The sequence below is a fragment of the Dipodomys merriami genome, unplaced genomic scaffold (genome assembly GCF_024711535.1).
Source record: "Dipodomys merriami isolate MVZ:Mamm:240054 unplaced genomic scaffold, mDipMer1.0.p SCAF_26, whole genome shotgun sequence".
Classification (NCBI taxonomy): Eukaryota; Metazoa; Chordata; class Mammalia; order Rodentia; family Heteromyidae; genus Dipodomys; species Dipodomys merriami.
The window spans coordinates 16313975-16602332 of NW_027204048.1; the positions used below are offsets into that span (position 1 = coordinate 16313975).

The 288358-nt window shown below is 36.9% G+C and overlaps 1 pseudogene; it reads right to left on the reverse strand.

The window, feature by feature from the left end:
- Positions 1 to 115498: 115498 nt before the first annotated feature.
- Positions 115499 to 115615, reverse strand: LOC138837050 (small nucleolar RNA SNORA40; annotated as a pseudogene).
- Between the last annotated feature and the right edge of the window lie 172743 nt (positions 115616 to 288358).

Below are 288358 nucleotides of genomic sequence, written 5' to 3' on the forward strand. Positions count from 1 at the left end.
TTTTCAAAAAAATTGAGAATTGTATTTCTCACCTGAAATAATGAACTGTTACAATAAATTTGGAATGTAAGAAATTTTGAGTATTTATTGGCTCATAAATCTGTTCATTTAAAACTATCATTGTACCAAAAATGATGTGTTGAAGTTCATTAAATTAAATGCCAAGTAAAATAAGTGTTTGAAGATAAAATCAGAGATCATTTAAAGAAAATAGGAACTATTTTTAAGACACTTAAGATGCATTACCTCTGTAAACGGGCAATTATTCAACTATTTCCAAATTTCTTTATAAATTAAAGGATATATATATATATATATACACATATATGTGTGTATATATATGTATATATATATATATATATATATATATATATATATATACATTGTATTTTATAGCTTTTAATTGATGCATGCTATACATTCCATTATGGTGAAAATTTCTTCATCATTGAAATGATTATCTAATTGGATGAGGATTTCATGAGCTTTGGGCTTGTCTTGAACTGTGATCTTCTGGACCTCAGTCTCCTTAGTAGCTAGGTTTTCAGGTGTGGGCCACTGTGTCTAGGCCACAGTAATATTTATAATATATTATTTAATAGCTAGTTTCTGGGACAAGCATATTGATTAAAGTTTATCAATTTATTGATCACTGTGAGAATTAGCCTTATTTTTACTAATTCTCTGTATTATTTCCAGATCACAGTTATATTAATATATGCCTTGATTGACTTGCTTACTTAAGGTTGATTTAGTTTTCTCTTCCTTTCCCATAAACTCCCAAGGTAAAACTACTGTTTATCTAATTTCTTTTCTTCAGAAGTGTTGAAGTTGGGGCTGGGAAGGTGGCTCAGGGGTAGAGTGCTGGCCTTGCATGCATGAGGTCCAGGGTTCAATTCCTTAGTTGCCCATAAGCAGAAAAAGCCAGAAGTGGTGCTGTGGCTCAAGTGGTAGAGCACTAGCTTTGAGCTGAAGAGCTGAGGGACAGCGTCCAGGCCCAGGGTTCAGGCACCATGATACACACACACACACACACACACACACACACACACACACACACACACACACACACACACACACACATACACACACACACACAAAGTGTTGAAGTGGGTTTTATGAGTCTCTGCCTTCTTTAATTATTTCGGGGAATATTCCATAAAGATAGGTTACATTGTTGATTGACAATGCTGTATAGGTGATCTGGACATTCTGATTTTCTATTTGTTTGATGTTACAAGTAGTTGTTAAAAATTCAAATAATCTATTGCTTAAAATAATAAAATGGTAAAATACCATTATATGTACATAGATTTTACTATGCCACATTTCCTGAGTATCTCTCCTCATTTTAAAAGTCTTTTCTATGTTTTTTTTTTCAAAATAAAAGGTCCCTATGGACATATGTCCAGCTAATTGTTCCTGGGCCCAGACTTCCCTAGTCTACTGATAATCCTACCAAGAAATATTCTTTATAATCCTATAAAGAGACTAAGATACTACTACTCTGTTTTTATTTCGGTCATTAAGGTAGAGGTACTAGTAATCAAATCCAGGGTCTGAGTATTCCAGGCAGCTTTTCTCCCACTACGCAATGCCTTCAGGTATTCATCTTTTGTGATATTTCCCTCTGTAGGTAAAGCTGACCTTGAACTCCTTATATGTGACCTTGCTATATCTTCACAAGCGTTGGAATTACAAGTACAGAGATGCAGCTTTTTCTCTTAATATTTGTAGAGATTCAACCTGCTACATTATCCTTAAGTCCTGGAACATGATCCAGCTTTCCACTGAAACCACTAGGACATTAATCCTAATTACTTTCAATTTCTCCTGTGATCATTTCAAAATATCTACCATATTGGAATTGGATTTTGATGCCTGTTTGCTTTGCTTTGTCAGAATCTACTTTGTTTCATTTTCTGTTTTCCCTTGTCTGGTTTACTCTTTCATTTTAGCATGTCTTAATTTTCCTTAAAATTAAAAAAAAAATCCTTACTCTGGGAATTTATATTTATGGCAAGGAAATAGGCTGTGTTTAATATTTTCTATAGATACCAGTAGCATTAATTCCTTATACCATCTTTATATTAATATGGTTTTGTGGTTTCCCTAGAAACTACTTAAATCATCCTGTCATTTGTATCACTATTAGTTATAATCTACTGATTTTATAGCAGATCTCTCTAGATGCGAAGGTGTTCCGTTGTGTATATGTTCTGTAGTTTTATAATTACAGTTTTGTATGTCATTTTTACTGCACTACTCTGCAGGCCAATATTTTTAACATTTAAAAAAAAATTTTATTGTGAAAATACCGTACAGAGGGTTTACAATTACATGAGCAAGATAATGAGTACATTTCTTATCAAGCATTGTTGCCTCCTCCTTTGTTTCCCCTTCCTATCCCTTCCCATCTTCTCCCCTCCCCCAGAGCCCCTCCTCCCCCTGCCAAAGTTGTGAAGTCCGTTTTTTGACATAACATCTTGTACATCTCATTGTTGTGATGGGTCCACCTGTATCCCTATTTAAACAATTTTTTCCCTTCCCCTCCACAAATTATACCAACATCAAATACAGTGAAAACAGGGGTTATAACATGGGGGTGGAACATACAAAGCAACAAAGAAATCATCTTATATGTTAGAAACAATAGCAAGAAAGAAAAAACATTTGAGTCCTTATCTTGGGGTTCATTTTGCCTAACATCAACTTATCTGACCATTTCTGCTTGTCTCAGACATACACGAGTTATTGCAAATAAGGAAAAGCATGGGACTTATGTTTCTTTGGACCTGGCTTACTTCCAAGTCTTTCCATTTCCTAACAAATGGGGCAATGTCATTCTTTCTGATGGAGACATAGAATTCCATTGTGTATATATACCACATTTTCTTGATCCATCATCTACTGAGGGGCATCTGGGAATCCAAGAACCATAGGAAGAACCCAGATGTTGCAGCCCCCAAGAAGGTGGATAACATGGCCGGAACTACCAAACTCCTCTCAGTCCTATCTCTCAACATTAACAGACTTAACTCTCTAATTAAGCTACATAGACTGTCTAGTTGGATTAAAAGGCAAGATCCTTCTATCTGCTGCCTTCAGGAACCACACCTTGCCCATAAAAACAAACATATTTTGAAAGTGAAAGGCTGGAACAAAATCTGCCAAGCAAACGGCCCCCATAAACAGGGGGAGTTGCAATCCTAATATCAGATAAAATAGACTTCAAATTAAAATTAGTGAGAGAGATAAGGAAGGTTGCAGGACAGTATTTTTAACCTTATTTTTCCCTTCCTCTTAAGTCAGACATTAATACTAAAGTAATCAGGGAAAAGATAATTGTTTATCCCCCAAAGAATTTGTCAGTTTGGGCTTCAATACCCTGCCCCCCATAGAATCCAGTTCCAGGTGAACTGAAACCTCTACCTAGACCAATCCCTTCACTTTTCAGGGTTGTAATTTACTTGGTGGCCTTCATTTACTGTGAAATTTAGCTCTCTAAGGAGGTTTTGGTTTTAATGTTTCCCAATTTTCTCATTGTGATAAGAGAAATGATGGGTTTCAAGTTCTTTACACATCAGGGTAGAAACAGTAAGATTCATCTGCACTTATCAAATAGTTTGAGATCAGAAACTTCTTTAAGAATACAGTTTTTATAAGTTAATAAAATGTTCCAGAGGTCGGAGCCATGGCATAGGTCATAGAGCACCAGCCAATGAACAAATACAATAGTCCAATTCCTAAGTTTGAGTCTCTCTCTCTCTCTCTCTCTCTCTCTCTCTCTCTCTCTCTCTCATATATATATATATATATATATATATATATATATATATATATATATATATATATATATATATATATATATTCCAAGCAGAGGTATTACATTTCCCATTGCCAAATGTATTTTTCTGCTTTCCCTCCAAAAGTTATCATTTTGATGGGAGTCTCTTTTGACATTTTCTATACATTTGTATGTGCAAAAATGCCCTATAAATATTTACTGTTACTTCACATATTTTTACCTAACCCTGATATTGAACTGTTCGTATTATAATTTTTCTCAACCTTCTTACTATGTTAATATAGACAGACTGACCTCCTTTTGTTTTTAAACTTGTCTGTTTACATTTTATTGAGACATTTATTCTAGTTCCAAATTTTCTCTATCATAGTAAACATTACAATAAGCTTTCTAATCCTTGCAACCTTATCCTATTAGGAATAAAGGTTTTGAGGGCAACAAGATTGCCTCTCATAACTAATTAGCCTGCCCACAACTTTTGGTAAGAGTTTTCAATGATCTTTGGACCTAAAGACAGAAGATAGGAAGTTTATGCTATCCTAGATTTATCTCAATATAAAAATCCTTATTATTTTTTTGCAATTTTATCAATGCACATTAACCCTACTATATTCATGAATGGCAATTACTGCCATTGTTTTAAAATGATATTTGTAACTCAATCAAGTAGAAATTCTTAATGGACTTTAATTAAGGAGCGACATAATTGAATTCAAGTAATCATGTTTTGCTAGTCAATGTTTAATAAAATGCTTTCTGTTATACAGTCACAAATAATTGGAAATTTTGATTCATATATTAAGAATTTCTAACAGAAACAAGGCAGTTACATCAAAACAGAAACAAAACAATTTATATTAATAAATGATTAAAGTAGAAATGAGATCATAAATAGAAAGTGCTAATTCTGGGCATATGCTCCCTTTAAGCAAAACGTTATGATCTCAGATGGTATTTTAAACCCTTCATAAATGTATTTAGCATCTAAGCAGGTGACTATATAAACAATTGAAGATTAGATGACTTTGATTTAACTGAACAATTTAATTTTGTGAAGGTGATAATCAGTTTGCAGAATGTACAGGTCTATAAAAAGACTTAATAAGTCTGAGTTCATGTATAGCTTATATTGTGAGATATGTATGTTCTAAATTTAAAAATAAAAATATGCCATTATCTTTTTTAAACCATTAATGTAACCAGAAGATGAATTAAGAAGCAAGCCCTAATGATTCAAATTAAACAGATTCCATTTTTCCATGAGAGTTAGGAATCTTTACACTCTACACCTCTTTCAGCTGGAAAATGTCCAGCCCAGAGCTGAGTCTGGCTTCTGAAAGCATTGGGTCTGCCCTTGACAAGCCAGCCACAGGATGGACTCTAAGTGTAATAAGTCTAGATACTTTTCACACACCATCATAAACTTGTATTAATGAATCTTCATAATAACAAGTTTTGAGGGACAAGTAAAGAATGTTCATAAAGGGATACACAGAACACATGGAAATGCATGCCCTGACAAACATGTATCCTTCTTACTGATTTCCCAAGGTCTATCTGACTATTTCAGCTACTCAGAGAATAGTCAGCATTGGGCAGGCCGGGAGCGTACATTGTGTAAAAGTATCAGTACACTGGTGAAAGTATGGTGAACCAAATGTAGTGATGATGAGAGAAAAGGCAATGAGATGATTCCTGGTGGTTTTGATGGCTTTGTCTCCATTGATTGAAAATGGGGTTGTCAACTTCTTTGTCAACAGGGACAATAACTCCAACCTTAATCCACATGTCCATAATCAACCCTCTTCACCAAAACAGATTCTGAGAAGATTATTCAGAAAACCACAAGAGCCAGAAAAGACATCAAGAGTTGACACAAACTGAATATGGTACAAAGGCAGATGGCTGATTAGAGGCTAACAATCAAAGATAAACAATCATGTTTCTGATGATATATGCACTGGAAAGTTATTAAAATTTAAGTGGGGTGACATCTTACAACAAAGAAGAGTTCATGTGCAGTGTCAAACTATTCAACGGAGATTGACAAGCTCTTATTGTTTTTATTGAAATCAAAGGTAAATCTGTGGCATTGGAAAACCCAATCTAGAGCTTCAACACAGCTCTAAACATGCTGAAATCAATGGATCAGGAGGCCAAATAAACATGGCTAAAATCAATGCTCTTCAGTAGGTCTGGGAATCGTAAGTCCCTTTCACTATGCCTCCTGTGACAGAGACAACGTTGATCACATTGGTTCTATAAGTTTGTGAATGAGTATGAGGTGACCTGCAAAGCGGCTAGCACCAGGCAAAATGAAATTTGTTTATCTCAGGGACTCAGATTTAATTGTGATTTATAAAAAGGTATCGAGAAAACATTAAAGGATTCTCATGAGATTTTCAACTTTTTTCCTCTGGCTATAATGAGACAAAAAAAAAAAAAAAAAAACATAACAAGTACTCCCCAACCAGCCATTGTTGTCCCTGAGTTAACTGCCCATTGTGACACATCAACAGAACTATTGTCACTGGAAGCCGGAAATGGCAGTATAGGAAAGAGGTGTGGACTTGCTTGACCCATGAAAGTAGCTTGAACTAACATTTCCAGGCGTCACTGGTCCCATTACAGAAGGAGCTCCACCATTGTTGGCTTGCATTTGCCAAGAAAGAACTAAGTCCTATCAGTCTTGACCCTGGTGAGTTAATCATAGGACACTGAATCATCTATCAGGAAAGTATCTGTGCATGGGTATTGTGGCTAAAAAATGTGACACCAGAGTAGTGTTATGCATGGACTTTATTAAAAGCAGAAGTTTTAACAGTCACTAGTTTAGAGTTACTGAGTGATCTTGACTTGGGGATCTGATTTATCACTATGAATCACCGTGTTTGACACAGGGAGACATGTTCAGAGATTTAGAAAACTGTGGAATTGTATCAAGAAATGATGGAGATGAAGGGGAAAACCTGACAGTGAATTCAATAGCACATGGTTGTATAATCTAGCATTCATGGTGGATAGAGCCACATATGACACACAGCTGAGCATCCAACCACAGAGCCCTAGTCATCTTCTCAGTCTCCTGCTTTCAAAATGTGAAACATTTGAAGCTAAATTATACTGTGCAAAGTGAGAACCAAGGCTTATTACTCCACACTGGGAAAACGAAAACTTTCTGTGACATTTGAATATGGTGACAAATGTGCAAAACTAACTGAGACATTTAATGGAAGATTCAAAGTAAACAAAGTAAAACATTGGGACCAACTGATGTATTTGATATCCTTTAACAGCAAGGCATTCCAATATAAGTAATAATGAGCTGCAAGCTAGGTAAAATGACCTTCCACTCTTAGGTCCTATAAACAATACATAGACAATGATAATTTTTGCACTTTGAGGAGGTACACTTTGAAATACGTATCTGTGTTTGAAACAATTATAGCTGAAAGCAGTTATTTTCAAAACTTACCAAGGCAAAGATTTGACTACATTCTAGATGGGAAAAGCAGCTGTGAATAACAATATTATCAATATAGTCATATTATAGGCTAAAAATTGATTAATAATTAAACCAAATTAATATTGAATAATTAATTAATTGATGGACCAAATATAGCCAGCTAATTTTTGTGTGTATGCTGGTACAGGGACTTGAATTCAGAGCATTGATCTCATTTCTTCACTTATGATTGGTGCTCTACCACTTGAGCCATATTTCCACTTGTAATTGAAGAAAAAAGTCTCTCCAATTTTCTGCCCAGCCTGGTGACAAAGCACATCTCTCAAATCTGTCTCTTGAGTTAGTAACCTTGCAGGCATAAGCCAAAGGTACCAAGCATGTAGACTAATTTTTAAAATGACAATTTTGTATGGCTTATAATTACTGTTATAAATATCAAATAGCCCTTGGCAGAAATAAAAATGATTTTCCAGCTCTGATATAAAAATACAGATTAGTGCAATAAATACATGGAGACCATGAGAATTCATGAATACTCTTCATTCATACTGCATTCTGATCCAATCTGACTATTCATCTTTGGAAAATCTCTCAACAAGTCAATGTTTTCCTGAATCTCAAAAGAATAAGTCAAGGAAACTCTCTCTCTCTCTCTCTCTCTCTCTCTCTCTCTCTCTCTCTCTCTCTCTCTCTCTCTCTCTCTCTCTCTCTCTCTCTCTCTCTCTCTCTCTCTCTCTCTCTCTCTCTCTCTCTCTCTCTCTCTCTCTCTCTCTCTGTCTCTCTCTCCCCCCGCTCTTACTCATATTTGTTCTGAGAATCTGTTATGTACAAGCATCTCTGATGGGGAATTCATTTCAAGGATTGCCATCTTTGTTCTTCTATAACTGCTCAGATCTATACATGTATTATTTTATCTGCTTTCTCAATTGAAAACATTGCATTTTCTTACCAATGAGCATTATATGTGTCTTGCATGGATGACTTATTTTCCCCTTGAAATAACAAGTTAACAGAATCCAATGTTCTGTAAGTACAGGAGGTTATTGGAAACCCTTTATATTTGTTAGAACTGTGGTCTTTGGCAAATGACTTGTTGAGATAAATTGCTTTGGTTTGACTTCGTCTAAGTATAAGAACAGCTGTGGCTCTTTCCAAGCAAGGGAGGAGAGGCAGTTTGGTTGGATTGGCCATTTGTTAGGAGAGATCTTTTCCCACTAGAGAACAAAAAAATGACATTTTCTTTTGTTTAGAATGGAAGAAAAGTAAACCTACTGAAAGACATCTAATTCCAAAGTCCATGAAAAGTGACCTCAAATGGCTAAATCACCGCCTGTACTGACACTTTAATTTACAAACTGATTGTTTATTGAACTGCTAGCTACTTTTAACATTTTTAAGATCTGATTTTAGAGACTGGCAAATTAATCTTTTATTTAATTTTTGATGTCCACAAACTGGGTTTCTAAATGCTTTTTAAAAGACAATTTTACAAAAGAAAAATCAATGCAAATGATAAAGGAAGAAAAGAATAAGCCATAGCCACACCAAAATACGTTAACAATTCTCATTTTATTCCATATTCCTTTCTAGTCTCTTCTCAAGGAATATGTGCTTAGTTTTTTTTATTTCTGTAATTTTTAAAGTTTTCTATAACGACTTTCAGTTTTCAAATGTCTGCTCTTTGTTTCCTTTTTTAAAATTTCCTTTTTACTGCCTCCTTGCCATCTATATCAGAATCATTTTCTCCATGCTTAATCACTGTAAATCTCCTAATGTTGGGGAGTTTTGTAAGGAGAAAGTATTGTTATTGAGAGATCTGCTCACACCCCTCAGAATGGTTTCTACCGGCTTTCCAATTTTATGAGAAATGGCATTTTAAATACAATGATTCTCTTTCTGAGCTTGCAATTCAAATTTTACTGGATAATCAAGAGGAACAGTAGATTCAACCATGTCTTCCCTGATCAACATAGTTCCCATGATTTTCCCTTTTCCTTCTTTAAAATCCATGCCTATCTCTGTCGTTTGAGATCTGAGTACATACCCTGATTAAAACAAGGCAAGGGCAGGCACCACTGGCTCAGGCCTAGAATACTAGCTACTGGGGAGACTGAGATCTGAGGATCATGGCTCAAAATCAGCTTAGCAGGAAAGTCTGTGAGGCTTTTATTTCCAATTACTCACCACAAAGCTGGAAGTGGTACTGTGGCCCAAAGTGGTAGAGTGCTAGCTTTGAGTAAAAAAAACGCCAGGACAGTGCCCTAGCTCCAGGACCTGCAAAATAAAAAATTTAAAAAGGGCAAGAGAGTTGCTTTGTTACCCCTTTCTACCTTTTCACTCTTTTCCATACTTACAAATCATCCTAAGTCGCTAGTCAGTATAAATAAAATGAAATAAAAATCTAGAACATAGGAGAGTAAAATTATCTACCAAGCAGGAAAAGTCAAGAATAAAAGGGTTATAAACAATTCCCACCAAATAGTTTAAAAGAATAGAAATCATGGAATGAGCGAGAAGAAATGGATTCCTCAGAAGAATGAGGATCTCCACGAATCTGCGGGGAATGCTGAGTGGTATCAAGATATAGCAAAAGAAGAGCTCATACATGGTCCATGTGGTGGAGCAGGTGGAAGGGCCAATTGCTGTAGTGGAACCCTCCAGATTTCTCCTCGAAGCAGGCACTTATGGCTCACAAGAGATAATTGAGCCCAAAATAAAGGCCTATTCTTTGCATTTCTCTTGATTCTCATTTTCATAGTGAAGTGTTACTTCTTTACCCTGCTGATCTTACGAAGGATGAACTGACCCTGTTGTGGCCTTTAGCATACCTCAGTTAAGAACTGAAGCCAAGAGAGAATTAGAGAAGCAACAGGAAAGACCACTATCTCGTAATGCGAACAACTGTGGATTCCAGGCCTTCAGAAAGGGAGAAAGTAGTACTGCCAACTGTAAACTGCTCTGCATTTTATTTATTAATAAGTCATTATATGTGCATTTCTAACAATCCACTCGTTCACCTGGGACCATTTCTAACTTCTAGATCAAATGATAAATTTTAGCTTCTAAAAGTTCTTTGGCCCTAAACACCCTTTTACACATTGAAAATTAGTGAGAGCTCCTGAGAACCTGTTACATGTACAAAACTATTCCCCTACATCTAATGAACTCAAGAAAGCACAGGCCTTGAGTTTCAACCACAGTATTGCCAAAAATGTGGGGTTGCAGGCTTTTTTCCTTCCTCACATTACTTCTTTAATTAGAAGAAAACTTCAAGTTAAGCTGAGGGAACCCAGCAGGGTTAAATATTTTGCTACTACTGGATATTGCAAAATGAAGGAATCTGGCAAGAGAAAAAGAAAAGAAAAAGGAAAGGAGAAGAAAGAAGACTCAACAAACTTAGCAATTTCAGATCTATCTGTTGTTCAACATATAAAGTACAGAGCGGGGCAGTCCAATAAAGAAAAAGTTTCTCTCATTAAAAATCATGTCCACATTTCATATTTCATAGAGTAAAGAACGGAGGAAGTTTGACTCCATTATTTACCATTCACATTTCTATGAAAAAATAATAATCCATCTATATTTGAATGAGTTTCTAATAATGGTTCTCTCATGCTATTTTCAAACTTTCTTCCCAATAATACTCTTTCTGTTTCCCAGTGAATTCTATGGGACCAGACCCCAGTATAACTAACTAAAATCAATGACAGACCTTCTGTCTTTTGATTTCTGAGGAAAGAAGAAAACTAAACAGTAAGATGATGCATTAATTTATCTTTGCTGAATACAGAAATAACTCAAACTAAGCAAGTTCCAGCTGGAATTTATGATGAGGTAAAGTCCATTAGCACTCCAACAAATTCATGTGAATTCTGAAAGGATTTTAGGAACTGAGATAAGCCTTCTAATTATCTTCAAACCAAATCATATTAGAAATTGAGCTCTATTCCCCCTGTACCAAGCCCTCTGTCTGCAAGATGCTTTGGGAAGAGTGTTCACCCCTCAGGGCCTGCAAGGTCCTATTTGGAATAGATTGTCATTCTGCAAAAAAAATCCCCCATTTCAGATAAATACCTCTGGGTCTTTTTCTTATGCATTTAGACTCCAGGAGAGCCCTCTCTTCCCAAGATAAAGAAGTTACAGATAAAATCTTTTGTACTTTCATTAACCCAAGACTGTCTGCACACACAATTCCTCCCATCCAGTAAGAAAAGAAAATTTCAGATTTTGATGTAGGTTAATTTTGCCTCTACTTCTTTTTTTGTACCAGTCCCGGGGCTTGAACTCAGGCCTGGACGCTGTCCCTGAGCTTTTTTTATGCTCAAGATTAGCACTCTATTACTTGATCCAAGCTCCTACTTCAGGATTTGGTTAATTGGAGATAAGAGTCTCACAGATTTTCCTGCCAAGGTTGGCCTTTGACTATGATCCTCATATCTCAGCCTCCTGAGTACTTAGGATTACAGGTGTCAGTTACCAGCTTCTGGCTCTTCTACATTAAAAACAAATCTCTCACTAGGTAACTCATTTCACTTTTAGATTCTAAATGCACAAAATCAGTAGAAAAATACAGAAATTAATCTTTTATTCCATAGAAGGTTTCTACAGTTACTCAAATATTGTCTTATACCAAAGACAAAACGGAGCTCTTTTCTTTCTTCTAAACCAGCATCTAATGTCAAGGTGATCTGTTTTCAACTGAGATTATCCTTCTCAACATAAAATACACATACTCTCTTTTTCCTCTTCCTTGACTCCTCAACAATGTAATGTTAAACAAGAATAGAAAAAAGAAACTTCTCTCCTCTTGAACTTGTTACACCAAACATCAAAGGTACTTGTGATATAATTGTTTTCATTGTCGATCTGGTTTGGTCTTGTTACTTGAGTATATGCTGGCTTTAATGCCTGGCACCTATTACCTAGTAGAGCAAATTAATGATTGCAATTTCAGTGCAGAATTATAGTGTGTGACTTTCAAGATTTATTTTAGGTAATAATACCAGGATATTTTTGTTAATTATTTAGGAGACATGTTTAAATAGTGCTATTAAACAGCTGAAATATTTAGTTTAAAATAAAAATGTACGTGAAAACATCAAGAAAATAAATTTTAAACAGTATAAAATATTAAAAGCTCTTTGAAGTTATGAAATAAACGATTTTCTTCTCCTTGTTCCTGGTGCTTCCTTTGACTTCTATTTTTTATCATTTCTGCAACTAGGTGTGTGTGTGTGTGAGAGAGAGAGAGAGAGAGGGAGGGAGGGTATAAAAGAGAGAGGGAGAGGGAGAGAGAGAGGGTAGAGTGAACATTCGGGTTTGAACTCAGAAGCTCAGTCTGCCTTGAATTGCCTGCTTGGCTGGTCTTCTACCACTTAAGCCATGCTTCAGTGGCCTTGAATTACCAAAAGAGATTCTTAACCTCAAATATAAGGTATATCTTCCATGAGGTACCTATTGACAGCATTTTGCAAGCAAGGAACTTAACAAAAACTTTTAAGTCAATTGCCTAACCGGTAACATATCACAGCTGATAAATATCAGAAGTGAAGTTCAAGCCAAGTCTTAAACGAGTTAGAACACCTGTCTTGCCCTCATCTGTTCCACCATTACCTACTTGACATTGAGGTACATGGGAAGACCCATTCTGACGAAATAACAATGATTGTTTTCAGAAGGTGATGGGTAAGAATAAGGAGTCGGGCAATAACACCAGAGGAAAGTGAGAAATAATACCTACGTGCATCAGAATGATTCACCTCCATTTCCTTTTAGGGTCATCACTGAAGAGATGAGATAAGCTCTTTCTAACTTCCTGGTCCAGGAGAAGACCTCATTCACTGTCTTGGAAGGTTCCAACTTTCTATGTGTATTTTATTGTTTGTGCATTACTCTTCTACTGACTAGAAACGTATCTGGGGAGTTGTTAACTCTCACTTTCTGCTGGGAGCCAGGATGCGTTTCTCATTTTTCCCTGCTTTAACTCTGTCATACTAAAATAAATTATTGCTAAACCTTTTTTTTTTTTAAAAAAAAAAAAAGGAAAAAAAAGAGAGGCATCTGCCTGTTGTTAGTACTCAAAGTGTTTGTGAACATATTAAGTCTCTTACTTGTGTTATTCAAATATCTCAGCTCTTCATCATATTTCTATGACTTTCTAAACCCAGAAATCTGGAGAGTAAGCATTCTATGTAAGTTGAATCATCGGTTTCATTTTGCAATTCCACACATTTCCTTTTTCCTGAATGTGTCTGTTTTCCATATACATTTGTAATAACTACTTTAAATTTTTAATTGTACTGATCATTCATTTTTATTTCCTTTGAATTTATTAAAATGTATTTAAAAATAAAGTTTGTATTTTATCTATAATATTTTACCCTATTTTTATGTCCTTATAAACACACTGTAAATAGAATTTTAATTTTTACTCTTCTACCACAACCTAATTTCTTTCCTTCTGGGAAATTTTTATCTATTTGTAATTGTTCTGATTCTCATAGACTTGCTTTTAATTCTTCCATCTTACTTTACTTAATTATTCTGCAGATTTGCATTTATTTCTCCTTGATCCCATTCTTATTTTTCCAGATGTATCAAGATTCCTTTCATTCATTCACATTCTCTTCATATTCAACCACATTTCAGCTGGTCTGCTTTTATTTTCATATAAACATAAAAGAATGGCTAGTCAGTAAGATATTTTATATCAGCTACAGCTCTTGCTTAGAATCTAGGAGTGCACTACTTTCTTCAGAACACCAGGGGAAAGTTTGTATGAGAAAGAGGTGTCAGGACATGGATGGACATAGGAATGTCATCCCCAACACCTGAACATCTTTTTTTTCTTGCAGAAATAAGCACTTCCAGATCGAGAATTTGTTTACTTATTTATTCCATAACACCCAAGCAAGACAAATCCTAAAACAATGGTAGAGATGGATACTAAAAGAGAATCCTAATATTTTGAATCTCTTGTTGCTTAGGAAAGCAGCAGAGAATTATTCATGAGTTAAATTTCACTGGGTTAGAAAGTATGTATATGAATGAGATTTGTCTGAGGTGAGGCTCTACAAGAAGCATCTGGATTTCATGTCTTTCAGTGATCTAGAAGGAGCATATATGACTTTAACAAGATAAGGACTAAAGTACACAACACAAGACTCCTAGAAAAATTTTAGCATATAGATTGTGCGTCCATTCCCTTTTGACATTTCAAAAGGCCTTTTGAATATTTTCTTACCAATTGTCTACACCAATTCAACATTTTTTATATTACAGATTTCTTTTATCCCTATTTTTAATTGATTTCTCCTTCTTATTCTGCTGATTGATCTCCCTTTCAAGCTTTCTCAAAGATGCTCATCTGCATATAACGAAACTATTAACTAATGACTTTGTCTTTGAATTCCAAGTTCATCTTATATATTTATGTTTATGTAAGTATATCTGCATTACATAAATTTAATGTCTCTTCAATCCAATGGTAGAGTCAAACAAACCTGAAATAAAATTTCCTACTTTCTGTCTCAGTTTTATAACCTATATGAACTAAAGAAGGCCCTTGGTAGTTTTACACACTCGCTTCTTCATTTTAAAATTGGAGGTGATATAGCTGGGCACAAATGGCTCATGCCTATAAACCTTTGCTACTCAGGAAGCTGAGATCTGTGGAATGTGGTTAGAAGCCAGCCCAGGCAGGAATGTCCACAAGACTCCTAGCTCCAATCAACCACTAGAATGCCAGAAGTAGAGCTGTGACTCAAGTGGTAGAGAGCTAACCTTAAGCAAAAAAAGCTAAGGGTCAGAGCACAGGTCCTGAATTCAAGATCCAGTATTGGCATATAAGAAAGAAAGAAAGAAAGAAAGAAAGAAAGAAAGAAAGAAAGAAAGAAAGAAAGAAAGAAAGAAAGAAAGAAAGAAAGAAAGGAAGGAAGAAAGGAAGGAAGGAAGGAAGGAAGGAAGGAAGGAAGGAAGGAAGGAAGGAAGGAAGGAAGGAAGGAAGGAAAGAAGGAAGGAAAGAAGGAAGGAAAGAAGGAAGGAAAGAAGGAAGGAAAGAAGGGAGAGAGAGAGAGAAGGAAGGAAGGAAGGAAAGAAAGAAGGAAAGAGAAAGAAAGGAAGGAAGGAAGAAAGAAAGAAAGAAAGAAAGAAAGAAAGAAAGAAAGAAAGAAAGAAAGAAAGAAAGAAAGAAGAAAGGTTAGATGGCATTTAAAAAATAAGTAAAATTAATGAGTGTTTTGGAAAATATACCTTGTTGACTGAAATAATGTAAATATTTATTCATTTCTTAGAAGTCTCTGAGAGAGTGGCTTTGCTAACTTTCCAACATATCATTTCCCGCACACACAGGTTTCTGAAACAGTGCCTCCTCTCCCCTCCCGCCAACTGCTCCTTCAGTAGCTCTTTCAGCTGCTTCTATTTCAAGTACTCACACTGCCAATTTTGTTTGCCTTCTAATAATCCTCCATCCTATTAATCATATCAATGTGCCATCAATATTTTCTACTCTTCACACATTATCAAAAGATGGGTTATTTTTCCACCTGTTTCCCTCCATTGCCAGCACAGTATCTCTCCAAGTCCAAAAGATCACACCTGTGCAATTTGGAAAGCATCCAATAAACTCTGTAGAATTTTAAATTACATTACCTCTCATTTAGCTCCATTTGATATAGTAGCAGTGGAGTCAAATATTCTCCTCCATTGATTTTTCACTTAATTTTTGCATTTTCTTTTCTGTAACGGTTTTCTTTCCAAGGCTTTGTCAATTATATTAGATGTAAATGTTCCTTTAACAATAATGCCTTCTCTGAATGTACAAGTTTCCTTTTAAAATCACATTATTCCAAATTGTAATACGAACAGCCTTAGTTCCAGTATGACTTTTTTTTTAATCTATTGTAATTAATAAGATATTGTGGGATGGTGGAAAGGAAATTAAGAAAATATATGTCCAAAAGCTGTTTGGTATATTCTTTTAATTCATGTTAACTGTTTTGGTCCTGGCTCTCAGGCTTGAATTCACAAGGCAGGCTTCTATCCTGAGCTTTTCCTCTTGGAGGAAGCACTTAGCCACAGTCGATTTCTGGCTTTTTAGTGGTTAATTGGAGATAAATGTCTTGTACTTTTCTGCTCCAGCTGGCTTCAAACTGCAACTAGCTTCAAACGCCAGATCTCAGCCTCCTGAGTAGCTACAATTTCCAGCATTGCCACACCAGTACCTGGGTTGTATGTCCTTTCTTAAGAGGCCTACTCTTATGAATTACAAATTTAGTGAAGTACAGTGAAAAGAATCATTAACTTGGTGCATTAATGCTGTGACACAATTTATCTCCCTGGACTTCGGATTTCTTCCCAGAATATTGGTATGGACCACCAACTCTGGCCTGATGGAATAGCATGAATTAAGATATTATGGCATAGAATGCTAAAGCTGAAAGAGGTTCAATAGTAATTTAGTTTAATGTCCTATTATCTTATAAATTATGGAATTGGTGCACAGACAGACTTTTAGGTTATCCAATATCTAAATTTCTGGTCTATTCTTTGCAAATTTCATAGTTTCTTAGCAACAGGTCTGTAATTAAGATACATACTTCCTTATCTTTTCTTCTCTCATACATGTATATATATATATATATATATATATACATATATATGTATATATGCTTATATGTTCATTGTATTGCCAAACTTGTCTACAATTCTTCTTTCATAGATAGCATTGGATAAACTGATCAACTTGCTTCACTCTAATTTGGATACCTGCTACAAAGTAGGTTTTCCTTTCATCTTGTCACTCACTGCAGGATATCGGAGTGCTCAAGAAGAACCCCAAAATGAAGGTTGAGTCTTAGTAAACTCATCGAGCACCATTGAGTGAACAAGATAGAACACTGAAAGTTCTGAAATAAAAACTATAACTGTGTTTTAGATCTTTTGCAAGCCGCCATCAGGAGTTTCTCCTGGCTGTATAATGGTTATTACTAATTATACTAAAGTAGTGCTCTCATTCCTAGTCATTCTTTTCAAAATGGGATTCATTCTCAGTACAATACGCAATAGAGAGAATTCTCTACTGTAGGTTGTTCTCATTATTTGTCTCTCGTCCCAATATTAAGTAGTCCCGATGTGCTGCACACCTGGAGCCCTCAGAACCTCACAATGGGAGAGGACAATTCTGCATCGCGAATGAGGATGTGTTTTGTTTGGGATTGAAAGAGGTTGTGGAGGGGACAGAGAACAAGACTGTGTGGAGGGTACTTAATGACTGCTTGGTACAAAGAGAAAAAGGTGTGATGCCATCTAATTTCGGAGGCTGTAGCTTGCGTGTGGTGTTTCTGTGGAGACCACAGTCCAGTATTCCTCTCTAGAAATGTGTGTTATGCTTCTGAACACTTTTTTAAAATAAGTTTTTCCCAAAGCAAGTATATCAGGACAGGAGTTTTCTCAGTGTTTGGTAAACTGGCATGGGGATGGGGAAAAATTTCTAGTCATCATGACCTACAAGTCACTGTCTGGGCTTGAGAGATCGTCCCTGAAAAGCACTGGTGGCCGAGCCCAGATGCTACTACAGAGAAATGGAAATATTTCAGAAATGTACAGAAATGATGACTCCATCTCTCTTAAAGATCCACATTTTCCAGTTAAGGGGAAAAAAATCCAGCTAGGATTTAATGTGTGTTTGTCCCTATCAGGACTTGTCTTGTCCTTCCCCAAACAATAGGAATGAAATGAGGAGGCCATCAGAAGGGATCCATGCGCAGCATGGTGGCTCACACCTGTAATCCTGACTACTCAGGAGGCTGAGGGCTGAGCATCACAATTCAAAGCCAGCCCCAGCAGGAATGACTGTGAAACTCTCCTCTCCAATAAACTGTCAAAGAGCCAGAAGCGGAGCTGTGGCTCAAGCAGTAGAATACTAGTGTTAAGCAAAAAATAAAAAAATGTAAAGGATCAGCAACAGCACCCAGTCCCTGAGTGTAGACCCCCCCCTCTGCCCCCAAAGAGAACATTTCAAAAGGGGTCAATCCCTTGTATAGAGTTGTAGTCTGGAAAATGGGTAAAAGCCTGTGATAATAGTAAATTAATGAGTGGGCCTGGCACCTTCCCTTCATTCATCTCCTCGCAGACCAGGTTTTCTCTGGCACACAGGGTCCTGTCGGTCCTGTCTTGGTGCTAGCTTGCTCTGTTGAGTTGCTGCCGCAGGCCTTTGCCAGACACCATCACCATTCCGTTTCACGGCACAGCCACCGGGATTGTAAACTTTTTAAACTTAATTTCTCCATACCTTGCTCCACATTAGATAACAGATAATAGCAACACAAAATGGTCAGGCTCAGTAAAGAGTTCGTTGTAAACAGACAGCACTTTTCTTGTAGCATTCACCTGACCATACCCACAATAGTCTTCTTTGATTCATCCAACTCTAAGTGGTTGTTTTTCATTTCTTTTAATATTTCCAAAAAATTTTCTTTAAGGTACTGAAGGGTTTGTTTGCTTTTTGTTTGTGTTTTTGTTTTAGATAATCAAGGCTTCTGTAGGCCCTCTACCACTTGTGTCATCTCTCTAGGCTTTATACTTGGGGCTATATTTTCCAGTCCTGGGACTTCAACTTGGGGCCTGGAAGAAGTCCCGGAGCTCTTTTGCTCAAGGCTAGCTCACTACCACTTTGAGCCACTTTGTGCCACTTCCGGTTTCCTGCTGGTTAATTGGAGATGAGTGCAATGACTTTCTTGCCCAAACTGGCTCTGAATTCTAAGATCTCAGAGTCCTGAGTAGCTAGGATTACAGGTGTGAGCCACCAGCACCCAGCTACTTTGGTTATATCTGAAGGAGGCCTGGACTGGCCTCAGCATAATTTTCTTTCTTATTTATGTATCCATTGTAACTATGAGGCTAAGCACACATCACCATGACCATTTTTAGCTATTGAACTATGCTCTCATGAAACTTTATTGATGAAGCTGTTCTGAACTTTAATCCTCCTGATCTCAGACTTCTGCACAGCTAGTCAGATATGGACAGGCCACTGAGTTCAGCTTATTGTAATAGGATCTAACATATTTCCCCCTCTAGGCTTGCATCAAATTACAGTCATACAAATTTCTGCCACCCAAACAGCTACAAATGTGAGCCAACCCTACCTTGGCTTCCAATAATTTTAATCAACAAATGACTTCCTTTTCAAATCACTAAATTCAATTATCCTTAATTTGCTGTCCAAAAATTTTGAAAGAGAAAAAAATGTCAGAGGTTCTTCATGAATACTGTCTATTCCCACTTCTAACAAATGATACTTCTAAGCCGGGCGCTGGTGGCTCACACCTGTAATCCTAGCTACTCAGGAGGCTGAGATCTGAGGATCGCGGTTCAAAGCCAGCAAGGGCAGGAGAGACCGTGAGACTCCTATCTCCAATAAACCACCAGAAAACCGGAAGTGGCGCTGTGGCTCAAGTGGTAGAGCGCTCGCCTTGAGCTGAAGAGCTGAGGGACAGCGCCCAGGCCCAGCGTTCAAGCCCCACGACCAACAAAAAAAAAAAAACAAAAAAAACAAATGATACTTCTAGCAAATTTTTGAAACTCACAGTTTGTTACTTACAATTTTATATTTTACAATTTTATACTTTTGCAATTTTATATTTTAAAACTTTTACAATTTTATATTTTCCTATTGTATAATTAGTAATAAAGAAAATCTATCCACATTCATATTAGTGATTATATTTACTGTGTATCCATTACATTACTCAAATTATTTAGCCTTTTATTGAAGTTCATTTATTTGCAAGCATATCTGCATTTTTTTTATTATTTGTGGACTTATTTTAGGGAGCTAATTTCTTTTAAGTTCATACAATTTCCCTTTCTTTCTATATGGCATACACAATTTTATTCTCAAGGATGTTAAAGCATATTTAAAACCAAGCACATTTTTTGTAAATAGCTTTATTCAGATACCTTGACAGAATTTTTATACACATCATTCTATATTAATCTTGGGGATTCTCAGAAGCAATACTATGACAAAGATCCGATGGAGGTCACATTTTCAAGGATTTTTTTTTTCTCACAAGGAAAGTGTTGACAACTGAATTTGCATGTGATTAATCTCCCTGAATAAAAAATAGAAGGAAAAATTTTAGGTTGTTAGAAAAAAAATCATTTCTTATTGTTAATTGCAGATACTTCATCTATTACCATGTGAAAATTTGCATGCTAAGAAGCAAGGTATATTTGTTTCCTTCTCCATAACTTACATTTTATTGGAGACTTCTTTGGACTATCTCTATAAAATATTGTCAGAGACAATTCAGTGAAGAGTTTTGGTTGCCATCTTTCTATCTAATCATGGCTGATGACTAGTTGACATGAGATATCTCAGCTAATCAGTCATCTATGTCTCCCTTAAATAATCAATACTTATCAAAGGTTTTTTAAAATGTCAAAATATAGTTATTTACATCAACCTTATTGATAAGTGAGTAAAAGGAACTTGGAGTTGTTATCTGAAGGTAAATGGAATGAGTGCTAAAAATTGCATGTTTAAATATTTTAAAATGTGCTTTTGTTTTGCTGTACCAGTCCTGGGGGGATTTGAACTCAGGATGTGGGTTCTTTCTGTGAGCTTATTTGCTCAAGGCTAGTATTCTATCACTTGATCCAGAGATCTATTTCTGTTTGTGTGTGTGTGTGTGTGTGTGTGTGTGTGTGTGAGGTTTTTTGTTTTGTTTTGTTTTGTTTTGGGGGGGCGGGAGAGGTGGGTTTTGTTTTTGTGGGGTTTTTTTTGTTCTTTTTTTTTTGGAGATAAGAGTTTCACAGACATTTCTTTCTCCATAGGACACCATGATCCTTAGATCTCAACCTTTACAGGTGTGAACCATTGGTTCCATTTTTCAAAGACAAAAGATGCATAGAATTCAAAGAGAAATAGATTAGAACATATGTTTTTTCTTAAAAATGGCTAAGACATACTGAATGCAGTGAACTTGTATTTCTGCCTAGCATGTTTATGCCAAGGAGGTACCCATAGCAATCAGGGCTTACCTAATCTTAGTTCACATCCCAGCTCAGGAGATCCAGGCAGATATCCTCTGAACTGGATAGCACCTACTGATGGCTTCCGAGACTGAATTTTCCCAGTTCTGAATATTTATCATTTTTGAAATACCACAGTGGACATACCATGTTCATTCTGCCATTTGTCAATGTGAAAATCTTCATATGCTTCAATTTTCTGCCCCAGGTAACTCCACTTTGCCGTTTGAATTACGTTCTTCATTCAACAAGTAAAGGTGGACACATTAGTCTTGTAGTGTCTCCTGGGAAGGTGGAGACCTTTCATACCGTCATGTATCTGGACTGCATTCTTGGTGGACTAAATCATGGACATAATTAGAGGCCACTTTCCACATTTTCTCACCAATGATGCTACACTATCTCAGTGAATTCATACTATCCTTTTATCCAGCTAATGAAAATAGTGATATTTTGTAGATACTGAGGTTGACAAAGGCCATCCCTAATTGTTAGTCTTTTTGTTGATTGCTCTTCTACCTAATACCTAAAATACAGTATCCTTTATTGGAAAAATAGTTGGCCAACCACTTATTTAGTTAGTTGGTTTCTTTATTGATATAGTTTTTGGTGGTTCTCTGGCTTTTAGAGCTGTATGCTTGTTAGGCAAGTGTATATTACTTGTATCACAGTCCTTTGCTTTTAACTCCTTTTTCAGATAAGGCCATTGATTCAAATCCCAGTCCTTTTTCTCTATCTCCCTTGTAGCTGGGATTACAAGTGTGTGTCATCATACCCAGCCTTTATTTATTCTATAAGTCTAAGTAAATCTTTAGATATATTCATTCACCACTCTTTTTATCAAGATTTTATAGAATGTCAGATTTTTTTTTTTTTGATGAATAAAGTCTGTCCCTGGAAGTTTGTTGTTAGTGTTTCTAAGTAGAAAGTAAAGTGTTTCGTGTTAGCAAACATAAATGCTGATTTCTCTTACATGGTCTTGGACAAGTATCTATGAAAAGTATTTAGAGAAAGGTAAAGTAAAACTGAACTGCTACTTCATTAAGACAATTAGTTTAAAAAACTTTCAATGTAAGGTTATACTGTGAACATCTAAGGCTTTCTCTTATCCTTGTTACGTGCAGTTTACCTTATCCATGGTGATTACCAAAGTTTATAGTAAAGAAAAGAGATAAGAATAGCAACACCCAAGTTTTTAGGACTTATCATCATAATGATTAACTACAGGGGTACCATTACTATTAGGACTAGAAACAATAATTTTTGGCTCTAAACTAATTATGCCCGAGTATTCAGCATCTTTGGGGAAAGCTAATTGAGAGCAAATGAAATAATGAGCTTCTGTGTGGTGCAACTTCCCCTATTAAGATGTGAAACGGTTGTCATTAGAACCACACTGAGCGTCAGTTGAATGAACCTTGGTGCAAGTGTTTCTGTTATTTAAACACCTGGATTTTTACATGTAAATTGGAGCTTTAGCTCTGAGATGTACTTTTACCTGTCAGATACTCTAAGCTTAAAAGAAACTATACATACATATATATACATATATTCCCAATAGAGAACAAGCAAATGCTTCTAACTGGGCTGCTTATAAGAGATCAACAACTTGGTGAACAGAGGAATGTAAATCCTGTCATCTGTTCAGGTGTCAAGAGCAGGACCTTGGCCACATGTGTCAGCCGCCCTGCATTTGAAGATGAAGTCTGGGACCACACTCTTTGTCCTCTGTGCTAGAGCTTGCTGAGAGAGAGCGTGTGTGACCTCTCCACAGAGTACACAAGGGCTTGTTCTGTGCTTCGTGCTTGGGCCCACCTCTTACAAGGCCTTTGCCGCTTTCAACTTGGTCTGTTTGCAACAGAAAAGGCTTGACCCCTTTTCCTTCACAGAGTTAAGTGAGCTTTACTGCAAAGCAGTCAGGACTAGCAAAACTACTGTTCTCGCCTCCCCCAATGCTCTGGCTGGGAAACCTTACCTGATCCAGTCTGCCAGCATTTCTTCCTCTCTGCAAATTCCTTTTTATACTCAGTGCTGCAGGTTTTCAAAAATCCCCTTACATAAGTAACATAATTTGTCCTGTTAAACATTTGGTTCATTTTGTGACCGTTCCTTAGAGGCAAATCTGAGAAGTGAGGCATGCTCAGAAAGTTTGGTTTTTAAAAGTGTAAAATAGGGGGCTGCATGGATTTAAATATGAATGGACCTCAGGCTCAGAATAGAAGTCCCTCTTGGTGTAAAACATTATCCAATTTTTGTTCTACTTTCAGAATCTCTTGCTGCATAGGAGACTTCTTTCCCAAGTGCCCCCAGGGTAGTGCAGTTAAGTCTAGGAAGGCTCAATATCAGCACTGTCTTCAATTATTATGTAAAGGAGAGAATATCTCCTCTTTCCCCTTCTCTTTGTGCTGACAGTGTGCAGGAAGGATGTGGCACTCACCACTCAAAGCTAGTGACAGAAACAGCTTTGAAGATACCTGTGGTCTGGATACTATCCTAAGTGGATACTGAGCATCATTGGCCAAGAAGCCCAGGGGAATCTCTAGGTATACAAGTGGAATCAGGGCAGTTGTATACATACTGAGAAAGTGGAGGGCTGTGAATGTAACTCAGTGATATCTCATTTGCCTGACATGTACAATAAATTCTAAATTTCCTTTTGGCTTTCTCCTTAATGCATATTAGTATCAGCAGTCTGATTAGAACTAAAATTTTGGCTTCATCTGCTTCCACTAATGAAAGGACTAGTTTTTAATTTCTGATTAGAGAATGATTTGTAATTAAGACTATCTATATTTTAAATAATAATCTAGTCGATAAGACAGCTTTTCTCTTTACATCTTTCATAAAGATATACTTGCATATCTTTTCTCCCAGTTAGAATACAAGGTACATAGAAACAGAAAGACACTGAGTCCTGAATTTGCTGATGAACCGAGTTTGCAGTGACAAAATCATCCCCTCAGTCTTGGACATTTTGCTCTCTGTGTGACATTGATATAAATCTCATTCATAACAATGTGCACAGAGTCCTGAGAAGCAAGGAAATTAGTGCAAATGAAGCGACATTCAACTGTAAGATTTATGGTAGCATCATGGATTCATAGTTTAGAGTAGGATTTAAATGAGTGTACCTTCCTGATATAGTTTCAAAGCTTAAGTTATATTTTCTGTAGTAAACTTTAGTTTTTGCCTGGGGTCAGTTCTTAAGTGTCCCTCTAGTTATGGTATGCTTCTCTGAGTAGATCTTCTGACCCAATCTAGAAAATGTGTCATTATAAATATGTTCCATAAGCCATACAGGAAACCAGGTATTAACAAAATGAAAAGGGAGGGGAGAGTAAAGAAGAGCAACAAAGTAGAGAGAATTCTAAAAACATTCATTCAGTGGAGATGTGGAGGATCTCTAAGAGGAGGCATATCTAGTCCATAATTAAAGTATCTCAGAATAAAGATTTGCATTTCTTAATTCTAAGGGGATGATACAAAGATTCAAACTATTACTCTGATGGTTCTTTCTTCATGGAGCCTGGGGATGTCTTTTTCTTACTGGAAACACAGGACTGAGTATTTTTCTCTCATGTTTTCTCTGCATTCTTTTTCTGTCTTTACCTCAGGGGGTCTAGTGGAAGTTGAACTTGTCAGCTATCTATCAGTCTCTTCTCTTTTGATCTCAGATGAGTACTTTTACTTATATCAACCTAGATGGCAGTTTATTAGAGTTCTTATGCTGTTCTAGTTATGACTGAAATACATGTAGGGAAGAAAATTTGGAAAAATCTACCAGGCATGTTGTGGAAGTCTTGTACTTGCAGCTAGGGAAGCAGAGTTGGGAAGCTGAGCCTCAGGAAAGTCAAACAACCCTGTCTGAGAAATAACTGAAGAGGTCGAGTGACTGCCTAGCAACTCTGAGGCCTAAGTTCAAACATCCAGACTTCTACATTAATTATAATAGTAAACATATGATAATAAATTATTAAGGTGAACAATAAGTTATTAGGCTAATTCTTTGTTGTTTGGGGTTGAGCCACCAAATTTGGAAATAACTCTTTGCAATTGATAATCTTCAGGTCTTATAACTAAAATTTCAGGTAATTTTAAGGCAATCTCAATGAGCAATCCATCTACAAATCTACATTCCTTTTTCTCTATCAACTGAAGAACCCAGAGATTATGATCCTATTAGCTGCATACTGATGGCAATTCTTGAACCCTGTGGGATTGGAGTTTGTCCATCTGTCCTTGGTAAAGGAAAGGAGTGGCAGGCTGGGGCAGAAATGCATCTGTTACTATGCTTCTTGCCACTTCTCACAGACAGGGAATTTGACCTCTTCATTTCTTTCCAAAAGCAGAACATGAGCTCCTAAAAATCCTACGGAATTTCCTTTCATCTTGTTGAAATTTTAAAAGAGCCCTTCCTCATCTTTGCCCAAAGACTACTCAGCAAGTAGCCAACTGCCCATGGTCAACATGGAGACTAGCTGACTACTGCTGTCTTTTCTGAAGCGTTGAATGGAAAGATGCAGTGCTAACATATTCCTTTATCTGCAAAAAAAAAAAAATCTGGAAAAGGACAATTATTTTGGAATGAAGATTTTGCCACATCTGAAAGAGAAAGACAACATTCTGAATTATGCTTGTTTTCTTTTAGTAGCATAAATTATTGTTAGTTTACTTATTTTGATACTTAAAATCTGTTTTACAATAGTTTGGTTTTATAAGAACATCAAACGATCATCATTTTTGATTTTTCACTTTCGGGTTCAAACTGATTTTTTTTTTACAATTTTACTCAGTTACCTGAGTAAGGTAATGAGTATACTTCCTTTTGAACAGTTTACCTCCTCCATCATTCTCTTCCAGTTTTTTCCCCTCCCTACTGCCCTCACTGCCAAAGTAGTTCATTTCCAACATAGTCCAATGGGTTTCACAGCTGATTTGGTTCACCTGCTGCCCCATCATTTCTGTGCTCCCCTTTCTCCTTTCCAAATCAAATAAACTTAGACACAAGACAAAGGGTACAGAAATATATTTCTGTAGGGGATGAAGGGATTAACCGAAGAAAGAAGGAAAGACAAAAAGAAAGAAAGATACAAGAACTGCAAACAGTATAATAAAAGACCTCTTACTTCCATTTCTTGGAGTTCGTTGGATTTAGCATTATTTTATATCTTATGCACTTATCTATTGAGCCTTTTCAATCCTCTCCTAAGAACATACACCTGTGCTCTCAACATGCGAATGTTTAGATTGCTGTTACTGACAACTACCTCAAAACCCACCATGTAATTGTTTCCATTTGTGAAAGAAACAAAACAATTTAAAAGAGAAAAGTAGCAGACTTGTTACATAATACTGATATATAACTCCCCAAAGAGTGGAATAAAGGATAAAGTTCTTAGATCTGAATGTTGCTTTTGATTTGAAACTGTTCAACACAAATATTTAGCAGAGATCCTAACAAGATATAAGGTAGATTATGTGTTTTTTCTAATTTCTTTGCCTGTCATAGAGAAGCTTTCCTAACTACTTATGAAATTAAAAAAATATTAATGTTAAGCCAAGTGCTAGTGGCTCATGCCTTAATGCTAACTACTGAAAAGGCTGAAATCTGAGGATCACAGTTCAAAGCCAGGCTGGGCAAGAAAGTCTGTGAGATTCTTTCTATTTTAATGTTTTTATTGTGAAAATACCATACAAAGGGGTTGCAGTTACATGAGCAAGGTAATGAGTACATTTCTTATCAACCATTTTTGCCTCCTCCTTTGTTTCCCCTTACTATCCCTGCCTTCCTTGTGAGATTCTTATCTCCACTACACTTCCAATAAAAATCCAGAAGTGGGGCTGTGGCTCAAGTGGTAGAGCACTACACTTTAGTAAATGGTGCATCCAGGTCCTGAGTTCAAGTCCCAGGGATGACATTAAAAAAAAAAAAAAACTAAAATTTTCAAAATGTTCAGAAAGATAAAAACAGAAGTTCTTTGTTGTTGTGACTTTTAATGTACTGTGTGAATTTTTTTCTTTTTTTTTTCCCTTTGGTTTGTCCCTTGTTGTCACTGTTTTAAATTTTGGTACCCTGTGTCTTTTATATGTTTATCTGATTTGGGGAAGGGAAGGGGAACAACACAAAGGAGAGACAAGGAGAAAGGGTGAACCAGTGCAACAGTGATATTCACAAGACACTCTGTTGGAAATGAACTTTACAACTTGGAGTGGGGAGATTTAGTGGGGGGAGGGAAAATTGGAGAAAAACAAGGAAGGGGGTAACAGTGTTCAACAAGAAATGTACTCCTTACCTTATGTATGTAACTATAACTTCTGCGTACATCGTCTTTACCATAAAAGTAAGTTTAACAAAAAGAGATGTTCCATTTCACTAATAACCCTGCTATCCATAACCTCCACCAAACAGTAGAATAGTCTTTTACAATCCAGCCACAGTCAGTGGTTGTACCAGCCATGAGCACTGAGTTTGGAAGTTTCATGTGTCATTTAATTTTAATTTTTTCCTCTGGTAACGCTTCAGGATGAGTAATGTCTGCCCATTTTACAGATAATAATCACTGTGGTTCAAAAAGGTTACATGACAGATCCATGAAAGCCAGACTGAAGATTATATTATTCTTCACTGTTACTGAAAAGTCAAAATACATATTGCCCTTTGTGATACCACAGAATTTTAAGGAAGGATCATTCTTTTGTTTTCACACAGACTGTACTTTGCAAAATCCAGTACTACTGCCAACATAGTTGAATAACTTTTGGTTGCATAATCCTTTGGTGTATCAATGGGCGTGTGCACATGTATAATTGTGATTGGTGTGCTAGCATATTCTTTTGTGCTGCATATAGATTTACTCTTAACTAGGGCATATTCAACTCGAGCCATTGGTTCTAGATGAAATAGGTTTTTGGAATAAACCATTTTTTTGTACTATATCTGACCCCTTCACTATTCCCCAGGCATGAGATTATTTCATATTTTTATCTTGTCGACCACTTTATACATCTTATAGCTGCATTAATGGTGGTTTAATAACACTCACCACACTCTTGGCCTAGAGGGGACTGACTGGAGAAATTAGTCATAATGAGGGCTATAGATCAGATAGACTGCACTTAAATGCCATTGAGAAATTACTCAAACAAGATTATTAAGTGTGATTACCAAACACTCAGTCAGCTAAAATGTTGTCTTTGAGAATACAACCACTGGATGTCTAGTCATGGGCAGAGACATCAATAAATTGTACACTCTTCAGAAGCTAAGAAAGCTGAGGGAACTATCTGAAGGAATTGGATTTAAGTGTGCTCTTTGAAGCTGACAGGAAATGGTGTCCAAGGTTAAAATGCTCCTACTCAAAGCTAAATTGGATGTGGTCACAGTTAGCAAAGGCCATTTCAAATCATTTATGAACATTTCAGATCTGTCCATAGGCTATCAGTATTTGACAGACCAAAATGGATTAAGATAAAAAATGAGTAACACAAAGAGATTAGAAAAGGGAACTTTTCACTTTTATTATTCTCATAAATGTGCTTATTTATTCCATATTTTCTGAGCAAACATCATATATTTTAACCATAGTGGTAAAGTATACCTTTTATTGAATTCCCTTTGAAGACAGATCCAAAATCTGAGACAAGAGAGAGGAAGACTTTAAATTTTGCCCTAAGGAAATGTATAACCAGTATAAAGACAGAAAAACTTAAGTCTAGAAAGGAGAAGACACTTCTGCTAGGCCAAAGATAATAGAATACTGGCCACCTTACTCATTAGTTAACCCTCTGCTTGCTTGCATTCATCCAGGTTAATGTTTGCAGTTAGATGCCCAACTGTTTATGGAACAATCAACCACTACCAGCAGATTCAGGAGACTCTTATCTCCAATGAACCAGTAAAAGCCTGAAGTGAATGTGTGGCTCAACTAGTATAGTGCCAGCCTTGAAGGAAATAACAAGGGAGAGCAGCAAGCACTGAGTTCAAGCTCCATCATGCATGTGTGTATATACACAAACGCGAGCGTGCTCGCGCGCGCACACACACACACACACACACACACACACACACACACACACACACACACACACACACAGTTACTCAGAAAAATACACCGAAAGAGAACTGAAATATATGTTAAAAAAGGACATAATTGGGTTTTTTTGCAAATTCTTTATTGTGATTAAGTGATTACCTAATTTCACAAATTTCACAGTATTGTGGGATAGTGAATACTTAGTTGAAGTCACAAACACATTCTAACTTTCATGAGGCAAATTGTCTATCGTGGTCTATAAAATTGATGAGTTCTATGAGTTTTGACACTACACTTATTTCTGTTTAAACAATAAAGGAGTTATCCATTTCCCAGAGTAGAATGGTTTTTATTTTCACAAATCAACAAAAATAGCATAAGCAAACCTGTACATGAGTGTATCCATTTACTCCTCTACTATGGTACTTAATCCTTGACAGCGCTATGCTTTGAGTTCATGTCTCAGTACATGCAGCAAAAAAAGTACCTATATCTCTTAGATGTTTGGGATGAGGAAAAAAAATCACAACACTATTGAGATTTTCATAATCAAACAGGCCATGCTGCTGTGTGTGAGATTGTGCTGCTGCAGACTTCATTTTTATCACTGGACTTCTTTAATTCTGAAATTCTGAGGAGCAGGAAAAGTTGCATGAAGAAGAAGGAATCATTCTTTGCTGCTTTGCTTGCTTCCATAAGGTCTCTGCCCAGTGTGTTTTGGGCCCACAGATTATCATATTTCTTCACAAATCATTGATCAACACAGAATCACTTTCTGATTTCTACCTGGGTTGTGTTAGAAGCAGAAGGTCCATACCTTGTATACTTATTTTCATTTAACTTTACAAATCTTGTGGCTTTTTAAATTATACTGGCCAAAATAAATATACCATTTGATCGTTGAGTGCCATTTCCAGACAATCAAATATGTCATGTGTTCCTATCTGATATACCAGTAAGTAATAACTTAATAAGTATCCTATTTTCATCCTCACCTAATGGATAATATAGGCTATGTGTATTTTTAAATTTTGAATTTCTAACGAGGTAGAAATTAAACCCAAGATTTCAGGTAATGAGTCATGCCAACTCCTATGTTGGCAGTACCAGAAGTACTCTACAAAGTATCATTGGAAAAACGTTAAAAAGATAGCCTTGAAATGTATTAGACCATAATCAACAAATCTACTTTTATATATTTGTCTATTTATATTATATATGAAACTCCTGTGAGCAAGGTCCATATATTTACCACTATGTGTAATCACTACTGAAATTTTATCCAAGTACAGGATGAGTGTATAAGACAAGAGTCTGAAGTTGGACATGAAAAGAATACAAGCATGTTTGTTACATCTAAATGTCATAGAACTAAGACCTGTGGCCTTGTGAACATGGAAACTACCCTTGTAGAGTGTTGCTGTTTATAATGCAGAGAGATGCAGTGTTGCTTCTGTGATTTTGGAATCCAAACTGCATAATGTATATCTCATTCTGAGGAAATAACAAACAAACTCCAACTGGGGGAAGTTTGAGAAAATAAATGGCTTTTCCTTTTCACTATGTAAGTTAGTAGAAGAGCCCAAAGCTGAGTACCTGATCTGGGTTAAAAGAGATTACATTGAACATGACAATGAAAACTTGTATGTTCTGTTAAGATTGGCCCAAAACTTAAAAAACATAGTTATAACACTATTAGGATAATTTTACCATCAAATATATCATGAATTACATGAGTGAACTCTATCGATAACAAATGTTTTTCTTCGTTAACTGAACTGTGGTTTTTTAAGAGAATGGCCTTAGTTTTAGAAAAGTCACATCTAAATTTTCAATGGGTTAGCTCCAATTTAGTTCAAAACAGTTCAGAAAAATTCCGTGTGTGTGTGTGTGTGTGTGTGTGTGTGAGAGAGAGAGAGAGAGAGAGAGAGAGAGAGAGAGAGAGAGAGAGAGAGAGAGAGAGAGAGAGAGAGAAAGAGAGAGCGCTATAGTGGAGTTCTGATCACTGTTTACTAGTCTTACAGATGGCAAGAATTGTAAAGTTGTAATCTGTTAGTCTGAAATCTTTCCTTATACCATACCTTTCAAGTTAGCATAATGTCGATTACAAAAACTGTTCCCTTTTGAAAATATTGCCAAATTATCATCAGGTTTCATCTCAGTCTAAGTTATTTTTCTTTAATTTCTACATGCATTTTCTTGCTTTACTCATTCCTCTCAACACTTGGAGATAAATTAATACCTGAATAATAACTAATAAATACTACTCTGTTTAAATTACATCAGATTATATTATAAAACAGTTATATTCCTTAAATAGAAAATTTGGTACCAATCTTTCTAACGAAGTATCAGCAACGCCAGCCATATTTAAGATCAGTTATGTTCTTGTATTTTTCATCAACAATGGGTAGTATTTTTATTTCAGGTGTCCAATAATGATTTCTCAACTTTAGAATGTCTGGAATATAATTCATTAAAACTAACTATGAATATTTAATGTTTTGGAAGAATCGTCTAAGAATCCTCATTAGCATGGCTAAAATATACAAGATGACAATATCAAATACTAGTAAAGACACAAATCAAAGAGAACTTTTACTCATTGACAACGGGAGTGAAAAAAATAATATAGTCATTTTTGAAGGCAGTTTGGTAGGTTTCTTTTTGGTTTGTTTGTTTCCAAAAATCAGCATATATTATAATAATAGTTCAATAATAGCAGTGCTTGGTATTTATTCACAGGAGTTGAAAATTAATTTTTCTCCCCCAAATGCACACAGATATTCACAACAGGTTTATTCGTCAGTGTCAACATGAACCCAAAGAGAATGTATTCAGAAGGTATAAACCAATGGTGTATATGTAAACAGTAGAATATTACTCAACACTAAGAAGAAATGAGCCATCAAATTATTTTAAGATAAGATATAAATGAAATTTAAATGAATAATGAGTTTTTGTAAGGAAAAGAATATCTAGTGAGAGGCAATTAACTTTGTGAATGTTAAGGGGTTTTTTTGTTTTTTGTTTTGTTTTGTTTTGTTTTGCTGTGAAACACGTGTACTCCACACTAGTAGGTTAGGAAAAAGCATATGAAAACCCTGAGCATCGCAGCATGTCTGGGGCGGAAGGAGAAGACACAGATGTGAGAAGCGTTACAGCCACCACAAGCCACCTATTCACTGAGCAGAGTGCTTGGATTTTAAGGTCAGTGAAGAGATTCAAGGAGTTCATGAAAGCACAGAAGTAGAGGCAGAGCTGTGTCTTGAATCCATGTTGTTGAAAATGTTCTTGCTTAGTTTTATTTATTATACCTTTCCTGTCCTTAATGGGTCACAAAGGGATTGTGATTCCACACTGCGGTTTAGCAGGAGCATGAGGCATCTGGATCAGTGCCACTCCTTTTGATCATTCTGGCTCACCTCTCCAAACCCCAAGAATCCTCTCAATTTTCCGAGTTTCAGGTTTTGAGAGATATTTGAAATGCAGGTGTATAATTTCTTATTCACTGGGTATGATTTAGGATTCAGATGGTGTTGGACTTGTAGACCAGAGATACACACCCCAGAGGGGTGTGTAAAAACTTTCCATAATCAAATACCTAAAATTATCTCCATCAGAATGTCTAAATTTTCACCCTTCAATGGGCCTAATCATTTCCGATCAGATTTGCCACTAAAGGAATTACGATAAAGTCTTTGGTTGTCAGAACATGTTGATTTCAGAATTGCAGATGAAAGGCTATGGAGGTACGTTAGGAACGCTAAAGGCACTCATAAAAGCTGTGCAAACCTGAAAAACAGAGCAAACCGTTCAGTAACAATTACAATGTTGACAGGCAGCCATGGAATAGTGAAACATCCACTGACTAAATTTGATTCATTCACTGCCCTTCAACCCTGTGTCCCTATTGATTATATTTGTTCTCTTCTGCTCCCGATGCAGACTGTTTACATATTTTAATACACAGGAGATACTTTTTCTGGCATAAATGTTTTATCATATGATGACTTGGAGCAAGTTTCAACCAAAATGTGTGTGTGTGTGTGTGTGTGTGTGTGTGTGTGTGTGTGTGTGTATGACCTCCTGTCTCTCAATAAACTGTCAGACTATTTTAGGAGCGTATTTGTGTATCTCTAGTTAAAATTACATTCACACGGTCATTAAAATCTCGCAAAAAAATATGGCTAGTTCGAAGTATCCTCCATGTGCTATGATAACTGCGGGGGACCCCTGTCAGGAAGGAGTTCATTGCTGGAAGGGGCAAATTTCATTAGTGAAATTAGTGAATAATAATCCCAGAAACAGATGATGATAGCTTTGTTCTGGGCTTCTTTTTGCTCAGGCTAGTGCTCTACCTCTTGGGCCACAGCACCACTGCAGGCTTTTTTGAGTAGTTTATTGGAGATAAAGAATTTCAGGGAGTTTCCTGCCACGCTGGCTTCATTTGAACCTGATGCTCAGATCTCAGCCTCCTGAGTAGCTAGGATTGCAGGAGTGAGTCACATCGATCGAAGATAGCTTTTGCTGGATAACTGTAGCAGCATCCTTAAACCTTGAAACGTTATATTCTGCCACAATTCCATGTAATGCAAGACAAAAGTCGCTAATCCGGAAAAAAAATATAAGTAATTCATGAACGTGCAAATTTAGTTCTGAATCTTGAGAATCCACGGATTGTAGCATGCAAAAGGAACTTCAATAGAAGGTAGAGATCAGATTCAAATCATCTAGATGAAGTGAGTTTAAGAGGGAAGTCTAACTCTAATGAATCTTAAAAGTATATTAATACATGCTATTTCATGTTATTCTGCTGGCAAATGTTAACTACTTATATGCTAGAGTTTAAAGGACAAGTCAAAATAAGAAAAGTAAAACTCGCATCATAATTGATGGCACATGGCTTGCATGGAATGGTCTATGCTTGATTTCCCACTGTTTCCATCCTGCCCTCTCCCCTCCCCCAACAGCAACAACAAAAATCAAGGAGAAGACTTTCAGCAAGCCTTGTATTTAATGTGTGAGAGAGAATAAATTAAAAATCTATTGCAAAAATATCAGCCTCAAATACACTGATTCTCTAGCAGATTGATTTCTTTGTTCTACATACCTACCTAAATACATATCTACTTTCCTACCATTGTTCACTGGTTACTACATATTGGTGTGTTTTCATGTGGATTCTGCTACATTTTTCTCTGGAATTTTAGGACTTGGTTCAAAAGTATGCACAGTAATCCAAATATTAAAATTCTAGAAAGTATGAATTTACTCTTAGTAATAAAAATGTAGCCATTTTTCCCTGAAATATCAGCAGTAAGGTGGTGCATTCGTTGAAAAGATCACTCTTAGGGCTATATCCCACATCTCCCTGCTTTCTTATTTACACATCCTCATTTCTAAACTTCTTTAGACTAAAGTTGCCTTTCAATGTACTGCATGTCACTAGATTTACAGTGTAGTCTTGAATATTTCACAAGAAAATTATTTTATCTATTGCCTGACATTCACTTTTAAGAAAGTATCAGTAAATTAAAAAATAGTTACAGAGAGAGAAAGTAATGCTTCCACTTATTGGAAATGTAAAAAAAAGATTTAATAAAGTTTCCTTTTTGTTACCCCTTCTTACTAGTGTAAAACTAGGATCTGTTCACAAAAGCCAAGGGAATCTTTTATTCTGAATGCTAAGATGTGTACTCCAGGTCATGTCTGGAAAGAAGAAATTTTCAGTAAAATGTATAGCACTGTTTAGTATTGAAAAAAATCTTTTCTTTCTGTGCTTTCTGCAATGACTAAATTTTACTTTATTTTGTAATAACCTTTAGGTTTTTATTTTTTTATCTTTTAATTTCTTTACTTGTCCATTAATGTACCATCTTCTGTTCTCATCTACTTTAGCATCCACATATTTTTATCTTGTAATGTTCCATTTTTCTTATTCTCCCACTTCTTTTAGCTTCATTGATGTCTTTACCTGAACTGTATCTTGCATTTACCTCTTTATAAAAATATTAGAGCCCAGAAAAAAATGGCAAGGAAGGTAATACGGCGTTTTTAAGTTCATTAAATAGTCCCAGGCTCCCTGTTGATAAAGAATATGTCTACTCTGTCATCAAGGTTTGTTTAAATGATTTATTGCATTTCAATTATGAACATGAGAGTGAACGAAAATTCCCAGAAAGTCTAGAATTAGAGAGTAAACAAGTCAGGTGCCTAATTCCCAATCATGTGAGCCTAACATCCAATTATTTGACCTTACTTTAATTTTGACAGCAAATTCATTCTACTTTATTTTGTTTTGGATGACAGAAAATTTAGAACCATAAGCAAGGAAGAAAACTCCTTTCGCTACCCTCAGGAACGTCCGGTGACATCTCTGCCAATGTTATTCTGCTTCTCTTCACTGGTTCTCAGTATGCTTCAGTGCCATGCAGTTAATCATTCATTTCTGAGTAATAACTTCACATTAAAATTTGATCAGATCCTGTGAAACTTTTATATGCTTATGGTAAGAAGCAAAGAAGAATTTTAAGGGAGAAAACGAGTCTTCCATGCCTGTCAGTTCCCTCAATGCAGTACAATGAATAAATATACAATAAATAGAAAGCAACAATTCCAATAACACCAGTCTGTAACTATTTTCTAAGAATTGTGGTATTTATTGAAAGCAAAACAGATATATCACAATGGAAATGTTGTAGACATCAGTGCTTTGAAAGTAAAGTAGACATTATGATACATTGCTTTAGCTGGGTATGTAGTCGGAAAATGAACAAGGGAACACTGACTTCTTTGGGATCTGCTATAATTCTTCATAAAATTTCACATATACAAGATTTAAATAGATGCAAAAAGAAAAATAATTTGTATAGTAACATCTTCTCTATCTATCTTTTTTTATGTTTATGTTTTTTGTTTGTTGTGGGTCTTGAACTCTGGGCTTAGGTGCTATCCCTGAGCTCTTCAGCTCAAGGAAAGTGCTCTACCACTTGAGCCACAGTGCCACTTCCGGTTTTCTGGTGGTTAATTGGAGATAAGAGTCTCACGGACTTTCTTGCCCAGGCTGGTTTTGAACCGCAATCTTCAGATCTCAGCCTCCTGAGAAGCTAGGATTACTGATGTGAGCCACTGGCCCCTGGCTTCCATTTCTATATTTTTGAAGACTGCATTTACACTATCTGAAAAAGAATGTTATTATTTTGCATATTATATCCTTGGTAGGCTCATATGCTGTAATGGATAATGAATATAAACATAAAAATGCAAATTTTCAAACTAATCTTACTGCATCCGTATTGTTTGGGTATTTGTTTTATTCCCAACTGTAAAATTAAAAAAAAAAAACTTTTTTTGATTACTTTTATTTTTTTGATTATGTGGTATTGAGGAATCAAACCCAGGGCCTCCTGCATGCTAGGCAAGCACCCAACCACTAAGCCACCTTCCCAGGCCGTGAATGTGAGATTTTTGAAGTACCATCATAATAAAAATAACCTCTATACATGAGTTCAATATGGCCAGCTCAAACTTTTCTTATTGGACCTTCTTTCAAACTTAACATTTGTACAATTTGTATTTAGTATGGCCTCTCAACCTCTGATCAGGTTCTACCCAGAGGAATGAACTGAAAGTTCAAAGCATCATAAATTGAAAAATGTACTTCATAGGCTCACACTCTTGAACACAATAGCTTACCAGCCTTCTCCTGACCACAGTGAGTTGCTTAACCTTTTCATTCTGTGCCCACGGCAGATGCCCGGCATGGTAAGAGAGGATTGCATCAACACGTCACCTGTCCAGTTACAGATAATATTCATTATGGAGGTTTACTAAATGTGTGTTATTTTAGCATCATTTTAAAGCAACACAATTAAAAGTTAAGCCAATGTAAGTGACTCCAACATAAATTGGGAAATGTCAGGTTAGTATAGCATGGTAGAAACATCTGTCTTCTGAGTCGAAGCCTTTGTAATGATCCACTCCACACTCAGTATTCAAATTAAAGCCCTGCTACATAGTCTTCAATATTTAGTGTATTCCTAGGCTAATTAGCCTTCCTTGCTCTTCTCATCACATCACCCATGGAGGTACAACTAACTTCAATTCCTATTATTGTTTTAGGCACCTTGTATGTTCAGTTACCCAATATTTGTCCCATGACTGGCTTATTTCACTTAGCATTATGTCCCTCGAATTCATCTACACATAAATCTATTGCACGAAAGGGAATATTTCTTTAAGATGAAGACAAACTATTGTATGCATATGTCACATTGTATTTACCTATTCAACTTCCACTGAAAACTCAGGCTTTTGACATACTATTGTTAATAGTGCTTCAGTGGACATATACTTCCCCAGCATCTAAATTTAAATTCTTTCTCATTTTTGTTGTATTCTATAGATTGCATTTTCATTTTGTTGATAGTTTTGAGAAGCAAAAGCTTTTCATTTGATGTAACTCCATTTACTTATTGCTTTTGCTTCTGTTGTTTTTGATATGGCATTCAAGAAATCATTGCCAAAACCAATGTCATTGAGTTTTGTCCCTTAGGTTCCATTTTGTACAATAGGTTTCATGTTTTCAGATCTCATGTTTTTGTCTTTAATCTATTTTGACTTGGTCCTTTTATATCTTAAAGTAAGCATCCAATTTCATTGCTTTGACTGATTATTTTTGTTGTTTTGAACTCGGGGCCTGGGTGCTGTCCCTGAGCTCTTTTTTTTTTTTTTGGGTCCGGTCATGAGGCCTGAACTCTGGGCCTGGGCACTGTCCCTCAGCTCTTCAGCTCAAGGCAAGCGCTCTACCACTGAGCCACCTTCCCAGCCCTTGACTGATTTTTTTTTTTAATTTTCCAAATACTGCTTGGTATATATTAATAGCTACTCTTCTTTACTGCACATCCTTGGCTCCTTTGCCTACAATGGAGTGACCATCTTATGAATTTACAATTTCTAGGCCTTCTGTTCTGCTCCATTGTCCACTAGGTCTATATTTACTTTAGTACTAATAATATAGCAAGGTTTCTATAACAAAAATATTACAGTCTGGGTGGCTTAAACTATAGATATTTGTTTCTTACAATTTTAGATGCAGAAAATCCTTCAAAATTAATACAAAGGCACATTCATTTATAATCCTTTGTTCTTCTTAAGGTTTTGTTTTAATAAACTGTCTTTTGAGGTTCTATATGAATTTAAACATTTTTATATGTCAGTAAAATCATTCCATAGGAATTTTAAATTAATGACAATTTAAAAATTTCCATGAATCTGTACTTAACTTTGGGTAGAATGGACATTTTAACTATATTAAGTCTTTCTATTTATATGCATAAGATTTTTTTCTGTTCCTTAATGTCTAGCTTAATCTCTTTTATCAATGTCTTTAATTTTCAGTATTTACTTTTTAATTATAATTTTATTATCAAGGTGATTTACAGAGGGGTTACAGTCACATAAGTAAAGGTAGTGACTATGTTTCTTGTTGAACTTGTTATTCTGTCCCTCATTTTTCTCCCTCTTGTAGTTAAGTGCACTAAATATTTATTTTTGATCTATTATTTTTTATTTGTACAAGTAGTGTGTTATAATTCTATAGAATAGTAAAAAGATAAAAAAAATCTAAGCATACAGATTTGCAATAGGAGTACTGAATTAATAATCAAAACTTTCACAATAATGAAGTGACCAGAACTAATGGACACTATTGTTTACTTCTACAAAATATTTTTAAAACTCCAACATAAATCATTTCATGAATAACTAAAAACTCATTTAAAGTAGTCAGCATTACTCAAATGCCAAAGTCATACAAGGATACTACATAAAAGAATAAATAAATAAAAATCCTTATATGCAAAAATCCTTAACAAAATATTGGCAAATTGAATTGAACGGTTATACAGAAAGATCATATACTATGACCAAATGAAATTTAATACTGGAATGTGTAGGGAGTTAAATATATAAATCAATAAATGATATATCACATAGAAGAATGGAAAATAGGAAGGCATAATCATCTTAGTTGACACAGAAAAATAAGTTAATAAAATGCAACCACTCTCAAAATGAATAGTATTTTAACAGTCCAGGAATAGATAGACCCTGGGTCCACATAATAGTCCACATAATAAATATCACATGCAAAAAGCTGTGCTGTACTCAGTGTTGAAAAACTGAATATTCTTTCTTTAACATTAGAAAAGAAGTTGGCACTGTGACACACATCTCTAATCCCAGCACTGGGGAGGTGGGGGAAAGAGGACAAAAAGTTTAAAGACTACCTGGATTACAAAGCAGTACAATGTTTCACAAAGAAAAGGGAATTTAAGAAGGAAGAAAAAGAGGAGGAAAGAAAGAAAGAAAGAAAGAAGGAAATGAAGGAAGAAAGAAAGAGAGAAAGAGAAAGAAAGAAAAGAAAGAAAGAGAGAAACAGAGAATAAAGAAAGAGACATGGAAGGAAGGAAGGATGGAAGGAAGGAAGGAAGGAAGGAAGGAAGGAAGGAAGGAAGGAAGGAAGGAAGGAAGGAAGGAAGGAAACACCTGCATGGCCACTTTTGTTACCTCTATTAAAATATAGGCCAAAGAACCTAGGTAAGAAATAAATTTGAATAATTCTAAAATAAGGAACAACATTTATTAGCATGCATGTGTCATCATCTTATATGGAGAAAACCTTAAAGACTAAACATACCTACAATCCTTATAACAAATGAATTCAGTAGACTCATGACATAGAATAATCACACAAAATCGGTTTGTTGCTTGAAAATATTTAATATCTTAAATGTATATCTCCATATAGTATGTCTATTATAGCAGGACCAATCTGTAAGAAGTATGGATTTAGCCTGGCCACCAGTGGCTCCCGCCTGTAATCCTAGCTGTTCAGGAGGTTGAGATCTGAGGATCACAGTCTAAAGCCAGCCAAGGCAGGAAAGTCCATGAGACTGTTTACTTTTATTTTTATTTTATTGTAAAGGTGATATACAGAGGAGTCACAGTTATACAAGTAAGCTAGAGTACATTTCTTTTCTAAGTGTTACCCCCTCCTTATCTCCAGTAAACTGCCCAGAAAAAAGCCTGAAGTGGTTCTGTGGCCCAAATGATAGAGTGCTAGCTTTGAGCACAGAGAGGCCCCAGGGATAGAGTCCAGGCCCTGAGTTCAAGCCCCAGGACCAGAAAAAAATAAAGTATTCGTGTAACACTTCAAAGGATGCTTTTATGCCTGATTTGTATTTTATTAGATAAAATGTATTTCTTTTCTAGCTCTGTGAAGCAGTTCGCATATCTATCCCCATTTTCATTAACATCAATTAGTTGTACAAAGTGATCTCCTTTTAACGTGTCCATCTATGCATACACCGTACCTTGATCAGATGCACCCTTCACTGTTGCTCTCCAGGCTTCCCAAACCCAATGTCAACAAGCTCCATTGTTCCATGTTCACACACACGGGAAGGATTCTGACCCTATTCGCCCTCTCTATTCACAATGAATGTTACAACGACCTTTTTCTGTGTGACTGCCTGCATTCATAGGCACATGATTATGGCTATATTTGAACACAGTTTTCAGTGTGTATGAAAGACGACACTCTACCTGCCAAATGACATTTAAATTCTTAATATAAATACTCTCTAAAATGTAGTTTGCTTCATACACTAGAGACAAATTGCTTCTGATGTCACCTTGCCCCAGGAGACACATTGGCTTTTCCACAGTTACAGTATTCTCTATTTAACATGCCTCTTCTCTTTTGGACTGTGAGTGGACAGTTATTACATGGTTTTCATTTTTTATGATTGGGATATAAAGCTGCAATTTCTGAGGTTATAATGTTTAAATTTGTGGTTAAAAACATATTTAAGCATCCTGAATAATTCATCTTGGCACACCTGGCTGTCTGAAAACTTCCTAATTAATTCCACAAAATATTCTAGAACATGTTGTATTGTTGTCTTTGTCATCACTAGAGGGATAAGGGCAAAACACATCCATGAAAGAAATTTAGCCAATTAGGACCAAGTATGGTATGTGTGACTGTAATCTTGGTTATTTTAGAAGCAAAGTGAGGGAGGATCATGACTAGAGGCCATCACAGAGTTCACTCAATATGTCAGCTAGTAAGAAGATGGCTTTGATAGTATAGTCGTGTCATTCCAACTGTAATGTTGGAAATGTAAACGCAAGGGACTACCCAGGAATAAACAGGAAACTCTATTCAAACAAATACTAAAGCAGAATCTGTCAAGTGCCTGTGGCTCATGCCTATAATTGTAGCTACTCAGGAGGCTGAGATTTGAGGATTTCAGTTGGATGCTAGCCCAGGCAGGAAAGTCCACGAGACTCTTACCTCCAATTAACAGAAAACCAGAAAAAAAAGAAAAAAGAAAATAAAGGAATCTCAACATTATACAAGCAAATATGTGATTATCTTTGCCATGTTACCTGTCACCTCAATTTTCATTTTATTTCAGTGTCTGGAAATCAATTTCTAAGACTTCATTGTGTATTTACACGAAGCAGTTGGTTAGGAAATGACATCCACTGATTGTTTTACTTTCTAGACTGGAGCCTGCATAAGGTCCTTTTATACATCAAACCGTGATTAAAGCTGAACAAGAGGGAAAGAATCCACGACTACTTTAATAGATTCAAGAACATTTTTTTTCATTAGCACCGTCACCTTTTTCCATTTTTGCTTTCAGACACGCAACTGTCATAAATAGAATCCTGCAGGAAGCCTTGTGTTTCAACTGTGTTAACAGGGGCTTGAACTAGGGGATTTTTCAGCAATTTCACTTCAAAGGAAAACCAGTGGTCTGTGGCTCGATTGGATTCTTTTGAAGCAATCAATAATAGACTTGTCAGTTTACAAAATGTGCACATAAGAGGAGTGTATCAACATTGTTAAATAAAAGGTTACTGCATTAAATAAAATGACCTTGCTACCTTTCAGTCGCCGTCTTAGAGAGCAAACTTGTTTTAATTAGCAGTCAGCAAGCAGACTGTAACTTCACTGAAGGAGCATTGAAGAATCACTGCCTATTAACAACCCAGCGGTAAGTAAGCCAGCACAAATACTTATAACCAAATAGTGTGCATTTCAGGAGTGGAGAGGATTAGCTATTGGGCACACAACACAGTGGAGGAAATTGCTTTATTCCCAGTACTGCTGGGTACCAGGAGGCAATCACCGTGCCTCCGGCCCATTAACAGCATTCAGAGTGTTACTTCCCATAGAAGGGGTTATTGGCTAACCACTGGGTGACCAATTAAATGCTATGAATAAGTCCCAAACCCAGCAGCATGGGGCCTGTTTGTGGCACAGTGGTATCATTACTAAAGTGAAAAACTTGATGAGAAAGGAACATATTTAATTATAGAACTATACAAATGGCTAATTAGGACCATAAAGTGAAATGAATGACTTTCCAGTGGATTTCTGAATGTTACTGATAACTGCTCAGCTTCTTTGGAGACCATGAATGTGATCTACAGCTCGAGCTTGCACGTCATGGTAATGGATGGTTCTTCATTAGAGGAAGCTTTTTTTGACCTGGTTGCTCAGGTAGCATGGGTTCTAAAGACAATCCTTGATTCTTTCACTGCAAGGGTTCTTCTACTCCAACCCCCTGGTCTCCCATGAGTTCCAGTTGCTTTCACAATAATTCTTATGGGTTTAAATGCACAAACATTATCAGCAATAGTCACTCCCTATCAGTTGGAAAACCAAATTGCAAAAGGATGTCACCAGTTCGTGCAAAGCATAGATCCACGCTTAGTTTAGCTTTTAAATTCTGGGATTAACCTCTGCGCCCCAAATCTTCACTTAACAGTGTGGTAATCCAGCTCCTAAAAATCTGTGAATCCCTGCAGTGGAAGAATTATCATTCAAATGTCCACATTTATAAGATAAAGAATATTAGACATTTATTAGTAATCATAGGAACGAAAAAGAAAGATTGAGTTTTGTTTATGAAGTGTTGAAGCTGGCTTCTGTTTGGGGGTGATTTGTGTGTTTTTAAACTGACTTGGCAAATATATATTTAGGAAAGGAATTTTAGTTTTATTTATCAAATGTATATTAAATACCTATGATAAACAAATAATTACTATGCCTGTATAGAAACTGATCTTTTTTTCCCCTTTTTTTACGGTATTTATAATTTTGCCGGACTGGCTTTTGAACCAGGGCTACATGCTAGCTCCAGTTTCTGGCTTGCTTGGCCCTTGAACACTTGAAGCATGCGTTCATCTCATGCTTTTCCGAATTATTTGTGCAGCAGAGTCTTGGAGATGACTCTGTCCAACTGGCTTCACACCATGAGTCCCCAGATCTCAAGCACTTTTGGAGCTAGAATTAGAGGTGTAGCCACTGTCACATGGCTGAAAGGGAAAAAAAGATCTTTTCTTACATAGTTAGAAATGCTGGGTACCAGTAAATAATTGCACATACCAAATTGGTAAGTGTAAAAAGAACAGTAACTGTAAAACAAAGTTACTTGCTAACAGTTAATATTGTAAAATGTTTCTAGGTATATAGTTCAAATTAGTTTTTATTAGAAATTGCTATAAGCGACTTATATATCTCATTGTTGCAATGGGTCCACCTGTATCCCTATTTAAATGATTCGCTTTTTCCCTTCCCCTCCACAAATTATACCAACCTCAAATACAGTGAAAGCAGGGGTTATACCGTGGGGGAGGGACATACAAAGCAACAAAGAAATCATCTTATAAATATGTTAGAAACATTGCATGAAAGGAAAAAAACAAAAAAACATTTGAATACTTATCTTGGGGTTCATTCCCCTAACATCAACTTATCTGACCTTTTCTTCTTGACTCAGACATATACTAGTTATTGCAAATAAGGGAAACCATGGGACCTATGTTTCTTTGGGCCTGGCTTACTTCACTTAATGTAATTTTTTCCAAGGCTTTCTTTTAAACCTGGCAATCACCAATATGTATGTTTACAGTTGAATTAACACCATTTGTACATAAAATCAGTTTTAAGAGAGAAATTAAAGGCTGAATGCCAGTGGCTCACACCAGTAATCCTAGCTACTCCAGATGCTGACATCTGAGGATTACAGTTTGAATCCAGCACAGGCAGGAATGTCCGTGACATTCTTATCTCCAAACTAGAGCTGTGGCTCAAGTGATAGAGTACTACCTTTGAGCAAAAAGACTCAGACAGTGCTCAGGCTCTCAGTTCAAGAATCAAGACTGGCACACACACACACACACACACACACACACACACACATACACATATACATGCATACACATGTGAAATTTTAATGTTTCCTGGTAGGTAGTATTGCAAGCAACTTGAAATATGTATTTTCTTGAACAACATAACCTTTTAATTTATACCTTATTAAACTTTACTAAAAAAATCGAATTCAGATTACAAAAGTGACAAGAAGGCATAAGTATAAGCATGTAGAAATTACATAAAACAAACTCAAAAATAAAACTGAAAAATAAATCAAATACAAATAAATAGGATGTGATGTAACTACTTTCAATATGTTAAATAGATAAAAAGAGATGGCTAACAGATTGTACAAAGTACAAAATATTTTAATTACAAAAATCAAGTTAGAAAAAATGCAAATGGTATGGTAAAATTGAAATGTAATTTTACATTTTCAATTGATACATTAAAGGAGGTGTCATCAAACTATGATCAAAGTCTCAGCTATTGTTAGAATGAATTTTATTTACCAAAACCACAATCATTTGCTTATATATAATCTATGGCTGTTTTCATGCTATATTTTTCAGACGCACAGGTCTGAAAAATATATACTCTGCTTCTCTTAAAGAAGTTTGCTGACTCCAGATAATTAGAATATGTTAAAGAAAGAATTACTTAATTCAAAGAGAGAGTTGAAGAAACTACTCAACAGGAAACACAAAAGCAATATAGAAAAGCCTTGTTGAGGCAGTTGGCTTAATCCAACTAGTCTACTTTATGCTTTGCTAATAAGTCACTCTTTATTACTAAAAAAATCTATAGTTGCACAAAAAGCAATATGGAAATGGAATATATAGAAAGGGAGAAAAAAGCATGATAAGAAAGAGACATCATATACTAAATGAAGGGAGGAAGAGAGGGAGAGAGGAAGAAAGAAAGGGTGAGAGGAAGGAGGGAAGGAAGGAGGAAATGAGGGAGGAGAAGGTAATAGTTTAAGACTCTGCAGCCTTTTCACATGATGGCATCTGATCATTTCTCTTGGTTGTCATCTTGATTGAAATGTGCTTCCATAGGGCCATTGAACTGAGTGGTGGAGACATCCCTTCCCCAACAAACACTCACACATCATCCCATAGATTGGATCCTGGTTGGAACAACTTGTAGTAAAGGTGGTGGTTTGCTCTCACATACATGCTGTGATTCTTGAAGGGAACCATGTAGACTTTTGCTGTGGGGGACATCAGACTCCAGATCTTCGGGCTCTGAGTCGGGGCTTGCTTCCGTGACCTTCCAGGAGGTTTCTAGCCTGCATCATTGCCTCTCTTGCTGGGAAGCTTGCGGCTTTGTGGGCTGAGCAGTTACTGTTTTCTCCATTTCACCACCCTGCACACCGCCCTCATGGAACGATTCAGCCCGTGATGGTACAAGCCAATCTAATAAATCACCTCTTGCAATTATATAATCCACTGTGTTAGTTCTGTTTGGAGGAGTTCTGATTCATGCCATGGTCTGTATGTCTAGCAATGAGAAGGCTGGTCCCGTCTGGCTCCATGTCCATAAACACCTTCCATGTGCTGATTCTTCTTAGTCTGATTCCCTGGCGCTCTGACTCTAGTTCCCACATGCTTTCTCTCTGCAGGACTCTAGTTTCTCTAACCAATCTTCTGACTTCCGTTACCTGTAGTTTAACTTAGCAAAAGCAACTGGAATCTTTCTCTTAATATTATGAGTGTAATAACTAGCTACACATTCATTATTATTACTTGTTTAAACTGCAGCTTTTTCTGGGCCTAATTATTTTTACATCATTACCTACTAGTGCTGATTCTCTACTTGAATTTGAGGAGACAATGTCATTTTTCAAGCAAACACAGCAACTCTCTCCATATTTCATTTAACGAATTTCTCACCAAAGCTCAGATTCTTAACTAACCCAGTAATTATTCTTCATGGTGAAACAGCAAATAGCAGCCATTAATTAATTTGCTAATAGCTGTTGTCATTTATACATTAACTCATTTTATTTTTATTTCATTATAAATAGCAACAGATGTACAAAGCATTTTGGCAATATTATTACTACATTTTAGTTGACACTAGTGAAAAGTATTTTTTTCTTGGCTAACAAAATAGGGTGATTGTTTTTTCTTCCTTTTGATATAATTTTAGCATTTTTCTGTATAGAGCATGTTCTCCTTTTATCATTGGAACAAGAAGTAAATGGTTCACTTTTAAAGAAAAGATTAAAAGTCTATAGTCAGTATTCTATACTGATACTGTAACTTGTTGTAATGATACTGTTTATAAATGTTTGTACCTCCAGAAGAAAAATGTCCTATTTGAAGAGTGGTAGAAGCTGGAATTTAAGTTGGCATATAAAATCTAACTTTATTTTAAGTCTTTTAAAATATGTATGTGATAAACGTCCTGCCTTTTATTTTCAAAGGGTACGAATTTTCCAGCATGATGTTTTGTTTTTACTGCAAGTTGCCTTGTTGAATTTCTTGGTTCACACTTGGTAGTACACAAAACATATTTTTTTTTTTTTTTTGTCGGTCGTGGGGCTTGAACTCTGGGCTTGGGCGCTGTCCCTCAGCTCTTCAGCTCAAGGCGAGCGCTCTACCACTTGAGCTATAGCGCCACTTCCGGTTTTCTGGTGGTTTATTGGAGATAGGAGTCTCACGGTCTCTCCTGCCCGGGCTGGCTTTGAACCGCGATCCTCAGATCTCAGCCTCCTGAGTAGCTAGGATTACAGGCGTGAGCCACCAGCGCCCGGCAGCACAAAACATATTTTAAACATCTTTTCATCCTATCAAATCCTCACCTGAAGAAGGGTTTTTCTAACATTACTTGCGTGTGCTCACTTAAATGTACCTCCATGGAGTGTAGTATCAGGGTAAAATTGCAAAAGCAGAAAAGTTTTCCCTCCTAAAGTTTTATTTGGGGCTTATCAGCCATGAATACAACTGCTTATCTTCCCCTAAGAAAACACAGAAACAAGGAATGTTCTCCAATTTTCAGCTTCCTAAAATCGTGACTTATGTGTTTTTATTTTGAATAAATCATGTTTGTTTTTTTTTATAAAATAGGTAAACCCTGTAAATTTTCTAGTGGAGAAAAAGTGCTGGGTAAAACCTAAAGAAAATGATTCACATGGACATCGATATACTGATGAACAATGTAGGAAGAGTTGAGTTCTGTGCATCTTTAAATGCAGTACTACAAGGTATGAATTCTTTGTTGTTGGTGGTGGTGGTCATGGGGCTTGAATTCAAGGCCTGGGCACTGTTCCTGAACTTCTATGCCCAAGACTAGTGCTTTACAACTACAACTCACAGTGGCCCTTCCCATATTCTGGGGATTAGTTGGAGATAAGTGTCTCACGGACTTTCCTGCCTGGGCTGGCTTTGAAATCATCTCCTTAGATCTCACACTCCACAGTAGCTAGGATTACAGGTGTGAACCACTGGCATCCAACTCATACTATGAATTCTTCAACAGAGAAATTGAATTTCCTCATATTTATCTACAAACGACAATAAGGAATCCGTGTTTTCATCTTCTATGTGGAGATGAATATTGAGTACCCTCTGGATTATCAGGAGAGGCCTGAAACGATCTCAGAAATATTATAGGTGTTTAGCACCCTTGAGAAATGTAAGAGGAAGCAGAAGCAGAGATAAGGTAGGCGTAGAAGTGAGGATCTATCACTTGAAGCACAAGTGTTCCAAGAGATTCAGCTTTCCTAGGGAGATTCTGAAGGAGATAAGAACCAGCAGGTTTTCTGTCACTCTTTGACACAGTGGATGTCCTGTTTACTTGCTTTTCTTTCTACTTTCACCTTGTGATGCTATATCCCCTGACTACATATTCTCTTTCCCTCATTCTGTTCTTCTGAAGTAATTGTGTAAGTGCTTTGATGCTATTAAGTTTATGTGTTGAATTGTTCAATAACCATTTCATAAGTGAACATCATAACCCTCAGTACCTCAAAATAAAGCTAAATCTGGAGTTATGGTTTTGAGTAATTAATGAATTCATTAATGTGAGTCTTAATACAATGTGACTAGTACCCTTATGGTAAGAAGAAATTACTGCACAGCCAAGTACAATGGGAAATAAGGAGAAAACTCTGGACCTGATCCATCTCTCAAGGCTCTGAGACGAACCAACTCTGTAGACACCTTGATCTTCCACTTTCTATCTTTAGAACTACAAGAAATTAACTTTTATTTGTTCAGTTATCCATCCACAATATTTCATTAGATTATCTTTATAAAGCATATGTATATATACATGTATAAATACACCTTTGCAAATTAATTTAAAACAAACTCTTATGGTTTAAGTTGTATGTCTAAGTCCTAAGAGGATCATGATTGGTTGTGATTTCTGGAAGTGTTGGGGTTAAGCTGGGCGTCTGGGAGTTGAGAGACTGGTTTTGGGCAGAAGGCAGGATTCTGTCCCCCAGATGGACAAATTCTATATGTCATCTGCTATGTGAACATGAGTGAAAAGCCGTCCAGGGGAATAACAAAAATAAACCAGAAGGTTCACCATATGTTCCTATCACAGATCAACAAAAATTGTCTTCTATGAGCCCTGAAAGGAGCAAATTCTAACAAGAGTGGCTGCACTCATTTCCATTGTTGGGCATTACGGAAATGTACTTGTTCTCAACTTAATTGAAGGCTAGCTCTTGCAAAATGGCTAGTAATTCCAAATACACTTAAATCTCCATGTGCATTCTTTCAAAAAGTAGGAAAAATGAACCATCCTATAATCTGCAGGATTTCAATTCTTTACTATAATCTAGTAAATCTTTTTTAAAAAGTGTTATTTATTTCTTTATTTATTCTAAAGTCACAAACACCTTTCAGTCTTCACAATGATAGCCATCATAGTAAATCTTAAAGTATCATTTATATCTTTTCCACTATGTTACTAATATAAAAGAGCCTATGGTAAAGGACATAAAATTTTCATTCATTACATAAATTAAAAAGGTCACTGACATTACTCAATGGATGCAAAGGTGAGAGCACAGCCATTACTTACTTGTCTTTTTCCTCTTCCAGGAGACTTAACTAGGAAGTTTCTCTCAACCTTCTACCTTCAGATCTTTTGTGCTAAGGTTTATAGATGAAGAAACCTGAGGCAGCGTTGGTAATCCTTTGTTCCCTTTAAAAGATAACTAAGACTTCTGAATTTATATTTAAAAATATAGTATTGTCAGCCTACTATTCATTTTGTGGATAAATTATGAATAAATCTTTAGTGCAAGTATGTCCTATGTACTATCTGGCTCCCCTCCCCCCAACAGATTTCTCATTTGATAGCAAAGCCAATAGCCTTTCAGGCTTTCCTCTCTTCAGGGAGGCACTCTTTTATGGTAACTGCATCTTTTCAGGTTTAATTGTTTTATTTTTGTTACTGTGATCGTTTGTGAAACACGAGAAGTTTCCATCCAGGGCCTTCCACTTGATAGGCTGGTGTGACTGAGTCATATATGTAACACTAATCTTCATGAATTACTAATGGGTTACTTCCCACCTAGATGAACATTTGAACCATGACTCACCCACGTTTATGCTTCCGGTGTTCTTTCAGAGTGCAGGTGTGCCCTATTATGTCCAACTTCTCTCCTGGTGATGGAGTCATATGGACTTTTGTGCTTAGGCTGGCCTCCCATTGCAATCCTCCTAATCTTGTCTTCTTCTGCAGCTTGGAATGACCTTCCTATGCCTGGCTAACTAAATGTTGCAGACTGAAATTATCTCTTACCCTGTGTCAAAATCAATTTAAAATAGATCAAAGAGCTCAATGTAACCTCTGAGATTTCACTTATCATTGTAGGACAACACGGAGAAAATACTGGAACATAGAGGCATAGGCAATGATTTTCTGAACAGGAATAAAATTTCCCAGGAAATAAGGGAAAGTATTGATTAAGGTGCTTGAATCAAATTGAGAAGATTCTGACAAAAAGTAGATATGTTGCTCAAGCGGTAGAGCACTAACCTTGAGCTACAGGAACAGGCCCCCTCTTCAGAGACAGGGCCTGACTGAATTCAAGCTCTAAGACCCACCCTCCACACACAAAATTCAGACCATCGAAGTAAATTAATACTAGGATCAAGAGACAACCCACAAAATGGGACATAATCTTTGCTGGCTATTCATCAGACAAAAGTTTTTGTCTATCAATAAAAAATAAATGCCAGAAAAAGAATGATCCACTTAATAAATTGGCAATTGACTAGAACAGATAGGTCTCAGAAGAAGTACAAATGGCTAGTAAAATATTGAATGATGACGTATTGAACACTCTTAGCCATAACAGAAATGTAAATCAAATTACATTGAGCGTTCATCTCATCACAGTCAAAATGTCAGCCACCAGGCAAACATAATAAATGCTATCAGGAATGCAGGGGAAAAGAACCTTCATACACTTTTAGTTGGAAAGATAAACAAATACCAACACTTTGGAAATCAATATGGAGGTTCTGCAAATACCTAAAAGCAAAACAAAACAACAGACAGCTCTGTTTGCCCTGTTAGACATATAGTTGGAGGATGAATCAACACAACAAAAAGAGAGACATCATCACCTCCCTGTTTCTCACAGCAGTGTTCACATAGCCGAGTTGGAGAAACTGTCCAGGTACCAGGCAACAGATGAATAGAGAAAGAAAATGTAGTACAGAGCCACAGTGGATTAATAGCCAGCCATAAAGGAAACAAAATTTTATGGTTTTCAGGAAAACGAATGGAACTTGAAATCAACTAGTTAAGCAAGAGAAGCTGAGTTTGAAAAGCCAGATACTGTATGGATTTATTCCTAGGTGATAATTAGACTATATATGATGATGATAATATGGATGACACATGATACAAAAGGAGGTGTCTACAGGGGACCAGCCAAAGGAGGCCAGGGGAACAGAGAAATGAGAGGCTGCTGGGGTACTAATGATTTAGTTACATTATGTACATGTAGGCAGACCATAATGAAACCTAACAAATAATGGTTTGGGGAAAAACAATATAAAATGGAAGTAGGGTTCAGAAAAGATAAATATGACGGTAAATTGGTTTAAAATACATTGTATACTTTTATAAAATTCTGTCATTGAAACCTTCTAATATATGCTAACATTACAAAATCCAAATAAAGCATACTTTTCCATAATGTTAAGTGAAATAAGCTAAAGACTGTATGAAAATAACATTCTTTTTTATTATCTATGTTTTATGGTAAAGATGCTGTACAGAGGGGTTACAGTTACATGTGTAAGGTAATGAGTACATTTCCTATCGAGCATCGTTACCTCCTCCTGTTTTTCCCCTACCATCCGTTCCCTCCCCATCTCCCCAACTCCTCCCTCCCCCGCACCGAAGTTGTAAAGTTTGTTTTCAACATAATGTCTTGTACATCTCATTGCTACAATGGGTCAACCTGTGTCCTTATTTCAGCAGTTTGTTATTTCCCTTCCCCTTGCCAAATTAGAAAAATATATAAACAGATGCAGGGCACCAGAATTAAATACAGTGAAAACAGGGGTTATTCCATGGGGGAAGAACATAATACCTAGGAGTTAACTAAAGAAGTGAAGGACCTTTACAATGAAGACTTTAAAACCTGAAAAAAGAAATTAAAGCAGAACTAAGGAAATGAAAAACCTCCCATGCTCCTGGATTGGGAGGATTAATATCATGCAAATGGTAATACCGCCAAAGGGTATATACAAATTCAATGTGATACCTATCCATATCCCACTTTGTATTAGTTAGTTAGTATTAGTTAGTATTCAAAGATCACTACCAAACTCATTCTATGAGACCAGCATAGCACTCATCCCCTAAACAGATAGGGACTCATCAAAGAAAGAGTACTATAGACCCATCTGTTTGCTGAACATCGATGCAAAACTTCTCAATAAAATTCTGGCCAACGGAATTTAACAACTAACCAAAAATAATCATACACTATGATCAAATGGAGCCCATTCCAGGAATGCAAATTTGATTCAAGATACACAAGCCAATTAATGTAATTCAACACATCAACTGAAGCAAGGACAAGAACCACCCTTTGTGATAAAAAGCTCTTGAGATGCTAGGAATCCATGGAATATTCTTCAATGGAATAAAGACTGTTATGACAAACCTACAGCTACAGCCAAAATTATACTTCATGGTGAAAGGATAAAGGTATTTCCTCTAAAATTAGGAGTGAGACAGGATGTCTGCTCTTCCCACTCATCTTCAATATAGTAATGGAATTCTTAAGAAGAGTAATAAGGCAAGAGAGAAAATAAAGGGGATAGAAATAGGCAAAGAAAAAGTAAAACTACCCTATGCCAATGACATCTGCATTTATAGAACCCTATGGGTTCCTCCTCAAGAAACTTGAGCCGATCTAAAACTTTGGCAAAATAGCAGGGTATAAAATTAACTCACAAAAATCAGTACCTTTGCTGTATGCCAACAATTTGAATATCAAAACTGAAATCCATAAAGCAACTCATTTGTAATAGCCTCAAAAACAAAAAAAAAAACCTAGGGATTAACCGACGATGTGAAGGAACTCTATTATGAAAAACTTAAAAATCTGAAAAAGAAATTAAATGCTCTTGGATAGGAAAGATTAACATCGTGAAAATGGCAATGCTGCCCAGAGCTATCAACAAATTCGATGTAATACTCCTCAAAATCCCAACAATATTCTTCAATGATATAGAGAAAACAATCCAAAACTTCATATGGAATTATAAAAAGACCCTGAATAGGAAAAAATATAATTATCAGGAAGAACAGTGCGGGAGAAATATCAATAACAAACTTCAAACTCTATTACAAAGTCATAGTAATAATTTTTTTAAAAACTTGCTTAATGTAAGGTCCACTCTTGGATGGCTAGCAGACTCCACCCTCCTCGCAGCAAAGTCTCCGCCCAGTACCTGCGTTACCTAGGCAACTGGAACACCTGGAAGAGGTCACATCTGCATCTGCTGAGGTCACATCTGAATCTGATGTGGCCACACCTTTCTCCCACCTGGTCCCACCTCTTACCTGGTCCCACTTCCCTTTACCTGGACACACCTTCCCTGCCCCCTACCCTATATAAAGCCTAACCCAGGGCCAGACGCTCCTTTTTGCTAGCTGCGTGGAGTGCCAACCTTGCCTGGTCCCAGCAGGTCTACTAAATAAACCTAACCCTTACCTGAATATAATGTGCGTGGTGCTGTTCTTACTCCGCTACCTCTTTTTAAAAACCTAACACTTGCTACTGGCACAAAAATAGGCCGGAGGACCAATGAAATAGAAGATTCAGAAATGAACCCACAGACCTATAGCCACCTAATATTTGATAAGGGAGCCAAAAACTCAGGCTGGAAGAAAGACAGCTTCTTCAGCAAATGGTTCTGGAAGAACTGTCTAATGTAGAAAACAAGTTAGATCCTTATATATCGCCCTGCACCAGAATCAATTCCACATGAATCAAAGACCTGGAGGTAAGAGCAGATACCCTGAAACACTAGGGCTCCTAGGCACAGGTTGAAACTTCCTAAGACCCAGAATCTCAACAAGTCAAAGAAAGACTGGATAAATGGGATTGCATCCAACTGAAGAGTTTCTGCGTGGGAAAGGACATAGCTAGCAAGACACATAGAAACCTCCAAAATGGTAGAGTAACTTCACTAACTATGCATCAGTCAAGAGCCTCATATCTAAAATATAGTTAGAGCTCAAAAAATTAACATCCCCCAAAAGTAAATCCTCAAAGAGACAGCAACCCAATTACTAAATAGGCTAAAGATTTAAAGAGAGACTTCTCAGAAGAAGTAAAAATGGCCAATAGACACATGAAGAAGTTCCTGGCAACTTTAACCATGCCTAAAACATAGCAAATGCTCAATAAAATAAGGCTACTAATTATGTTATTTTTCTGAAGCTGTTGTTGATTTGGAGGGGGTGGCCATAACATCTGAGAAGCTTAGTGAAATATGAAGAGAGGATTTGAGTGTTTGTGCTTATATCCTGTAATGCTGTCTGAATTTTCAGAAGTGTTAGTTGTGCTATAAACCCCCAAAAATATCATTTGTAGGTTATTTGCATATGTAGAGTAATTGAGAGACAAGTAAATCAACAGTTTGGGATTAAAATTTCTAAAAATAGATTTTTATTCTTAAAATTGACTTGAAAATCAAGTGAGAAAATGCGAGACCCCCTCCCATAAACTTAAGATACCACTTGCTTTAAATTAACTACTTTCTGCATATATCTTCTAGGAGATTAAGGAATATTATATTTCATATTCTTTCTCAATTCCTAACTGTAATCTAACTAATACTGCCTCATGTTTGATTATAACACTATAGTTTTCTACATGAATATTAAGAAACTTTGAACAAAAAGAGATATTTATTGCCATTCTAAATTCTAGAAGCTGATGAACAATGAGACACAAAGCTTCTATTGCTCTCTTCAAAGACACATAAAAGGGCCGGTTTCTAATGGTATTAGAAAGTGTGGTTTCCTTCTCAGAATGAAAAATAAAAATCAAATTGAAATTCTGCATTAGATCACAGTTGGAATTTTTTGGGGGACAGGGGTTGGTCATGGGCCATGAACTCTGTCCCTGAGCTCCTTTTGCATAAAGCTAGTGCCTTACCACTTTGAGCCACAACGCCATGTCCAGTTCTCTGTTGGTTAATTGATGATAAGAGTCTCATGAACTTTCCTGCCCAGGCTGGCTTCAAATTGTGATCCTCAGATCTCAGCCTTTTGAGTAGACAGGATTATAGGTATGACTAACCAGTGCCAGGTCATGAGAGGAATTTATACTGTTCCTTTTTTTGGGAATAGGTTTTTGCTTGTATGATACTAGGAAGAAGATAACAGGAGTTGCTCAAATATATATTTAAGTAAAGTAATATAGTGCACAATAAGAAATGCTTTTTTTTTTGCTTCTGAATGCTTTAATATTATATCCCACACCTTCCTTTTTATTTTCCTTACCCACTAGTCTAATGGTGGTTGAACTAAACATTGATGGTGGCTGAAAGTGGCTTATCAAAGTGAATTGTGTGCATATTTTATAAGTAAATACAGAGTGCTGTCATACAAAAATAGAATGCCAAAGTCTGGCTTCAATCCCAATATTCTATCTACTATTTAAATACAAAAAAAGTAGTTCCCCTTGGTATATTAATCGGCAGTGTAGTTCAATAAATGTAAAGTTACTGTTCAGATGTGGCGGTAATAACAAGTAGTATGAAGATGTAGAGTCCAAGCCAAGCTTTGGTTGCTCAAACCTGTAATTCTAGCTATTCTGGAGGCTAAGATCTGAGGATCACAGTTTGAAGCCAGCCCATACAGGAAAGTCTATGAGATTCATCTCCAATTAACTAATAGAAAAACTGGAGGCGGAGCTATGGCACAGTGGTAGAAGGCTTGTCTGAATCAAGAAAGATCAGGGACAGTGCCAGGGCCTGAGTTTAAGCCCCAGGACTCACACACACACACACACACACACACACACACACACACACACACACACACACACACACACACACACACACACACAGAGAGAGAGAGAGAGAGAGAGAGAGAGAGAGAGAGAGAGAGAGAGAGAGAGAGAGAGAGAGAGAAAAGAAAAAGAAAAAAGAAAAAACCGACCAACTAGTTTCCATATTTGAAAAAAAGTAACTAAGTAAATTCATAGAATGGATGGGGTTGACAGAGATTGGAAAGAATGATGAAAACATTGAGTAAAATCCATTTTACTCACAAACTGAAACCTTGAATTGTACAACCTCTTGTACAACTACTTAAATATAATAAAAATTAAAGTAATAAGGAACAAAATAGCGTCCTTTGGACACTCAGTCCCTTAGCGTTCTTAACCCACTTGATAATGTCCCCATCAGATTTTATCAATTGCTTTTGTAAAAAACTGTATTTATATGCAGTCTGAGTTGTGGTGGGTTCAAAGGGTCTCCAAAGTGCTTCTGTTTTCATATGACAGCTCCTATTTATTTATATGCCTTCTGTGCTTCAAAAACTTGAAGCATCCATCCTCATGCTTGCTATTGTATCAACACTCCAATTTTCCACTTTGTGTACTTGGGCTTGAAGGAAATACTTGTCTCTAAGAAAATTAGCAAACCACCATCCACATGGATTTTTCTTGCAATTAATTAAACAACAACCCCATATTCTTTATGTCTGTGAGCATTCTCTCTGGCCCTTGTACTTCATATACCCAGTTGAATATTCTGCCTTAATCACTTGTATGTGAGAAATGTTAAATAGAGTAAAGGTTCATGGACTTGTCACATTTTATTTCATAATGGAATATTTGCTTAAAGTGACTCTTCTAAAGTGATTATAGTGATCTCCATAAGTATATTTACATGTATCTTAACTAGCAGAAAGATGATTTAGAGAGGCAAATTAAGTAAAGTCCTTTTTCTCATTTTGAGCAAATTATCAGAGGTTATAATAAACAAGCCATAGTGCTAAGAACACTGTAATCATTCAGTGATATACACTATTTTTTGGTTTTCATTATCTTGGCTTATAAATAGATTCAGTGTCAAAAGAAAGTACATCAAAAGAATATTTACGAGAAGTAAAACTTTCCTGAGGACATAACATTAGAGTTGAGCAGTATTTTCATATCCAACATGGGCAGTTAGAAGTGAAATCAGTTATGTGAAAGACAAACTAAGCTAATATTAAGACAAAATCCTATGTTCTACCCTAGAAGACAACTTCTTTGGGGCACAGGAAGACGGTGTGGGATATTTCCATCAGCCTGCACTTTCGTTCCAGAGTTCAGGCGAATAGACTGAAAAGCTTTCAGGGAATTCTTCACGTGACTAACAGCACTTGTGCTGCTCGTAATTGCTTTTCATATAAAATGTATGTTTTTCATATAATTATCTCAATTCTTGGTGCCCATCGATTTATTCATTTTATAAAATAAACGAAGGCTGTGCCCAATACTAAAATGAGTATATTACTTCACAACCTGACTGACACATTTTGACTCTGTGTGTTTATATGTGTGTGTGTGTGTGTGTGTGTGTGTGTGTGTGTATGTGCGTGTGTGTGTAGCATATGTGTGGGCACTTGCACATACTGGTACTAGTGCTTGAACTCAGGGACCGGGCACATCCTGGAATTATTGAATCATAGTTCCACTTCCAGCTTTTTGGTGTCTCATTTTAGGCAATAGTCTTACAGGAACTTCCCCCCTGGACTGCCTTTGAATCATGATCCTCATATTTCAGCCTCTGGAGTAGCTAGGTTTACAGTCATAAGGCACTAGCAACCTGCCACAATTCATCTCTTACAGGAAGAATGAATGAATATTGGTAGTTTGAACCATATATTTGCCGCCTTACTTCTAAAACAAATAGAAGAATTTCTGGAAGACAATTTAAAACTCTATGCCTTTATTTTATTATTTATAAATCTTAAATGATTTTTGTTACGAAGATAGAACCATGAGTAAGTTAAAGCTTGAATTGTCAGAACTTCAGAGGAACTTGGAAAATCTAACCTTACTCTTCTTTCCTTCCAGTGTTTGGGATGACTTCTTATTTATTTATTTATTTATTTATTTATTTATTTATTTATTTATTTATTTGGTCCAGTCGTAGAGCCTGAATTCTGGGCCTGGGGGCTGTCCCTCAGCTCTTCAGCTCAAGGCTAGTGCTCTCCCACTTGAGTCACAGCGCCACTTCTGGCTTTTTTCTTTTTGCTTATGTGGTGCTGAGGAATCAAACCCAGGGCCTCATGCATGCAAGGCAAGAGTTCTACCACTGAGCCACTTGTCACTGCAAAGCCGATCAGCCAGAATCACAACATACCAAAAAGGCTAATCATGTGAGTTAACCATGTGCTTACATTAACTCAATAATAGACAGGAATCATTCTCAATGTATAAAAAGATCCCTTCACTTTACTTAGAAATCAACTTCATGGTTATGTTTCTGTAAGTCTGTTTATAAAACAATCAAGGAATGTGATAGTTACAAAGGAGACAAAAGAAATGCATGAAACTTGCTGGGGTTAATTAGCTCTTTATATATAAATTAATAGTTTGACTTATGAAACAAACACGGAATTTTGTCTGTGGTTTGTTTAATTGAAAAGAATTGGTATCATATAAAATACTTAGAGATCAGCAAAGCATAGTAGACTCAGGGAAGTCTATCTAGTTTTGTAAAAGTTCCATAACTGTGTGTCTGGTTCACTGAAAAATAATCATCGCTATGTTGGAAATGAACTATGTATCTTGCTGGGGGAAGTAGAGGAGGGAGCAAAAAAATAACTGGGGGAAAATTAAGGAGGGGTGACACTGTTCAAAAAGAATAGTACTCATTAACTGGTTTATGTAACTGTAATCCTTATAATCTCTTTGTACATCATCTTTACAATAAAATTTAAAAAGTAAAAAGAAAAATAATCATTGGGAACTAGTAGTTCACACATACTCCTTGCTACTCAGAAGGCTGAGATCTGAGGGTTTCGGTTCGAAGCCTGCCCAGGCAAGAAAGCCCATGAGACTCTGACCTCCAATAAATTACCAAAATAAAAGAAGCCAGAAGTAGAGCTGTGGTTCAAATGATAAACAACTATCCTTGAGCAAAAGAAGCTCAGGGACAGAGCCCAGGTCCTGAGTTCAAACCCTGAGACTGGCCAAAACAATAAAGAAATAAAATAATAATAATAATAATCATCATCATCATCATCATCATCGTAGTGATGTAGAGTCTACCCATTAGTGCATCAAAGGAAGTAGATGGGAAAATTTCCTTTGTCTATAACAATGCCTGTAAAAATCCTATAGGACTTCTGCTATTAATCTTAGACTAACTAGACTTAGTCTAAGACTAATAGCCGAAGTGTATATTTAGGGATTCTTATCACTAAAGCCCAATTATGATACTATGGTCAAACAATAAAGTAAAATTAGAAAGAGGGGGGAAATATCTTGTTCTACAATGGGACATGGATATTCTATTTACATTCCCAGGGCAGGAAAGATCACTCCATTAAGCCTAACTTCATTTTCTTTTCCTATGGCTGCTACCAGACGGTTTACAGAAAGGGAGAGTGATTAGTGCCTAAGGAAGAGAATAGAAGTCAAAATATAGCCCTTTGCTCCAGAAAGCTTCACTGAGGCAAGCTGACTTTTGATTAATAATCCACTCAGCTAAAGCTACCTATGTGGTACTATAATTAAATGAAAATGATAATAAGGATGTTATGGATAAAGATGAGCATTTTATTAACTTTTTTGATATGTCAACAACTAAGTGCAAGCTTTTATATACAGATAGATTTCATCTAATTCTTACATTATGTATCAAGAACTGTGGATTACTCTCATGTGACTACATCAAGTCTCTCTGTGAAAAGCACAGGGTCCATTCCTTTCTTTCCTTTCTCTGTTAGAGAATTTAAAATACATTAAGATGTCACTCTGTATGCTTCCTTTCTAACCGCCAACATTTCTCTGTAAATTTTTACAATGCTCATGCTTACACAGGGTTGGATATGCAGAAGTGCGGATGATGAAGCACTTGCAAAAGCAACTTTTACTCTATTCAATTTAATTAATTTACTCATCATTGTAAGATCACACTAGTGATAGCAATCTTATATTCACTAAAACTGTTACACACTATGCTAATCAGTTTACACACAATTCCAAGGAACTCTTAGAGATTCTTTTTTTTTTTTTTTGGTCAGTCCTGGGGCTTGAACTCAGGGCCTGGGCACTGTCCCTGGGCTTCTCTTGCTTAAAGCTAACAATCTACCACTTGAGTCACAGCACCACTTCCAGTTTTTTCTGTTTGTGTGGTACTGAGGAATTGAACCCAGGGCTTCATGCATGCTAGGCAAGCAGTCTAACACTGAGCAAACTTCCCAACCTCAAGAGATTCTTACAGTTTTCTTTCTTCCCTTTTTTCTTTCTTTCTTTTTTTTTTCAGTCATGGAGCTCAAATTTAAGGCACAGCTGCTGTCCATGAGTTCTTTTGCTCAAGACTAGCTCTCTACCACTTTGAGCCACAGTTCCACTTCCAGTTTTTTGTGGTTAATTGAAGATAAGAGTCTCATGGACTTTCCTACCCAGACTAGCTTTGAATCACAACCTTCAGATTTCAGCTTCCCGAGCAGTTATGATTATAGGCGTGAGTCACCTGCGCTCACACATAGTTTGCTTCTTAACTGTTCCCCTAAAGGTATGTGCTCAACGCTTGGACATCAGATAGAAGGAAGTGGGTGATAAGTGTGCCCATGAAGGAAAGGTTGAGTCCCCAATCCCTCTCCCTCTTTGCGTTGCATCTGACATGGCATAAAGGCCGTGATTCCCATCTGGATGATCTGTGCTCCCCCAAACTGCATGATCAACACCAGAACAGAGTACAATCTGGTTTTATTGTTGTTGCTGTTGTTTTTCCTTTTAGGCTGATTACTGAAGACATTTTTCTCACAGTGTCAGAAAGCTGAGGAACATGGAGGTCTGAACTTCGGCTATATCCCCATGTTGCAGATGAAGACAGTGAAGCTAGGAGAGATTGGATGGTGACAGAGGTAGATGTGGAAGTAAAGCTGCAAATCCATGTGGTTTTCCTCTTGACACGTTTTTTGCTTTTATACCACTTCCTTCCCCGTGATGCTATACAGCCCATTATTAAGAATTTACCTGGGAACAATGGGGCTAAAGAAAGGAGCTATTGCCTAAAACATGAGGATGAGACAGATTGAACCCAAGACAAAGTCTTAAGTGATACATCATAACAAAACATCGTAACCCATACCCTGCTTCATCAGTAGCCTAACGTTTCTTTCACCCATAGAAGCCAGGTTCTATCCTGTATGACTATTGTATAAAGAACTTCCCCTATTACCACAAAAGTCATACCGTATAGCACGATTCCCTCAGATTTTCAATACATAAAATCAAGAGACTGTTCTTCGGTCAAGTAGTCTGACTAATACTAATTTGAATCACTGGATGACTACGACAGCTATAATTCTGGCTTGGCACCTAGCAGACTGAGAATATGTAGAATATGTTCATTTCGATCCATTTCTTGGTAACATGAGCTAAGAAACATTGAACACATTTATTTATATACCAAATACTTAGCAGTTCTACACAGTGGACTCAAAATTTGTTTTTAGTACTGAATATTCTCTGTTTACCCCATTCAGAGTGGAATTGTAATCTGAGAGCTGTGCTAGACAGCACTCGGCAGCCTTTGAGGACTTTGCAGGAACCAGGAGGCCCCAGAAGTTCAGTTCCCATGGATCGTTTTGCTTTCGTCATCTGGACGTGTGAAGAATGAAAGGCCTGGGCTCTTAGGGAAAAAGAGACACCAGTGATTCACTCTCCAAACTCTGCATGTCCTAAGGCTTCTAGTGGAAAGCCACTTGTGATCTTTTACTTGCAAAGAGGACTTGAATGGAATTGACTTGAATGACAACTAAAAAGTGACCTGAGATAGTATAAAAGAAGGTACTTGAAGCCTCATTCTAGACTTGTCACTGCTCAGAATACTAAAAATGATAAGGCTTTACCATGGACGCTTCCAGTAATGTATTTGGAGCTAGCCATATGTTTTCCATTGCTAGGACTTCCTTTTCCTTGCTGCGGAGGAAAGAGAAATGTTGTTGCATAGAGACTGAACTAACGGGCGTTAACTGCCAAGTACAAGGTTACAAAAAACCGAGCCAACCATGTATGTCAAAGTAATTACACAACATGTTTCTGTATTGACCCAATGATTTCAATATAAAATTGAGCAGATTTTTACACTGATCGACACTTTTTTTTAACCATTAGTAGCATAATGAAAATCTGTGCTATATTAAAAAGAGACATTCTCTAGATGAGAGAAAACCATGGAGCCCTAAACTCAAATCCTGAGAAATAAAGCTGTGGAAATAAACCTCAGTTGTGGCTAAATGGCACTGTGATTTTGAGCTCAATTTCTTTAGCTATTATTTAACTACAGGTAAATATATATATATATATATATATGCATATATTAAGGATGTTGTTTGTCAATATAGGAAACTCAAGTGAGAAGCGCAATCACTTTGCCAATATGCATAAATCGAATGCATTCTTATGTGTGTAACTTCTAATGCACAGTATTGCCACTCTGTAGGATTGCAAACCTGATTTCACAGCAAGTGGCTTATTAAAATCTCCGGCCGTCACACAGCATTCCTGTGCACTGGATTTTCAATTTTGTTGTCTCTCTTGATTCCCTTTTGCATATGTATTTGCTGGGAAAACCAATTACCAGATGGCACATGGTTATTTTTACATTTTGTATGGAGGGCTTCCAGCTGATAATTATGACATTACAGGAAGACTCCGATGCTTTGCTTTAAGCATCTTTGGCAGGGGCCATCATAAGCTTTCCAATTTGACTCTACACCTCTTGACTGATATATATTTATAAATTATTTGTGGAGAACTCTCTTAGCTATCAGGAAACAATTTCCTTTCTTTTAGGTGGGGTTTGACAAGCATACCACACGTAAGACAATGAACTATGTTTCCCTTTCCTTTGGTGCAACCATAAACTCACATTTATTTAAACATTTCTAGTTCAAGGTAACTCAGGACAAATTGCCAGAGCCAAAGCATATCAGAAAAGCCACACAGTCCAGTAGGCTGTGTGCTTTCAGACCTGTCAGGGGACATCTGTGTTACACTATCCAGTCATATTATTTTTTATTAGCTCTCTTGCTTTAATGCTTCTGAGGGAGGTTTTAAGAGAGAGGAAGAGAGAAAAGGGGAGACTGAAAGCAAAGGTAATAGTACAAAATGACTATAATTATAATTATGTAGCAGTAATAAATCCAGAATTGCGGTGTAACACACCAGAGTAGAGTCAGACCTTAAAGCTTATTAGAATTAGAATGAATAGACTGTACTTTTGTTAGTACATCACCCTCAACCCAAAACGCATCTTATTTCCTAGAAAAGCACAGTGTTATGTTCTTGCTATACTACCAATCCAGACACTTCTTTACAATTATTTTAATTATATTATTTAAAATGTAGGGTGTGTGAAATAGCATTTTTGATTGTGACCATTGTTTTTCCATTTAATCCACTTTAGCTGCAGGAAGTTCACTTTGCTCTAATGATGTCTAGACATGGTTGCTTTTAATTTTTTGAATATTACTGTGCCAGTAAACTAATATTGTCTAAATAGACTATATATTTGAGGTAAATGTTGGACTAATATTAATACATTTAATATGGGCTGTGAGAAAATGTCTCCAGACACAGTGTAATTAAAATTCAGAATATTTTCCAGCTTCTGTCCCTGTTTCAATGATAAAAATAAAATGCTATGTAGTTAATATGAGAATTGATCCCTAGAGAATAAAGGAAGGACTCAGTAGAAATCTGTGTGCTTCCAGACTGTATTTTCTTGCCCAATCCCAGTGAACATGAAGTATGCATGCATAATTTGGCACTGCTGTCTCTCTATTTGCATTTAGCACACATACATTAAGCTAATTAATCATGTTGAGTTCTAACTCTCCCCAACAAATGATTTAACTATTCAGCTAGCTGGTGACAAAGTAGCCAATTCTTTAAATAATATCTGCACTGAAAATTTATTTGGATCTATTTTTATCTTAGGTAAGCACATATTTATTGACAGCTGATGCTTTTTCTAGAATGAATCCACTCCCCCGACCCAAATCTGAATGCAATTTCACTTTGATTAATATGAAAAAAGGAAAAGACATGTGCTGAATAATCTGGATCTATGCAAACAGATTGTTCACTACATTAAAACACCTTTTCTCCATAAAGTGAATTACAACAGTCAAAGTATCTTTAGTGAACAAAGCTCTATATTAAGTTGATCGAGTTAAAAAAAAACATATGGAGTAATGAGAAAAATCCAGGACTTGATACTTCCCCATAATTTCTGATATTAAGGTAACACTTAAAGTAATGGCACCATTTCTGTGGCTTGTATTAGTGAAATCTGGTCTACCTTAAATCCGGCATTTGTTAGAAGTCTATTCCTGACCGTGATTCCAAAGAGTTTACATTTGACAACTCTGAGTCATGGAGTTCATCTGGTTAAGTTGTATTATCATTAACATAGGTAGGTTTACAATCAGAGTAGTTCAGGTAAAGATAATCCTTGCTCTTCTTGAGTTTTTTTTCTTCTCTCATTTTCTGTTAAGGAGAGTGATGGCTGGGAAACATAAGGACTGGTGTTTGAAAGTTTTCTCTAATATTTCCTTAATAGGATACAATAATGGGGAACCAGCTGAGAGTAGGGCCTAATTTAAAGTCCCTTCGGCAAATTAAGGCAAAGCCTTCTACCCACAGCACTCTATACACTACCCCTAGTCATCTTTTCCAGAAAACTTCTGTGGATCCTCAAAATATTCATCATCAAAGCAATTAATACAAGCACTTTAACTAAAACTTGGAAGAACCTAAAATGACTACAGAAATTGCCAACTTAAATAATATCTTCCCAAAATGATGGTGGTCATTAGAGAGGAAAATCTTGCCTTGTTTTAAGGGAATGTGTTCTGAGTTCCAAAGACTGTGAAAGATGAGGAAAGTAAGGAAATACCCATGACCAAAACAGTTTAAAATGGAGCATCTAGCTTGATAGGTTAGAATTTGGATGATGATATTAACTCACTATTTAACAAGGACAATAATCAAAGACAATGATCCCTGCATTCTGGCTGTGTAGCAGTTATCATTGAAGTTAATTTGTATATTCAAATTATAAAATCTAAGCACTTTCCTTTGCTTTTTATCCATGTCTCCAAGATAATATAAAATTGAATTGTCTTATGATCCAATCTAAGATGAATTTAGGAGGTCACAGAAAGTATAGAAAACTGAAAGAAGAGAGAAAGAACAAAAGGAAGAGAGATTAAAAAAGAGAGAAAGAAAGAGAAAGGGAAGGAAGGAGGGAGGGAGGGAAGGAAGGAAGGAAAGAAGGAAGGAAGGAAGGAAGGAAGGAAAAGGAAAGGCAAGAAAGGTGAACCAAGGCCCTTACAGAGCTAAAGGAAAAGAAATATATAAAACAAAGAAAATATGTAATAAAAGCTAAAAAAGAATGTACAGTGTTTTTTAAATCATCTTTACTTCCTTAAGCTTAAATCTAGCTTTTGATTAATAAGAAATTCTTACATTTCTTTCATTTCCCCAAATATGTCTTGAAAATTACTGTGGCAAAAATGTAATTGTGTCTTATTATGTTTAGGCTATTAGTACAACATATCATAGACTGGACAGATTATAACCAACACAAGTTTATTCTTCACATATGTGGAGATAGAGAAGTCCATGATAAAGTTTGCTGGCAGATTTCATCTCTGGAAAAACCTACATTCTGGCTTATAGAGAGCAGCTTACCATCAGAAACTAGGCAGGCCTCTTTAAAAAAAGACAATCTTATTTATGAGCAAAGACCTCTAAATGCCTCTTAATTGCTATCACTTTGGTGAGTAGGTTTTAACTGGTGAATTTGGAAGAGCCACAAACATCTATGTACTAATATACCAAGAAATGAACTTAAAGGGTTTAGATGTATCTATATTATTTTAACATTCAGTATTATTGCATTTTTCCTATGATTGACACACAACATTGTAAGTGCTTGTGACAGGCAATGCGGTAAATAACTTGGGGAGTTATCATTACTGCCTCCAGATAACTAGCATATTTATCACCATAATCTTTACTTATGGGAAGTTTATTATCATTTCTCTCCTTTAACCACTTAGAGATATAGAATAGATTACTGTTGATCATATTCACTCTTCTGTGACATAAAACCACAGAAGTTTTATCTCTTACTAATCAACCTCTTATCAGCAAACAGGTTATTTATTTGTTTGTTTATTTTAGAAAGATTCTTGCTGGCCTCAAACTTACAATTCTCCTATCTTTACCTCTAGCTTGCTGGAATTATAGATATGTCCATCTCTTTCTCCCTTTTTTTTCCCTAGCAATATTAGGGTTTGAATTCAGGGCTTCACACTTTCTAACCTTGTTTTCTCAGCAGTGCTCTACAACTTGGGCCATACCTTCAGCCAGGCTTTTTGCTATGTAATCAGAGGTAGAGTCTCATGGACTGGCTTAAAAAGTTAGTCCTCTGGATTTGTGACTCCTGAGTTGCTCAGGTTACAGGTATGAGTCACCAGGAGTCCAATTCCTCCTGTTTAACTGAAAGACATGTTCCTAGTTTTGTAGAAGAGCCTCACACCCAAATACTTAAACTTTGGAAGGATGCAGTTCCTAGAATTCAACAATCTTATCAGTGCTTCAGGGAACATAAAGGCACTCAGAAAAAAAAAGTATTCACATATTATCATCTTTCATATTTAAATACACCGGGAGAAGAGAAGTACATGTTTTCTCATGGGCATGTGAATAAACAAGTACAGACTGTATGCTATAAATTCTGCCCTTCAGATTAGAGCTCTTTCTCCTTCTCTAGAAGTCATCTCGATTCTTTCATCCAAATCAATTGTGCCATTCAAGCTTGGTAGGCCTGCTGCTGTTCCCTGGCATCACAGAACCCCTGCCACATGCCACAGGACAAGGTCATTGCCCAGGAGGTGTTGTTACCCTGCTCATCAGCGCTGAAGCAGTGCGCATCTGCTGGCCTGACCCATGTATGAGAGAGCTAATGTTACATCGGCCGCTTGAAGGGAGGCATGCGTGGAATGGGTGTGAAAAAAGAAATGCTGCTAGATATAATCAAATGGCTTTTGTCTTATTACCGGATGTCCAGGCAGCATTGTGTCAACAACACGGTAGGATGAGAAGAGTCAACTCAATCCTTTGAGATCAACACATTGTGAAATATTCCCCCCACTTCTGCCTCTTAAAGGTATTCTCTTGCATTTTTATTCATTATACTTTAAAGTCTAATAGAGTGTGTAAAATTAGAATGAATTATGAGGTTAGCATTTTGTTAACCTATAAATTTCCTTCAATGCCAATGAATCCCTTCTGAATACATTTTCCTGGGTCCCCATATAGGAGTTCAAGGACAGATGGTTTATCCTTGAAGAGACTCAAACTCCTTATTTTCTAGGAGTGTGCATTGGAGTATGTGGTAGAAGCAAGGAAAAGAGGCAGAAATATTGTTCTGAGAATAATGGGTGGTGATTTAAGATTCTCCATGCCAACCGACTCATTACCATCTTCAAAGTAATAGTGAAGACAATATGTCTTATGCACTCACTGACATTATTTCACTATATCAAGTATCTTTCATTAAACACCACTGATTTATGTGAACCTAAACTATTTCAATGTCAAATCATTATATCATAGAAGGCAACACTGAAGAATAGAAGAAGGGTGTTTTTCATCTCTGTCAGAGAGATAACAAACTTTATAACCATTTATATTCATATTCAAAACAAATATTTATGTGATAAAGTTTCTGATGAAGAAAGTTTATATATATATATATATATATATATATATATATATATATATATATATATATATATATATATATATATATATGCAGGGCACCGTAATCAAATACACTGAAAATAGGGGTAATACCATGAGGGAAGAGGGGAAGGGAAATAACAAAATGCTGAAATAAGGATACAGGTTAACCCATTGTAGCAATGAGATGTACAAAACAGTATGTTGAAAATGAACTTTACAACTTTGGGGGGGGAAGAGGAGTTGGGGAGGTGGGAAGGTAAAACAAAGGAGGAGGTAACAATGCTCAATATGAAATGGACTCATTACCCTACTCATGTTATTGTAACCCCTCTGTACAGTATCTTTACAATAAATATAGATTTAATTAAAAATATACTTATGCTTTTTCAATGTTAATGCCAAATTGATGGTCATCTTCCATTTCAGCAAATTTTATCAAGCCCTCACAAGAAAGATTCACGGTTCATTTTGTCCTTTGTTTTAGCATTTTCAGTAGAGGTAGAAAATGATTAAAAATACCAGTAAGCATGGTGCTCACTTCGAGTAGCTAAACTCTCGCTGAGATAGAAGATAAGCATAATATGAGGCTATAAACATGAAAAAGGTTATGAAAGCTAAAATTAAGAAAAATAGCCTGCCTCCGAACACACAGCAATTAAAATGAACATTTGAGCCAAATCATCATTTTGAGAGTATGGATTCTTTCCCCCAGAATATCTTTTTAATCTATTGCCAGATAATCATTTTTTCTTGTTAATTGACCAAATTAACTGATTGCTTCAGATTTAAAGATAACTTTTGTTGTTGTTGTTGTTGGTCATGGAGCCTGAACTCTGGGCCTGGACACTGTCCCTCAGCTCTTCAGCTCAAGGCTAGTGCTCTACCACTTGAGTCCCAGTGCCACGCCCAGCTTTTTCTGCTTATGTAGTACTGAGGAGTTGAACTCAAAGCTTCATGCATGCAAGGCAAACGCTCTACCACTGAGCCACCTTCCCAGCCCAAAGATAACTTTTTTAAAGCATATATTAACTGTATTTAAGTATATATTAACTGTAAAATGTACCAAGTATTGTAAATATTTCAACCCAATTTGAAAAGGAATTTTTTAAAATTTTTACCTAGGTTATTTTCTACTGTCTGTGAAGCAAATGTATAGAACGTCATATGAGGTACTCATCAGGTACACTGGAATGCTTTTTTTTTTTGAGCTAATATATAAAGCTAAGCCATCCCCTCTATTATTAATCAGTTTTAACAAATCGCCTTATTAAATTCGTCTTTGGTTGGGATTCTAGATAGAGAACATGTATTTTACTGGTTTTATTAGTTATTTGTCTATTTATTCATGTCTTAATTTTGGATGCATTATCCAAAGTTCTATTTCTTCCTTGTCTCTTATCTGCCTTTGACATGAACTGCTCCCCACTCAGCTTTTGTGTATTTGAAGATTTCATCTATACTTTCACAAGGGTGGATATGGAGTTGCTCAATCTAAGGCCATCTGGAAGTTATAGTCTTCTATATTTGATTTATAGTCTTCTATATTGATTTCAGCTGGGATTTACAGTGGAATGAATTGATCAACTGATGTGTGTGTGTGTGTGTGTGTGTGTGTGTGTGTGTGTGTGTGTGTGTATCACAGCATTTATCTGTATGACACACAAAATACATACAGAATTTGCCCAGAAATCATTCTTAAAGGCCTGAGATGATATAATTGTGTGACCAAGAAAAAAAATAGCATGGAACAATATGGAAGTCTCTGGAGTCTTTATGTTTCATAATCCATGTAGATGAAAGGAGCCATCACTCCGAAGAAGATGTCCGTAAAAATATGGAAATTGGGATGGGAGGAAGCTGAAGATTCACAGAAGTTTTATGAACTGCCTTCACTTGGTCCTGCGCACTTGGTAAAGTCACTTACTTAATGTAAATGAAAGAGAAATCTACCTCACCATGATTTGATGAAGATCAACAAGATAATGTATACCAATGTGCTCTCGAAATGATGCATAATAAGATATTATGCTTCCCAATGACACTTTGAACCAGATAACTCTTTACTGTAGAGGTGGCCTTGATCATTATAAGACATCCTGGCACCACTGGCCAGAAGCCATCCATGGCCTTGTTCCCTCAATGGTGGCAACCAAAATGCCAAATTGCCAAAGGCTCTCTGACCATTGGGGTGTGCTAGGGATCCAGAGTGTCCCCCTGTTTGAGAAGATTGTTACGTGCATACACGACACAATTACTCATGCCCATCACCCCCATATACAGGAAGCATGAGTGACTAGATCTCAGGCCATGAAATATATCATGTACACAGGTGTCACTTAATCAGCTTGTTAAATACACATTTGATGAAGAAACACAAGTGTTTTTTAATATTCACTGGGAGCTCTTTCAGGTACTTTTTTCTTTCTATTTCCCTGAAATTTTTCCTCTGACCAATGAAGGGGAACATGAATCACATCTTCTCGGTGAACTATTTCTACCATTGTGGTCTCAAGGTCAAAGACAATATTTTCTAAATGATAGACACAAACACAAAATTTCTCAATTTTTATAAGCTTTATAAAAATGTTTTTAAATTAGCTATTCCAGTGTCATGAATCAAATACCAAGGAACATTTGCACTAGGAAAAATCATTTGGTAAGATTAATATGAAAAGAAACAGAACATAAACCAAGTCTGAAGCTTCATGCTTCCATTCTCTAGCTGTGAACTTGGTCCAGCTACTTATAATTCTATTCCTTGGTTTTAAGAAAGCAACTCAACCTCCCCAAACATAGTATAAATATGGGCATCAAGAGCTTTCAGATAAAAGTCCCCAGAACATTTTCAAGTAAGCACAATAAATATTACTTTGGATTTTACTTAATAACAGTAAGCATGTTTTACCCATTTCTGTAGTTTATAAAATAATTCTACAAGGTTTACTTCATTAAATCCCCAAACAACAACTCAATCAGTTCAATATAAAAGACTAATTTTGCCTAAAAGATGAGGACACCAGGGCTGGATGTACCTTAACGGATTTACCAAAGTTCACATAAAGGAGACCAAAAGCAACAACAAAAAATCCCATAAGACAAGTTAAACTAGTATCTTCTAACTCCAGTATACATTAATTTCTGCAACTTTCTTGTTCACTTGATGACTATTTATTTGTCTTCTATTATTATTTGTCTTCTATTATTATTGTCTTCTATGACAACTCAGTGTCACACAACATGTTTCCCAACACGGATGAGTCTTCTCCCCTACTTATTAATTCCAAAGTGCACCAAAATATGGTGATACTTAGGACCACTTTATTACAAGCAAAATGCCAAGTGAGTTTCACATTTCCTAATTATTTTAAACTCAGAATTTTTCAATAAACAGAATTAAAATCATTTAAATAATTTTTCTATAAACTATGAGAGTCTTGGGGCTTGGCTGAAACTCTGTAGTTATCTTTGATCTCAACTGACATGAAATGTGGTTTAAAATTTTATATCTGATTATTTCCTTCCTTGAAACGATGCGCAGGTTACTTAGGAGTTAACACTCTTTTTTTACTTTTATAGTCATGATAATTTGTGTATTTCTGGTTTAATGTGTAGCCACCCCAAGGGACCTAAGGTGCCATTAGTGACTTCAGAGCTATTGCTGAGGAAATGCTAAATAAAATTAATGTCTCCAGATTTACTAACCCCAAACACAGGCACATTCCCATGGCATGTTACTCTGGAGAGGCTGTGCATATGAGCCTAAAGCCCTGGAGACGGCAAGCCTTGTACTCTAAAGGAGATCACAATTTAGTAACATCTGGTCTTTTTGTTAAGCTGAAAAAAAGGTAGTGAAGATGAAGAGAAATGCAATTATTTTAGCCATGCTAAAATTAATTGGAGAAAGATGACACAGCAGTTATGATTGCTTCATAAAGCATTCAATTCCAGCTATTCTCTTCCAGTGGCTGAGGAGAAAATCGACCAACTTATACTCTCAAATTAAGGGTAAATCATGTAAGATCTATACAGGAATAAGAAAAGGAATACAAAAAGCCAGGCACCAGTAACTTACACCTGACATCCTACGTACTCAGGAGCTGAGATCTGAAGGTCGAGGTTCAAAGCCAGCCCGGTGTAGGAAAGTCCATGAGACTCTGATTTCCAATGAACCACCAGGAAACTGGCAGCTGTGGCTCAAAGTGGGAGAGCGTTCGCCAGCCTTGAGCAAATTGCTCAGGGACAGCATCCAGGCCCAGAGTTCAAGCAGCATGACTGACAAAAAAAAAAAAAGCACAAACACTTAAACAAGGTACTATGAAAATCTCTGGTTCTACTTCCAGAACTCTGAAGAGAAGTGTTTAACACTGGATAATGTTCCAAGACCTGCACAAATTATACCCTTTCTGTCCTGGAAACATGAGGGAGCATAGAATAAAAAATTCACAATAAGGTTTATCCTCTACCAATTTTCCAGAAATCTGTCAGAAAAAGGCCAAGACAGAAAGAATGACACTGCCCATTTGTTAGGAAAAGGTCATATTAAGGACTTGGAAAAATCATCTTAAGTGAAGCCAGACCCAAAGAAATATAGGTCCCATGGATTCTTTTGTATGTCCTTCCCCCTATGGTATATACCTGTTGTCACTGTACTTGATTTTGGTACCCTGCATCTTGTATATACATTTATCTATTTGGGGGAGGGGAAGGGGAATAACAAAATGCTGAAACAAGGACACAGGATGACCCATCGAAAGAATGATACCCACAAGACACTCTATTGGAAATGAATGTCACAATTTCAGAAGGGGGGGAGTGGATGAGGGGAGGGAGGGAAGGGATAGTGGGAGAAAAACAAAGGAGTAACCATGCTCAACAAGAAATGTACACATTACCTTACTCATGTAACTGTAGCCCCTCTGTACAGCATCCTTACAATAAAATAAAAATTCAAAAATGGAAAAAAGAAAAAGTCCAAGACAGGGAGCACTAGTTGGTTTTGTTTTGATGTTTGTCTCTAACTGCCTTTTAGTGCAGACTCTGATGACTCATTCCATTCCCTTGCATCCAATTCCTAAGCACTCCTAACGAGCCAACAGTCCCAAAGCTTAACATTTGTCAGTAACAAAGAAGGGAAGAATTAAACCAAAACTAAAACTAGCCCATACTTTACCAGTGGGTGCAGAGTCTGATGCCTTCACAGTATGTTTTCTACAGGAAATGTCATTTACATGTCACCGGCAATCTCTGTGCTAAGTAGACTTAGATCCTGTATGCCAGGCATAGACATTGTCTGAAAACAAACAAACAAACATCCATTTCAAAATTCTTTATGTCTTCTATTTGAGCCTATTCATTTCTGCTTGTGGGTGTCAAATGTTATGACTTCGTCCTCCCTGCCCATTCCACAATAGCTAAATTTGTGCATCCTCCATCGCTCCTTCTCCCTTTCCATTCCTATGACGGTTCTGTTTCCCCAGATGATCTAATCCTAATAGTAAGACATAAAAGCCCACATTACTGATTACCTCCTACAGTAATATTCATTTCATGTTGTTTTATTGTGTTTTCCTGCTGAAAACCCACACAGCTAAACATGATGTATCCCCTTTTACACAAAAGCAAAGTATAGCTGATTAAGGTTATGTCATTGATGTTATTAGAACCTTTCTGCCCATCTTTAATGGATGTGTTCTCCTTAAAGTTCCAGAAGGTGCAACTTGAGACAATGATCTTAAGAGTTCATGGGATCCTTAGAATCATAGTGTTTGTATGATGCCAATCAGACATTTGGGGCAAGCAATATGTCCTTTAAAAGTCACAGCCAGAGAATAAAAGGGTATAGGCATGCTATATTGACTATTGAGATTCTTGTCACTATAACAAAAATACTCAAGACAGTTTTGTAAAGAAGAAAGGTTTAAAGCAAGGCACTGGTGCTTCACACCTGTAATCCTAGCTACTCCAGAGGCTGAAATCTGAGGATCATAGTTCAAAGCCAGCTCAGGCAGGAAAGTCTATGAGACTCTTATCTCCAATTAATCACAGAAAAATCTGGAAGTGGTGCTATAGCTCAATTGGTAGAGCACTAGTCTTGAGCAAAGATGCTTAGTGACAGTGCCCAGGCCCAGAGTTCAAGGCCCAGGACTAGCAAAAAACAAAAGGAGGAGAGGTTTAATGTGACCTATAGTTTGGGATATTTCAGTCAATGATGCTTTGGTCTCATTGGCTTTAGCCTTGTATCAAGGCAGAGCAGGGAGATGTAAATCAGAGCAAAACCTCTCACCTCAAAAACCAGAGTACAAATGAGATGGAGGACAGAATGTGGGTCTTGTGGTCTCTTTCTAGGGAATACCTCTAACAACTTAGAAACATCCCCTACAACTTCACCTCCTAACTGTGCACAGCATTACACATAGCACCACTGTAGGTACCCAGGCTTCAGGACTCGAGCCTGTGAGGGAATAATAGAGATAGATCTCAACTCTAGGGTACATCTACTCATTCCATAACATATTTGCTTATTAACTTACATTAGTTATCCACGGGAGGATTCATTGTAACATTTCCACACATGTTCATACCCTATTCCAGTCAGTCTCATCCAATTTTACCACATCTCACGACATCTCTTATGCAAGTTTCTCTGATAATCCCCATTATAAGCCTCATTCATTACACAAAGCAAGACTTTATATTAAGAGAAAGGATTGAAAAATTCACCTGCTCTGAAATTTTATAATTCAGTCAACCCTGAAAGATTTCCAGATAACACCTCACGTTTCCCATCATCTGGCACTAAACTTGACCTTCTTTCCTCTCTGGCTTCAGAAAAAAAATAGGATGAGCATGTAAGCTTTAGTTCCCTCCCCACAAAGTAAAGAAAACATCAGCCAGTCTCTTTCCATGTATCCCAATCTCATCCATCTACTTTCTTCTGTATACTACCATTTAGCAACTCAGACAACAGTGAGGTTTTCCATTCTGGAACTCTGCCTTCCTTTCTTTACTTCCTACATTCTCCAATGATGGGCATAAATCCCTTGATGCTCTTCCCTATATAAGACAGTCTTTTAGTTTCTCAACTCAGTTGAGAAACTGAGGGCCACGGCAGGTCTTTTTGCTCTGGTCTACAAGCTTAAGTGTATTCGACCCATCTTATTCAATCCTGTTGTCTTTGTTGTCCATTCTGCCTCATCAACCCTGGCCTACATCTTTCTCTCAGCTCTCACCTGGACTGTAGCTTGTGCACTATCTACTTTCTCTACCTTGAATGCCTTTTAACTTCCCTCCTGCAAAAGATGCTTAGATTAGTCATTCAAATCTCAATACACTCTCCATTTTAGAGCAGCATTCTCGGACCATCCAGTTGATAAAAGACATTGGTCATTTCCTGTCATTTTACTCTGTTTTAATTTTCTGCCTAGCATCTTTAGCTGGGTAAAATGTTCTTTTATGTCTTTTCTCTTACTTGATTTAATCTCCTGGGAGTAAAACATTTGTCTGTTTTCTTCCCAGCATATAAATATAATAAGAAGTTAATGAACAAATGACACATGGTCAGAAATGATTAAATAGGAGGTGGTCTAAAAAAGGGGGCAAACACTTAGGCTTTGAATAAGTAAATAAAGTACACGAAGAAAGCCCATTTTAAGGAGAACACAACAAAAGGGTCTATCTAATGTGGAGATGAGGAAATGCAGCTGCTTTCCAGGCATCTCAATTAAAAGAAACAGGAAAACTTTTGTCATAATTGTCCAAACATTGCCTTTCATCTTCACAACAGATATTGTTGTAATTCATCCTAAATTTTTAATTGACTTGAAGATTGGGCCACCCACTGGCTTCACAATCTCAATTTTGGCTTCTGAATTATTCTTAAAAATTTTTATTGTGAGTTTACTTTAAGAAGGGAAGTTCCTTTTTTAATGTTACTATTTTACAAGTGGCTGTATTCATTTAAGAACATTTTATTGACATGTTATGAAATTATAACTAAGGAACCACATTGTAATTTCTAATAGTCTCATAATATTTTGCTTTATGAGTGACTGATACAAACATGTTTTTACCAATCTCCTGCTGTTAAGCATCTTTGTTGGATCAGATGTTTTAAAGCCATAAAAAAGTCTTTCAGTGAATGGCTTTATCCGGTAATTCCAGTTCATTCATAATTCTTTTCTTTTTGTATTATAGTTAAAATGTTGACTTTTGAACATTTTACAAAAACTTACGGTCAGAGAAATAAATTTTTAGAATGTCTATCAGCACCTGTGCAGGGAATTCTTTCTTTCAAATAAGTTCTTCTCAGATTATTCTACCACTCCCAAATTGAAAAAAAAAAAAAAGGAAAACAAAAAAAGAAGCTCAACATATTTTAAATATAAGATCCATATAATCAGAACTCAAGATCATGGGAATATTTTATTTTCCTGCCTTTCTTGCAGCTTCTGTTTCAAAAGTCTTGAAGAATTCACATAGGTCATCACTAGAAGTGAACTCAGGGCTTCATATTTGCTAGAGAAGTCCTCCACCACTGACCCATGCATCCAGTCCTTTTTATACTGGTTATTGTTTTGTAGATAGTCTTGCTTTCTTCCCTGGGTGCGTTTGCCCGTTCAGGGGTTCCCATTGGAGCCAGCATGATATGTTTTGTTTTCCTCTTCCACTGAAATAGGTTTTCACAGCCTATTCTGCTCTGGCTGACCTAGGACCATGGTCCATTGGATCCAAACCTCTATGCAGCTAGGATGACAAGTGTGCACCACTGCACTTGGCTGTTGGTTGAGAATGGGGTATCATGGGTATCATGCCCACTGCGGATTTCAACCACAATCCTCCCAATCGCAGCTAACCAAATAGCTAAGATCAGTGGAACTGTTAAAAAAAAAACTGTAAGAAAAGACCAAATGATGAACTTGGGCTTTTCTGCAGTTTATGTTTACTAATATGAAAAGAATATTTTTACTTCAACTTCTCATTTTATTTCATGTTGATTTCTAAGGACTTTTTTGCATTAGTATACTGACGTGATAGCTCTACTTTAACCTCCAGAGATTGGGGACTGTTTCTCTCCAGATTCAAGAGGACTACCCTGTGGCTGCAAATCTAGAGTAAGTAAGTTTATCTCACCTTTTTTTTTTTTTTTGTCTTAGACCAGGACTTGAACTCACTTGGACTTGATTTTCTCATTGGCTAGTCCTCTACCACCCAGCCACACTCCAGCCCACTCAGTCTGCCTTGTGATAGTCTACTTATGCTTTGAAGGCTTTAATTTCCTAATATTTTGTTATGATACTTTGTGTCATTAGTGTATTATTTATTATCTTTAAGAAGTTATACAGAGGTATTTCATTTCAGCGTATCAGTTTATGGGTACAACGCATCTTGATCATCATAATCAGTGCATCTTAATTGGTGTCATCCATTTCATAATTCTCCACCTTTCAGCTCTGAGAAATGCTTTATATATATATATATATATATATATATATATATATATATATATATATATACATATATATTTGTTTCTTGTAGGTATTCAGAATTAGAAATCAATCTGCCCTACAATGTTAATTTAGACTGACATTGATAAAAAGGCTATGCTACTTCTTAAATATGTATTATATACATTGGCAATGCTTCAATATATGAAATACCTTGTATTGCCCATGCTGTTTTTAATTCTAAGTGACACTGATAGAATTTTTCTTAGTTACTTTGACCAAGTTTGTTGTTCCCACATCATCAACAATCATGATATGAATGTGTTATTGTACAGGTCGTTGACCTGTTGCTCTATTTAACACCAGAGTTATGTTTCAAGGGAAGTATTCAATGAAGTATTGTCCTAGAAATCTGCTGTACCACAATGGGACAAATGACTAAGCAACTGCTGAATTTCTGTTACACATATGAAGGCTCCATTTTCCCATGCTATAATATTTTAGGATTCTTTTCATTTCAAAAAAATCTGAGGCAGTACAAGAATAGGTAAAGTGTACAGAAGGGTATGTGTTATATATATTTAAGTGTAAGTATGTTTATTTACATATGTACATTTATATTTAAGTCTAGGTAATATTGTGGGATGGTAGACTAAATATGGAGACTGAACATTTGAGTTTATATCCCAATTCTAAAACTTATTTCCTATTAATTAAAATCACCTTGCTTCCCTCTCACAGAAATAGCAATAGAAACATGGAAGTTAATATTATGTAAGAAAATTCAAATAATTTTATTTAGAATCAATATGATATAACTTTATTTCTGTGACTTCTTGAATTTCACTATGCCCCTGTATGGCTTCAACTGTAATAAGCAGCAGAATTGTTGACATACACAAAATGATGCTGACATATGCTCAGTTTGTAGACAGGTTTTCATATATTTCAAAATTTTGGAGTTCCAGAATGTTATGGATTATCAAACTGACGGTAAACAGAATAATTTTAATGAAAGAATAATAACACCATAAAACAACTATGGGATAAAGGAAAGAGTAGGAGAATGTTGTGGTTCAGAAAGTGTCTACAGGGATTTCAAGGTGGTAGAAGGAAGATTTCTACCACATTTCCGTGTCTCTATAAACCAGGAATAATAACTCAGGTACCACATAGAAAGATTAACCTACACAGAGCAAGTTAGTAAACTCAGAGAAGACACCAGTACAATGCCAGATATTTTATGGTCAGAGAAAAAAATTGTAAAACACATCTATTAGAGAAACAAAGATAGGACAAAGCCACTCAAAAATGTACAAAGTGGTGTCCCTGATATAGAATGACTGAGAAAAAATCAAGTATATTTCCCATGACTATCAGATCTCAAAGAACACTGCCCAAACAAGTGAACACAGCAAACTTGGCTTCTCCTGAAACACTTTCATGAGAAAAGGTCCTACTATTCTACCTCCACCCAGCAGTTGTCCTGTGCTCAGAAACATACAACCAACTACAGAAAACCACATCTGTAGCACACACAGGTGACCTAGGACCAGAGTTTATACATGAGTAAACACAGCCGAAGAACCAAAGACAGAAAGGTGAGGATCAGAGATTAGGAAAAATAGAGCCCGTTGGGCATATGTATTTCTTAAGCAAGGAAGAAACACAAATTTTAATTTTATCTTATCTTTTCTTTTTTCATTCTTGGTGCCAACCCCGGTTTTGAACTCAGAGCCTAGGTGCTGTCCCTGAGCATGGTTGCTGAAGGCTAGTACTCTACCTTTTGAACAACAGCCCTACTTCTTGCTCTTTGTAGTTCATTGGAAACAAGTGTCTCCTGAACTTTTCCTGCCCAGGCTAGCTTTGAATTCTGACCCTTAGATCTCAGCCTCCCGAAGAGCTAGGATTAAAGTGTGAACCATACTTGACTGTTTTGTTGTTATTGTTGTTGTGGTTGCTGCTGCTGGTTTTTTTTTTTTCTTTTATGTCAGTTGTGGGGCTTGAACTGTCATCCTGGGCAATCTCCCTCAGCTCTTCAGCTCAAGGTAGCGCTCTACCACTTGAGCCACAATGCCACTTCTGGTTTTCTGGTGGTTTATTGGAGATAAGAGTCTCACGGACTTTCCTGGCTGGGCTGGCTTTGAACTGTGATCCTCAGATCTCAGCCTCCTGAGTAGCTAGGATGACAGGCATGAGCCACTAGCGCCTGGCTTGTTTTTGTTTTTAAAACTCATTTTTATAACTAAAAATATTTTTCTTACAACTTTTTCTACTTGCGATTTATTCTTATATTCATTATTCTGAAATCCTCTCTCCATTGCAGTCCTTAATCATTGCATAGCTTGTCATAATAATAATGCCTATCCTTGACCATTGTGCTTTTATTTACTTCCAGCCCACATACTTCACTTCCTTTACCCCGAAGTTCTTCTACCTTATTTCTTTTCCCACCAACCCTTTAATTTTACCATGCAAGTTTTACCTCCTATACAAATACTCTTTTTTGCCTACCCTCTCCATGCTGTACCAAAGAAGAACACTATTCCTTTTCATATATAACATGGTTATTAGCATATATAAGGCTGCCAATGGATTTTTACTTTATGTAAATATAGAGTTGGTTCATTGCTTGATAAATATGCTAGTTCTATTCTTTCTTAAAGCAGCATAGAGAAGAATTTCAGCTGGACACACACACACACACACACACACACACACACACATGTGGCTTGCTTTGATTTGGTTATCATTTGTCTTCCTCAAAAGTCTTCTTGATATTTACTTCTTTTATAAGATTTTAGGAAGCGCCATCTTCAAGAGGTTATTAGTGCTCTGTTATCGTGAATATATTAATCCATTTATTTGATTAATGGATTGATGTGTAGACAGTTATTTCTTGAGAGTAAATCTGCAATAAAAAAGCCTGTGTGGAAAGCCAGAAACAGTTGGCTCAAATCTAATAATAATGCTCGCTATTCAGAAGGCTGTGTCGTGAGGGTCACAGTGTGGCGTTGGACAGACAACAAATCCATGACTCTCCTATGCAATTCATCAGTGTAAAACTAGAAGAGGAGTCATGGCTCAAGCGATATAAAGATAGCCATGAGCTAAAGAGCCGAGCAAGAATGTAAGGCTCTGACTTCAAGTGCTATTACTCTTAAAAAATTAAAAGATTGAAAAAAAAACCCTTCGTAGAGAGATTTTGTAGCAAGTTTTGCCTTGGTAACTATTGTATATGATCAGTTAATGAAAACTAGTATATTATCCTGTGATGCAGCAAATATTTTCGGCCAATAAATATGTTAAACCATATTCTAGATTAGAAATCATGTATTGTTTCCAGGCCCTGTTTTTGCTATTAAATATGTATACTCACAAATAAATTTTTAGCATGATGGCTAACAAAATGTGTATGAGTGATAGTTTTAGAGCTCCTTTTTACAAAACCATCAAGATAATATGACAAAGATCTGAAGAAAAATTTTAAAAGACTGGGACAATTTTAACAGTATAATTATTCTACTATACAGAGAAGTGGCCAATATAATTGCACAGGACAGCATACCATTGTAAATAATTTATTATGTAATGACCCAGTGTGGAAACTTAAGTCCTGATTATCAGTTCACTCTCTCAGGTCTATATGAGCAAAGATTTCATTTGTACAGAATTGCATAAAAGCCCAGTCATTCTCTGTTTTCCATGAGGTTAGAAATATGCTTTTTCACACCATTCCCACATTGTTATTTCTGGTCCTGGCCAAGGTCCAAGAATAGAAAGATGAAAGAAAACATTTTCACCGTGGGTGTTTGAACCTTACTACCTGAGGGTTGGTTTCTGTTCTTGAGAGAGGATCAGAAGAATTCCATTCTAGCATCCTGTTTCTTGTTCTTCTTAAATAATATGCTTGAAAGTGAGCAATAGGGCTAAAGATTCTGAGAAGCCAAGGCAATTATTAAGATAAATTTAAAAAATGAATGTTTTTACAAGTGCAGGTTAAACATTTTAGATACCGTTTAAGAAGAGCATGGAAAATGGCAATGCAAATTGAACACAACTCTTAACATTATTGTTTATACTGATATAATTGTTCACGATGTGTTTTCCACGCATATCTTCATCAGAGGAAGCTATTCAACACAGTTTCTTGGTAACTATATTTTCAGTCTTTGAAAATTATTAATATATCATTTCAATACATTTATTTCTAAAAATGAAATCTCTTTGAAAGTGGTCCACATGCTTTTGTTTCCTTGATGTTGAAACCTAGAATTGTTCCAGTCAAACTCATAAAATGAGAATGAGACAAAACTATATCACATGTTTTCAGAGAACTTTTAGTTAATCCCAAGGATTTTCCTTGAAAAAGTTTTTTTTGGGGTTCCAATTGTAGCCAATGTAGCATTCATGTATTCACTAACTGAGGAGTACCTTCTAGCTAATTGATGATTATAAGGAAACTTGAATGTAGTCAGTTAAGCAATAACTTTAGTTTGATTGTGGTGACAATAATTCTTTTAATGACATATAATGTCATTTCAATGGTCATATTTTTCATGCCACATTCTTCATACATATCTTCATCAGAGGAAGCCCAGCAATTAGAGTTCCAATAGTCACATTCTTTCAAGACAGTCTATGTCTATGATTGATTCGGTCATTTTTATACATGTATTTCAGGTCCTATGTGTCCAACATTTTATGATAGAATGATTGGGTTAGAATTAGTATGTAAATAGTTCTGGTAGCAAAAATTAATAATAAGTTTAATAATCAGAAATTTTGAAATGACACATCTCATTCTATTCTTCTATCAGAGTATCATTATAATCTCAACACAATTGTACGGTCTACCCTATTCTTACTGTAAATGTCAGTTTTTTAAGTAACTGATTACGAATTCAATAATTACGTTTGAATTTTGAATCTCATTATTGAGTTTTTGGTCCCATCTTTCCAAAGATTCCACTATAAGCTAAGGGCTGTCTACAATTTCTGGAAGAGAGAGAAGAAAACAATTTATAAGTCATTTTCCATGTCCACATTTATCTTGAGTTGTACTGGCTTTTGTATGAAATACACAAAGCCAAATTGCTCATGTATAATAATTCTCATGATATTTAGAAGTTCTTGTTTTCATTGTGATACTAAAATCTTTAAAGGATTTTGTGTTTGAAGATGTTCATAAATTCACTTTTGTGTATGTGTGGAATTCTGTGAGTATATGAAGCCATGAATAATCATTTTAGAAAAAAAATAACTGAAATCTATCTCTTTGAATAGTAGTGTTTAACTTTTGATTGACTTATCCTGATTAACCAATAAAGAAAAAAGCCAAATTATTGATTTGAGTAGAAATTGACTGAATGAGGCATCTGTCTATCTGGGATTTAGAACTGCCTCAGCTCTATGCATACCACTTTGAGAAAGAAACATTTTTAATGACTTCAATTTCTTCATTTCTTTATCTCCACAGTTACTTCTTAAAATTTAGTGGACATTGAAGGAAGCCAACCATGGAGTTTGTTAAAAAAAATATTCATGGAGCCAAAAGACAGAAATTTACATTCAATGAATCTGAAGTCCAGACTAAGAATCTTAATTTTATAATTTTTAGGTTAGCCAATACACTTTGATAAATGCAAGGTTGCTACTTTGAGACTCCTTCAAGATGGAAAGGTTGTTTGTTTGTTTGTTTTTACTTGCCCCTGTCCTGGGATCTGAACTCAGGGCTTGGGTGCTGTCTCTGAGCGTTTTTTGCTCTGGAGTAGCACTCTACCACTTGAGCCACAGTTTCACTTTTGGATTTTGGGTAGTAAAGTGGAGATAAGAGTCTCACAGACTTTCCGTCCTGGACTGTCTTTGAACTGGGAACCTCGATCTCAGTTCAGATCTAGCTTTTGTTCAAGTTGCAAAAAACAGCCCTCAAGATTCTTTCCAACTGCCACACTCTCTTAGCCAGGTTTAAAGTTTCAGGCAAAGGTTGTAGGTTGAATGCCTAACTGATATTAAGTTCTGGACATAATCTTTCCAGCAACACAGCACACAAAGTGGAAATGACCGGAAGCTATAAGCACCTCATTGGCAAATCTCCTGGGACCACATCTCTCTTATCTTGGATAAATCATTGCTCAGAGGTACAGTAAACCTGATTATTTTTCAAACAGGCAAAAGAGAATAAGGTGAGCAAACTCTTTTTTGTCACAATAGATTTTATTTAAAATCGTTAGGCTCTACAGTCAAAATGAGTTTTAGCTTTAGTGACCAAAAGTCTTGGAATAAGAGAGATCTTCGATTTTTTTTTTTTTTTATGTAGCATACTGAAGCAAGAAACAAAAGTTAGTTGAATGTATTAGTTCTTCCAAAAGCAATTTCTTCATTTAAGTTCATTGGATTAGTAATTAAAATGCTGTTATTTTAATGATTATCAAATGGATAAGAGTCATATTTGGATGAAAATACATCTTTTATCTTTTATCACCGACATAAGTTTATGATGATGTTAAAGTCACATAGAACACATATAAATTCCAAGATCAATGTCACACAGTGGTTCAGGAAGAGACAGGAGGAGAGAAAGAGAGATAGACAGACAGACAGTAACTAAATGTGTTAATAATTCCAAAGGATAATTAGAAAAGACAACTGGCATTTAAAAAGTGGTAGTACAAACAGTTTTATTTTACATTCATTAAGAGATATTTTAATTATGACTAAAACCTGGGTGTTATATCAAAAGATCTTAGTATTTGTTTGTCACTTACTAGAGAAATAACTTTAAGGAAATCTCTTAACCTTCAAAATCTTCCTTTTCTCAACTGAATTGTGGCACTAATGAAGCATTCAATGCAAAGCTAGGATGAATATTTAAAGGATCTGATGCACATAAACGCACACTGCTGATGTCACAGCACAGTATCTGCATAGCAACATCTCTATATTATTTGGATTCTATAAATAAACATTTATTATACTTTGTCAGAAACAAGAAAGTGCCTATAAAATATATACACTTTAAAAATTTTAAGGAACAATGACTTCTGTCCTACATATTTAAGAGAAGGCCATCATAATACTAATAACTTCCATGGTCTGAAGAAGAGATAATTTTTTATTAAGTCCAAAAACACAGTGAAAACTAGATGTTGAATATAAGAAATAGTAGTCCTTCAAAACTAGTCCAAATGGAAATAAAACAAATGTCATCAACACCCCCAGTACAAATAAATGAATAAATTAATAGGTAGCTAGCTAGAAAAAGAAAATAAAATTCAGTGGAAAGAAGCCTTGAAACTAAAGGATAAAAAATATATGGAATGTATTAAGATTCCATCCCTGCTTTTCTTTGAATGGAGATAATCCAAATCTTCTGGATAGATTTAATATATATACATATACACATATATATATATGTTTATTTCTATATAATTGATATTGTTATTGTAATGGTGATATACAAAAGGGTTGCAGTTGCATAAGTCAGCTAATGAGCACATTTCTTTTTGGATAATGTCATCCATTCCCTCACTCTCTCCCAGTTTTTTTTCCTTCCTGACCTTCCTCCCCTACAAGTTGTTGAGTTCGTTTTCAAGATAGTGTCTAGTGAGTGTCACTGCTGCATTTGCTCACCCTTTGTCCCTCCAATTCTGTGCCTCTCCTTTACCCTCCCTCAAAACAGATTAAACTTACAAACAAGACAAAAGGTAAAGAAAACAGCAGCAACAAAGCAAAAAAAACCAAACTTGTTTCCATCTCTTGGTGTTAATTTTGATAAATATTATTTCATGTGATTATGTGCACATAGCTATTGAACCTTTGTGATAATCTCCTAAGAATATTCTCCTTTGGTTTCACTATGTGAATCTCTAGAGGCTTATAGATTTTATTATGTCCCAGTGTATTTTTGGTCTCTTACCATCCAGTGTATTTATTTGTAGATTTATAGGCACATTCTAGATTTTTTCAAACCCTCAAGTACTTGTACATCTTTCCCTTATCTTCCTGTTTAAAACAGGGATCCTGATGCTTTAATGTGCCCAGAAAGGCATATATACCTCTGGAAATGGGACACATGTTAGCACTGAGGAGAATAGGGAGGGCCAATTGCTTGGGAATATACTCTGTCACTGCTGCAGACAATCCCTGTCACCATATTCTCTCAATAAGAACTAGCTCAGCAGATTAGGAAACTCTCAAACTCTTCTTTGAATGATGTTTTACAATAAAAACCAATGTTTTTAGACAAAATATATTTAGGCAGTCTTCTTTAACTTTAGACATGAATGCCTACAATATTTCAGATCTATAAAGTCATATCAATAAAATGTGAAACTGAAAATGTGTATTTAAATGATAGATAATACATTCATAAATATGGAGATATATGTCACTTCTGTAAATAGTATGTATATATAAATACTATGTATATATAAATATTTGCAGAAATGAGAAATTTACCAAAACTATACAATTGTGTCTACAGAATATATACATACATATTTTCAAGTATATGCTGTCCATTTTTCATTGACAGTGAGATCAGCAAGCAAGTCAAGGAGGCTATATAAAACTGAAGAAAAGAAGATTGTAAAGGAAGGGTTAGAAATGTTGCTTAGTGGCAGAGTGCTTGCCTTGCATACATGAAGCCCTGGGTTTGATTCCTCAGTACCACATAAGCAGAAAAAGCTGGAAGTGGCTCAAGTGGTTGAGTGCTAGCCTTGAGCAAAAGAAGCTCAGGGACAGTGCCCAGGACCTGAGTTCAATCCCCAGGACTGACAAAAAAAGATGGAAAAGGAAAATATGATTGACACAGATCAAGAAGTACTGTACTCATAAATTGGTACGTTGAATTGAAACCCTTGTGTGCAACTACTTAAAAGTAATCAAAACAAAAGTAATCAAAAGTAATCAAATCCAGAAAAGAAATTCCTTGTAAAATGAATTTATAAGTATTTGCTTCAGCAAAATTAAAATTCAATATTTGTTCATGATCTGAGCAGAACATATTTCCAATGCGCATTAGACTTACAAAGAGAGAGAGCTACTTTTATTAATTTAAAAGTAAGGGTAAAACCATAACTCCGGTAAGCACATACAACAGCCTGAGACACATTTGCTAGACCTTGAAAAGGCAGCTGGCTGATTGGGCCCATTTTGGGGAACACAGCCCGGGAGAGGGCTGGATCAGATCATTAAATAGCTAAGAAGGAAAAAAAATTACATATCTTTTTCAAAACGAGTACTCTTCATGAATGACTAGGTTTTATTGGAGAATGAGTGGAAAAGAATTAGAATTCTCTAAATATTGAGATTCAATTGCCATAATAGGTCTACAGGCATTATCATGGAGTTGAGTGCCAGAGGCAGATAAAGGATTTGACCCCACGCCCTTACCCAGCACTTCTCCAACTCCAATCTAATGAATATATACTCACAATTATTTCTCAAATAGTTTTAATCTAATTTTAAAGTGGATAATTTATACCACTTGTATAAAAACGCATTAAGTTTCATTAAAATATTCGGCATTAGGAGAACTTTGAGCAGAATATATTTCTTATAGTTCCACAAAGTCATACATATTTATAATATTAAAACTCCTCAGTTGCTTTAATAATAGAATCTTGATCCATAGATCTGAATACTAATTTTAATATGCGCCTGTTGTAGAAAGCTATATGCACAAGAAAATGCATTTGCATTTTCCACTCTCTAGTTTTTGCACTTATTTCTCTTTGATTATCCTTTCTCTTAATTAAAGTCTGCATTTCAGATGAAATTATTTCCCCTTCTATTTTTCTTTTCTTTTTCTTTTCTCTTTTATAAGAGGTTTGAAATATTCTGTTAGAGAAGTTGGGAGAAAATGTCACCTTCGCCTTCCAATGTGTTCCATGCTATTTTTATTGTGGTTGGTTGTGTTTGGATGCAAGGGTTTGCCTAATGGGTCATTCATTTTGATAATATCAGAATTTAGGACCCAACTGTCACATAAGTAAGTCTGTGCACTACCGATCTGTGGTGGCAACTTGGAAAAGAAGCCGCAGGACCTTAAACTGGGAGACAATGTATCTAGAGCTGTCCTCTTCCACAATTCAGCCATCTTCAAAAGCTTTATGAAGTGATGAATTGAATATTCATAAAGCAGGGTGTTGAGGTTTCCATGTGGTTTTTCTTCCGGAGATTCACGTGTTAGAACGCTGATCCTTGGTGCTGTGATGTAAAGACACGGTAGAACCGTTAAGAGGTAGTGGTCTCCTGGCGTCATTACTGATGCCTCTTTTTATTCTAGCTTCCTGCTTAGCATTCTCTCCATCTCCCAACATTATGATATCACGTACTGGCAAGTCTGGGTTCAGAGACAGCATTATGCAGCCCCTCTTAAACTGGGAACTACATAAAGCTTTCCTCTAAGTTATCTAGCGTCATAAATTTCATTATAATGACAGAAAATGGACTAAGACCCAATGACCATCATAAAAGGGAGCTAGAGGATCCATCTTCATAATCCCTATCTAAAGTGGCTTATATCTAGGAGTCTCACAGTCAGGCACTATATACTCCTATTGGCTTGGGAAATAAGGAGCTATATTATCAAGGGTGATGCCCTAGGGTTACAGTTACGTAAGTAAGGTCATGAGAAGCTACACTATTGAGACAGGAAGCATGTATCATGACACAGGGGTTTTCTCCTTCCTCAAAGTGCTGGAAAATCATTCGCTTGTGGCTTGCATCCTTACATGAGAATGTAGGGTGAGATTAATGGCATTCCTCTAAAATAATCCACACACTAATATTGAGTAAGCTTGCAGAGTAGGCGTGTGGTATATAAATGAGAATAAGCATTATATATCCAGACTCCAAGCTACTCAGGAGGTTGAGATCTGAGGATTGCAGTTAGACGCCAGCTCAGGCAGGAAAGTCCAGGAGACCAGGAGACACTTATCTCCAATTAACCACCCAAAAAGAAAAATATATTAACCCCCCCACCAAAAAAAGGTTATATTTCCCAGGCCTTGAGTTCAAGCCCCAGGACTCACACACCCACAAAAATACTACCAACACATATTAAAGTGGAATTTTTCCCCTTGTGCTTGTTAATTCTAAAGCCTTGGTGACCTAAGGACCAACCCCTCTTCCACCTTTCACAGTGAGATGAGAAAACATCTGAATGAAACTTGAAAGTAGTAGAGACATCCAGGTTTTCAATTCCTCCATTCTTGAGCAATCTCTGCCCATGACTTCAAGGAGTAAAAAGATTAAAGTTGGCCACTGTAAGGGGAATTGGAGGTTAGAAGGAGGATTTACTTAAGGAAAGTTGTTAACATGAGAGGATTTCCTCTAGTCTCATAGAGAATAGGATGGAAACTTACTTTCACTCCCAAGTTAATAATGAGGGCTTCAAGGAGAATTCGAAGTGTTTGTGAAATGTCTGCTTTATAGGTTAGGGGATACTGTAGACTGGCATATGGCTTCTGCCTAAAGGAAATCGAAAAGAAAATGGCTGTAGCTAGAGTTCTTAGGGAGATATGAGAAAACAGAGGAAAAAGTGCTGCTCATTTGCCCCCATTAGACCCCCCAAAAGGAAGCTATGTACAGAGACCTCAGCAGAACCTATCTGTATGTATGTACTGAACACTGGGTATAAGGAAGGAAAAAGGCATAAGGAAGTGCAAGGATCCGTCTAATTAGAAACTATGATAATGTGACCGGGCTCCCAGAGCTGATGAAGAAGTTTTTGGTGGTATATCTGTGAGGTCTGTGGAGAGCATGAAGAATACAAAAAGGCAGAGGGAGGGGGGATTGCTTTGCTGCCGAGTGTTGACATGGATCTTCTCTTGCTCTCCAACCTATCAGTGGCTGGATCTGTGGCTTTCTGATTCTATGAGCCAGACTTCTCCCCTTCTTGTTTCCCCATTTCTCCAATTCTCAGGCATTCCCTCTCAAACTGAGCGGCATCAGCCAGTCCCCTCTTCTTCTGCTCAAAGCCCATAGACCGGGGACTTCTCATCCATTGTGAGTCAACTCCTATCAAAGAAACTAACATACTTACAAGATGATTTCTTTGTGGCTTTGTATGTCCCTCCCCCGTGGTATAACCCCTGTTTTCACTGCATTTGATGTTGGTATAATTTGTGGAGGGGAAGGAAAAAAAACACATTGTTTAAATAGGCATACAGGTGGATCCATTGCAACAATGAGATGTACAAGACGTTCCATTGAAAACAAACTTTACAACTTTGACGGGAGGTGGGGGGCGGGGAGATGGGAGGGCAGGGATGGGAAGGGGAAACAAAGGAAGAGGCAACAATGCTTGATAAGAAGTGTACTCATTACCTTGCTCATGTATTTGTAACCCCTTGTATGGTATTTTCACAATAAAAAATAGTGAATTTAAAAAAAAAGAAACATTGCTTTTACATATCATTATAAACATGTCTGGTTCTGTTTTTCTAGAAAACTCTGGCTGAAGCACTGGCCCTGTGGAAACGCAAGAGGGATGACTTTGAAGCATCTGCAATAAACGAAGGAAGCACTACAGACGACGGCCAGGTATATAAGCCTTTTGCTATTTCAACTCCTTCTTCTTGGCAACAGAGATAGTGTAAGTGAGCCGATAGAATAATCTATAGAGAGAATTCATGAGCCACTTGCACCTTTTCCAGTACTGGTTAGCTGCGTTAACTGACTATTTTTTATATTATGGCAGGGAATGTGACAAGAGTAAAATCACATTGACTTTCTAATATTTATGAGTGACTAGACAAGCATGCTATCATGTTCCTTTAAAGCCGGAACTCAGTTCAAGTCCAGCACAAGGTACACAGCAATACCCTTTGAATACTCATTAAAAAAATATCTTGTGTGACCAGGAAATCTCTGGGCCTGTACTAGATTTCATCCAGAGATGTGAACCAAATCAGTTCCTCAAGAACATGATCATTGTGAGAAAAGAATAAAATATTCTAGTGATCCCACGTACATTCTACATGGTGGGTGAATAGTTCCATAGTATTTCCTCTTCTGAGTTACCAGAGTTGCAAAATAATTCTATGAAAGCACAAGCGTGCTATAAAGAACCAGGTACCTTTAGGGACAATATTGTTGAAAAGCAATGGCTTCTGATTACCGATTTCAGCTACCATGGTTGATGTGTTTAAGTAGTTGTACAAAGAAGTTTCAATTCCATAAGTCCGGCCATGACAGTAACATATCTTGAGCAATATCACCGCTTCCATTGTTCTCCCTTGTTTTGCCATGCGTTGATTATGAACAATAACTATTAAGTAAAGCTGTTAGACTCCGAAGAAGAAAATAGCAAACAATGAGTATTCAGTCGCTTCTAGATCATTTTTCTTAAGTAGGCCTATAGATGGATGTTAGTTTGAATAGTGCTTGCCACTAGGTTCAAGACAAAGCAGGTCTGCATTTCCACTGGCTTACCAAGTGAAGAGTGGAAATAGCCGGCTCTAGCCTAGAGAAATTGTTATCACTCTTGCTGTTTAAAATTGCTGGCACCGAAGGGAAGAGGTAGCCACCCAATGCTAAGCTAAGTTTTCTATCACCTTGACATTTTTCAAAAGCAAAGCACTTTTGTATCGCCTACACTTGGATAAGCCTACCGCTGCCACCTCTCCCTCTCCATCTTGGTATGCTGCTGCATCCGATGATTGGCAACCTCCACTTACCCTAGTCCAAGAAAGAAAATCCTTCCAGAGACCTCCATCTGGTGGTGGAGACAATCTGAAATGAGCCTTTGTTAATTCGGCACTTGCTAAGATCATCTAGGTCATCAAATATGCTTAGGTTCATTCAGCATTCTGTAAGAGCTACCCATCGTCCCTGGTTGAAAAAGGATCTTATCATACTGAGAATATCTATCCTTAACCAAAACCCCTCAGATTGTCCCAGATTGGCTTTCAGAGAGTCAGAAATTTCCCTTGCAACCTTAAAGCTCAATAGCATTGCCACCCTCTAAAGAGAACAAAAAGATCCACATTTTATCAACTTTCCTATCCAGATTAAAAATTACCACACATGCGGGCAGCACACAGGAGAATTAATCATTCATACTTGGGAGAGGTCAAACCACTGAGACTACCGAGAAAGTATGAGTCTATGTGGCAGAAGCTAATGCTCACTGTGGACTCTAGTGGGCATTAACATCTGAGGGAGCATTCAGGTATTGCCACTTAGTGTAATGAATTTTTCTTACTTGACTTCATTGACCACTGTCCTTGGTTTTATACTGGCGAGAACCCATTCCTATCTTGGAACTCTGAGGATTCAATAATATGACAAAAGACAGACATGACTAACATAGTATTCGTACTAACTAGGTGACCAGAGTGATTTGCCTAATTATTTCTTGTATACCAGTGATCTTGCTTGACACAAAGCTGTCCCAGAAGTGCTTTCTTTTCCTCATTTATGGAGAACACATAGCATAATAGATGGAATATGAAGGTATAATATCTGCAGGCATTGCTTTCTTGAAAAAAAAGGCTGATATATGCAAATAATTTTTTCATGACCAAGTGGAAAATTCATACACTTTGAAATCACCATTTGGTATTTCTATCACCTGGAGTAAATTAATCTTATCTTGATCATTTTCCCATCCTATGTAAAATAAAAAGCAAAAAGTCCTGTTTTACAGAATGGGATGATATATATAAGGAATCTAACACAGTGCTTGGCAGGCAGAACAAAGGTCTTAATAAAAACTTTCCTTTCCTTGTACGGCTAAAGGAGGCTGTAAACAGAATGATAAATGAAGCACAAACTTTTGATAATCTGATTATCTATTGGCTGTGGATCCTCTTTAATTCATCTTTTTTATATGTTATTAATAAAAAACTTAAAATGTAGAGAAAAAAACAGATCAAAATAATTATATCTAGAGAGACAATGATAGTCTAAAGAACTGGAGCTCTGTGCGTAGCTTCACAGTATTCAAAGCTATTTTTAATTGTTTCTCTATGAAAATAAGACACCACATTATATCAGGAATAAAAATCACTGCCATAGTAAAGATGATGATTCAGTATATATGCTGATACTAATTTTAAATAGCCTCCTTCCTTTAATCTGAGTCATGGCCAAACCAGCTAAGGTGAGGAACACAGACAGATCTCTGTTGCAAATAGATTGATAATTGGGATGTTTCCAAACGACCAGAAATCTGATCCATTCAATCCTTTCTAAGAGAAGAATTCTCATTACATGAAATTTCCCCTATACAGATAAGGCAGGGATAAGATATTATCTTTGGCTTGATTTGATCAGTAAGGAGACTGCATTCAAACAAAAAGCCTATAGACAAACTTCCAATGTGCTCTAGAAATGAATTAGAATTTTTGTGATTTCTTCTAAGCCAAATACACTGTAGTCCAATTGGCAAACTGAAGAGCACTTAGAAAATAGTCTTCCTTAGAAAAGAAAAGAAACAGAAAGCTTTCAAGAGCATATGGAGGAAAAGCCTTATGAGTGTGTATAATACATAAATCCAGTTCTATTAAGAAAAGTCCTTACAGCTACTTAAAGATATGTGTTCAAACACTGACACTAATTCTTGTTTGTTTCTCAAAACTATACTCTAATTAAGGCATCTTTTCAGAAGGGAAAAAAAGATTGCAAACAGGCAAAAACTGTCTCTTGCCATTTTCTTCTCTCTTTCAACAAGTTAGTTTACATGGAGCCCCCTTAGAATTGATTAAAAAGTATGCACTTCTCCATATATATGCTACAAACCTATTTCTTCAGAATTGACCAGTAATGGAGTTGGAATGTGGAAAAGTAATGCTTTGTTCTCTACTAAGGTATATTTTAAGTCTCTTAAGTTTCTGCACTGTTTGACAGGAAGGACATAAAAATGCATATTTCTGCATTTTTCTCAACCTATTGTAACTACAATCCAGAAATCTAAGGAGAAATTTTGGCTGAAGACAATCTAAATATATTGTTCTACTATCAGGATAATACTCACTGATTGAAATATGAGTATAAAATCAGAGAACCCGTGGGAGTTAAATTGTCCTAAGGAAGAAACACTGACATCTAGGACTGAAAATGGAACAGTTCACTCCAGTGAGGATGGAGGCTGAATAAGACCATAGGACGAGAAACTCGAAGGGAATAGACAAGAGAACAGAACATAAAAGCAACAATGCTTGATAGGAAAAGCACTCATGACCTTGCTCATGTAACTGTAACCCCTCTGTACAGTATTTTTACAATATAAAATGTATTAAAAGTCATGTTGATGCTGGGTGCTAGGGACATCACACCTCTGATCCTAGCTACTCAGGAGGCCAATATCTGAAGATTGCAACTCAAAGCTAGCCTAGGCAAGAAAGTCTGTGAGACCCTTACTTCCAACTAACCACCAAGAGGATGTAGGTAGAATTGCAACTGAAGTGGTGGAGCTCTAGCTTTTAACAAAATAGCGCAGGGACAGTACTCAGACCCTGAGCTCAAGCCCCCTCCCCTCCCCACCCCCCAGGACCCACACAAACAGCAAAAGTAATGTTGAACTAGAATTTCCCTGTGTAGGGAAAGGAATTGAATAACGAAACTTCAAGTCTCTTTCTTCTTACTTACTAAACCTTAAATAAATATCTATGTTTACCTAAAACAGTCAATACTTTTCTTCCCCTTCCCCTTCACAAATTATACCAACATCAAATACAGTGAAAGCAGGGGTTATACCATGGGGGAGGCACATACAAAGCAACAAAGAAATCATCTTATAAATATGTTAGAAATAATCGCATGAAAGAAAAAAAGGTTGAATTCTTATCTTGGGGTTCGTTTCACCTAACATCAACTCATCTGACCTTTTCTGCGTGTCTCAGACACATACTAGTTATTGCAAATAAGGGAAACTATGGGACCTATGTTTCTTTGGGCCTGGCTTACTTCACTTAATATAATTTTTTCCAAGTCTGGATACAGGTGGACCCATTGCAACAATGAGATGTACAAGTCGTTATGTCGAAAAACGAACTTTACAACTCTGGTGGGAGGTGAGGAGGGGAGATGGGAAGGGACAGGAAGGGGAAACAAAGGAGGCAACAATGCTTGATAAGAAATGTACTCAATACCTTGCCCATGTAATTGTAACCCCTCTGTATGGTATTTTCACTATAAAAATAAAAAAGTCAATAGTTGATTATATATATATTTCATTTGAGTAGAAGAGATGAGCCAAAATTTTAAGGCATTTTTTTTTCAGAAAGTATGTTTATTTTAATATATTTGTATAATCATTTGCAAAGAATAATCAGCTCTGATATTTCTTAGGAATTCTGCTGAGGAGGGTAACAAAAGAAAAAAATCAGTTATTTCAATGGCACTTTGAATCTTCCAGTCAAAATTGCCTAAAAGTAACTGCATAGTTATCTAGTGTATATGTTCAATTAACTATTTAATTCATGTGTATTGATTATCTGCTACTTACTGGCCATTAGTGGCAGACTGGCACATAGTTGAAGCAGAATTTCATTTTCAATTTGAAAGTACAATCTTTTGGGAAGTATACACTTCATGAATTCCAAACTGTCTTCCAAAATCAGTCTCCTTATTACAGAGTCTCTGTGGTTTCCAGTAAAAATCATCACATTTATTTCTCTACCTTGTAAGTCTCAAGATTCCAAAATTCTTGTCTAGAATGCATTATATAGAACATTTGCTTTGCTTTTGTCCCTTTGCCATTGTAAACACTGTTTTCCTCGTACTAAAGGAAGGCTTAAGAGGTAATGATATTTAACATGGAGCACTCATGATAAGTGAGAATTTTTGGATACAAAATTGGAAAGAGGGATTCTTCTCAGGAGAATATGAGGTACAAAGATTCTAAGTCTTGATAAACAGGAGACTGTTTTGGAGAATAGCTGATATCTATGAGGAGTGATAGAGTAGAACTAAAACTACAGCCTGGAACAGAAGCTAATTGTCTAATCACAAACAAAAGAAAGATGATCTTGTGAACCAAAAGGAGGGAGGGGGAGGGGAAGAGGGAGGAGGAGGGGGAGGGGGGAAGAGGGGAAGGAGGAGGAGGAGGATGATATCCTGAGGCAGAAACCTAATAAAGAAACTTCTAAAATAGCCCAACCTACTGTGGAACAGGGGCTCCTAGAGCAGGAAGTCAATGAAAAGGATGTTGAAAATGGAGGATAGCTAATAATTGCAGGTGAACGTTGAGAGAATTTTCCAGACACTGGCCTGAGCTTCCAGACTTAGATGACAGGGCAGGCACTAACGTCATTAGAAGAAAAGATGATGGTGGTGACGAGAAGAGGCTTCTAGAACAAGATACAGTCTATCCACACTGCTAAAATGCTGGTACAAATGATCGCCTTTTTAAAGTTCTGAGTAAAATTGTTCTTTAAAATATGAAGTATGTAAAATCCAAAAATCAGTTGCAACTAGGAAAGAGCAGCTTTCTCAATTGGCAAGTGTTATTTTCTAAGAAAGCAAACAATTATCACTGCAAAAGCTTAGATTTTGTAGGAGAAAACAAAACTATTAATACCAGACAAATAGATGATTTCATGATGAAAATAGACTTATAAACTTTTAATAATACTTCTACAATATTTTTTATATATTACGTCCCAAATATTGATATTTTGCTCTTAAATGCTGACGTACTTCTGTGTTTTATAAGATAAAATGGTTTTAAGATACAATGGATACTCTGCCAAATATGAAATACATATATATTTGATTTTTAGATACCGAGAGCATTGGTGTTTCCCAAGAAAATTTTGTAGTAATTGGTTTTGCTTCTTAGATAAATATAATAACTTCTGTTACTTAAAACTGAAATTTAATGCTGTTCCCATATCTACAGGAATCATTTGAACACAAAATCAATATACTAATCATCATTCTGAGTTCCAGAGCAATTAGAATTATAATCCTATTATCAAACAGTTTATTTGGTGTTGGGAAGGTGGCTCAGTGGTAGAGTGCTTACCTCTCATGCATGAAGCCCTGGATTCAATTCCTCAGCACCACATAAATAGAAAAAAGCCAGAAGTGGCGCTGTGGCTCAAGTGGTAGAGCACTAGTCTTGAGCTGAAGAGCTGAGGGACAGCGCCCAGGCCCAGAATGCAAGCCCCACAACATACCAAAGCAAACAAACCAACAGTTTATTTGAAAAAAAAAAAGGCTGTTTGTAAACAACTATTAGTACGGATCTTTGGGAAATGATTATAGGTCATTGTAAAAGCCATCTGATTTGGAATGTGCACGCATGTGTGTGTGTGTGTGTGTGTGTGTGTGTGTGTGTGTGTGTGTGTGTGTGTGTGTGTGTGTGTGTGAGATGTTTGTATGCATGCATGCATGCCCATGCTTTGCACAGCAATTCATACATATTAAATAATTAATTTTTCTCTAAGCTTAGAATAGCAATGCCTCTAGGGAAGAATAATCCCCAAAGACAACTCTCTCTCTTCTCATTCCTTCATTAGCTCTCAAATACCTCCAATCAGCTTGCAAAAATACTTCATGTCCAGCTTTTATAAAATCTTAGCCTAAATACCAGAAGCAGAAGTCCAGGGTTTTAGAGCCAAGATGGTTTTTGTCTAGTTTATTGGCTTTCTTCCCCCTTATAACAATTCTGGAAAGTCTGATAAGCATGTCACCTTTGAATACCAACATTTTAACATCTACAATATCCTTGTTATTTGTGCATCATAATCTTTAGCTATATAGCTCATTTATTGTTTGTGGTAGATAGAGCAGTTACCAGGGTTTGAACTTAGGGTCTTGTTTCTCCTTTGGCTCTCTTGCTCATGATTTTGGCACTATGACACTGCACCATTCTTCTAGTCAAACTTTTATTGCTGTTTCATTGGAGATGGGGTTTTTCAGACTTTTGTGCCTACGCTGACTTTTAACTATGATTATCAAAGTCTCAGTCTTTTGAGTAAATAAGATGACAGGCATAAGTCACTGTGCATGCTACTTTTTATGATCCTGAAGGAGAATAGTTTCTGACAGTTTATGACATGAATCACATGGAATTTATGATAAAAGGATATTGAATTTATTAAGGCTGCATCGATTTCTTGAAATTACCATAATTAAAGGAATATTTGGGAAGGATGATCTCAACTGGGCATCAGAAATTCACTGTACTCTTCATGTTCTGTGTTTTTCTTTTTTTTGGGTCCAGTCGTGGGACCTGAACTCTGGGCCTGGGCGCTGTCCCTCAGCTCTTCAGCTCAAGGCTAGCGCTCTACCACTTGAGCCATAGTGCCACTTCCGGCTTTTTTCTTTTTGCTTATGTGGTGCTGAGGAATCAAACTCAGGGCCTCATGCATGCAAGGCAAGCGCTCTACCACTGAGCCACCTTCCCAGCCCCCTGTTCCGTGTTTTTCTGATGAAGGACAACTAGTTTCTTTTATCCAACTTCCTCATACTAGCTGGACTTTCCAAGGGTACACACAGGATCCAGTCGATTCACATTAGTTACGACACAGGGTCTGACTGTTTCTTTATTTACATGGGTTTTGTTTTGTCCAGGTATATGTTAATGCATTTTACAATAATAATCAGATTTTAATATTTTGCAAAAAGAAATTCCAAACTATACTGTCACATCCTATGGCAATTTAGCATTGCAAAACAGCACACTTAGTTATCTGCCTTATGCCTGTTCCTAACTAAAGACCTTACGGAAATCTTCACAGATGGATTTAGTACCAGTAGCTATCTCAATAAAGCAATCTACAACTACCTAGAGCAGCTGTGTATCAGTCTCAGTAGTATTGAATTCTTGGATAATATCCATCTTTTCTGAAAGGTCTGCGGAAAACTTATGTGAATGCTATACTCAGAAGTCTAGTGTGAGATATTCAATGAAATAGTTAAGTTCCTAAGTGTGGGGCTAAAAAGCCAAGAATCCATATGGAATAGGGTCTAGCAAGCAGCAATGTGGGAAGGGAGAGTGGATATAGCCGAGAATGTAAAAGTATAAAGTTGGCAAGATTAGAGAATATATTACTAATAAGACACATTTCCTTGCAAATTTTGTAGTCTGAGTAGACTATAAATAACGTGTGATCACAGACATTCTCAGAGTAAACCTGTAGCTTCTAAGTAGAACTGTGGTGGCGGGGTTGGGGGGGGTGGGAGGGAAGCTAAATTTCAAGTCAGATGATTCGGATCTTACCACTAGGGATTAGTATGACCTTACAAGGATACAGAGGGTAGAGTTTCAATGTCCTCAGACGCATAGAGAGCAAATATTTTATGTTGCCATTCTCTTTGGACCTGCTAGGATGGCCTACCGGCTTCCCATGCTATAACCCTTTGGGGAGGGTTATGGGATCATAGAAAGGGGTGTGTCAATAGGCGACCTCAGTTATAAAGCCCAGATAGATGTCACAGACACGTCCTTCCTTTTCATCATTAATATTTACAAGGTATCAAACGCTTGGGGTTTTTCCTCCTTTTGATTAAACATTTACTATTGTTTAGCATCTTCATGGTATTTGGATTATTTTGTTTAGCTTAAAGTTATATCTCCTTTTAAGGAGAAATACAGAAAATATATGAGCTAGTAACCAAATTCTTTTAATTTTTCTCTAAGACATGACAGGAAAAACTTAAATCCTCCTCATAATCCACTTCCTCTATAGGGTACATTAATGGAACAGGTGAGACGTAAATATGACAAGTTGATGGAAAAGATAGACCTTTTCAAAAACAGTTTAATCATCTGTAATAACTTCAATAAGGTTAGGTGAGCTTATTAAATTGATTTTGCCTTATTTCACAGTTTCTCATTTTGAATAGTAAAGTGTCATCTATAGCAAAAAGGAAAACACACACACACACACACACACACACACACCTTTCATTGGTTATGGTTTGGTCAAACCTCTCTTTAATTAGTAGAGATGTGTGCTGACATGGATGAGAAGTAGAGAAGTTAAGGAATGGATGGATGGGAGAGGCACCAGACAAGACCAGAATTCCCCAGAAAATACTTTTATAGATCATGTTTTCTGCAGTAACTGAGAATAGAATAGACCAAGGAATGTGCATTTATTATTATTATTATTAATTATATATTTTTATTGTGAAAATATCGTACAGAGGGGTTATGATTACAAGGGCAAGGTAATGAGTACATTTCTTATCAAGCATTGTTGCCTCCTCCTTTGTTTCCCCTTCCCATCCCTTCCCATCTTCCCCTCACCCCCTCTACTCCTCCACCATGTCAAAGTTGTCAAGTTCATTTTCAACATGACAACTTGTACATCTCATTGCTGCAATGGGTCCACCTGTATCCCTATTTAAACAATTTGTTTTTCCCTTTGCCTCCCCAAATTATACCAGCATCAAATACAGTGAAAACAGGGCCTATACCATGGGGGAGGGACATACAAAGCAACAAAGAAATCATCTTATAAATACGTTAGAAGCATTTTTAATGATTTATAGATGTATTTATGTGAACTCAAGCAAGGGCAAAATTTACCTCACAGTTAACTAGTCAAATTTTTTAAAGATAACATGTCAAATAGAAAGATCTAATCGAGAAAGTAAAGAATGTGTGATTAGAATGTGTGATGGCCTTACTAGCCACAACAACTGTAGGGCAGGTCAACATGAAGGAAGTTCAAAGTGGAATGAGGGCCACCATTTCCAAGCCTTCCTTTAATCTCTTGGTGCCTCTGATCATGGAATTAATAAGAGATAAATGTATAATGAATTTACAAGACTTTAACACATGCTTGCAAAACTGTAAATTGTGCCACACATCTATGCCATGGCCAACCAGTGCTGTTGTTGCATACACTACTTATTTTACCATCTCTGGAAAAAATGAAGAATATACTCTCTACTTAGAACTTAGTATCCATGATTTTTGTTCACCTATTCATTTATTACTGGTGGTGAGGATTCAACTCAGGGCCTGGGCATTCTCCCTGAGCTCTTTGAACAACACTAGTGCTCTATCACTTTAGGCCACAACTCTTACTTCCAGTTTTCTGGTGCTTAATTGGAGATAAGAGTCTCAAGGACTTTCTTGCCCAGATCTTCAGATCTTATCCTCCTGAGTAACTAGGAGTACAGGCGTGAGCCAAGAGTGCCCGACTGTATTTATTATTTTTACATAGCTAAGCCAAGTGAGTATTAAAGAAACATGCAGAAAAATAGTCCATTTATCCATGACTACAGCATTGGAACTTTGCTTTTCCCTGATTTCCCAAAAGAGGGCAAAAAGAAGGACTCAAGATACATATCTGTACAAAGGAAGGTACCATTTGCTTTACCAAAGATGTAAACCTTGGTAGACTGATAGAGTTGAACTACATGATAAGGAGGAATTCAGAGAAGTAACACCATGAACTTGCAGCTTTCCCACCCTAAAAGCACATATATGTGGCTAATAGGCAAGATCTAGCTGTACATTAAAGACCGTGCAAAGTGTTGGAATGGTAATCTTGAACACAAGGAAATATGGAGGAGAGCAAAACAGGAATGATCCAGCAAAAACCAACTAGAAACAAAACAATCAAAGATGTATATAAAGGATATTTTGAAGGGACTGTGTCAGAACCAGGCTCTGAGTTTTTAACTCCATATAATATAAAATAAACAAATATTTTTAATAAATAGTGTTAATTAAACTTTCCCTATTTAAACACCGAATTCATCTTTAGAGCATATTCTCTGAGCAAGACTTTGCATTTACATTCAAGGTGATTTTTTTTCTAGTCTAGTTTTGTTTTATTCCTACTCAAAATTTAATATTACTCCCTGGACCTAGCCTATAGCTTCCCTCAGGTCAGTTTATTTCTACTTTAATAAAAATAATTAAGCTAAGACATTGACTATGACTTAGGTTTACTATGTTAAGCAGTATTTTAAGTCTAAGAAACTGTATTGTATTTCTTCCTATTTTTAAACTATATTTTCGTAATCAGTAGTTTTCTTACATTGCAGTCAAATTTTACATCCAGATAATTTCCAAAATATCTGAGGTGATAACTTCTTTAAATTCTTATAAGCCACTGAGAATTAAAAATATACCATGTTTAGGTAGGTTTGATCTTCTCCTACTAACTGGATTGGAAAATCACAGTGTAACAACCCAATTTCATCCTGTCATCAGTAAGTCATTTTTATTAAAAATACATTTCCAATATAAAAATTATGAATCACTTTGTTTCACTTTTTGCAAATGGTGTTGCAGAAGATACCTGTATTCCCCTATTTCTATTTGCCCTCATTTATTGTAAGGAGTTGTCTTGCTTAAAGTACATGAGGAAAATCTGACCTAACAAGGACACCTTTATTGAAAAAGAAGGATTTAATAGACTTTTCAGATGATTATAGAGATTGGCATTTGATGATGTCCCAAAATTTTACAAATAATCTCTTTAAAAAAAATTAGGTGCCAGTCCTGGCCTTGAACTCAGGGCCTGGGTCCTGTCCCTGAACTATTTTCTCAAGACTAATACTCTACCACTTGAGCCAAGCTCCACCTATGGCTTTGGGGGTTTTTTGATTGGAGATGAGTCTTCTGGACTTTTCTGCTCAGAATGACTTCAAACTAACCTCCTCAGATAAACTAAGATTTCAGGCACTAAACAGCAATGCCCAGCTTGACATATAATCTCAAAGACAAATTTTGTAAAGGTTATGTTGGGTTATGGGGAACTGGAAACTATATCAAGAAATTTTCATATTCTGCTGTAATATTTGGGTCTAACCTGTGATGATTTTAATTTGGCTAAGTTATGCTATTGGTCACTTGGTAACTGTTGGCTCATTAAGATAAGGACTTTCTGGTTCTAAATGGCCAATAGCTGGGCACCAGTGGTTCACACCTATAATCCTAGCTACTTAGCAGGCTGAAGTCTGAGGACTGTAGTTTAAAACCAGTCCAAACAGGAAAGTCCCTGAGACTTTACCTCTAATGAACTAAAAGAAAAAGATGCCAATGAATTATGTTCATTTTTAATACAATAATCATTCTCATCAGAAAAGTCCAGGAAACTGTCAAATGGGAATAAAGGAGTACAATGTTTTGAAAATTCTGGTTTTCACTTACAGCTTTTCATTTCAAGTGTTTTCTGTGTATTTCTAAGTGTGTGCCTGCAAAGCAACCAAATTAGACATTATTCTGGATCTGCACTAAATATTAAATAGAAATTAAAAAAATACTTTCCTTCACAGATTGTCTTCACTTGCTTTGTACTATTTGAAACATTGAGAAACTCAAGGAAGTGTACAGTTTCCACGTCTGTTGTTTATGACAATTTTCACTTACAGCGTCCCTGAGGTCCACCAACTGCTTCACTGTGCCCAAGGGAAGACGTCTCCATTTCCCATGCTGCATTATACAATGCTTTTTCTCCTAATGGCAGTATTATTTGATGTCCCTGTACCAATAAGATCTGATGGGCTGGGAAGGTGGCTCAGTGGTAGAGTGCTTGCCTTGCATGCATGAGGCCCTGGGTTCGATTCCTCAGCACCACATAAGCAGAAAAGGCCAGAAGTGGCGCTGTGGCTCAAGTGGTAGAGCGCTAGCCTTGAGCTGAAGAGCTGAGGGACAGCGCCCAGGCCCAGAGTTCAAGCCCCACAATACCCCCCTTCACCAAAAGAAAAAATAAGATCTGATGCTTAACATCACATTTAATTAGCAATTTTGAAATTCTACTTTATCTACTTTATCTTTCCCTCTCTTCTTTCTCTCACTCTCTTGTTAGTTTCCTGCCCTCATCCTTCTAGTTAATATCCTTAATATGTGTGTATATGTTAATTCAATCATTTCCTTATGACTATTCTGAGTCACAGTTCAAGACTTATTGGTATAATAATAAAAATAAAGAATTATGGATTATCTAATAAGCTTTCCTGATATAGGGAAAATAAAATATATTTGTTCTTCCTCCCAGCATTCTCTCTCTTATCTCCTTGTTTTTATGGGCCTAAGCAGTGATTCTTACAAATTTATTTCATTCAAGTTTTAACTTTTAATATTCTATTTAAATATTTTATGTAGAGGGCTATTTATTATACACTATCACCTATAGCTAGTTCTTTGTTTATGTATATGTAATGCTTCTTTTTAATCTTGTGCAGCTTTCTTGGTTAGGAATTTCTTTTACAATTTTATTAGTCCTTTGGCCTAAATAAGTCCTTGTGTATTTTCTTAATGGACTGTACCAAAAATGTTTTGTTTATTGTGCTCCTATGCCTGTTTTTAATTTGTTTTTAATTTTTTTAAATCACTGCTAACGAGAGAAGAATCTTTGTTTTTGCCTTCTTCTTTGTCCTTCCAAAGCTCTTCAGAGAGTAGTCTATTCATCTGATATTTAGTGCTGAAGAAAAGTTTGAAGCCAAACTTCACTGGTTTTTATATTTGATAGATATTTATTTTTATAGAGAGTTTGATTTTCTCCCTGGACTCCTGTAGGACTCTATTGTCACATTTTGAAGCACTGTCAGGGTATTTCGTTTCTTCACCCTTTCTTCCCCTGACAAATATGTTAGAATTGTCCTGTGTCATGAGCCAAAGGAGACACCTTTTGATTCCTGATCAGTGATCCGGAAATCTCAAGCCCCTACAGCCGAGCACTGTCCCAGAAAGATGTTGACCCTACACTTGCAGCTCTGATTTCACTGAAGTTATTGGTGTAAAAAACTACAAGCTAGTTTTGCATTTAGTCTGACCTCCACCAGATTTTAAACAGACTGTCTCTTTTCTGATGCTACAAAGTAACAGAATTTCAGCTTGAAATCCAAGGAACAGACAAACCATACCTCTTCTTGAGTTTTCATTAATGTGGTAACTGTTTGTCCAGGAAGAGTTTTACCTCAAGTAGTTACATGCCAAAATCAAGACTTTGCCAAACAGGTGCATCATTGAGCTCAGGTCCTAGCTGTTGAACCGGACAATGACATAGAAGCAGAAGGTTTTCGATGATGTTGTGGTAGGCAACCTTAACACAAAGCCAGAAGCAACCACCCGCCTGTGAGACTTCACAACACAAACCGGGTGAGGATGGGTGTCCCTACACTAAAATTCACCTTGAAGTCTGCTGATATATGCCATGAAATTAAAAGACTCACAGATGTCTGCCCAATTGTTTCTATGGTTATCACTCATCCCTGAGCCTGATCCTTATTGGAATGAAATTGTGAAGGGGACCTAGGTTTCAATCACACTCCAAAGATGACTTCTTCACAGAAAGAAATGCCACCACCAGTGCTGCTGCTTCTGATAGCCTTAATCTTCGTCATAATAACAGCAGCATCATTCTATATTTTTTCTCTACATGTATCATTGTTTAAAAATACAAATATTAAGTATAGTCTCTAAAATGTCTCAACTCAGAGTATAGAAAAATTGTCTCTCTCTGTATACATATATTTATGTATACTTATAGAAAAATATCAGTCAATCTCTCTCTCTCTCTCTCTCTCTCTCTCTCTCTCTCTATCTATCTATCTATCTATCTATCTATCTATCTATCTATCTATCTATCTGTCTATCCAGAAGCTTGGACTGTGGGCCTGGGTACTGTCCCTGAGCTTTTGTTTTCATGGCTAGTGCATTATCACTTGAACCACAGTTCCACTTACAGCTCTTTGATGGTTAATTGGAGATAAGAGTCTCTTGAACTGGTCTTTCCTTCCAGTGCTGGCCTTGAACCATGATCTTCAGCTCTCTTGAGTAGCTAGATTTACATACATGAGACAAAGAGTCAATCAATTTTTAAAGTACCTAAGAATAGCACTGGTACCAGACATGGGTCCAGATGTATTTAAGACAAAACTGTATGAAGTCAAATTTTAAAGAAATAAAATTACTTTTAGCTGGATGCTAGTGGCTTACTCTTGTAATCCTATGTACTCAGGAGGCTGATATCTGAGGATTGTGGTTTGAAGCCAGCCTGTACAGGAAAGTCTATGAAACTCTTACTTCTAACTAGCCTCTTTACTGGAGCTTGAACTTAGAGTCTAGACACAGTACCTGAGTTTTATTAGGTTTGAGCTCTACCATTTGAGCCCAGTAACAAAATTGTTTTTAAAGTAGCAAAAGTGTCAAATATGATGAGATATTACTGTGCTAAGAAACAAAGTTTTCCATAAAAAAATTAATAAATCTTCGATGATTCAAAACTTTAAAACTGTGAATAATCATTATTAATGCATATTCAGATGTAATATTCATTGAATATTTAATCTTTTGTGCTGGTAATGTGTCTTGAATTCAGAGCCTAGATACTGTCCTTTGGTCTTTGTGCTCAAGACTGGTTCTGTTCCACTTGTGCCTTAACTCCATTTCCAGCTTTTTGGTAGCTAATTAGAAATAAGATTTTCATAGACTTTTTGCACAGGCTTGCTTTCAGCTATAATCCTCAGATGTTAACCTCCTGAATAACTAGGATTAACAAGTGAGCTGCCATCGCTAGCTTAGAACTTTTAATTCACCAATATCATCTTTACTTTATTATGAAAGCTCATTATATTATTGTTTTCTACAATAAATTTAAAGGATATAAAATTTGAACTTAACTAAACATATTGGGAAGACTTACAGTATGAAGCACAATCTAGAAGACATGATGTGAAACTTCTACCTTAATTTGCAGAGAATAAAATTTTAAATTTTTATTGGATACAATTTCCCTTGAGTTTTTATTAGATGTCATAAGAGTTGTTCATGATGACTTCAAAGTGTAATATGTGACTAATTCTTGATAATCATAATAATACATTTATTCAATTTTTTCTGAGTCTTTGAAGTTTGGAGTTAAAAATAATTATTTAATTGCAGTTCATTCCAAATTGTATTCACTGTGTGTATTGTACTTTTCACATAATTTCTCCTGCTCTTCCATTTGTAATATAAAATCAAAGATGTCTATTTCCCCAGATTGTTGAGAATACTCACTTACAACCTTTCAGTAGGTGTAAAGTGGAATCCTGAATTGTCATTCTTATTCTTCATAATATAAAGCATACCGTGATCAGCACTTTGGCAATGTACCTTCAACATTAATTGGAATTTACACAAGTATGAGTGTTATATGTTGGGAGTTAAACATCTTCTAAAATTAGTACACAAAACAACATTTGTAAGTTGTTTAGCATTGTTTAACGTTTTAAGTTGTTTAATGTCTGTTACTCAAATAACAAGTTTGTATGAGCTGTGCTCCCCATTTGGCATTCAAGAGCCTTGAATAATTATTCATCATTTTCACACATATTCCTACCTTTTACTCTTCTCTCCCTTCAAAACTCAACATTATTTTCTTTTTATATTGTATTTCTAAAATGCTCATCATCTTGTCTGGAGCAAAGTTGTCATTCTTTAATTACTAGACAGAAACTCTAACCAACAATTGCCAAAAATATCACTTCATAATGATCCAAGCACAAATCAACACATTGCAACCACTATTTGTTAGTAATCATGAAGGAATGAACATTTAAAAATTACAGCTGAAGCAGTCCCTCTTGTTTCTTTCTGAAGTAATAGAAACCCAGATCTGATCTACTAATCTAAACTAAAATATATTCAAGTTGAAACATCTAAAGATTTTAATGTATATTTTGATACATTATTTTCAACTAAAAGTAATCTCTTAAAAATGCATTTTAGAATCCCAGATGGGAAAGTAGAAATGGAAAATAGGAAAGATATTTCACTTGGTTTTGGAAGGAAAGCACATCAATTAACAGATTTTAAATTATTGGCCTGCTTTCACAAATTAATGTATTTTCAGGCAGTGTATATATGCAAAAAGGAAGTTTCATAGTATCTGTTACTATTCCTTTAAGAACTGTAACTTCAGTAAAAAAAATAGTAATGAGTTGAAAGAACTAGAAAGACATCAGGAGCTTTCTAACAATTAGAAGAATCTGTTAATTAGCACAGAATATGAATCTTAAGCTGCCTTGCTCATCAAATCATTTATTTTAATGAAGTGATGTTGATCAGAAACCTTACTTACACAAAAATAATTATGAGAATAAAATTTAAGCAAAAGCCTACAGAATTATGTTCCAGGAATACAAATTGAAGTTTGTCTTAAAATTGAGATTTTCATTCTTATAGACCTTCTTTCTCTTTCTTGGAGGGAGGGGGGTGGGTTTGTCAGAATTAATTTGTTACAATGTGCTTTGTAAACATTAAGAAAAATTATGGACACTATTCCAAAAATGGTGCAAATGGCCTATTAGGCTTTCCATTTTGAGGACAGAAAAATATGGTGTGGCTCGAGCTTCATTTAAAAATGGACCCCCAGAGTTTGCTATTCATGATTACTATAAAAGAACATTTTATCGTCTGCCATTCTGTTCTCATCAATTGATACTTTTATTGAATTGAAAAGTCCAAATAGAAAAGAATTAAAGAAATATTATTGAACGCACTGGACGCCCAGGAAAAGAATATGACAAAATAGTGTGTGTGTGTGTGTGTGTGTGTGTGTGTGTGTGTGTGTGTGTGTGATCATAACAATGTATCATGCATACACTTAGTTGGCTTCATTACCTTTTGAGAATTTACTTTCATTTATGAGGCTAATATATTTTCTTATCACATTGAAATAATAGCTTGATATACTAGTATTAGTCTCTCCTCTAGCTCTCCTAGTGCATGTGTATTTCTTTGTTTGGTTATTTAACAATGTTTGTGTTTATTTATTTAGTTATTATCTTTCCAAAGTTGTACAAAGGTATTTTAATTCAGCACCTCAACTTCTGAGTATAACGGATTTTGATCGGTGTCATCTCTTCTATCTTTTCCTTTCCCCTAATCTGTGGATAATTCTTTTTTAGGTAATTTTTCCCTCTCTACATGTACTACAAAATGCTAGCTGCCTACCTTACTTATACTTACTTCTTTCTAATCTGAGCAGAGTGCGAATGAAACTAAGGTGTTCACAGAGGACATAGTATAACAGAAAGGAATTTAGATGTCCCTGCAATTTGACTAATTTTTTTAATAGCTCAAACACTAAGCTTAGCTTGAAGAAAATGTTGTACATCTGCGTCAATGTAATATGTACTTTTCTTTTATGTTTTAATTTTTTAATGGAAGAAGAGATCCATAAAGTCATAATGTAACAGGGAAAGAGAAAGCAAAGCGATTTACTTTCACCAGTGACAATAATAACTTCCTGGTTGAGGCACGAGATTAAGTAAATTAAGATGATGTGGAGCAGCAATAACCATCGCCGGGAGCTCTGGGAATGTTCCTCTTTTCCTTTTTTCCATGATCATGCCATTTTTTTTTACTAGTTCTCATTGGTTATACTAGCTCTCTAATAGAGTTTTTAAGTATGAAAGCACACATGAAGATCTAAGAGTAAGATTAATAAGTCATTACAGTTGCATGTTGAGCAACTCCTGATATCAAGCATCTGATGAATTGCCTCATTTGTCTCAATAATCTCATGAGATAATTATTATTACTAATAATATTTAATAATATTTAAGGGAACTGAAGTCTAAAACAAGAAAGAAATAAAGGTGTCTATAAATTCTTAGCCATATTGGGCTAAAATTTCAAGGATCAAACAATTACTCTCTTTATTTTTTGTTGAGATTTCTTAATTTATGTTATGTCAAGGTTTTAATATGTATTTTACTCATTAATACTTCCTCCTAAGAGTTATTTTGAAAATAACATGTTAATCTTAAAATAGAATTCAGAATATTTCAATTTTCACTAAAAATATAATTGAATTCATTAAAAAAACTAACAGGTAGAGGAAGTATAAGTTAGTATAACAAAGAGTATAATTGTCAATTATCTGAGTTGGTAGAATACCATTTTACATCAATTATAAATTGGTACCAGTGTACAATGCCACAGTTTGATACTATCTGGTAAAGGTAAACATATGCATCTACCATGACCTTTTAGTAACACCCTTATTCATACACCCAAAGAAACATTGGTACATATGCAAATTTTCAAGAACATTTAACTTTAGACCTTGGTGGCAGTGTCTCATACCTATAGTCCTACTAATGGAGAAGCAGAATCTGTGTGAATTACAATTTGAAATCAGCTTAGGAAAAACGTTTGTGATACCCTCGTCGCAACCAATAAAATGTTGAGTATAATGGCACATGCCTGTCATTCCAGTTGTGAAAAAGTAAAAATAGGATAGTGGTTCAGGCCTGCCTGAGCATTAACATGAGACCCTCTCAGAAAATCCACAGAAGCAAGAGGGGCTGAGGGTTGTGGCTCAAATGGTAGAATGCTGGCCAAGCAAGCTCAAAGCCCCAAGTTTAAATCACAATACTCCCTCCCCCCAATACAAGTCGGATCTAGATATCACATATACATCAAAGCATAAAATATAAGTTATGTCAGATTGATCCAATTAACCACACATTTAAAGAAATAAACTGTTGAATAAATGCTTCACAAACTATTGAAAGAAAGCAATCTGATAGAAAAAATACACACTATTAGATGATTCCATTTGAATACAGTCCCGAAAACACATAGAATTACAGTTCTTGAAGTTTAGAAAGTGGTTTCCTAAATGAGAATTGAAGAGGATTTAATTCCCCTACCTTTCTTAGGCATGCCAGTCCTCCAGTAAACAAATATTTTTTTTTTACTTCCTGGTAACTATTGTACTTGCTGCTAAATCTGTACTTAGTATATTACTGTATTAGTGCTCCACATACATTATATAAAATAGATTGTCAACCAGAACTTTTCTTATAAAGTTTGCTAACTTGAAGAAAATTGTCAAAGAGAAAGCAATTGTGATTCATGGCCTGTGTCTGTAAGCACACCTAGACAGAGGATAAGAGTAAGTCTCTGATATGATAAATGGTGAGGTGCGAGACTGATTTAATTGAAAGAAGGATAAAATCAATGCAGTAGATTCACACATTTTCTAAATAATAGAATCTATGTATTTGTCCCTTCGAAGATTCAGTTATCCATCCTGGAGCTATGTTCTAATTTAATTATAAAATATTCCAAGGTAGAAATTTACTAAATTGATGGTCCCTAATGTATTTTTCTTAAATCATGGCATGCTCAGTCTGTAACATTTAAAGAAAAACCAGGAGACTACAAAAATAACCCTAGAAGTTTAAAGGAAAGGGTAAGCTAATGTTATAAAGTCATATTTGACAAATATTTATAGCTTGGTAACTCTAAATAGTTTGATGTCTTCTGTATTCTCTCTGACACATTTTGGTCTAAAATAGATTAAATAAATGATAAAAATCCACGCTGAGCTCTGCTTTAGTCTGCATGCTACTGAGCAATCATCAAAGCTACCCAGTAATTGAAGGGATAGATCTATTATTATCTCCCAATGATTAGGTCAAATCAGTCAGGTTGGGATCCTCATTAGAGATGACAAGGGTCTGTGTGCCAATGCCCCTTAATAAGTTACAACACAGCAATGCTGTGGATATTTAATCAATGTATAAGCTATCCCTTTGTGGTAAGTCACCTTCCTCCACAGAATGAATGACCTGCTCTGCTCAGCACAGACCCTTTACAAAGCCCCCTGCCTAGCAGCCTATCTAAGTTTTAAATAGCAGGCAGACTTTTCTGATAGCATCTCATCATCACCTGGCCTAGAAGATTCACATAGAACTTTTCAGAAATAAAACTATGGAAGAATGACTAGTGTGCAATTCAGGTTATACAGTATTACTTTTCAGCTCCCAGACGATCTGCTCTTCTAAAAGCCCATATAGAAGAAAATGACATAGTTAATTTTGCCAAACGCTGATTGTCTATATTTTAAAAAAATGAAGAAGGTAAGGCAAACTTTAACTGCATAGCCTACCACCTTCCATCTCTTAGCTGAGGTCTTCATTTTCATTGTGGATTCTAGTTCCATATCCCAGAGAAACCCATTATCTCATCATTAGTTATCATATCAAACACCTACTTTTAATTTTGACTTCAATAGATTTCCTTTTTTCTCCCTTTAGTGGAGTGAGGTGGGGTAGTGAGTGCCCTCTCCTTCCAGTTTCCTCCCATCTATTTTTATAAAGATATTTACAACCTTTGGGAGATGAGGAAATTGTTTACACATATAATTGCAGCTAAAAATCAGACTACTCATTTAGTGTAAGCTGTTTGATCCAGAACATTGTTAGAAATTTAATTACGTGTCAGAAAAAAAAGTAAAGATGCTTTTTTTTCCCCTTGTGGATCTGTTTAAACAAGCAAGATCTGCTAGTGAGATATAAAAACCTGGAGCTTTGTGACAGGAGAAATTTGATTGATAGATATTCCAAGGGAAGAAACTGTGGAATAATTAAATGAAGTTTGCCAATGGCTAATATCTTTGGTGAAGTTTTAAATAAGTTAAAAACTCAGTGACCAGTTGGTACAGATATGAAAGCTTGCTCTTCATTCACTTTCTTTTAAGATAAAGGTCAAGTTCTTCATTATGCAACACACAAGCATAACATATATAATAATTAGATGTATAAAGTGAATTAGACACCTAACTGTAACAGCAAACATCATTTGAAAAAAAATATTAGAAAGCATTGCATCTTGGGGTTCATTTCACTTAGCATCATCTTACATGATCATATGTACACAGCTTTTGAGCTTTTCTGCTCATCTGATACGATTATCCTAGACTTATGCTATGGACACAAGAGGTTTTTCTTTGTTGTTACTTTTAATGCACTTTGAGATATTTTTTGTTTCTTTTGTATGTTCTTCCTCCTCTAGTCACTGTATTTGATTTTGGTGCCCTGCATCTTGTATATACATTTGTCTAATTTGGGGAAGGGAAGGGGAATAACAAAATGGTGAAACAAGGGCACAGAATGACCATTGCAACAATGAGACTCACAAGACACTATGTTGGAAATGAACTTTACAACTTCGGGGGGGGGGGGGAGGGGAGGGCAGGGATAGTAGGAGAAAAATGAGGGGTAACAATCCTCAACAAGAAATGTACTCATTATCTTACTCCTGAGACTGTAACCCCTCTGTTCAACATCTTTACAATAAAATACAATTTAAAAAAGAAAAGCATCTCATATGCATAAATTCCTCACTCCAAAGTCAGACACATGAGGATAATGAATCCAGAGACAGCCTGAGCTACATTGGGAGAACCTAGCTCAAAACACCAAACCAAAACCAACTGTAAAAACTATACATGTGGGGCGGGGAAGGTGGCTCAGTGGTAGAGCGCTTGCCTTTCATGCCTGAGTCCCTGGGTTCAATTCCTCGGCACCACATAAGCAGACAAAAGCTGGAAGTGGCTGTGGCTCAAGTGGTAGAGCACTAGCCTTGAGCTGAAGAACAGAGGGATGGCACTCAGGCCCAGAGTTCAGGCCCCACGACCGACAAAACAAAAAACTATACCTGTAGCATAGGATTCATCTTAGAGATCTTATTTCTGCTAAAACGTCCTCTTAAAAACATGACAGCAAATGCACAAACTCATCATGAAAAGTAATTTAGACTTTACTAAAGTTTAGTTGAAAGAGAGAGAGAGACAGAGAGACAGACAGACAGAAAAACTTGGCTTGAAGATGCTTTCAATAGATTACAGTAGTACCAGTCACCCAGACACCTGCTGGTGGTCCTGGTTTGGCACAGAGTGCTGGAATTAGCTAGTTCTGATTCAAGCAGAGCGTAGATAGCCCTCCCCCAGCCCGCTACACATCAGCGTCCAGTAGTGGACTGCACTAAAAGCATTCACCCAATGGAAATCAGCAAATGTTACATATCATGGCTGATTTTCCCCCTGACTGCTGGTTGTTAAACATGTGCTGGAATGCCACTGGGCCCAGCAATTCTTTTTGGAAAATTACTCATACCAGCTCATGCCTGGGATCCAAGCATATTTATTATAAATGTCTACAAACTCGAAGCCACCATTCAGAAGCCAAATTACTTGAAAGCATTATTGAGCCTTGAAAAAAAAATTTTTTTTTCATACGGGAGCCCAGAATTTAGCATAAAATTCTGGACCAACCACAGCAGAAGCTGAAAAATCAGCAAGAATTGAGTGTTCTGAGTATGACTCAAAGACACATCAGCACCTTGGTGGTGGGGGGTCCCTGAATGAGAGATAACTACAATGCGTGTGATCCAAAATTCTGAAGCCATTGACTATTAACATTCCTCTTTCCGTAACTCCTTTGTAAGGAAGAGGGGAAGTCATTTGAGGAAGAAAGCCAGCAGACTCTGGAAGAGCTGGCAGCTGAAGCCAGCCTCAGCTATTGTAGTAGGAATGGGCAGAGTATCAGAATTGCAAGTGAAGAAAGGAATGAGCCATTACCCTTAACGTGTTAGGTGAACTGTGAGTTCTCTTCCTCGGAGAGTACAAAACGGAGGCATCTCCAACTACAGCCAAAGCAACCTTGGTAGAAGTGTGTGTGTTTAAGAAGGCTGCTATCACCCCGATCATGTAAGTAAGCATCAATCATCCTAGGTGAGAATGTTTTACTGGACTGGTTCTACCCATATATCTTGTCACCTTCTGAAGAAAGAGTTTATTTAATTCCATCTAAACTCCACTGACAATAACCATAAGGTATGTTAGGAGCATAAGGTGCTTTTTGGAAAAATAGCCATAGAGGTAATAATCCCTCTACAGTATTTATTATAGTCTAAGCATGATCAAAGAATTTCATGTATACTCATTTAAATTTTCTGGAACTAATTCCCTATTCTCCAGATTAAAAATAAATGATGTGTGAATAAAAAAAAATAAGTAACCCACCTAAGGTCATGTAGCTATTGTGTACACAATAGATGGTATATTTGAATAGAAACATAGGTAAGTAGAAATAGACAATCATTCAGCTATCTTGTTTCCCTATTCAGTTTCTGCCACTTTTTGATAATATATTGAGTATATTTTTGCAAACTATGAATTAGAAAGACTTTAACACACTGGGTGCCAGTGGCTCAGGCCTTTAATCTTAACGACTCAGGAGGTTGAGATCTGAGGATTACTGCCCAAGCTAGCCTAGGCAGGAAAGTCTATGAGACAGAATTGGGACTGTGGCTCAAGTGGTAGAGCACTAGCCTTCAGCAAAAAACTAAGGGAAAGTGCCTAAGACCTGAGTTCAAGCCCCAGAATCAGTAGCTAAATGAAAAAAATGAATAAGAAGACAAGAAAGGCTTTAACAGATTTATTGGATTACAGTTAGAAATTTTTTGTCACAATATAATAGAATGAAAGAATGGAATGATGGAATTGAATAGAATACAAAGGATGAATAGTATAATAGTATAAAAGAAAAGAATTGTAGAATACAAAGGAGGAGGCTGCAATGCTTGGTAAGAAATGTATGCATTATCCTGCCCATGTAATTGTAGCCCCTCTGTACAGTATGTTCTCAAATAAAATAAATAATATTAAAAAAAATTATAAAGGTTAAATTGCATATTATGGTATTAGTGTCAATTACTCTGTAAATCTCATTTGGTGTCAAAGTATGAAAGTGTGTTTGTGTACTTTAGGTGATAATCTAAAATTGTTCCCTGCTATGATTTGCTGTAAATTCCATGAAAAGTCTGTACTGGGGCACATTATATCTTAATAGCCTCTGATCCTCACTTTTATCAAACATTATCTATAAAGTATTTCAGCAGATATTTAAATTTTATTGTACAGGCCTGAATCCTTCCTACTATAATTAAAAGTTTGAAAACTTAGTTGAAGTAAATACATTGAAATGTTAAGCAAATAACACATTGCTCTGTCTTTTCGGAAAACGTGTTATAGACATTAGGACAAATGGAAGATGTAAGAGTTCACAAATGACTGTGAGTGGGCTCTTTCAGAGGAAGCTGCAGCCCTGGCAGTAACTGAAAAGCACAAAGTACCCAATGAACCTGAAACTGAACACGACATGTATTTTTTTTTTTGCTTTTACATCAGCTTTATTCTCAGAGCAACCTGTGTGAGTTCACAAGCCCTCACAATGCCAACTGTTGTAGGAATTATATTCCTTCTTACATGTACCAAAATCTCATATCAGTAATGAGTTCTGGGTTGTGAAAGAGGATTTACTGTTTGCACCTGTCTGTAATGACATGTAATATTGAAGTTATGATTGCATTAGCCAGCACACTGCTGGCATTTCTATCTTGAGAAAAAATTAAGAATAATATCAATAATAAGTTATTATATGGTCAATAATAATACATCAGATATCCTATTTGAAGCAATCTTTGGAATTTGGGAAGAACATGTTTATCTACCTCTACCCATGTAAACAGAAATATAGAAATACCAAAGCTACTTAAGCCTTTTTTGTTCAGGACTGAGGCTTGAATTCAGGGCCTGGGTGCTGTCCCTGGGCTTTTTTGTGCTCAAGACTAGCACTCTACCACTTGAGCCACAGCACCACTTTCAGCTTTTTGTGGTTCATTGGAGGTAGAAGTCTCTTGTTCCCCAGGCTGGCTTTGAGCCCAAACCCTCAGATCTCAGCCTCCCAAGTAGCTAGTATTACAGGCATGAGCTACCAGAACCTAGCATTACTGAGCCTTTCAAGAGAATGCAAAAGGAAAAAACAAAAAGCTTAACCAGAAGGCTGAAGCCAATTAAGTAGTATGTGATTTTTAATACATTTTATATATATAAAAAAACCTGTAGAGGAATTGTACAGTTGTTTCTGTACTTGTTTTTTCCCCAAATTTTCATCTTCATTGCAGATTAAAAAGAAAGGATATGTAAAATCCATGGAAAATAATTAGTTTTTATGCTTCTATATTTCTTTTTTCTTCTTCTCCTCCTCCTGTTCCTCCTCCTCCTCCTCCTCCTCCTCCTCCTCCTCCTCCTGTTCCTCCTCCTCCTGTTCCTCCTCCTCCTCCTCCTCCTCCTCCTGAGGTTTAATGTCAGTGTCTTAAAATTGCTTAGCAGGCACTTTACCACCTGAGCCATACCATTAGCTCTGTACTGCTCTAACTTTGAAGTTGGGTCTCACACTGTAATCATTCTACCTATGCTTCCTACATAGCTAGCTAGTATACTAGGCTTCTTCATTAAGACAGGATAAGATTTTGTACATCTTATTTAAGTCAGTGTCGCAGAAAGTCTATACAACTGCAATCCTTAACCTTTTAGGAAATGAATGACATGTTTTTGGCTAGTGATTTGCTCAGTCAAGCTCTGCCCTGGTGGCTTTATATTTCTAATACTCATATTACTCGTAGGAACAGTTCAACCTTTAAACTAAAGCAGAAAGATAAGCACACCAGCCCTCACTTCGTAAAACAGCCTACAGATATTTTTCTCTGTTTTCAGAAGCCATGTATTATCACAGTGAGCGGGACAGATCCAGAAATAGGAGACATTCAGTCACTGGAGTGACATTTTGTTCATTATTTCATCTCATGTCATTTGCCACATGTTTGTCTCTAATCCCGTGCATGTTCCTGCACCTATGTAATATTCAGTGTGAAATTCTATGTCAGTATATTTAAACTTCCCCACGACAGTAGGTTCAGAGTTGTGATTCCCATAGCAACCATAATTCCACCCTTTTGTTTTTATATAGCATTTGTATAACTGGAGAAGTTGTTAAGTTTTATATCTTAATATAAATATGCAGTCATGTTGAGTGTCTTTTTATAGTTGCTTTGGGAACCACAATTTAGAATTTTCTGGTTTTCTTTGCATTTGAATTCCCAGCCATATTACTGCAATCACCCGCATTCCTCTAATTTTATTGAGGAAGTGGAAATGGGGGGGGCGATAGTAATTTTATTATAAATTCCCATCATTTTTATTTTAAGATGTTACTTAAAAGTCAAGGGGAAATTTAAAGAGAATGAGAGAGAAAGGGAGAGAGAGAAGGAAAGAAGCAGCATATTTTAAAATAAAGTGATACAATGAAGGCTTACCATATTAAATAAACAAAGTATTTTTAAATCTGTGCAATTGCCAGCTATTTAGAAATGTTATGTTTTCTAAAAGGAGGAGGCTACAATGCTTGATGAGAAATGTACTCATTATCTTGCCCATGTAATTGTAACCCCCTGTACAGTTTTTTTCACAATAAAAAAATAAAAATAAAAAAATTTTTAAAAAAAGAAATGTTATGTTTTCTATGGTCACCGAGTAGCAAGGATTAAAAATAATAACAATTTATAAAGTTCTTTGATCTCTAAGAAGACATGGGCACATGTGATACAAATAAAGACTAGACTGTGTGTATATGGTTCAATGTTGTATGTGTTGTGTCTTCCATTGGAAAAGACTAATACATTTAATCACAAAACATACAACATTTGCCCATGCTTCAGTATCTTGTAAGTTCTATGGAAGTAAGGCCAAGACCATGTGCTTAGGACAAGGACTCCTGTTGAGGCCCTGGGTTCAATTCCTCAACACCACATAAGCAGAAAAAAGCCGGAAGTGGCGCTGTGGCTCAAGTGGCAGAGTGCTTAGCCTTGAGCTGAAGAGCTGAGGGACAGCGCCCAGGCCCAGAGTTCAGGCTCCACGACTGATAAATGAATAAATAAATAAATAAACAAATCTTTTCCTATAGGCATTCAAACCAAAGACTTTCTGCTAGTTCTCCACTAATCTATAGTCTGCTGTTATTCTTGTAAATTTTATGTCCTCTTCTTGTTTAAATCCCAGGCAAGGAATAACATTATCAAATCTCCTATCAAAAGGAAGAGGAGATGGAGGGAAAGAAGGAGGAGGAAAAGTGGGGGAAGAGGAGGAATAAGAGGAGGAGGAGGAGGAGGGAGAGGAGGAGGAAGAAGTGCAGAAGGAGGAGGAGGAGGAACAGGAGGAACAAGAGGAGGAGGAGGAGGAGGAGGAGGAGGAGGAGGAGGAGGAGGAGGAGGAGGAGGAGGAGGAGGAGGAGGAGGAGGAGGAGGAGGAGGAGGAGGAGGAGGAGGAGGAGGAGGAGGAGGAGGAGGAGGAGATGGAGATGATTATTCATTTCACTTTATCTCTTGGAGTTTCTGGACACTGTTTTGTGCCCTGCTTTAAGACCATTGGAAATTTTTACTCATGGACTCAGAGACAACTCCAGAAGGAAATAACATACTAGGCAGATTTTGTGTTATTTGTAGTTAAGACCTCCTCTGTTATTTTAGATAAATAATTGGCTTGTAGAACTATCTTTCTTGATATTGTTATTGTTGTTATAAAGATGGATGTACAGATGGATTACAGTTATATAAGTTAGGTGAAGAGTTCATTTCTTTTTGGACCATGTCGCCTCTTTCCTCACCCTGTCCCAGTTTTCCCTTCCCCATCCCTCTGGAACTATCTTTGCCTTCATTGACTAGTGTTCTCATCTGGATAAATATAATCCTTTTGTATGTTAAGAAGTATCCCTGACTTAATCTTCCATTCCCTCCATGTACAGTATGATTAAAATTGTGTTCAATACAAAATAGACATCATTCACATATTCGTTCCAAAGGTATTGACAGAGCTCGTCTTAATAAGACTCTGTTAGAACTGTAAAGCATAAAATATGATGAAAAGGGGAAGTATGACCTTCACTTTTAAGGGACAATGGTTTCTAAGATATGAAATGGGTGAGATTAACAAATCTATGTTTGGTAATCAGTTACAACTGCCGGGTGATAGAAAATGTCTCCCTCCATTTCCACTTTCATCTGACATTCTAATAGAAATGGAAAACTTTAAGATGGTGATTGAACCACCAATCAAAATCCTTCTCTTGTGACTCTCTTACCGGTGGTAGGAATATGGTGATTTCATTAGACATTTATATAGGAGCAGTGAATAAGTGAATGACTATGTTGACTCTCACAAAGTGGCTGTCAAAATCTCCATCAGAGCTTCAGACATCTTCACGTATGCCTGACCTGGCATACCTACTGCTGAGCTCTGACGTGGCTCATGGTAGAAATCTCCAACACCAGTTATGGGAGCTTTTCCAGGGGCCAGGAAATGTGGCAACTGGTTTTTCCAAAGGAAGGAAGGCAAGGTGGTTGTATAACCAAATTGGAAGTATTATGTTTTTCATAGCTTAATGCTGGAAAGGTCTGACCAACACGGATGCTATATTTACCGGTCCTACAAACCAACCTTTGCACTGTGTGAAATAGAATTTACATGTAAATCTCTTCTTCATCTCACAGTGCGAAGAACCTCCTGTTTCCTCTTGTTACCACTCAAGGCAAATTCTGCGTGCAAGTTTCTAATAGTAGTACTTCCCTACTTGTTTCTCCCAAAAATACTCCCTCTCAATTCCATCATTGACATTTCACCCTTTAAAATTCAGTTTGGTTATCACTAATTGACTCTATGGAAAAATAAAATGAACTCCTGAATGTTGGTAGTATGAACTTTTTCTACAAACACTTGTGATGTGGTTAACCACTGGGCCCTGAAGTTTTAACGTTTAGCAGAGACTAAACATTTAAGCAGAGAGCAACCACAGAACATAATTACTTTTACTTTAGATATCAACTAAATGTCTCAGATGTAACAATTATCTGTTTCTAAGTATTAGTTACATACAAGATGCATACTTTATGTCATTTCTCAAAGCTCTTGTAATTATGTAAGGACATGATCAGTTTTTGCAAATCTTATTTTAGTTTTTTGTTCTTAAAATATATTTTATTGTAAAGATACTGTACAGAGGGTTACAGTTACATGAGCAAGGTCTTGAGTCCATTTCCTATCGAGCATTGTTACCCCTCCTTTGTTTTGCTCCTACCATCCCTTCCCTTCCCCACTCTGCAATTCCTCCCTCTCCTCCCCACCAGCCACAAAGTTGTAAAGTTCATTTTCAACATAGTGTCTTGTACATCTCAGTGTTACAATGGGTCATCCTGTATCCTTTAAGCCTCTTATTATTTCCCTTCCCTACCCCAAACTAGAAAAATGCATATACAAGATACAGGGCACTGAATTTGTCACAGTTATTCAAATTTTAGAATGTGGTGATGGCTCAGCTGTCATAAATGACACATGTGCTTTGATCCCCTAACTCTGTTCTTTTCATCATGCAGAATCAATCTTTTTTTTGGGGGGGGGGAGTCTGGTCATGGGGCCTGTACTCTGGGCCTGGACACTGTCTCTCAGCTCTTCAGCTCAAGGCTAATGCTCTACCACTGAGCCACCTTCCCAGCCCAGAATGAATCATTTTAACTCAAAAATGAAAACTATCCTAACTCTTCACTTTTAACTCATTACAGAAATGTTTCATGATGGGATATTGGTTTATGGAAGAACAGTTGCAGTTAACTCAAGCGATTAACACCAGATAGCATAGGTTAATTTCATCCCAACTTATGGACAAAATGTCAGATTCTACTTTTTTTAAAAAACACTTTTACCTTCCCCCAGGAAAGCCAACACCACTTACACACAATTTCCTGAACAATATCTAGTTAAATCAGACCATTTCTCTCATACTTCCCTTCATTTATGTTGCATCTGTCAAAATTCAACTCAAGCATCACCTATTCAAAATGTTTGTTAAGGTATTTTTTTTAATATTTTTATTGTAAAGATACTGTACAGAGGGGTTACAGTCACATGAGTAAGGTGATGAGTCCCTTTCCTATAGAGCACTGTTATTGTAAAGGAGGCTCACAGAGGGGTTATAGTGATATAAGTCACATAAAGGGTACATTTCTTTTTAAACAATCTCACCCCTACCCTTGCTCTCTTCTAGGTTTTCCTTCCTGTTCCCACCTATGAGTTGTATAATTCATTGATTTTTATCGTCCTTTCTATGATTCTCCTCAGAATGGAATCAGTGTGCAATAGAATAACCTACTTCCCAGAATTTGGTGAACATGCATTATGTGGCACAAAGATTATATTTTGTTTATTTTTCCTCCATTAAAATTACAGTATTTTTAAAAGGTTTGTTGCTATATATAGGTGATGTACAGAAGGGTTATGGTTTTCTGAGTCAGGTAATGAATACTTCACTTATTTATGGGCAACCTCCTTCACTCTTTCCCAGAAGTTTTTTTTTTCTTTATTATTAAATTATATCCTAGGAACCTAGTATTAGATACAAAATAATTTGGGAGGGCTGAATAAATGATTAAACAAATTAATGAAGTTCTTAGGGCATTTCTATGTATTATGGGGAATCACATAAATATGGTAGTAGTGCCACTTTCACATCATATTTCCAAAATCAGAAATAAGGCATCCTTAAAAGGCTAAGTTGTATAGAGCTTGGGTTAAGTTTTTCTTTTCATAGTTTAGTGCCAGAGAAATTGATTTCATCTTTCAGAGTTTAATTTCCTTTCTCTGTAACACATTGATTTTATACCAGTTAAATAAGTTGATAAATAGATAAAGTTCATAGAAGAAATTTGCTAGATAATAACGGTCCAATAAACATTAACTATAATGCCTTATATATGGCTCCTAATACACAATTCTTTTTTCATGATGAAATCAATAAACATACATTTATTTTCCTTTGTACAAGCATAAGAATAATAAGAAGAATGTGCTCTTGAAATTCAAGAGCACATGAAGCATAGAAATGAAGACATGTACACATATATAATCTACATACATATACACTATATACAACACACACCTATACACACACACACACACACACACACACACACATTCTGAGACTCAATTTTTAGTACTAGACTTAATGACTTAGTATCAAAAATAGAAATACAAATGAAAGATTGTTTGAATGGCTTGGGTATGGTTGTATTTTCCCTTGTTGATTCTTCTTATTTTTTTAATATATAAAACACTTAAATAACATCAGATTGCTTCTTTCCTGACCTGTAAGCTCCAAGCTGACTGATTAATCTCACACATAAAAATTTCCTTACATTATGTTAGCATCAGCGCCTTCATTAACAGCCAGCTGAGAAGGAGCAATGAGAAACAGCAAATAAAAACCCAAGTTATAATTCTATTCATCTTTGGAAAAGGAGAGTTGTGTATGTAGGGGGAAAAAATAGAGGGCTGTGCAGTTTTCCAGTGTCATTGAAATTCTATAGCTAGATGCACTTAAAGCAAACATTACTTAATAGACTTTAGCTTTGCCTGCTTTGACATAGGCAAACTCTTGTAAAGGGCCACTTCTAGCACACGGCTCCACAGCAAACCCTACCCCCTTCTCCAATTCCTGACAAGGTAGCTTTGAGCTGAAGGTGTGCTGTCACATTCATAGAAGGCATCAAACCTAATGGAGACGTGCTGGGATTCTACAGAGTGTGAATTATTAACTCCGGTGTGGGGGAAAGTATTAAGCGAACCTGGGAGGCAGACGCATTGTTTAATGCTCTGTTTGTGTCTGATTCTTTTTGTTTTTCATACACCATTGGAAGCCAGGTAGGAATGCTAACAAGAAATTTCAAATAGATAAGAGAGAATTTCAAACCAAGGCCATCCATCCTCACTTCTGTCAGCGATAAACAACTTCAAACGAATTAGGCAACCATGAAAGACACAGAGAACGGCAGAAAGGGAAATCAGCTTTGGCCTGCAGTCATTACCAAGGTTCAATTAACTACATCTTCAACTGAACTGAGGCAGAGCTTCTATAGCATCTTTCTGGCTCTGTAGTACTGACGGGTAATCTTGAGGGCGATTGGACAATGTGGCAGGAAACACTCACTGTTGTATTAAATTTTCTGAACTTTGTACTTATTCATGAATACTTACCAATGATTATTCTGAAAATCCAAAAATTACATTGTCATTAAAATAGCTTATTCGAGTTGAGTAGACCTAGCCTAAATCATGAAAAATCTTGAAAAGCAGAATTCTCTCTACCTGAAGTGAACGAGATACAATCTGGCTGACCCAAAAGGAAGCCAACATCTATGTTGGTCATTGATGGCAAACTCACAACACAGATGTGTAAGAGCCCTGTGCGGAGAGGACCGTGCTCTCCAGCCTCACTACTGTCAGCAAGGCAACATGGACCACAGTCTTTATGACTTCAGAAACCTGAATTCTTCAAGCAACTGGTTATTTTCCTTTCCATGTTTCCTTCTTCACATCAACTAGTTGTACAAGAGGGTTTCATTCTGACACATCCGTACATGGGTACAAGGTACCTCCGCAAGTCTCCTGTCCCTTACTCTCCTTCCCAGATAGAGAAACTGACTGTGAGATTAGTCATTAACTTAGCCTGCCGAATTAGCTTCTGGGAATTAGTTTATTTGTTGTAACAAATTGCCAGACACTGACTGGTTTAAAACAAAACAAAACAAAGCCAAACACAGAAACTTGCTCTCCCACAGGTCTTCTTCCATAGATCTAGAAGCTATAATCTAGATATTGGATGACCAGGGGCCTTCTAAGTTTTGAGAAAATCATAACTTGTTTTTTTCTAGTGTGTGGTGGTCATTCTCCTCTACACTCGTTGGCTTGTAGCTCCTGTGGTTCTTCCTGTTTATCTTCCTGTCTTCCCATTTTCTTTTTTATTAACTTTGATTGTAAAGATGCTGTACAGAGGGGTTGCAGTTACATGAGTCAGGTAATGAGCACATTTCTTATCCAGCATTGTTATCCCCTCCTTTGCTGTCTTCCAGTTTTCATATAGCTGTATCCTTTTCTTCTGAGGATCCTAGTCATCCTGGATTACAGATCATTCTAGGGACCTTGCTTTAATTTATTGCATCAAAAATGACTCTATTCCCAAATGAGATCATATTAATAGTTGCAAGGATTTATTTATTTATTTATTTTTATTTTACAAATCCTAAGGCTTGAACTCAGGGCCTGGGAGCTGTCCCTAAGCTTATTTTGCTCCTGGCTAGTGCTTTACCACTTAAACCATGTGTCCACTTCTGGTTTTTTGTGATTAATTAGAGATAAGAGACTCCACGGCTTTCCTGCCCAGCTGGCTTCAAACAGGATCTTCAGATCTCATCCTCCCAAGTAGCTAGGATGGTAGATGTGAGCACCTAGCACCTGGCTTAAACATATTCTGATGGAATGGAGAACACAGTTCCACAGACAGCACCCACAGAGACTCTGCGCAGGGGGTCTAGCTAGGTGTGCCAGTCCTGACAACAGGATTGAGCACTCTGACCAAACTTTACTGTCATCTGCTACCTAACAGAAGAAATGTCATACTGCACACTAATTATTTTCAGATTCATGGCTACAGAAATACATGATACATAACTAGAACTAAAAGAGTTTTCATAAGTCAGTGACAAATGGCTTGAATCTGTGATCCTCCTTTTACTCTAGAGAACTGTGGTTTGAAGCTAGCCCCAGCAAAAAGTGTATGAGGGCCCCTATCTCAATAGATAAAGCTAGATATGTTTGCACATATCTGTCATTCCCTCCATGGTCCAGGCTCACTGAAGCAACAGTGAGATCTTGTTTCTAACAATAACCAGTGCAAAAGATGCTGGAGGTGTGGCTGAGGTGGTAGAGCACTAACCTAGCAAGTATAAAGTCCTTACTTTAAACTCTACTACACACACACACACACACACACACACACACACACACACACACACACACACACACACACAAATAGTCCTCAGGGTATGATTCAAGGGATAGCTCTTTTCCCTAGCAATCTTGAAGCCCTGAGTATTAAAAAAAATAAACATACAAATTTTTTTTAACTTTCCATAGGTTTTTCATGGTGGAATGCTTTTGTTTTTCTGGAGATACAATGAAATTCTGAGCACTGCTTAGAGTGACACAGGAAAAACAATTCCAGGTCACCCAGGAATGTTTTGTATCTGAGGCTTCTAATTGCACTTGGACTTAAGATCAGCTTCTAAATTCTATGCTTAGTAATTGAATCCTAAATAATGGCCAATTTTCTCATAGTCTGTTGACACAGCAGGAAACAAAATGAACATAATATCTGTAAATACGTTCATATAGGGAAAGTTGCAAGGTTTGGTCAGTCTCTGGATTTGAAGCTTCAGCCTTGCTTGAGAAATTATTAGAAATATACATGTGACCATTCCAGCCCAGACCAACTAGTCAGAAATTTGAAGGGTGGGCCAGAAAAAATCATTTTATTTAAGCCCTGTTGGTGGTTCAGATTTGCCGTCAAACAAACTACCACTGAGATAAAGAACTCTATCTTTTTCGTTACCTTCTTTTTGTTATTATAATGGTGATGTACTAAGGGGTTACAGTTACATAGGTCAGGTAACTAGTACATTTCCTTTTGGACCATGTCACCCTTTTCCTTGTTCTCTCCCAGTTTTCCCCCTCCCATTCCCACCCACAAGGTGGGTAAAGGACTTGCTCAACTCCCATCCTTGTTAGAACCATAGTAAACATTGCTCAGCACTGTCAGAATCTTCCTATGTCCATTCCTGTTCAATATACCTGGTTTCTCACTATCTTTTATTTCCTTGTGGTTTTCCTCTCCTCTAGAATATAAAAGCAATATTGTTTATAGACTAAAACTACTTAGCAGGCTGTTAAAGGTGATATTTGCAAAAATCAACTATTATGAATATTTAACATATCAAATGAGCCCTTCTAAACATGTACATAACAAACAAGTAGCTTTTAAGAAAACAATGGAAGCAATGTCCTTCAGTAAATTCAGACATAGATAATATGATGTTTCGAAGTTCATTGAGTTGTACATCGGCACAGATTGGTTGTTAGACGTCTCCAAAGATAGGAATTATCCCATAAAATATATAATACCAGGGCTTAAAGCAGCTCATATAACCACGTGTCTTGTGGACCCATTAGTTATAAGGAGAAAAGGGCACAAAATAAAGCGTGTAAAGACCATAAATGTTTAACCACCACACAGAATTTGAATAATTAATAGAATAATAGTTTTTAGTGCCATACTGTATCTTTAAAGTCTAAGTGCACTATTTCAATATTTAAGCCAAAGTAAGCGATGTAGTTTCTCCATGTGATCTATAAGTCTGAGCGATGGATTCAACAAATGCTTCACAATAATAAAATGACTTTTAAATGGGAATTGGTCTCATAAGATGTATTTCCCTAACTGACACAATTTATTCAGAGTAAGATTAGTAAAGACAATGTTTGAAGCTATAACATTCATTACCTCCACATTTTATAATAGTGCTAGTTCAGTGCATCTGAAGTGCATGCAGGTGAACTTTCATCACTTCTAAACAGCTTAACTGATAGTTACTTGATAACTCTTTTATGAAGCAATTTTTTAATAATGCTTTCATATTTCTGGTTTATAATGCCATTAAAGTCATCATTTGTCACATTAGTAATAGAGAGATTCTTAAAATATCCCTAACCGCAATACAGGATGGCTTTTAATGTCAGCATAAATCTCTGTATGACTAAACTAGCTATTTGAAATATGAACAGTGTTGTTTGCAATTTCCAAATATATATGAAAACATGAGTATATCACATGGATCCCTGAGGTTTGGTGGGGAAGAGCTAGAAATTTAAAGAGAGGATGCTAAAATCAGGGAGCTTATGATATCCTATGACATAGTCTAACAGCAAAGAAGATTTTCTTTTCATTATGCATGGGCCTGTAAAGTTTCTGCTATAGGATTATTTATTGCCATGGGCTAAGTCGTTGAAAATGGAGAGAAAAGAGGGAGCAACATCTGCCCAGAATACAAGTAATGATACTAGGGTCCAATTCATGGACCTAACATTCCGTTCTTTTAGAACATGAAACACCACAAGCAAAAATAGAAACACTAATGCATATATTAACTTAGACCTACACAGGAACAGCATCACGTGCATCACCTACCACTCCCATGTCTTGGCCCCTTGGGAGGTCTTCGGGGCATCAACATTTGTGAACCTTTCGTCTGTTCTGATGACAATGCCTTGTTCTGGCTCTCTCCTGAAGAGCCTGCCTGAGGTTTTCTTCTCCTGCTGTTCACAGGAATTTTTCTACACTAGTTTGTTTATTGTTTCATCATTGATGTGGTTTTAAATAGGTACTATAGCAATAACCTTCCCCTTGATAGAAACTTTTTAGTGTTGGGGAACTATGTTATGGAGTCTTTTGAGCTCTAAACAAAACAAAACACAACTTCTGCTGAACCTGAGTTCTTGAGGATAATTCTCTTCCTGTATTGTAATTTCTTTTCCTTTGCATATTCTCCTGCTATGAATTTACCAGGCAATAGGAATTCTTCAACTCTATTCTAACCTTAGGGGACTATGATCATATATATATATATATATATATATATATATATATATATATATATATACATATATGACTGCAATATTATTATGTGGAACATGACATTACCTGGATATGATGTATACTAACAGAGAGAGAGAGAGAGAGAGAGAGAGAGAGAGAGAGAGAGAGAGAGAGAGAGACTGTGTTTACTGTATTTTACAAAAGTAGTCAGATTACAACCACATGAATAGATAATTCTACAAGGCCCAGCATAAAAAGCCTCTTGTGGACCAATGGCCAGAGTGTAAGGCTTAGGGATAAAGCTGTCCCTATTACTACTGATCATGCAAACTATGGCTTCTCTAACTTTGTAATCAGTACCAATCCCCTTTCTTGTGCTGAAATCATTGACTAGAAGGAGCAAACAGCAGTTGGGTTTTATCCAGGCCTCTTGTTCCATAATCTATGATGTCTCATCTCCCTCATCTCCAGCTTGCAAACCCTTTGCCTATGACATCCTCTCAGCTTGCTTTGAGTCCATCATATATTTTGCCCCTGATTTCATTGCATTTCCCTTATAATTACCTTAAGTTTGCTGAGACTACCACATGCAGAATTAGCTCTTCATGACATCACATGTATTTAACAAACTATAGACAGTTTTATGCAGAAAAGAGTAATTCTTCTGAGTTTATTCAGAATTTTCTTTCTGGTCTATGACTGATGAGTCTACCTAAGAGCATATCAGGAAGAGCTGTTTCATTGTGTAACTTAAATTGCTCTTGCTAGATAGCACTAGCAAAGTGTTCTTAAATACTCTTTTTGGTGGAACTGGGATTTAAACTCAGGACATCTTCTTCCTCAGTTAACACTTGACCCAAACTTCCAGTTCTTCTTCTAACGAGTTATTTTGTGGATATCTCTACTCAGGCTAGTTTGAACCATAATTCTCCAGATTTCAGCTTCCTGAGTAGCTAGGATTGCAGGTATGAGCCACTAGCACTTGGCTTAAATATCTTCAAAGGAACAATTTGACTCAAGTTTTCCTCATTGTCTAGTACATTAAATTTTTAATTCTGAGAAACTAATAGCTTATTATTTTATTAAATATATATATAATATATATGAATATATATATATAAAAGAAAGTTGCCATTCTTGATAAGCAGTTAACCTTATTTCCAACTTCTGACAGACAAAAGTCAATACATAAAGACTTTTCTAAGTTGTATAGATTTTCTGCAGTTAAGCTTTTTTGTGTACAAAAATTTATGATTAGGTTGAGCCCACCAAGATAATCCAAGATAATTTTATCTCAAAGCTTTAGCCATTATTTACCTGTGCAATGTCTCTTTTGCCATGTAAGGAAATAGGTTCACATGCTTTGCAATTTAGCACATGGACAACTAGAAGAATTATTAGTCTTGCGACACCAAGGTAAAATTGCCATAGAAATACATTAGAAGCCAATTTTTTCCTTTCATTTATTTTTTTCTGTACAATAATGTTTACAATATTAGCTCCTTTCATGAGGAAACATAGGAAAATAAACTCTATATGTTTCCATATGGTACTTGGAATTAAGCACATATGGAAAATACTAAAGTTACAGTAGTAACTCTATACCCTAATTAATATCCTTTTTCTAATGACTAATAAGGCAGTCTGAATTGCAATTGAGATCAATTTATCTTCATTTCAAAAAATATTTTCTGCACAGTTGTGGCTTGATAATTAAAACATTTGTGTCCAGGGACCATCTCCTTCTAAATCAGAGTCATTATTGTCTGGTGAAGTCATTAACTTGGATTAATTGGGTAAGAGTGGCATAATAATCTGTGGATGACTTCAGCTCTTAGGAGAGTATTGAAAAACTTTCTATTATCTTTAGAGTAATGCATAAATTTAGCTTCATGAACTCAACTTCTGAGTCTCCTTCAGTTCAGTCCTGAAACATTGTATATAAAATAATAACTTATGAATAAGTATTTGAAAATAGCAATCAATAAATCAGTATATTGACCAAGATAAAACAAAGAATAAAGATAAGAGATGTTTCAAATGTTTCCCATTGGTTCACTTTTCAGAGATTGATGTTGTTCTTTACTTAAGAGCATTTGGGACACTGTAAAATAAAAAAAAACAATTTTTATAGTAACCTTGAATATTTCATGCATATAGGACTTCAAATTGTTTAAAGACATTAATCCATTTTCTACATCTTCTGACGGCTATTCAGCACAGGGGATACACAGGCAGAATGGCAAGTTCAAGAGCTGTCCAAGCCCCATAAAATCAGTAGGTCATTAAGCAGAGAAAGGGCAGACTCATATACTTCTTATCACCAGCCCCTGGCCATTTGCCTGCATTGATAATTGTGTGTGGCCTGCAAATTATGATACAAATATCCAAATGGCGCTTGCTAAAGAAAAGATTCCCTACCCCTATTTAGGCTATATGAAGAGGCTTCAGAAGTAATCATGTAAGTAGATGTAATAAGAGAAAACCAAAAGTTCTCTTCTCTGTAAGAAACTGCAAGAAATAGTTTGCTCTTTTTGAGAACAGTGTCATATGAGGGAGAGTTCCTGAAGTTCACGACAGCCAAATGCTCACTGACTTTAAAAAGCACTGACTGACAGAGAGGTCCTATCATATTCTTAAAAATAGGCTTTCTAAGTCCCAAAGTTGGCTGTACTTTCAAGTCATAAAATCATCTCTCTGTTCCACTGAATCTGGTCTTAGGAAGCAGATTTTTGGAAGAAGGAAATGAATGCTACCAAGGTCAAGACAAGGACTTGATGTACAAATATCTCACACTTCCAGGTCTACTAGCTTATTCTGTGTCAGCATTTGGGGGATAATGTCTTTCTGTCAGGCTTTAAAATGACCTGCTGGCAGAGTAACAGGTGTTCTCCCTGCATTACTTACAGAGTAACTGCAAATAGTGATTTAGTGCTGTATCTCAGCATGATTAATTTGTACTCTCATAAAGTGTAAAATTTCATTAATAGATTAAGCATTTGCAGAAAAGCAAAAGCTCTCATTCTTCTAGTTTTGCTTTGAGCCCCACAGATAAATAATTTATGTGTCAAAATTAGTGGAGAGTTGAAAGGGGTGAAATACGTTTGGTAATAGGACAAAGAAAACAGAAACTAAGTCAGACTTCAAGCCATTTCTTTTCTTTATGTTATTTTTTATTGTAAAAATCATGTACAGAGGGGTTACAGTTACATGAGTAAGGTAATGAATACCTTTCCTAGCAAGCATTGTTACCTCCTCCTTTGTCTTTCCCCATCATCCCTTCCCTCCCCACCACCCCAACTCCCCCTACAAAGTTGCAAATTTCATTTTTCAACATAGTGTCTTGTACATCTCATAGTTACAATGGGTCAATCTGTATCGTTGTTTCAACATTTTGTTATTTCCCTTCCCATTCCCAAATTAGAAACATGTATGTACAAGATGCAGGGCATGGATGTCAAATACAGTGAGAACAGGGGTTATACCGTGGGAGAAGAACATACAAGAGAAAAAAAATCACATAGTACATTTTAGATTCATTAAAAACAATAGCAAGAAAGAAAAAAACAAGTTATGTCCCTATCTTGGGGTTCATTTCACTTAACATCATCGTATATATCATATGTATGTAGCTTTTGACCTTTTCTGCTTATCCTCAACTTAATCTTATCTCTGATAAGATTATCCTTGACTTATACTAGTTATTGCAAATAAGGAAAACCATGGGACCTATGTTTCTTTGGGCCTGGCTTACTTCCCTTAATATAATTTTTTCCCATCTTTCCATTTCCTAACAAATGGGACAATGTCATTCTTTCTGATGGAGGCATAGAATTCCATTGTGTATATGTACCACATTTTCTTGGTCTATTCATCTACTGAGGGGCATCTGGGTTGGTTCCATATCTTAGCTATGGTAAATAATGCTGCAATAAACATAGTTGTGCTGGGAGCTTTAGTATGGCCTTGTTTGTGATCATTTGGGTAAAAGCACAAAATCGGAGTTGCTGGTCATAGGGGAGCTCTATGTGGAGTCTTTTGAGGAACCTCCATACTGCTTAATATCCCTAAAGAAAAAACTGGAAAAAATACTACAGAGAAAAGGAAGAAATGTTGTCTGAGGTGAGCATTTGACATAGTTTGTCTACTGTGCTTAATGCACCTGCAATCTCTAAGCTATATCATGTTGAATGTCAGTAATAATTTCAGCCACAAAGCATGGACCTCCAGTCTGGGTTACATTCAGATAATACACCAAAGTAAAACTTTTGTTTTTATTTTGCCTTTTTGATACAATCAAAAGGCATATTGATTGAACTTGAAGGAATTCAGAATACAAAAACACACACATATAGTTAGGAAAGTGTAGAATGGGAATTTTATTGTTCTCTACAATTACATAACAATTGAATCTCCTTCATACATTATGTAAAGAGAAAAAATACATTTTAAATTATTTTGTTATATTTAAGTAGTTTTACAAAGGGGTTGTCATTTAACAAAAGTTTATGAATACGTGTCTAGATCAATGTCACACATTTCAAAATTATTGCCCATCTCTCTTTTCTCTCCCCCCCCCTCCACCCACCCTTACTTTTCTTAATTCAGTAGTATATACATTGAAGTATTGACTGCGTCCTCTCCTATTCTTTTCTTTATTTGTCTAGCCCTCTCTCATGGCCCTAACCCGTACTTGCAAGTACCCATTTCCTGGTGCTTATTTTATTAGGCTTTGACTTTGCATTTCTACAGTTACATTGTTTGAGTTCTCACTTGAATATACCATATTTCAGTCAATAAATGTATAAATACTTGCATAACACCCAACTTGTTTGCTTATAGGTTTATAGGCTTTCTAACTTCTACATATGAAGGAAAATATACAACCCGTGTCTCTGTGGGCCTGACTAAATTCACTCAATGTAATTTTTCCAAGTCTTTCCATTTCTTTATGAATTGTACAACATCATTCGTTCTAATGGATAAGTAAAATGCCATTGTGTATATATGCCACATTTTCTCACTCCCTTTTTCCATTGAGGATCATCTGGGATAATTCTGTAATGTGTCTATGGTGAATAGTGCTGCAAAGGACATGGTTGTGCTGGTGGCTTTACTGTAATCTGATTTGTGATCTTTTGGATAAATGCCTGTCAGTATAATCATCATTTCTTTCCCTAGTAAAGTACAGATTCATAGACATAGACACAGAATATGCAGACTCATAATGAACAGTGCTGGTGTTTTGTCAGGGAAGTACCAGAAACAGCAGAAAGATAGATGAGGAAAAACCAACTGAAAGAATAAAATGAAAAATTATGGACCAAGTGACCAAGAAAGTACTAAACATGGAGTACCAAGAAAGAGGATGTTATAATGAATGAAAATAAAATATGATGGCAGATTATATATCCTGATAAGGGGAAGAACTGAAAAGAAAGGTGTATCATAGAGATTACATGGTTGATTTCAGAGCACTTAGTGTTATCAATCATGACAAGATCTAGAGTCCAAAATTAGAGGAGTTAGGAAGGACATGGTATAGAGAATAGATCATTACAGAAAAACAAAAGAATTAAAAGAGCAGGGTCTAAAAAGATACTGAAATGAGAAAAAATATGACAAAGGTAGCTTTGGAAGCAGAACCTGGAAACTAGCCAACACTTCAACATCAATGGATGATTGATGTAGTGGGTGCTATAATTCTGGGAAATTATTTTGGAAGGAAGGGAGACAGTCTGGACCAGATGGTGGAATAAAGATCAACCATACTTTGATGAAACTAACCCAATCAAAGAAAGAGGTGTTGAGAAGGCAACCTCAGAAATCAATGTCTTTTAAGAATAGATTTCATTTACAAAGGATGATAGATAAACAGACAAAACAATGTGCATTCAAAGGAGAGTGTGAGTATATGAAAGACTGGGATGACAGAGGTACCAGTTAAAAAAGGGACAGCAAATGGTTTTTAGGAATTGATTGAGGGGGAGGGAGGGAGAGAGCTATCAGAATCAAGGGATTTAGTCAACCACCTAGAGAGAGTCCAGATGTAAGAATTGCTTCAGATGATATGGACTTAGTATGATGACTGATGTAAACAAAAGGATTAATCTAAGCTATAGGAGATGGCAGCAAATCAGGCATTTTTTTGGTGAAATTGAGGCACCACAAAGACCTTACAAGCAGCAAGTATAATCTTGGTGGGTCTATTCTATCTCTTCCAGTACAAAGGGATCTTTGCAAAGAAGAAGGAGATATAACTTCAAGAGAATGTATGACTAACAGCAACTTGGGGCATTACAAGTTTGACTCAACTGAATATTTTTTTCTAAAAGGGTATTTATAAAGCAGCAGAAACTGAATTGTGTTTATAATTTTTAATTTTGTTGTATTTGGCCAGATGTAGAAATGGAGCACATGGAAATTTTACTGCAGTTGTAAAATAATATAGAATAATTCCCCTCTTAGTAAATATCCAAAAAGTAATGGACATACTCTGCTCACTTATATGTAAGAGTTTTTCCAAGATTCTTAAAATTCTGTCTGCAAAAGTATCTACAACTCACATATTTGAAAACTTGGCAAAAATGAAAATACATGACCTATTCATAGAGTATGGGATAAATCTGGGCAAGGGTTTGTGGTAGAACCCAACAGGAATTTTGCATCAGAAGCTGGATTAGATTCTAAACATAGTTTGATGATACCAACAACAAAACTTGCAGATACATTATATGAAGACACTGAAGATCATCCAAGAGAAAAATCTAGATATTTCAAAGTTCCTATCCTAGAGAATTGGGTAGGCAGATTTACCTAACAAATACAAGGTCCTGATTTCAAATCTTAGTAATGTTAGAAACACAAAAGTAGAAAGATAAAAAGATAGAAAAGATTGATGGAGAACCATTTCAAGTGGTGATCAAGATGTCAATCATGAATGAGATAGCTTGAAATGCTCATTTTCACATCCAAGGAGAAGTATTTATTCAAAAATTGGCTGTTTGTTTTGAATATGGACTGGAGATACAAATTTGGATATTTTATATATAGTATGCATGTATACATGTATTTGTATAAGTTTATATGCATGTACACACATATGCACAAATTTCTAAGGAAATTACTGTAATGCACAGAATGAGAGAAAAGGGGGAAATTGTTTAAAATATAACCAAGGGTGCTGGATGGCAGAGGCTCACATCTGTAATCCCAGCTACTCAAGAGACTGAGATCGAGGTTCACAGTTTGGAGTCCAGCCCAGGCAAGAAAGTCTGTGAGTCTCTTATCTCCAATTAAGCACCAAAACAGTCTGGAAGTGGAGCTCTCATTTAAGTGGGAGGGCTGCAACAAAGCTCAGGCCCAAGACCCAGACATGAATTCAAGCCTCAGGACTAGCACCAAGTAATAAATACACAAATAAACAAATAATAAAATAAGTAAAGTAAATTAAAACAAAATATAGCCAGGGATAAATGTAATCATTCACATGCTCAGTGTGGAAACACCTCCAGAGTAATTAGATGATTTCCTACCTCTATTTGGAAGGAAAAGCAAAGAGCTGGAGAACAGGAAGTCATCATTTTTATATTACAAAAAGCAAGGTAACCTAAATGGTATATTCATGTACTATGCAAAATTTAAACACAAGGTTTTAAAGAAGAACTCACTGGCATGAGAAAACCATCCAGTTATAATGTGAAGCTATAATGTTAGATGAACAGCTGCAATAAGATATTCCATATATGTTATGATTTCAGCTATTAATGTATGTATCTGTACATGCATTTCAGGATGCACTTGTCAATGTGTGCAAAATTAAATATTAATTTTGCTACCAGAAATCAATTCCTTTTGCAATTCTCACTCACGAACAGTATCAGAACAAAACTGAATATATTGTTTCCTGATTTTGTCGCTTCTAATTTAAAACTCCATCTCTTTCAAATAAATATTTATTATAACTCAAGCATTATCATTATCTCAATTTTTAGTACTTTTCTATCATTTCTCCTACTGCCAAAGATAACTTTCTCCAATTCTCCTGAGTATTTTTTCCTGACATAACAACATAATTTTAATAATCAAGATACATTTTAAATGGGTCAAAACACTTACCCCAACTTATCAAAAAAAATGTGATGAGTGTTAAAATTTTGGGAAACTGCAATGTATGCTATTTATATCTCCTACTTTCAGCACATTAGAGGCGCTAAACAATTATTTCAATTTCTGGTTACATTTTAAAGACTATAATAATCAATAATGTACATTTTTGGTATAAGGACAAAAACATGCTTGTTTGAGGAAAAATACTTCTTTGTCTATATGACCAGATGGAAAAAATGAGATTTCTCCTATGGAATGGCTATATCAGGATATCTCAAGGGAAGGAATATGGGCCAGCACACATAGTTTGGAGCTGATTACAAATATGCTGGTATCTCTCTCCACTCCCCTGCCTTCTGAACTATGCATCACTTTTTTCTATTAGATACAATTTGTTATTATATGGAGAGAAATACTTGAACCCCGCTGTACATCACCATTATAATAACAAAGTTGAAACCAAATTTTAAAAAGAAGAAAATGACTCAACTATCATCTTAGTCCCTATAGAAATGATTCTTATTATTTCATTTTATATCATTGTGTTTTCCTCTGACAAGATCTATATAGTTATGTTTTCTTTTGCTCTGTGTGTAACTGCTAAGTACATTGCCTGTGACTTTATTCAGTGTCCTTTGATATAAATGTATTCTTTTTTTTAATTTAAATTTTATTTTATTTTATTTGAGAACATACTGTACAGAGGGGTTACAATTATATTGGCAGGATAATGCATACATTTCTTACCAAGCATTGCAGCCTCCTCCTTTGTTTACCCTTCACCTCCCTTCCCAGCCTCCCCCCTCCCCCCCACCCAATCATACCCCCTCCCCCCCACACCTAAATGTATTCTTGATAGACCCTTGCCCGCTCAAATGCATTGGCAGAAATGCCATGTCTACTGAAGCATTGGTCTTCTTTCACTTACTAGACGTTGAGCACTGTGGAATCTGTCAGATCTCCTTGCTCAGTTTGACTTTGAGAAGGTCAGACTAAATTTCTGGCTCAACTGGGAAGTTTCATAATTCCTTCTCTCTTTGGTAGATGTGGCCACACTTTTACCCTGTGTGTCAGTTAATCATGTTATAAGCATTTTTCAAGAGGATTTTTTTAATGAAACAGAGTATAAATTGGAAAGCAAAAAATAAAATAAGAGAGAGGGCCAAAAATTTCAGTCAGAGAAATAAAAATACAATGGAGCTTGGATCATCACAGGAAGGGAACCACTTAGACAATGGGGCAAAGGTGAAGACTAGAGGCTTTGCTCAACATAGAACAAGGAGGAATAGAATAGAAGATGAGCAAGCTTGCTAGACTACTTAAGCAACTCTGTAACTCCTAATAAACTATGAAAGAAAGGGATAAAAGAAAGAGGAGTAAATTCAAAAACAATGTCTGGTAAAATAGCTATAAAAATAATAATATACTGGACCCCAGTGGCTCATGCCTGTAATCCTAGCCACTCAGGAGACTGAGATCTGAGGATCACAGTTCCAAGCTAGCTGGGACAGATAAGTCCATGAGACTCTAATCTCCAATAAACCACCAGAAAACCAGAAGTGGCTCTGTGGCACAAGTGGTAGAGTGTAAGCCCTGAACTGAAGAGCTCAGGGACAGCATCCAGGCCCCGAGTTCAAGCCTCAGGACCAACAACAACAACAATAATAAAAATGTCTTTATGGTTGTCCTCTCAAACTTCAATTTCAAGTAGTATTTTTTTTTTGAAAATTGAAGGAGCTTAAGCAGTATAAAAGGGTTCTTGTCTTTACTGTAATCCCTCTGTATATCAACCCTACAATAACAATAATAAATTAAAAATGAGTTCTTGTCCCAAACAGCCCGTAGTGCAGACATCCTTAAAGTGCCCTTCACATCTTGGTTTAAGGACATTTAGATATGAAAGCGATAGAAGATAACTTTGTCAAGATCTATTTAGAGAACTCAGAAATGGACAGAAAACAAAATGAGTTTCTTTGGCATCAGAAGTCTGTTCTTCTGGAAATCCTGAAGTCAGGCTAGAATTAGATCATCATTAGATATGTCATGAAAGATTTTCCTGTAATTTCCTCTGTGAATCCCTCCACCTACCTCAACAAAACCGATCTGCCTATGAGAACTGCTGCTTAAGAAAGGGTCTTCTTGGTTCAAGGAAACGAACAGCAGTTCTCAGAAGAGATAAACAGACACTCTGGATTCACATCTACTCAACTCCTGTTACTGAAGTAAACCACTAGAAAGACCTTACTTAGCACACGCTGATTCTTTCCTCAGTACAGTCCGCTCTCTCCTTGCTTCCACACACACTACACAGTTGTTAGCTTCAAAAAGTATCAACATGTGAGAAATTCCATAGCCCCAGCCGGAAGGCTTTCCTTAACAAGCAACGAATACACCAAGGAGGAAAAGAGAACTCTCACACCCTGTTGATAGGAATGCAAACTAGTGCAACTACTATGGAAAACAGTATCCAAGTTCCTCCAAAATCTAAAATTGTACCAGCATAAGACCCAGAAATTTCAGGAGATAGCTGCACTCTCATATTATCACAGCATTATTCACAATAGCCAAACTGTGGCATCAGCCTAGGTGCCCAACACAAGGAATGAAGAAAATCAGGCATCTATATGTACACAATAGAGTATTATTCAGCCATACAGAAACTGAATCAATGTCATTTGACGGAAAATGGATAGAGCTAGAGATCAAGTAGTGCATGTTTGCACTCATGTGGAATCGATATTATTGATTTATTTCTGAGATAAATAAAATTTGTCAATTAGCTTGCTGCTAAACATTTTATATCGATATCTATATTATATTTATATCTATCTATATAGGGGTATGTTGTGATTTGCCTTTGGGAGAAAAATCAATTTTATTTTACATTGAAAAAGAAAAAAAGAGGAAACCTAGGAAAATATAATGTTGCTGTATAACTTACTGGTGTCATTTCAAGGTGGACAAGGTTTAGCAGGGCTTCTGGATAGATGTTGTTAGAAAATAAAAGCCAGAAAGAGAAGTAGCAGTGCTAGAATGCAAGCAAATATTGGTTTTTAAAGCACAAACCCACATGGAAAATAGATCTCATAAGCCTAGGAACAGAAATATCTAGTTTTGTTTAAAAGTTTGGTAGGACTATTGTTGCAATTACAGAAAGCAGAAAATAACTCAATGAAACTGTAGAGGAAACCCTTATTCAACACTTTGCTTTGCTCTCCCCTTTCTTTGAGTATGTCTGACATTATAAGCATAACGGGTCCTCTGTGGACCTCTTAAATAATTTAAAGATGCTGAGCCTCAGATTCCACAGCCCAAAGATGCTGACATTATTTTAAATTAGGTTTTTACACTTAAAACGTATTGAAGTGCATTGGGAGGAGATGAAGTTTTGCTACCTGTGCTTTTTTTTCCCCCCTCTGTTAGAAAAGTACTCAGCAGACAGAGTTGAAATAAAATAATATCTTTGTGGTTTGTTTTGTTTATTCTTTACCTTCAGCCAAATGACATGAGGTAGGGTAACATATATATGACAACCTGGTAATTTCAAAATAAATTATGAATGCCACAAGACGTGTTCATAGTTAGTGCAAAGGGAATTTTGGAAATGTATTTTCTCAGAAGAGCAATAAAGCAGTGTACTCTTAGGATCTCGCTCACTGTTGGATGGATTTGGAGTTTACTACAACGCAAAAGATGCTTGTGAAACCCAAAGACGCAAATAAGGGCTGACTGAAATGCTGAGATGTGGTCTATCTGCTACTCTGCCTGTACTCCACCCTCTTCCTGTACGAAGGAAGAAAGGCAGCCCCATCCCTTTCATGGCGGAACCGACACACGTGGTTTTAAGTCCCTAGGTTGTATGTATCTGGGTCAGAGGCAAAGCTCAAAGTTGAGCTAGGGCCCCGTTCCCTGCTTGGCCTCAATCAGAATTTTCCTTATGTGATCAGGCATGCTCCCAGTTCCAAGCAGTGTGCACTGGCAAAGGAGAAAAAAAAATGTAATTCATCAAATGGGCACCTCGCCAAGCTTTCATAGAGTGAAAAATTGGAGCCCCCGAGAGAAGCAAATGTTTGGAACTGCTAACCCTTCTGCCCTATCACATTCCAAGTCAGTCAGATGGGCACAGGCCGCTCTGCCAGAATATGCCATGTTAGTGAGCGCAGAGACAGACTTCCAGGCTCACAAGATAGGGGATCAGGTGGTGGGACAGGGCATGAGTTCACATCAAAGATTCCTTTTGGATTGTCCCAATGACTAGGATTTGAAAATCTCCTTTAAAAAAAATATTCTTTTCCTTATTCTGGATGTTTTTCCTCTTATCCAGTAGGACTTTATTATCTTTTTTACTGATATTTTAAGGTCGTTATTCTCCTGATTGTATGTTACTTGCATGAGTCAAATTCATGGTCAATAATAATGAGCTTAATATTTAATGATCAAAAAGACTTTCTCAAAGAGAGAGGACATTCCTCTCAGAAGGCAGAAAACCATAAGCCATGAAAATATCTCAGACCTTTTGAGACTGCAAATGATGACTTTAGTGTATTTAGGTTTCAAAAAATCCAAGTCAACCAGAAATGGTGGAGGAACAGAATAGATCATGTACATGAACAGACACCTGCCTGCATTCCAATGGATGGTAGCCTTGCTCACAGCACTAAAGACCCAAGCTGCTATCAAGACATGAATGGGTGAAGAACCCTATGGTGAATATATACATGATTTTCTATTCAATTTGAAATTTCAAAAATTGAAATCTGGACAACTGCAATAATACAGAAAACTTTGAGGATATAAGATTAACTGAACTAAGCCCAGACAATGAAAAACAAATACTATATGGTGTTGCTTACATGGGAAATCTAAAATCTTTTATTAAAAGAGTAACAACAGAAAAGCCAAGGTGCTTTCCAAGAGCTGGCATAAGAGGGCATTTGCATGTTGGTCAGAAGATTCAAAATTTCAATCACATAGCAAAACCTAGTTGAAGAAATCAGTTCTACACCATAGAGAATTTCACATGTAGTTAACACCAATCTATTGTATTTGTGAGAATTGTTGGAAGATATGGAATCCATCCAAGATGCACTGTACTCAGAAGTGCCCATGCTATGCTTGAAACCCCCTTCTACAACTATTTAAAGATTATGTTTTAAAAAGAGAATTCTGGGCTGGAAATGTGGCTTAGTGGTAGAGTGCTTGCCTCACGTGCATGAAGCCCTGGGTTCTATTCCTCAGAACCACATACATAGAAAAAAACAGAAGTAGCACTGTGACTCGAGTGGTAGAGCGCTAGCCTTGAGCAAAAGAAGCTTAGGGACAGTGCCCAGACCCTGAGTTCAAGCCCCAGGACTGGCAAAATAAAAACAATTGCTGAGAGATTTTTTAAGTATTTCCACCACCACCAAAAAATTATTGAAGGCAGCAAATATGTTAATTAGCCCAATTTATCCACTCCATATTGTAGATGCATTTAAATATATACTTTATATGATACAAATAAGTATAATATGCCAATCTCAACTAAAAAATAAAGATTATGTCTTATAAACAGCAAAATGATTTTCCATTTCCTATGAGATAAAGTGGGAAAACCCACTTTATCTCTCCTAACCTGTTTCCTCACTTGTCAATACGCACGTTATATGTTCACATAAAAGGCTGTTTGAGGAGTCAATTGAAATGGTCCCTAAGAAACAGCTGTTTTTAAAGTGTAGGTTACTGTGTGAACACAGGGATCATCTTGGCCTGTGCCGTGATCCTGATGCTGCTGGGATCCTCATCTCTTCAAGGGCCTCTTGACTTAAAGCCTTGAACAACTTGTGATTTAAGTGGTTCATAAATTCCATTCTAAACAGCTTTGTTGAAGTAGAATTCATATTCCATTTCATTATTTCATTATATATTTCATTATACACACACACACACACACACACACACACACACACACACACACACACACACACACATTCACTTGTAAACACTGACCATTCCTACCCAATATGTCCTATTCTGTCAGCCCTAGGGACATGCTAAATCAAACTATGTCTCTATGATCATGAAAGATTTGCATACAATATTTGGTCTTCAAATCTGACTTCTTGCATTTAAAGGTGTTACACTTTATATCAGTGCTTCTTTCTTTCTTTCTTTCTTTCTTTCTTTCTTTCTTTCTTTCTTTCTTTCTTTCTTTCTTTCTTTCTTTCTTTTTCTTTCTGCCAGTCGTGGAACCTGAACTCTGGGCCTGGGCACTGTCCCTCAGCTCCTCAGCTCAAAGCTAGTGCTCTACCACTTGAGCCACAGCGCCACTTCCAGCTTTATCTGCTTATGTGGTGCTAAGGAATCAAACCCAGGGCCTCATGCATGCAAGGCAAGCACTCTACCACGGAGCCACTTTCCCAACCAGTGCTTCATTCTTTCTATGGTTAGATAATATTCTTGTGTTCATATGAACATACCATTTTAGCATACCTATTTATTGGTGGATAGGCATTTTGGTTGTTTGAATATTTTTGTTATTACAGTATTATTTCTATGCATTCCTGTGTAAGTTTCTGTGTGCTATGATTTTTGTTTTTGTTGGGCATACATATGTGATACCGTCTCTCCATTAATTCTATTATATTGGTTTATATGTCCAATTTTAAAGTCAGTACTACCAAGTCTTGATTGAGAATTGATTAAAGTAGGTTTTAGTATGAAAATTTTATATGTTCTTGATAAATTTATACCTGAAAATTTTTTAGTGTTTTTATATTGAGAACTGTATGTGTAATTTCATTGGAATGATCACAGACACTCTAAATAAATATAATTGATTTTTTTGTCAGTCTTGGGGCTTGAATGCAGGGCCAGAGCATTTTTTTCTCAAGGCTCCAATTGGAGTGTCATTTCTTGTTTCTTGGTGGTTAATTGGAGATAAGAGTCTCACTGACTTTCCTCCAAGGCTGGCTTCAAATTATGATTCTCAAATCTCAACCACCTGAATAGCTAAGATTACAGGCAGGAGCCAGTGGCGCCCAGCTAATTGATTTTTTAATAATTACCTTACATCTTTTATTTTACTTATTTCTTTGTTGAACTTTATAAGTTCTAATTGTCACTGGTGAATTCCCTAAGATTTTCTAAATTTGATGTATTGTCACCTGAAAATACAGGTTTATCTCTTCCATTTCAGTCGAAATGTCTTATTTCTTGTTGTCCTTAATTGTTATGTCTAGATTTCAGCAACTAATATTTTATATAAGTCAGAGGCTATGGATATAATTTGTTACTTTTTGAAGCGACAATAGTCTGAGGGAAAAAAACAGTTGTGACAAATGCAAAGTTATAGATACATTTATATTTGCATTTGTTTTAACAACTAAGTTGGGGAATCTTAGTTGTTTGTCGACATGGAAAGTGCTTATGCATTTAGTCAACTTAGTTTGGTTATTTATTTGTAATTTATTTTATTTCCCCAGGGATTTTGAAGGACATAATAATTCAATGGTAGGTGGGAAGTAAGCAATCCTCATCAGACAGGTTTTTGAGTTGTAAGGACTATGTCAGAGCTACTTTTATTTGTATGTGCTGTACTTAAGTGTTTAACTAAAATCATCTGTGGAAAAAAACTTGTGCCTTTAACACAGAACCTGCATGAAGAAAACTACCATAGTAATTTCATAAGCTTACAGAAATAATAAGAACAACAGTATGAATTCAGTCCTCAGTGATCACAATAGGCAAAGCTTAAGTATATACTTATTGTTAGATAGGTATGAATAAAAGATTGTAAAAATTGTTTAATATTTTGTTGCATTTCCCACATAAAATGCTGTTAGTATTTACTCTGCCTTTATTCTTTATGGTTATGGGTGTAATTCATGTCTTTTTTAGTGACATGTATCCCTCAAAGTTTTCCAACTTGTCTTAATGTGTGAACTCATTTTATCTGTAATAATAAGTGTGCATTCACCATACTTTTTCATTTTAATGTGCATATTAGAATACAAATATATGATCATTGTAAAAGCAAACAACACTAATACACATGGAATAAAATTATCCTCACCTGTCCCAACATTCCATCACCTCTTACCAATATGAATCCACAAAGGGTTTTGACACATCCTTCTCATTTAGGAGTTGTTATATACTTAATATATACCATTCCTTAGTGATTGAAGATTCTAATTGCTTCCAGTTCTTTTAGCCACTTTAAGTAATGCTACAAAATCATCTTCCCATGTACATTTCTTTTGCCTCTCCTTTTTTCTCAACTATTTTGTGATGGTTTCCCCATTTTATTATTTTCCTTCCAATGTAGCTCGTAGTAATTTTGTGGAATAAAGATACTTAAACTGTGTCTGTGCTATGGTTTGCATTTCTTCTCCAATTTGCTAATCAGCTTTTTAGCCTTTTAAAAATAGCATCTCCAAGCTAGGTGTCAATTGCTCACATCTATAATCCTAATTACTCAGGAAGCAGAGATCTGGGAAACATTGTTTGAAGCCAGCCCATGCAGAAAAGTCTGTGAGACTCTAATCTCCAGTAAATTATACCCGACCCCCCAGAAAAACAATGTGTGAAGTAGAGCTGTGGCTTATGTGGTAGTGCGTTAACCTTGAGCAAAAGTGGCTCAGGGACAGTGTGTCCAGGTCCTAAGTTCAAACCCCAAAACCAGCACAATTTTTTTAAATAGCACCTTCACCCCAATGATATTAAAAAAATTACTCAATATATACTGATTTATGGTATGCATTGTGCTTCCTGATGCATATAAAATGATAAAAATTTGGGAGAAAGATGTAGATATATAGATAAGTACATACCTGTGTTGATGAAGTATAAAAACTTTTTGGAAGGAATAATTTTCAAGCTTATACTTTCTCCAAAAGTATACATTGAAATCCTTCTAATGTCATATTAGAAGATGAGATTTAGGAGGTAAAGTTAAATTAGGATGAAGACCTTAGAAAGGGATGATTACCCTTTTACAAATTATCTTTTTTAATATATATATTTTATTATAATAATATTGTACAGAGGGGTTACAGGTACATGAGCAAGGTAATGAACACATTTGTTTTTCCCCTACCTTCCTCCCTTCCTTCCCCGCCTCCCCAACTCCTCCCCCACCCCCCACAAAGCTGTAAAGTTCATTTTCAACACAGTGCATTGTACATCTCATTGTTACAGATTATCTTTGGGTACTTTCTTAAAAGAAGTTTTCAATTCAACCCCATCTTGATAAATGCCTGTGTAAAAAGGATGAGATCCGAGATTTCCCTCTGCCCCTTCTTTCTTCATCCATCTGTCAACTCTCTCCCTTCTTTCCCATTCCCTGTCTCTCCCTCCAACCTATCTCTCTCCTTTATGAAGAAAATAAATACAGGACTCTCTCCAAACATATACTTGCTTACCCTTTGATCTTGGACTTGAGCTCTCCAGAACTGTAAAAAATACATGTTTGTTATTTAAGCTACAAATCTGTGGTGGTGTGTTATAGTAGACCCAACTAACTATTGTGAAGGACTCACTAGACTTTGGAAAAAATGGTTGTTGAATTGGGGGGGGGGAGAGCTTAGTATTTTGAGCTCCCTGAATAAATTCAAGTTATCAATCCCTTGTCAGATGCATAGCTGGCAAAACTTCTCTTCTATTTCTAATCCTATTTAAGCCATATAATAACTAGGACATTTGAAAACAAATAAAAATAATGAGAACAGAGGTAACAGAAAACAAACAGCAAAAATAATGAATTCTGGAGGTAGTTTACAACCATGTCTTTAAACATAAAAGTATCTACAACAGTTATTAGGTAAAACCAAATGTTAAAAAGTATGATTAAGTGATACACTTGTATAAAATGTATATATGTCTCTGTGACTTGCAAATATTTCTTTGTGTCTTGTCCTTTTACTCTCTCAAGACCCTGACAGTATTAATTTTTATATAGTTCAACTAACAATATTTTATATTTAATTGCCTTTGGTGTCTTACTTGAGTAATTTCTTTTTTTAACTGTATTTTTTTTTGTCTTTTCTTTTTTGGTACTGGGGATCGAACCCAGGACGTTGCACTTGCTAGGCAAGCGCTTTGCCACTGAGCTACATCCCAGCCCTTACTTGAGTAATTTCTTAATCTTCAAATTGTGGAGGTCTTACCTAGAATGCAAACTATAATTTTACTTGCCACATTTGCATATACACACCTGAAGATCGTGTGTGCATGCGTGCGTGCATGTGTGTGTGTGTGTGTGTGTGTGTGTGTGTGTGTGTGTGTGTGTGTGTGTGTGTGTGTGTGTGTGTGTGTGTGTGTGTGGTGCCAGTCCTGGGCTTTTAACCCAGAGCCTGGTTGCTGTCCCTGAGCTTTTTTGCTCAAGACTCGTGCTCTACCACTTGAACCACAGCTCCACTTCTAGCATTTTGGTGGTTAATTGGAGATAAGAATGGCTTCCTTTGAACTCTGATCCTCAGATCTCAAACTCCTGTGGTGCTAGGATTTCAGGCATGTAGTACTGGCACCTGGCATACCTGGCATATATATTTTGTAAAATAGAAGTTGTTTGTTTCCCTGGAGTACAATTAATCTTTAAAAATATTGCTTCCCCTTTTTTGCTCCAATGTCAGTTTCCTACAATTAAGTGAACATATATGTATTCTTACTTATGGGTTCTCTGTTATGTTACTCAGATTTATTTACCCATGTGTGAATGTTACATTCATTCAATTTATATATCATTATAATAATCTTAATCATAATCCTAAACCTAACACAATAAATGGCCGCAGAAGACAAACTTGCAGCAAACATTGTACAGAATGAGGAATAAAGTCATTATATTTCTTCTAAAATCAGAAGTAAGGCAAAGGTATCTATTTTCATCTGTCTTATTCAACGCAGCCCTCGAAATGCCAGCCAAACCAGCTGGCAAGACAAAGAAAATGGATAAAAGTCAACTTATCCGTGTCTATAGCTGATTCACAATTCTATATTTAGGAGACCCTAAAGACCCCATCTAAGCCCCACTTGGATTTGGAAAACAAATTCAGCAATATCACCAAGATGTTAAATCAACAGACAAAAGTTAATGGCTTTCCTATATGCCGATCATTAACTCACTAAGAAATCAGAAAAATAACTCTTTTCACGATAAAAGAAATCCCTATGAATAACACTAACCAAAGAGGTATATGGTGCAACAATAAAAATATAGCATCTTGAAGAAAGAATCTGAAGAATGCTTTATAAAATAACAGAGAACAAAAAAGGAAGGTCTTTTCAGGTTCAAAGATTGAGAGAATTAATATTGTTAACATGGTTATACTACTGAAAGCAATCTACAAATACATAAAAATGGCAATGGCATTCTTCACAGATCTCAAAAAGAAAAGAATTCTGAAATTTGTGTGGAAGCACAAATTACACCAAATAGGCAAGAAAATCACAAGCAAAAAAAAAAAACGGCAAAGCTAGAGACATCACGATATCTTGTCACAATGCCTTATTTTAAGACATACTACAACATTGTAGTAACAAAAACAATATGGCATTGACATCAAAATAGAAACATAAATGGAGTAGAGGATCAAGAAATAATCGTATATGACTGCAGCCAAGTGATTTTTGCTGACAAATACATACGATGGAGAAAGGAAAGCCTCTTCAACAACTGGTGCTTATGGAACTGGGGATCCATGTGTAGAAAATTGAAACTTGGACACTTTATCCCTTCCCTGTGCAAAACACCAACTGGAAATGGATCAAAGGCCTTTAGGTAAGACCTGAGACTTTGAAAGTTTACCCGAGAAAAGTAGGGAAACACTTGAAGATGGGCATGCCAACTGTTGAAAGGACAACCTAGAGAATAGGGGGAAAAAAGCTACAGGAAAAGAGTAGTAATGGTATCAGATAGTTCTACTTCTTTGTTTTATGTGCTACTTAATTATAGCAATGGATTTCTGTTTATTTCTCCGATGGAGTCTCCAACTAACATTAGCTGTGCTGGCCTCAGACACTGATTCTCCATTCCAGCATGCCTCCAACCATGTTTTGGTTTGGTCCCAGCATGTTTTGGACATAGGATCTTTCTGTGTTCCCAGGGTGGCTTTGACCTGTAATTCTTTTCCACCTCCTGAGTAGTAAATATTTCAATCCTATATCCATTTTCTATGCCCTGGGTCACGTCGACCAGCATTAGTAGTTTTTTCTTGTCCATGATTTGAACTCTATGGTCCAATGCTTTAACTGCAGGAGAAAACCCTTTTAAAAGTTTATTATCATTTTTATAAATATTAAGAGGTTTGCTTTGATTTTAGGTCTCATGATTACTTCTGATAAATTCATCCATTTATTACACCAATAATTTCCTTCAAGTTTAAAAAATTAACTGTATGGAATTAACAAATATATCATCTTAGTCTGTGATTAGCATTTCTTAAAACTTCCTTCTGGGGCTTGGAAGGTGGCTCTGTGGTAGAGCGCTTGCCTTGCATGCATGAGGCCCTGGGTTCGATTCCCCAGCACCACATAAGCAAAAAGAAAAAAGCTGGAAGTGGTGCTGTGGCTCAAGTGGTAGAGTGCTAGCCTTGAGCTGAAGAGCTGAGGGACAGCGCCCAGGCCCAGAGTTCAGGCCCCATGACCAGACCCCCCCCCAAAAAAAAAACTTCCTTCTAGCACATTTTGTTTATGATTACATAAAGCCAAACTATTTACTTTTACCTTATATATAAGAAATGTTTTTGGCTTAATTAACATAATACTTGCTTTGGGGCTGTATTTTAGTTCATTGATTTCCTGAATATTTTTGCATATAGCTATGGATATAATTTATTTTTATTCTTTGGGCCTTTTGTGTAGCTATTTATATATTATGCAGGAACAATTGAGAACTAGCTGTGAGGTGCTTGGAAACCAAAAAAGAGAGAAACAGAGAGACACACAGAGGGAAAGAGAGAGAGAAAGACCAAGAGACAGAGAGACAGAGAGACAGAGAGAGAGACAGAGAGAGAGAGAGACAGAGAGAGAGAGAGACAGAGAGAGAGAGAGAGAGAGAGAGACAGAGAGAGAGAGAGACAGAGAGAGAGAGAGACAGAGAGAGAGAGATTCCAAATTGCAGAGTGCATTTTATTGGGAACTTAGGGACAGACATGTTGCTTTGGGCATCAGTACAACCAGTAGACCCCTATGATTTGGGTGAGAGCCCTTATATTATGGTTAGGGAAAAATGACTTCACCTAAGCCCATAATAATCCTTTCTTATCTTAATACCAAGGAACTCAGATCCTTTCCAGGCACTGATAGCCTCACGGTCTGGTTGGAAAGCTCCGCACTGTATTCTCATGGTTTTCTGTATTTATAGTTCTCTGGGAAGCTATGTGGTGGAAACTCAGCAGTGCTATTTAGGGGCAATCATAATGGTGGTTGACACTCACAATGGCTCTGGTTAGGTTGAGCTGATCTATACACATACATGTTATGCCAAAGTTGAGCTCAAGTTCAAGGATTCTTCTGCAACTTATCTTTTATTTTTCTAGAGGTTTTTGTTCTGATTTTAACTTTTTCACTCATTTCATTTTGAAGGCTGGTTGCTATTTTTTCTTTAAGCAGAATCTTTGTTCTATCTCATTATTTATCTTTTTTTTGTCGGTCTTGATGACTCATGAACTTAGAAAAATAAACAACCACCCTTTACGACATGTGGTTTCTTATTGGATTGATTCCTTTATATCATGATGTGTCTTGTTGAATGTTTATTGATAATTAAAATGAGAGATGAAAGGATACATACCAGCACTTAGAAATTGAGTTTCTTTCATTTATATTTATTGATGCAACAGAACTATTTGCTGGTTGTTTGTTTCTGTATATAAACGAGCTGGTGGAAGACTCCATCATGCTGAATGAGACATTGAAAGTACATTCAAGGACAAAGAGAAGAAAAGCTCTGGGGATACATGTAGGAAGCAAAAAACTGCATGCTCCTGTCTCTCAGGATCCTCCATTGCCACAGAAGCTGCAACTGGTTAGAAATGTCACCTGCATGGAGGAAGCAATCCTCTGTGCTTTTGACAGAGGATTTCCACTTGGCCCTGGCTATCTAGGCTTAGAAAATCTGGCTTTTTCCTTGCCTGCTCACCAGGTACAAGAAAGTGGTACAAACAGCCTTAGCATACCCTGTGAGTTTAGGAAGGGATACGCAGAGTTGAAAACCAGTTTCCTCACCTGAACCGCGCGAAAACCTGCCTGGTTTATTAAAGAACTCTTTAATGCTTTTCACCTGGATTTCTGCTTTGTCTGATTCCTTTCTTCTCTTCCTTTCCCACTTTCTTTTTGTTTTTACATTTACCTATTCTTTCTTTCTCAATGTTTTCATCTTCTGGCTTTTCCCTGCCACTTTTTACTTGTGTCTTTCTTTTAAAAAAATGTATAGAATTTTTGTTTTACATTAGTCTAATTATTTGGTATGGAATGTCATGCAAACCTTCTGAGCTAACTAGCACACTAGGAATTTTCACTCCATTTTATTTTCCGTTGAATACAATTACAAATTTTATTATTTTCCCTCATCAAGGCTTTTTTCATTAATGTGACCAACTTAGTCTATTTTCTCTTCCTCCCTTTTCCTCCTGTTCATTTGAAAGTAGATCTAAATGCTTTGGTTTTGCTAAGAGTTGTAATCAAGCCTATATTACTCCATTTATTAAAGTCAATAATAACTAGGGTCTTTCTGTAATATCTTTTGTTTACTCTTCTTGCTTTCTGTAATTTCACTGAGCTGAATAGTTGCAGACTTCGATTTTGAACCAATATGGTAGGATGAGACAGGAAAAGATCCACTGCATATTTTATACACAGGCAAGTGCTAAAAAATTAAAACATCATGTTATAAATTTCTATAAAGTCCTGGCATAAATAAAGGTGCTAGACTGAAGAGAGAGAGCACAGAGACTATTGCACATAGCGCACACACCTGAGGGGCAGATCGGGTTGGATCCCAGTGGTAAGACCCAAGCTCGGGCTTGCTGTCTGTGAGATGCATCTCTCCAAGACCACCCTTGCTTCTGAAATAGTTGAAAACTATACCTAGCTGCTTGAAGAAAGAAAATGAAGGCTTCTTTCTTCTTCAGGAGGTAGATAAAAATAGATTCATCTATTAGAGATTAGAAACCCCAAGAACATAGCTCTCCTGAAGAGCTCAAACCGGGAGCAAACCACCTGGGGTTTCGTTAAGATTCAGATCCTGACTCACTAGGGCCCCGAATTCTGCTTTTCTGACAGGGCTCTTATACTTCCAGTCCAATGAGGGTATGTGTGAACTCATTCCCAGGAAATAGAGACCTCCAGCAAAAGAATTTCTGTGGAAAAAAATGTAAAAAGTCACCTGCAACAAGCCAAGCCCAAAGAAGAAAATGTCAAAGCACCTTGGGGGTCACACCGAGCCTCAGCAAACATTCTCCTCCCCTAGGCTAGAACCAGAGTCAAAAATAGCAAATCGCATTCAGAAACCAGCCGGTTGGCCAGTATGCTACTCAGATCTCTGTTACTATACCAAAGATCTTGATCAGCTTGTAAGGACTTTTTTTTAAATTAGAATCAGTTAGTTCTAGAAAAAAGGTTTCATTTTACCTTTCCCATTTATGCATGAGACGAATCTCCATCAGTGTGATCTTCTCCATTTCCCCTCCTCCCCTCTCTCCTTGCCCAACTCAGTCCCAGCCAAGCTCACTGAGCCATTTGCACACCTGGACATAAAGTATTTTAACCATATTCATCCTTTTCCACCTTCTCTGTTCTCTCACTCCCTACCTTCTAGCATCTAAACAGGACCTATTTCAATGTACGAATATTCATTTGTGTTCAAGGACACTATTATTCAAAGGGTCTTCCCCATCTTTTCTCACATATGTACATACCATACTTGAATCAGGTTGATGGTATTGGCCTCTATGGGAACAGATAGTTAGAGTCATTCTTCATTGATTGGCTCCATTGCTTTTGATGAAGCAGCTCATCAAGGTGACATAATCATTTGAGATAAAACTGCTCATCTCCTGAAGAGTGGGGTTAGGAGAGTCCAGAGATTCACTATCCCCACTGAAGGACCCGTGACCAGAGTCTTTTCAGTAGGTCCAACTGCTTCCCAATAGCATTCATTGGAGACCAAAATTTTACCAGCCACATCTTTGGGGAACATTCCAGTCCACACAGGCATAGATCTGTACATAATGCATATGTTCCAAATTTGAATCACAGAACAAACTAAAAGATATTTTTTATCAAAATAGACATTTAAAAATTCAATCACTGATGCTCTGTGCCCTTTACAGGCTAACTTTACATCCTAATTTAACAGTCAAGAGTGAAAGTCTTTTATGGATATTCAAGGAAACTCAATGTGCATTGAGAAAATATTTATTTAAATTAGCATTTATTTTAATTCTCACTATTAAATTGTATTATTATTAATATACATTGCTAATAATATGTTATTTGTAATGTTTAATTTCATTATTTGTTTTTCTTTGTATTTAAATTTTAAGTATAATTGTTGTAGCACCTGTGTTTTTTCTTTCTTTTTTTTTGCCACTCGTGGGGCTTGAACTCAGGGTCTAGCCCTTGTCCCTGTGTTTAGTTATTTAAGACTTGTACTCTACCTCTTTGAGCCACAGTTCCATTTCCTGTTTTCTTGTGTTTGATTGGAGATGAGAGCTTCATGGACTTTCCTGCCTGGCTTGGCTTTAACTGTGATCCTCAGATCTCAGCCTCCTGAGTAGTTGCAAGGATTACAAGTGTGAGCCACCAGAAAGCATGGGAAAGAATCTAAAACTATTTTGAAATAAAATCCTAGGATTATCAAGTTCATTTTAAAATGCTAAGTGATGAGATAAAGGAAGTTAGAACACATAAACAAGCTCTTGAATCCAAACAATGCGCTTAAGGGAAAAAGTAAGAATAGAGATCATAAAAGAGGGAGGAGGCAGGAAGGACAGATAATGTAATATCGCTTAAATCTTGGACAATCCTTCAGACACACACATATTATATGATTTCTTTTATTCTTTAGAAAAGATGTAATTAAAGAAAATGAATTTAACAAGAGCATTTCAAGCTTTGACAGCAGCATAACTCTTCAAATCATAATGCATGAAAGTTAATCTAACAAGAAATAAATTTCTGACAACAAATCATGACTCTATAAAGATAATCCCTTTGTTAAAGCCATGTGTCTAAAAATATACCCTGTCTCCTACTCTTTTTGTATGCTCTATATGAAAAAATAATATAACTAAGAAACTTACAAAAGTTGATTGGACAGCTCATTGTAAGAAAAGATTCTATGTATTTTCCTTCCTGGTTGTTTTCAGGAAAACACACACAAACACACACATACACACACACACACACACACACACACACAAACACACACACACAAACACACACACACACACTTTCAGGAGTTAGAATGTTATCAGTAAAAGTTAAAATGCCTTTCTTTACCCCTTTAAAAAGTGTGTGTACATGCTCATTTTATTCTGAGCTGAGTGACATTCTGAAAGATCATGGAGCCTCAGCCATAGATTAATTAGGCATCGATCAAATCTTCCAACTGCTCGATTTGTTAGTTCAGTGAAAAGTGCTACATCTTTCCCATTCCTTCTCAGGATGATAACCCTTCTCACCATTTCAATAAGTTAGAGCAAAGTGTCCTGCTCACGAATGTGGCACGAACAATTAAAAATAAAAACTAAAGGAGCCAGGCACCACAATTTCTTGCCTGTGATCCCAGCTACTCAGTAAGCTAAAATCTACAGATTGCAAGGCCGCCTGGGCAGGAAAGTCTGTGAAATTCTTATCTCCAACTAATCACCAAAAAAAAAAAAAAAAGCTGGCTATGGAAGGGTGGCTCAAGTGGCAAAGTGCCAGACTTAAACAAAAAGAAAGAAAGAAAAAAAACAGAAAGAAAAGAAAAAAGAAAAAAGCTAAGGGGTAGCATGCACGCTCAGAGTTGAAGCCTCAGTACTGGCATTAAGTTAATAATTAATGAATGAATTAAAATAAAAATAAATTTCCTGGCCTACCTTGACATATTGTGTGCTTTGAGGCTCATGATAAATTTAGCTGAATTATCTGCTTTGCTGAGATAGAGAGCGTCAGGCAATAGATGTTCAGATCTAGAAGAATAGAACAGGTGGCTACTGTTTCCAAAGCTAGAATACGTGTAGGCAGTAGATGGAGTTCAAGCAGAGGATGTCACTCAAAATGTGAGGTAGAATTTGGAGAAACTACAGGGGCACCTACCCACATGGTATGTAGTCAGAAGCATTTATGGAAACCCCACCGGGCATGGAACAGGAATTCTACTTTGAAAAGTTTTGTGGGCTCAGCTGTGTGAAGATAATAGATAAAAGAGCAATAGCTTCTGTTTTACCGAAGAGCAGAAATTTCTGTTTCTTCAAATTAGCACTGTAGTCCAACAACAAGTAAATTTATTCTGAGTGTATTCCCATAGAAAGATATCCACCATTTTAAAATGAAAAGCTCTGTAACCACACACAAACAATACAAGAAGTGCAGGTATTCTGTAGAATTATGTGGTATAATAACCTTGGAAAATAAAACAGGAAAAAGGAACCATTTACCCATCATCTTTGATCTTTCCCAGGACTCATGAAGGGAAAATGCACCAGAACAAGATCAGAAAAATAGCAGGAAGAGGTGTCAGGTTGGACATTTCCCTCCCAAAGAAAATGAGTAAGTGGGAGAGGAGAAAAACCTTTCTCTCTTTCCTCCTCCTCATTTTCTCCCTCCCCCTCTCTTTTTTATTTCTTTTTTAAAAATATGTTTTAGGGGCTGGGAAGGTGGCTCAGTGGTAGAGTGCTTGCCTTGCATGCATGAGGCCCTGGGTTTGATTCCTCAGCACCACATAAGTAAAAAGAAAAAAAAAAGCCGGAAGTGGTGCTGTGGCTCCAGTGGTAGAGCGCTAGCCTTGAGCTGAAGAGCTGAGGGAAGGTCCCACGACCGGACCCCCCCCCCCAAAAAAAGTATGTTTTTAGTGTAAAAATCCTGTACAGAGGGGTTACAGTTACATGAATAAGGTAATGAGTACATTTTCTATTGAGCATTGTTACCTCCTCCTTTGTTTTTCCCCTACCATCCCTTCCCTCCCCACCTCCCCAACTCCTCCCTCCCCCCCACTAAGTTGTAAAGTTCATTTCAACATGGTGTCTTATACATCTCGTTGTTACAATGGGTTAACCAGTATCCTTATTTCAGCATTTTGTTATTTCCCTTCCCTTCTCCAGATTAGACAAATGTATATACAAGATGCAGGGTACCAAAATCAAGTACAGTGACAACAGGGGACATGCCGTAGGGGAAAGAACATACAAAGGAAACAAAAATAAAATCACATGGTGCATTTAAAACAATAACAATAAAGACAGACCACTTGTGTCCATATTTTGGGGTTCATTTCACTTAGCATCATCTTATATGGTCATTTGTACTTGGCTTTGAGCTTTTAAGTTCATCTGATAAGGTTACCCTATATGTATACTAATTATTGCAAATAAGGGAAACCATAGGACCTAAATTTCTCTGGGACTGCATTACTTCACTTAATATGATTTTTTCCAAGTCTTTTCCCTTTCCTAATAAATGGGGTGGTGTTGTTCTTTCTGATGGAAGCATAGAATTCCATTGTATACCACACACACACACACACACACACACACACACACACACACACACGCACGCACGCACACACACACACACACACACACACACACACATATATATGTATATACCATATTTTCTTGATCCACTCCTTAGTTTATTTTTTTTATTGTGAAAATACTGTACAGAGGGGTTACAATTACATGGGCAAGATAATGAGTACATTTCTTATCAAGCATTGTAGCCTCCTCCTTTGTTTCCCCTTCCCATCCCTTCCCATTCCCCCCCCAATCCTCTGCCCCCCCACCAAAGTTGTAAAGTTCGTTTTTTGACATAACGACTTGTACATCTCATTGTTGCAATGGGTCCACCTGTATCCCTATTTAAACAATTTGTTTTTGCCCTTCCCCTCCACAAAGTATACCAACATCAAATACAGTGAAAGCAGGGGTTATACCATGGGGGAGGGACATACAAAGCAACAAAGAAATAATCTTATAAATGTGTTAGAAACAATTGCATGAAAGAAAAAAATTTGAATATATATCTTAAGGTTCATTTACCTAACATGAACTTATCTGACCTTTTCTGCTTGACTCAGACATATACTAGTTATTGCAAATAAGGGAAACCATGGGACCTATGTTTCTTTGAGCCTGGCTTACTTTACTTCATGTAATTTTTTTCGAGCTTTGCCATTTCCTAACAAATGGGGCAATGTCATTCTTTCTGATGGAGGCAACCTTAGTTTATTTTTAAATGATGAGATTAAGGTTTTTTTTTAAATCTGGAGCATCTAAATACTACTTTATAATATCACAGTGAGGTTTACGTTTGAGGTCCTTGTGCCTGTGGAAAGATTGCCATTTGAAAACAATAATAAAGAAACACAAAAGAAAGTTTATAGAGATTAAAATGAGGATGGCATCAAATTAGTAGGGAGAGGAAAAAAGGAAAAGGTGGAGAAAGACAAGACAGAGGATAAGAATCATAAGTAGTGCAAATAATATCAAAGTGCATTATATGTATGAATGGATATGTCACAATGAAACACTTTTGCACGATTGAATATCTTCTAAAACAATTAAATGTAAGGGGGAAAACACTACAAACAGGGACAGGTGCAGTGTCTCAAGCCTTCAATCCCATGTACTCAGAAGGTGGCAATCAGGAAGACTATGGTTAAAGGCCCATCCAAGGGAAAATGTCAGCAAGACCCCATGTCAACAAATAAGGTAGGTGCAATGATTTATGTTATTCCAGCTATTTGGAAAGATAAGCAGGAAATTTTCCATGAAGGCCAGTATGGGCAAAAACATAAAAAGTGTCTGCCAAACAGTTTGAAGTCCTGAGTTCAAATCCTAGCACTATTTAAAAAAATAGGAGGGGGAGAAGGAGGAGGAGGAGGGGAAAGAGGAGAACGAGGAGAAGGAGGAGGGGGAGGAGGAGAAGGAAGAGGAAGGGGAGGAGGAGGAGGAGGAGGAAGAGGAGGAGGAAGAGGAGGAGGAGGAGGAGGAGGAGACAGAAAAGGAACAATGCAACCAAAAATTTGTTTCCATTTTAAAAAATACTCAAAGCAAAGAAATTGACAACTCCAAAACAGATCACCATATAATTTTTCTAATACCTTTATTGTAAAGATGATGACCAGGGGGTTGCAGTTATATAAATAAGCTAATGAGTACATTTCTTTTTAAATACTGTTCCTTCCTCCTGCTCCCAGTTGTAAAGTTCATTTCCAACACCATGTCTAGTGAGTATCATTGTCTCATGAATTTATCCTTTGTTCTCCTGTTCCTGTGATTTCCTTTCACTTCCACAGATCAGATAAACTTATATACAAGACACAGGGTACAGAAAACTAAAACAGAAAGCAAAAATAGAAATAACTGCATACAGGACATACAACATTGACACCAACACTATTTCAGAAATAAGCTAGTGGTAAATTATAAAACACAGAGTGCAATGGTTTATCAGCCCTTTTATCCCCCCTTTTTTTTCAAGGATTATGTTCATTAATTAATTGCTCCCTAGACTGATATAGTCTTTGTTCTCAAACAAAAGATGATCTCAATGTAGAACCACATTACAATCATGCAAATGTTCGCCTTTTCATATTCATCAACTTAACACCAGACAGACTCCTTTCCAGAGTGCCCAGGACACAGGCCAAGGAAAGAGAGCAGGCAAAGTCAGCACAACCTCAAATGGAAACTTTACCTGAAATTAGGACATATTTTGAAGTTATTTAGGATGGCAAGTAGGCCTACTAAGGGCAGAACAAATATGGCAGAGAAGACAGTATTCATGCTGTCAGAGAACACAGTAACCTGACCTCAGGGCCCCAAAAGAATCCAACTGATCAAAGGTGAATCCATTTTCCTCTGGATATTCTACGTTACTCTCAGGAGTGCACCTGCTCTTACTGTGCAGATGATAACAGGTGGTCCACACCGCCTTCAGCTTCATCCACACAGGCACGTGCTCTTTACGCATGCTGAGATCTCAGGGAAGCCTGAAGGGTAAAAGACCAACTGCAGAGATGTTCAGAAGCAATGGTAGTTAAATGTGAGTCAGAGCAACTCAGTGCTGAGGACTCTGGTGAGGCGTGGGCCCAGTTACTAGGCACTAGGCCGTGTCATTGTCTTTCTAAAAACAAATCACATGGTCAAAGGTGCATAGTTTGTGAGCCTTTCTGCGTACCTGATAAAATTACCCTAGACATTAGTATACTAATGATTGCAAATAAGGGAAGCCATGGGACCCATGTTTCTTTGGGCCTGGCTTACTTCACTTACTATGATTTTTCTAAGTTTTCCCATCTTAGCAATACAATAAAATAAAAATAAATAAGTTACAGAGTATTTGAGGTGATCCGTCTGCAAAGAGTTCCCTCATACTGACTTCCACTTGCCTTCTGAATAGGCACGCAAATTGCCGTGAGAATAAACGAGTGTGTTCTGGCATATGCAAGCTCATGGGCAACTCTCCACAGCCCAAGGCAGTCTGCTGTGAGACAAGCAATCCAACACAGTCTCCTGGAAAGCTTGTACCTTTAACTAAAGGAGGAGAAACCAAAAAGATCTCAGGAGTGGGATTACGTGGTCAAGGGGACAACTCTTTCTAAGTCGCTCCTATTTCTCTAGTTTCAAAGCAAATACTTCACATCATTTCTAAAATGCCAATAAGTTATCATCTTAGCAAACCCAAGAGTTTAAGGGTAGTTGGGAAGAGATAGGAGAGAAAAAGCATTTCAGAACTACAATGGCGCTGAAGCAAGAAAGTATAGGAGAGAGGAGAGAAGGGATGATTTTTCTAATGTCAGCTCTGTAGGAGGGAGAGGCTGGAGGTGAAGGTTTGCAGAGTATGGTTTTGGGGAAACAGAGTCCAGCTATGGAACAATCTGTCTGCGGTGTCGAACTTACAATAGCACTCTCATTAAAAGAGCAGGGAGAAACTCAATAACCGTCATTGGAACGAAAATATGCAGACAGCAGAACTTGGAAATTAAAAAGGGAAAATCTGAGCAAACAACATATTGAGCGAACTAATTATCATTAAGAAAAAAGAAAACAAAACAACTCAAACATCAAAAAATGTAGGAAAAAAAAGATGAAACAGAAGGCACTAAAGGAATAGCGTGGATCCATTCATACATTTTAAAAATCTGAATAAAATTAGGTTAGCGGCATAAACCAGCTATATGTCTCTTAGAAAAACATGGGCACTTGGGAGGGTAGTACACACCTGTAATTCCAGATGGGATCAACAGGGGGCATGCTGTCTGCAACCTCTTCCCTCTAGCTGAGATCGTCTTTCACCTCAACCTTCCTCAGACCAGGGTCTCTCTTCTCTTTAGGGCATTGTCCTTCCATTGAATACACCTGACAGAAACCAATACTTGGCTGGATTCTTTCCCCTGCATATATCAGTACTATAAAAAAAAGGGGATGGGAAATTGTTATGACTCTGATGGAGCAAAGCACAGAATGCACCTAACCTATTAGCAAGCACAGGAGAAAATGGCAGCTTTATTACACATCAGTTCTCTTGCATTCTTAATAATAGCTATTTTAAAAATTCTCTATGTTGTTCCCAGACCCCCGGTACTGTTTACGAATTCCCTCAGCTTCCTACCTATAAGCCAGCAGGTGTGCTTGTGACTAAATCTACTCTACCATTTGCCTCACAATAAAAGGGAAGAGATGGGCTTTCTCCTGGTGTAAACTTCCCATGTACATTCAGATATTCCAGCACCAGACCTTCCTGACCTGTCAGAACTTCAAGCTGTCATCTCTTCTTATACCTTCAATCAGTGTGGTCTTGAAAATATTTTCTATACTCAGCAAAATATTTTTTTTAAAAATCATTGTAAAACATAAACCCTATTCATGCTTCAACTAACTATACAAGGTTTTTTTTTTTTAATTCCATAATACTCCCTTGCAATTGATCTCACCAAAGTCACCAATTACAAGAAACAAAATCAGCATGCAATGTAGAAATTATCTTGGAAATTTATCTAAAAGAAAATTATGAGGGAGGTTCTTCTGCCATAGAGAAGAATAATGGATGGAGCTGCAGACCATCTTGTTAATCAAGATAATCCATGCTCAAAGAAAGCTAAATACTGGAATTTTTTTTGTTTTTACTATATGCACGATCTAGACTTAAAACAATAATGATAACATCACATAATTGAAAACGAGAAACTGTTTGCAAGGGGAATAGAAAGGGCCAATGGGTGGGAGAGATGAGTGATGGGGTGAATATTCTAGAAGTACGTTATATATAATATATTGCATACACACACATGAAAATAGCATATTTAAACACACTGAAATCTCACAAAAAGGAAGATGAGTAAATAAAGTTGGAGAGTTACTTCATCAAAATACATCATGTGTATGTAGATATGTATGCAAATATTCAAATAAAACCCCTTTGTATAATTAATGTGTGTTCATAAAAAGGTAGAGAAGTCACCTCATAAAAAGTTAGGAAAAGTCACCTGTGGCTTGTGCTTGCCCGGCTAGCTAATCAGGACACTGCGATCTGAGGATCGTAGTTTGAAGCCAGGTTTGAGGGCAGGAACGTCTATGTGACTCATTAGCAATTAATCAGCAAAAGGCTGGAAGTAGCAGTCTCAAGGACTATAGCCCCAGCCTTGTGCAAACAGGCAAACCAATAAACAAACAAACAAAAAACCTCAAGAAAGCACTCAGGCTCTGCATCAGCTCCAATACCAGCACAAAAACAAACAGAAAGAGCAAGAGAAGTAAAATTAAGATAAAAACAAACCACATTACATGTGAACCAGATGCCCACAAACTGTTCATCTCCAGGATTAAAAAGTACACATTTTCAGCATGAATAATTATGCATTGGTGTATCCACCAAAAAGAAAGCCCACTTCAGCTGACTTTGACAAGGAAGACTGAAGAGCAAGATTGCTAAGAGTGTGACTGCATCAATATTGCACGAAGGACAAAGGAAAGGGGGCAAATCTAGACACTGCCCTTGGGTTAATGTTTGGTGTGGAGACCATGACTGATGTCTTCCCTTTGTGTGCCAAACTTCCTGTAACGTTGTGACATTGCATTTGTGTTGTTTTCTTTAAAAAAACTATTTTTCATAGACCAGACAATGGTTTATAAAAGTTATGACATATAAAGCTGCCAAGGTTTTACACATTTTTTCACATGTAACAAATATGCTGAAGGCCCATGCATCGTCTAGCCTGAGGATGGCTGGGGGGTAAATATACTATTTTCATTCTTAGCTGACATCTCGAAAGTGTGTTCTGTTTGTAGAGTCTTCTAGTAAGCAGCGGCCTAGTCAACAAGTGAATCGAATTTGACTTTGATTGGCATAACTATCATATTTATCTTCTCAGACAAGAAATCAGGAGACAGCTAGCTGGCCACGTTTGATTACTAACGTCTCTAAGGTTAATACAATATCCAAGTTCAAAGACTTGCATATTAAGAGATAAAAAAATGAAGCCCTCTGAAGTAACAGCCTCATTTACTCTGCCCTCATCTTTCAAAACAAAAGGCCATAATATGGTTGTTCAGTAATTAGTATCAGAGAAAATTTACATAAAAAAGAAATTGCATTTATCACTGTAATTAAGTCTTTTTTTACAAGGTATATGTACAATGTATGAGCAATATTCCTATCTACCTTGGGGTCATAATGACTGACCATTCTGAGTATCTCATCCAGTGAATATAACTACCCCAAGTGATTTTCTGTGACTTGTAGCGTTGCTTCACATGGCATAATGTTTACACTTGCCTAACACAAACATGCAATCTTGTTTTTTGCCTTTGAGTTTCTTTTCATGTATTTTCCATGCTCAGATAGATTTTAGTGCCGTTCCATTCCCTTGATATCATTGTTTCTTTTTCTGTATGTACACATGAAAAGAAAACACAAGTCTTTCCCTACCACCTAAGTAGCGTCACTCATCTGCACAACAAATCTCCACTGTAGGCTAGCTGGGTGGAAGGTGGTGTGAGGGTAAACAGTAGCCAATCAAGTTTTGCCCTGGAATTTTTCAATGAATTTATTTACTCATCTATTCTTTCTTCCACAGCCCATGCATTCAGTGTGGTGCTGGAAGATTAATAAAAAAAGAACTCTCAACTTAAAGGACCAGAAGAATGTAACTCCTCTAGAGAGCTGCCGATACCCAGCAAGGTCAAGAATGACAGTGTGAGGATACTGAAATAGAGAAGCTTGTTTCTGTGGAATCTGTGTTTCATAATTTCCTACTGCACATTTGCTTGTCAGGGAAGCAATGGATTGGGTAAGTAGACAGTAATGATTTTTGACAGAAGAAGAGATGCACAAGGTCTTTTGAATTGTCTGCTACCTTTGCCCCTATAAGCTAAGTGCACATTCACTGAGAACAGAGCTCTTTTCCCATGGCCTTGATCACCAGCATCAGGACCACATCTGTACTGGAATCTAATGAGCTAAGGAGGCTGCTTCCTAGCCCTGCAGAACCTTCACTGGTAAACAGCTCTAGCTTACCCATAGGTCAACCCAAGTTTTGGGTAAATGCATCTGACAGGTAGAGCTAGTGTGATGGACTGTGTCCTAAATGCACACATACCTTCTACTACCTTCGGGTTGACAAGGAGGACAACACTCCAGGAACAGAAAAGATGCTTAAAAATTGATATGCAAAATGCATTTAGCATTTTACTGTTATGCTGTGGTTCCAGTGAACGTCCAGTGTAGATGTTAGGAGCCGTGGAAACAGTCATCTCTTCCACAGTACATGGAGAGTATATACACCTTTATAGTGTAAAGAAGCGTGTTCTTTCTGTGTGTTACATGTAGTCTGAAGACAAGACGTTTAATTCTGTGACAAGCACATCAGTTGCTCACAGATGAGGCTGGGAGAAGTTGCTGACTTGCTCAGATTCTCCCCAACACGCCAGGTTTTGACCCACGATGAGTCCTGGCAGATGTTCAGTAAACCACCAGCACCAGCCATGAACCCGGCACATCTGGGATTTTCTCAGTACAGCAGCTGGGAGGGCTCCCTGCGGTAGCCAGCCCAGAGAACAGAGGCAAGAGGAAATATTCAAGAGGAGAAATTCAAAAGAGCAGCATGCAGAGAGGTGACTGGGGAGTGAGCTAGAATCCAAAATATCCTGGAGAATCCTCTTCAAACTTTTCATTTTACTCATACGCTTTCTAAAATAATTTGGTATAATTATGTACTCCTCCTACGTTTTCCAAATTGACATAGTTTTTTTTTTTTCATTTTAGGTTAAATAGCTGAAACGCATATCGTTTTCGGCATATTGTAAATGTTGATATTTCAAAATATATATCTCATCTCTTTAAAAAAATGTGTTCGGTGGAAACTATATATTGATATACCCCGCACTCTACTTTCACTACATATATTAGTTGTGTAACAAGATTTCATTGTGATATTTCCTTACATGAATGTAATATGCTTTGATCAAATTCACTCCATTCACTTTACTTCCTTATTCCCCAAATGCATTTGATTCATTGTTCTATTTTCATACGTATATGTAAATTACTTCAATCATATTCACCCCTCATCACCATCTATTACCACACTCCCCAAATGGCCACTCCTTAACTAATCCCTTCTTACATTCATGGAACATGTTAGAGATAGAATCCATATATGGGAGCAAGCATTCAATCTTTATCTTTCAGTGTCTGTCTTACTTGAATTAACTTGATGATCTCTGGTTGTTGCTTATCTGCAACCAACAAATTCCATTATTCCCTCATCTTTGATGCACTTGACTATTGAAAACAGTGGTTTTGATGGGTATTTTTATTGCATGCTGTCTTGATTCCTTTAGGTGGTTACCCACCAGTGGTATAGCTGGATCATATGGTAGCTCCACTTTTAGCTTTTTGGAGGAACAATCATTTTCATTCAAACAATCATTTTCATTCCCACCCCAACAGTGTCTGAAATTTTGTTTTTTTCCCCTGCATCCTGGCCAGCATTTGTTGTTGTTTGTTTTCTGGGTGATGTTCGTTCTCACTGCTCATGTATTTTAAAGATTCTCTTGCTCTTTGGAATTTCATCTTCATTTTTTTCTTCTTGGATATCTATTTCCATTCTTTTCCTCATTAAAGCTTATTCTGATGAAATATATTTCGTTCTTGAAAGATTTTTGTTGATTTCTTATGCTTCTCTGCACTAAAAAAAGAACTGTGCTGTTTATTATTAGAAGTTAAAATTTTTCCCCCTGTAACTGTAATACCCAAGTTGCTATTCACTGGCAGGAAGTTCCTTCTGTTGACTGGCCTCAATCCTTCCTGCTGTTAGAAATTTACTCTCTTCCCCGAGTCCCCTTTTCCCTTGGAAAAGAAGGACATTCTTGAAGACAAAAATGCCAAATCAGAAATCAGAACAAAATGATTGATAAAGGGCAAAACCTCTTGGTAAAGTAAAACCTCCATCCTTGCTAAAAAGCAAAAGAACATCTCTCCCTCACTCGAGTTTACCAAGCCAAAAGCTTTGCAGATAGCTACTGACAACCATGAGACTTATCACCAGCTGTCCTGAGTTGCTGCATTAGTCAGAAACGTATCATAAAATCAGTTCTGCAACAGTGTCACTAGCAGTGATAGTATCGCCATGCTGACCAAGTCCAGATCATGTTTGGCTATGCTCCTGGGACTCAAGGCTGTGTTGCTTCTGTAACCTTGCTCGCTTGTCTCAGTAGCAGGGCCTGAAGCCACAGGTGACACCACCCCATCCTCCAATTGAAGACCACCACCAAATGGTCCCACTCTGGGCGGCCTACTGCAAGTTATTATGTATGATGTTACCACAAAGAACTAACGAATTTACAGGTCATACAACCATCACCAATGAAAATGTGCCAGATCTGCCTTGCGTGGCTTGTCTGTGTAACTGTATGTAACCTACCCCTAGGAAAGCCCATCCTACCCTGAGCCCGTGCCTGTTCTCCTACTTCCCCGGTGGTAGGAAGGGGATCTTGAATGGCTGTAATAAAGTTCTTTGCTCTTGGAGTCTCTTTTGGATCCAGGATATTATATAACTCCATCTCTAGTATCAAAAAATTGGAGTTATACTTTTTGTAGTGATAAAAATCACTGAAGCTTTATAGATAATATATAATACATATATTTAAAATATTGGTTAATCTTTGTTAAATACATCCTAGTACTACAAATGCATAACCTTAATGGCATAAATGGGAACTTTCAATGTTGATCCTTCTTCCATAGGACACATTGTTAGGATCACACTTGGCTGTTTCCACTTCCGTGCTTTAAAGTGGAAACAGTGACCTTCAGTTTTCATGCTCCTTCTCTGTCCTTGTATTCCCCATTTCTTTCGTAGTTACCTACTTGTTATCCAAATCAAGCCAACACTGTGCTCCTTGCTTACTGTTACGACAAAATCCAAATGGTGCTCCAGTTTCATCATTTCCAATCCTATACCACACTTTCCTTCTCTGATGCTAACTTACCTCTATCCCTATGTTAAATTCCATTGGTAGCTATTAACCTGGCCTTCCTCTTTCTTTCCATTCCCCAGATAAACCATCTTAAATGTTGCTACCAAATCACTTCTATTCACTCAAAGAAAGTTGAGTCTTGTGGCTGTCCTGCTTTAGAACCTTTGATCATTGGCCAAACACGTCAGCTAAGAACTGTACCCTCAAAGGCATCCACAAGCTACTATTAATCTTCCCTCTCATTTCCTGCAACTCATATGTGAGCAAATGTATGCCTGTGCTTCTCAGACGCAGAACTCATCTATGCCAGACTCCAGGATGCTTACTCTGAAGATTCTGACATCTTCCTGGAAACAACCTAAGATATTTTTGTAGAAAATCAAATGTGCCTGTGATGTGGAGAAAACATAAGTTTTACATCAACCATGAGGAGAGAAAGGTCAGGCTTTCAAAAAACTCAAACCCTACAAATGTTCTCTGGCTACAATACCAATTTTTCTTGGCTAGCAGTATTCCTTAGAGAAAGTTTGAAGAATTGCAGTTGTATGCAGAATTCCTTGCTAGGCAGATAACATCTATGGTCCATGTTACTTAGTGGTCCATATACTTCCTCATCCTCTGAGCTCTACATTTCCTTCCTGATTTATTTGACTTTCCATGAACTGTTGCTATTCAGGGACATTGTAAAAATCCATGTATCCTTCAAGGCTCAGGTTGGAAAGCTGTCTCTTCCATGGGGGTTTTGTTCATTACAACACTTCCCCCTCCCCATTCTTTGTAAGAAGTAATGATGGAGGTTTTCCTCTCAGGAGAAAGGAATTCCTTTACTCCATTTCCACTCTCTTTACTTCAAGGGAAACTGAAGAACTAATGCACGTGAGAGCGATATCTACAGGATTTAAATGAAGTGCTGCCCTAATCCTCTAATAGCTCATAGTAAAATAGCTCAATAAATAAACTGTTGAATGGCAGAATGAATGTAACGTCATGTCCTGCTGTCATCATTGAGTTACAATTAGTTGTCTTGCAAGTCTGGCTTCAGACCATGCAAAGTACATCCAATACATGATCATACCTGCTGAGAGCTGCAGATCAGGCTCCATATTGAATCACTAAAATGTGGCTCTCTAGACAGGAGTTGACACTTAACCAGAAGATTCTTTCAAAACTTCTCAAAGATCAGCAATACAGCTAGATGACTCTCTTCAATTGCCAATGTGCCATCTTCCAAGGAAAACATACAGTTGTCAATGACCTCAAGAAAAGGTGAGTGGACCTGATATAAATAAAATACTGAAGTATTTACTAGCGCTTGAGACTTCCTACGAAGAAAAGAGATAGTGTGTCTGTGTCGCAGCTGCTAGGTCATTTCAAAAAATATGGGTCTGACAGATGGAGAGAAACTAGAATTAAACCTGCAGGTATTTCTTGTTCTTTCTCAAGTCGTGTTTATTTTAATTAAATTAGGGAAAAAGAGAGTCTCATTTCTTAAAGGGAGAAGTCTTAAAGGACTTTCATCTCCCTACCATTTCTTTCCCTGGAGAGTTCTGAATGGGGACAGGGTGAGGCGGGGTAGGAGGAAGCCTGTGGCATTTTATGATTGGAATGAATGCCTTTCAAAGGGAATGATACATTTCTCTTTCTTGAAATGTTTAACAAATTATGCTGGATAAGCTGTTAAGGTAAAGACTCCTCTATTCGGAAGTCAAATGCAGAGAGAAACGTAAAACCAAAATTAGGTATTTAACTAATTAGAATCAACTTGCTCTTGCCAATAAATCCACATTTTTTTGTAGTGCATTATAACTATGGGATTTTAAGGGAGTTATCGAACAATCATAGCAGATGTGAATTTATAGACACATTGACCCACTTGTGAAAAATAGACATATAAACACCCATATCCTCTGGTGTGAGGAAAGTATCAATTCAAAGTAAATTTAGTGCCCTCTAGCTTTAATCATATTCCATCTAAGCAAATATGCTGTCAAGTTAACATTGTTCTTCTTCATAGTCTCTCCTTCACCAGCACCTCTCGGGAGAGCATCAGAAGAGGAGGACATACACTCTCAAGAGTGTGAGGTTTCTTCACCACTCATACCCATCAGCAACCACTTTTAAAATAAGTATGTGTCAGGAAATCTTTAATTATCTGCCCATTCTACAGAGTATAAGAAACTTACAGGATTAGAGAGATTAAATTAAATATCAGATCTCACTACTAGAGACTATTTAAACAAAGATGAAGTCTTCCGTCGGCAGGTGACAAGTTCTGAGTAGAGCATGTCGCATTTCCACTTTCTTTTCCTGTTTATCTTCCTTGTTCTATTTCCTTCCTTCCTTCCTTCCTTCCTTCCTTCCTTCCTTCCTTCCTTCCTTCCTTCCTTCCTTCTTTCTTTTCTTCCTTCCTTCCTTCCTTCCTTCGCCTTTCTTCCTTTCCTTTCCTCCCTTCTTTCATTTCTCTTTCTCTTTTTGTATGATGTTTGGTATTGAGCCAAATATCTGAATTATTCGACATGAAAGCACTTTACCCCTTGAGTCACACTCTCAACCTTCTTATTTATTCTTTTTTCAGACAACGTCTTAAGAGACCTTGCCCAGGCTGGCCTTACAATGTAGATCTCCCTGCCTCTACCTCCCCGCAAGAGCAGAGAGTATAATAATATATCATCATGTCAGACTTCACATGCATTCCTTTACTTAGGTCAACGCTGTTTAAGCCAAGAAAGTTGATCAATAATTAGCTGTTAAGATGTGTATTAAAATAGCAGAGTGAGATATTAAATCTATAAGGTCTTTTCCCTCACTGTATTTTTGTTCTTTTCTCCATTCAAGCAAATAACTTGGTCCTCGGAAAAATATACGCTTTTTTTCTTTCTCTTCCGATTCAAGGAATGGAAGGAATGGTGGATATAGGAATAACAAGTCTGTCTGGAATTTCCCTTATGCTTATACCGTCAAGGAACGTAGAGGCCTGGGAAACATGAATCCTGGAGCCCAAGAGAAGCAGATGGGGCGTTCAGGTAGTCAGAGAAAGAGAGTTGCTGTGCTGTGAGAAAAGAGTCAAGAAATGACAACAGTGCTTTAAACACGTGGGGGCATCAAAGCCCTTTGGTGAGCTCCAGGCCAAAACCGCGCGGGCGGGTGGGGCTGGAAAGAGTTCCCAAGTGCCAGCGTTGAAGGATTGAAGGGCCCTGTGCACAGGAGCACTTGAGACAAGCCCCTCCTTTATAATTCCACAACTGCAAAGGCTTCCAAGCCAGGGCTCCACTAGGGGCAGGAAGGAAAGGGAGCTCCCCGGCCTGGCAGCAAAAGTCTTCAGATGTTGCTTTTGATTCACTAATGACCATCCGTGTTAAATTTGAAGGTGCGCATGTGTATATCAAGTCCAAGAAATTATAGGGCTAAGGCTTCACCGAGGCAGGAACGGATTTTCTCTAGTATTTGCAAACATCATTCAATTAGGATGTCACTTAAAGAAGCAGATTGACTGTTTTCTAATACCATGTGAGCATCATTTATTAGCTGGAGTCATGGCCAGGCAACACGCATATGCATATATAAAAAGGAGCCAGGCATCTGCGATCCTAGCTACTCAGGAGGCTGAGATCTAAGGATTGTGGTTCAAAGCCAGCCCAGGCAAGAAAAGTCCATGGGACTTTCCAATAAATCCCCAGAATCTGGAAGTGGTGTTGTGGTTCAAAGTGGTAGAGCACTAGCCTTGAGCTGAAGAGCTCAGGGGCAGCACCCAGGCCCAAAGTTCAAGCCCCACAACTGACCAAAAAAAGCCAACAAGTGGTTTGGGGCCAGCCTTGAGGGAAGAAAATAAGTAAGAGTTTAAGTTCTGAGTTCAAGAAAAATGTATCTACAAGATGCAGGGTACCAACATGAAATACAGTGAAAACAGGGTTTATACCGTGGGGAAAGAACATACAAGAGAAAAACAAACAAAAAAATGTCGTTGCCCTGAATCTTGTTTATACATTTTTCTAATTTGGGGAGGGGAAGGGAAATAACAAAATGCTGAAATAAGGATATATGTTGATCCATTGTAATAACGAGATGCACAAGACATTATGGTGAAAATGAACTTTACAACTTGGTGGGGAGGGGAAGAGGAATTGGAGAGGAGGGGAAGGAGAAAACAAAGGAGGAGGTAACAATGCTTGATAAGAAATGTTCTCATGACCTTGCTCATGCAACTGTAACCCCTCTGTATTTTCACAATAAACATCTGATATAAAAAAAAGAAAAATAAATAAGGCTACAAGAGGAAAATTGTTTAACTGAGAGTTACTACTGCCTAAATAATTACTATTCATATGTTCCAGGAACACCTTGAAATTGTTTTGTGTCTAGCAGATAGTCTCTTTATGAAGTATCTCTATTGTGAATTCCCTTCGGGATGAACGATGAGCAACAGAATCAAGACAGTTCAAGTACAATTTGGCCTGAACACAGATGCCAGAAGTCTACTCTGGCAGAGAGCTGGCTCCCTCTTGTATGATGAGCTTCATCTTGTTCTTTAGACAGGTGTTTCCTGAAAATTGACACCACGAGCGTCAAAACAAAAGCACAATAACAGGTTTAATCACGCACATCAAAATACACACCAACAAAAGCATCTCCAGCCTGCAAATATAGACATTTTCAGAGCATGTACAAAATAATGGTTTATGGAAAATATTTAAAATATTTTCCTTCACACTTAACAAAAATGACAAAACATTGCCTAGCTTCTAACCAGGGGGATGTTTTCCACATCTGGGCTGGAATGAAACAGCATCAGGATGACAAAATAGGGTTCATAATATTACTGATGGGTGGATTCTGAGCCACAAAGTATGGGGGGTCACCTTGGACCTCCACAGTAATGTTTTAAATATGAACGAAACTGTATCCCCATTTGAAACTAGCTCATGTATCTTAGATCTCAGTAGACAACTGATTCAGTGGGAAGAGGAGAATGTTCTTCAAGAATGGAAAGTGTGGGTATTTTAAAGTTTTCTTAGGAATAGATAAATTGATTTAAAATATATGAGGGGAAATAGTCAGAAGGCCAATCCAGCCTGCAAGGAAGGAATTCACAGGCTGGCTTCTGCACTTGAACAATCCAATTCTGGCAGGCACTAGCACTTCATTTGCATACTGAGGCTCTTATAGGAATGATTCGAGAAGTGTCCAGAAGAATCCGGAAGGTGCTCCGAGGTTACTTCTATGATCAGAACCTAAAGGAAAGAGGCAGGAAGTTCTGAAAATGAAATGAATTTTGGAGCTGTCCCAAGTTGAGATGAGAAATAGAGTAGTTATGATTGCCTCTTACGTGCTCCTATGTACCGTCACGCCTGGGCAAGCCAGATGCCTTCAGCAAGGGAATCTTGACGGTATCTAGGAGAGAGTAAGGATGGAAATATCAAATATTGTATCCCAAAATAATTTGTTATAGTTTGAAGTTCTTAAATCTACACCCCAAATAATTGTTTTTATGTAGAACTCATATCCTCATTTACAATGAAAAATACAGATATGATAATTATAGTACAGATATTGGAGGCTGTAGTTTTGAATCCCAGTTATTGTTGTCAACCATCAAAAGTTTTATTTGTATTACTTTCCTCTAAAGTACTTATCTCTGGACGGGCACTGGTGGCTCACACCTGTAAACCTAGCTATTCAGGAAGCTGAGATCTGAGGATCATAGTTTGAAGCCAGTTCTGTCAGAAAGTCCATGGCTTTAACCACCAAAAAGTCAGAAGTGGAGGGGTGGCCCAAGAGGTAGAATGCCAACTTAGAGTGAAAACACCAAGCAAGAGCTTGAGGATTAGAATTCAAGCCACAGTACCAGCACAAAATCATAAACAAACAGATAAATGATGATCTATGGTCAATTAGCCAAGGTGATAGAACTCTTGTAAACAAAACAAATAGAATTTGATCAGTGGTATGGTTTTCTAATTCCAGCTGTGTGAGCTCTGGAAGGGGAGAGAAAAGGGTAACTAGATGTTTTTACCTATTTTTAAGAAGCTTAAAAGGACAATGTATGGAGCAGACATATTTCGGGAGGAAATGCATTTACAGAAAAGTAGTATCACACTTCCTTATTCCCTTTTAGTTTATTCCAGTAGCCTTCAATGAGCGTATCACAAATAACCTATTTAGTTAACTTGTCAAGAAGAAAAAAATAACCTTGAACATATATTTTCTCATCCAGTCTAGTTCAGAACAGAACATTGTAGAAGATTCACTAAAATCAGGCTAAATTTTTAAATTTAAACAAGAATTTAAAAAGAAAAAGAATTCAACTTTCATTTTAATCCACATATATATGCATATATGTATATAAATATATTATATATATATATATATATGGCCTCAAGTTCTCTGTATGGTGAGAAGGTTTAGGCTGCAGAGTTCATGCTCCAGAGTGAAGATGGCAGGAAGACTGGGAATGGGCAGAGATGACATGTTTTGTTCAAATTGCTTCAATTAAAGTCAGACCCTGTGCCCAGAGGTTCAACAGCTTTGCTCCTTGTTGCAAAAAAAATGTCTTTTGACATTTTTTGACATCAGAATTTTGTTTCCTAGCAGAAACATCCCACTGAGATTTGGGGGATCCCAGAAGCATCCTTCCATCCTATGGTAAACGTGCTATTAGGACAGGTTTTCAGTGTCTAGAGTCTGGAAGGGGCGAAACTCGGGCTATTCCAGTAGCTTAGCTATCACGCTGGCATCTCGCCAGTTTCTCTGCTAAATACATAATTAAATCTCACGGTCGACATGGTGTGATTCATTCCCATAAAGTGTGAAAACAAACAACTGTGCATGCGCTGTCCCCAATTTCAAATTCAAAACAAAAATATCCTGGAATCTTCTATTTCCCTGAAGTTCCAAATGTAATTAGACCATTTTTAAAGAGAAGTAGTCTTCCAGCTTCCATGTGTTAAATCCAATCTGTCAGTTACAAATGGGGAGGAGAAGGGGGGGGGCAAATGACTGTGAAATGTAACATCTTGATTTCTTCTCTTTATAATCAAGTGCTCAAATTGACTTCTTTCCCCCCTAGACTTACCCAAATGTCATTGCTTTCTCTTGAGCAGTGCCTTTTGTATATTTACCCGTTTACAGCCAGGAGCAAATGTTCACAAGTTAGTAATCAGAGACTGCAAGTGCTGTTGACTAATGCAAACTTATACGCCATGACCATGACAGTAAGGGTAGTCAGGGTGCTGGCTTGGGCTTCATTCCACAGCTCTAAACCACAAGGAATTTAAACAAGGTGCCCAGCTGCTCTGCAGATGTCACTATGAAGTTCCTCTGTCGGGAGTCATTCGTGTGTGTGTGTGTGTGTGTGTGTGTGTGTGTGTGTGTGTGTGTGTGTGTGTGTGTGTGTGCGCGCGTGCACACGCGCGTGCACACGCACGTGCACGCTGGTCCTGGGGACGTGCACGCTGGTCCTGGGGCTTGAACTCAGGGCCTGGGTGCTGTACTTGAGGTTAATTTTTCTTTTTAAAAAAATTTTGTGCTTATTATAAAGGTGATGAAGACAGGGGTTACAGTTACCTAAATCAAGCCCCTGAGAGATTGTTTTTTGTTTGTTTGTTTTTGTCCCCTGAGGGCTAGTACTGTACAGCTTGAGCTCCACTTCTGGTTCTTTGGCAGTTAACTTTGCTGCTCACCTTTCTTCAGATCTCAGCCTCCCTGAATAGGTAGCATTACAGGTGTGAGCCACCTGTAGGTTCAAATTAAACTGGCAAATATTCCTCTAGGAGAAGGAAGTCTACAGGTGCATTTCCTTTTTAAATTAAAAACAGTTTTGTAGCACATCTAAAATTAGTCATCCAAATAACCAGATTATAGACTGTAGCTAAGAAGTGAATATAAATTTTGGAGTATTGTGTGTCTTACATGAATATGCACATCATATATAAGTAGCAAAACTATATATAGCCCTTAATAATCAGTATTTTTCTGTCACATTGTCTCTTTTTTCATGCCTAGTTCTACTCTACTGTATATATTTCCTTACACTATGCAGTATACATTTATGCATATGTACTTCTTTTTTGTTTATATTTTTATGGTAAAAACACTGTACAGAGGGGTTACAGTTATATGAGTAAGGTAATGAGTACATTTCCTATTGAGCATTATGTACTTCTTAATACTGTATTTACATAAACTTTATAACTCAACCATACTAGAAATCTTATTTTCTCAACTATGACTTACGCATCCTTGACTATATATTTCTACTAATTCTTTTTCCTCAGCTGAGAATTCTGTTCCACAAACTGTCAAAACACCTCCCTGATACTTCACAGCCCAACACAAATTCTACTGTCAGCTAAATATTTGTCTCCTCTTAACCCCTCATAATATTTTGTTTGTGCTTTTATGTCTCCACTGGTGTATTTTTTGCTACACTGGTTAAAAATTGTGAAGACTGATGACAAGAATTATGTCTCACTCATTTTTAAATCGTTTTTCAAAAATGAGCAGAATTTTAAAAAATAAACCCTGCTCAAAAGATATATTGATTAAACAAAAGAATAGATGAGCTTTTATCTCCTAGCATATTCATTTTATGGCCACCTTCAATGCAGAGAAGCAGATAAGAACATTTTCAAATATCTGTCATATATGTGAATGTCTTTTTATGCCTCATAAGTAGAAAAAATAGCATTTTCTACTCTCAATAAAATGGCCTATTTTATGTCACATCATGTTGACCTAGTACTATCTACTATATATAGTATATATTATGTTCTGTAGCTACTACATGAGGTTATATAACAATTAGTTATACAGACATAGCATAATTTTAGATAGCCTGACACATATTTTGATTGTCTCTCACTCATTCTTCTGGTTTCTAGTCTTCTAATTTGTTGTTGTTTTGTTTCTCTTTTTCTTTGTGGCTTGTTTTGCTACTATAGATAATTCTCCAACTCCAATTCCATTGACTGAAGTTACAGATTTGCCCATGGCCTCCCACTTAGGTGTTGCAGTAGTCTATGATAGGTGTAATAGGTCTACCAGTTTTTACATCTGTCCTTCTGTCAGAGATTCTCCACTTATCACACAATGATCCTGCCATCTGTCAAACCATGTCTGGCATTTATTTGAAAATTTCCAATGTAATCCGTTCTATCCAGAGTCAAAGTCAAAGTTTTGATAACAGACAAGAAAATCCTTTTGAACTCTACTATTAGCTTCTCACTAATTTTTTTTTCCAGTCCTGGGGCTTGAACTCTGGGCCTGGACGCTGTCCCTCAGCTCTTCAGCTCAAGGCTAGCTCTACCGCTGGAGCCACAGGGCCACTTCTGGCTTTTTCTGTTTATGTGGTGCTGAGGAATCGAACCCAGGGCTTCATGCATGCAAGGCAAGCGCTCTACCACTGAACCACCTTCCCAGCTCTCACCCAATTATATTTCTGGTCCGATTTGTTATGTGGCCCCTCCCCCACCAGTGCTCTTAGCCATACTGGTTTTGGTGTTACTCCTAAAATATACCTGTTCTTCTACTTCAGGACCTTTATACAGGTCCACCTGTCTGTATAATCACTTAAATGAAAGCTGTTTTATTCTCCATTCCACTTTGCTGTGCTAGGCTTTGCAGCTCTCATTCTTCTATATTTTTCTGTTCTGAGGCTTGAATTCAGGGCCTCCCAGTCTCGCTCAGCTTTCTCACTGACAGCAGGTGCTCTACCACTCGAGTTGTATCTCCACTTAGGGCTTTTTGCTTGTGTTTTGTCTTACATATTTGCCTTCTCAGTTTGACTCAGAAACTCAATTCTCAGCCTCCTGCGTTTCTAGCATGTCAGGCACCAAAGAAGCTTGCACATCTTTACTCTAATATTAGCAGCTCTGGAAGTCCTAAAATTGCATTTGTTTTCTCCACATAAGCTTTCATTATCTCCTTATTTAATTTGTTTAATATCTTTCCCCCTAACCATGAACACTAAGTTTCATAAGAGCAGAGATTCATATCTGCAGCCAGAAATCTGATACACAATTGCGACTTCAAAAGTCCTTGTCAAATAACTGATGTGATAATGAGCAGCCTTGAAATATTGGCCAACCTTTAAGTTTCCTGGGAAAACTGCTACTGATTCCTAATCAAAATACAAATTCTTCTACCTGATAAATGAGACATATTTTGGCATCTATAAACATTGTTTTCTTAGTTGTGTTGAATATTCAACAAACTCTTCACAAAGGCATTCAAAGAGTTCTCCTATTAACATTTTTTGGGGGGGTCCGGTCATGGGGCCTGAACTCTGGGCCTAGGCGCTGTCCCTCAGTTCTTCAGCTCAAGGCTTGTGCTCTACCACTTGAGCCACAGCGCCACTTCTGGCTTTTTTCTTTTTGCTTATGTGGTGCTGAGGAATCAAACCTAGGGCCTCAGGCATGCAAGGCAAGCGCTCTACCACTGAACCACCTTCCCAGCCCTCCTATTAACATTTTATTTTTATCTTCCAAAATAAGTATGCATACTTACATGGGCTAAGATTTTTCTGTATATATATATATATATATATATATGTTACATACATATACATAAATATATAAATATATATCATATGCATATATTCATATGTTTATATGCTTAAATTTATACAGACACAAGCAATATATATTTGTGAATATATGTGTATTAGATACCTTCATTTTAAATATATCAAACGTTTACATTTAAATCACTTTTTTGTTTTACTGACTCATCAGTAGTAATAATAGCAATAGATTTAGTTAATCTTTCTACCCTTCAGTTTGCCTGCCAATAAAATGTAGAAAATGCTACTTCTATTGCTTATCTATTGTAAGAATAAAATAAATTTACACATTGCAAAGTGCCCTGGCAAGCAATTACAGAAGTAAGTTAGTGGCATAATTAAATGGATTTAAGAAAAAGCCCAAAGTAATAAAAGACACCTTAACTTCTTCATTCCCCTTAGACATATTCTTTTCTGGAATTATCAGGGCATTTTCACATAATATGTTCTAAACTTTAAAATTCAAATGCATCAGGCATTCCAAGCATATATGGAACAAATTCAAATGAACATCAGATTTCCATTTAAATCCAATTTTACTCACTTTGTCCTTCTTCTGTCTCAAGTCTCATAGCACCCATTCCTGTATAACTGAGCTCTTTTCTCAAGAGTCAGGGAGCTCATCTGGGCCAACTTCCTACCTGAGGCCCAATCATCTTCAAGGAGCTCCGACTGTGCATACCAAGGAGATGCCCACACCACACACCAGTGCCTTTGCAGTGTGCTAAATTGATGCCAGAAGTGGCTGGTGAATGGCATGATGGATTCTGGTGGGTAAGGACACACTGGTTTCTAGGAACTCAAATATAAGTTTTCAACCCATCATCTGCAACCTTAGCAGGAAGCACCCAGATCCTACCTGGGTATGCCACAGCCCAGTGGATCAGTCTTCATGTGTGAAAAATGTGCTATCAGGAATGTGACCACGGAGCGACAGATGTACTGAGGTTGCAGTTGGAGGAAATGGAATGGCTTAAACAATTCTGCAGATACTGCAACAAGAGAGAGGAAATGCATATGGGTTTCAGTTTATGCAACAACTGCTTAGCATGTTCAGATGTTGTGCCTATTAATAAAAGTCTAATAACCTTATTTCTCAAAGAAGCTTTAAAATGCCTTTCTTAGATTGAAAAAAATCTTAAGGTTTGCTCTAAGGGTTTCTTTAATAGTTAAATTAGGTATACTGAGGTTATATAGATGCACATAAGCATTGCTCATATATATATATATATATATATGATGTGTGGGTATATATATATATATATATATATATATATACACATATATGTATGTAAAACCACATATATACCCAAATTTATATGTACTACAAATATATATAATATATATATAGTGTCTATACATATATCTCTAGATGTATGTACATACATATATATGTATGTATTTGTAAGCATATATATGACTATGTGTATATACATACAAATACAGATATATAGAAATTATCATCCACTTTAAACTTTTTAAGGTAAGACAGAATTTCTTGGTATTTCAGGCTTACCATAGAGACATTTCTCTTCTTCCTCTATTAAATAAGGAGGAAGGGTGACGTGAACTTGGGGGAAAGCTCTGTGCTCTCTGTTCACGCGCTGATCCGTGCAGACAAGTGACTTATACATGAGCAGCATCCTTCCATTTAACCTCAGAAAAGCATAATGTAACTATTATAGAAATAATTTCAGTACTAACACAGAGAATAGGACAATGAGAGCCATGCAAATCTCATTTTCCTCATTCTGACTGTGTCTCTTGCATTCCACAAGGCGCAGATGTTCCAACTAGTCTCTGAGGCTTAGCTTTCCCATTCTGTAGATAAAGACATTTTAATGAACAAAGGTTTTAGTAAAACATCATATTTATAGCCACCAGATTTATCTTGCATATTATAAATAGCACACTTCTGAACAATGGTAGGAGATGTTTTCTAAATGAGCCATCCTATTTCAAGTTACTTCTAGACAGATTTCAATGAAATGATCATTAAAAGACAGTAACAAATCATTGTAATAATATATATTAAGTATATATGACATCATAAATAAGAATGCAATCGATACATATGCTTTCTATGTTGCTTCAAACTGATTTTTGTTAGGGAAGAACAGACACTCTCTTTCCATCAATAAATAAAATATCACTTTAAGAGGCAAAAATCTCAAATTGCCTTCTAAGAAGACAAAACTTTCCTTGGAATAGAAGTACAATTTTAAAAATAAATTAATAAAGACCCCAGCAAAGCATGTGCCAAGTGGGAAATAAAATACGGTAGATTCAAAAGAGTTTTGTGTTTTGCATCTGATATCTAATAAGCTTTTTGTGTTGCAGCTAAGCTGAAGATAATCATTGCTCATAGTTTTTATCAGAAGCTCCAGCAGGTCCAACCCCATGCAGACCTGGTAATTAGGCTGTTAAATTAGGAGGTGGTGAGCCCTTTAGGCGGATTCATTTCATTGTTACAGCTTCAAATCCTTTCTCTCCCTCTAGGTCCCTAGATCGCCTCTGACATACTCATTTTTTGTACCTGGTGTGTAGAGAATTTTAACAGCAGCTCTGGCTTTTAAGTCACTATAAACTTCATCATCCCTTGGGGACACATAAAAGGACAGTCGGTAAATATTCTAGAAATGTAAATGATATATAAAAGGCAAGTAAAGAGTTTGGAGAAAGGAGCTTGTAGGCAAATTATTAATGCTTTCTTGTGTGATGAACAGGGAAGAATTTCGAATTCAAAGACCGCCAATGTTCTGAGCAAGCCATGTTAACTAAAATGATAATAAGAAGAGCATAATTTCTCTCAAAAAATAAAAAGAAAGAAAGAAAAAGTGCAGCAACTATCCAGGTAGAACAACATTCCTTTCATTCATCGAAGACAATTATTTATATAGCTTTGCAGACTCTTTGTCAGGTTAATAGTTAAGGATTTTTTTTTCAGAGTAAGTATACAAACAACTTCAAATTTTCCAAAAGGAAATGCTAAGCGCTGCTTGAACTGCTGTTTTCTGGAAAACACCACTGAGTATTGAATGGACTGTGGTAAGAGATTAAAACTAGTTCCTCAAAGCCCACCCTATCATTGCTGAGCAGTGCCACACTTCATAAGGTGGCTTTGGAGACAATCATTGTCTTCTTTGAGCATATTCACATCAGAGATTAGAGAACGCAGCCAGGCTGAATGACATTTATACCTCTGAGGCCCCAAAGCCTGTGATGTGTGGCAGATGATTACAGTGCCATTTATAGGTCAAACAAACAAAAAAAAAATACGAAGAACCCTACCAAATGTATCTCTCCTCCCTCCACATTTGTATTAGCATCAATTAGTTGTACAAGGTTTCCTCTTGATATGTCCATATCTCCATACCATATGCCCTGACCAGACTTCCTCCCCCTCTCCCCCTTGCCGGTCACCCTCCATCCCTCCACCTCTCCTCAATCTCCACAAGCTCCCTTGTTCCATTTTCATCTGGGTGCATACTTTATTTTGATCATTTTCACTCTCCTTCAACTTCTCCTTTCCCCCTGCCCTCCTCCCACTGGTACACACAGCCCAGACAGGATTGCATTACAACCTGTCATTCGCGATTGTAAGTGTATGTTAATTATGCAAAAGGGTTTCACCTCGCCATGGTATTTCACAGGTACATGTGCAGTCCTTTAATTAGATCGACCCTCCCGTGCTGTCGCTTTCCCCTGCCCATACCCGCCCCCAATTCCACAGCTCTCAATGAGTTTTGTTTTGTTATCTTTATTCACAGACAGAATGTATCCTGGTATTGTTGTCCCAACTGGATTTGTTTCTATTTTTCATTTTATATTAATTTACTGGAGGTTTTGACCAAGGTATTTTGATATGCATAAGTTATATTTTAATCATAATAATAACCTCTTTTCCCTTTCCCTCCACCCCTATTTTAACAGATTTTAGTGAGATTTCTAATTCCACTGTCACACACACAGACACAATGTAGTTTGATATTATTTATTCTCCATTTTTTTACATCTCCTTACATTATTTTTCATACATAAAGATCAAACACTAATAAAATTATGGAGAAAACATATGCTTCAGATTGCTTATACATTTTTAGAAGTACACCATGCAAACATTACACAACAGAGCTGCAAACTCTAAGTACTCTAATCTACTTCAAAATTGGGATTCATTGATATTTTTCTAAGGGAATAAAGAAAACATTTTATTCCTTAGCAAAATTTTCTGAATGTTTGATGACCCATAAGACTTCTAAACTTCATAAATACTTGCATAATTTTAAGAGCCTGTTAACTGCTTACTAGCTAGCACAGAGACAAGATATATATATATATATATATATAATTGATAATTTTTAAAGGTAATATATAATTATATTTAAATTTCAAAATAATCATGAATGGAGAAATTACTTTCAAACCCATTCCCTTGATGAAACAATGGAAATAAAACTATTAAATAATTTGCTCAAGGAAATATATTTGGGAATTGAGTGTTCCTGGCTCCAAAACTATATGCTTTCTATTGTAACACTTGGGCAGTCTTTCTTCATTACTTGTATCTGAGTGAGTAAAAGTCTTGTCTTTATAATTTCAATCTCTGGGAAATTATCCATTCAAATTAACAGCAAATATGTGCTACATCAATCAAGGAACTAATGAACCAATTTATTTCAATAACAAATGTACTCATACTTTAGACTACATTATAATGTATAAAAATAACTAATATTTAGTAAGCTACAACTATGTTTCAAGTATTCCTTTGTGATTATATTTCTTATTTGAATAATTTTGTACAACCTGTCATTGTAATAAATAACACTGGAATCCTCTGTACCCTAATATGTACATAGTTTCCCATTATGATAAAAACTTGTTACAATATAGCATAGCATTATACCCAGAATGCAGGCACTGACATAGTTAAGTTACAGAGCAGTGCCATCATCATCCCTCCATCCCATGGGCTGAGATTCATGCATCAGGATTGCATAAGTACCAATCATTCACTGCTTTGTATTGATGACAGCATCCCATAGAATGCCATCTGGGGTCTTTCTAAGTTACAGAGTTGTTTCATCATCTGGAGTCCTACTGGTCATGAGGAAAAATAGCCTTCAAGGCCAGCAAATTCCTAGAGAATGTCAGGCACCCGATAGCTCACGCCTGTAATCCTAGTTACTCAGGAAGCTGAGATCTGAGACTCTCAGTTTGAAGCCAGCCCATACAAGAAAGTCCATGAGATTCTTTTTTTTTTATTGTGAAAATACCATACAGAGGGGTTAAAATGACATGGGCAAGGTAATGAGTACATTTCTTATCAAGCATTGTGAGATTCTTATCTCCAGTTAACCACCAGATAACTGGAAGTGTGAGGCAAAGTGCTAACTTTGAGTGAAAAAACTCAGGAACAGTACCCAGGCCCTGAATTCAACCCCCATGACGGACCAAAAAAAAAAAAAAAAAAAAAAGATCCTAGAGAATGATTCACCTGCAAATAAATCTTCCATTTAAAATTTTAAATTTCATCCTTTATATGATCTTCAAGTAGTTGTACAAAGTAAAATTAATTCCAACAAAACCATCTATGAATACGATACACCTGGATCAATGCCACCCTTCCCACCAAGGGTTGAGGGACAATGGGCAAATTCAGTGATAATATTTAACATACCTATGAGAAAAAGGAATCGAGTAACTTGAGATACAGCCAGTGTAATACCACCTCTAAGACACCTCCTCCACACATTATGAATAAAAAAAACTGCTATGAATAGCTGTTTCAATTTTCACGTGAGCATAACTTTCCATTTGTTTGTAGTGAATGTATCAATGTTCACATGAGAAGCTCATGTTTGGGCTTTCTTTCTAATACTTGAAAAACCTTGAGAGCCTGTCTAGCAACTGTCATGCCAGTGCAGTTATGTATTATTCCCATTTCACAAAGATAAAACTAAAACACAGAGAATTTTAGTGGTATGGTTAAAATTGCAGCTAATGCTTAGTGCACAACTGTTAGCCATTTGTCCTCTTTAGTAATCTGATAGCTAGCAGTGTACGATTTCAACAGGGTCCACTCTCATGTGTACTAGAGATAGGTAGCTTTCCTTACATTATTATCTATTTCCCCTTCTGTGACATCCTTCTCCCATTTTAAACATTAAACCCATTGTCCTCTTTTAAAAGTATGCTTCCAATGATTTCTTCTAAACATTTCTCTACTTCAATTTGACTGTAGTAGACCACCCTGACTAATTAACTCAATAATGGTACATTCTGTATTCACTTGATTTAGGTCTGCTATTTCCCTATGGTAACTGTATAACTTCCATTTATTACTCACTTAGTACCCATTTATCCTGACGCTCAAGGCAAGACCTAAGTACTACATGTTAGTTAAAGTATCTGCACTCAGTTATGCAATGCATTTTGTCTATAATTTAACTGCATATTTGAATTACCATAGATTTGTAATCTGAGGAGATTTCACTGTGGTATTTTATGTAACTATTCAGACTCACAAATACAAAATGGAGATGTAAAGCATTCTTTTTCTCATTTGTCTATTTCCTCCAATGAAGGAAAGTGAGAATCTACTTAAAGAAGGAGAAAGAAGAGAATGACAAGGAAAATGAGTAGAGATGAAATTATAAAGGAAGCAGCACTTCCACTTTGGTAGGAGGACATGCATTTCCACAGTTGATCCCATCTCTTTGCTACGCGCTGAATAGGAGTCAGCTACCCTTTCTTCACCATTGTATATTAAATAATTGAATAAACCTACTATGAAGCACCAAGATATGGAAAGAAACAGTTGATGAAGAAGCTATAGTAGGTAGTACATAAAACGTGTTCCTGTTTGGGCATATTAAATGCGTTCCTGTGTGGTCAGTACATGAGCAATCATTCAGAATATTGGTAACTGTGAAGTAACTGAAGAAACAGTTTAAGAACAAAAATATCCTATATTTCAATTCAGGCCAGTTGTAATAAACATATTGAAGTTTTAAGAAGACATTGATCATATAAGAGTCTGATCCAAGATTTGATTAACATTACAAATGGCAGATACTAAAATTAATTTTGATTCTTTTTTTGTTTGTTTTCTGTGAATGTGGAAACCTATATTAATAGATGGTAGGCCAACTCACCAAGAAAAATTAGAATAGTTTGCAAGGTTCACTGGTAATTGGCGACTTGTTATTTTCAAGTATTTTTTTAATTAGCATAAAAACATGCTTATTTTCTCACAGTGGAAGATTCACTACCAGAAAAAAATATGTTATGCAATTCAGACTTTTAAAAGAACTATTTGCCAATACCCTAGAAACATTTGATGCTATGTATTTAAAATATTAATGTTATAATTAATTCTATAAAGTGAAATATGTTTACCAGGAAATTCACTGACATAGCTGTGATAAAACCAAAGCTATGAAAATAATACAACAGATGCTGATATGCTCAGTGAGAAATTTATAGCTTATTGCATGCAGAAGAAAAGATGTAAAGTTAACAATTAATACTTACAGTTTAAGAAGAGGAAAATAAAAGCAAATTAAACTCAATCCAAATGAAATAGAATGAAAGAAGACAAAATAAATAATGAAATCAGTGAAATATTGAATAAAATATTTTTGGAAATCAACAATTGTTACTTAAAATTAATAAAAATCTTCACAAGCTTTAACAAGGAATGAAGTCCAAATTTACTGCTTATATAACAGTGATTGAAGGATAGATTTTACAGACTTCATAATTGTAAAGGATTTTTCTTTCAGGCAGAAAAATTCTGATATAAAAACCAAACACATATTTTCAAAAAATTACAGACTAATATTCCTATGAAAATAAGCCCAAAACATAAAAATAATATAACATCAAACCTAAAACAATATTTTAAGAAATTATGTTAAATTACAAATGGCTGTATGTCTAAAACTGTAAGGATCATTTTATATTTGTAGATAAATATTATTCATAACACTCATTCTTTAAAAATCATGTATTAGAATAACAAAAAGATCACTAAATTTGGTTCATCTTCTATTTGTAATTTTTAAAAATCTCAGCAACCTAGAAATAGACAAAAAAATTCTCACCCTCATAAAAGTCATACATATAAAGCCTATAGCTACTGTTACATTCCATGATTAAACACTGAAACTCTGTACCTATGGTCTGCAGTAAGACAGACATACTTTCCCAATATGTAATCAATATTATTAAAGGGATGAATACACAAGCTCTGATCTCTGAAGGACTTGGGTTCAAGGTCAGAGATGTCAATCTGCAACTAACTTCATCATGTATGCATATTATCATCATCCTGCCAAGAGGTCAGGACTCCATGGTGGACAAGAGAAAGAGAAAAGTAAGAAAACCAATATAAGAATCAAAAAAATGTTCTGGGAATTGTCTTTTATGATGGTATATTTTTTGGAACAACTTTAGGATATAAAAGTGAACCAAGCTCCTTTCAACACACAAACGCAAATACAACTCACACACTTCTGAACAGAAGGATAGGAACCTGGATTTGTCTTCCCATGGGAGCCAAAATCTATGCACATGTGTCCAGGAAATACCTGATTCAGAGGGCCTAAGCCCTAGCAGACATGGTTGCATAATAGGAAAAGAGAAGACAAAGTCAGGTGCTCTAATACCTAGGTCTGAATTCTGAATCCACTATTAACCATCTCCATGACCCTAGAAAAGTTCTTTAACCTCAAATATAGCATGAGATTTCTAATAGCATCTACATCCTAAGGCCATTATAAAGACTAATTATGTTAATATGCACAGGCCTAGCACAATTTTAAAACAAAAAAAATCACTTTTAAAAGCTGTAAAGTTCAGCAGAATAGAAATAAATGCTAAGCATTGGATTTGATGTCAAACTACAGAAGCATGCCAATAAAAGTGAAGGCTAATTCTTTGCATGTAAGCTGAGATACAATATTTTCAGTTGAGTGAAATATTCTCATAGGCACAGAAACCCCTGAACAATTCGTGTTTCGTCATTCAGTTCTCAAATATTTACAGAAGTTTGTCTTTAAAATGGAAGAGACAGAATAAAAAATTCAAATTCACTCTGATCTCAATGACCTAAACATCCTAAGATTAAAAAAAAACTTTAAATCATTGTATTGTAGTGGCCATTTGGGGGGGATGAAATATTGAGAATTTGGATTTACTGACCTACTTTAGCTCAGTTGTGTTAGGTGTTTTATATAACACAGTGGTAAATGATTATCTGATGTAATTTCCATTCTGAATTTGTAAAGTGATTTGACTATGGGACCAACAAGAATAAAGCATACATCAAAATAAGGAAGTGTACCATATGTATTCCATTTTTCATGAGCATGAAATTATCCTTGACATAAGAAACTAAAGTTTGCTATTTTTTCCTTCTTATTTTGTGTTGGCATCCTTTTTCTTAAAAACAATAACAGCTGCTATTCAAGGCACTAAGAGATATGAAGTAAGCATTCCCTCAATTATTATAGATTTTATCACTCTTTCCACTAATTAATAAGGAAGTTGTTTAAGCTGCAAGTCAAAAATCACGAGAAAGTGAGGCACCTTATTTAAAAGCAGTATCATTCAGATTACAAATTGATATAATGAAGTCTAATGACTACTTTCCTCCCACATCAAAGCTTAATCCCTATTCAAAAATGGATTAGTTAATATTTAAATTTATCAGAGGATCAAAAGTGATTAGTGCCCTATCACAAAAAAGAATCCTGTGAAATTCATGGTTCTTTTTTTTTTTTTTATCACATTCAAGATGGAGGGTGAGTGATTTGAAAAGTCTTGAGGATGGTGCATTGATTGAGGTAAAACTCTTGCAATGAATGCTGGATCCTGAGGTGTTGTCCGGCCAGATGCATCCCAGGAAGAATAATGTTCACATGCATATGAAATTATTCCCAAAGGAATGAAACAGCTGCATGTTATTATCAGTGTGCTAAGTTTTTATTATCTAACTCTCATTGAGTGATCAGCTTCACAATGAGTTATTCTAAGTCTCCTTTGCCTGCAAGATTTTCTAAGGAGCTTTTGAAACAGCAAAGCTCCTGAAAGTCTTAGGAATAAGTTTGATGTTTAACTTAAAATACATGCACCAGAGATATGGCTTCATAAGTGATATTTCCATTTTCCTGTATATATGTATGTGTATATATATATATGTACATATATATGTCCTACCATACACATTACCTTTAAGAGTGCATATTGCAAAGTCAGATAGCAGAATAATTAGAGTAATATTCACATCCAGGAGTCACACAAGCTTAGAACTACAATTGTTACAAGGAACTTAAGTGATTAAAAATAGAGTAGGATCAGTGTAGGGTTCTAATCATAATAAAAATTAAAAAGGTATCTTCTGAACATCGTTGATTTTCCTCAAGAAACAACAATAGAAATATCCACTTCTGAATCATATGAGCTGACCTTCATGCTATATTTAGGGTTTTAGGGACTTACTAACTTACAAAGTCCATGTTTTTCAAGGAAAACACACACCACACCTGTGTTAATTGTGGCTGCATTTCCATCGCTGTGTCACTGCAACAAAATGCGTGAACTCTCCCATTGCAGTGGTCATTTGCAGGTGGGATCGATAATGTGGTAGAAATTTTCTTTTTCAAACAGTTCATTTCTGTATTTGCTTACATGTCCCCATTGGTCTATTACCTAGAGGATTTCTGTACATTGTACTTTGTTATTGCAATTGATTTCCCTGATAAAAGACTAAAAACAAATAATAATAGTAATAACAATAATAATTGCTAGGCACCAGTGGCTCAGGTGTAACCCTTGCTACTCAAGAGGCTGATATCTGAGGATCATGATTAAAAGCCAGCCTGGGCAAGAAAATCTGTGAGACTCTTATCTCCAATGAACACCTAGAAAAATGGAAGTGGAGCTGTAGCTCAAAATGGTAGAGCATTAGTCTTGGTGAAAAAGTTCAGTGACACATCCAGGCCCTGAGTTCAAGTGCCATAACCAAGCAAATCAATCAATCAGTCAATCAATCAATGACATAACAAATCTTTCCCTCTCCAGACAACCAAGTATTCTAATTTTCCAAATATAGTTGCTAATTTTTTAATGTTCTACTTATAATAGTATGTATTTTTACCAAAAAGATTTAAGTATATGTTTTCTTCTTTTGACAATACTTTTTTAATGATTTTGTGCCGTTCTGTGGAAAAATGGGGAATCTTGAATTTTCATTTCATGTATATTCTTTAAAATATATGAATGCATGTATAATACAAAGCAACTCATTTTTGCTAGACTTATTCTACAAGCCAGATACTTCCTTATTCATGACATTAATGATTTGATGTAAAGTTTTTTTCCTTATCCATGTTCTCCATGACATTAAAAATATTATGTATCTCATTTCTTAGCCAATACTCTACAATTGATCGTTTATCCATAAATAACAATATTTCTTGAGTGGTATTATTGATATTTTGAACCAAATAATATTATGTAGTAGAAAGATATCCTAAAAAATCTATTTAGTAGCATTCTTGACCTCTACTTACTAGATTCAAGTAACATCTACTGATCTGTGATAATCAAATGTATTATCAAAAATTGCAATGTCACTTGAGAGATAAAATCACCCCCTTGTAGGAGCCACTAGTATAGAATGATATTAATCATAAAATGGTTTTATGTAATCTCAATTTGATTTGAATATCACTTTTAACTAAGCAGAGAACTATTAGTAAGATTAAATGAATCCCATTCCATTTTAACATGGAATAATACAGTTGAAGGATTACTTTTCATTAATATTTTCATTTACTGAGAAGTTACAGATAAATATTCTAATCACAATTCAAAGTAATAATTGAGCTGGAATGATTTTAAGGAAAAATAAATCAAAATGGGTGATTTATCTTGTCCGTAGCAGAGAAAATAACCAGACATAAAGCAGTAAGGAAGGCCTGGGTCTGGGGCTCAAATCTGTAATGCCAGCTCCCAGGATGGGGGGCGGGCAGAGGGGGGAGTGGATCTGAAGGCCTGCAACTTGAAGCCATCCTGGCCAAAAAGATAACAAGATACCACCTCCACCAGCAAACTGGTGTGGTGAAGAATGTTTGTAAACCTAGTCACATGGAAGCAGTATGTGATGGCAGAATGCATGGCCATTACCGTATAAAATTACGAAACCTTACATGAAAAATAACTAATGCAATACAGAGAAGAATGGCTCCAAGTGATAGAGCCATTGCCTACCAGGACTATGACAAATTCTGAAAGATGCAAATTACTGAAGCTAATTTAAAAAATACAACAAAATAAAAGTCTTTACCTTTCATTTCCTGTATGAGGAGCAGGAAATGTTTCTCTCCCTTATTTTGCCCTTCTTTAACACTATGTAACTCAAATAAATCCTTGCTAAAACAGAAAAAGAAAAGAAAAAGAAGAGAAAAACCCAGTCACATAGGTCCTGACTTCGAGCCCCAGTATGCCAAAGAAAGATTGGGGAAAGACAGAGAGAGAGGAAGGGAAGGAAAGGGAAGAGAAAGGAAGGAAGGAAGGAAGGAAGGAAGGAAGGAAGGAAGGAAGGAAGGAAGGAAGGAAGGAAGGAAGGAAGGAAGGAAGGGAAGGAAGGAAGGAAGGAAGGAAGGAAGGAAGGAAGGAAGGAAGGAAGGAAGGAAGGGAAGGAAGGAAGGAAGGAAGGAAGGAAGGAAGGAAGGAAGGAAGGAAGGAAGGAAGGAAGGAAGGAAGGAGAAAAAGATATTATACTGAGACATTATAATACAGGTCTCTAGACATTCACACAGTGAGACCAAAGGAGGATACTCTTAGGAGAGGAACACAGGTGCAATGGCTATGTGCATCCAACCACCTAAAATAACATTTAGGGAAATGGACTCCAGAAAATGGAAACAGGAGGGCTTTTTCTTCTTTGTTGCTGTTTTTTCCTTTTGTCTTGTTTGTTTATCTGTCTTTGGAGAGTAAGAGGAGGCCCAACTTGGGGTGGGGGAGGACTCAGGGAGGTGGGAGAGGAAAGGGATGGTAGGAGAAAAACAAAAGAGGGGGTAACAATGCTTGACAAGAAATGCACTCATTGCCTTACTCATGTAACTGTAACCCCTCTGTACAGTTTCTTTACAAATTTAAAAAAGATTTTATATATATATACATATATGTATGTATGTGTATATGTATATAGATATATAGATATATATATAGATAGGTAGATATATAGTGAGCAAATACAGCAGTGGCACTCACCAGAAACTTTGTTGAAAATGAACGAGACAACTCATAGGTGGAGACAGGAGGGAAAAACTGGGAGAGAACCAAGAGAGGGGAGGGATAGTTCAAAGAGATATGACTCTTTATCTGGCTTATGTAAACACAGCCCCTCTCTACATCATCTCTCAATAATGATAAATTTTATTTTAAAAAAACATTCACAGAAGCAGCAGGAGTTCCTCACTAATTAGTCCCAAAAATAAAAGAGGAGAAATCACTTCTGCAGTCATTTTGTCAGGCCAACAATAGGTTCCCAAATCGACATATTATATGAATAGAAGACTATAAGTTAAAAAAGTTCTAGATTGGGCCCAACTATACTATTATCATACTGGGTCCAATATCACACAAAATAGAATTATAAATCAGGACCAAGTATTATGTATCCTTTTAATGCAAAGTTGTTTCAGTATCTCAAAATAAATTAATGCAATGTATCATACCAGTAGAACAGAATAGAAAAAAATATCAAGTTATCTCAGTAATATGCAGAGAAGGCAATTTGAAGAAAGGAAACAACACCCTTTCATGATGAAAACACTCAGCAAACTAAAAATGGCAGGAATCTCCCTCCTCATATAAAAGGCATCTTACAAATGACTAATGGCTGGCATACTTAATGGGAAGAGCCTTTTCTTCTTAGACCAGAAACAAAACACAGCTGCTTACAATCACCATTTCTATTCAGTAGCCTATTGGGGTTTTAGCAAGGGTGACTGAGCAAAAGAAAGCATCAAGGTTGAAAAAGAAGACATAGAACAATCCCTATCGTTCTGAAAACTATGAGTTCTTGTTCAAACAAATTTACATTTTCCATAAGCAGAAAAATATCACATATTTATGGACTGGAAAATTAACGGCATCAGGATGTTAATATTTGCAAACAGTCCCTGTTCTGTGTTTAAAAGACTTCTGCAAGTCTATGGGACCCATCTGGATAATTCAAGGAACTTCCCCTTAAGATCAGCTAATTAGCAACCAGATTTCAATCTGAAAACTTCATTCTCCCCTGACAGGAAAAATAACATATTTACTAGTTGCAAGGATTAGGACACAGACATAGAACTGTTATTCTGGCTGTCATAAGCATAAAATATAAAATAAATCCTTCAAGAAGCCAGTTAGGATATCAGGTAAAAGAGAAAGAGTTGAATAGAGTAACTGATTTTCAAAGACAGGCCAGACTCTGTTGTGAATTAAAATTAAAAAAAGAATTCTTGGCATCAGAGAGCTTTCTGGAGAAGCAACACAATAAGAAAGAACAGGTGGAGAAGGCAGTACGTGTGCGGGACAAGACACGAAGTTCATTTCTCATGACTTTCCTGTAAAAGAGGAAATAAAAGAAGGTGCTGGTGGGGGGGAAGCGCAGGTGATAAATTCAGGTGTTTTTGGAGAATGAGGACAATTGAACAGGTCCATAAACAAATTACCGACACCCCAAAGATGATGTAAGAATGACAATGGTCCACTTGACCATAGTGGCCAGGCATGCACTAATCTATATGGTCACCGGCAGTAAAAGGCAGCGCTGAAATGAAGAATATGGATATGGAAACTGATTGACAGATGTATTCACACACCTACCTCAGGGATGCTCCTACAGTTAATCCTCATAAACGATTACAGTCATGTAATAGACTGTATCTGTTTTCCAAAACCCACACTGCCTCAGAGCAAAACTATTCCATCCTTGAATTATCAACACATTAAAGGGACATAAATATTAGAGCTCTTGTTTGCGAAAAGCAGAAACTCTGGGAAAATATTTGACATGAGTTGAACCTATGATCAGAAATGTATTTGTGGTATCTTCCAAATCAATTTTACTCTGCCAAGTAAACCAATACGATGGTCCTGGGTCACAAAGATCAGTACTTTAGAGAAAGCAGTAATCCACAATGATGGTGTTTTTGAACCAGATTAACAAAACCTGCCCCATTTTATATACTTCTCTTTTCTGGAATGGTTTGCATCCAAATTTCTTTTCCAGAAGGACTTTCTCTGGCTGTGTCAAATCCTCTTTCCTGCAGTGCTCAGGTCAAGGCAAGATGTGAGCTGATGTTTGAATATTCCCCAGTGTCCATTCACTTTATTTTCTCCTATGGATTTCTTCCCTTTCTACCTCCAGGGTTTCCTCGATTTCCCAAATAAACTACTCATACCTCATCTAAAACTTTGCTTTCAGGGGAGCCCAAACGAGAATGAATTAGTCTCCATTAAACTACTAGAAACACTTCATAGCATTTAAATATGAAGGTCTTGTCACAAGAACGCATAGCAAGCAAACAAATAAAAATGATCTTCCAGGGTTAATAAAATACTAGGTGCACAGAAGTCTTTGCAAGGTTTGCCAACGCCAGATTCTAAAACAACAGAAGTCCTAGTAAAACATGACAAAGATGCTACAGAAGTATTGACTCCAACATCGCCAGACATCAGCCCCACAGCACAGGTGGGAACAAACTCCACGTAAAGAAACAGAAAATTCAGGTAGTGCCATTTGTTGTTGTTTTTTTTTTCTTGTAGGATCCATTCTTTTTTCTTAAAATAAGAAGTCCCCAAAACCTCTAATGTTGAAGAGGTAAAAATCTTTATTCAGAAGTTCACAGTTGGGCAATTGGTTTCTTTACAATTATGGTTAAATAGGATTCTGATGAATGTGTGCCTTTTGATAAGATTATATTCCTAGTCTTTATGAGACATGTCGATGGTTCTAGGAGGTGAAACCAAGATTATAAACCCTTAATCTCATGAGCTCTGGAGTTAGACACTTTTATTATATTCTGGTTGGAAATGGTTACACACTGGATGTGCCTTTCTGGTGTGAGTCTGGCTGACACTAAATGCTATCCTATGTTAATGACCATCAGAGCTGTAACCTCCAGCAACGCCGACATAGGAACTTAGTCGGTAAATTCCAGCAATATGAATAATGGACTAGGATGTCAATTGAAATCATTAAGCTAGGTTTGGCAAAACAGGGGCTTCAGCCATGCCCCTTTGTCAAATCACAGGATCAGAATAGAAAGGCTTGGACCAGTCTCTCCATCCCCTCTCAAGTCCTCTTCATAGCACAGTGAGTTCTGCATCTCTAGACAGAAGCCCACACTTCCTCTCCTTCCCACATTTCCAAACAGTTCCAGGAATGAAGAAGTCACTACCTTCTCTTTTTAGTTGTTTGTTTCCTTTAGAATGTCTTTCTTTAAAAAAATCATTTAATTTCCTATAGTTTATTTAATTTCTAGGTCTTACATCATTTACAAAGAGGATTTTTTACATGTTAATTGGCAAGTCAGAATCACACATATTTTGCAGGTCTCTTAGTGCATTTCCTGCTTCTCTAAACAAATACTTGAAGCTAAGTACATTTTTTCATGTTTTGTTGTTAAGGAGTTGTGTAAAAGGGTTACAGCTCATTGTGACATAATAACTACGATGTTTGCACACTGTCACTTTTCTTCACTTTCCCTAATTTCCCCTCCCATCTCTTCCTGTAAGTGACATCGTTTATTTTTTGCATAGTGTATATTGAATATCAGGACTGTATTTGTTCACCCTTCTTCCTTCTATTCCTGTGTCTTCCTGTTGCTCTCTCCCAAAAAGACAAAACAAAGTAAAACAAAAATGAAAACAAACAATAACACAACTAAAACAACAACAACACATGTTGCCATTGCCTGGAATTCATTTTGATAAATGGTACTTTTCCATGTTCAAAACTTACAGCTTTTACTTCTTCCCCTAAGTATACCCCCCTTCGTCTGTTTGTATAAGTTGTCATGTTCACATGTGAGAGAAAGCATGTCATTTGTCTCAGAGCTTGGCTTGCCTCAACATGATTTATTCGAGGTACATTAATTTCCCTGAAAAATGACATAATCTTATTCTTTCTAATGGATGAGTAGCATACCATTGTGTCTAGGTACCACTTTTGATTGACTGATCGATTTTTGAGTTTTTAAAATTTTTTAAAGTAGTTGTACAGAGTTGCCATTTATTTTTATTTTTATTTTTGGGTCCGGTCATGGGCCCTGAACTCTGGGCGTGGGCGCTGTCCCTCAGCTCTTCAGCTCAAGGCTAGCACTCTACCACTTGAGCCACAGCACCACTTACGGCTTTTTTCTTTTTGCTTATGTGGTGCTGAGGAATCGAACCCAGGGCCTCAGGCATGCAAGGCAAGCACTCTACCACTGAGCCACCTTCCCAGCCCCAGAGTTGCCATTTAACAAGGCAGTTTATGAATATAATATATCTTGATCAATGCCACCCCTTTCAATATTCTAACCTATCCCTATATTTTGTAATTTTGTAGATAGATGTTAGATTTTTGATCACCTTCTCTCCCCTTTCTCTTTATTTGTCTACTCTTCCTCTTGACCCCACTCCACCCCTTTTGAGTTTTCATTACCTGGCTTGCTTTGCTGAACTTTGATTTTGCCTATCTAAGGGATTACATTATTTAAGACCTACCTAGAATCTACTGTATTTCAGTTAATAAATTTGTATACACTTGCATAACATCCAACGTATTTACTTGTAAGTTTATAAACTCAATGTACCGCCTGCGTATAAGAGAAAACATGCATCCTTTGACTCACTGGACCTAACTTGACTTAACATCATTTTTCCAGGTCTTTCCATTTCTGTACAAATGGTACAATATCACAATTCCTAATGCATGAGTAAAATTCCACATTTTTGATCCATTCATTTACTCTATGATATTCAGGCTCCTTTTATAACCTGCCTCTTGCGAATAGTGCAGCAATGAACAATGGTTGCAAGTGTCTTTATCATATACTAACTTGCAGTGCAGACGGCCAAGAGTGAGAGAGCTGAATGATAGGGAAGCTGTATGTCTAGATTTTTGAGGGATCTCCAAACTGCTGTCCAGAGTGGTTGTACATTCCCATCAACACTGCAAAATGATTCCTTCCCCGCCCACATCCCTGCAGACAGTTGTTATCAGTCAAACGCTCGAGATTGGCCATTCTAAGAAGTGCAACATAGAATCTCAAAGTTGTTTTAATTTGAACCTTCCCTTTTGGCCAGTGATGTTGAGTGCTGCTTCACATGCTTCTTTTCCATTCTTACCTCTTCTTCTGAGAAATCTCTCTTTGTCTCCTTAGCCCTTTTATGGATTGGTATAGTAGGTTTTTAGAGGAGAGCTAAATGTATATTTTATATATTAGGTCTTTGTCTCATGTTGCTGATAAAGATCTTCTCAATCTGCTGGCTGTCTTCTTAGTGTGGTAACTATGTCCTTTGCTGTGCACAAACTTTCTAGTTGGATGTACTCCCATTTGTCAAGCCTCTCTCCTATTTTCTGTGTCCCTAGGACTCTCTTCAAAATGTTCCCACTCACACTTGCAATCCTAGCTACTCAGGAGGATGAGATCTGAGGATCACAGTTCAAAGCCAGCCTCAGTAGGAAAGTCCGTGAGACTCTTATCTCCAATAAACCACTAGAAAACCAGAAGTGACTCTGTGGCTCAAGAGGTAAAATGCTTGCATTGAGCTGAAGAGCTGAGGACAGCACCCAGGCCCAGAGTTCAAGCCCCACACTGACAAAAAAATAAAATAAAAAAGTTCCTGCCTATGCCTACATGTTCTAATGTTTCTCCTACTCCATCTTGCAGTAGTTACAGAATTTCCTGTCTGACATTGAGGTTTTTGACTCACTTTGAGTTGATATTGGTGCATGTGACAAACAGGAGTCCCATTTTAATTTTCTATGTTTGGATGTCCGGTTTTCCCTACACTAATTATTGAAGAGGCTCTTCTTTTAAATGTATATGTTTTGCTGCCTTTTCAAATATCAGATAATTGTAAGTACATGGCTTTATTTCTTGGTCTCCTAGTTTGCCCCATTGATCTTTGGGGCTGCTATTGTGCCAGGACCAACCTGCTTTTGTTGTTATAGCTCTGTAGTAGAGTTGAGACTAAGTAATTATAAAACAACAGCAGTTACTCAGCCTATAGTTCTAGAGGCTGGGAAGCCCAAGAGTATGATACTAGCTCTGGTGAGGGCCTCCCTCTGTGCCTCATTATGCCAAGGTAAAGGTAGAAAGAAGAGCAAGAAAGCATGAAAGGCAGAGAGAGGATGTAGGCTGAACTTCTATGCAGTTACCAGGAGCCTTTTCCCATGACAGTAGCACTAACCACTCAGGAAGTCCCCCTGACGAATCACATCTTTTTCCTTTTCCTTTTCCCCATATTTTTATTAGCATCCATTAGTTGCCCAGAAACCTACAATATGGCATGATGAGACTCTGCCCCTCCAATCACTGTCTATCAACCCACCTTCTTCTCCAACCAATCTCAAGTTTTATTTTTTTTCCTTCTTCACCCTGGTACATGAACTCCTTTGACCATTTTCTCCTTTACCCTTTCCCACTAGCCCATGATTCCTTTCATGATCATATAAAACAATAGAATTATTGAAACTTCTCGTGCTGAAAGCTCTTCTGGTGCAGTTAAGTTTTTCCAGAGATGGGAGCTTAAGACATTATGGCTCAGAGAGAGCCAGCTGATCTCTGTCTCTCCAAAGAACTCTGACTCCAGTCACAGGGAACCTACTCAAGTATCTCCAGATCTGAAGTCTGTCTATTTCCTCCTGAACAACTAATAAAAATAACTTCCATGTCAGTATTCTTTGCTTCTGATGAGAATTAGGTCCTCTCCGTTTACTATAACATAGGCCCTATATTAAATAATCTATTTTGCAGTTATATTATGTCTGAGTAATATTTCTTTTTAAATTACAATACACAATAACTAACAGAGGAGGCCCACCGTGGGTGGGTGTCATGGAATATTTCTTTGGTGAAATGATTGAGTATCCTAGTAGATTTTCAAGAGTTTCAAGTCAAAGCAGTAAGTGCGAATGTATCTTTCCATTTCTATGCCATGACTAAATCCTGAGTGCATACTAGAGGAAGCCTAGAGCATTGGCGTTCAGAAAAAGTTAGAAAGCAGAGAGGCCACATAGGAAAAATGTCAAGAGCAGAAAGCCAACTTGGATGATCTTTTAGGTCTGCAGAGAGACAGCTGTGGTGGCAAGGGTTAATCATCACCGGGAGCAACCATCTTGCTCCTGGTTTGAGCAAGTAGGTTCTTGCACAGATCACCCTGTTCATTTGCATAAATGACTTCAGCTGGGTTACATGTAGCGCCTTGGCTCCACACCTGGCTTTGCCGCTGCTGGAAGATGTTATGGATTGTGCTGTCTTTGGACCAGGTATTAATAGAGCATTCCTCAGCAATCTGCAAGTGATTAATGAGAGGAGACGCTAAAAATGCCCCACCTGCTCCAATAGCCCAAAATGGAATTAACGAGAGAGAGAGAGAGAGAGAGAGAGAGAGAGAGAGAGAGAGAGAGAGAGGGAAAGAGGGAGGGAAGGAGGGAGGGAGGGAGGGAGGGAGGGAGAGATCCTGAAGAAACTTTGGTACATTTCATAAAATCTGCTGCCTATTTAACTCGGCTTTTAATGATGCCGTTTGTAATGAGTTACAGTCTTCTGAATCAGTGTACTAACAAAGGACAATTTAAAACAATTTATATGTTCCTAAATTAAGGAATTTTTGCATCAAGAAAATTTTACCTGACTTTGGGATCTTGAAAGAGATAACAAAATATGATCGTGGCATCTCCATCTGAAAGCAAAATAAATTCATTCTAAGACTTAAATAGTGGGGGACAAGGTCCAAATACCAGCTACAAGAGTACAATAAATGAAGATTTTTCTTGATAACCCTCTAGACAAGCCCTCATGAAATATAGACATTAATCTATTTAGGTTTTGTGGTGCTTCCAGGAAGGAAGCAAATCGATCCTACAGGAAGTGGTTACGAGTTCTGTGTCAGTGGGTGAACACAGTCCAAATAGAAGGAAACCTGTGGTACCTGTCCATGCATGAGAATGGTGATGCTTCATTTGTCGTGCTATGAATTCCATGTCACTCTGAAGTACAATACATGAGCTCTACCCCAAGCAGTTGAAAATTCGGTGCTATTGTGATATTATAGAACCATACTTAACAATGAACAAGGTTCCCTTGTCAGAATTTTCTTATTTTCCTCCTCCATGTACTGTCAGTGAGTATACTTGAGAACTTTCATAACGTCTGGGACTAAGTCATATATTCCAAAACATCCCTGAAGATCTTTAAGAATTAAAATTGCTTCAATTTTAAGCCCATCTAGCATGCATCATCTCATTTCTTTGCTTCTTAGTGTGTCAGATCTATTTCAAAGTGTTTCTCTTGTTCACTGTATGGTCCTTAGCACCTAGGGCAGTACCTCAGCACAACTGAATGAATTAGAAGTTGCATTCCACTTGCAATAGAAATTTATATTGTGTGTAGATAGAGGTATATACAGCCCTCAGAAATATCATAGAAAATGAACAGCATTCAAAGAGTATAACTGTATATGGGCTACTTGGTTATACCAACATACACTTGATAATCAAAAACTTAAGTTATTCTAGCAACACATGCTTTTTACTAAAATTAGCAAGACAGGAAACAAAAGCTGTGGTCTGATATCTAAGAGCTAAAGGGAATATTTAATATGGGCAGAATTTTATTTACTTTTATCGCTAAAACATTTATAACATCTAGATGTTGTAACACAATCCAAGTGAAAATAGATGAAACATAAACACCAACTTGATATTCATGTAGTTAATTCCTATAAACTTAATAATACACCTACCACAATTTTAGGAATTTTTAATATATAATTTTATTTTTATTTTTAAAGATATTTTTAAAGTTTTATAGATGGGTTACCATTTCATAAGTCAGGTGGTGATTACCTTTCCTTTTGGACATTGCCAGCTCTTCCTTTGCTTTCCCCTAGTTTCCCCCTCCCACAAGTCGCATAGTTCATTTGCCACAGTGTGCACTGCGTATCATGACTGCATTTGTTTTTTTTTTTAATCTGGAAGAATTTTATTATACACAGCTCCATAATCTGCCAACAATATACCAACCACCATTATTGCAAATATATTTCCCCCAAATATCTACCTGAGTATATATTACCCTTTATTCATGACTGCATTTGTTCATCTCTCCTCACTCGCATTTCTGTAACTGCTTCCTTGCCTCAAAATACAGATAAAAGAACAAACATCCAAGAAAGAAAGAAAGAAAGAAAGAAAGAAAGAAAGAAAGAAAGAAAGAAAGAAGGAAAGAAGGAAAGAAGGAAAGAAGGAAAGAAGGAAAGGAAGGAAGGAAGGAAGGAAGGAAGGAAGGAAGAAAGAAAGAAAGAAAGAAAGAAAGAAAGAAAGAAAGAAAGAAAGAAAGAAAGAAAGAAAGAAAGAAAGAAAGAAAGAAAGAAAGAAAAAAGAAAGAAAGAAGGGAGGGAGGGAGGGAGGAAGGAAGGAAGGAAGGAAGGAAGGAAGGAAGGAAGGAAGGAAGGAAGGAAGGAAAGAAAGAAAGAAAGAAAGAAAAAAGAAAGAAAGAAGGAAGGAAGGAAAGAAAGAGAGAGAAAGAGAGAGAAAGAGAGAAAGAGAAAGAAAGGAGAGGAAGAAAGGAAGGAAGGAAGGAAGCCCTCTCCCCTACCACAAATTTTAGAATTTTAAGGGATATGTAGGACATACAGGCTAAAGTATATGCTTCTGTTATTAAAAAAATTAATTAGCTGTACATCATTCCTAAAATGAATTCTGTTTTTTTAACCAAATATATATAAACTAATATTTTATGAAATAATATTTGCTTAAATTGCAGGTCAAACTATTTTGTTAATATCATAAAAGTAAAATATTTAATTTGGCAATTCCTCGTGTATTTTTTCTTTGTGTGTGTTTGTGTGTGTGTGTGTGTGTGTGTGTGTGTGTGTGTGTGTGTGAGAGAGAGAGAGAGAGAGAGAGAGAGAGAGAGAGAGAGAGATAATGTGCATGCTGTGTTATGACACGGATTTCTCTTGGAACCATAAAAACAAACAGTACTTCCAGTAATGTTTTTATTTGTTTGCTTAAATAAGCCAATTATAAAGTAATTTACAACACAAAAAATTTGTATTTTATACTAATATCTCCTTCTCCATGGAGGCTATTTTCCAAGATCTCAAGTGAGTTCTTAAAGTCACAGTGGTGCTGAACCTTAAAAATACTAAGAATTTTCCTGTAGTACATACTTATGATAAATTCCATTTATAAATAAAGCACAATAGTTGTATTCTTACTAAAACAAATAATAAACAAAAATTATAATTATGTAGAGTCATTAGAATTATGTGTCTGTAGACTTTCTCAGAAGAGTCAAATATTAATATTTTCAAGTTGGCAATTAAACCATGAGTATCAATAAAGCAATGGATTTGTCTGGCACTCATGGATGATACCTATCATCCTCACTACTCAACAGGCTGAGATTTGAGAATCACAGTTCAGAATCAGCCTGATCAGATAAATCAGAGACTCTTATCTCCTATTAATCAACAACAAAATCTGGAACTGGAAGTTCAAGTGATAGAGCAACAGATGTCAAGACCAGAGCTGAGTAATAGCATGAGGCCTGGAGTTCAAGCCTCTTGGTTCTCCTACAAAATAAAGAAATGACTAAATATATAACACCATATCATAGAGAAGGAGAGATTGCAATAATTAGCTTCCTAAATGGAAAGCAGCTATTATTGTTCCACATTTTCCCATTAAAATCTTAAATATGTAGTGCAAGTTACTATTTTGTCATCTTCTAGTAGAGCAGGTGAAGATTAGTTCTTTTTTTTTTCCAGCACTACATCATATGCTGTCAAATATGGCAAAAGCCTGACTTTTATTATTTTCTCAATTTAGGCCATTATTGTGTCCCTCTATATATTTTCCAATACTTAATCATACTTTCACTTGATACATAGAGCCTAAACTTAGAGCATACAAACTCAGTGTTGGCAGCATGCCGGTGGCTCACGCCTGTAATCTTAGCTACTCAGGAGGCTGAGATCTGAGGATCGCAGTTCAAAGCCAGCCCAAGCAGGAAAGTCCATGAGACTCTTATCTCCAATAAACCACTCAGAAAATGGGAAGTGGTGCTGTGGCTCAAGTGGTAGAGTGCTAGCCTTGAGTTGAAGAGCTGAGGGACAGCGCCCAGACCCAGAGTTCAAGCCCCACAATTGACAAAAAAAAAAAAAAAAGCTCAGTGTTGGCTTTGTTGTAGAGAAAGCATAAGAAAGCTATACTTCTAAACAGCTGCATTTAGTCCTTAATTCTACTGTGAAGAATACTATTGCTCTGAATGCTAACTCATAGCGGATGTGTGGCTCTCCAGGGGGGAAGGAATTTGTATTGGGGATTTAATATTATTCATTGTCATGAAAAAAATTTTTTGAAAAGTTAAGATACTCTTCCAGGCATTCTATATTAATTAAAATCTAGTTGTCATAAAGGTTTTTACCAATGCGTAAAACACAATGATTCTGAAACAGGTGTCAAGATGATTACAGAAAATAAATTATGTAAATAAAGAGGAAATGGTTAATGAGATAGATAAAAATGAAAGTTTGTATACATAGAAAGATAAGAGCAATACTGTCCAGCTTCCTTTTTTGTTTTGTTTTGTTTTGCATTGATCTATTGTTTCCTCTGAATTGGAACTGGAGTTTTCAGGTTCACATTTTCAAAAAGTCTCTGAAGAGAAAACATAAAAGCTACGATGAAAAAACAAAGTTCAATAAACAACAGAGCATTCAACAGTTCTGTGCTTATAGCTCCATGGTCATTTCTTTATGCCATCTCTGTTGGTTTTTTTATTGAAAAGTTGGCCATCTTTTCCTTCCTCGCCATCAAACTACTATCTATTCAATCTCAAAAGTGAGAGGGAAGGTTGGGGTATGATAGGAATGCTTCTCATTATTTTAAAGCTGATTACAAAGCTTGCATCTGTCCCCAAAGGTAATCATTTAAGCAAGTCCTTTAGTTTCAGTTAAGGTATGTAATATACATGGCCAACCTGTGTGAGGATACACAAATTAGAGCTATAGAGATAATATGCATAATTCTTATTTTTCATTTTCTATTTCCTAGGGAAATTACACCCTTAAAACTAAAACATGAGCAAAAATTCTAGAAGTTAAATCTTCCTAAATTGGAGGTTGACTCTATCTATAAGCTCTTCACTATAATTAGCCAATGCATACTGGGGAGAGTTAACCCTCATGGCTGCTTGTCAATGGTGCTTCTGCTCTTATTTCCATGGAAACACAGGATTGGACAGGGAAAAAAAGCTGGGGAAGGTTTTGAAGGGCTTTTTGTTTTGTTTTCTTATTTTTATAAAGACCTTTCTTTACATTAGTGGTAGAATACCACCCAAAGTTGGCCCAGACTCAAGAATCTATACTTAAAGTTATAATGATGGTGGGGATGATGATGATGATGATGATGATGATGATGATGATGATGATGATGATAAAGGATAATTTGTGTGGTGAGGATAATCAGGAGGGCATAAGAGAAGGAAAAGGAAGAATTTCAGAAAATGTTGATAGAATCAAAGTAAGAAAGGGTTAAAAATAGAATTTGTCATGCTTTTGCCCCAGTACTTTCAGTACTAGCCAAAGTTCCATCCCTCCATTATATATAAGATAGAATGATATAAACCTCAAAATCTTGTATTCATAAATGAACCATATGCAAGGACAATGACAATCAAAGAACTTGGTGACATCTTAGTAGCCACCTGCCAGCAATTTCAAGATGGGCTTTCCTTGGGAGTCTACAACTGAATTATTTTCTAGGTTCTCTTTAGCATTTGGCTGACAAATCTTTTCAAAATTTGTCACAGAAGATTAATGTTCTAATCTAGTAGAAAAAAGTACCTTACCTCCTTGCATTTAATCCTCTAAATCAAATGAGTCTGTCTGCACTTCTGTTAGAGCTAATCTCATGAAAGTCAAGTATTCACACTCTTCGACTAGATTTCTTCTGCAATTCTACATAGGTATATTTCTTCATGCTTCTACTCTGTCAGCAAATATTGTTGGTTCACCTGTAAAGCCATGAGGATGGACATCTTGGATGAGCTCCTAAGGATGATGACGTGTGATTTTGACACACAAGAGGGAAAGAATGACAGGGAAAAAAAACAGAGCGGCAGAAGATTACAATGCAAGAAAAAACAAAGAAATCCTGAGGGCTGAAAGACAGGAAATGAAGATGAAGTTAGAGAGGTAAACCAAAGCCAAATCATTCACTGCTGTGAGGAGCACAGCACAATGGTGGGTTTTCACCTAACTGGGAGACAATACAGACTTGGCTGAGTGAAGAAGAGAAAGGGTTTCCTGTTCATCCAGAAGGTCATATTGATTAAAAGAGAGAAGTGAAAGAAGAAATAAATAAGGTGAACCTCAGTTACTTCATTTTGTTCATAGATAAGGACTATTTGGTGAGATCAGAAAATGTCTGAACAAATATTTGGAAGAGAAAATCGTAGACTAAATTGGAGAGTTTCACTTGGAGATGTTTGAGGGATGTTTAAATGGAATTGTGAATAATTCTGATAGATAGCAAAGACTAGAGTTTGTGAAGATGCTCTTAGCGGGAGATGTGGATTTTCAAGAGGTTTAGGAATTAAATAAATCTTTTACGTAGAACATGTAGAGAAAGATAACATACTCTTAAGATAGGAGCCTGAAGATTATGAAGATCTAGAAAAACATTTATCAAAGAGGAACTACATTCCATCACTATGACAAAATACTTGAGACCCAAAAAAATCTGAAAAGAAGGAAAGATTTATTTGGGCTCACAGTTTTAGAGGCTTCAGTCTATAATCACTTGACTCTGTTCCCTTGGCAAGGCCCAAAATACTTCACAGTGGGTACAAGTGACAGGAGAAACTGCTCAGCTCATGGTGACAGAAAAACAGAGAGAAGAAGAGCAGAGTTTCAGCAATCCTTCCAATGGCATTTCCCCAATGACCTAACTTCCTCCCCTCCATACTTCACCTCCTAAAGTCTCGCCAACCTCTCAATGTCACCACAGAGTAATGCACAAGCTTTTAAGCATATGAGGGCTCAGGGAGACATTTAAATGCCAAAATATCACAATAGCTATAGTGAGAAACAAACAGCAACATTTTCAGAAAGAAAAAAAAGTCAGCTGTGCCATAGAAGATAATCAATCTGCTCTCTAGATTTCCTTAAGTGTACTTCACAGATTGCTTAACATGAGCAAGCCCAATGGAGGCAATTGGTAGAAGACAAAGTAGAATAATAAATGGAATATAACAGAGCAGAATTAATGTAGATAGATACCTGAAATGTACCAGGAAAAAATAATAAAGTAGCTTAAAAATAATAGAAAAAATTAGGGAGTTTTTGGCTCTGTTTTGTAAGTTAAAATTCTGCATTATGCCTGTCTGATGATGAGCATAAGGCAGCAGCAGATTCTGACAATGATAGAATATAATTTGTTTCAAGACAGTTTACCTTAAAGAACTCATAGGTATTTGGGTTCTAAAGTCATTGTCTTTCAGTATGATAAGGAAGAATTTCCTGACTGTGCATGAGTGGCTTATTCCCATCATCCTAGCTACTCATCCTGCTGAGATATGAAGCCAGCATGGATGGGAAAGTCTGTGTGATTATTATCTCCATTTAAGAACAGAAGTCCAGAAGTGTAGTTGTGGCTCAAGTGGTAGAACCCTAGCCTTGAGCAATAAAGCTCAGAGCCCTGAATTGAGTTCTAGTCCCAGGAGCAACACACACACACACACACGCACACACACACACACAGAAATAATTTTCTTCTTGAAAGGGGATGTAAAGGAGATTAGACACAGGTGTAGAATTATATAAAATTTTCGCTTAGGAAGATGGCGGAGCTTAGCAGTTTGCATCTCTTTCTCAAGTATTATTCAGTGACATGGGAAAGTGAGCAGGATTTTGAAATAATCCTAACACAGAGTAAATGCTTAATAGACAAATGCTAGATAAACCGAATCTCCTGAGGCTGGTAATTCTAATTAACTCTTACATAAATTCGTGAATTCTCATGGTATTCACTAGTAATACTTATCTACAAAAGTACAGAAAAAGTAGCTGATGAGGGTTAACCTAGGATACACATCTATTAAAGGAAAGAGAGAAAGACGGAGAAGTAAAGTGGGGGTGAAGTGACTATAATGATAAATCTCAGAATACAAGTTATATACCGAAGTAAATGCAGGTCAGAAAGCCTTTCATACAAAGAATCCACAAAGGAGGCATTTTTGCAAAGTGAGAAAGGTTTTACTCATGGTCTTTTCTTGAAAACATCTTGATAAGCAGAGGTTTGGTGCCTTCTGTTCTGATACAAAAGTTTAAGAGTGAATAAAGTGGTGCTCGGAGTGCTGAGTACCTGAAGCAGACGGTCTCCCCAGCATCTGCTGTTCACACCTCTGTGTCTGCTTTACTATGATCCCCTGTGGTTCACAGAGCGAGGAGCACTCACACCACATTTCTTTTTTTTTTTTTAATTGTATTTTATTTTATTTGAGAACATACTGTACAGAGGGGCTACAATTACATGGGCAGGATAATGCATACATTTCTTACCAAGCATTGCAGCCTCCTCCTTTGTTTACCCTTCACTTCCCTTCCCCGCCTCCCCCCTCCCCCCACCCAATTATACCCCCCTCCCCCCCCACACCGACATTGTAAAGCTGGTTTTGACATGACATTTTGTACTTCTCATTGTTGCAACAAGTCCACCTGAATCCTTAAACGACTTGTTTGTCCCTATCTCCTCCACATGTTATACTGACATCAAATATAGTGAAAGCGGGGGTTACACTGTGGGGGAGGGACATACAAAGCAACAAAGAAATAATCTTATAAATGCGTTAGAAACACATGCATGAAAGAAACAAAAACATTAAAATACATATTTAAGGGTTCATTTTCCTAACATCACATTATCTGACCTTTTCCGCTTGACTCATACCTATACTAGATATTGCAAATAAGGGAAACCATGGGACCTATGCTTCTTTGGGCCTGGCTTACTTCACTTAATATAATTTTTTCCAAACCTTTCCATTTCCTAACAAATGGGGAAATGTCATTCTTTCTATGGAGGCATAGAATTCCATTGTGTATATATACCACATTTTCTTGATCCATTCATCTACTGAGGGGCATCTGGGTTGGTTCCATGTCTTAGCTATGGTAAATAATGCTGCAATAAACATAGTTGTGCTGGTAGCTTTAGTCACACCACATTTCTAAAGCACCCTTGCCAGTTGAGCTTCGAATGGCTTCAATGAAAGGGGATAGCAGAAGACGAAATTAGGAAGAAGGCTCTTGACCTGTATGGCTTTGGCCAACTCTTCAATAGTGTGGTAGCAGCCATGGCGGAAGGTAAGAGCAACGTCACTAACTGGGTGTAAGATGGCAATGCCACGGTTCACCAGTCCCAGTAGTAGAAGTTCAGCCTCTGGATGAGTCAAGGCCACGTCACCAGGCTGCTCTCCCACGCAGCAAGGCAATAGCACATCAGCACCTCCGTGAAGAGTGCCCAGGACACAGCAAACACACAGGCTTTCAGCAGTTGCCAGATCTTGAATTAGAAACAACAAAAGCAAAACCATTGCGTTGTTTCTCCTTTGCCTTCTAATGGTTTTTCAAGGTGTTCTAAGGACGGTTTAAACACTTCCCTAGAAGTGTTTAAACACCTTCCCGATCTAGAGGATTGTGAGTTCAAGTACAAACTGGGCTATCTAGCAAATTTCAAGAGTCCCTGGAATACAGAGCAAGACCCTGAAAGAGGAAGGAAGGGAGGGAGGAGGGAGGGAGGAAGGGAGGAAGGGAGGGAGGGAGGAAGGAAGGAAGGAAGGAAGGAAGGAAGAAGGGAGGGAGGGAAGGGAGGGAGGGAGGGAGGAAGGAGGGAAGGAAGGAAGGAAGAGAGGAAGGAGGGAGGGAGGGAGGGAGGAGGGAAGGAAGGAAGGAAGGAAGGAAGGAAGTAGGGAGGGAGGGGGGAGGGAAGGAAAGAAGGAGGGCAGGAAGGAAGGGAGAAGGAGGGAAGGAAGGAAGGAAGGAGAGAAGGAAGGAAGGGAGGGAGGGAGGAAGGAAGGAAGGAAGGAGAGAAGGAAGGAAGGAAGGAAGGAAGGAAGGAAGGAAGGAAGGAAGGAAGGAAGGAAGGAAGGAAGGGAGGGAGAGAGGGAAAGGAAAGTAAAAAAGAGAGAAAGAAAGAGAACAAAAAGGAAAGACAAAAGGAAGGAAGGAAAAGAGCAAGAAAAAGAATTAAAAGAGAGGGAAATTGATTTGTTTAAAATACCTAACTAAACATAATACCTAACTAACAAGTATGGAGATTAAAATCAATGCTACTATGGCCAGAATCCAGGTGTCAAATACAATTCAACAATATAGAAACTTGCACACCTGAATTTAAGATACGCACTACACCCGCGAGCATCTTTGAGTGCACAAAGACAGGGATAGTCTTTTTTCCATTATCCTTTGCGACTCTAGCAATTTCATTAAGTTTCCTAGGACCAATGGTTCTTGGTGAGATTTGCTTCGCAACTTAAAATTTTATGGAAATGAATTTCAGAAATATTCAAAATATTAACCTCACCATTCATTTTCAAAGCATACTGGTGAATTAAAGTTCTGCAGATCTTGAAGTCCTAAGTCTTATTGCACTTCATATAACTCAAGTATTTCTCATCCTACATGATTGGGAGAGTATAAATAACTTTGTTTATCTATCTGTCTATCTCTATCTTTGTTCTTCTCACACCTAGTAACATCCCATCTAACACCCCTTGGAAGAAGTATTCTGGTGAGTGCACTTTGGGAAAGTCTTTCTGTGAAGGAAGCTGCCCATCTGGTCCGTCTATTCTGGACTTTGAAATCTCAACTGCAGTTGGCAGAGCAGCAAACTTTGACCAGAGAGCTATATATAAGAATGTTCTGGAAACTTTGAAGGCAACAAAAAGATTCGTGGGAATGATTAAATCAATACTGTGAAACAAATGATTTCCAGTAAATCGTTGACTTCATTTTAAACAAGTCCATGTGGATAGGTCAGCACTCAGACTCACCAAGAACAGATTTTTAGGGGTTGCCATTAACTCTGATGCCATGAACCTTTTCAATGAAGTAATTAGTAACAACACTGCCTAAAGAATGACCAAATAAATAAAGGACCCAGAAATGGAGGCATTTTTCAAGGCTAGCTGGATAGGCAGTTCATAAATTCGTAACATATATTGCACATTCACTCACCTTTTCCACACATAGGCATCTAATTGCGTTCTATTCCATACCAGATCTGGCTACGTACTGGGGATATACAGACAGGTAGCACAGAGCCATGACCCTAAAGGAGTTCAGGCTCAGGAAAGGGAAAGGGGAAAAGCAAACTCATGAAAGGGTGACTATGAAATAGATGTGCTCAGGGGAGGATATTTTGTAGAGTGACAGTATTGGTAACACAATGCCAGACACCTCACAGTCAAGTGTGAAAAGGAGATGAACAGGACAGTGCACCGTTCAGCAGAAGGATGTTGGGATGGCGTGCAATGCTGTTTGCTGTAGCAAAAGACAAATCATGTAAAAAGAAGAAAATCATCTCAGGAAAAAGTTTCTGTGTGTCATTTTGGAAGGAGGGAAGGAAGGAAGGAAGGACGGAAGGAAAGAAGGAAGGAAGGAAGGAAGGAAGGAAGGAAGGAAGGAAGGAAGGAAGGAAGGAAGGAAGGAAGGGAAAGAGAGAGAGGGAGAGGGAGAAGGAGGGAGGGAAGGTGTAAGGGAGGGAGGGGGGAGGAATGTACTCATTACCTTGCTCATGTAACTGTAAACCCTCTGTACAGCACCCTGCTTTCATTGTATTTGATGTTGGTATAATTTGTGGAGGGGAAGGGAAAAAAAACAAATCGTTTAAATAGGAATACAGGTGGATCCATTGCAACCATGAGATGTACAAGTCATTATGTGGAAAAATGAACTTTACAACTTTGGTGGGGAGGGGAGGAGGATTGGGGGGGAGGATTGGGTGGGGTGGGGGGGAAGATGGGAAGGGATGGGAAGGGGAAACAAAGGAGGAGGCTACAATGTTTGATAAGAAATGTACTCATTATCTTGCCCATGTAATCGTAACCCCTCTGTACAGTATTTTCACAATTAAAAAGAATAAAATAAAATAAACATAGAAAGAAAGAAAGAAAGAAAGAAAGAAAGAAAGAAAGAAAGAAAGAAAGAAAGAAAGAAAGAAAGAAAGAAAGAGAAAGAAAGAAAAATCTAAGTGTTATGCAAAGTGTACTCTAATTTATGAAAGAGGCTGCAGTTTATGTGCATGCTCCACCTTTGAAGGAGGAAAAAGCCTAATTCAAGACAATGAATGTTTTATGAAAGACCTGTAGCTCTTATAAGCAGGTCCCTGATACCTGCCTATAACTCACACATTTGGAACTTACCGGAAAGCCCTGACTTACCCCAGTATTTTCTGCTGACCATGACTGTCAGAAGCTGTAAGAAGGAAGGAAGAGCATCACATAAATTGTTCTCCAAACTCTATAGCCATCTTCTGCTAATTTCCTGTAAACCTTCCTTCCTTCCTTCCTCCCATACCCCAGCCAACTACTGCAGATAGTTTTGATAGGTCCTAACAACCCCTTCATATGTTTTGCTCACGGATCAAAGGCACTTCCTGTTCTACTCAGGAAACCCAAAAGAGGTGTACCAAATTTTGAGCTTATAAAGGCTCAGTTTAAGGGAAGAATGTAGTGTAAACATTAATGCACATATTAAATGCTGTAATAAGTAGATACTATCGATTCTCCTTGTTGTAATAAGTAGAGCAAACGTTGCTCAATAGGCAAAGATCCCCTAGCTCACCAAATCCTAACGGCGCTCTAGAATCAAGTCTAACAGAATCCGATTTACTTCTGAAGGATTGGAGACAGGTAGTGGAAGCCTTTGTTTGCATCTCTCTTACTAGTACGTGGCTCAGGTCATGGACAAAAAACTTTTAGATGAATAGATTTCATAAAAGTCAACACGATCAGTTCTTTGTGTAACAGCGATGATGACCTTCACTAAACGAAATATGAGTAAGGTTCATGAAAGCAGAATCCAGTCTAGTAGAGAACTACCTTAGGATAATTATCTAGGAGATGGCACCTAGCAAGGTGGAAAGTATGAGTTATATGCAGTTATGAATACATGTTGTGATCTGTGTGTAAAGTACAAAAATGCAAACTCTACCTCGATTCTGGAGAAGTGGTAGAGATTACCTAATACATCCACTCCTTTATGGAGTACACCAGCCTGCCTTACACATTCCTCAGAGATGTCATTCTGTGCAGAGACATCACTTCTCAGTACAAAGCAGAAATCAGACCCCTTCATCCCAGTTGCTTTTTACCCAAATATTACCACTTCCGTGTGTGGCTTCTCATGTTGCTGAGAGATTTTCCTTTCTCACCCACCACCCCCCCCAACTTTCTTAAATCAGGCAACGAGACAAGTAACTGACTTCGGTTTTCAAAAATGTAACCCGCAAGTGCATAATTCTTCCTGTCAGATTTCCTTTTCTGTAAGTTGGTGAGTTTATTGTGGTAGCACTCAAAAGGCTGAGCCTGAAAAGTTCTGTAACATATGGCATACATTTAACATGGCTTGTGAATTAAAAATAACAGCCTGCCATCTGCTTTGGCAAGTTGATTTTATCAAAGTCTAAATGAGAGGCTCAAAGACGTGAATGTTGTCAATTAAAATAAGAAATACTCAAGTTCAATAGTGACCAATCCACGCATTTTTTTACACTGAACTTAAGTTATCCATCCCATCCACTCCCACAAATTGAAAGAACGCACCAATTTTTAATCTACCAAACAATTTTGTAATCTTTTACATCTTCTTTCTTTCCTGTCTTCCAAAAGGAAAACAGAAAAACCTTTGTCATAAATTTAGCTTTCAAAGTTACCTTTCTCAAAGAATATATTATGTGCATGTCTTTTTGAGATGAGCAAACTTCTAAATAATTGACTAGAGCTCATAAAATATTTCCTCCCTGGAATATTTTTATTTACTTTCTCTTACACCTGAGTCAAAGAAGTAACCGATTATCGGAGGAAAAGACTCAATGATTTTTCACTGGGCATACGTTCTTACATCTTTTGGAAATATCCAGAAGTAATCTAATGTACTAACTTCTGAGACAGAACCTCACACATCATTTTAGTTGAGTTAGCATTTACTGAGCAACCATACCAGGAACACCCCTGCCCCAGAGGTCATCATCAGGTGAGATTTAAGGCAGTTGCTGCTTTCAGAACGCTGGCTCCCTATTTGAAAAGACAAAATATATAGCCAAGAAATAATTTCATATGAAGCTCATCTTTGTATAGCCAAGTGCTCACCTGAGCATACTGACAGTAAGAGCAATAAGTATTATAAGAAGAAAGACTTTTCTTCTGGAGTCCCTGTTATTCTCTACTAAAGGAAGAAGACTTCACCAAATATTGGTACGTTTTGTCACTGTGTAAAATGCTTTGTGTATAAAACAACTAAAAATACAATTAGATGAGGTGCTAAATTTTTTCAACAGTTTATCAATCTAGAGCGACAACTATAGAAAGTATTAAATGAGCTATAAAACAAGTAAAGCATTGGTGTCTTGAATGCAAATTTAATTTGGAGAGCCTTAAAAGGACTCACAACTTCTTAAGATTAAGATACAGGTGAGTCTCCAGGCACAAATCAAGTGTCTTTGATACTAACAGTGGGCAGTGAGTTTTTCAGAGTAAGTGGATGTTTGATAAACACAAGTGTCAGTGCTCTGCGGTTGGCTGATGCTACATACAAGACATGTGACACCCAGCACAACTTTACAAACTACCACATTGAAAAAAATTACTCTGTCACTATAATGGAAGGCAGAAAGAAATCTCAAACCAAGGTGTCCCCTGGGCTATACTTCTCTGGAGGCTCTAGGAAAGAATCTTCTTTTGCCTTGTCCAATTTCTGCTAGTCCCTGGCATTCTCACTTCTGACTCCCCTCCTCCGGGCGTGCAGCAGCCTTGCTTAAGCTCTGCCTCTGTTTGCATGCAACTTTCTTCCTTGTGTCTCAACTCTCTCTCTCTTCTTTTTCTGATAAAAAGACATTAATCACTGAGTTCTGAGCCCCACTTCAATCCGTAATCATCTTATTTCTAGAGCTTTAGCTTAACTTTCTCTGCAAAGATACTATTTCCTAAATAAAGTCATATTTACAAATACTTGGTTTACTACATTGGCTTATCATTTGGGAGAACATAATACAACTTACTGTAAATACCATATCCTTAGCTTTCTCTCTCTCTCTACCAAACCTATTATAGGTAGAGAGATAATTAGATAGATGATCGTTATTGTTATTTATCTATATACTTTTTTTTCTAAATCAGATTTTCCAGTATTCAAGGAGTCAGTCCAAATGATTTCACAAACTAATAGTTCAAAAAATTTCTAAGTGCAACATAGAACCCAAGAAAAACCATAAATTTATTCTACTTGTCTTGTTGATAAAACTAGAACAATACAGATGATAAATCTGCACCCAATTCTAAGAGCAGATATAAGAATAAACTGGCAATCACTGATAAAAAAGAGACACCCAAATATTAAGAATAACGCTTATTAAGCATCCTCCTCAAACCCAGAAAAGCATGCAGTATTTCCTATCTTACTCCTCCAGGGATAATGTAATTTTACCTAAGGAAAAAAGGGCCTTTGGAAAAAATTCATGCTCAGAACCCCATTAATAGCAATGTGAGAGAAGGGCTCAAATGATGGACTGTGTACACTTTAAAGTGGAAAGTAACAGCACAGGAATGCACACATTTCAAATAAATCAATGCAAGCAATCAATCATTCTAATGAAAGCCTATAGTTAGCAGGTGTAAATGCCACTGTGATCTCTTACAATTACAAGCAAGAAAAAAATTAAAAACCTGATTCTGGGCATAAACAATTCACTGTGGTTACATACAAATCAACCTCAATAGTATGAACTAAATGGAAACATAATTGGAGTTGGTTAAATATCAACATTCTCCTCATTTATCTTTCAAAAATAGAGAAGAGCTACAAAGATTTTTCCATTAGTAATCAGCTTCCTCTCCTCCCAAAACCTACCAATGGCGTGTTCAGACAAAATACTGCCTCCCATTCACATCACTGCAGCTGAATGAGCAAGTAAACAGGAATATTTAAGTAACAAAATAGTAAGTGAGATAATACAGACTGTCAAGCCCAAATTCTAAGACTTCCATCTCTGATAGGTGCAAAATCCCAGTCAAAAGGACACTGTCGTTCAAATGAGCTATGACCCCCAGCCAATGGATTCTACCTCTAGCCCCTTTTCCATCATCTGTGAGGACTGTCCAGCCTGAGGGATGTATAATGCACACAAAGTCATCTGATACAGGGTACGGCAGACATATATACTTCCTGTAGGCTTCTTGTTGGCTGCCCACAGCCCCACTGATAACACTGATAATTTGGTGTGGTCAAAGAAAGCTGTTATAAATATCCAAATGGCCCTTGGTAGAAGAGAGATTCTCCAAACATAATAGACATTAGGTTGCTTAGGTCAAATAGAATAACCAATCTAATAATCTCCATTGTGCAGAGATCCACCCTTCTACTTGGAATTAGTGGGTGACATTATCAGCAAATTTCATTGGGTGGAAGAAGTATTAACATTTCAGTCTTTCAGGTAACCTGAAGGTGTGATTTCCAAAATGTTTATGACAATAATAGCACAACTAGAATTTTAGTTAGTAATGCCTGAAGTTTTCTATGTCTCAATGACATCAACTTTAGAGAAGCTACTCAGTCATAGCCCACTGTGTGTATGATCAGTGCTTCGGGCAGAAGGCTCACAGATTGACAAAAACATCTTAACTCCCTAGTATAATATAAACAATCATTTTTTCCAAGTCATGGGAACATCCTATTATATTACACTAGAGTAGGCTTTATGCTAGTGAAGCAATTCACTGACAGTGATTCTTATTTTAACTCTATATTTAGATGCACTATATTAATTACCTAAGGAGAAGTACTGCCTTAAAATTGCTTTTTACCTTCATTTTTAGATTTTTAGTGCTTCATTCATATTTTCATAACAGTGGAAGAACTTTAGGATGACTATAGTACATGAATTGAAGCATGAAAGGAATCATGCTACGTCTATTTAAACTTGACATTATCATCCCTGAAACATATTCTGTAAATACCTTCTCTGCATTTCCAGGACTATTCTTTTGCACTTCAAATTTTAATCCAGAGACTTCGTTTGCCAAGACCAAGAAACTCTATAACAACCACTCATCTTTGTTTAGTGGCTGTTCAATTGCTTGCAGAAGTGCCAACATAAGTACTCGTTACTACCACACACTAATATATAATTTGAGTCAGAGAACTAAAACTTTTTAAACTCTCTTAATATGCTGTGGGGTAAGGACCGCAAGCAGGAAGAATGAGGGAAAATGAGTACTAGCCTACTGGAGGGCAACTGTAGAAATGGAAAGGGAAATAAGAGAAAAGATGCTGTAAGAAAAGGAAGGCTAAGTTCTCAAAAACCTGCCTTCATTGAGAAAGTCTAGCTGACAGAACATAAGGACTATTGTTGAATGGCTCTTGGTGGTGGTGGTAGTAGTAGTAGTACTAGTAGTCTTGGTTGTTGTAGTAGTTGTTGGCAGTGTTCTAGTGTTGTATTTTATTACCTTGAAGTAGTTTAATCAAGGACTTACTATTCAACAAATTAGTTAATAAGTACAATTGATTGAGACTACCCCTTTCATCATTCTCCCTTATCTTTCCAGCCCAATCATTTGCCTCAATGTTCTTAATATATTATGACTGCATTCTCTATCTTACACTATCCACTTGTCCTCCACCACATCCTTTCCAGGGGCCCAGTTTTCTGGTATCCCTTTGTTGGATTATAAATTAGCTCTTCTAAGGAATTACACTGAATTCTTCCTTGCAAATGACACCTGATTGGAGGCCTTTGTTTCCCTTAGGAATACTGCTCATGGCCCAGTATTCCATGGCCCAGTATTCCCACAGTGATGGTGCCCAAGATGGAAATGTCTTGGGAGACATGTCTAGACACAAACACGATTGCTCATCCCTGCTGGCTGCAAAGCTGGCACCAGTTCAACATGCTTCTGTTTTGCATTCACCATCTAAGATTGTGTACAGGAGAAGATTCTGTACAGGAGAAGAAAAAATAAAACAAACAAATGGCACAAGACTTTACTAAAAGGAGAAAAAAAAAGACCAGGATCCAGCGAAGGGTTCCAAGTAAGGAACCCTTGTGATCCTTGAAGGTTGTGATCCTTCACAATCACAGAATCAAATTTTTCAAAACTAAACCAGGACAGACAAAGAAAAGAGCTCGAAAAGAGAGAAGCAATCTCACTCTGGGAGAGCTTTTTACATTTTCTATTTACAATAACAATCAAAAGTATGGCCCCAAACAACACAAGAATGAGAAAAGGCCTTGACAATGCATTTCTACAATATAATTATTCTAGTAAATATATTCTACTGTGGCCATATTAAAACAATGAATGTATCGGTGTTCTAATAAAACTTTATTTACAAAAGGAGTCTGTGGCCCAGATTTGGCAATCTAGTTGCAGTTATCTACTTCTCAAATTAGAGTGAAAACTTACTCTTTTGGAGGATATAATCATAGAATGTCACTTTCACTAACAGTTCAGAACATTAATTTTTTTATTTCCAACTGCATGATGAGCTTTATCAGGCAAAAATATTATCTTCTATTTTAGAATTATGTTATTATTAATATTATTTTATCAGCCAAGACACAGTTCCACTTTGGTTCATAGCAACAACATTATAAATATTTTATTTACCTATATTTTTCCACTAGTTAAAATACTGCTATTTTTAACTTCTAGTGACATTCTTTGGTGAGTCTTGGAGTAGAGATTTCATGTAATATTAATTTTGAAGTTGAGGGGAGGTCATTATCTCTAGATAAGATACAATAGCTTTTGGCACAACAATACTTCCTTGGGGAGTAGTTTTGAAATCCAAATTAAAACCCCAAAACAGAATCTGTTTGTAAGCATCAGACAAGCTGTTCAGGAAGTCAGTAATTAGTGATAAATATTTGGAAGAGAAGGCATCAGGAGAGAGGTTAGCTGATAGTTCTTGAACTGCTTTTCCCACCAACACATTTCTATAACTTTGGTGGGGGTGAAAGGCTGAGAGTCTAGAAAGCAGAATACCCTTAAAAGGCAAAAAGACCAAAGGTCCTTTTTGAGATTCTCACAAAGTCTTTCACAGAACCCAAGCATACTAATCCCAAAGTCTGGGATTCAGAAAAAAATAAATTTTAGTGGTGGAAACAACCGGAGGAAGATGGAAGTTAATAAAAAACTATGGTTTAGCATCTGCTCAGCTCAATCTATGAGCGAATCCCATTCAGCCTCCTTGTGATTATGAAGGTATCATCATTGAAAACTACCACAATTTTATACTAAATATCTGTAATGATTACAACATCAGCAGGCACATCCAGCAAAAAATATGAAGAGAAAATCCAGCTAATAAGTACATTTCTATTAGAGTTATATAACACGGATAGTAAAAATGATCAATGAAGAGAAAAGCACAAACAAAATTTAAGTTTCACAAGAAATGATAAGCAATAACAAAAAATTGAACATTAACCCAGTGATCGAATTTATAAAAAAAAAGACAGATGGTTTTAATAACCAAAGGGACAAAAATAATGTTCATTATATGGAAGTATAATTAAGTACTGAGGACAAAGACATACATTTTTAAGAAAACAAGAAAGATTTAATATATGACATATACTGAATCATATCTGCAACTGAAAACAAAATCTACACGAGACAAAAAAGATAGATTAATGAACCAGAACAATTTAGAACTATTGAAAAATCAAGACCAGTTTGAAAAGCAAAATACCATGCAGAATGAAACAAATATTATTTTATGGACATATAGACAACCTCATAAAAAATAGGTACAAGAAAAACATTGCCCAAGTAAAAAATGGCATTATCTCAAAGAAAAGCATAAACAAACAAATAAATAGGACTTACACAAATAGACCATAATTGGGGGTACTTTTTTTTGTTTTTGTCGGTCGTGTAACTTGAACTCTGGGCCTGGGCGCTGTCCCTCAGCTCTTCAGCTCAAAGCGAGTGCTCTACCACTTGAGCCACAGCGCCACTTCCTATACCAAATTTTATACATTTTAAAAACACAACATTTAATATACATGAGAATAAGTTGCAAGCCTCGTGCCCTTTACCTTGTGTGTTAAAGTATACATTTCTGAAGAATACAGGTATTATTTTACAGCCTACACTGTTCAAACTAATGATGCTCAATAAATTCTATCCTTCCATATATTTTACTGCTCATCTTACAAGTTTGTCAAGTGGCATGATGTGTTTCTTTTCACTCTATAACAGATTACACTAAAACGTATCAGTTGAAAATAAGGCTTACAGTTTTCATTTCTGTAGATTGGGTGCGTGGTATGGCCTATCTAGGCCATTTGAGCCACTTCCGACTTTTTCTGCTTAGGTGGTGCTGAGGAATCAAACACAGGGCCTCATGCATGCAAGGCAATTGCTCTACCACTGAGCCACCTTCCCAGCCCGAGGGATACTTTTTAAGTACAAAAAGATATAACAGGAAAAAACATAACTATATGTATCAACTACCATTTAAGTGTGAATAAGCAAGCAACATTTGCAATGTATAGCAAGAAAGAAAATTCTAAGCTAGCTGATATCATCCTGTTCCACAATAATTGTATTTTACAATTATGGCTATAAATTATTTCACTTAGAAGATGTAAGTGATGACTGGGGAATAAATAAACTCTGCCTTTTTGCAGTTTACCACAGGCAAACTCTCTGCATAAATACAGAAAGACTGGAAGTATAATACTGGAAACAGATATGCCAACAAACTCCACAGAAGGAAGTTAGTGCATACATTAAAGTAGAATTTCACAATAGACACAGGACTATAAAGAGAACACTATTACTTAGTTATTAACAGATGAAGTCTGAGGAGGTGTTAAATTAATATCCAGTTTTATAAGGATTACAGTGAGAAATATATTAGACACTAAAAATTTACTAGGGAAGATTTTAATACTCAAAAGATATGGTGTTTGACTGCAATAATCATCTCACTACATGTGCATATACTATTATAAACCATTGTAAACCATATACCGTTGTAAACATGTTAAACATACACAATCACCAATTTTTCACATGCTAAATTTGTAAAATAGCAAAAATTACTCTACAAATAGCAAAGCATATGACCTAAAGTGGGAAATAAACACATACACCAAAGGAGCATTTTAGTTTATCTTTCTTGATAACTGATAAATGTGAGACACAATGACGTGGTCAGTGTGTAGAATATAATACATGGGGACATACATGGAACTCTTCATATAGTTTATTTTTATGAACCAGATTTGACCACATGCTAGTCTAAAAAGGAATGCTAAGCAAACCTCAAAAGATTACACATGTATGTATGTACAATATTTTTTTACCAAAGTAGAATAAAGTTCCTAACAAATAAAGCAATAACTAGAAAATGCCCACATAAAAAGAAAATAATACACTACTAACAAATCTGTAGGTCATAACAAAATTTCAGAACAAAATTTAGAAAAATGCAGTTAATGATAAAGAAAGTAAACATATCAAACTCAGATGTAACAAAACATATTCTATATGGGGGCTGATTGTTTCAAATGCAAATATTAGAAAAAAGGTAAAAAAATATTTAAATTTCAGCCTATATTGTTAGAAAAAACAGCATATTTAACTTAGAGTGGAAAGAATGAGACAATACTAAAATAACAAACAAATGGAATAGAAAATAAAGCTAACATAAAGAACAAACAATGAAGCCCAGGTTTGGTTATCAGAAAAGACTGCCAAAATTAGTAAATCTCTCCTAGAGAAAGGAGAGGGGAGGGGGAGAAAGAAGGAAGGGAGGGAAAGAGGGAGGGAGGAAGGAAGGAGGGAGGGGAAGAAAGAGAGAGAAAGAGAAGGAGGGAGGAAGGAAAGAAGGCAGGAAGGAAGGAAGGCAGGAATGCAGGCAGGCAGGCAGGGAGGTAGGGAAGGAGGAAAGGAAAGAAAGAGAGAGGGAGGGAGGAAGGAGGGAAGGCAGGCAGGAAGGAAGGCAAGAAGGCAGGAAGGAAGGGAGGGAAAGAAAGAGAGAAAGAGAGGGAGGGAGGAAGGAGGGAAGGAAGAAAGAAGGAAAGAGAGAAGGAAAGAAAGATGAGAGGAAAGAGGAAGGAAAAAGAAAAGCAAAAGAAAGGAAGGAAAGAGGGAATGGAAAAGATATTGGCAATAGTTATCACTATCAGAAATGAAAGATGGTTTTAGTAGTATATTTTTAATAAATAGAAAACAGAAATAATATCAATTTTACAGAGTTCCTCTAGTGATGAAAAAATGATCAATCCCCAACACATTCATTGTAGCTAATACAATAAACTTCAAAAGGCAGAATAAAATAGACAAATACAGCATGTTTTACTCAAGATATAAATTCAGAAATAATAAGCAATATATTTGAAATTGAATCCAATAATACACTGAAACAGTGACAGGATGTATTTATTCCAAATATTCATCTCCAGAAGGAGCAATATATTTCAATGCATAAATCAATAACAAGTGTGCATCTCCATAAATGAAAAAGAACCATCTGAGAATAGTCAACGACCATTCATACTTTAAAGCTTAGCAAAATACAAATACAATTTTCCTCACTCTACTTTTAAATTGTTTAATCTTTTATGAACCTCATACTTAGCTATGAAATATTAAGAGATTTCACATTATGAGGAAAGTGGTATTACTTTCATTCACATTTTCCTATAAGAAGCCTTCAGCTTTCCTCTTCCCTCTGAACACTGAAATTCAGATGCAATGTCTAGAGCTATGGAAGTCATTTTAAAGGCCACACTAGAAATAATGAAGGAGAAACAAACACTAAAACTGCCTGTCAGTCAAAGAACCATGACAGAAATCTAACCTAAATAACTCCAGACTTTATTTATATAAGGAAAAATTAAAATGAAATCTGAGTTAAGCATTGCTATTTGGGGCTTACTACTATACATAATGAACATAATCCCGAGAAAACACTCATTTTTTGAAAATACAGTTCAAAATTTCTACAACTAGACTTTGAATAAAAGTTGCAGAACAACACAAATTGCCCGGTGTGCTTGCTTTGGGATTTTTTCCTTTTATTTTTATGCTCTTCTGTATTTTAGTCATACTGAACCCTAGAGAACAGACAGACAGAACCCCATAAAGTGTGTCCCACTTACTGAAAGCCCGAGATTGCGTATCAAGAATAGGATTGAAGTTATTGCAAAACTTAGCAAATTAAAATGAAGTCACTGAGATGGTGACCACTGTCTTGAAGATAACCCCATCCATTTTCTGAGTTTCTAGATAAGATACGTGTGCACCAGGTGCTAACTAGACCATTCCCAGAGAGAATAAGAGGTTAAGAGACACAAAAATGAGACCATATGTCCAAACATACCACAGAGGTGTTGGCAGGAAAAATGTTCCCTGTTAAAGCAGATCATATTCTGCTTGCCATAAAATTATATAAAAACGGAATAAAATAGCTCTTAACGCTCGTGTTGGGCAGTTTGATGGAAGTTGTCATACAGCTTTAAAGCCGCAAGTTTGCGAATGTCTCCATTACTGCCCATCCCACGCTGACCCTGTCCAGGTGCCAAAAGATGTGAATCCTTAAAAACAGGAAATGAATGTTTGCTTACCAACACAGACTTGTTCAACTCTCAAGTCCCTTCCTTTGGCCACAAGAAAGCCTGTTTTTCTAGAACAATCCATGGTCACTGGGGGGCCTGAGCAAAAGGATTTAGCTGGATCTACAGGTCTCTTTCCATAGTTTTTAACTATGGGACTAGTCAATAGTCAAAGACTGCTGTTTCTTACTGTCTGGTTAACACATCCGCCAGTTCGAATGGACCAAAATACATCCGAACTAACCAATTTCTCCTAAGAGAAGATGAGATTTTTCTGGACCAAGCCTTTCTGAATCACTTCTAATGTGGCTGAGTGGTAAATGGAAAAATGGGGTGTGTGTGGGGGGGGAGTCTGGGCTCCGGCAGATCACGCCTGTAATCCTAGCTACTCAGGAGGCTGAGATCTGAGGATCATAGTTCAAAGCCAGCCCAGACAGGAAAGTCTCCGGGAGACTCTTATCTCCAATAAACCACTCAAAAATTGGAAATGGCGCTGTGACTCAAGTGGTAGAGTGCTAATGTTGAGCACAAAGAGGTTCAGAGACAGCACCCAGGCCCTGAGTTCAAGCCCCACAACCGCCCCCCCCAAAAAAAAATGGAAAAGGGATTTTCAAGAATATTCAGTGAACATAGGAAATAATTACTGGAGACTTAGGTTTTGGTGGCAGTAGAGTCCTATTTTTTTCTGAGTAAGCCGATAAATCATTTTTGAAAATGAATGGATGAGTAGGCAAACAGCCTGAAGAATTACTTTGAGGCAGGAGAATGGCTTACATCTATGATCCTAACTGTGCAGGAGGCTGAAAATGGGAGGATTGTGATTTAAAGCCAGATAGGACATAAAAATCCAGGAGACTCCATCTCTAATTAACCAGGAAAAACTGGGCTTGATACCGTCACCCTGACATCAGCACAGGCAAGAAAAAAAGTGTAATCCATTTATTCATTCTAAACGAATACCTAAAGAGGATCAGAAAAGAAAAAAATGAAATAAGATTTTTAAAAATCTTACTAAAGGTAGTTTGAAAACAATTCACCTTCCTGAGCATCTAATATTCCAAGAATATAATGGGATGACAGAGGAAAGATATTCATGGACTACTGGTTATATTTTCATAATTCAAACTTCTCTGGGAGATTTAAGATGGTTGTGCTTTTAAAGAATCACTTCTTTAACTAATGAAGACATTACTTCCTAAAAAGGTTGAATATTCAAAGTAGAAATACTAAAATATTATATGAAGTGAAGTAAGCCAGGCCCAAAGAAACAGGCCCCATGGTTTCCCTTATTTGCAATAACTAGTATATGTCTGAGACAAGCAGAAAAGATCAGATAAGCTGATGTTAGGTGAAATGCAGCCCAAAATAAGTATTCAAATGTTTTTTGTTTCATGCAATTGTTTCTAACATATTTATAAGATGATTTCTATGTTGCTTTGTATGTCCCTCCCCCACAGTATAACCCCTGCTTTCACTGTATTTGATGTCGGTATAATTTGTGGAGGGGAAGGGGAAAAACAAATCGTTTAAATAGGGATACAGGTGGAACCATTGCAACAATGAGATGTACAAGTCGTTATGTTAAAAACGAACTTTACAACTTTGGTTGGTGGGGGAGGATGGGAAGGGATGGGAAGGGGAAACAAAGGAGGAGGCTGCAATGCTTGATAAGAAATGTACTCATTATTTTGCCCATGTAATTGTAACCCCTCCGTTCAGTATTTTCACAATAAAAAAAAGAACTTCCCTATGACCCAGCAATTCCTCTATAGGGTGTTTATCCAAAAGATTACAAACCAGGACACAGTAATGCCACAATGCACAACCATTTTCCCTGCAGCACTATTCACCACAGCCTAGTTATAGAATCAGATTCCCAGATTCCCCTCAATGAACAAATGGACCAAAAAATGTTGTATGAATACATAATGGAATATTACTCATCCATTAGAAATGATTTGCAAAGAAATGGGAGGACCTGGAAGAAAATTCATGCGAAGTGAGGTCAGCCTAGAGAGACAAAGGATATATGTGGTTTCTCATATGTGAAAGCTGGAACTGATGCGTAAATATATAAATGTACACGTTGGGGATATCCAACTGCACATTAGTGTAGTCACCAAAATATGGTAGACTTTGGGGAGAACTCAAACAATTGTAATTTCTTAGAATGGTCCCAGTTTCTAAAAGTAATTTCATGGAAGCTATATACTAATTAGTTTTTCCCTCACACCTATAATCAGATAAAAATAATTCTTTGGAAATTCGGCTACTGATTGCAACAGAAATTAGACAAACTGTTCTAGTAACAGTTTGGAAATTAGTTCTTATCAAATTACTACCAGGACTTTGCCTAATAATTTTAAGGAGGTATTTTCTTTGTTACTTTTTTCAGGTCCAAGAACTGATTATTTACAATAGCTGGGCAGAAAACTCAATCTAGATTCCCATAGTGAACTCATCTGCTTTTGACTTGGAATATAGAGTTACCATAACTATTATAAAACCTAGAGATATTATAAAAGTATTATAAAACTCTGGAGATAATTGTCCTGGCACATTGTTTTTATTGTGAAGATAATTTATGCCATGGTACAAAATACAAATTAAAATCTCTTCACAGCCTCCAAGTCATTTTTAGAGATAATTATTTACTATTAAGGAACTTTATTTCTAGATATCTGGCAGTTGCCAATGCAAGTACAGTGATATTTATTTATCTCTGTGCTTTAAGATGAAACACCGAATAGTATTCTTTAAAGAGTGAAGTATCTCTTACTTATGAATGTATTTATATATGTATATATAGCAGTACTTGATTCAAACTAAGGACTTTGCACTTGCTCGGAAGGTGGTCTACAGCTGTTGAATATTAAAGAGTAGGAAAGATGGGAAAGAGAGCAATGCAGGGGGTTAATATGAATCGGACTGTAACATAATATAAGCATTATTTAAATGCCATAGTGATGTGGTTGGAAGTGTGTCTTTGTAGAGCGCTAGCCAATAAGCAAATGCATCAAGCGCCTAAATTTAAAAAAAAAAGGAACAACCATGGCAATTAATACCCATTACATATAAGGACCGCTTGGTTGATGGATTCTAAGCTGTAATTACCCTAATAGAAACAACAGTTTGGGTATTATGAGACCAAAAAGGTGACAATAGGTGACAAAGGTGTGCTGAGTATTTCCAAAAGATAGAAGAAAAGATTTTAAGTGTTTCCATGTAAGTTATACATGTCTGAAAGGGTAGACAAATTTACAATGATTTAAATACTGCATAGTATATACATGTATTGAAAAGTCACCATGGCATATGCGCAGTTGTTACGTTACTGTGTGTCAACAAAAACAGGACTATATAAGTATCCTTAACTTTGAAATTTCTACTGTACAAGGAGACAGGAAAGGGATTTCCTTGAGTTGGTATATTTAAAACAAAAACTTCCAAACCACATATATAATGCATATTATATATGAATATGAAGCAATAACATATTCAGAACTTGAATATTTGATGCCTGGTGTCATAATTGACTGTGCAAATAAAGCTCAGTTGGGATAAAAAATGGAAATGAAACGGAAATGTACAATTACTCTATCACATGTAAAATCACCTGTTATATTAGCTAAAAACAAAAATTATATATAGTAATGCACACAGTGTGTTGCTTGAATAAAATTTAACTTGTAAATAAAATGGTAATATTAAAGGTCATATTTTACATGTACAAAAATAGCTTTACATTTATACAAATAGAGGGTACAAATTAAAGACACAAAAAGGAAGAATGCACACAAACTTCCAACTACGTGAACGTATCCAGGCTGGAGAAATGTTAGAATTGGGAGGTATCAAGAGGACCTCAATTCTATTTCTATTTCTCCCAGTCAGAACATAAATGAATTATGTTTGGGAGGATGTTATGACTTGCCAAAACTGAGTAGTGGGTACACCAAGGTTCATTAGCCAGGTGTAATCTTAATACATTTCTCTCAGAAAGTAAGATAAATTTTTTAAAAATAGCTGGTTTTCATTAGCCTTCTAAGGTCCATTTTCAGCCCTTTAATACGCTGACTACATTCTGTAGCTGTCTATCACTGAGGTAGAAGCTTTAATCATCCAGATTTTAAAATGTAGAAATTACAAAATAAAGAGATTAAATAATTTGCCAAGTGTGAAGAGTCTCTTGCTGGCTATTTGGTGCCAGAATCTTCACGATAAAACCTTCTGTTAGATGGCCTTCCCACAAAATGTGCAGCCTTTCCAGACATGACACAAAATTCAAAAGCTGTGAAGGGAAAGATTGATATATTTTGACTGTGTAAAAAGTTAAATCTCTCTATGTGAAAATTACCACAAACAAATGCCTAAAGGGAAAAAAAGAGTATCTTTTTAAAAAATCAGCATTATTGAGATATAAACTGCATTCTGCTAAATGCTCCCGTTCGAAGTGTGTATAGCCCGATGGGTCAGTAATCTATAAAGCTTAAACCACCACTTCCCTCAAGATTCATTCCAAAAAATCTCTGTCTCTTCCCAGTCAACCATCCCTTCATCCTTGCCATTAAGTTGTGAAATGCTTTATATATTTTCAGTATCACTCCATTTTTCGTACATGTATAGTGACAGTCAAGAGCTTGCTAGTCTTTTTCGTTTCTTTATCAATGGCTTTCAAAAAGCTTTCCTTGTGTTCCAGTGAATGTTTTATCCAGAGGGCTGCATATTGAACCCATGTTAGCTATATTAGGCAATGTCTCTACATTTCTAGCTCTCGTTTTAGTGAGACAGAGTTTCAGTGTAGCTGTCTTGAATTTCTGGCGTTGTTCTACCTGGACTGAACCTTGTGATCTTCCTGTCTCTTCTTCAAGGCTGTTTGTAGATAGGCACCATCACATTTGGCAAAGGAGATTTAAAAATAAAACTTTATGATGAATTCCATTTAACTTTCTTTAAACATTATGGTTTGGGGTTTTTATGTTTTATAAAAGTTTTCCTGCTAGCAAGTTTCAATGTGATTCTTTAAAATTCTTACAATTTGTGTTTTTAAGTTTAGGTCTATGATTGAGCCATTTTAAATTAATTCTCATGGAATATTTGACTAGAGGCTTAAATTGTTTTTTCAAAGTTTGACATTCCTATTTTGAATTACCTTGATGTATGTGAAGGTCTTCTTATAGCCTATTTTTTATTTCATTGATCTGTACAACTTTTAATTTTATCATTGCCATGTTATTTGATTCTGTAGTTTTCAATAAATCTTGAAATTCACATCTTGTTCAAATTTGGCAGGGCTTTCTAGATAAGTTTTAGAATCTTGTCTTTACTTCATGTTTTCTAAAAGCTTGCTGTGATTCTAAATTTGCATTGAATCTATAGAACCATTTTCCAAAATAGCATTTAAAAGTGAGTTTCCTGTTCCATTAATAAGATTTATCATTCCATGTATTTATGTCTTCATTTCATTCATTAACAGTTCATATTTTTCAGTGTATATTGGATAAATTCAGTGTAAATTGAACATTACATCTTTGTTCTTAATTATGTTTTTGAACTCCTAATTGTTATGTTTAGCATGTAATCTATCTGTGTGTGTGTGTGTGTGTGTGTGTGTGTGTGTGTGTGTGTGTGTGTCCTTGAGCTTTTATGCTCAAGGTTGGTGCTCTACCACTTGGGCCACAGTTCTACCTCCAGCAGTTTTTGGTGGACTCTAGGAGATAAGAGTCTCCTGGACTTTCCTGCCCAGACTGGCTTCATACTGTGACCTTCAGATCTCAGCCTCCTGAGTAGCTAGGATTACAGGAGTGAGCCACCTGCACCCAGATATTTTTCTTTACAGAAGATCTTACATTTTCGTCGGGGACTGACTTGTGACACATGCCCCTACAGTTGGCCTTCTGTATAACTGGGTCCCTAGTGCAAACCGCCACACTGGTAATTGGGTTTGGATTGCGTCTGTTTCAATCCTCCCTATCCTTCCTCCTCTCTCTGGGATTACAGGTGTGAGCTATCCCCCCTACACCTCAACTCCTATTTTGATTCTGCCTTTTCTACTTAGAATTAGCCTCAAAACTCATAAGTGTAGAGAACATATTTATTTCCTAAGTACCAGTGCTGCTAAAAGAAGCATGTTTACTCACACACACACACACACACACACACACACACACACACACACACACTCGTGCTGACCAAAAATATCTACACAGAGATCAAAACTAATATCAAATAGGGACCAAGAGGAAAAAAAAGCTGGCCCACACCAGTCCACTTGGTATCTGAGAAAAAAACACACTTGCTGAATCCCAATGAACAAGATAGAGCTCCAAGACAGGAAATGAAAAGGAAACAAATCGACACTTCAATTTTTATTCACCTAATTGCAAAGCCTTCAGTAAAATGACAATGGCCACCAGCACATCAAGGAACAAGAACTTTGTAAGGAAATGGCTTGTCTTGACGCTGGATGAGTACCAGTCTACAAGTAAAGCAGAAGCCCTTCTCCAAGGACATAGGAAGGAGTTGGTTTAGTAGATTTTCCTGATGGGATGATAAAGACAGGGGGGAAATGCACCGAAGGGCTACCTAGTAAGTAGAAATGCTCACCTGATTCAATTACACCAAAAGACACAGCGATTAATCTTCACCATAGCTGTTACATATTTCATAAGAGTTCTTTGGGGTCTAGTTAATATTTAACTTTTTAAAAAATGTCATTAAAACTGAGTATGCACCTGAGTGGTAGAGTACTTGTAAAACATTTTCAAAGCTCTGGGTTCCATCCCCAACATGGAAAAAAATTGTTCAAATGGTAGAGTATATCTCAACTAAAAAGATTAAAGATTAAATCTGAAGGTTTAATTCTTACAAAATTCATAATTTAACTACATTCAAAGTTAGGTTTATTACTTTTATATGATGCTACTAAGCATTCGAACATATATAATCTCCAAAACACTCTACTATTTGAGAATCCTAAATAGATGAATTCCAAAAAAAAGTCCTAATTAAAAATATGTAAATAAATTCACAAAGTCACCAAAAGTTCCTGGATTTGTTTTTCAATAGCTCCTGGCAAAATTCTAGAGTAAGTTACTAAACAGAAGTCTGCTGTTTTACTTCCAAAAGAAGTGGTCTTTAAGAAATAGAATGAAATTTTTAGGAATAAATCATTTTACAGTAAGTGTTTTCAGTTAAGACAATATATTATCTTCTGTTAAACACCTGCAGAAGGTCTGAACATAGCATTGGCAAAAAAAATAAGAAGGCTCTAAGCTCTATAGAGAACACAGTTAAGTATAAGCACACATTGCTCAACAATGTTGAGAATGGGGATTGTTTCAAAGTATCATGATTAATGGATTCTGGTCTAGAACTAGATCCTGTTATTACGACATAGGTTTGTTTTTGTGGTTGTTTCATTTTGATTTTGCTCCTGCCCTGCTGTAAACCTATATTTCTAATAATAATCATAACAAGGATATAATAGTGTGGCAATGCAAAGTTGCATGCATCAAGAGTTTAAACATTGTATTAATACAGTGAAATCATTAAGATAAAAAGTATCCTGAGAAATCTGTAACACAGATAAACTCTTAAGAGATAAAATGTAAGAGAAAATTCAAATGAATTAACTCTGGTTTCACTATTGTTTGTGTAGGTAATATACAAACATTAAATATTATGGCGGTTTATTTATAAATAAATAGTGCCTATTGTCCCCAAGGTTGGACTGATCATAGACCATCTAACGCATTAGCTCTAATTAATAAGAAGCTCAGTTTAGAAAAGAATGAAAGTGATAAGTAGGTAAAGATTGAATGGCATTGCTTTACTCTGCTACCTTATCTTGTTCTCCACTTCTCCTGTACCCAAACTTTTGTAAAATTGAGATGTTGCTTTCTGAAAACCTGAATTCTACCAGCTACATTCAATTCAACTCTGTTTTCTATTCAATGCGGTTTAAGTTAGAATGCATCTCCAAGGCTGTGGCCACAGGAAGAAAAACAGGACAGAGAAAGATGTGTGAAATCTATCACTTAAAGAACTCAGTCTGTAATCCTGTAAAGATACCTAGGTGTGGAAAGGATGCAATAATTTCTCTTCTTTTTTTCTCCACTTATCATAAGGGATGTTCTATAGAGTTGAGAGTTGTTACAATAATGATAATAATAATCATTATTATATAATACAAAGTAGATATAATAACAGAGACCATAGAAACTACTTAGAGGTAGAATGGGTTTTTTGCTGCTAACTGTTGAAAAGCTTAAGCCAAATGCCTAGACATATATAAGCAGGAAGGGTGATTTTCTGCCAAGAATATTGAAGAAGAAAATAGAATCTCAGATGAACTGGTAGGTTGAGCTAGCTGACCTCTCCTTTCAAATTCCTTGATTTGTCTGTAAAATTAGATAACATAAAGTAACCTTCAATGTTGTTAGGAGCTATAGTTCCCAAGTTATCCCTGAGTTAAAAAAAACACCAGAAAGTTATTTTTACCTTCCAGTTCAACCTAAAATGGCAAAAGACTAAAAATAAAGTGAGCTGCAGTAGACCACTGCAAATAGAATAGCTGTGAAATCCCCACCTCTCTGACACATAAGTCATATCCTATCACATCCACAGCCGGAGACAGAGTTAGAGGGAAGAACTTTGAACCTGTCAACCATAGTAGCTCCCCCAGCTCCCATGTCCCAGCTTCCTCCAGGAAGGAAGCTGGTATCTACCATCCCAATAATCAAAACAAACAGCTGGGACTGTCACAATGGAGATGGACTTACTGAAGAGAAAAAAAAAAGAGATGATTCTCTCCAGTTGACAAATCTAACCTGAAATAAAACCCTGCCTGAGCATTACTCTTCCTGAGTGAATGCCAACCAAATCAGATCACCTTCCCCTCACCGGATTGATCTGTTGTTCTTTCTCTTCTGTATGTGTTTCTTTTGCCTTGTCTTAGCAAATTGCATTTAAAATGAAAAGGTACAACACAATTTGGACCCTCTGTGTGAAATTGTTCAAGGGGGCTTTCTGGGGAAGACTCGTGTGGTTCTAGCAAGCCTGCAGTCATTTCGATGTGAAAAAAATATAAAAGAACCCTCAGGATGAAGGGTCAGTCCTTTCCAAGGGCAGCAGATGTTACTTGTGTTCTCTGGGAGGAGTGCTGGCTGCTTGCAAACAAAGTTCCTATTAGGAGAAAGTGTCTAAGTGCATCTTTGCTAGAGGATTGCATTCATTTTAATTTTTTTTCCTGGCTTGTTTCCATGAGATCTGGGGTTTTTACAAAGATGTACCATGGAAATTCTCTTTTCCTAACAGATGCCATCATTAAGTTGGATAAGAATTTCTAGATGTAAGGAGAGATTGGATCATGGCACATCATTGAGTCTTGTTACTTGACTCGGTAAACAATCAGCCTTTTTTATGATTTAACCATCAAGAGGAGGTTTTTTTTCCCTCCTTTCGTGTAAATGAAGACGAACTGTGGAATTAAGCGTCGTATCTCTAATAAGACTGAAACAAGACTTTAATCCTTTGCAAAAAATGAGCCCGTTTAACAGAACCTCTTCATCATAAAGAGTGAGGAGCAGAAAATTAAAATATTGTGGTTTGGTAGCACACGGACCTTAATGAAAGTGTGTGCTGCATGCTTGATCACCTACTAGCTTCTGTCCCATGATGATGCTCTCTGACCCCTTCTGGAAATAAATGTCTCTCTCTGCTCTTTCAGTTTTCCATATAACACAAATAGCACAATAGCTGGGAAAATTAAAAACAATTAATGTGATATGAAGGAAAATGGAATCATCTCAGTATCACACAGAAGAAACAAGTTTCCTATTTCTTCTCTCTCTTCCGTTAAAAGTAGCAAATAGACAAGATATAGACAGCATGGTTGGACCTGAAAGGTAGAGGCCGGTTTCAGAAGATTGCTTGGCAAGGTTCACTTCTACTTTATCCAAAGCAGAGCCACGGGACTGATTGTACTTCGGATGCCTGTGATGATTAAGAGAAACCAGCTGGGATCTGAGGAAATGAAGGAAAGCATTCTTAACGTCTTCGTTTTAAAAATACCGCAGTGAGAAAATAATAGACCAGTAATAGCACTGGTGATTTTTCCCCTATGTCCTTTCAGCAAAAAAGAAAATGAAATTATATTTTAAAGAGAAGCTGGTAGATTCACATTCTAGAGCCCTTGGTCAAGTTCAGATCCCAGATCTGAATTAGGAAATCACCTGGGCCCACACTTAGAGGAAACTGAGGCCCATGGAAGTTAGGTAACTTTCTTCATTCACACTGTAGATAGAATCACTACGCCAGAGCAAGTGAATCAAGTCTGATTTGACATTTAGCATCTAACAGTGTCCTTCATGATTCAACCACATTCACTAGCAAAGTCTTAGTCAGAGATTTCAATTTTATCTGCCCCATCAAGAGCTTCACCTAAAGCAGAAAAGACTCTGCTAAGAATTTAGATTCCTTGCTCAAGGTGGTTTTATTAAGCATGAAAATGAAACTTTACTTATTCTGTTTTAATAGATGATACGTTTTTAACTTATGTCTGCTTTCCCAAAGTTCTGGAAGCTTATACTACGACCTAAATGAATATATTGTATATTCATTGAATATATTGAATATATTATATATCCTTATAAAAAGCCTTCATCAATAAGGATTTATTGTAAGCATTTATTTTCTCCAGCTCACACTGAAATCTCTGCTGAAGTCACTAATAATATTTTCACTATCTTTTGCCCTGGATATAAATTAGGATGCTGATTTCTTCGTTGATTTTTTTTTGTGCGATTAAGAGACCAAGTCTGTCAGTGAAGAGGCTCTAATCTGATGCTAATTAGCTAGGTGACTTTAAGTAAATTATTTAATGGCTACGTGCCTTAATTTCCTCATCTATAAAATGAACCATTGCAATAGCAATCTGTCTATCTGTGAGAGCCAAAGGCATCATCGATGGGAAATTGCTTTGCAGAGTAAATAACACTTTTTGATTATAAAATGGTGGTGGTGATGATGATGATAGTAGTGGTGGTGGTGGTGATGATGATGATTAATGTATCATGAATGCATAGGTTATGTGATCAGATATTAATTAAGGCTAGCTTTCTAGGATTGATGTCACTTCTTCAGTGAGGGGATAACTAAGCTTCCCCTATTGCTTGACTCACAAGTAAGATGTAGATGTTGCTTCCTGCTTGAGAAGGACTGGAATCGTCCTCAACTATCAGATTCCTGCAATCACTGAGTTAAAGCTCCCAATGGACTCCCACACATACAAACAAAATGTGAAGCAAACTTCTGGTATCCCCAAAGGAAAAGCCAAGAAACAGCAAAGTAGAAGCTATTCGTGGTAAAACTCCAATACATTACATACTCCATTTTACCTTTGTCTCCAGTCACGGATGACACAGGATGGACTGGGTAAACTAGATCTCCTTCTCTTCCTAGCCCTTTCTTCACAAAGGCTGCTGAGGTCAGATTCAGCCCAGAGGCAGCATTTGCCTACACAGGACTCTTGACTGTGCTTTGTAAAGAGGCTGAGTCACCGACATAGATTTGTGGAAGTGACTGAAATTGCAAACCAAAGTATTAGCCATGTCGAAGCTCGTAATGTTGACTCCAGAAAACCGAAACTATCTGTGACGTGAAACACTTCATCAAACACAATAAGCTATGTCATGAGTCTTCACCCCGAAAAGAAACATTTTTCCCTGTTTCCCTCCCCTTTAATTTGATAATCATACAATGTGACAGGAGTTATTCCTTCAAATCCTTGGATCCCTTATTAACCATTAAATGTGCTTGTTGGATGGGCTAAGTAATATTAGAATATAGGAAAAGGGTTCTTTTCCCAAATCACTGAGGAACTCAAGATTTAGCTTGACTAATCAGTTGGGTTTTTTTTTTCCCCGTCCACTTCAAAAATCAGAAGTGGTTTGATGAGATGGCCTTTCCTGTAACCATCCCCAGATTAACAGCCTGAGCTGGGAGTGATGTAGAGCTTTCAAAATCAGCACCTCTACAACTTGGTTTTATTTGGTGCTCTGTCCTGCATCTTATCTCATATTGAGGATTTGTGAAACCCAGAGACTGTAGGAGATGATTTCGATCTTAAGTAACCCCCTCCCCACCACCTGACAAAGTCCCTGTGCTGAGGATTTGCTAGCCAGGCAGTGGAAGATATGGAAATGTTGTCAGGTAGAATTGAGAGGAAAGAAGTGAGGTCTTGAAGAAATGAAGTATTGCAGTACTGGTTGTTTCTGTTTCTCCCATGACTTTGCAGCCACCAGGACATAGACAATGTTCATACAAGGTTCTTTAACAAGATCTTCTATTTTCCACATGACTAAAGCTACAGAACAAGCCAACAACAGGCTGCAACTTCACAATTCTGAACCAAAATGAGTGTGTATGCCAGGTATGGTGCATGGTTGGGAAGTGACTTGCACACTAAGTTTATACAGATTTGGGCTTGCACTGTGCAGGAAGCATAACAAGTGTTCACGGAGTACTTGATGTCCAGCTCAGGTGATTTCTTAAGATCTTCAGAATCTGAGCGACTTGCAAATGCTATCACAGCGACTCATCCTTTATGAATGATAATTAATGCCCCTGAGCAAGAAGACTTGTTTCAGTTTCTTACACGCTCAAATTTATTGTTTACATGTACTTTCCTCCAAAATACACTGAAGACAGCAAACATTGATTCTCATTTTCTGTAGATTTAACAGAGAACAAATTATCTCCTATTTATACAAGGAGTTTCTCACTTCATTTACTACTCTTTAGCTCTAGATTGAATATTTTCTTTCTGGTTTCCTTTTTGCCCTACAATCCACATCTGTCAGCCTCTCAATGAAAGGAAGTGGCTTTTCTGAATTTCCTGTCATGCTACCAAGGATTCTTGGGTTAGAGACTCAAGAACAGTTGATTAGCAATGTAAACTCTACTTGATGAAGGTTTTCGAGATTATTTTCCTTCACAAATACAATGCTTTTCTAGTGTGAAATACATTGCCAAAGTAAATACATATATGTATGTAGAAACTTTCCTATATTTGTTCTATGTTTTCTTATGGATAATTTAACTGTGTCACTGACGCATTAAGTAAATGCACTGCCTTAACTAGCCATAGTCATTCCAGGAGCTTAACTGCTTCATGAGTAAGTGTCACAACATAAAAAGAGCATGCAATGTAACACTGGTTAAATTAATGCTTTGATCAAGAGAACATTAAGTAATAAAAATGTGTTTAAAGTGAATGTTCTTATGTAATTATGCTATTATAGTCCTTATGCTTAAAATAGTTCTTGTAATTGTTATACAGAATTGATTAAATGTTTCGTGTTAGTTTGCCAAATGCTCAACTTGTTGGTAGGAAATAAACATTTTTAAGTCAATCTTTACATAAACTATGAATGAAGCCCATTACTCATCATGCATGACAATTTTTGTGTCTGATTGAACATAAATAGCCCTCTTGAGCTCTTTTAATTTATTTTCAATCAATTAAGTAAATGCTGTACAAATGATATACAATTAAAACATCTCTATCGAATTGAGCAGTAAACACTTCCTTTTGTTTAACTTCAGGAGAACACAAACATTGCCTTAACTGATTTCTATATGGATTTCCACTAGTACAGAGATAAGATGAGCCCACTGTCCTTCACACCCAGATCCAGACTGTTCCTCTATAATTTGTTACAGTCCCATCATTTATCACAGCTGAAACTCAAGTTCATGGTAGTAAACCCTTTCCCTGCTTTGTCTTTACTACTAACATATCACTGGAATTTTATTTTGTTGTGTGCCAGTACTGGGACTTTTCAGAATCTTTGGCTGTCACTTGGCTTTTTCACTCCATGTTTGCATTCTACCACTTGAGCCATGTTTCTACTTCCAGCCTTCTTCTGGCTAATTGGAGATAAGGTTCTAAAGGAATTTTTTTCTGCCACTCAGATCTCAGCCTCCTAAGTAGCTAAGCTTGCTGATATGAGCTATTCGTACCCAAATCTGTCCATGGTATTTTTTAATGCTGTGGTCCATGTACACTGAAGGCAACATTGCAAAAAATGGTGTTCCTCCATTTCCTTGTTAATTGTGGTATTTAGACAACACTAACGCTATACTCTACTATTGTTTTATTTGTTGAATTATTACACAACCTTTCCACCAAACTGTTCTCTCAAACTTCCTGAATCTCTTCTTCTTAGAAAATGCTTCTAAACTCTGTTTAGGAGAACTGTTTTTAAAATATATTTCCTTAATTGACACATTTCATAAATTTTTCAATTTGTTGTCAGTTATTGAAAGTCTTAACAGTACTCATTTGACACACTTTTGTCTCTATTCACTTTCAGAATAAAATGGTATTTGGCACAAAAAGGCCATACTAAGGCTATCAGCACATCTATGTTTATTACAGCATTATTTACCATAGCTAAGATATAGAACCAACCCAGATGCCCCTCAGCAGATGAATGGATCAAGAAAATGTGGTATATATATATATATATATATATATATATATATATATATATACACACACACACACACACACACACACACACACACACACACACACACACACACACACACACACACACACAATGGAATACTATGCCTCCATCAGAAAGAATGACATTGCCCCATTTGTTAGGAAATGGAATGACTTGGAAAAGAAATTATATTAAGTGAAGTAAGCCAGGCCCAAAGAAACATAGGTCCCATGGTTTCCCTTATTTACAATAACTAATACATGTGTAGGACAAGCAGAAAAGGTCAAAAGCTATGTACATATGACCATATAAGATGATGTTAAGCGAAATGAACCCCAAGATAGGGACACAAATATTTTTTTTCTTTCTTGCTATTGTTTTTAATGTATTTATATTGTACCATGTGATTTTTTTTGTTTCTTTGTATGTTCCTCCCCTACTGTATAACCCCTGTTTTCACTGTATTTGATTCCGGTGCCCTGCATCTTGTATATACACTTCTCTAATTTGGGGAGGGAAGGGGGAAAAAAAAGCTGCTTAAATAGGGAAAGAGGTTAACGCATTGTAACAATGAGATGTACAAGACACTATGTTGAAATGAACTTTACAACTTCGGGGTGGGGGGTAGTTGTGGAAGTGGGAAGGAAGGGATGGTAGGGGAAAAACAAAGGAGGAAGCAACAATGCTCGATAGGAAATGTACTCATTACCTTATTCATGTAACTGTAACCCCTCTGTACAGTATTTTTATAATAAAAAAAACATAAAAAATGTTATTTTGTGTTTTCAGCCTACATATGAAACATGGTACAATAAACAAATAATATCAATGTTATTTTTGCAGGCACTAGTCACCTAGGTTACTAAACGGATATAAAGTCTGTTTATTCTTCATTTCTAGCTAAGCCTACCTACATTTCTCCACTTTGTCCAGAGATAATTTGGTTCTTCAGTTTCATTTTTGAGTTTAGAATTCTTGTTTATGTAATTTTTTTGTCAAGGTAATGTACCAGATGGGTAACAGTTACATACACAAGGTGATGGAACATGTCTTGTTGGACAACAGTTTTTAGTTTTACAAAGGCATCCTTCAATGTCTCCTAAGTTCCATTATTTTTGTGGAGATTTAAGGTATTATTTAAAAACTGCTCCAGGAAGGCAAGACAACCTCCCTTTTCTCTAGGTTCTCTAGTTTCCGTGTGTGTGTGTGTGTGTGTGTGTGTGTGTGTGTGTGTGTGTGTGCGCGCGCGCAAGTGTGAACGTGCGCGCTCTAGTCCTGGGCTTGAGCTCAGGGCCTGGGCACTGTCCCTAAGCTATTTTTCTTTAGACTACTGCTTTACCACTTGAGCCACAGTTTTACTTCTGGCCTTTTCGTTTTGATGGTTAATTGGAGATAAGAGTTTCGTGGACTTTCTTGCCTGGGATGGCTTCTAATCTTAATCCTCATATCTCAACCTCCTGAGTAACTAGGATTACAGGCAGGAGCCATTAATGATGGCCTCTCTAGTTGCTTTTAAGGTTGGTTTACTTCTGGATCTTTGATTGGTCTGGAGGGTAATTATGCTACTTTTATATATGCATAATAAGTACTTTCTATGCCACCTCACCCTTTCCTTTCTATCGTCCCCTTATTTTATCCATGAAAACTGGACCCCTTTACCATTTTGATGTATTATTACTGCAAACATGCAATGGCTGTCTTTCCAAGTCTGGCTTATGTCACTTAATAAGATGAACCTATTTGTAGGAAAACTTGTCATTTTCTTGCAAACAACAAATTATATTCTTCCTATGGCCTAATAAGACTCCATCCTGTATGTATGTGTGTGTGTGTGTGTGTGTGTGTGTGTGTGTGTATGTATGTGTGTGTGTGTGTATACTATAGTTTATAAGACAGTTTCTACCTATTGGCTATTGTGAATAGTACTATAATATATGTGTCTGTGCAGATATTTCTATTATATACTGACTTACATGCCTTCAGTATATAGTTCGGGGTAATATAACAAAATCTTCAGTAGATCTACTTTTAGTTTCTGAGCAGTTGAAATGACAGTTCTAACCATCTTCTACAGTCCAATTCCTCTATAAACTCTTTCTTAATCTTTATACTAGGCAGAATTCAAATTTATTTCAAGTCTCTAAACATACTTACAACTTTAAACTACAGATTAAAGAATTTCTATTTGTTATTATGTTTAGATATGTATCACTTTATGAAAAGGGGTGATATTTTAAATACTTTAAAAGAAAATCAAAATAGCAAACAATGTAACCATTTGTATCATTATTTTTATTATAACACTGATTCATACACTTGCCTGGGAAATCCTAATAAAATCATTTATGATGGATATCTTTGTGAGAAAGGGTACTATTATCATTTTAATAGCAGTTTTCCAAATCAAACATAGGCCATAAGCAAAGCATTATGTGGTATTCTGAATTAATAGAGATAAATTTTTGTTTCAAGATCATCACTAGTCTCGATTAGAGTATTAGAAGCAAAAACTTCATCAAGAAATGAAAATCCACTCAGTAAATTTGGAGAAATATGAAAGTTAAACATTTCAAAATAAGTAAAGGGAAACTGCTTCAATTCAGGTGTATTACACATCATCTTTGTCAGAAAAAAAGTTGAAACTACTGAGAAAATAAAGACATACTAATTTTATTCCAGCTCTAAAATAACATATATCCAGTTTCATCATGCATTGATACTTTTTCTGTTTTGAAAAGGCTGAGAAATTCTGTGGTTATTGAATTTTCTTGAATGCATTATATCCTGGAGCTCTACGTTTCTTCAATTCTTGTCATCCAGAGTTTAGGATGCTCACAAACGTTCATCCTTTGTATATGTTAATGACTATTGCTTACTTGAAACAAAATCAAATTTTCTGTGGGTAGAAATGAATAAGAGTCTTTATTAGATAGCCCAGGTACATATGTGGGAATCTCTAAGATTCCATTGGGCAAAAGGCGGCAAAAATTAGGTAAATTCAACCATCGATTGTAATTTTCTCTTAAATTGAATGCCACAGGATATGGTCAACTGAGCGCATATAGCAGAACCAGACCTGTCTTTATTATTGAATTGGCAAGTGACTTGGGGCTCTACAGGCAACATTAGCATGGTTTTCCAAGTCTGTCCTTCATAGAGGATTCTGGCCATTATTGCAAGGCAGTACTTCCAAGAGTACAAAGTATATTGTAGTCCTTGTCAGTTTTACATGGTTATGCTAAATACAAACAAGAATGCAAGTCTGCATGAGTACGCATGCTGGTGTGTTGTGTGTGGTGTATAAATGTGCAGACATGAACAGACCTGTGTTGGTGCTATAATGGAGAAAGAATGTATCAACGAAGAAGAGAGGTCCTAATGCTCTCATATAAAATAAAATGAAAATTAAACGTTAGAAGATAAAAGAACTTAAAAATATAATCAATCATTGTAAATAGTATACTTTTAACATCCATAGAACTCCACTTTCAATTTAAAGTTGTGTGTAATGGTAGAAGGCATAGCTCAAGTGAGGGAGCCTTTTTGAGCTCGCTCAAGACCTTGAGTTTAATGAATACAAAGAGAAAGAGAGAGAGAGAAAGAGGGAAAGGAGGGAAATAAAGAAGAAAAAGAAGGAAGGAAGGAGGAAGGAAGGAAGGAAGGAAGGAAGGAAGGAAGGAAGGAAGGAAGGAAGGAAGGAAGGAAGGGAGAGAGGAAGGAAGGAGGGAGGGAAGGAGGGAGGGAGGAAGGAAAGAAGGAAGGAAAGAAGGAAGGGAGAGAGGAAGGAGGGAAGGAAAGAAGGAAGGAAGGAAGGAAGGAAGGAAGGAAGGAAGGAAGGAAGGAAGGAAGGAAGGAAGGGAGAGAGGAAGGAAGGAAGGAAGGAAGGGAGAGAGAAAGGAAGGAAGGAAGGAAGGAAGGAAGGAAGGAAGGAAAGAAGGAAAGAAGGAAAGAAGGAAGGAAGGAAGGAAAGAAAGAAAGAAAGAGGAAGGAAGAAAGAAAGAAGGGAGACAGGGAGGGAGGGAAGGAAGGAAGGAAGGAAGGAAGGAAGGAAGGAAGGAAGGAAGGAAGGAAGGAGGAAGGGAGAGATAGAGGAAGGAAGGAAGGAGAGAAGAGAGGAAGGGAGGAAGGGAGAGAAGAGAGGAAGAAAGAAAGAAAGAAAGAAAGAAAGAAAGAAAGAAAGAAAGAAAGAAAGAAAGAGAGAGAGAGAGAAAGAGAGAGAGAGAGGGAGGGAGGGAGGGAGGGAGGGAGGAAGGAAGGAAGGAAGGAAGGAAGGAAGGAAGGAAGGAAGGAAGGAAGGAAGGAAGGAAGGAAGGAGAGAACATCCACTGACACTGTCTGATACAGCCTCATCCAAGTTATCCCAAGGGCATATATGAAAAAAAAAAATGGTGGACATTAACCCTACCTACTATTGTTAGACTCTAAGTGAAAATTTCCTTCACCATAGATCAGTTACAGCTGGATTGCACTAAACATGAATGCTTTCACCTTTTCACATTGCTAGATGTCATCTCATGAAATAAATCTCATCTAAGATAAAGATAGACACTTTCTGTATCTCTCACTATATGACCCTGAATGCACACATCCAGAGTCGGGAGCCAGATGGAAATTCTGGTGTGTTTCTTGTTTCCTGATGATCTGAGGCAACTTTTAGATTCAGGCCTCCCTGCTGTTATCCAAGACCTATACATCTAGGAAAACTGCCTTAAAGTTTCTCAAAATAAAGTCTAGTACATTTATATAGACAGGCTTATAAATATAAAATTATTGATAAATATTAGCTCATTAGTTTGATTTTAAAGAAAAAATGGAAATGATTCCGTTATTTAAAAACAATATAATTCTATTTTTTCCATGCTACTTGTGACCTGAATCCTCAGTCCTACATTCTGATTATTGCTATACAGAGGCACAGGGGAAATATTCTAAAACTAGTTATTTGGGGAAGCCATTATATTATTTTTAATTGGCATATAAATAATAACCTCACACAATGAATTACCTCATTTAGTTATTTTGGGGCAGATTCACCAATGGTTTATCTTAGAGAGTACATGAGGAAATAACACAACTGGAATATGAGCAGTTATGAGAACTTAATGGATATTTTACTTTTATCCAGACATGCATGTGATTTCATTTGCCCTAAAATTTTCCAGGTACAATTATTTCTGCAATAAAATATGGGTTCTATTGGAGGACCATTAGTGCCCATTTCTGCAAGAATAAAAGAGAAGGTAAAACAATCTTCTGAAGACAATCTTGGCTACCTGTTATGGTCACATTCACTGACAGATGGCACATATATATTTATATTTGATTTTTTCTTAGTTTTCCCCAAATGCCTTGCAATTTTACCCATAACTTTATTATCTTCCAGAAATTCTAAATCTCTGTAACAAATGTAAAAGTGAAAGAGTCATACTCAGGCATTTCCATAGAATATAATCTGGAATTCAATCCCACATACATTAGCATTGAAAATCTGGTCAAGATCAATATGATTTAGAGACAGGTTTTCAGATCACTCAGATCATACACTGTCTTTCTTATCTAGATATACTAATTGGGTTGGTTGTCTACATATCTTGTTGCAATCATTAGCACTCATCAATTTCAATCATGAGTAACTAGTTCTATTCATTATATGGTGTTATAATGCATCTATATACATGGGGACTGTTGCAGTTATAGCTATGGGAATATGTCATTTAGCAATTGCTCTGTTACCTAATATATTGCTCATTATATTATGCTAATTTTTACTATGAGAACCTATTTTTAAAAAAGCACAGCCAATATTTTCTCCGTACGCTTTTCTCCACTCTCTTTCCCCTGGCCTGATTCGCAGACAGGTACTCACATTCTTCAACTCTCTTTGTGGGTTTTAATGGCCACAATGACACCACCTTGACCAATATGACATGAACAGAAATTACTATGGAGAAATTCCAGTAAATGTTCTCCCTCATTCCAATAAAAGAAGACAGAGACATAGGACAGGAAAATTCTCTCCTGCTCTTCTCTTCTTCCTACATGTGAAACTTGGAATACAAGAGATACCTCACTGCCAGGAGAAGACAAACTACAGACTCAAAAACATAATGAAGATGAAAAGAAACTTAGTTCTTAATGATATCAAAGCCTCACTAAGTAAAACTTAGATGTGCTTTTTGTTGGCATGGGGCTTGAACTCAGGGCACAAGCACTATCCCTGAGCCTTCCTGACCAGGCTAACTTTGAACCACCATCTTCAGATCTCAGCCTCCTCAGTAGCTAGGATTCTAGCCACCAGTGTCCGGCCTTAGACTTCTTTTTAGGTGAGATTGTCAAATTTTTATTGCGCTGTTTATCTCAGATGCTATTCACAACTCTTCTGGAACTCAGAAAGAAAATTCTAGATTTTCAAATGTTTTTCTCCTTTCTTAAATTTTATCAATACAGTAAAGAGCAATGTTCTCTTTCTTATTGACTTTTTTTATTGTGAAAATACTGTACAGAGGGGTTACAATTACATGGGCAAGGTAATGAGTACATTTCTTATCAAGCATTGTTGCCTCCTCCTTTGTTTCCCCTTCCCATCCCTTCCCCCCCCCCCCCCCGCGGCAAAGTTGTAAGGTTTGTTTTTCGACATAACGACTTGTACATCTCATTGTTGCGATGGGTCCACCTATATCCCTATTTAAATGATTTGTTTTTGCCCTACCCCTCCACAAATTATACCAACATCAAATACAGTGAAAGCAGGGGTTATACCATGGGGAAGGGACATACAAAGCAACAAAGAAATCATCTTATAAATATGTTAGAAACAATGGCATGAAAGAAAACACATGTTTTTTTAAATCAATGCCTACATTCTTGTCTACTTTATAAGATTTGAAAGCCCTGATCTATGTTTAAAGTAAGATAACTGAACAAAATTTTAAGGTATTTTTGAGGTAAATTGTCTATACATTTGTATTATGTTGTGTTCTGAAAGTTGAATATATTCATGTGACCACCATTTTATATGCAGACTATATAGAAATAAGATACACATATTTGCATGTGTGTTGTATATTTTTATGTTGTATGTTTCATGAAGTAATGAGTAAATACACAAAACAATATTTCTCTACTCTTAAAATCAATATCCTAATAGTACTTTATTTTTTTCCTTTCTTCTTTTTCCTTTTTCTTTTTTTAGTAAGTTTTTTATTGTGAAAATACCATAGAGAGGGGTTACAGTTACATGAGCAAGGTAATGAGTATATTTCTTAGCAACCATTGTTGCCTCCTCCTTTGTTTTTCCCCTACCATCCCTTTCCTCCCACCCGACAACTTCATTCCCCTCACTCCTGGCCTAAATTATAAAGTCCACTTTTCAACATAGCATCTTGTACATCTCATTGTTGCAATGGGTCCACCTGTATCCCTATTTAAACATTTTGTTTTTTCCCTTCTCCTCCCCAAATTATACCAACAACAAATACAGTGAAAACAGGGGTTATACTGTAGGGGAGGAACATACAAAGCAACAAAAAAAATCACATGGTACCTTATAAATATGTTAGAAACAATAACAAGAAAGAAAAAACCACTTGTGTCCTTATCTTGGGGTTCATTTCATTTCGAATCAGGTTTATGATAATATACTTCTCCCATGCATATACTAGTTATTGTAAATAAGGGAAAACATGGGGCCTATGTTTCTTTGGGCCTGGCTTACTTCACTTAATATAATTTTTTCCAAGTCTTTCCATTTCCTAACAAATGGGGTGGTGTCATTCTTTCTTATGGAGACATAGAATTCCATTAAAATGCAGTTTTAAGTTGTGTGCTAGTGGTTCATGCCTCTAATCCTAACTATTCACAAATCTAAGATTTGAGGATCATGGTTCAAAGCCAGCCTGGATAGGAAAGTCCTGTGAGACTTTTATCTCCAATTAACCATCAAAAAGCTAGAAATGAAATGGGACTTGACTGGCAAAGCACCAATCTTGAGTAGAAAAATAATCTCAAGGCTTTGAGTTCAAATACCAGCACACACACACACACACACACACACACACACACACACACACACACACACACACACACACACACACACACACAGAATGTAATTGAAAACCCAATTTATTCAAATATATTATTTTCAACCTTTAATTATCAGTAAATCATATACCAGTCATCATGCTGTCTGATACAGGATCTAGCACTCCCACAAAAGAAACACAATCTTCTATACTGATTTTGTGAATTAGAAGGAAGGCAAAAGGAAGTCAGAAAAGAATTCCCCATTTTATTATTCACTCTGTCAACTGAGCTTACTGGGGAACAAATGACATCCGTTCATTCTCAGATCTACATGATAAATATTCAGAAATAACTCAAGATTTAGACAATCACAAGTAATGATCACTGCTTATGTTGAAGTTACCAGGCAATTCACTGACAAATTGCTATTCTCCCGAAACCCAAGGATACACTATCATCATCATGATACTTGTTAGTTTATCATAACTCGCTTCTAGCATGACACTGACCCACAGTAAGGATTTTTGGTGTATCTGCTATGTTAATACTCAACTGGATATAGGATCATTCCCTTCTCCCGCATTTAGACCATGTGTAGCACATCTTGATTTTTCTGCTTAATATAGTCTGGAACTTTGAATGCTTAGTCTTATATACATGAACATAAAATTAGTGATCTAATTTTCTAAAGTAAACACTTAATTGTCCTACAAAATGTATATCCAGATGCAAGCAAGTAATTGCCTATGCAAAACAATAATTTGCAAGTAAAATGACTTGCTGACATGTGTGATGACATAGTTTACAGGTGCAATTTAGGTGCAAATTTCTGAAATTTTGAACCCAGGCATTCAACCTCTTTAACACATTTTACTGTGATGTGAAGGAAAACATAGAAAAGCTGCTTAGATCCTGAAACTATGCTAGTTCCTAAACTGTTACAGCAAGGAATATAATACCTTAGGATATCTGGGCAGGGGGAATTGAAAATAATAACAGTTATTTCATTTGGGAAAATAGTTCTTAACTCAGAAGTTACTCCAGGTTGAAGTTCTGAAGTTGTCGCCCCAGCTCCTATACGCTCCCATGGGACTGTCTCCAGGCAAAACCAGAAAGGGAGACAGTTATCTCAAGAACACATTTTTTTTTGGTTTGTTGTCTTCCTTTTCCCAACATCAAGGTAGTTCCTGCAATTACAAGTGTCTAGTCATTGTCTCACTTGGTAAACCATTTCAAAAGTGTAGCATCTCACTTTTTTAGGTATTTTTGACCCTTCAACAAAATTAAAACAGATTTGTCTACAGATACGAAAACAACGCTTTGTGTACTTGGCAAGAATAAGAATGAAGTGGTGAACTTATTATTAATATTAATTCCATGGATGAACTCCTAGAGGTGTTTCTCTAGGGCTATACTTGAGACCAAGAATAAATACTTTAAATAATCAATACAGAAAATTCTGTATGGATCTGATTTTGAGAGCTATTGCCTTCAAAATGTGATTTTTACTTTTCAAAGTGACATTTAACTAAAAGTTGATTGTTACTGCTCTAAAAGTTGGTACTAGAATGTAAGTTTAGCATAAAATAATTAAAATAAAATAAAATTTTAATTCATATTCACATGACAGTATAGTGCAGTGGAAATAGCTCAATTTATGTAGCTGGATTTGGCTTTGAAAATGTACTCCTCCTCTTGGAAAATGTAAGTCAATGAGCAAGTTTCCTGAAATTCTCAGAGACTGAACATCCTCATAACTGGATTGAATTAAACTTTCCCTCCCAGATTTGTAAGGATTGAACAGAGAGAAGGAGAGAGAGAAGAGAGAAAGAGAGAGAGAGAGAGAGAGAGAGAGAGAGAGAGAGAGAGGGAGGAAGAAAGAAAGAAAGAAAGAAAGAAAGAAAGAAAGAAAGAAAGAAAGAAAGAAAGGAAGGAAGGAAGGAAGGAAGGAAGGAAGGAAGGAAGGAAGGAAGGAAGGAAGGAAGGAAGGAAGGAAGGAAGGGGGAAGAAGGGAAGGAGAGAGGAATGGAGGAGGGAAGGAGGGAAGAAAGGAAGGAAGGAAGGAAGAAAGAAAGGGAAGAAGGGAGGGAGAGAGGAATGGAGGAGGGAAGGAGGGAAGAAAGGAAGGAAGGAAGAAAGAAAGAGGGAAGAAGGGAGGGAGAGAGGAATGGAGGAGGGAAGGAAGGAAGGAAGGAAGAAAGAAAGAAAGAAAGAAAGAAAGAAAGAAAGAAAGAAAGAAAGAAAGAAAGAAAGAAAGAAAGAAAGGAAGGAAGGAAGGAAGGAAGGAAGGAAGAATAAAAAAGAAAGAAAGAAAGACAGAAAGAAAGAAAGACAGACAGACAGAAAGAAAGAAAGAAAGAAAGAAAGAAAGAAAGAAAGAAAGAAAGAAAGAAAGACAGACAGACAGACAGACAGAAAGAAAGAAAGAAAGAAAGAAAGAAAGAAAGAAAGGAAGGAAGGAAGGAAGGAAGGAAGGAAGGAAGGAAGGAAGGAAGGAAGAAAGAAAGAAAGAAAGAAAGAAAGAAAGAAAGAAAGAAAGAAAGAAAGAAAGAGGGAAGCAGGGAGGGAAAGAGGAATGAGGAATGGAGGAGGAAAGGAAGGAAGGAAGGAAGGAAGAATGAAAGAAAGAAAGAAAGAAACAAAGAAAGAAGCAAAGAAAGAAAGAAAGAGAAAAAAAGAGAAAGAAAGAGGGAAAGAGGAATGGAGGAAGGAAGGAAGGAAGGAAGGAAGGAAGGGAGGAAGGAAGGAAGGAAGGAAGGAAGGAAGAAAGGAAGGAAGGAAGGAAGGAAGGAAGGAAGGGAGACAGGAAAAGAAAGAGCAAGTTGCCTGGTAGACTGTGAGCGACTCCTGTGAAAAGCAATGTCTCTCTCTGGGGGCCCAGGGAGCAGAGCCTATGTCCTGAGAAATTGGCAGTATCAAAGACGTGATCTGAAACTCAAGTTTTGCAAGGCAGACAAAGAGTGGTCAGTGCTTCAGACTGAGCCATCAGGACAGAAATGTATGAAGCTATTACTACAGATGTCCACAATGACAGATGAAGATGCCAAAGGTTACTCCAACACTGACCTACATCCTAAGGTCCCCTGGGTCAAAACACAAAACCGGAAGAAAAGTAATAATGAAGACTAATTGAGTCTGATCGTAAGTGAATACAATAGAAATCCAAAGTAGAGAGTGATTTCAATTCCAGAAACACATCTGTTACATACCTGAGGCTAAGCAGTTCCCACTTCAGGTAGAATGGGTGGGAGAGAGTGTTTGAGATCATGTCTGTGTTTTAGAACCCAGCTAGCTGGCTTTGGCAGTCGTCAAAGGCAAGTACTTTAGGAAACACAAGCAACAGAGGTGTAGGACATCCATTGACACAGGAGCATCAGAAAAACTATGTTCTAGGGAAAATAACAGAAGAGAGGGAGAATGTAGTGAAGAATTAGGAGTATAACTACAAAATTAAGAAGAATGAGGGAAGGGAGGAGGGGGAGGGGGAGGATGTTGGAAGGATGACATTGGTCAAGATGCACTGTATTTATTTTATAAATTGCTTTGTGAAGTGGCAACTCCTTTGTACAACTACTTAAAGATAATTTTTTAAAAAAGAAAAGACAAATGCACGGTTTTGTGCCGACCACGACAACATTTTTTTTTTTTATAAAACATTGTTCTTCATCATCTGGAAATAAAGACAGATAAGATCAAACCTCCTAGAAGCCTCGATGTGTCAAAGAAGATTTCAGTGGCAATGAGATCATGGAAAAGAGTGACATTTTCTTTTTTTTCTTTCTTTTTTTTTTTTTTTAAATTGTATTTTATTTTATTTGAGAACATACTGTACAGAGGGGCTACAGTTACATGGGCAGGATAATGCATACATTTCTTACCAAGCATTGCAGCCTACTCCTTTGTTTACCCTTCACTTCCCTTCCCCGCCTCCCCCCTCCCCCCACCCAATTACACACCCCTCCCCCCCACACCGAAATTGTAAAGCTGGTTTTGACATGACATTTTGTACTTCTCATTGTTGCAACAGGTCCACCTGAATCCTTAAACGACTTGTTTGTCCCCATCTCCTCCACATGTTATACTGACATCAAATATAGTGAAAGCGGGGGTTACACTGTGGGGGAGGGACATACAAAGCAACAAAGAAATAATCTTATAAATGCATTAGAAACACATGCATGAAAGAAACGAAAACATTAAAATACATATTTAAGGGTTCATTTTCCTAACATCACATTATCTGGCCTTTTCCGCTTGACTCATACTTATACTAGATATTGCAAATAAGGGAAACCATGGGACCTATGCTTCTTTGGGCCTGGCTTACTTCACTTAATATAATTTTTTCCAAACCTTTCCATTTCCTAACAAATGGGGAAATGTCATTCTTTCTGATGGAGGCATAGAATTCCATTGTGTATATATACCACATTTTCTTGATCCATTCATCTACTGAGGGGCATCTGGGTTGGTTCCATATCTTAGCTATGGTAAATAATGCTGCAATAAACATAGTTGTGCTGGTAGCTTTAGTGTGGTCTTGTTTGTAAACATTTGGGTAAATGCCCAAAAGTGGGATTGCTGGATCATAGGGGAGATCTATGTGAAGTCTTTTGAGGAACCTCCATACTGCTTTCCAAAGTGGTTGAACAAGTTTACATTCCCACCAACAATGAAGTAAGGTTCCTTTCTGTCCACATCCCCTCCAGCATCTGTTGTTATTAGAGTTCTTGATTTTTGCTGTTCTAACTGGAGTGAGGTGATATCTCAATGTTGTTTTGATTTGCATTTCTTTTATGGCTAGGGATGTTGAACATTTCTTCATGTGTCTATTGGCCATCCTTCTTTCTTCTTCAGAGAAGCTTCTCTTTAAGTCTTTCGCCCACTTATTTATTGGGCAGTTGTTTCTTTGAGGATTTGTTGTTGGGTGGTTTAATTTTTTGAGTTCCAAGTATATTTTAGATATGAGACCCTTGTCCGTTGTATGGCTAGTAAAGATCTTCTCCCAATCGGTGGGCTTTCTATTGATCTTGCCAGCTATGTCATTTGCCCTGCAGAAGCTCTGCAATCTTATGCAATCCCATTTGTCCAACCTTTCTTTGATTTGTTGTGCTTCCGGGTCTCTATTCAGAAAATTTCGACCTGAGCCAAGGAGACCTAGGGTTTCTCCTATTCCATCCTGTAATGTTTTCAGAGTGTCTGCTTTGAGTTCAAGGTCTTTGATCCATTTGGAGTTGATTCTGGTGCAGGGTGATATATAAGGATCTAGCTTTAGTTTTCTACATGTAGTTAACCAATTTTGCCAGCACCATTTACTGAAGAGGCTGTCTTTCTTCCATTCTATTGTTTTAGCTTCCTTATCGAAGATTAGATGGCTATAGGTCTGTAGGTTCATTTCTGGGTTTTCAATTCTATTCCATTGGTCCTGAGGTCTGTTCTTATGCCAATACCAAGCTGTTTTGATTACTATGGCTTTATAGTAGAGTTTGAAATTTGGTATTGATATTCCTCCAGCAGTGTTCTTTCCGTTGAGGAGCGTTTTTGCTATTCGGGGTCTTTTATTGTTCCATATGAATTTTTGGATTGCCTCCTCTATTTCCTTGAAGAATGAGGGTGGAATTTTGATAGGTATCGCGTTGAATTTGTAGATAGCCTTGGGAAGTATTGCCATTTTCACGATGTTAATCTTGCCAATCCAGGAGCATGGGAGGTTTTGCCATTTTTTAAGTTCTGTGTTGATTTCTTTTTTCAAGATTTTAAAGTTTTCATCATAGAGGTCCTTCACTTCTTTGGTTAAGTTAATTCCTAGGTATTTTATTTTTTGTGGGGCTATTACAAATGGAGTTGCTTTCCTAATTTCAGCCACACTTTTCTCATTGTTGGCATATAGAAAAGCCATTGATTTTTGGGGGTTAATTTTATAACCTGCTACTTTGCCAAAGTTTTGAATCAGCTTGAGTAATTTGGGAGTGGAGTCTATGGGATTCTTTAAATACAAGATCATGTCATCTGCAAAGAGGGAAAGTTTTATTTCTTCTTTCCCTATTTGGATCCCCTTTATGTCTGCATCTTGCCTTATTGCTGTAGCTAGGCATTCTAATACTAGATTGAAGAGAAGTGGAGAGAGTGGGCATCCTTGTCTTGTTCCTGAGTTAAGAGGAAATGGCTTTAGTTTTTCACCATTGAGTATAATGCTGGCTGTAGGTTTGTCATATACAGCCTTTATTGTATTGAGGAATGTTCCATGGATTCCTAATTTTTCCAGAACCTTCATCATAAAGGGGTGTTGGATCTTGTCAAATGCTTTTTCTGCATCTATTGAGATAACCATGTGGTTCTTATTCTTGCTCCTGTTGATGTGATGAATAATATTAATTGATTTGCGTATATTGATCCAGCTTTGCATCCCTGAAATGAATCCTGTTTGATCATGATGTATGATTTTTTGGATGAATTGTTGAAGTCGATTGGCCAAAATTTTGTTGAGAAGTTTTGCATCAATGTTCATCAAAGAAATGGGTCTATAGTTTTCTTTCTTTGATGAGTCCCTGCCTGGTTTTGGGATGAGGGTTATGATGGCTTCATAGAATGTGTTCGGTAGTGAGCTTTCTCTTTCAATTTCATTGAAGAGTTGGAGGAGTATTGGTGTGAGCTCTGCTTTGAAGGCCTTGTAAAATTCCGCTGTAAAACCATCTGGTCCTGGACTTTTCTTAGCTGGGAGGTCTCTTATTGCTGTTTCTATTTCAATGCTTGATATGGGCCTGTTAAGCTGGTTTAACTCATCTTGGTTTAGTTTTGGCATGTCAATATTTGCTAGGAAAAGGTCCATTTCTGTCAAGTTCTCAAACTTATTAGCATAAAGTTTTGAGAAGTATTCCCTTATAATGTTCTGAATCTTGGTTGTTTCCGTGGTGATGTTTCCATTCTCATCTCTGAGTTTATTAATTTGGGTGTGCTCTCTCCTTTTTCTGATAAGGTTTGCTAAGGGTCTGTCAATTTTGTTAAGTTTTTCGAAGAACCAACTCTTTGTTTTGTTGATTCTTTCTATAGTTTTTTTGGATTCTAATTCATTTAATTCTGATTTAATTTTGATTATTTCTTTCCGTCTACTGGATTGGGGTTTATCTTGCTGCTCTTTTTCAAGGAGGTTTAGATGTGTCATTAAATTGTTAGTTTCCGATCTCTCCAATTTGTTGATGTAGGAGCTCAGAGCTATAAACTTGCCTCTGAGTACTGCCTTTGCTGTGTCCCAGAGGAGCTGGTAATTTGTGTGTTCATTTTTGTTGAATAGCATGAACATTTGAATTTCCTTTCTAATCTCTTCCATGACCCACTCATGATTCAGCAGTGTGTTGTTCAGCCTCCATGTGATACCGGACTTTCTTTGGTGGCTTTTGGTGTTGAGTTCTAATTTTATTCCCTTGTGGTCAGAGAGAATGCAAGGTATAACTTCAATGTTTCTGAATTTAGACAAGTTTGCTTTGTGGCCTAAGATGTGGTCTATTTTAGAAAACGTTCCATGTGCTGCTGAGAAGAACGTGTATTCTGATGCTGCTGGGTGAAATGTTCGGTAAATGTCTGTTAAGTCTAGTTGATCTATGCAGCTGTTTAGATCTGCGGTTTCTCTGTTGAGTTTTTGCCGAGTTGATCTATCTAGTGGGGAGAGTGGTGTGTTAAAATCCCCAACGATTAATGTCTTTGGATCTATCTGGGATTTGAGGGAAAGTAGTGTTTCTTTGATAAATTTGGGTGCTCCATTGTTTGGCGAATAGATATTTAGAATTGTAATATCCTCCTGAAGGAGAGATCCTTTAATTAGTATGTAGCGACCTTCTTTATCTCTTCTCACGAATTTTAATTTGAAGTCTATTTTATCTGATATTAGGATTGCAACTCCCGCCTGTTTATGAGGGCCGTTTGCTTGGTAGATTTTGTTCCAGCCTTTAACCTTGAAAATATGTTTGTTTTTACGGGCAAGATGTGACTCCTGCAGGCAGCAGATAGAAGGGTCTTGTTTTTTAATCCAACTAGACAGTCTATGTCGCTTAATTGGAGAGTTCAGTCCGTTAACGTTAAGAGATAGGACTGAGAGGTATTTGGGAGTTCCTGCCATGTTATCCACCTTCTTGGGGGCTGTGAAAACTGGGTTCTTCCTAAGGTTCTTGGATTCTCAGTTTGGGTGCAGTTTCTTGGCCTTTGTTGCGTTCTTGTTGGTTTTCTATGTGTAGGACATCTTTAAGAATCTTTTGCAGGGCTGGTTTGGTGGAGATGTATTGTTTCAATTTTTCTTTGCTATGGAAGGTTTTTATTTGGCCTTCAGTTATGAAGGAGAGTTTAGCTGGGTACAGTATTCTTGGTTGATAGTTGTTTGTTTTTAGGGCATGGCATACGTCATTCCAGGCTCTTCTTGCTTTGATTGTCTCTGCTGAGAAATCTGAGGTAATTCTAATTGGTTTCCCTTTATAGGTGATTAACCTTTTCTCCTTGACAGCTTTAAGGATCTTTTCCTTGGTCTGGGTTGATCCTGTGTGGATTATAATGTGACGGTGGGATGTCCTATTCTGGTCTGGTCTATTTGGGGTTCTAAAAGCTTCTTGTATCTGAATAGGCCTATCTTTTTGTATGTTTGGGAAGTTCTCTGCTAGGATCCTGTTAAACAAATTTCCTAGACCATTAACTTCTGTTTCTAGGTGCTCCTCTACACCCATTATCCTTAGATTGGGCCTTCTGATGGTGTCTTCCAGGTGTTGGATAGACCTATCATATTTCTTGGACTTGTCTTGGATGGTTGTATGTTCTTTCTCTATAATATCTAGGCTGTCTTCAATCCCTGAGATTCGATCTTCTGCATGGTCTAACCTGCTGTCAAGACTCTCTACTTTGTTTTTTATCTCTTTTCCTTCTAATTGGTCAGCTTTGATGGCTTCAAGTTCTTTGTTGAAGCTCTGTTTTAGGTCTTGTATGAATTTCTTTACTTCCTTAATTTGGTGTTCAGTGTTTGTTCTCAAATCACTTAGTTGATTGGTTATGGTTTCTTTGGACTCCCATTCCTTCTGTTGGGTTCCATTCAGCATTCCCTTTGTGGTCTCCCTGACTTCCTTCAGCTCTTTGTTAATGGATTCCATGAATGTCTTTAGTGATCTTTGTGTATTCTCTACCTGGTCTCTTAATTCGTGAATTACTCTTTGATTAGTTTCCTCCCTTCTGTGGGATTCCTGCAGATCTCTTTGAGTGTTCTCTGCCTGCTCACGCCATTCCTCCCTTTCTCTTTGAGTATTCTCAAGTTGTTCACGCAAATCCTGTATCAGTTTTTGAGAAGCTTCCTCACGCTTATGATATTCCTGTATAAACTTCTGGGATGCCTCCTCTCTCTCCCTATCACGCTCATACAGAGTCCTTTGTACATTGTCAAACTTCTCATTTATCATGTTTGCTATTAGTGTTTGTAGAGCTATTTGGGAACTCTCCTCTGGATTATTCTTTATCTGTTCTAATCCCTGATTATCAAGGTTGGGAGTTGAGATACCCGAATTTGCCATTTTTCTTGTGTTTTTCCGGCTTACTCGGCCCATTTGAGATAAAGATTGCACCAGTTTTGTGCTAGAACACTATCTAAAGGCAACCATCAACCAAAGTTTGCATTTGTACAGTCAATAGTCTACAGATACAATCTAGTTCAACAGATACATCTATTCAACATCAAATGACTATATGTTAAATGACTTCGAACCGCAGAAAAGAATTTGGAAAACCAGAAATTATTAGGATTAGTGAGAGATGTGGGTAAAAAATAGGAATAGATTGGTGTGGGGAGGCACAGGGAGAGTTAACTATGTCCTAATCACAGTGTAGGAAATGGGTTGGGTAGGATGCAAGTAGAGAGAGAGAGAAAAAGAAGAGACGGAAAGGGGAATAAAGAGAGACCAGAAAAAGAATAGAAACGTAAAAATTAATGTTATTATAGAGGTTAAAAGACCGTCTATTTAGAGAGGAATGTGAATATGTTCAGAGAAGGGGAGGGTCATAGAGGAGATGTGAAAAGCTTTAAGGGAGAAGAAAAGATCAGAAGTTCAGTAGAGCTAGATAAAAAACTAAAAGATAATTAAGAAAGAAAGAAAAAGAGAAAGAAGACAAGAAAAGAAAGGAAAACTCTCATTCACGTAATTCTGAAATAAAAATTATAAGATGAGAAAAAAAAAGTTACTGGAAAACAATTATTTTTTCAGAAGAGGCAAAAATTAAAGATTAATAAAAGTTTTAGAAGGGAAAAAAATTTATATACATATATATATATATATATATATATATATATATATATATATAAGGTAACAAAAAACAAAAAACAAGCAAAATAAAAGAAAAGAAGAAGAAGAAGAAAAAAAAAAAAAAGAAAAAAAAAAAAGAAAAAAAAAAGTCTTTTGATTTTTTTTTTTGGGGGGGAGGAGTGGGAAGAATCCTGTATCTCCCTTTTGTCTGCAACCAGTCTCTTGTTGGAGTCTCTGGTCAGCTTGAGGTCCTGTGGCTTGATTGGTTTCTTAAGTCGGTTGGTTGGAAGAGGCAGAAAAATGCTCTGCTTTACCCAAGATTTGGAGATCCCCCTCCCAGGTTAGTTTTCTGGGAGGGTGGTCTGCTTTGAGAGTCACAAAAGAGGGGGATGTGGTGATGAGGCTAGGTTCTGGGTAGAGTTGAGGCCTTTCAACAATCAGTAGCTTTTCCCTGGGGCTATTTTGTGATAAAGCTCACAGCGCCCAGCCTGGAGCCATTCTCAGGGTTTCTGTTTTTCAATTGATTGTGGTGGCTGCTAGAGGGAGGGGCAGCCTCTGGCTCTGGTTACCCAGTGAGGCTAGGCACTCTGATGGCTGGCGCCTGAGCTGGGTGGCTTTTCCCTGGATGGAGCTGAGTCTGGCAGGTCACTTCGGCGTTAAGTTCTTGTGACCTGCTAAATGACTCATTTTATTCCAAGGCCTGAGCTGGAGCTAGCAGCAACTCCGAGCTTTGTCGGTATCCAAGATGGAGATCCCAGTGCTGGGGGGGGAGGGGTGGCCTTCCTTCCTCTGCTCCCTGAGGAGTGAGGATGTCGGGCTTGTACTCACGCCGAGTCTTGGATCCTGGGTCGTCTCTGGTGCCGAGTCTTGGATCCTGGGTCGTCTCTGGTCTGCAAGCTGCAGGGTGAAGATGTCCGCTCTTTGTTGGTTCTTGCTGGTGTTGAGTAGAATCCGCTAGCCCGCTGCGTCTGGCTCCTTCGTCCCGGACTCTGTGTGAGCGCTCAGGTATGGCCCCCGGCTGTGGTCTCTGCCGCTTGCGACCCTGCCGCCGCTGCCGCCGTGGCGGCTGCTGGCGACCACTCGGGTGCTTCTTTTTGCCTTGGCTTCCCCTCTCTTGTCTAACTCTCTGTCCTGTGATGGCACACTTGGTGTGATTCTCTGGCTTAGGACTGTTCACTGGAACTCTAAAGCTGCTTTCTATGTGAGAGCTTGTTCAGATTCCAGCTTCTCCTCCGCCATCTTCCCGGCCAAGAGTGACATTTTCGAAGCTAGACACTAATAGGAAATTGCCCTTGTGCGTCAGTTTGAGGATGATAAAAGTACTTCCTCTGAAGTCACCTACCACTGCAAGAGCAGAGCCATGGAGCAAAGCCTGGGCTTCGATTCATCTCCCAAGTAGGTCACAGGAAGAAAAGGAGATGATCTTGAATGAGTTGTTCCTATCGCACTGATCACCACTAATGGCCCTGAACCTGAACTACAAACTTTGTACATGCTTCTTACTCTTTCTACAAACGGATCTTATTGAACCCACTTTATGCAAAGAATTCAGAACTCAGGAAAATTAAGGAATTTACCCAGAGGTACAGAGCAATCTGGTTTCTTTGACCCAGGTCCCATTATACTATCTCCACTCATGGGACTGTTCATGAAGACTGAAGATAAGAATGAGAATCATGGGCTGGGAAGGTGGCTCAGTGGTAGAGTGCTTGCCTTGCATGCAGGGAGCCCTGGGTTCAATTCCTCAGCACCACATAAGCAGAAAAAAGCCGGAAGTGGCGCTGTGGCTCAATGGTAGAGCACTCCCCCTGAGCTGAAGAGCTCAGGCCCAGCATTCAGGCCCCACGACTGACAAAAAAAAAAAAAAATCAACTGGCCTGTCTTCTGCTACACCATCTTCATTCAGCATTTATCATTTCTTCCTTACGGACCCCAAAATAATCTCTCCACTATACCCACAAAATAATGTGTTATATATACACATGTTTATTTTATATTTGTTTAAAACTAATGAAACTAGTAAACTGAAAATAAGGCGTCTTGGGGAAATAATGGCAATGAAAACATTGGGTTTTGGTTGTTTTTTTTTAGCATTTAAGTTTTTAATTTATTTTATCTTGTTAAATTTTTATTGTTTAAGTATATACGGAGGAATTACAATTATAAGTCAGGTAATAAGTACATTTCTTTTTGTACAGTGTCAGGCCCCCCTTCATTTACTCCCAGGTTTTTTATTTCCCCTCCCAACTCCTCTTTTGTTTTTTGTTTGTTTTTTGTTTTCTGGTTTTTGGTTGTTTTGTCAATTCATAAGGCATTAACTCAGGACCAGGGCATTATTCCTGAGATTTTTTTTTTCCCTCAGTGCTAGTTTTCTACCAATTGAACCACAGCTCCACTTCTAACTTTTTTTGACAGTTAATTGGAGATAATAGTCTCATGTGCATTCCCGCCTGGCCCAGCTTTTGACAGAGATCCTCAGATCTCAGCCTCCTGAGTAGCTAGGATTACAGGCATGAGTCACCACAGCCTGTCTTGGTTCTTCATTATTCTCAAATTTACTGAGCAGTAGCAGATGGAAAATAACCCTAGTTTTAAGCTCTTTTTATTGTCTTTTCTAGCCTTAAAAGTTTAGAGAGGTTTTATGTTTACATTTTTAGAAAAAGCATTTATTTCCTGACACTGAAGAACACAATGTCAAATATTGACTCAAGTTGCTGAAAATAAAAGCTTAAAATGGAAACAGCCTGTTCTATACCTACAGTGTGACACTTTCCTGTAGAAAATGTGCTAAATTTCAATCAAAGTATTTTCTTGAAGGGTGTAATTTAAATTGATCTTTTCTTTTCCTAGTTTTGCTCAGTGTGATATTATAAGGGAACATTTTATAACAATAGAAAAATATCATACATGGTGCCTTTCATCCAAGTTCACTTTCCATTGTGTGATTTTCCCAAGATGCATCTCTCTGCCTTGAGTAATGAAAGATTGATGCTTGAGGAGTTCATCATCTCGCCTGAGGCTCGCTAGGCCAAAAGTAGAGCTACAAAGTTAATCGTGGAATCGAGTATTTCTTCTTTCCCCCAGAGTTTACTCTCAGGTATCTCTACTCTTAAATTTCTATTTAAGAGAGTATATTTATTTAGGGCACAATTTCTTATTGGATTATCAACTTCTGAAAAGCAGGAGCAATTCTATTGATTCTTGGTAGCTAACAATATATTCCTAATGGGGATTTGTTATAATTCTATAATCAATCATATGTCTGCCTCTTCTCATGTCAGAAAGTTTGGAGATAGATTTTCAAGAGTATATAAACTTATAAAATAGCAGAAATTCAAAGTGAAAACAGGGGGGAATAAAGCCAAATGTTAAGGTAATATGTCCACAAGGTGTAAGACAAAACCAGGAATATGATTTATGCTTACTTTTATGAAAAATGGTATACTAGTTATTGTCCATGTACTGATTAACTGACTCACAGCAAATAAGGAAACCAGGATTCAGTTATATACCTCATTATCATGTCTGGAAGAAACAAACTATTGCAGAAGAGAAGGGTTTTTTTTTTTTCATATGACCAGTGGATATCCACACCCTCCAAAACACAGCTAACCATAGCTTAAGTAACAATAGTGATTGGTTTTATTTATTTTTTTCTTACCCTTTTGTATTTCTTTGGGACCATGACCCTTGATCTTGCCAATACATTTATAATCTAGTAATACCTGACGCTAAATAAAATCTCCTGTTCATAAATCTCAGCTTAACAATAGCAAGTCACACGATTGGACTCATTCTAAAGATGTGATCAACATCATTTGATTTATTCCTCTTGCACTGGATAGCTTCATAACCCTCTTCTAGCTTTGCTACCAAATCTTGACTTTTTGGACTTGTACTTAATACCAACAGACAGCAGTCAGAAGAGAAAGTTGAAGAGCTACCTGGGACTCAAAGAGGAAGGTAGGTGTATACCTACTGTCTCCAACTCCTACTCCACCTAGCCCTTCACCATAACCTGTCTATGAAAAGCTCCTTTTGGGCCTTCCCCATTTGGCCCTCAGTAAGAATCATTGGGCCTTTGCTCAAGTTTTCTCTGGTGCTCATTTTAGCAGTTTTCACTGAATAAACACGTCAAATGGTGGAAGGAAAGTCACATGATGTGAGTAACCCCACAATCCTGGCTGGTATAAACTCCAGTGTTAAAATAAAGATGTACCAAAGTAAAAATATTTATCGCATTTTTTGGGCATTGAACATTGAAAGGATTCCAAATATCGAGGACCAGGGAGGAAATAAGCACAGATGCCGCCATTTGGTGAGTTGTTGTTGTTGTACATTTTAGAGACAAAATACAGTAAATGTTTCACAGACATAGTTGCATTACTATGCGTCCCCTGACATATTGTACTTGTCGCTTTATTATTTAGCATTTATGCTGTATTTTCACTGTCCTATATTATTTCTTACAAGCCTATCAAAGAAACGAGTTTATTCCTGTGTGGAGCAGGGTCACAAACAGCTAAACACATTCTACTTTCTCTTCAGCACATCGAAGTTCTGCTAAAAAGGAATCCCCATGCTGTGTTCTCTGCCTTCCAGAAGCCAGTTTCATCTATTCACGCAATGGCTGATGATGTTCTAATATGTATGAGGAATAGAAATAGATATGGAAAATGTAGGACTGCTTCCGTGCAGATTTTCCATTCTGGGGTAACAACAGGCTCAGAATGTGGTCTCACCATCGTTCAAGTAAGACAACATCAAAGTAACTAGTTGCAATGTTGAGCCTTGAACATTAAAAGGATCCCCAGAAATCAAGCAAATACTCACAGATCATAAGATTCTAGACAGCTTTATGGATAGTGTTGTTCTACCTGTTAGTAGAGGAGAAATAAGTTGCACAGACGATAGCATGATCACATAACCTATTAAATTCTGAAGTATGATGAGAGGGGGGGGAGGGAGGGAGAAAAAAGGGAAGGACCAAAAAAGGAAAGGAGGGGAGTGGAGGAGAGAGAGAGATGAAGAGGAAGAGGAGAGGATTCAAACAGAAGATGATCTTTTGAGAATTCTCACAGCTATGAACAAATACCCATCCACATGGAACATTGAGTACCTACATAGTTTTGAAGACATGATATCTATAAATCTAAAATCATGACTCATAAGTGAAACCTAAGTCTACTGCTTTACTGATGCTTAATTAATAAAGCACAAACTGCCCCAATATTTGAGGAATAAAACTTGCTAGGTGGCACGCACACACACACACATACATACACACACACACACATGCATACACACACACACACACACACACACACACACACATACACACACAGAACCATAACTGTCCATCTGTAATGTGGCACAAATATAGACTTATATTTTCTACCAGAAAGGTCATTTAAAAGCTTTTCAAGGGTAATGGTAACCATTCTGGATTTCCACTTTGCATCCAGATTTCAAGTTGCAATACCCAAGGAGGCGTAACTCAAATGTTTGAGTTGCACTGGGGAAAGAGAAAAGAGTGGTTTCTTGATATGTGTGGCAGCAAGCATCTCCTTCGGGGAGAATCTTAAGGAATCACAGGGGTTTAAGGAATCACAGGGTTTTGTCTAGGCTGTTCAGGAAATAATAGCAGCATTTTTCTAAATAGTCTAAATAATTTTATGTGGTCAAATGGCCAGGAACAATTGGAAGAGTGATACTGATATTATATATTTTTACACACTGGAAGATCAGAGATATCAAAGCAGCAGCACATTCTGTCCTGAAAAAAGGCTGTCAGCGGCTGTGTGAAGACAGCATTTCAAGTGACCAAGCAGAAGCTGAGATAAATTTGGAAGCTATTGCCAAGGTTTATGTAAGAAACAATGAGAGATTAAACTAAGGCATTGGCAACAGGAGGGAGTAGAATATAAAATTTTTAAAGAATGTTGGAGTCCAAAATGACAGGATTGGCTGGCAGATTGGATGCCAGAAGATGGCATCATTCCCAATTCAAAGATATCTAAAAAGTGGATTTAGTCAGACCCTGAAGAAGTAAAAGTAGCTACACACTTATACATTTGTTCCAATACATCAGAAGGTTTGGAGAGTTATAAATGGACCCAAATGCTAATGACCACTTAATGAACTTGGGAAAAAGGATCTTCATTTGTTTTAGAGACTTCTTACCAGAAACAGACATATGAAACTGGCTTTTCTTCAACTATACAAGAATAATTCTTACAAACATCATCTGCAGTAATAGGTCAAGATTCCCAGTGCAAGATTGTGTGTGAAAAAGTGTAACATATTTGAATATGCTAGTCTAAAGAATCTAATGTGTAGTAAAAATGATCTTTAATAAGAAAGTTGTCTTTCTTAATAAAAGGCTTCAAAACAGAATGCAAAATATTTTCTGCTTTTCCTTGTCCTGTAGGAAACTTCAATTTAAATTTTAAATTAGTATTGATTGGCACGACAGCTAATTATATGTATGAAATTGGGTTGGCCATGTTACCCAGATTTCAGTCACACATTATTCTAGATGAACATTTGCAGTCAGTAGACTCTGAATAAATAAAATAAGGTTTTACTCACCACGATGCTGGCGACTTTTCAGTTGAAAGCAATCATAGAAAATGACTGACCTTACTCAAGGAAAAAAATTCTACCAGTAGACAACATTTCAACTTAAACTGGGAATCCAGGTTCCCAAACCTACCATATGTGTATGTGTGTGCATATATATTCATATATACATATAGATTTCTGTTTTTCTGGAAAATCTTGACTAATACACGTAGCAACTATTGTGGTTCTTATTATAGGAGGGTGTCTTTCTTTTGAAATTCAAAGTGGTGTTTTAAAGTTCAAACAAAAAAGTCAATATTTAAAACAACCCTACATGATCATTATTATTTTCTTTTAAGACAAATTGAATTATATGTCAGGGAAGAAAGGAGGGAAAGATGGAGGGAGGAAGGGAGGAAGGGATAAGTCACCATCCAATCAGTTCCAAGGTCCTTCCCCACCACCTCAAAACACTGTCCCCACCTACCACATACACAAGGCAGCTTCTATAGAGAAAAGTTTAAATAATATTGTATTTCAAAACTCTCGTTGCTTAAGAGAAGTCTCTTACTTTATCATCCTGCCTAGAAATGAGAAGTTCTAAAATCAGCAAAATTTTTGTTAACCATGTTATGTGTGGTTAAAAGTCCTAAACAGAAGTGGAAGACATTTATTTATTTAGTGCAGTAATAGACTGTGGCTTCGAGTAAGCAAAGCAGAACTTAACAAAAGAGGACTGAGTAGAGGAGCTTCATCAAGAAACAGAAGAAACTGAATCTAAGACTTATGGCAGAGGAGGCATAGAGGGAGGAAACACGAGTCTGTGGGAGGTGAAATATCCAGCATACAAAGACTCAGGAAATTTACCTGTCACAGTTTTCCACTGGAGCATTAGAGAACACATGAGAAGAGGGAGTTAAATGGTGGATTCTTCTGCAATACAACTGCCCTCTGTTTCCTCCAAGTCTTGGTGCAAGGTCTCATAGAACTGGCTTGTTCAGAGTGCCTAGCAATGCAAAAGAAAAGGTCTGAAGTACGACAAAGCCACATCTGGATGGACCTAAGTACAGTGACAGCCACTACATTTTCATCTGCTGGTGCCACCTGACCCAACCATGCTCACTGACCCCCACTTGGATTGAAGTAAGGCAGGTAGAGGTAACAGCCACCAGATGTCAGACCTGAGTGGAAGGAAGAAGTCCAAAGAGCAAAACAGATAGTGGGAACAGAAAACCTGAAGATGCATAGGAAATTTACAGAAGATGGCAGAGTCTGAAGCAAGAGGGAAGCTAGTATGATTTTATTTAAGTAGCAAAAAATAAAACCTACATAAGAACGAAAAATTGAGCCAGGCACCCATGTCTCACACCTGTCATCCTAGCTACTCAGGAAGCTGAGATCTGAGGCTCTCGGTTCAAAGCCAGCCCAGACAAGAAAGTCCATGAGAATTTTATCTCCAATTAAGCCTCAAAGAGTGGGAAGTGGAGCTTTGGCTCAAGTATTAGAGCACAAAAGCTCAAGGACAGTGCTCAGGCCCTAAGTTCAACCCCTACGATACACACACACACACACACACACACACACACACACACACACACACACACACACACACGAACTATTCAGGAAAGTACAAACAACTGCATTTATTAGTGAATCCTCATTGTGGACCTGAATTGCTGTCTTCATTTCCTACAGCACAATGCTGGTCTACAGAACCTACCCAAAGTTCCTTCCCTCTCTGTTTTTATATGGTTTGTTCTGTATGCATCTTCTAGGGAAATGTCAACCTGTGTTTCTTCCCATGTTGAATTTGTTGGGAGAATAAACTCTTGCCCCAGCACAGTTTTGCCTACTAGTGACTTTGAAACAATTGTAATGCTGCACATATCGTAAGCTCAGTGACCAATAGTGTACCACACATAGCTATGTAACTGGTCTACAAATGACAAGAGCAGTAGCTAGGAGAAACAGAGGTCAAAGATCAAACTAGAAGGACCAGCCTGTGTTCAGGCGAGATGGATCTTGCTTAGCTCACAGAATTTCTTTTATAAAACAGTTTTTAAGCAAAACTAGACCCTATAAGACACCCACATAAAAACCTTCATTTCTTGTTGCTTGAAAAAAAAAAGAAATCCAAAGATCTAGAAAGCCTTCGGTGGATTTCACTCTGTTCATTTGCCTCAAGTGACCTACTTTGCTTATTCAGGTTACCTGCCCGGCAAGCTATTTGAGTTTGTCTACTGATCTGAACTCTGCTTGAGCAACTCCCATTATGGAACATGGTCTGTCCCACAAGGCAATGCAATCTATTATTAGACTCTTAAAACTGTTAGAATATTGGACAAAACTCTACTTCTGTGATGCTTACATTGAATTTGCAAACATCCACCTTCTAGTCGGTTTGACCTAGCAAATCTAAATGGCATTATTAACAAGTAGTCCCCAGTTACCCCTTAGATTTCTCCAATATTGGTACACATTTTGATTATTTTATCCTTTCTATTCTTGCCAATGATTCTCAGCCCTCACCACTCCGATCAATTTCCTTTCAATATTATTTAGACATTCATAACAAGATTAGAATTGCCACAATCTTCTTGTCATGATGAAATGAATACCCACATTAATCTTCAGTAAATATTGTCACTTCTCATTTATCATATTGATACTTACTTTTGTTTATTTGTGTGATTGACCATTTCTTGATACCCTGCCAGAATAAAGCAGATCTGCTTTAGAATTGTGACCATAGGGAACAGGATCCATAATATACTCATCTGCCTATTCTGTTTGCATAATAGATGAATTATATATGGACTCTGAGTGAACTTTATAAATAACCAATCAAGTAAGCGCTGTGTGAATATTGTTATTTAAAGTAGGTGAGTTTACAAAGCTGGCAATGGACATGAGGTGATTTAAGATCACCTAAGGGTGCTTGGGTGTGCCAGCATTTAAATGCCAAAGCATTTTCTATCCATTTTTATCATGCTTTTTGTTGATACGTTGGAAAGCTAAATGGGCCTTATATGGGCTTAGATTAATTAGAAAAATGACAGCTTGAAAGTATGAAAGAGTGAGTGACCTGCTCACAGTCACAGAGATCATTACTACCAAAGCAGATCCAGAATCCAGGTTTCTTGGTTTTCATTTCCTTTCTCTGCAAAATAAAAATATCTGTTCCTTATATCTTTCTAGTACTTTCTCAAGATCAATGTATAATTATCACATCATCAAAGTATTTTGCATATTCAGAGATTCTGAGTCTGAAAGGAATTAAATAAAACCTGTTAAGTATTGGACTATATACCTGAAAGATTTAAATCAAAATATTAAAAATCACCCTATCCATTTAATATTCAAAACCTATTGGTCTAGCAAGACTGAGTCTTCAAAGAAACTTTAAAATTCTGGTTACAGTTTTTTATTAACTAATGCTACCACATGCATACACTCATTTGATTCACTATTATCTCACATGTTAAAAGGTCAAGATTCTTCCTAGGTGAATCATATTTAATTCTTTGCTAACTATATCAGTTATTTTGATAAAATCCTATATAAAATTCTCATGCTTCTTCGTACTTAACAAAAGGGAAATTATTTTCCAGCTAGTGAATCTGAATTGATCATAAATCTCTGTATAAAGAACCTACGTGCTATCCAGGCATTGTTGGCTCACGCCTATCATTCCAGCTAATCGGGAGGCTGAGATCTGAGAAGCACAGTTCAAAGCCAGCCCAGGCAGGAAAGTCTGTGAGACTCTTATCTCCAATAAACCACCATAAAACCAGGAGTGGCACTGGTTCAAGTGGTAGAGTGCTAGCCTTGAGCTGAAGAGCACAGGGACAGTGCCCAGGCCCAGAGTTCAAGCCCCACGACTGACAAAAAAAAATCTATATGATAAAATAATGCATTATGGAGATTTATAGACATGTTGAAGGAGAAATATGAAGCAATTAATTAAAGCATACTTCAAGGAAATATTCCTTAAAAGAAAAGAAAAACTCATAGTTATACTTTAGCACCTGAAGCCAAAATTAGATCAATAACAACTACACTACATTGGTGCAAACACACACACACACACACACACACACACACACACACACACACACACACACACACACACATACACACACACACCAGTAACTACAGGAATTTCTCATCAACAATTTGAAAGGCATGATGGGAAGAAGTCACTAACATAGTCTCTGTGAGTTGCAATCAGGGTATCAATAACAGGGTTGGATAGACACTACACTGTGCCATATTTACTAAGGATTAGTGCTTCTTTGCCCAAGGAATGAAGATTATTCCTTTACCCCTAAAAATATAAGTTGTGTTAGTATGGAGTATTATTTTATTTATCTAATTCTCTCAATGAAATGATCTACCCTGTTAGTCTCTAAAAGAGGACAGATTTAAAGATTTGAGATCCACTCCTAATTCATGATTAATTCTATTATAGGACTTATATTTATGATGATACTTTTTCAACTCTTAACTCTGACCAAAGTAAGAGTATGTAAAATTATTTTCTACAAGCAACCCAAAGAGGTGAAGAAACTATTAACTCTGATAAAGAGTTAATATCTAGGTTATAGAAAGAATACCAAGGATTCGGTAACATTAATCCGAGTTAACATGGACAATGAACTTGAGGCTGTATGTCTCCAAAGCAGATAACCAAATGGCAAAAGCAATGTGAAGATGCTGGATATCACTATCATTAGGAAAGTTCAAATCCACAATGAGCTACCACTTATAACCTTTAGGAAGGCTACTATCAAAAAAAAAAAACAAATAAATCAAAAGTAGCAAACATTGAGGAGTCTATGGAGAAATTAGAATGCTTGTACACTGTTGGTGGGAAATTAAAATAAGGTACTCACTATGGAGCAAAACTGTTTATTCTTCAAAAATTTGAAAATATAATTACCATATGAGTTCGCAAGTCCAGTTCTTGGCATATGCACAAATGATCTGATAATAGGACTCAAAAATATTTGTATACCTATGTCCATAGACATTACAGGAACAATGAATTGAGCAGTATTCTTGAAACATAATTACATATATTTTCACTTATAATTCTTAAGGCCAATAACAAAGAAATCATTACTGTTTGATTTATTTTTACAGATGAAAAATCCTGGGAGTTAAATAACCTTGTCACACCTGACATTTAGAGTTAATCTCATCATTATAAGATGCCACAATGTGTTTATATGCATATATGGAAATATCATAATGAAACTCTTCTGTATATTTATGTTAATAAAAAAGATTGACTATGATTTAATAGTCTGACAATATTTGAATAAATAAAAACCCTCCATGAAACTTATTGGAGTGAGCGTTTATGGGTCAAAGTTTTGATAGGCCACAAAGAAAATGGCTTGTCCCTACTCCAAAATGTCTGGTATATCAGCTGGAAACACTTCCATGACTAGAGATGGAATCATGCAAAGACTTCTGCACTCACGTGTTTGGTGCCTGTTACGGATACAATCAAAGACAGAGTTCAGCTGATTCAGCCAACCAGAAGGTCTGCATGACTCTCCACCACTTTAGCTTCCTCCAATCAGGGGAGTCAGACATACAGCCCGGTGGCTCAAAACTCCAAAAATCAGTGTTCCATCAAACAAAACAAAAGCCTCAAAGGTCTTTGGTGAGTTGGGCTCTGATCTGAAGTGTGTCTTCTGAAGGTCACATGGTCCTGCCTTGCATGGTCCTTCCAATGTAGAGAAGTGAGACCATTCAGAAGAAGTGATTCGGTCCTGAGGAATCTGCCTTAGTGAATCAACAAAGGAAGTCATTAAGGGAGAAAGTCACCACCATGGGACTTGACCCCTCACAAAAGAGAGAGTTTAACACATTTCCCTGTCTTACTCCTCCACCCTCAACCATTACAAGGCTTGCATGTTACAAGGCTCTGTATCTTGGACTTTGCCATCCTCTAGAACCATAAACCAAATCAACTTCTCTTCTTTATAAATCTCGCAGTCTGTGGTAGCTGATACAGCAACACAAAACAAAGACATCCAGGCTTTGTATCCATACAGTGACAGTTTCACTGGTCTCTATAGGTCAAAAGCAACACAAGCCTATCCGGATTCTAGAAGAGAGGACTTAGGATCCATCTCTTGGTGACAGAACTATCCGTGTTTGTGGCTATATCTTATTATCATCACACATTCCAAAATTTTATTCCAGATTAGTATGTGATATTTAATTCTAGATATTTATAAACAATACCAAAGAGAATAGGATACCAAAGAAGAACGGATAGTTGACACAGATCAGATATTTACTTCAGCAAGTTGCTAGAAAGAATGAGGCCTGGAGCTCAAAGCCATGCTCATTTGAAACACAATGCCACCCTAAGAATATTTTTTTAAGTCAACCCATAGTCAAGCATAAAATGCTTACATATTTTTGTTGTAAATGAGAAATACACTCAGAATAGAGAAAAAGTCACATCAAAGGTCAGTGCTGGGATTGCTGGCATCTGTGTAACAAAAGGACAAAGAGATGATGGATGGTAGTATGTATATTAGCAAGTACCAAACTTGGTTAATAGCCACTTGCCTGCTTTGAAGGTCATCACTAGATTTACACTGAAGTCTTTACAAGGAGGAGAGAAACAGAAACTGTGATGAGCAAACAGAACCCCTCAGGAGTTTAGAGCAGGCAAGGAGGGTTATAAATAGAAATGCCCTAAACCCCTCAGCAGGTAAAACAACCTCATCAATAAAGCTAAAGATGAGGAGAAAAAGCATCCTGAAAACCCAGGGAGGGACGGGGAAGTTTGGAAGAAATGAAGAAAACTCCAGGTTATTCTTTCATAGGAAGAAAAGCATCAAAGACCTCTAAACAGTCATGGAGCATGTAGGTATACAATATATTTATAAAGCACATCTACATGATATTAACTGACAAAGCAGCGATAGTTTTTGTCAGTAAGAACGACTAGAAACAAATGGCTTTCTAAAGTGATGAGTAATTTTCACATTATTTTATAGTGTCTTTTTCTATCGCATGTGCTGTAATAACTCTTATAAATGGTAGTGCTTGTCCTGTAAGGAGATTAGTTTGTCTTTAAGAGCTACTCTGTAATTCAATCTAAGCAATAAAGAGAGAAATAAATAGATTAATAGAAAAATATTGCTTTATCCATGTTTTATCAACTAGAAATTTGTACTGAGTCATGTCAGTATCCCAGATTTCAGGGGGACAAAAAATCATAGAGGTGTTTACAATAATGACTTCAATATTTTATACACTTAAGTGATTCGTGAGTTATCAAAAGAAAAACAAGAAAAATAAAACCCTGGCTAGGAAAAAAGAAAACATAGACTGAAGTGTGTAAACTCTATTGAAATATCAAACAAAGACACAAAGTATTTGAAGTATTTTCCATTTGCAAAATAGGAAAAACGAATCTGTGGTGCCAAGGAAGTTTTTGGTTTTGCTATAGAATGATGGAGAGATGTTATGAGACTATTGAAATAATCCTGAGTGAGGAAAATATGTAAGTACCTTAACGTGGCTTTTGTGATGTTGCAATGAAGAAGCAAGTGACAAGTTCATAAAGAAATATGGGAACCAATCATCGCAGTTTTCCTAGCACTGAAACGCTTCCTAGAGGGTGCGATGTGGTCCATTCCTCAACAAAGAGAGTCCTGGGAAAATCAGGATGGACAAGTACCATTAGCTAATGTTAGGGGCAAAGACAAGGAGTCTCTGTTGGATTACAGGCATCCGGGACCGGTTGGAACAACCCTTTGAAAACTCCTTGTATCAGTTGGGTAGGAAATGTCCTCCAAAGGATTAGTTGCCAACCTACAATGCTACTGGAAGGTATTAGAATCTTTAAGATGTGGGGCCTTTGGAAAAGGAATTTAAATCAATAAGGTCATGTCTCTGCATGAGATACTGGAACCGTGATTATTTATTTTCTTTCTTTTTTCTTCCAACTCCCCGTGAGGTGAGCTGCATTCTCACGAAGCCAGAAGCATGGCCAATCAACCATGAACTCACGAACTGACACGTCCATATTTAAACCAACACAAACCTTGCCTACTTACAGTTGATTCTCAGGCATTTTTGTTACCGTTCCAGAAAGCTAACCAATACACTCTCATATTTGAAACTTTCAGCAAAATATCATGCTAGATAATCACAAGACATCCTAAATAGAGACCCAAAAGAACTGGTACTCTAAATTGGTAGCTAACTTTATACTAAGGTTTTTTTTTTTAATATTTAGGTACATAGTAGTATATAATGGAACAGAAGCCAAAATTTTGAAGGAGGTAAGATATAAGAGAATAGAGTGCAAATATTAAAAATAGAGGGGCTGGGAAGATGGCTCAGTGGTAGAGCGCTTGCCTTGCATGCATGAGGCCCTGGGTTCGATTCCTCAGCACCACATAAGCAAAAAGAAGAAAGCTGGAAGTGGCGCTGTGGCTCTAATGGTAGAGCGCTAGCCTTGAGCTGAAGAGCTGAGGGACAGCGTCCAGGCCCAGAGTTCAGGCCCCACGACCAGACCCCCCCCCAAAAAATAGACCGTAAGGTAAGGTCAAGGGATAAAGGCAAGCTACCTCACAGGGCTAGCATAGGATAAGGAAGTGCTGGGTATGAGCTAAGAGATGAGTTAAGAAAGAGTAGTATGAGAAAAGCACAAGGAATGGAGCCTCAGGAAGAAAGACAGATGGGTCATCAGGGTTCAAACTTTCACCAGTTTGTTGGTTTTCAAAGACAGCTACACTAATTGTGTGTGTGTGTGTGTGTGTGTGTGTGCCAGTCCCAGAGCTTGAACTTAGAGCCTAGGTGCTGTTCCTAAGCTTTACTTATGCTATAGGCTAGCACTCTACAACTTGAGACACAAATCCACTTCCAGAGTTTTTGGTGTTGAATTAGAAGTAAGTCTTTCTGGTCTTTCCTACCTCGATCCTCAGATTTTAGCTGAGGAAGTAGTGAGGATTATAGGCATGAGCCTATAATAGGTACCCAGCTGTATGGTTTTTTTTTGGAGCTGGTCATGAGGCTTGAACTCAGGTCCTGGGTGCTGTCCCCAAGATTTTTCTCATGAGGATAGCATTCTACCACTTTGAGACACAGCTCCACTTCCAGTTTTCTAGTGGTTATTGGAGATCATGGATTTTCCTGCCTGGTCTGGTTTTGAACCACAATCCTCAGATCTCCTGAGTAGCTAGGATTACAGGCATGAGCCACCGGTGCATGGTTTGCAGTTGCACTTTTAATGAGAAAAAACTGAAAACAATTAGAAGCCTACTGAAACAATCTATTATATTATTATTATTATTATTATTTTGTTTAGTTCTTTATGTTGCTTGTGTTTACTAGTCGATTTTACCCTTCAGTTACAGCAGTATTTTCCTTGCCTCAATAAAGGATGACCAAACCAAAGGATGGAGGGTGCCCTATTTTCTGATTTTCAAAGGTCAAAATGATATCTAAGGGAGAGGAGATGGTACATTTTGGAGATGCTAGATGACAATCATAGCTGGATGGATGGATAAACAAACAGAAAAGAATGAATCGCCAAATGATCAGTCTAGGTAGATAACCGATAATCTTCCCAAAGGCAGAAGTCTAACGTTGAGGGAGGGCAGGCAGTGGGAACTGAAGAAGAGAGGAACAGGTGGCTGTGGGGGGCTCAGCCTTAGTCCCAGGACGATTGTGTAAAGGCTGAATTGCACCCAGAGCCTCTCCAGCCTCCACCGAAGTGTGCTTTCCTTCCCTCCTTTGCCCCCACCCACTCTACCTGTGTGAAGAAATCCTCAACGCTCCTCCTTCTCACCACGACCTCCCTGTTCATTCTACTGCTTAAAGAGCTCACTCTCTCGCCACCCTCACCACCACTCCCGAATGCCACATCTTGCCTGCTTCCAGAACCTTCTCATTGCCTGTTCTGACGCTCACAAGTCTTCAAGGCTGATATATTCGTTTAATTGAATAGCCAGGGTTATTGATTGCATATGAGTTTTAAGTTGGATTTACTTAACTGTAACCATGGTTTACTTAATCATAGCTAAATTACCAGGATGTAGGGGAAGAAGTGGTTTAATACCTGTACAGTATGCTCATATGATGTTTTTTACCCAGTAAGCACTATAAGCACTCAGTGTTTTATTATTATTGCTATTATTATTACTAATGTAATGATTTAATAATAATCTTAGTAGCAGTAAAATAACATTTAATTATTTGATAATACAATTATTATTGAAATATTAAAATTATTGCACAAATAATGAAATATTTGAATTATTGTTATTTTAATACCTATAAAATACTTAATATTTAATATAAGCTAATATAACCTTATATAAATCAGATTTATACAAGCTTTATATATTTGTATAAATCAATATTAATATAAATATTTAGCATAAGATACTTAATTATATTATTAACTACAATTTATTGCATGCAACTATTTTCTGGCCACTTCTCTATCAAATGAAAAAGCTTGAAATCTACTTCAGAAGGTCAGTTTGATTGGAGAAAGGGTGAGATGACTCTCAGGGTGTCGAGGTCCACAAGCCACAGCATGAGGGTCTGGGAAGCAGACGATGCATCCGATGTCTTTCTTCTGGGTTTTCTGGGCTTGCTTTTCACTGCATCTGTTTCGTGTGCTCTCTGAAGACTGACTTCCTCTGCTGATGTTTTCTGGCTATGGCCACAAGTGGCTGTCCCCAGAATTCCTCACGCGTGTGTTCTGCACACACTCCCAGCCGAAACTTCTCGGAATGTCTGTGTGACTGCAGGTACAGGCTGACTGAGACTCAGGGAGAGGCAAGGGCAAAGGTGGACAGACCAGTGAATGTGTTGAGAATCCTCACTACGCCAGGAGTGATCAATCTCCTCTGCGAACACTTCCCTACAGAGCAGTTCCAACCATCCGAGTTTGTCACCGTTCTGCCTTGCCTGCCTTTCTCCTGGCCTCCGTCTCCTCCCAAACTACCCACACTGGGTACTTCCCTGTATGTGCTGAGTACTGCAAATGACCTTGTCTCTTTTGTGCATTTTCCCATGACAGCATCCAATGTGTTGCATCAAAATGCATGTTTTATTTGTTTTCTTCTGAGTTTCTTCAGGGAGAAAACTCATTTTTAATTAACATTTGTATTTTCAACACCTAGACACTTTGTCAATCGAACACTTGCATAAATTTAACTGTACGTTTTTTTCCTTACAAATTACATTGATCCAGTCTACTTGGGAGAAAAAAAAATCTGAGATTATGAAGAGCTTTAATAAGCATTTTAAAAATATTAATTATGTGCAATATTAAAACTAAAACACATTGTGTCTGTGTGCGTGTGTCTGTGTGCATGTATGCACCAGTGCTGGGGCCGGAACTCAGGGTCTCACGCTATCTTGCTTTGTTTTTATCACTCAAGGATAGAGCTCTACCAATTGAGCAATACTCTCATTTCTGGCATTTTTCTGATTAATTAGAGATTAGGGGTTCACAGATTTTCCTGCTTGGCCTGAATCTAAACTATAATCCTCAGATCTCAACCTTCTGAGTAACTGGGATTACAGGCATGAGCCACCAACAAAATTTATTAAGAAAAATTATAGAAGTTTTCGTTATGCACAGTAATGAACTAAAAGTTAGCAATTTAATAAAGGATGAGTATTCTAAATAATTAATAAAATTATTACATAGAAACATATTTGCATTATGTACATAAATGTATCCAAATACTTTTAACAGTTTGTGCAAACAATTGAGTTCTTCCCAGCTAATCCTAACCTTTCTTTCAATCAATTGTATGCTTTATTGCTTGAAATGTGTTTTACAAAGATGATACAAGAGTAACTACCTTATACTTGAATAAACCTGAATACTAAACACAGTCTGTTTTAATAACTACTCCACCTGCATCTATTTGCTATCATAGTTAAATGTCATGTTTCAGAACTAATACTTTAAAGAAACTCTTCCTCTGAGGATTCTCTCTCTTTAGTGTTGCTGTGGTTTTTTCGATCTTCAGAACTGCCTTGTCCTTTTCCCTTTCCTTGTTTTCTCTTCATTTCCTGTCTCATTCAATCACTTCAGCACCATGACTAAAGCCTAGCAGCACCCTCTGTTGGAGTCTTCTCTTTCAGTTATGCGTTCACACTTCCAACTGTTCTCTAAGTCTCTGAAATATAGTGACACTTTGCTCACCCCCTAACCTGTTGCGAGTACTCTTTCACCACTCACTGATCGCCACTTGACATTATCACATGCTTTGAATACAACATCAGCAGCTGTGCCCTCATGGTGTGGCTGGTTTTTAATTCCTAGTGATCTACCATGAAAAGATATCGTGGTGGTGGATGTTTGGCCTGCTAACTGGGATCCATTGAGCTCAAGACACACATTGAGCAGACTTGAACCCAATGCCTAGACTATAACCAAGGTCCCTTTCCTTGTCATCTAAATTGGATGTGCCCAGAAACAGTCTGAAATTCAGTCTACCAATTGATGAATATGAGAATAAATCGAGTGTTTCCAGTAACTATCTTTGTAGATATTTTGTGTCATTGTCACAAGAGCTTGATGATACTAACATCACATTCTTTTTAAATTCAAAAATATAAGAAAATATCCTGAAATGTAACTGAAGCAACTCCCACATGACAAGACTTACATATGTAATTTCAGGCTTTTTAAAGGACTGGCTAGGGTTCTGATGGAGCACTTCACATATGCCAGGCATTACTTATACACGTTATTTCTAAACCAATCTTTTATGAGTGAGAAAACTAATTCAGAAAGAGGAGATAGCTTTCTCAAGGTGATTTCACTAATAAGTTCCAGGTATTCATCTCCAGCTCTCCTATGCATATAGTGATGAATAAAAGTGACAGTCATAAAATAAAATATTCAAAGAAAATAAAAGTGAGCAATAATAATAATAATAATATAGTTAACTCCTAGGTTAATGTTTTATTCACATTGTTTCTGCTGGTAATCAGTATTTGATGGTCAATAAATTGTTTAAACTCTTTTTTCTGTAATTTTTAAAGAAGTTTATTGTATTGTATTCTGCACAGCGCAGAAAGGTTGCAGTTGCATGAGTAAGGTAATGAGTACATTTCTTGTGGAGCATTCTATCCCCTCCATTATGGACTGCATCATCTGTCACCCCGCTGATCGCCGGGGTTGATTGGGCTGATCTGTTCTCTAGGCAAGTGTCCTCTTCCTCCCTCACCGCTCCATGTGCTTGATACCTTCCCAAAGCTGCAGGCTCGCTCGAAGAGGACCACCATCCCGGATAGAGCAGGACCGGTCTTTGGTCAAGGCTACACAAGTAGCTCTGCTCCCCGGCTAGAACCTCCAAACAAATTCTCAAGGTCCTGCAATTTTTTTTTTATAAAATTAAAACATTTGGGGATACACAGGGCATAATTTGACATTTGTTTAAATGTTCAAGGTATTATAAAATTTGTTCTAGTGAATTTGGAAGACAGCAATTACTTGCAACAACAAAGAAATACAGAGTGTAAAGACAGAGTTTCCATTCTGGGTTTTCCAGCATCTGACACGGTGATAGACAATTGTGTCTGGGCACTGAGCAACTCAGATTTGGGAAAAGACCAAATGACCGTTATTTTCCCATTATAAGGAAAAATACGTTTGAAAAATATGACATACAATGCTCCAAACAACAACTTAGTGAAACTATAGTTGAAAGATACCAATTTGAAGTAATTTACTCTTTGAATTTTTAGTCCTTTTCACATCTAAACAAAAACTTCTGTTTGGAATATTTTGTTTTCTTCTGGATCTTATTCAGGCATTTTTATAAGCATCATGGCTTTCTTCCCACAGAAAGTATCTAAGGAAAAGCAGAGACAATAATGTCTCTAATTCACACAGCAGGATGCTAGCTATTCGGTCAGGCCATCAAGTTATTAGGAACCTACCTATCAGATATAATCACTGCAAGCAACTATACAAAGAAGGCCTGGACAAGAACAGTATAATATTGTGATGGCTTTACTGTAATCTATCTTGGTTTTTCTAAAAGGTAAATTAATTTACATTGATTAACATTGAGGTATTATAATTTGGGTAGTTAAAATATAAGAAATTGAAATGTGAGGTAAGAATAGTATTCAAACTTGGGAGTAGAAAAGACTTAATGAGTTAGACTTGATCTGACTCAACTCTGGTCAGGGTAATTCTGGGACATACGAATGATAGACAAGCTGTTAGGCAATTGCTAACTACTGCAAAAAAAAAGAAACTACAACTTTTCAATATGGTAATTCCATAAGGATGTATTTTCTTTTCCATTTTGTGATTCTGATGATAAGCAAAGGACTTGGGCTCCTGGATCTAAATCTTTCTGTGTCCTCTGAATGCTCACTTCTCAGGAAGAAACTAGAATGAATACAACCATCCATGACCCCCTGACTCATATTGTAGGATGAGAAAGAGTCAGAAGGCCACCCTAAGATTCAACACAAGATGGGAAATGTAGTCCCCAGTGGGTAGATATTCTCCAATGACAAAACTATGTTATGGGAAAGTACCACAAAACTTGATAGACAGCTTGCTTTATTCCTTCAGAAAAATATTTGCTAACTTTCATGGTGTGTATATCAGAGCAGCAAGCAGTAGGAAGTTATAAATAATTTATTTTTCCTTCAAGCAGCTTATAAACTGCTATTACAAATGAAATACAGAACAGATTAATGGCATGTGCTTATAAGCATTCATGGGCCCTATTCTCAATTACTCAAGAGACCACTGCAGAGTTACAGATTTATTGTTTGATTCCTTTCCTTTTAACCATATTTTGAAGGCATATTTTCTGCTAGAAACATACACCATGTTCACATACACAGACACACAGAAAAGTGCAGACAGATAAACAGGAAGAAATTCGAATTAATCACTTTGGCTGCTTGTCCTCAGTCTTTGTAAGACACATGGTTGGGAAGAGTAGACCTAAATTTATTGACTAGTTTCAAAGGGTCATGTTCCTCAAGTTCTTACTACAGCAAATATTCAAGATTGGATACAGTAATAAGTGACACTTCCACAGGAGAGTGATGAAGGAAAAATACGGGAGACTCAGACAAGCATAAGGACAAATCCCAACAACACCTGTCATTTATTGTCTAGCATAGTTCAGGCACAGCCTTTGTGCTAAGTTATATAAATATATATATGCATATATATACATGAGTGTTTCAGGCTAATATTGCTTAAAATAAAGTAGACTTATGGTTTTTATTTTGGGCAATCTTTATTTTGAAAGATAGAAAAAATGAATAAATCTTCACATTCTGGTATTAATTAACAAAAAAGAAAAGCACTTTTAAATCATATATTTCTTTCAGAATGTTATCTTCTTGATGTTCTGTTAGTAGTTGTTTTATATAAATACTCTGTAAAGAAAGGAGCGGATAATGCCTTAATTATGGAAGAGTACAGAGTTTAAAATTAAAAATTGTAAATGACATGTAACAGAGGAATGAGTATAAACTTGTGGGACAAGATGATAAATTTTGGGAAGTTATTTTATCTCTTTCTCAGATGCCTTCAGATTCTTCTTCAAGAAAATAGTTTCACCTTAAAATTAGAAAAAGCAATGTTTTAATGTTCCTATGAAGGTTAATATATTCTTGTGTTCACATCATACAATAGCTAACCCTTTACTGAAAGCAGGTTTTGATACTGAGGGAGAAGACTTGAAAGAGAAGAAAATAACTGTACACATCTAAGCTTTGCACCTCAGAGAGCATATTTAGTCTATCTCTTAACTTTTCCCAAAACTAATCATGAACATAGGTAGAACAAAATTGAAGTGGCTAGATCACAAGTACTATTAACTCAAATAGGTAGATATACATAAATGCCATTTAAGGAGAAACACAAACTTGAGGTGAGACCTACATAGTAAAAACTGACAGTTGTGCAAACTTCAATTGGAAGAGGACCACAACAAATTTTATCTGACCAATTTTCAAAGGAACTTCAGGACTAAGTGGTAGAAAACTTTGGAAGATCTTAATAAAACTGAAGTTTATTTGTTTATCTCGCTTGTAAACATTTAGCATGTGCCCCACGGCTTTCTGCATCTACTTGAGCATAAAAACTTGAACGGAAAATGATCATACAGCTGTTCCCCCTCTTGCCCATGACAGGCATTGCTAATCAAACAAGGACATTTTCCCCACTGATGTCAAACATAGTCTCAGATTGCTTTCTAAGTGCTTTGTTCCAGTCACTAGCAATACATTAGCAATTGACAGAGTGATGAAACTTACTTGCTCCGGAACCAAGCAACTAAAAATGATGCAGACACAGTCTTATCCCAGAACAAACATCCTTTTTAGTATTAAAAGGGAAGAGAAGAATAGGAGGGCTTTGGAAACTCAATGATTATCGCGAAAACAAAAAGCAAACCCTGAAACCAAGAGATAGTTAAACTCTAAGGATAACTTTATTATGACTATTTCCACTTATGAATTCAATGTTACATTAATAATCTGCTAGATAGGATCGTTATTTTCTTTAGAACTAACAAAGACAAGCAAAAATGATGATTTCAACTGGCCTGAGTTTTTTGAGTCTTGGCTATTTCAACTTGGAGATCCTCAAGGCGTCCTTACAGCTCATGGACTGGTATCGCCACTGAAATGTAAAGGTTAAGCAAAGAGGTCTTGAAGGTTATCAATGTGAGGTTAGTTCCATTGGGTTAAAAGAGAAAATGTTTCTTCTTGGAAGGTCAAAACAAGACAGTTCCTGGAAGACAGAAGTGCAATGCCGATGTGCCTCTGATCATATAATATTTATTAAAATGAACTCCAGGAAATGGAAACAGGAAGGTTTTCTTTGTTCTTCCTTTTGTTTTCTTTTCTTTTTGTCTTGTTTATCTGTCTTTGGGCAGGTAAGGGTGGGACACAGAAATGAAGGACAAAGGGTGAACAAATGCAGCAGTGGTACTCATTAGCACTATGTTGAACATGAACTATTGAACTTGTGGGTTGGGAGGGGAAAAAAATTTCCCTGGATGGGAAAAAATGGGAGAGACTAAGGGAAGAGGTGACATCATCCAAAAAGAAATGTCCTCTTTACCTGACTTACTAAGTGTAACCCTCCTGTGCATCACCTTTATAATAACAATAAAAAAAAGAAAATTTAAAAAAAGAGAGTCCCTGGCATTTGAAAACATCAACCACTGACTTAAAATCACAAAATCGTCCTAAAACAGATTGAAACAATATTCATAAAACTGAAAATTATAAAAAAAAGCCTTAAGAATAACTGTCATGTGTATTTTGTAGGAAAATTTTTATCCACAGATAATTGTTTTCTATTTTGTTTCCAAAACAAGATCTCCATAGAAACCTATATTTATGAAATTCTATATTTATGAAATTGCTCTTGGTCCAACACTTCTTCCAAGATTTGCATGTCCCTTCTCCTACGTTCTCTCCCCTTTTTTCTGAGCTCTCTTCTTCCTCCTCTTCCTCTTACTTCTACTCATTCTTCCTCTTGTTCTTCCTCTTCCATTGAAGCTACCTTAATCTGTGTCTTAATCTCTCTCTCACTTCTCCGTTTCCCTCTTCCCCTACTCCTCCCTCTCTGTCTGTCTCTGTCTGTCTCTGTCTCTCTCTCTCCTCTCTCTGTCTCTCTTTCTCCATTCTTGAAGGCTGCCATCCGCCATGAATTGAGTAGGACTCTTCTCTACCATGCTCTTCCACCAAGCCCAATTGGAGGCAGCCAATTGTAGACTGAGACCTCTGAAACTATAAACCAAAATAAATCTGATCAGTCACAAAACTAACACAGCAGGCACAGGTTATAGTGTGTGAAAGGTTTATATCAAGCTTGAGTTCAGCCTACTTAAGGAAGGAGATAATGGAATGTAAGGTCATCGCTGGGATGCAGACAGCAAGCTGGGAGCTAAGGTGAACTTAATGTAATAAACATATCTACTTATTTCATTATGAGGAATTTGTAATCTATTTTGATACTAAGGAAAACCCCTGGAAGTTGGCATATTATTTTTTTCCAAAATAAGATTAAATCAAAAGATCTAAATCATATTTTTACAGGATATGCCTGCCAGGGAGCATGCTACAAAGGACTAAAGTCTAACCAAAGAGAACATAGGCATGAAACTTTATATGGGTCTACTTGTAGTTCTTCGTTTTATGTAGACAAAATGTCCCTAATTCCTGGATGTCCTTAACATCTGATCATTCAAGCTCTGTGTACGTTTGCATAAGCAGTTTAACTTCCATTTTGTTTAATTTACAAAGCAAGCATTCTCACTAACAAGCCCAAATTGTTTTACAAGCTAGGGCTTCCTGATGATCAAAGAAGCTCTCTAGCACAAGAAATGTCTCTCTGTTCTTTTCTTCCTACAAGCAGAATGTTATTTCCTCTGTGAGGTTTTAAAAGGGCTTAAACCAGAGATTTTGTAGAAATTTAGAAATGATCTTTGCTTGTCTCTCTGACCTCAGCATTCCTTATTAAATGCATTTTTCATTATTAAAGAAGCTTTTAGTTCAGGGCAAAATTATTCAATGAATATCTTCTTGTAGTTGACTTGTGGGCCTGAATCACTAAACAAAACAAGAAGTACAGAAAAGCACACAAAGTTACAGAGAAAAAAATGAGAAAGGACACGAAATTGCACAAAAGGTTTCCTGGAGAACTTCTGACTGTGGTTCCTCTGTTCTTCATTCTCTTGCCTAAATGTTCTTTCTCTTGAAACCTTGTATTAGAAATGGATTAACCCTAGATGAAAATGGTACGGAAGCAGTTAATTTTACTGAAACATCCAATTCTTTGTCTCTTTGGCTTTCCAGTAATAGAGTTTAGCCTGAATGGCAAATGTGGAGTGCATTCTAATGTTTTCTTTACTATAAATCAGGATCAGAAAAGTGTTTATAACCATGGAGTGTCAAAAAGGTGTTCCATGGGACTGAAGTACGCTGTGGACCCTTCTCTTAAATCTCTTCTTTAATAGTGACTTGCTTCTGCTTTACAAATGGAACAATGTGATTTTTAAACATTGCTCTATTGGGAAATATATCCAGAGGCAATTCAAACCAAGGACTTTAGTCTGAGGACAACAGGTGCAGGTGATTGCTATTCATTGTCAGCATCAGTCAAGGGGTTATGTGACACTATTGTAAAAAACCTTGTACCGTCTTCCATTTATGCAAACAAGTTTCCCCAGCACTACTTTTAGATAAAAGGTAAAACCAAAATAAATTTGATTCCAAACCCCCTCTAGAAATAAAATACCTTCATTCATACATACATACATTTCTTTAGAAAAATAAACGTTCCCCTTCTTCATTGAGACACACACTCCTAACAAATTAGTTATATTTAATGAGTGCTATCACACTTAACATGATAGTTCACCTATCTTTTTATGCAACAGAATTTCCTTCCTTTTTAGCACTGAATAATATTCCAGTTGTATGTCTCAGTATAGGATTTCCTTGGCTTAATTCTATTTGAAATCCATTGAGCTACTTGGATGTATAGATTTATGTATTTAAACAATTTGCAGAGTTCATCAGCTATTGTTTCTTCAAACCTTCTTGCTGATCCTTTCTCTTCATTCTCCTTCTGTCATTTCTGTATTGCATTTCATCCCTTTTCAGAATTTCTGTCTCTTCATTGATACTCTTGTTTTGTTCTTAAATCATTTCCTATATTTTTCCTAAATTGACTATGGTTTCCTCCATCATGCTAATTATATTTAAAGGAGTATATTACAAAAAACCTTCTTTGTTAATCTTATTCTGAGCTCTTTGTAGAAGGGTTTCTTTCCATTTACTTTGTTCTTTTGAATGGGTTATTCTTTCTTGTTTCTATACATGCTCAGTGAGTCGTTTATGGAAGTTGGACATTTAAATATTACAAGGTAGTAACGCTGGAAATTAGACTTTACCCTTTGCTCAGCATGTCTTTCCTTTCTTCCCTTTCTTATATTGTTTCTGCCCCTCCTTGTCTTTCCTCTTTTTTTCCCTCTCTTTCTTTCTCCTTCCCTCTCTCCTTTCTTCCTTCTGTTTTATCTTCCTCCCTTTCTCTCTCTCCTTCACTCTTTCTTTTTCACGTTTTTGCTTACATACCTTTTTTTTCTTAAATCTTTGCATTACTTTTCGGCTGTGGTTGTGGAAGGTTGAAGTAGCCCATTTTGGCAACTTGTTTGCAAAGTCATGCTTTCTTGAAGTCTCCATTATTCAGCTTCTGTTCTTAACCTACTGTTCTGACCCAGGTTGTTTAAAGGTTAGGAGCTTTAAGAAGCAAGCAATAGAACTTTCTTCCATCTTTATATATTGGCTTTGAGCTCTCAAATTCTTTCACAACATAACCTGGCTTGAGTTTAGCTTAAGGACAAACCCAACATGTAAGTTCAGGGTCTTCTCATGTCTTTTCTAAACATTTACTTTACCTGGGCATCTGCATGTCTTCCCAAAAATGTTCTGTATTCACTCTGTATCTAAATCACCTAATTTTCTTTTTTTTTTTTTTTTTTGGTCAGTCATGGGGCTTGAACTCTAGGCTTGGCCACTGTCCCTCAGCTCTTCAGCTCAAGGCAAGTGTTCTACCACTTGAGCCACAGCACCACTTCTGGTTTTCTGGTGATTAATTGGAGATAAGAGTCTCAGGAACTTTCTTGCATGGGTTGGCTTTGAACCACATTTCTCAGATCTCAGCCCCCTGTGTAGCTAGAATTACAAGCATGAGCCACCTGTGCCTGGTTTAAATCACCTCATTTTCTAAAGAAACTTTTCATAGCTTTTGTTCTCAGACATTAGATGATCAATTGTATGTTTCAACCATAATCTGTATTGAAGTATTTGCAGTCATTTTACTTTGGTTTTCTGAATAATGCCCAGAACCTTTTCATCTTAAATTATATCAAAACAGGAGTACCCTGATGCCGTCTTCCAGACAGGCCCCACATAGATTTCAACAAACACACCCAACACTTTGCAAATGAAATCTGTTCTGTTTCCTCTACAGATGTCCAATAGGAATGGCAGCTTCTTCTCTCCAGACTTCAACCATACAAAGGAGAAGATGAGGGCAAGTAACACTACTGTAATTCTGAATGCCTTGAATTTCCTTTTTTATTGATGCAACATTACCTTGGTTTATAATAAAACCTGACCTTTTTCTATGAAGTTGGTGCACAGAGTTCCTGCTTCTTTTGGGATGTTTCTAGAAATGGAGGCAGTAGAATAAGACTGGAGTTTGTACTCTGTTGTTTTGCTACTTTTACTCCAGAGAAATTAAAAGTCAGGGGGATCTTTTTTGTTTTTCTGTTTTTGTAATTTAGTTTGTGTGTGAAGTAGTCAGTACCAAGGTTTGAAATCAGGGGCTCATGTACTCATTTCGGCTTTTTTGCTTATGTCTGGTTCTCTACTTCGTGAGCCATGCATATAGTCCAGTTTTTGCTGATTAATTGGCAATAGACTTTCATGAGCTTTTCTGGCTAGGCTGGCTTAGAACCCTGGTTTGGGGATTTTAGCCTCCTGAGTTAACTAGGATCACAGTTGTGAACCATCAGTGCCTGGCTCACCTTAACCTCTTAAATATATTGTCATTGGATTACATATAATAGAGTGATCAGTGAGATTTTCGTATATGGGAATATATGAAGGTGGAGTTTAATTTTTAAAAAAAAATCAAGCTTAAAATGTAAGTGCAAAACATGAAGGTAGTGATTCATGCCTATAATCCTAGCTACTCAGGAGGCTGAAATCTTAGGATCACAGTTCAAAGCCAGCCCAGGCAGGAAAATCTATGTGAATCTTATCTTTAATAAACTACTCAGATATAGCTGGAAGTGGCCCTGTGGCTCAAGAGGTAGAAAGTTAGCCTTGAGCAAAAGAAGCTCAAGGACAGCACTCAGGCCCTAACAGAAAGTGTTATTTCATTGAGGAGTCATTGAAAGGGAATAGTAGACCTCTGTTCTCTTCTATCTTCTATTTTGTATACCTGGCCAAGTGTTGGATGGGTCTCCTCCTCCACATGCTCCTGCAAGAATGTGCTATGCTATCACAGGCTCAAAGCTACAAGGCCCGCTCATCAAGAATGAAGCTTCAAACCTGTGCACCAAAGTAAGCTTTTTCTGTTTTCAAACTGAGTATCTCGGTTGTTTGCAACAGTAATAGAAAGCTGACTGGCCTGCCAGGTTACACAATAAAAGAAAAAATATTGAGACCTGTTATCCGCCCTGATACCTGAAATCATGTAAATATTCAAATGGAATCTAATGTGACCCCCCCCCAGGACAGAATAAGTTCATTGCCCAACTTCCCAATTGCTCTATAGTCCTATACAGAGATTAAAGATTCCTCCTAATCTTCAAGTATACTAATATTGTTCCACCTGAGGGCCTTGGCACTTTCTGTATATGATGCCAGAATGTTTATCCCAAAGGCCACAAATGACTGACTCCATTTGTCAAATTCATCTCAATTCTAATATCTATAGACATTCCAGTTACCACTGGGTCTGAAATTAGAATTCCTTCTCCCCATCAACTCTTTCCTTCGTCATTCAGAATCATCTTATCTGCTTGTTCTAGCTCAGGTAAGATCAGATCTATTGTTTCCCACTGCGCTATAGCAGCCATGAGAACTTCAGCCTCTTTCATGTTCCTTTTTTTTCTCTCCATCAGAATAAGCTAAGTACAGCTTCAGTAACACATAGATCGATAGTCTCACTGGCTTAGAACAGCTATCTTAGGCAAATAAGGCTAATTCTCATTCATTCTATATGTGTATCGTGGTTCAACTGGAACTTAATTCCAGGACTCAGGCTGGTAAAACAACTATCTATAACATTCGTCAATCATCATAATATTCAACAGAGCCAGCGTTCAATTACCAAGAAATGAAATACAGTTGCCAGAGTTTCCTCATTATCTGTAGGAAATTGTATATAGGATTTCACAAGTACAGAATCGATGGATACTTAGGATCTTATAAATAATAGCATTGACACATAATCTCATATATCATTGGATATATATCATATATATGATATATATATGATATCATATATATATGATATCATATATCATATCGATGGATACTTAGGATTTTATAAATAATAGTATTGACACATAATCTCATATATCATCTCATAGGCTTTAGATTGTCTATAATTTAAAATACAATGTAAATGCTATGCAAATCGTTATACTTTCCTACTGAGGAATAGTGACAAGAACAAGTGCACATAAGCTGTCAGATGCCACCATTATAGAGCTAACCATACAGAACACAAACAAGATTTGAGGTAATCAATGCTCCAGGCATGCAAGCTAAAGAGAAATGTGGGATGTGGGTGAAGGGGTAGCAGCAGCAGCTGGGTACATCTACATAGCACGTCAGTACAATGGTTGCCACTTAGTCATTTTAAGTTTTGCCTTTAGAAGCTTTCTGGAAATGCTTTCATGTATTTTTCATCTACATTTGGGTGTAGAACCTTTAGATACAGGAGGTTCCACTACTATTGTCATAGTCACATTGCCTTTCATAATCTTTCAATAGCATTACAATTTAATGAATACTAAACAGAGTGATATATTCATATTAGATAGCTATTTGTAACTGAGATACTACGTGTTTACAACCTTATTCTGAATAGTTGTTATACAGTCTGTGAGCTCTAAGCTCACTGACCTTTCTCTGGTGTTCAAACATGCCAAACTTGCCCCCATGTGTGGGCCTTTGTACCTGCTGTTTCTGGGTCAACAGTGCTTGCATTTCTTGGTACACAAAAAGACCACCCAAAAGTCTCAGAGTTAACATTTGATGGCTATGAACCAGAAATAGTATGTGAATCTTACTGACAAGTAATTGACCAGAGGAGTGACAAATTGCTAAATGTAGATGACTGATTCACATAAAGTTACAATGGTAAGAGTCTTAAAGAGATTTGTTTTATTCAGTACACTCAGTTTGAAACTTAGGCCCAGAAACTCAAATGATTTCTGCTAAGGTTTACGCTTCATATTGAAATACTGAAAAATCTGACCAAAATCTGGAGCTTTTGCATTACATCAGTGACTCATGAACTGTAGTACATTATTTTGACTCATCTTTGAGTACATCCACACTCAGATGAATCACACATCAATGAAGTAAAGGTTGCTGTCCTGGGCCACACAGGTCTGGGCTTAGACACAGAAGAAACTATAGCTATTAGGTCGGTTCCCAGTGTCGTTAAGCTCTATATGTTTCAATATCAGTATCATTGAACCATGATAGAAACTCACCTATCCTATACGCTACTGTTCAAAAGACTTCTTGCTAGTCAGTCTAAATCAAAGGTATTGTGGAATCATGTCTCACTAAGAAATCTCCTTGCCACGGTACCATAATACCGAGAAACCAGAATGTGGTTTGAGTTGAAGCTTGACCCACTTTAGCCTGAACTTTTTATCAGTGAGTCATTTTGCACCTAAGCACCAATATATTACTGCATATAATTTGCTGAACCTTCTTTTTCCAGCCCATTGAAAACTTACCAGATAGTCTCATTCAAGGATTACTAAGGTAGTAAAAAGATAAAATTTATTATCACTGAATTAGTAGGCTTCTGAGCTTCAGGTGAATATTAAGGCATAATGTTAGCCCTCGACTTCTGAGCTTCCTCGTCGAGGCTACTCAGTCCTCCAGGACCTGATCTTTTTATCAACTTACTCTAGTTATCCTCTCTTCTCCATGCCCACTGACAAAATGTGCTTCTGCCACTGTCTCAGAAGCCCACTGACCAATGCTTTACAAGCGCCACATGTTTTCTTATAATGATTTTCCTCTATGTAATGTCTGTTTTCTTTACTTCAAGCCCAAGTGCTTTGGTTAACACACAGAAATCTCAGTGTGTGTGTGTGTGTGTGTGTGTGTGTGTGTGTGTGTGTGTGTGTGTGTGTGTGTGTGTGTGTGTGTGTGTGTGTGACCATACTGGGACTTGAACTCGGGGTCTAGGCCCTTAGCATTTTCACTCAAGGCTGGCATTCTACCATTTGAACAAGAGCTCCACTTTCAGCCTTTGGCTGGTTAATTGAAGAAGATAAGACTCTGACGGACTCTCCCTTCTGGGCTATCAGATCTCAGCCTCCTGAGTAGCTAGGATTACAGTCATGAGCCATCAGTGCCCAGCACTCAGAAATTGAATGCCAAGATTGAGAACTTGTAATCATTTTATGTCACTTTTTAAAGATAAATAATATACCTGGGGTAATTCCTGAGCCACATGAAAGCATCTGTTGATTAATTGATTAATGAATGGCTATTACTTAATAAATTACACTGGATTTATTGCTTGATTTTAATTGTGTCTCCCGAGTAGATGTTCTGTTTCTTAAAGCCAATGACCATAGTGTTTACCCTTCTCTCTCAGTCACTACCTGAAGTTGCACTCAGCCCAAAGATGAATCTGCCTAAGTGCCAAACTGCCAACTGTGTCTAAATTGCCCAATAAGAGCTCTTCATTTGCAAAATCATTTAAGAAAGAATAGAGTTGAAATAAGACAAATCTGAAAAGACTTGCCAAGCAAAATATTTGGTTCTGTGAGAGAATTTGATGTGTTTGTGGAGGAAATATTTGTTCCACTAACAGTCATTTCTAAAATGTGTTTTCGTTGTTGAGGATGAAAAAAGATGTTTTAAAGGCATTAGGACGCTGAATGTTAAAAACATATTCTCGTCCTTACTTAAACTAGAAAAGGGATTGTCAGTAGAAATGCTTTCAGGCAGCTTTTCAGTTTCAAAATATTTCCTTGGGCAAAAGCTATGTAGAGACACCTTAAGTTCAAAGAATTTTATTTTCTGGCTTAACTACTAACATCGTGTCATTAACACAGAAACCCAGATAGTGCTGGGAAGCAAAAAGAATATTCACTGGGTGTAACCGTAAAACACAAGAAGTAAGAGTGAGCGAGGGCCATCTGATGAACATACCATATATGAAAAACCAGAAAGCTCTCACACCAGCAGCAGGCCTTTTATCTCTTAAAGAATGAGTCCACAGACACCAAGGGAGAAGTACACTAGCAACTGTACTGAAGAAAACAAGCAAAGCTCCTGCAGCCCAGGAGGGGTCCCAGAAAAGGGCACTGTCTGGGGTACATTTTGCAAGGGTTAATAAGATGGTGTTTCTAGGAGAGAGCTGTGACCCTCAAGATCATTGGACAGCCTATGGGCCACACCAGTCGCCAGACACAATCAGAGACTCCACACAACCTGCACAGGACTCCATGAGTCCTTTAGTCCTTCTGATTGGATGTCCATTCAGACTGACATCTCTGGGGTCCAATTATTCTGTTGTTCAGGTGCAAGCCCAGGAGCAAAGGACCCTGATGTGATGATGTCAAGGAGCCCATATTCTGGACTGCTCAAGGCCAAGGCCAGGGTGATGTGGTGCCCTGGATCTTGTATATGAGATTGCTCAAGGTCATGGGAAAGGTTACAGAACCTCCATAAGATGGAGACCTTTCTCTTGATTTGCCTAGCTAGAGTTTTTTTTTAAACGCTCTCATATGTATGAATGTTTGAAATATCAGATGAAAACCCTTTGAACAAAGCAAATGAATGACAAGAATATACAGCAGCAGAAAGGGTAGCAAGTGAGCAGAGAAGGTGGGCGGGTGAATGTGGTCCGATACATCATGAACATGTGTGATAATGGAGCGGTGAAGCTTACTGAGAGTGGATTGGAGGTGGAGATCGGGGATGAGGGGGTGATGTAGTGGGTGAGTCTAGTCAAGGCACATTGCATACACCAACGGCTCAAAATAAGACTTCTGTGTACAACTGACTGATGTAATAAAATTAGTATAAAGGGAAGTAACACAACAAACAAATAAACTTACCACCCTCCATTCCCAAGGCTCAGACAAGAAGTCATAAGTCATGGTCAAAAGCTGAAATGAATCAAATTCTCAAAGGTCATTTGATTGTGTAACTTGTAGAATGTTATATTCAATATGTGATCATTTATACCTTCTGATAGATGATAGATAGATAGATAGATAGATAGACAGATAGATAGAGATATTAATTGAAGCCCTTGAAAATATACAAAAGATATGCAGTAATATAGAGCAATACAAAAACCAACAATCTTGATTCCCTCTAGAGAGGGAAAAAGACTTAGGATAGGAAACTTCAGAATTATCAGATGCATTTACATTCTTACACAAATAATATGAATCTGTATCATTTTAAATTAAAATTGTTTAAAATACTTCAGTGGCAAAATGGAAGTTAAATGTAAAATGAATGATTATATGAAGTCATAGTCCAAATTTTGTCCTAACATTAATTTTATTACTTTGAATACTTGTGGTAGAAATGTAAAGAGAATTTATGTAGTTAATCAAGCTAGCAAACAAGACATTTAGTGTTATGTTTTCAGAAATGTTAGTGTTTTCCTCAAATATAATTTTAATGTTATTTAATTCCAAAATTATAATTTGACCCAAAGTTTCTTTTTGAAAAGGAAAAGGTGACTTTCTTACTACTTTTCTTATATTTGCTTTCCCAATTCCCAAATCAACATCTGAAACATAAAAAATATGATCGATCATAATTTTAATTGATATTTTGAAACATTTACTTAATTTCAAGCTTTATTTTGCCACTAGAAATATAACAACAATTTAATGACTATCCATAAAGAAATATTTGGATAAATTACAGTGAATTTCTATCAGGGATTTATGTTGCCTTTACAAAAAATAAATCAAAACTTAAGTCAATTAGTTGGATAGATTTTCAGTAGATTATTAAATGGAAAAAAGTAATATTTAGTGAAGTGTGTTATATCCTCCATTACTGCATGTAAATTACACCAACAACTTCGCAGTTTAACACCAGTATCTGTCATCTCAGAGTTTCTGCAGAGTCTAGTATCTAGGTTTAGCCACATAGGATGCTCTAGTCAGTTTCTCCAGGCTTCCATCAAGATACCAGCCAAGGCCCTAAGGTAATAGGCCAGGTCCCCATATCTAAACCCATTCTGGAGTTATTGATTTGAGGCTGTTAAACCGGAGAACCTCAATTTCTCATTGCTACCTGAAGTAATTCTTAGGTCCAAATGCTTATATTTCCTTAATTTTTTATATCTGCTTTTTAAAAAAGCTTATATCAAACCATTGACTTCCTAAAAGAAACAAGAAAGACAGATTGTCAAGGAGCATCCATATTTATAATCTCACATTGGAGCTAATCAGCTATCACATTGGCCATATTATTGAACAGCAAGTCACTAGGTCCAAGAGAAAGATCAGATAAGAGTGTGATTTTGTGCTGTTTTGAGGAAAGAGCTTTTGGAGAGAGAGAGAGAGAGAGAGAGAGAGAGAGAGAGAGAGAGAGAGAGATTTAAAAAGATCCATTCATCTACTGAGGAGCATCTAGAAAAAAATCAGAGGTAGAGCTGCTCTGTGGAAGTTCTTTCCAGACTGGAACCGGAAGTAGGCCCAGAGCCATTAACGGAAGGTGATTATAGTTGCCGAAGACCACGGAAATGGAGTCTTCCTCTGAGATAGGGAAGAGTGAGAGAGAGAAAAATACAGGGTAGACTTCCAAGCGACATAAAGACCAATGGTGGCTCAAAGTCCTCCACTGAAGGGAAGATCCATGTACAGGTGTCTATCTCCCCAGCTTCACACAACTGTGCACGGGTTGAAACGCAGCACTGAGGCAATCTGAGTGGAGTTCATCTAGAAACTGTAGAAAGGAAGGAGGGGCTAGGTGGATCTGAATACAAGCAGGGGAAGGAAGAGGAGTATCCACTGTGTATCAACTTCACAAGCAAAGAAATGGAAACGAGAATGGGATCGAGAACCATGGAACAAA